Source organism: Anopheles marshallii, chromosome 3, assembly GCF_943734725.1.
Source record: "Anopheles marshallii chromosome 3, idAnoMarsDA_429_01, whole genome shotgun sequence".
NCBI lineage: Eukaryota > Metazoa > Arthropoda > Insecta > Diptera > Culicidae > Anopheles > Anopheles marshallii.
This window is the reverse complement of record NC_071327.1, coordinates 61596869-61807357: the sequence shown is the minus strand read 5'-3', so window position 1 is coordinate 61807357 and position 210489 is coordinate 61596869. Positions and strand designations below refer to the sequence as shown.

General features: G+C 44.1%; 17 protein-coding genes across 17 annotated transcripts; 6 read left to right on the top strand and 11 right to left on the bottom strand.

Annotated features, from left to right (window-relative positions):
• Positions 1-2259: 2259 nt before the first annotated feature.
• Positions 2260-2771, bottom strand: LOC128712961 (larval cuticle protein 65Ag1-like). Its single transcript, XM_053807827.1, has 3 exons — positions 2763-2771; positions 2567-2691; positions 2260-2509 (listed from the first exon to the last, which is right to left on the bottom strand). Exons 1-3 carry the CDS (start codon positions 2769-2771, stop codon positions 2260-2262), a joined length of 384 nt encoding a protein of 127 aa, XP_053663802.1.
• Positions 2772-3772: 1001 nt separating this feature from the next.
• On the bottom strand, positions 3773-4444 carry LOC128712960 (larval cuticle protein 65Ag1-like). The gene is made up of 3 exons (XM_053807826.1): positions 4436-4444; positions 4080-4204; positions 3773-4022 (listed from the first exon to the last, which is right to left on the bottom strand). Exons 1-3 carry the CDS (start codon positions 4442-4444, stop codon positions 3773-3775), a joined length of 384 nt encoding a protein of 127 aa, XP_053663801.1.
• Positions 4445-4901: 457 nt separating this feature from the next.
• Positions 4902-5443, bottom strand: LOC128712959 (larval cuticle protein 65Ag1-like). Its single transcript, XM_053807825.1, has 3 exons — positions 5438-5443; positions 5241-5368; positions 4902-5169 (listed from the first exon to the last, which is right to left on the bottom strand). The coding sequence occupies exons 1-3, from the start codon at positions 5441-5443 to the stop codon at positions 4902-4904; spliced, it is 402 nt and encodes a 133-aa protein (XP_053663800.1).
• A 389-nt stretch (positions 5444-5832) lies between these two features.
• Positions 5833-6354, bottom strand: LOC128715453 (larval cuticle protein 65Ag1-like). The gene is made up of 3 exons (XM_053810354.1): positions 6343-6354; positions 6154-6278; positions 5833-6094 (listed from the first exon to the last, which is right to left on the bottom strand). The coding sequence occupies exons 1-3, from the start codon at positions 6352-6354 to the stop codon at positions 5833-5835; spliced, it is 399 nt and encodes a 132-aa protein (XP_053666329.1).
• A 398-nt stretch (positions 6355-6752) lies between these two features.
• On the top strand, positions 6753-7312 carry LOC128712958 (larval cuticle protein 65Ag1-like). Its single transcript, XM_053807824.1, has 2 exons — positions 6753-6809; positions 6956-7312. The coding sequence occupies exons 1-2, from the start codon at positions 6753-6755 to the stop codon at positions 7310-7312; spliced, it is 414 nt and encodes a 137-aa protein (XP_053663799.1).
• A 159-nt stretch (positions 7313-7471) lies between these two features.
• On the top strand, positions 7472-10644 carry LOC128712957 (endocuticle structural glycoprotein ABD-5-like). The gene is made up of 2 exons (XM_053807823.1): positions 7472-7489; positions 10285-10644. The coding sequence occupies exons 1-2, from the start codon at positions 7472-7474 to the stop codon at positions 10642-10644; spliced, it is 378 nt and encodes a 125-aa protein (XP_053663798.1).
• Positions 10645-12040: 1396 nt separating this feature from the next.
• On the bottom strand, positions 12041-13275 carry LOC128715454 (endocuticle structural glycoprotein ABD-5-like). Its single transcript, XM_053810356.1, has 3 exons — positions 13264-13275; positions 12346-12455; positions 12041-12224 (listed from the first exon to the last, which is right to left on the bottom strand). Exons 1-3 carry the CDS (start codon positions 13273-13275, stop codon positions 12041-12043), a joined length of 306 nt encoding a protein of 101 aa, XP_053666331.1.
• A 3260-nt stretch (positions 13276-16535) lies between these two features.
• Positions 16536-17610, bottom strand: LOC128712211 (flexible cuticle protein 12-like). Its single transcript, XM_053807106.1, has 2 exons — positions 17599-17610; positions 16536-16841 (listed from the first exon to the last, which is right to left on the bottom strand). Exons 1-2 carry the CDS (start codon positions 17608-17610, stop codon positions 16536-16538), a joined length of 318 nt encoding a protein of 105 aa, XP_053663081.1.
• Positions 17611-21011: 3401 nt separating this feature from the next.
• Positions 21012-21458, top strand: LOC128713812 (endocuticle structural glycoprotein SgAbd-3-like). The gene is made up of 3 exons (XM_053808681.1): positions 21012-21020; positions 21091-21197; positions 21272-21458. The coding sequence occupies exons 1-3, from the start codon at positions 21012-21014 to the stop codon at positions 21456-21458; spliced, it is 303 nt and encodes a 100-aa protein (XP_053664656.1).
• Positions 21459-26771: 5313 nt separating this feature from the next.
• Positions 26772-27327, bottom strand: LOC128712239 (endocuticle structural glycoprotein SgAbd-2-like). Its single transcript, XM_053807135.1, has 2 exons — positions 27319-27327; positions 26772-27233 (listed from the first exon to the last, which is right to left on the bottom strand). The coding sequence occupies exons 1-2, from the start codon at positions 27325-27327 to the stop codon at positions 26772-26774; spliced, it is 471 nt and encodes a 156-aa protein (XP_053663110.1).
• A 3864-nt stretch (positions 27328-31191) lies between these two features.
• Positions 31192-31771, top strand: LOC128712241 (endocuticle structural glycoprotein SgAbd-2-like). Its single transcript, XM_053807136.1, has 2 exons — positions 31192-31200; positions 31337-31771. Exons 1-2 carry the CDS (start codon positions 31192-31194, stop codon positions 31769-31771), a joined length of 444 nt encoding a protein of 147 aa, XP_053663111.1.
• A 5799-nt stretch (positions 31772-37570) lies between these two features.
• On the top strand, positions 37571-39007 carry LOC128712956 (sal-like protein 1). Its single transcript, XM_053807822.1, has 2 exons — positions 37571-38156; positions 38253-39007. Exons 1-2 carry the CDS (start codon positions 37571-37573, stop codon positions 39005-39007), a joined length of 1341 nt encoding a protein of 446 aa, XP_053663797.1.
• A 1048-nt stretch (positions 39008-40055) lies between these two features.
• On the bottom strand, positions 40056-42170 carry LOC128710980 (all trans-polyprenyl-diphosphate synthase PDSS2-like). Its single transcript, XM_053805847.1, has 3 exons — positions 41845-42170; positions 40395-41143; positions 40056-40327 (listed from the first exon to the last, which is right to left on the bottom strand). Exons 1-3 carry the CDS (start codon positions 42168-42170, stop codon positions 40056-40058), a joined length of 1347 nt encoding a protein of 448 aa, XP_053661822.1.
• Positions 42171-43865: 1695 nt separating this feature from the next.
• Positions 43866-47420, bottom strand: LOC128716389 (all trans-polyprenyl-diphosphate synthase PDSS2-like). The gene is made up of 4 exons (XM_053811309.1): positions 47092-47420; positions 44692-45018; positions 44212-44624; positions 43866-44137 (listed from the first exon to the last, which is right to left on the bottom strand). The coding sequence occupies exons 1-4, from the start codon at positions 47418-47420 to the stop codon at positions 43866-43868; spliced, it is 1341 nt and encodes a 446-aa protein (XP_053667284.1).
• A 9543-nt stretch (positions 47421-56963) lies between these two features.
• LOC128714308 (serine/threonine-protein phosphatase 6 regulatory subunit 3) lies at positions 56964-62086 on the bottom strand. Its single transcript, XM_053809184.1, has 13 exons — positions 62030-62086; positions 61878-61957; positions 61343-61787; positions 61118-61265; positions 59639-59783; positions 59417-59558; positions 59219-59337; positions 58959-59136; positions 58612-58872; positions 58506-58537; positions 58005-58418; positions 57407-57922; positions 56964-57330 (listed from the first exon to the last, which is right to left on the bottom strand). The coding sequence occupies exons 1-13, from the start codon at positions 62084-62086 to the stop codon at positions 56964-56966; spliced, it is 2904 nt and encodes a 967-aa protein (XP_053665159.1).
• Positions 62087-72542: 10456 nt separating this feature from the next.
• LOC128713541 (protein bric-a-brac 1-like) lies at positions 72543-194040 on the bottom strand. Its single transcript, XM_053808402.1, has 4 exons — positions 192418-194040; positions 102423-102480; positions 74292-74701; positions 72543-73775 (listed from the first exon to the last, which is right to left on the bottom strand). The coding sequence occupies exons 1-4, from the start codon at positions 194038-194040 to the stop codon at positions 72543-72545; spliced, it is 3324 nt and encodes a 1107-aa protein (XP_053664377.1).
• LOC128713542 (maltase 1-like) lies at positions 127841-129879 on the top strand. Its single transcript, XM_053808403.1, has 4 exons — positions 127841-128350; positions 128413-128697; positions 128778-128854; positions 128919-129879. Exons 1-4 carry the CDS (start codon positions 127841-127843, stop codon positions 129877-129879), a joined length of 1833 nt encoding a protein of 610 aa, XP_053664378.1.
• Positions 194041-210489: the final 16449 nt, after the last annotated feature.

The window sequence follows — 210489 nt, the reverse complement described above, 5'->3', positions numbered from 1 at the left end:
GCCGGGTGGGACCGAAGGTCTGCCCGGGTGAGCTGACCGGCCGTTCTGCATTTGGAGTGGTTGTGGTTGTGTATCTTATCGAAAGGAGCGCACGTGGGTGAATGCCGTAAAGTTGCTGTTGGTGAATCGAAGCCCTGGCGTTCGAGCAACATTGGAAGAAATTTGGGTTTTCGAGTGGATAATTCGGTCAGTTGTAATCTAAATGTTGTTCCTGCTGTCAGCTGTTCGCCTTTGGAAAGGGACGGCAAGGAGAACGACACCGGGTGGAGGCGTTTAACTGGACAAAACGAGGTCAGCTGCATGCAAGCGTATGAACTTGTTTGTACCATTGCATAATACTCGAGACGATACGAAGGTAATGTTCTATTGGTAAGCTTGCCACAGAATTCATCTCACTCTACCTTTCGGGGCGTGATTTCGTGATTGTTCTGCGGCAGATGATTTGTCCTCGGGAAAAATGTGTGGCGCCTCCTGGCGTCACGCCGGACAGAAGCAACGATTATGTAAGGGAATCCATGAACACTCCCTGCCACGCTTATCAAACAGTGGTAAAATTAACAACGACCCATCAACTATTAGCATATTATCGTACACCGAACGGTTCGAGATTGAGCAAAGTGTTCCGTTTAAACCAGTTCGCTTGGCAAACTGTTGTGTGACAGCGGCAAGAATCGGTATAAGTTCATCGGCAAAGGAATGAAGCATTTTTTTTACTGTTTTCTAAATTTATCCAAAAGTGAGTCTATTATAAGCTGTATTGTATTAAGAGTAAAATTGTTTTTTTTTTCTTTCATATTTTTGCATAATTGCTTGGCGTCTTAAATATATGCAGTCCTAAAACCGCACCTTCTTCTGATAGAGCCATCAAAGCTTGATGGCTTCTCATCAGCTTTCATCGAAGCACATCATTTGAAACTATTCACCGGCAAAGCACATAATCCCATGTATTCCTTGAGCTGTCACTACCACCATTTCAACGTGTTCTACATATTCAAAACCATCCACTCGAGCGTTGTTAAAACTGTTCGAAAAAAAAATGCGTTGACAACGATATTTCCAGAAGCTGTTCCACATGGTTTTGTGGTCAGTTTTCATCATTAGTACGGTTGTTTCGTTCCGGCAGAGCCCACGCACGGTGACGAGAAGCGCACGAGATTCTTATTTGCTCGGTAGTGAAAGTGTTCATGGTTCGGAAATGATTTATGTAAGTAAGTGAGTAAATTGAAGAAAAATGCACTTGCTCTTAAAATGGTTTCTGTTTACTTGTTTTTTATTGAAGATACAATACTAGCGATGGACAGTTTCGCGACGAAGTAGGAATGTTAGTGAATGCTGGAACGTCCTAGCGCGAGCTGTTAGTGATGGGACAGTATGGTTCCAAATGCAAGGACGATGCTACAATGGTAATGGTGATGCCCACAAGTGGCAAGAAGGGCTATCGAACACGCACAAGACAAGGGACAAGAAGCACACGAGATGCTGACCTAAGGAATAAGACCTTCCGGTCACTCCTGAAGGGATGATACGATCCTGTACTATAAATAGTAATGTTGTGTCATGCTAGTGTACACTTCGTGGTAAAATAAAGGTAATATTTTTTTTTAACTGTATAAAGGTAAGACATCTGCTACCGTTTGTTCGATGGAAACGAAGGAACAATCTTAAAAAACGACGCCGGCAAAAATGTTGATTATTCGCCATAAGAATAATACTGATGATTATTCTATTTTTAGAAAGTATTTAAAATGAAAAACTTTTACGTCCCAAACGGTCATTAAAGCTTTCGTTGAGTATTTTTAAGACAATTTTGTGTAATTACAATCCACAAAACGATAAACTAAGACTAATACATGTTCACTATACTAGTAACACTGCCATCATGGACTGTACAAAACGTGTTTCACTGCAATGTGTTTCTATAGTTACAGCTCAGTAGCTGCTATGACTACTGAGAAACGTTAGATGTCCATGGGTGACGAAGCCTCATGTACTTGTAACCCATCAACATCTCATCAACGACTCATTAAACACCAACCTCTTGACTCAAGATGTCACGACATTAAGACATCGCTGTACAACCGAATGATAATATTTGTAAGCTCACACACTAGTGATTTCTATTTTATTTCGCTTAACACAGCTTTGGTAGGAACAGTTCAGGAAGCATTTTTTTATTGGCTGATCACTAAACATTTAGCTTGCATAGGAGACCGTAAAAATGATTGAAACACTTCTAGAACTTATAGGTCTCGCCCAGAACTAACCAACCAGCGAAAGCAGCAAAGCATTATTAATTGGAGCTGCAGCGACCGGAGCAGGATGGAGTTGTGCTGCCACAACACCAGGCTGGTGCATTGTTCGATAGCCATTTTCATCCGCAATGAAATCTACTCGGTGAGTAGCGCCATCTGGTGTGCGGAAGCTGTACCACCCGGTTACGGTCAACGTACCCGTGCTGGGGTCGATTGTACCAACTTCTTCCCGCACTTGGCCATCCTTCGTTTCGTAGCTAAAATAGGTGACAACAGTTAGGGCACGAATTGTTCACAAACAAGGCAATACTTACGAAAATCGATATCCATTTTCCGTCTGCACGTTCTCATATCTTACAAGATCACCGTTTTCTTCTCCGGTTGGAGCACCAGCAATAAAAGGAGCACACGCCACGAACAAAACAAAAAATGTTGATATCTGAGCAGAACAAAAAAAATAATAATAAGCACTGATACGCATTCAACGTTTCGGTACAACTATGAACTTACCACGCGCATTTTTCTATCCTTGGGAGAAAAATCACTTCACGCTAAGCAAACGAACGAAACAAAGCAAAACACTGTGCACATCTACGCGGCAGCAAAGCATCTGCGAATGATGGCAAAAGATGATCATCGTGGAACAGATCGTGTGATTAGTGCGTCGGATAGTCAAGGGATACGAAGCGGGTGCTACATGCAGCAAGGTCGTTGTTCTTCGTCCGTTCGTCCGAAGATGTTAATCGGGTACGTCCAATGACTTTGACCGCTGAACGCACAAATCAACGCTCGCTACAGCCGCTAGCGAAGTTACACGAATGAGGTTAACTTCTCGTCGGTCCTATCTTCTTTGTTCACCAAGCTGCAATAACATTATCGTACTAATCGCATTAAAAATGCGATTTACATAGTTTTGAATCTTAATAGGACACTGAATAGTTTTTGTCTGTGACCAACACTATCATAGACAAACACGAAAACTATCATTCCGCCAATGATAAAAACACTGTTCGCGAAACGGCAACTGTTGGCGTGGAACTGACGTACGAATCCGGATTGGAATCGGCAGCCGGGAGATGAGCTCCCAGGGGTTGAAACCCGTTTTCTGGTCCAACGTTGCAATACCAACCCGAGACGATGAGTTTACTCGCTTCTGATCTCAGGATATCGTCTCTTCCCGAGTTTGGCCATCGTTTGTACGATAAATATTTTACAGAGAAAATGTTATTTATATTTTGTGCAAAACAAAACGTTATTATAACTTTTGAAGACATTTGTTCGGAGTTGTCTGCATCAACTTTAAACACTTTTAAACTCCCTTGCGAGGATGATAGAACCATGCTGGCAGGCGATAGTGAGGTAGAATTATTTTTTTGTAAATATGTGAGCCAAACCCGTGGCCATTTTAATACTTTAACGGTTTCTAATTGTACGTCTTGCGGTTTTATTTTGCTTTCTACCTTTTCAAAGGGGTCTCTGCGACCCGGTTTCAAGAGTTTTGAAAGGTTCCAACAATACCCTTAACCAACCAGGGACAGCAACAAAGCATTATTAATTGGAGCTGACTCGATGACTGGCATCTGGAATTCTGTATCTTCAATATCAGCTTGATCCGTTGTACGATAGCCTTTTTCATCCGCAATGAAATCTACTCGGTGAGTAGCGCCATCTGGAGTGCGGAAGCTGTACCACCCGGTTACGGTCAACGTACCCGTGCTGGGGTCGATTGTACCAACTTCCTCCCGTGCCTGGCCATCCTTCGTTTCGTAGCTAAAATGGGTGACAACAGTTAGGGTACGAATTGTTCACAAACAAGTCAGTACTTACGAAAATCGATATCCATTTTTCGTCTGCACGTTCTCATAGCTTATTAGATCGTCGTATTCCTTTCCAGTTGGAGCACCAGCAATAAAAGGAGCACACACCACGAACAAAACAAGAAATGCTGAAATCTGGTTGAAATAAATGTTGGAAAAAAGCACTGATCACTGATGAGACATTCAAACATTTCATAATCGAGCTTGGCTGGGATAAAGTAAAATTCACAGAGTAAATGTATTGTAAACATTGTACTCACTGCAACCCAGAAGAGGGTTTAACAAGACGGCGAAAAGTCGTTATACTAAAATAAATTAATGAATAACTCTTAAAGATTCAAGCAACGAGCACAACTATGATCTTACCACGCGCATTTTTATTATCCTTCGCATAAAATAACCTTACACAGAGCAATTTAACACGAAAAATCAAAGCACTGTGCACATCTACACGGTAGCAAAGCATCTGCGAATGTTGGCAAAATATGATCATCGACGAACAGATCGTTTGATTAATGTGTGGCTCAGTCAAGGGATATGAAGAGGGAGCTACATTCAAGGTCGTTTCTTTTTTTTTTTGGGAAGTTTGTACGAAGTTGTTATTCGCGTATGTTTAATGATTTTGACCGTTGAACGCACTAAATTACGCTCGCTACAGCTGCTAACGAAAATCCTCGAGAGTGGGAAACCTCCCCGACAGTCTCATGTTCTTTGCTCGCGCTTCTAGTATGACATCATCGTATTATTAGCTTTAAACGTGAAATTTACTTTATTTTAAAGTAAAAACATAACACCCATAACTCTCATAACGATGGACGAATGCATAAAACTACTATCCAACCAATGATAGCAACACTGTTCGCGAAACGCCACTATCGACGAGCGGTGTAAACACGTTGAATGCGTTCGGATCGGTCAAATTGGCACCGGGCAGATGCGTCCCGAGCGGTCGAAAACCGTTCTCGTCCGCCACGTACTTGACCTGATAGGTGATACCGTCCGGTCCGATGTATCTGTACCAGCCAGATATTACCACCACTCCGGTTTTGGGGTTGAGCTCAACCGTTTCGTCGCGCCATTGGTTGTCCAACGTTTTATAGCTGCAAACAGTGGACATTGTATTAGAGTTTGGTGTCGTGCCGATTGAAAGTGAGCAAATAATGCAACTTACGAAAATGATTGACCATTAGTATCGCTGCTGATCTCAAAATGATCGATATTATAATCTTTCTCCAGTGCAGGTCGAGCTTCCGACAATAGGGAAAATGACAGTAGAAAAGTCGAGCAGCAAAGCAGTTTCTGCAAGGGATGAACAAATCATACAAATTAATAAGCAATTTAAAGTTTTTTGACGTACACCACACTAACCTTCATCATGGCGAACCGAATTTCCGTAACGCGAGAAAGACGTCCAACCTGTTTCTGCTGAAATGAAGCTTTGATCGTACGAAAGACTCGTTGGCTATATTTGTCTGCCGTAGCTGTTCGTTCAAACGGCCTAAAGATAGTTGAAATTGATCATGATTGACATATGGACACGTTTTGTTCGGTGCGAGTGGGGATAACGAAATGAGTAAAGCAAATAAACGAAATAGAAAACAATCCCCTTTTCACAAACAATGTATTTCAGGCATTCAATAGATATGAAACATTCAACATTTCCGATTTTTTTTTCGGTTCACACCTCACTAAACTATCTCATGCACACACACACACATTAAGCGAACCGACACAGATTACGAACATTTGTGCACAATCGCTTTCTACCCGACCAACGACAGGAGCACAGTTTTCGATAATCCGCCCGATTGTGGCGTAGAAATGGCGTACAAATCCGGATTGGGATCGGCACCGGGGAGATGCGCACCCAGCGGTTGAAACCCGTTTTCGTCCGCCACGTACTGTACCGTGTAGTAGACTCCGTCCGGCCCGATGTAGCGATACCAACCCGAGATGACGAGTTTACCCGTTTCCGGGTCCCAGGATGTCGTCTCTTCGCGAGATTGGCCATCCTTTGTTCGATAACTGTTGGATGGGGCAAATGTTACAAACCTTTTTTTTTAACCATTTTCCTTACAACTTACGAAAACATTTGCTCCGTGTCGTCAGCTTCGTGATAAAAACTTGTCAAATTCGGATCCACTCCTTGTGCTGGTGCTCCATTGGCGCGGTAGACTGTGAATATCGCAAGTACTACTATCAACCATAACTAAAGAGTAGAAAATTATGTTAGATCATTAGAGAACGACTTAATCTGTGCTTAAAAAGTACACCTTATGATTCATATTGCTGAATATTCAAGAGCAGACACAAAACCAGAGAGTGAACACAAATCTAAACCTGCTTGCGAGGAAGATGCAACCATACTGACAAGCGATACTGAAATAGGATTATATTTTTGGAACCGTTTGTGGTGTTTTTTTTCTGCAAAAAAAAACACATACTAAACAGCCTTGAAGCAGCATCTTCGCTGTCTGGACATCTGTGACACAGCAGGAACATTTACAGATGCATCGAAATGCGCTTTCACTAGCAGACTGATATCGTGGATGATAGTTTTTGTATTAACGAATAAAATGCGTCCGACGACAATCTCGAACTCAATACAAATATGCTAGCGTGAATGTGTTTGTCTGCCACATATTCCGTTGACAAATTGACCTTGATCTGTTCAGTGTGAAGCATGTTCGACCCGTTCACCGCTACGCAAATAAAGTCGCTGACCGCCGAACCACCAGAAGCCGGATGGTTGAAATTTTTCAGTACTGAATTACGTCCCTTGCGAACTGGTCGGATAAAATCACTCGGTAAACAATGGTAAGGTGCAACGCTGCCTATTGAAAGAGAGTTGTCTCACGTGTGTTTTGTTTATTTTGCCATTTGAAGCACTTTGCACCTCTTTACTGGATTACAGCAACGGTAATGTTGCTGGCCGTAACGACCGTCCTTGCAGCGCCGGTCCAAAATTTGGATCCCGATCTGATCTTCTACGATCACATGCGTGACGAAAGTGGATACAGCTTTGCGTACAAAACGAAAGATGGTCAATACCGCGAGGAGCAAGGATACATCGATCCGGAAACGGGCATCCTAACGGTGACGGGCTTATATCGTTTCCAGGGCACTGACGGTAAGACGTACGAGTTCAACTATGAGGCAGACGAGAATGGATATCGTATCGTGAAGAAACCACCTCTTGGGTCTCCAATTTCCAACACTGTGTTGCTTTCGCTCGTTGGTTGAAAAGTTCATCGGTTAATAGTGCGGTAGTAAATATTTGCTCTAAGAGAAGAAATACAGGCTATGCTGCAGTTAGAGTTGAAGATGTTTTTTCTTTGGTGAGGAAAAAAACCGAGAAAAAAATCTTTAAATTTCAAATGAACAAATAAATGTCTTGCGATCATGAGAAGACCATTGAAGGTCAGGTTCACACGTGATCTTCTTAATCGATAGTTAATGAACAATTTTTATACCCAATATTTTGATGTGCTTATTTGATTTTGCAAGCTTAAAAGTATGCAATGTAGTTAGCGCCATCTAGCGTTGGGAATATTACAGAGATTCAAAAGACTTTTGTTGGCGTATACCGACGAACTCTCATCCGTTGTTATCGGGCAGCCCGATAAGGGTGTTATCGGGCAGCCCGATAAGGGTGTTATCGGGCAGCCCGATAAGGGTGTTATCGGGCAGCCCGATAAGGGTGTTATCGGGCAGCCCGATAAGGGTGTTATCGGGCAGCCCGATAAGGGTGTTATCGGGCAGCCCGATAAGGGTGTTATCGGGCAGCCCGATAAGGGTGTTATCGGGCAGCCCGATAAGGGTGTTATCGGGCAGCCCGATAAGGGTGTTATCGGGCAGCCCGATAAGGGTGTTATCGGGCAGCCCGATAAGGGTGTTATCGGGCAGCCCGATAAGGGTGTTATCGGGCAGCCCGATAAGGGTGTTATCGGGCAGCCCGATAAGGGTGTTATCGGGCAGCCCGATAAGGGTGTTATCGGGCAGCCCGATAAGGGTGTTATCGGGCAGCCCGATAAGGGTGTTATCGGGCAGCCCGATAAGGGTGTTATCGGGCAGCCCGATAAGGGTGTTATCGGGCAGCCCGATAAGGGTGTTATCGGGCAGCCCGATAAGGGTGTTATCGGGCAGCCCGATAAGGGTGTTATCGGGCAGCCCGATAAGGGTGTTATCGGGCAGCCCGATAAGGGTGTTATCGGGCAGCCCGATAAGGGTGTTATCGGGCAGCCCGATAAGGGTGTTATCGGGCAGCCCGATAAGGGTGTTATCGGGCAGCCCGATAAGGGTGTTATCGGGCAGCCCGATAAGGGTGTTATCGGGCAGCCCGATAAGGGTGTTATCGGGCAGCCCGATAAGGGTGTTATCGGGCAGCCCGATAAGGGTGTTATCGGGCAGCCCGATAAGGGTGTTATCGGGCAGCCCGATAAGGGTGTTATCGGGCAGCCCGATAAGGGTGTTATCGGGCAGCCCGATAAGGGTGTTATCGGGCAGCCCGATAAGGGTGTTATCGGGCAGCCCGATAAGGGTGTTATCGGGCAGCCCGATAAGGGTGTTATCGGGCAGCCCGATAAGGGTGTTATCGGGCAGCCCGATAAGGGTGTTATCGGGCAGCCCGATAAGGGTGTTATCGGGCAGCCCGATAAGGGTGTTATCGGGCAGCCCGATAAGGGTGTTATCGGGCAGCCCGATAAGGGTGTTATCGGGCAGCCCGATAAGGGTGTTATCGGGCAGCCCGATAAGGGTGTTATCGGGCAGCCCGATAAGGGTGTTATCGGGCAGCCCGATAAGGGTGTTATCGGGCAGCCCGATAAGGGTGTTATCGGGCAGCCCGATAAGGGTGTTATCGGGCAGCCCGATAAGGGTGTTATCGGGCAGCCCGATAAGGGTGTTATCGGGCAGCCCGATAAGGGTGTTATCGGGCAGCCCGATAAGGGTGTTATCGGGCAGCCCGATAAGGGTGTTATCGGGCAGCCCGATAAGGGTGTTATCGGGCAGCCCGATAAGGGTGTTATCGGGCAGCCCGATAAGGGTGTTATCGGGCAGCCCGATAAGGGTGTTATCGGGCAGCCCGATAAGGGTGTTATCGGGCAGCCCGATAAGGGTGTTATCGGGCAGCCCGATAAGGGTGTTATCGGGCAGCCCGATAAGGGTGTTATCGGGCAGCCCGATAAGGGTGTTATCGGGCAGCCCGATAAGGGTGTTATCGGGCAGCCCGATAAGGGTGTTATCGGGCAGCCCGATAAGGGTGTTATCGGGCAGCCCGATAAGGGTGTTATCGGGCAGCCCGATAAGGGTGTTATCGGGCAGCCCGATAAGGGTGTTATCGGGCAGCCCGATAAGGGTGTTACCGGGCAGCCCGATAAGGGTGTTATCGGGCAGCCCGATAAGGGTGTTATCGGGCAGCCCGATAAGGGTGTTATCGGGTCCACTCCTTGTGCTGGTCGGGTCGGATCCTTGTGCTGGTGCTCCATTGGCGCTGTAGACTGTGAATATCGCAAGTACTATTATCAACCACAACTAAAGAGTAGAAAATTATGTTAGATCATTAGAGAACGATTTAATCTGTGTTTCAAAAGTGCACCTTATGATTCATATTGCTGAATATTCGAGAGCAGACACAAAACCAGAGAGTGAACACAAATCTAAACCTGCTTGCGAGGAAGATGCAACCATACTGACAAGCGATACTGAAATAGGATTATATTTTTGGAACCGTTTGTGGTGTTTTTTTTCTGCAAAAAAAAAAAAACACATACTAAACGGCCTTGAAGCAGCATCTTCGCTGTCTGGACATCTGTGACACAGCAGGAACATTTACAGATGCATCGAAATGCGCTTTCACTAGCAGACTGATATCGAGAAGATGATAGTTTTTGTATTAACGAATAAAATGCGTCCGACGACAATCTCGAACTCAATACAAATATGCTATCGCGAATGTGTTTGTCTGCCACATATTCCGTTGACAAATTGACCTTGATCTGTTCAGTGTGAAGCATGTTCGACCCGTTCACCGCTACACAAATAAAGTCGCTGACCGCCGAACCACCAGAAGCCGGATGGTTGAAATTTTTCAGTACTGAATTACGTCCCTTGCGAACTGGTTGGATAAAATCACTCGGTAAACAATGGTAAGGTGCAACGCTGCCTATTGAAAGAGAGTTGTCTCACGTGTGTTTTGTTTATTTTGCCATTTGAAGCACTTTGCACCTCTTTACTGGATTACAGCAACGGTAATGTTGCTGGCCGTAACGACCGTTCTTGCAGCGCCGGTCCGAAATTTGGATCCCGATCTGATTTACTACGATAACACGCGTGACGAAAGTGGATACAGCTTTGCGTACAAAACGAAAGATGGTCAATACCGCGAGGAGCAAGGATACATCGATCCGGAAACGGGCATCCTGACGGTGACGGGCTTATATCGTTTCCAGGGCACTGACGGTAAGACGTACGAGTTCAACTATGAGGCAGACGAGAATGGATATCGTATCGTGAAGAAACCACCTCTAGCTGGAGCTCCAATTTCAAACACGGTGCTGCTTTCGCTCGTTGGTTGAAAAGTTCATCGGTCAACAGTACGGTAGTAAATGTTTGCTCCAAGAGAAGAAATACAAGGCTATCCTGCAGTTAGAGTTGAAGATGTTTTTGATTGAGGAAGAAAACGAGATAATAAATTGAAATATCAAATTAACAAAAAAGAAAAAGACGGAAGAACAAAATAAAAGTTTTGCGATCATGAGAAGACCATTGAAGGTCAGGTTCACACGTGATTCTCTTAATCGATAGTTAATGAACAATTTTTATACCCAATGTTTTGATGTGCTTATTTGATTTTGCAAGCTTAAAAGTATGCAATGTAGTTAGCGCCATCTAGCGTTGGGAATATTGCAGAGATTCAAAAGACTTTTGTTGGCGTATTCCGACGAACTCTCATCCGTTACAGTAATATTTACAGATGAACAGGAATGCCGTTTCAACAACAAACTAACATCGTGGATGAGAGTTTAAGTATATACGAATAAAGAAATCAGATAAATATCAGAATACATACAAATTATCGTGTCTCCAATTGTTTGGGGCTTGTATCGCTGTCAAAACGTAATGGTAAATGCAGGCGCTGGTTACTGAAATTACTGAAACTTCTTATTTCCCTCGCTGTTAGTTGAGTATATTGTTGAACAAGAAAGATGAAACCGTTTCTTTTGAAGGAAGAAATAAAAGATATGCCACACTTAGAGTAATATTCACTCGATATAGGATTGACTGAGGTGACTGATTGTCGTTTTTATTATAAAATCAGTCGAACATGCGTGAGGAGTTCAATCGAAAGAGATCAAACCGAAATAATAAAAAAAAAAAATCAAAAGATAAAAACAAATCTTTAAACGGCCTATCAAAACCAGCCCTTTAGTACGATTCCCACAAGGTGTATCGTTGGAAAGTATAAGTGAGGAAACGCAAAGTCGTCGGAGTTAAGCCGCTCTTCGTAAATACCAGCCGATTTTCATTTCTCTTAAGTCATCTGCAGACCATCAGGAGATGTAAAAACTTGAATTAAGTTCCAGCCACCAGCTAGTAACGGCAGCTTGCAGTGATCTATCAGCGCCATCTCGTGATGAGAATAAAAACCAAAACCAAAAGACTTCTGGTGGCATAAAGCGACGAACTTTTCACGTGGAGAGCAATCGGATGAAAGTTGTATTGCATACTTTCAGGGTGTCTTTCAAGGCGAAAACATATTCAAAAACTAACCGTTTGTATAGCAACTCATGCTCGTGCTTTGTTCCAATCGTTTTAAAAGGAACTACATCTTGAATACTTTCAATATTTTTCTCATAAATCTTTTCCATGACAAAGTCAAATATTGTAAAGTATTTTTACATTTTATTATATGTATACTGTTTGTTGCATTGAATCTCACTGTGTTCCCTGTTGCCGATAGGCGTTTGAAATTTACAGCTTCGTCACCGTCGGACGGTATCCTTTCTCGTCTGCGACATATTCAACACGGTATCGCTGTCCGTTGGGGTCGGTATATTCGTACGAACCGGTCACCGACAGTGCTGGCTCCTCAGCTCCCGCCACTGGCTTCAGTTCACCCTTCTCTTCGCGTTTTTGCCCATCGCTCTGCTCGTAGCTGAAATCAACCAATTTTTAACCCGGTTCAAAGATAAAGAAAAACCACATTAGTCACCCCTAATGGCAAATGATAAGCTCCAGACGGAGCAGCGAATTTGTAGCCTCGAACGCAAACTTACGCAAATTGGTAGCTTCCATCGACGTTGTTGTCGTTGGTGAACTGCACTAGTTGCACATCGTCCTGGGCCTGGGCGGCGCAGAATACGAGCAGGGAAGCGAAGATAACGATCTATTCGAAAGAATAAATAAAATAGCAGAAATATTAGATTCTATGCACACTTCTCTATCTTTTTCTATCTATCAAGCAGAAGCAGGTCTCGAAATGTGTGGGATTATTGCGCATCTTTCGCTCTGTAATCTCTCTTTACTGCCCCACACTGGTTCAAACGAATATTCAGAGTGCCAAATATTGTTCTGATAATTCTGATTTATGTTAATCCCCAAAGAAATGTGTGTAGGATGCTGGTGAAATGAGAAAATGTGATTCTTTTTAAGAAAGCTTAGCCTTGGGACGGCGACGAATGCTTAAAGTAATACGGGTAAGAATAAATTTTGCTTCACGTTACATAAAATTTGTTGAAATTTTACTTTTCTGCGTGTTGCAGACTGTTTAACGTTATCCATTTTGACTATTTTCCGTTTGTGTATGTAGTCAGAAAATTTAAAATTTTTATTTTTCAGGCTATTCACAATAACAGATAACAAATTGAACCTAACTGTTATAACTGTTTGTTGAAAATACGGTAAATGACGTAGTAATGGAACATTAAAATTAAATAATCACTATTTTATTGTTCACTTTGTTGACTTTGTTGAACCAGTTTAACAAACGTTTAGCAGAATTTGCGCAATGGCGGCACAGCACATTTGCACTCTATATAAAAATTATGCTATTAATCACATATCTGTCAGTAACTATGCCATCCAGCTTCCAAACACTACATAATTTCTCCATTTCAATCGTTTTTACACATTTCGCGTAATCCAACTCCTACGATTAACAGTCCTCACTGGCGCGAAGTCACCTCGGAACTCACCACGTGTTTCATGTTGATGATTTAGCACTCACACACAGACAACTTGACACAAAGTCCTGCAGTACAGTAATAACCGTCCCGGTGCAATACAGGAGCGACTCTCGGAATCTCGGATGGAATCTCCGGTGCTAGATGGTGCGCTGAACACGATCGTAGTAGCGTACCACGCAGGCAGAATAATAACCGTCCAAGATGATGTGCGGCTCCTTTTATACTGTCACCCCGTGCCGGAGCTTCAAGCCGGACACGGTGGCGAACAGTTTTGGCCGAAAGTAAGGTGACAGGGATCGTGGTGCCGGAGACTGTGGCTTAGGTTGACGCTGCTGTCCGATGGCCGCAATTTATCACCACCATTGGGATGGGAGTTTATGCTCTTTTGCATGTGTGCTCGAAAACCGTGCCGGTAAGAGAAGGAACATCACGTCTTGGTGGGAGAGAACAGTGTTTGATCGCAGGGAAGATGAGCACGTACGTCGATCGGCGCCCTCACACTATCGGGGGGGAGGGGAAGAATGCAGAAGATGCTGCAGGTGGTTGATGTGTTTGGGTTTTGGGAAGTGGGAGGAAGGTAAGTAGATAGCAAAACCGGGGATGACAGTGTCAAATGTTGGAGGACGATCGTTTACAGTAGCTCCCGGTAGGTACGCTTGTGCATGTCCATACTGGGTTGTGTGAATTTGCGTAAAATGTTGGAAAAAGTTGTCAAACAACCTCTTTCCAAATCATGTACGTCAATAAACGAACTACTGTTTTAGCGTAATTAATGTCATGAACTATAACTATAATTGATGAATTTTACAAACCATACACTGCGCATCACAAGGGCGGCAATTATCTTCACTAAAATACAAACAGCAAAACAATAAATCCCCCATTAAAGTTGAAAAAGGTAATAGCAATTAAAATCTTTCTTGTGGTGCATCTTCAACCTGTGACGCGTTCTGCGTAGTGAAACCATTTATTTCACAATCATTTTTCATTTACAGACAAGTGACTTATTCGGAATCTACAATTGGCGTGCAATTAATAGTTCTTAGCCAAATTTTCGAAAGATTATCAAATTTACACACCCAATTTACTATACTGAATCGAATTTATATCGTTTTAATCAAACAATATCAACCTTAACGGCAAGAACAGCAATTGAAGCAAATAGTATTGCCATTTGTACACATCATCAAATCCATCGAGTACGCAAAAGCGCAATATGCATTCAAGAATTATCACATAGGTGACAGCTTCATGCTCACATTTACCGCTCTATATGTTACTACACACTTATCGCACTATGCAACTCGGCGCTTCAATGTTCGATTCATAACGCCATTCACTTCAGACAGGTGACAATATCGAAGAAGGCACCGAAAAATCTCTACCAACATGTTTTAACGTTTGCTTAAATTTGTCCATTTATCAACAAGCTTCTCGTTAGCATGTGTGCACAGTTAATGATTTCTTACCCTGTGAAAAATGTTTGACAATTAAATAAACGCCCGATCGCACTTTGCGGTGGTTTCGTTTCGGATGGTGTTTTTGCACAAAAATTGTTCCCTGTCCCGAAAGCTGACCATGAAAAGAAATAAAAAACCCAACACTTGCGCGCTGCCACTGGAAAAAAAAATCCATGAGTTAACAGATCGACACATGGACAGCACAGCTGTGGCAGATTACGCGTTGGAATCGGCTTGTTTAAAAATTAACGCCTTCCGCGATCCGCACGCCAAACAAGACCAATGACCGGTCGGTGGTGTGTCGGCTTCTGTCTTAACATTTCCACCATGCACTCGACGCGTCGCGCGAAAGGGAGTAAAAACCATTCCAGGATGAAGCCACCGAATCCCGCCCAACAGGCGGCCGGTAATAATGGAACAGCTTCAATCATCATTACGTCCAGGGGCGCGTGGAACAGATCGAGAAGGTAAGGTTGGCATTACGATTGTCTAAGGTGTATTGTTTTTTTGTTTGTTTGCTGCTGGTGTTATATGTTGCTGCAGTATGCTCTTTCATCGTACTTCCCTTCGTGACCTTTTGTAAAATTTCTAGCTTGCCCAGGAGAGAGAGAGAGAGAAGCACACGCATATTCCCCATGAAAATACGATGAGATAAGCGAAAGCGATGAGGCGAAGAACTTCCATCTCATTATCGGCACCAATCAATTACTCCCATTCGTCACGACGCGTCCCATAACGACATTCATGTTCGTAATCTGCCATTGTGCATCGATTTCCTTGAAGGTCTCTTATTTTCGGTGATGTGTAGTGCTGTTTTATCGCGCGTTGAGAGAGCAAAAAAAAACAAACCAACCAAGATCTTCGATGAGGCTTATTGGGACACACCAGCAAATCGGTGTGTGGATTGATCCGAACGAAGCAAGAAGAAAGTGGGGTGGAAGCGAGAATAGGAAACGCATCTAACACATCCAGCCAGATGCTGCATAACGATGACACTACTATCTCGCACATGTGCCGATGGCGTAAGACATCCCCCTGTGAAGCCCGCACGCTATTGCTTAAAAAAAAAACACCTTGCAAACAAACCACTCAACCAGCATGTCCTCGCGGTCCTCGTATCAGTCTGGCGATGGGGTGGGTGACGGGTCCAAGGCGCGCAAGACGATGCGATGATCATGTGCATAGGTTAAACAGTGGGAGCGCGTGCGTAAAGTCCCCGTCGATCCCCCACAGATGGGGTAGATCGGCTGAGATAGCACGGAGGAGGCAAGCCACCGGTGGCCATCGACACTCGGGTAGTTAAACAAATCAGCCTCAAATTATCAAACACTCGAGCGCGTGCTTGCCTCCGAACGGTCCGAGAATGATCGATGATATTTGTGTCTGTGAGGCAGTTGGTCAAGTTGATCGCCGAGGGCTGTCGTGGTTTCCCGAATCACCAGATGCAGATGATGATGATGGTTTAGCGTTTCGCCCCCAAAAAATGTGTGTCCCTCTATCACCGCCACCGTGAAGGTCGTGTTCGGATGTCTACCGAAGGAGGTGTTCGTCCTTGGACGGTAAGGTGGTCGTATACCCTCTTAACGTATGTGACAGCAAAGATTTGGTTTTTTGGAAATGTTTTGTATATTTTTTTTTGTATTATTTCACATCAAAGTTTACAACTCTCTTTTTCTCTCTCTCCCTCGACTGGTAGTGTGTTTTTTTTTAACGTTCCCCTGCACGAAAAAAAGGCATCTTTGTAAGATTGGCGAACGATCTTCCGCCGCACGGAAGCTAACGCGGACACAGATATGGTGGTATGCCATGGCACGAGCTCACTTAGGCCTCGGTGATGGTCGGGTTGAAACCGTTCTCGTCGGCGGTGTACTTGACGATGTAGCGCTTGCCGTCCGGATCGGTGAACTCGTACTGGCCGGTGATGGCCAGCGCCGGCACATCCTCGTTGTCGAAGTTCTTCACCGTCTTCAGCACCGCCGACTCTTCGCGCTTGTGATCGTCCGACTGATCGTAGCTGAAGCTGTACGAACCGTCCACCAGACCGGCATGGTCGATATCCAGCTTGCGGACCTCGATGTCACCCTGGGGTGCGCACGCCGCGATGGCGATCAGAGCAGCGAGAACGATCTAGAATTCGTGGGGATAAAGGCAAGATTAGGGCGACGATTCTAATTAGCCGGAAGCGAACCGCGAACGCTTCCCGGTCCGTACCGGCAAGATAAGCTTAAGATGAGCTTAATTGGCAATGAAATTCGATCGTTGGATGATGTAAACGCAACAAAAACCATTTCGTGACACAATTTCCTCTTCATTCTGGAGTTAAAGCATACTATTCTCTAGGCAAGGTTTGTCAAAGCATACAAAATCAATCAATAGCTATCAACCGTGGCTGTGTGGCTTCTTTTTTTCTCTATTTCAGCGCGACCTTGTGGATTTTTCTCGCCTAAAGCTTCACACTCCTCCATGCGTTTGCGTGTGGCGGGAGGTTTATTATGCCATCATAATATTTACATGCTGCAATCTATCAACACCCTGCTGAGACGCAGCGAATGCCACTGGCCATTAGTAGTGCCGTTAAGCAGCAGGAGAATATGACAAAGTTGCAGATATAATCGCCTGTAGAAAATTGATTTTTCTAGACAGATCTAACAACATGGTACGAAAAATAATAGACAAACGACGTGGTTGGAAGTGGTTTTTTTTCGATAATTTATCGCTTCCGGAATTGCCACATGTTGGGATATTAAGTATGCTAAATATCCTCTTCTAAAAACTGAGTGAAGGAGCGTATAGAATGCTCTTATCCGCACTGCCTTTCTAGCACTTTCTATTCCCGTACGTCTCGTGTCCAGCACTTGCAATTGTTCTGTTGCAGATCACTCACCAGGCACTTCATTGTTGCTAGTTTGGATTAGAATAAGAACTGCTATGTTCGCTAGGTAAAGGAAGCTTTTGTTTGCTTTCGATCTTTTCACTAAGCTCTTCGATGCTACAATGCACTGGGGTAGCAGAGCCACCGGGTTATATATCCGTAGACCGATCCACCGAGGATCTTCACCAACCGGCTACTCACCAACCAAAAACACTAGATGACCTCCATTAATTCAAATTCCGCACCAAACTGATACAGATTCCGGTGTGCGAGACGGTCTGCCTGCTCTTTTTTTCTCTCGCGCGTGCGGCTGTGTGTGCTGGTTTTGCCACAGTACAGGCGGCAGCCCAGAAGATGCGCGAGTTTTCTGAAACAACAGCAGTGAAATAACGAAAATCGCTTCTATCACTGGAATGTATCAGCCACTAGAGCCAACTAGCCCACAGTGTGGTATGCAGATAATGGACACTGTAACCTTTCAGCACCGGCCCGGCTGCTGTCTGCGCGTGGTTGAAGATGAATTTCTACCGGTGCAGCATCGGTAGCAGCACGCCACGAACTTGTTTGTCCTACACCGGCCAGCTCCGAGTCCGAGCGCTTGAGAATACGATAAAACTTTGTTTGGTTTTGACGAGACTTGTGGCTTTTTTTTTCGTGTGTGCCAAACCAATGCTTGGCTTGTTGTAGGAGTTTTGCAGAGCAAGGCCTGCCGAAGATGTGCTTTTCAAGGTTTTGATTTATCATACCCGACCCGGTGGGTATCCGGTTCTGTGTGCTCGGTCTGGATAATGAGTGATCCAGATTGTTTTATTGGCGCCAGAGGTCTCGGTCGTATTTTGCACACACACAAACATTAGCAATCAGTGGCCTGTTAGTGTGGTGCTTAGGAGTTTTTGTTACCATCACAAGGTCGCGACGGAAAGGATTCTCGTAGTGTAGCACAATTCTAGAAGTCCATAGATTAGAATACTGGGAAGTATGGCGAACAGGTTTCCTTCTCCAGCTCAACATTCTGCTTATGCAAATAAGGCAGAAATGGTAGACTTTTGCATTAGCTTTGTGTAGGGAGCTACTAGTGTTTGCTCGAAGGAAATTCGCTTTGTTTATTTCGACGATATACAGTCTTTTTGGCTTTCGATGTGTTTTGTTAGAAGCCATTGTAGACGAATATTTTACTTTCGCTGCTTTGAATAAATTGAATTAAAAAAAAATAATTCTTCCTGAAAAATATAAACACATGTGCTGCTCTATTCTGTATATCGGGGGTCTCCAAACTTTTCAACTCGCAGACCGCATTGATTGAAACTACGATAGCGTGGGGGCCACTAACACATTTTCTAGCGGGTGATTTACACAGATGTTGCACTCGAGATGACTTTTTTACACTATTTCTAGTATTTAATGTTACTGACTATTATAATAATTAGTATTTGAATAGTTAAACAATATTATAACTATTTTTGTTAGACAATTTATTAAAATTTTAACAACAGCGATAGCGCCGCGGCCCACACTGGAGGTTCTCGAGGGACACATGCGGCCCGCGGACCGTAGTTTGGAGACCCCTGCTGCATATCATGTGTTAGCTTCATAGCAATCTATTGAATGGTGCGGTCCGGTGGTGTATTGGCAAAGGCGCCGGCCTTCGCACGACAGGACGGAGGCAAAATCTCATCCGGACCGTTCGCCCGTAGCTAGGACTGATTATTCGTATGATATACATCGATACGGCTTGGTCGTCCTTACGTTCTTCGAAAAAACACGATCATCTGAATGATGCAAAATAACCGTGATAAGGATCATTCTAAACTTGTTTTAAGAAGACTAAAGAAATAAGGAAGACAATCATAACGAAGTTACAGAAACATAATTTCAACACAGCAAAATCGGAATTATTCTAAAGGCAACAAACATCCTTCGTAGATGTAGCAAAACAGAAGAAAACACCTCCTGCCGGTCTTTTAATAGAATATTAGACCCAGAGGAGGGTGACTGATTGAATACTGTTTTTAATTATTTGACTTTTGATAAAAAAAAATCTAGAAACAAACAGTTAGTTCAAAGACTAGTCAGCGAAATTTTCTAAAAACACCAAAAGCAGCTCATCAAAGAACAACATAAAAGAAAATTGAAAGATTTCATGAAATAAAAAATTCATATGAAATAAAGTAATTGGGGAACTAATGATCTTCAATATTCTGCTGTAACTTTAAACTTTACTTAACTCATCAAGACTCATAAACTACAAAAAACGCTAACGCTTCCTTAACTCCTACACAATAACTCTGGACAAAAACACATGAAAATGAAGCTGATTGATGACCGTTCCGAGCTAATAATCGGAAAAACAAAGCTCTGATGTAAAGAGGTGCGAATATCCCGGTTTGCAAAAAAAAAAAAACTCGCCCAATTCATTGCCGAAGTCTCAGTTCGCAATATCAATTATCTTGCTCTCAACCGGTACAGTAAATATCCATCTCTCGCAAGAACTCCAATCCTACTTCAACCGAGCGATAACACTCCATTTTATGGACGCACAAATTGATGACTTTGGGAGCATCCCGTCCGGTATGGTATGACGTAGGCGCCAGAACACAGCACTGCGGTCCGCATACGGACAGGCAAGTGACTTCACTGGACAGGTACGCTACCATCTGCCCCTACCGAAGATGCCTCTGTCCATTAGAAATTCTAATTCAACGCACTCTGAACTTTGCGCACGGTCGTAAATTAGCGTAACTCCATCCTTGACCGGGGCCGATGTCGATGTCAGTGTCGACACGAACCCCAGACACAGGATACAGGTTTTGTTTTTTTTTCTGCGGATCGCCAGTGGTGCGAGCCGGGCTCATCTTCATATCGTATCATCCCCGAACACGACGATGCGGTGCTGCTAATGATAACGCACGATGATGCCGTCGATGATGCTTTTCTTTTCTCCGCGGCTCCCAGCGCGCCAAGCTGAAAGGGAAACGTGAAATGATCGTAAAGTGAAGCACAGCAAAAGCAAAATAAAATAGCATCAAACTATTCTGCCAGACATTCCTTGCGGTGGGTTGATTTGATTTTGGTCACTTCGATGATGCGGTTTCGTTTGGCGGTTTTTGGGAAGAAAATTGAACTTGATCAACGCCGTTCGGATCGGTTGATGGGTGATGGGACCACGGCGAGGATGGTTGAGAATAAATGACCCAGCGGAAGAACATGGATGGGTAGGCTGGGGTTCTTGATGTCTGACGATATCCCCTCTTCCCGAAGATTCCCCAAGAATGCAGCAGCAGTTTGGTGACCGAATTCGCATATAAAAGCCGGGCCTAGGAAGGGTTGGAATATCAGTTGCTCAGTGTTATCTCCTTGGAATAAACGGTATTCGCCTCGCGTTGTGTTTAGTGAAACCTTCTCAAAGCTCCAAAACAGAGTCCAACATGAAATTCGTAAGTCTAGTGCAAAGGTATATAGATCTAGCGAACGAGGGTACCATCGTAATCGAAACCCTTATTGCAGGTCGCGGTGTTTGCATTTGTGTGCCTGTTGGGTGTGTGCCTTGCCGAAGATACCTCCATCGTGTCCGACGACAAGGAGATGAACGTTGACGGCAGCTACAAGTTCTTGTAAGCCAATGGGAGCTCGGAACGACCCTTCGCGGAACCCTTGTGAATCCTAAATCCTTTGTTTTCACCCCTAGCTACGAGCAGTCCGATGGACAGAAGCGTGAAGAAAAGGCAGAGCTGAAGGCATCCTCTGCGGATCCGGAAGTGCAGGCCATCTCGGTTAGCGGATCGTACGAGTACACCGACAACAACGGCAAGCGCTATCTCGTCACTTACACCGCCGACGAGAACGGGTACCGTCCAATGGTGAAGCAGCTGTAAGCGGTTGCGCTTCGGTTCGTTTCGGGTGTTAAGCTTTACTTCGTGGTGGGACAGGGATGAGTGTCTGTGTTGAAGAGTGAAAAAAAGAATAAACTTTCCAACAAACACTTTTTACCAAATTTGTGTTCACTTTGTACTATCCCGAAGGCGGTAGCGTAAGGCGAGCAGCCTTGTTTAGATGACAGAACTGGTTTTGGTCAAAAAGTGTTCAAGGTCAAACACAACACAGCCAATCTCACAGGACATGTCTGAACTATTTAGCGGATTAAATTGATTTGAAATGCAAAGAGGCGAATGTCTCAATCGAGTTAAGTGAATATTTGCAAACAGATAAATCCATCCCAGCACGTTGCTGGAAATGGAACCAGTGGTTCTCTCGTTTGCGGTGTTGATCATGTAAATGAAATGCTGCTGTTCCAGCACGTTTTGTACCCAGCTGGACGTTGAGTTTGTCACCCCAAGAGGTTAGAGGTTCAGGCGGTTCCTGGTGGAACTACAACACGTGGTGGAATCTGATTAGAGATGGAATACAATCGCCTCCCACCGATGCTCAATTCCAAGTAATTCATCGCTCTTTATTTCACGTTTCAACAGAGCGTTGTAAAGTTGACAGTAATAAATAGCAATCATCAAACAAAAAGGAAGCAGCTATCAAACTTCAACAACACCTCACACATCAACACCATCGCGTGTGATCGATGCACGGATGCGCCCAGTTACCCCGTGCGCTGGTGATCTTCACTCGCGAGTTGAAATGTCAAACGGTGGTCCAGCACTCGATCGCATATCTCACAGCCACCGGTGGGAGCTGCACAAATTCAAGTGGCAAATTGCACCAAACCAACCAGTTATCCTCGATCACCACACACCTGACGCTAGGTTCGGAGCTATCCAGCTTCAAGATGGCGGTATAATTTGTTACCGCTACCGCTCGGTACAGCGGGATTTACGATTGTGTTTGATAAGATTATGATGCTGTGACGGTTGGAGTGTTCAATCAACGAAACCGTGCCGATGATACCCATTGACGTAGAGGTATCCCACAGCAAAACGAAAGGATCTTATGGGTCAGCAGGTAAAAGGGTCAACTTGATGATGCCTTAATGCTTGATTGCTGAGGGAATGCCACCGGTTTCGGTTGCCCCGTTCACTTATCACACCACGGCAACGGTAATGGGCACGTACTGCTGATGAATGGGTAAACATTCAAATTTCAAACCAAATTCGACAGCTGGATGGTTTACAATTAAAGAGAGAACGTATCAAATTTCTCATAATTATGATATTTTTTCGGTACTGTATGCTAACGAGGATGTTGTGAAGGGTTTGCGTAAGTTTATTCGTATGTGATTGGTTTTAAAATTAAAAAAAAAATTAAAGAAATGGCTTAAAAGTTTATTAAAGTATAAATGGTTAAATTTATTTCTAATTTATTTATTTTTCTTTATTTTATTTAATTTATTCTAAATTTATTTTATTTCTATTTCTATTAAGTATTCCTTTTTCAATAAATCTTTGTTATTGTTGTGTTCAAATTATTATTTTTTTCCTCACTAAATTAATTTAACATTTTTTTTTATTCAATTACGGTAAACCTGTGTAAAGTGTCAAACAGATAGCAGGTTTACTGAAAGTAATTTAAATGTTATGTGACTATCGTTTTATTCACCTTATTTATTTTATTTTTTATTACCACTTCACCTTCACTTTCATTTGGCGCACTCCAAATAACATTGAAAGTGAGAGTGATATGCCGATTGCCTACCTTAAGGCGTTGATCTTCATAGCAGCATCTTCGCAACCGCACAAACACCTTCAACGTTCCATCAAGCAACGAACCCAACGAAATGAACCTGTCGCGCGAACTCGCAACCCAAACCAGGTTTATTCGACATCGTGCCTTAAAATTGGAATTACATTAAATTAATATTCCATTACTTTAAACGAAGCGCAACACAATCATATTAAAAAATTAAACAATCATTGCATTACGTTTCCCGGGAGAGTGAAATAATTTATGCACGGTGCGTACGTACTCAAGGGATGATGAATTTTACTCGGTCGTCACATTCGGTAGTTCCACCTATAATGTGGTGTGGTTACGGAGAATTAACTTCTGCCGGCCTGACCGTACCGTGCATCCGGTCCCCTAAATTTATGTTAAACACCAAAAACCCAACCAACTGAACGACCGACCAGGCAACCGGTCCTGCTCACGTCCCGAGTACGAGGTGACACCAAAGTGGCGCTGCTGTGGCAGTGCTACCGTTCTGGCGTGCGTTGTGAGTGTATCGTTGTGTTCGGGTCGTTCGATGCGCCCCGCAGCAAGGACATCCTGTTCAAACATTCAATCACTGCCTATTCGGAGGGTGCACGGGAAAATCGGTTTTATTATTGCAAGCCGTGCACTACCAGGGGAACGACCGGCTGCACCGGCTGCTGCTCTACCAACGCGAGGGAAAGAGAAGAAGAGTGCAGGGTTGAATAGGAATGGTGGTTTTAGCATTTTAAGGATTTAGCCACGGTAACACCTGCATGTTCGTCTCGGTTCTAAAATAAACACCACTAGTCGCCAGCATGTAGGGGGTAGATTTGCTCCGCAAAATTTCTCTCCCTCTTTCTCTCTCTATCTCTCTCTCTTCGTCCCTCCCCTCCAAAATGTCGCACTAAACAGGGTGCAGGAGGGAAAACAAAACGATGAGGTGAAAGCGATTTGTTGTGTTGAACGTAGCGAAAACATATGATCGGTTCTCAGCGTGCACTTTTCGGCAGGACGAACAACGAACACTGCGCCTGCGGGTGGGTTGATGATGGCGTAGGGTGCGCCAAAACAGCGGCCGTGGACTTGCTGCGCAAAACCGGAAGCAGCCTGGGAACTGGCGCATGTGTCGAGGCGAGGTGTGTTGGTACGATCGGTACCGCACCAAAAACCGGGACCAGAGGTTGATGTCACTCTTCTGGTTTCGGATGCTTGAAACGCTTTGCAGTAAAGGGCGAACACAACAAAGATTATCGAAAAGGGAAATGGTGATGCAAATCTGAATCGTGTTCGCTGCTTAAAAATGCAACAGCGGAACGGTACGTCGATGGTTTTTTTCTTTCTTTCTATTCGCTCCTAAATTTGCTTTGCTAATAAAGCACTTGAGATTGGGTTCGCTTTTTTTTAATGTTCCTTTCGGATCCTTTAAAATCTAGGCGAAACAATTGAATTATCTTACGCGCAGTTTGCGCTATCCGATCGGGTGCGTAGCAACACGCACAAAAGGTTAATCAGGCTGAAAAAGAATAAAATGATTATATTTTTTTTCTCTGTTCAGGTCTGCTGAGGGAAAAACGGCAAATGCTTTTCTAAATAATTCGATCCCGAATCACAATCAAGTAAAATAGTTACCTTCGCGGGGTATAAATAAAGCAGAACAATGTGTAAATAATTAAAATAGGTGTATCAATTTGGAAAAAAGTCCAAAAACCGGTGGGGAACTTCGTAATTATGAGTATTCTTTAAACCACTTTCTACAATTTTGATTGCTTATTGTTAGTTAAATTAAATGTATTGTGAAATTTACAATTAAACAGACTGTTTTTATTGCGTAAGATCGCATACTGAATAGTCATTTCTGTACAGATAAATCATTCTTTAAAAATAGACCTTGTTTGTACTGGTTGCATATGCTGCTTGAGGAAAACAAACCGTATTCACACACGAGCTTAGACGTTGGTCACCTTCCTCGTTACCATCCAGCATCGATGCGGTAATCCATCAGTGATTGGTGCAGTTTGCGAACAAAAAATAACGAAAATAATAAAACACACGGGCGAAAGTACTAATATTGGTGCAGCAACCCACCGCGAAAAGACTGCGCCGGCCACTTGGCGACGAACCCCACCCCTCCCCTCATCCATCATACGGCTCCCGCCGACATCGTATAGCTTCCGTCGAAAGGGGGCGGACAATATCTTTCCACAATAAAAACCAAAACACCAATCAATCCGAGTTTCGTTCGAGGCCCCGTGATAAGTGTTGATGTTTCTGAACGACCCTGTCCGTCTCGTTGTGGCAGTAACTTTTCAATCAAATCAAAGCATTTAACAGCAACACCAGTGCGGAAGGCACACGGATGTGCTATTAAAACAATACTCACACATTTTACTGCATCATCTTTTGCCTTTCCCTGGTATTTTTTCTCACTCTCTCGCGATGATCAATCAAGCAAGGCTGGCAATTAAACGCATCATTAGGTTTTTTGTTTGTTTGTGTGGGACCGCCAGGGGAGGATTGGATGCTTATGGATGAATTTGGTTTCCGTTTTTAAATCTTCATTAGCAAAATTATGTCATCACGGAAAACTGGTTGAGTTATGCTTACTAGCACAGTGTTTGGGCACAGTTGTCCTACAGCCACAAAGATCAATCCCAGTCGGCTGGGTTTTCTTTCAGCGTTGCAAACCAATTGACGACCATCACTCTATCCGATGTGTGTGCCTTCAGCAATGTACACAAACCGGCCTGCTTCGTTCGGATTGCTAATGCACTTGCATCTCATCACTGGCACAGCAGCGTGTGGCACCTACTTTCAGGGGTCCACATATGGGTCCAATTTTCTATCAAATTGGAGTACCGATTGCAGTTGCTATTACAGTCGATCGTTCCCTGTCTCTTTCTCTCATTCGCCCGACTCATTTCGATCGTTGCATATCGAGAAACAATCGACAATCGTTTCAATCTACCAAATATCTACTCTCGCTCCGTTACATCACGCCAGACGCATCCCGGCCACTATACTGCAGCATAGTTTGATGTGCGAAGTAAAAATCTGTATAATTTCGAATCGATGCCAGGCCACGTCATATTTTGTTATTAAGATGCGAGCAATCATTTTATGTAACTTATCAACGGTGGTAACAGCATTTCAGCGGGCAATCAATACCTCAGTGGCACACTGTTTGGAGGATGCATTGGCTGCAATTGGAAGTAAATCGTTTACGGATAATTTTTCTTTTGCTGCGAATCTTTCGGAAACTATTTTGTGTGAAAATTATGATTTTTTTTTATGTTTTTTTTTGAGAATTCTTTTCGATATCTGGAAATAAAAAAGTATTTAAACGTTTGTTGAACTTTTCTTTAAAATTGTTTTATATCACATATATTTGGGTACAACATCAGCAAATAATAGGATCTGGCCCCTTTTATCGGGACCCTCTAAGTCAGTCGTATTGATTTGAGATTACTTTTATGCCGTCCTCCCGCGGTCATCCTACCATTCCCGCCCCTTGTAAGGGAATGTCCTTTGCTGCCACGCTTGAAAACCCTGCCCTAGTACGCACTGTAACCGTGCTGAGCGGGTTGAGCGTACTCCGGCTCATCGTGGCTCTGGGGCTGGCTGGCGGCCTTGGCGTAAGCATCGACCAGCTCCTTCGGGACCGGCGGCGGTGTCGGCACGTGCGAACCCTGCACCTGGAACCCGTTCTCATCGGCCACGTAGCTGAGCGAGACGGGCACACCGTGCGGGTCGGTGTACGAGTACGAGCCGTGGGCGACCTGCACCTCGTGGTCCTTGCTGCCGGCATTCTTGACGAAACCTTCCTCCTGGGCCGTAATGCCGTTGCCCGATTCGTACGCGAACTTGTAGCTACCATCGTGGCTGCTGTACGATTCGCTGTGCACGATCGGTATGTGTTTGGCCGGTGCATGGTCGTACTCTGGTGCGTGATGGTACTGCTCGGCGGCAACCATGCCCGATGCCACCAGCATCATTCCCAGCGCGGCGACAATGTACTGCGAGTGAGAGCGAGAATATCATTAGCACCAACAGGGCCAAAACGGCTCAGGAAGGATCCTTTGCGGTAAGGAAGTCACTTACCATCTTCATGATGGATGGCTGGACTGCTGAAGCACACTAGCGGTTGACTGGAATGTGGCTACCGTTGCACTGCGATTGCTGCGACTGCACTGATGGCCTTCCAAAATCGGGTAGTTCTTTTTATACCGGAGGCCACACTACTCCCCGACCAGCGCGCTGGCCAGGCGGCCGGCCTTCCCAGCCCGGATGCTGTGCCGTCGACGATTCCGCCTTATTTTTCGCTCTCGCATTCGTGCACTCGGGGGGATAATGAGAGCACCATCGCATCGCACTGATAAATAGATGTTATGCGAACGATCGAACCGCATCCACCGGCCGAGGTCCAGGGGCGGAAACCTTCGACCGAGCCGAGTGAGTGTACGTGTGTGTGTTTTTATGAATTTGTTGTTGTTTTTTCTCACTATGCACCGCACATCAATTCGTTTCCATTTTGTGTGCTTATGGAAATTGTGTAAACATTAAACCACCGGTGTTGAACCGGGGCACTCTTCGTAGGTCTTCCTCCAAACCAAACCAAAAAAAAAAAAATAGGAGAGAACAATCGGTGCGCGATCGTAACAATGGGGAAGCGAAAGAGAGTGTTGGCAAAAGCGATACACGTTCGGAGGTGAAACCGAACAAAGAAGCGAACAAGAAAAGCCTCAGGATACGGAAAGTGAATGCAACGGATCGGGTAAAATGTATCGGTGGTGCAAGGAAAAATTGATCCATTACCAGCGGATCAGTGTGCAATAAGAACGAGAACCGAAGCTGCACTGTTGCATATCCACTTTCTCCATTTTGGCATTAATTTGGGAGCAAAAAATAGCAATTTTCTATTAATAAAAAGCAGGCCAGACAGTTTTGTTATTTACTCAAAACTAAATAGAATTGACTGTCCTTATTTTTCAAAAGTGTAACTTATTACTTAAGTGTTTTATTCATATCAAGAAGTTTGTTTTTAAGGCAAAAACGTTGAAGTAATGGTGCAGAATTAATACCAGTACTAAGTCCGTTTATACCATGACATATTTCGTCCTGGAAAATTGATCCCTTAATTTTTCTTTTATTAAAATATAAAAAAAATCGTTCAATTAAGTTGCAACTATTTTAGGAAAGAGAACAATCGGTTGATACAGGTTTAGAATTAGCGGAAGCTCCTTCAGCTTCCTTACCTTTTCACTAAACAACTTGTCGAAGGAACGAAGCCGTGTTCGTCATATAATGGCTTAATGACTTTTACCTCATTGTTAAGTGACTGTCACTGTTGAGTGACAATTAATCTATCTTCTTTTTTAGTGACACTTTTACCACCAAAGGTCTATTTCTAGCTGCCATTTCTGACTTTTTTTACTATATTTAACCGTAGGTGGATAGCCATTTTTCCGGGGGATCCAGAGGGGATTTTCTACCGGTCCTTTCGTATTAAATGCGGCACCAGGTCGTCTGATGTCCAAATATAAATTCCGAAGCTAATTGTATTTCTTCGATAACAGAAAAAAAAACAGGTTAATCCAACATGAATGATTTTTGCATACACAATTTTGATGTCGAAAATAAAAATGTCGGTTTTGTAACAAATTATAACGAACTTAAACAAAGTTTTTCATTTGATTTGTGCCAAAAACTACAAGGTAATTACAAGGCCTATACAATACTTATTGTTTGTTACACAAGGGTGACGTTGTGCATGTCAAAATGCGAAAATTCAATATGAACTGAACTTCATTATCCATACTTTGAACAATGACATACACATTTTCTTCACAATTCCTTAAAAACCCTCAAGCAAGTGTTCACGAAACCTAAACCGAAATGTGAAATTATTAAATTTTGGTTTAGGAATTCAATTTTCAAAAGGTCTTGGGTTCTTATTGCTTTGATTCCTTTCCTTACATTTATTCGTAAATGTCCTCCGAGTTACAGTTCGGATAAGGTTTGATACTAACTCGGCAATGTAAATATCTGTAACATTAGCACAAATTCAACTATTATGTCGAATCTAAACAATTCAAACAGCGATTAAAAAATGTAGTTGATGCGGCATATTTAATGTCCCATTCAAAGGCAAGACCTTTGAAGTTTTTAAGCAACGAAAAATACTCACTAGTTGGTAGGGTGGATGGTGGAGATAATAAACCAAGCATATTACTACTATAAAAATATAGTACTATAACAAAATAATATTGAAATTGGTACACCGAATACGGCCCTTGTCGTATCGTCAGGAAATAATTTAAACGATTCCAGTTCCAGTTCGCTCCGATAACTACCATGCCGCTGGGTAAAGAAATATGGAAACCAAATGAGGGTAACTTACAACAAACCAATATCAAATCTCACCTCGCAAGGTTACCCGCGTGTCAATCAACCTGCAAAATAGATTTTTCGCCAACATCTTGCCAAGGCTCCGCGTCAAACCACTCGGCCGATTTCATAAATTTCCAACCACCCCTCTTCGTCAGTCTATTTGTTTTGTGTATAATTACTTCGGAGTTTTGTTTTTTTTTTTGCAGCTCCGTGTCTTTCAATCTAGCGATTCTTTCCCATGTTGCTTTCTTCTTCATGTGTGTGTGTGTGGCCGATGTGGGACGATCATTTGCTGCATGCCAACTTTTCGTAACCCTCGGAGTTAAGTGAAAACATCACGTCACCGTAGGTTCGCCCCGAAATTCGCAAACTCCTTCTATCCAGCGGGTTTTGGCTGAAATGATCAACTGTAATCGATCTGAATTTGGCGCTTATGTCATTTTAATAAATTATATACTAAAAAACAACAAACAATTAAAGCCCTTAAATAGATCAAACAATGTGAAATAATTATTCTTCAATTGCGGTCAAGTCAAGGATAGTCAAGTCAATTAAGTCAAGGCATAAAGCTCAAGAACCTCCACCGATATGACATCATCGAGGAAATTCAAGAACTTCGGTGCCACTGTACGAAACAATGCCCATCAAGTGCAAACACTAAACACAGTCATGGACAAATAAACTCAACACAGCACATGCACAGCAGAAGACGAGGAAAATCGATCATGCTCGAACTGCTCTAGATTCTATGCGATTGCGGCCCAAGCCGGTCCCAACCCGCTCATCACGATCATCAAAAAACCACTGGTGGCAGACTGTCGCAACACGATCTGCACCCCGATCCAAAATGGGGCTGCCGTGTAGAAATTAATTGAAAAACAGACGAAAGAAAGAAAAAAATTCGCACACCAGCCACTGAGCCAAGCCAATATTGGCGACCGGCAACAGACGAAAGTCTTTTATAAAATAATAACTTTCAATTTCAACTCCAAGTGGCCATCGGTGGCATCGGTACACTTCGCACCCCGCCCCGCATTGTCCGCTGTTCCACCAAACCGAGCCATTTCGGTACTCGAAATTCGTGTGCGTGTCCCCGCGTGCGAGTGCCACCATTGCAGGGAAGGCTCTTTTGTTCCTATTATTTTTGGACATTCGTTGATTCGCTTCGTTTCGTTAGGCTGGTTGGTGGGTCTTTGTGGACCACCCAGCTACCCTGGCTGCCTCTCTGTCTCGCGTGTATGTGTGTGTGTAGGGGTGCTCTTCTCGGTCTGTGTGTGGTGTTTTTGGGGGGTTTCACCCGCTACATGGATGTGGAGCATATGTGAGCTTTGCCCGGTGGCGCTGGGAATGGTGGGATGGTTTTTTTTTTCGTTGTTGACTGTCGAAAACGATCGATCGATCCCACACCCGGAGACCTTCTGACAGTTGGGGCCAACCCGGGTGACGGATGGCCACCGTAAAAGCCACCGTATAAATAACTATCGAACCGTTTCGACGGTACCTCAGTGCACAGTTAGCATCCAACGCCAAACCAGCTCAACGCTAGCAGCTCACCAGCAGCTCCCGACGCAATACAGCACCAAGATGAAAATGGTAAGTCGGGTATCGGGTATCGGGTGGTCGGAAGTACCTGCAAGTGCACCGTTTCCCGAAGATTGTGTGACAGATTGGCGTGTGTGGTAGCAAACGGTGTGTGACATTCCGTGCCTTTTCCGTCCCGCTTCCGTAGTTTGTAGCCCTGTTCGCAGTGTTTGCCGTGGCCAGCGCCATCGGTGACTATCATCACCACGAACCGAAGGGTGCACCGATCAAGATCGTGCACAGCGAATCGTACCACGGACATGACGGTAGCTACAAGTTCGGCTACGAGTCGGCCAACGGTATCGCGGCCCAGGAGCAAGGATTCGTCAAGAACGGTGGCAGCAAGGACCACGAGGTGCAGGTCGCCCACGGTTCGTTCTCGTACACCGACCCGCACGGTCACCCGGTGTCGCTGAGCTATGTCGCCGATGAGCACGGTTTCCAGGCGAAGGGTTCGCACATCCCGACGCCACCGCCGGTCCCGAAGGAGCTGGTCGATGCTTACGCCAAGGCCGCCAGCCAGCCCCATTACGAGGAGCCGCAGCCTCACTACGCACCACAGCCGACGTACAAGCACTACTAAGTGATCGCATCCTGGCAGGATGTGAGGTTCGTTGGGGGGTGGGGGAGGTGAAAGGGCGATCCCCCGAGGCTATGAACATATTGTGATCCATTACGGTGCGTTCTCTGCATGGTGCTGCAGGAGCTGTTGTGGGCATCGAGACGCGTCTAGAGTACCTAAATTGAATAATAAAACAAAAAACCCATTTTAAACTGTCTAAAGGCGATGGTCGAATGAGTGTTCCTTTTCTCACCGTGCACCATTTTGCAGACTTCTCGTAACTTACACACCCCGGACACAGGACACACTTCCCCTTTCCACTTGGTGCCATCATGTGCACAACTCCACCAAACAAACCGCATGGTGTTTTAGGTGGTGCAGCAGGTTGTCGACTGGATCGGTGTTGCGACGTGTCATGTGCACGTGCGCACACTCCCTTTTCGCACACGGGTGTACATCCGCGCGGCACACTGGCCAACGGGCATGACAAATTATCTTTCGCCACGCATCCGGACACCCTTCGGTTCGCTTGTCCCAACGCTTATCCATCACTAATCTCGTTCTAATAGAGGAACATCAAACATTAAATCCATCCTCCAGCGTATCCCTTGTCATTCTTTGGTGGTTTTTCGCGTTCCCTTTTCTGTTCCCCTCCTGCGAATTAATGTTTTTTTCTTCGGAACTCACTCTGTTGTGTAAGTGAGACGAGGTGAAGTTATGATTTTGGATTATTATTTTTTTGTGGAGCAAAGTGTGAAGGGAATTTGCAGCATAATTCGTTTGTTACGGTGGTATTTTGGTTAATTTAATAATATTTTTAAATTATTATTATTAAATTAAAAAAAAAACTTCATTTTTAAAGTACTTCTGTTATTTAAACAAATTAAAAACTTCATTTTTAAAGTACTTCTTTTATTTAAACAAAAACTTTTATTTGTTTAATATTTTCTATACTTGGAATTGAAATTATCGAATTGAATACTATACTATCGAATTGAAAATGAAAATTTTACTATTATTTTAACTCGCTTTCGCTTAATTAATCACAATTTCGCATCCACTTGAATATGCTCCTCTCTTTACTAAGCATTGAAGTCACTCCCGTTCAGAACCCGTCTATTTCATTCATTGCCCTACACACACGCATCCCCTTTCATTAGTTCTCTCGCTGCATTAGCCACCGGGTCGGTATCGCAGCGGGATCAGCAGTGCCTGCATTGTTCGGTAGCTGCAACGCGATTATATATCTGGTCGACAATGGTACGCCACGTACGTCTCCCGACCCTTGCGCTAGAGTTCTGGCTGCTTCAGGAAACAAAAAATCGAGGTCGAACAAGAAAAAGGCATCATCCTGCTGCGTTACACGGCTAACGACTCGTTCGGGTGATCCCGGGAGTTACCACCCGGGCCACCCTTACGTCATCACACCCCGATGTTTGACTTGCATTTGCAGCTTCATGCAGTGCTGCACCACACGGTACCCCCCTCGGTTTTGCTTGTTAAGATTGTACCGAGATGTTGCAGAAAAAAAAGGCTGCCAATCGAAAGTGAAAACATTAAACCAAACAACCGATAACAGAGAGAGAGAGAGAGAGAAAGAGAGAGAGAGAGTAGAAAATGAAAAACCAATTCCACCCAACGCAAATGTAGTGATAATATTTTCGTGCTTTTCACGCTTTTCCCTCTCGGTTTTGTGTGTTCTTATTTCGTGGGGAGGTTATTTTTTTCCTCTTCACTTGCCATTCTGCACTGGCGCGCGCGTGTGTGTATTCTTTCATTAGGGTCAGTTGATTTGCTATTATTAAGCCAATGCATCAATTTGCGCAAGGGAACCGAATGTGACGAAACAATTATGATCGCTATGAAAACGCACAAAAATGTGGTTTCGACTGTAATCGTCCGTCTCTCGGGGGTTTCGCTCGCACCATCCCTTCCTTGGTGGGTTTGCGGTGCATAATGAAGAAGATGAATCATTGTGGCATGATATGGGGAGTAGTCGCTTTTTTATCGCTTCATATCTAACTTTGCTTTGACACAGCCGTGACGTGAGCTCGGGCACCGTAGATTAATGCCACAGGATAAGGTGCAGCAGGGAAACCATTATTGTGCAAGGTAGCACCATAAGCAGCAGGGATGTATGATCAAGTGGAGAATTATCTGTTGTTCAGGAGAAAGTGATATGATGGGAGTTAATATTAAAATGCGACACACGTTTTTATGACAGTGATAGTAATCAATTTATAAATTGAAGGTAAGGTGTTTCAAACTAATTTCTGCTTCTTTATCCACACAGCAACCTCAAGGCGGCTATGGTCTGCCATTACTGGTTTTCTATGACTTTATTTACCCGTAGTTGGATAGTTCGTCCTGCGTATGGGAGATTGGTCCAGATGGGGTTTTGGACCGGTCCTGTCGTGTGAAGACTAGTGCCGGTACCTAATATACCACACTGGACCAGCTGCCATTCAAACTAATTCTAACAATAGAAAATAAATCTTAAAGGTTTTTTTTCCTCTTCCGCTTGGTGTAACAACTTAGTAGGTCATGAGCCTCTGGCTATTCTACCACGTAGCCGGATAGTCAGTCGGCGCCGCTACCAAATGTACCACCGGGCCGAATTTAAAATATAAATATTTTAATGAATTTTTGTAATGGAACATTGCATTTGAGGGCTCATTCATTTATTACGTAACGCAACAATGGACAATTTTTGACCCCCTCATCACTTATTTAACGAAAAATGTAACACAGGAAGCAACCCATGCATTACGTAACATTTCGCGTTTGAACCTTCTGCAATCTATATAACGACGATACTGATCTTCTTAAGCAAAATTTTTGTTTTCAGCCAGTCTGTATAGTTCATCAAGATAATTGGCAGATAATAATGATGTTGGCATCTTGATGAGGAAATTTTTTCCGGAATACAGTTCCCAATCACTACATATCGTAAACGTAGAAACATTTCCCATTCGTTGATCCACAATAGTAGATCGTTTGGAAACTCACACTACATAGTACCAACGCAAATCGGTGTCATCCATACAAGATATCGTGTTTCAACAAATTTATTTATCAACACTATCAACCATTCTTTAGGTGATTTTTTCCTGTTAAGTTTTGGTTCATAACAATGTTCACCTTGTACAAGTAGCTCTACACAATTTCGTCGGTTACGCCGATCTACCGATGAAACGATGAAATCACTTTGCCCTTGGTATTGTATCTGTACACATTATCCGTCACATTTTTGACTAACCATTTTTCGGAAAACACAGAATTAAAACTTTCTAAAAACTAAGATTCTTTAATAACATTTGTTTTGTGAATATAACTTTAGTGACTCCAATTCTGTCAATTATCTCGCTGTGGAAAACTGGAATTTCGTGTGTTCATAAAAACAACGTTGTTTGGTGGGACAAAATATGGTTCAAGTGGCTTGATAAGCATTGTGGAACTCGACACCAAAACCTATTATTAGTTATAAGTTCCGAGCGTCCGAACACTAAATGATATTGAATAATGCACTGATGAATGATGGAAAGTTAAGTTCTAAGATATAGCTAATACTTTCGATATAACAAAATACAATGTTTTTTTTTTTTACAATTTTGTGTAGTTGTGTAAAACAATGCCAGTAGATTTTAAAATGCATGCCGCATTTGCTCAAACGCACAAGGATTCCAAGACTTTTTAGCGCTCTGCAAGCGTAATACTTCTTTTATTCTTTTTCTTTTTTAAGCGTAATACATCTGAGTGGACAACATAAGGTTTCTAGAGCAATAACCTCCTCCCTCTCTCCCTATTTAACAAATCGTAACACTGATAATAACCCCTCCCCCTCATCCCTTATCAGCGTTACGTAATAAATGGATGTTCCCTAATAGTATCAATGGGCGGAAGGAGTAAGTAGGAGCTAGAAAGCTAGTAAAGTTCTGAAAAATAAAAAATGGTAATCCAAGAACCAGAAAATCTTCAGTTCATACCTCGTGAAAAGAAGATAAAATTTTTTATAGCACCAAAAGCGAGTGAGCAACACAAGATCATCAACGCACCGAACAAACATACCATAATTAATGATCGTCCGTCTTCGATTGGACTGTTATCAACCCTAATTGTTCTATTGTGGCATCATATTGTTGTGTGTTGGTTTTTTTCTCTTTCATATACAAAAAAGTGCAATTCCTCCGGGGGACGATCTTCCTCATGTAAAAATCATGAACACCTAACCCATCCACAGCCAGTCGCCGGGAACGTAAAGAAAAACCCACCAAAACCCGCTCATAAAGCGCGCCATAACCAACAACCCCCTGCGCTGCCCGAATCGCATCCTAATTGAATCGTAATGCAATGTAAACAGAATGAACTGAAATGAACCCCTTTTGCCGGGATGATTGAACGATGCGCCGGTTGAAAGGGGTGCCGCCGTCAACCCGCACAATTTCCACGAACCCCTTTTTTTTTGCTGTCGGGATCGTTTGCTGCCGCTGCGCCTACCAGTGCAGCACCATTCGGAGCTACCATTCGAAAGAAAAACAATTCAACAACCCCTGCAGCCCACTTGTTTCCGTGCCCGCCGGGACACTAAACTGACTGAATGGCTTTTTCCGCTCATAATGCCCGGTTGAGGGTGCGATGAAGAGGAAGGCAAGGGCGGTACTAGGCCACAGGTTGTACCACAGGTTCTTCTTGCGAAACGCCAAAAAAAACATATGATACTGACATGCTTCTGCCAGGGTGACGAGAGGGTCAAACCGCGCGGGGTCGGATACCGGATTGCAGTCATTTAAAGAGCATAAGTGTGTCCTGGCGCATGCCATCGATTAACCGCAGCAGGAAGCGGCAAAGGGTCCTTGGGCGATGTCCGGAAAGGAGGGTGCGCGTGAGGGCTTATCCGCATCTCCCTGCGCTAGGGCTTTATTGCAACGAAACTGACCGATGAATGGTCCATGAGGAGGGCGAGGAGAGCGAATTGCCCAACAAGCAGAAGTAGCTGATCTTTATCAATTCATTTAAAAACTATTATGCGGTGTGTTGTAGGGCCGTGCCGTGGACGTGACCCTTCGGAATGTCGTGAGATTTTTAGCACTTGTTGTCGCCGCACCGTCCGCTCCTGCTCCGTACGGATGCTTGTTGTTTGTTTCGTCCTCGTTTTCGTCCCCGGCTTCGGCTGCAGCTAGAGTGACTTCGCATTGCTTTCCCTCCCATCGCATTTCGACTCATTTTTGGCAAACCGTCCGGGAGTCACGCAGCGACGGGAGGGTCGCCGTGTTTGATCGGGTTCGTTCCGGTTTGCTTTCGACGGGGGGGGGGGGGGGGGGGGGGGGGGGGAAGGGGGAAGATTGGTCTCCGTACGGTTCAGCGATTCAGGACATCTCTCCCCCTGCTGGCGGGTGTACTTTTCCACACTTGCTAATGCGTTTGGCAAAAAGCTATACCGGCCGCAAACACCCGACAGCAAACCGGCCGTGCGAGCGTACCACCTGATCCCGGTTCCCGGTCGGACCTGTCAGGGGCGGCATGAGTCCTTGTGTGTTTGTGCGAATCCGTATAAAACATGGCGCACAGGAGGTGTTGAGCTGCAGAACGAGTTGGCACGTGACCACGCGAGGTTGTCGCATCCTGGCGAAGATTGAAAAGGATTTGTTAGTGATTGTGTTGTTTGGAATTCCACTTGCGTGTGAATATCTGTAAAGGATGCTGCATGCATCCAGCATACTTTAGTGTTGTTGCTTGTGAGCTGTTGGAGTTACCTTCAAGTCGTGCATTTGGGTTATTTTCCGTGTAACGCTCGTGCCTCTCCCAAACGGTGGTGCCAACATGTTTCCGTCGGCCACCTTTGCGACGACACCGGGTGCCGAAGGTTCGCCACCATTCGTGCGTAAGTTTCGCCCGGAGATTGATCTGCACCTGAACGTTAGTCCCGAACCGATGTCCGATGGGTACGAGGGTTACGCGGAACTATCGTCACAATCGTCCACATCCGCAACGATCCCAAGGCGCGCTGGATCACCCTCGACATCCGTTTGTGCGCTCGGTTTTCTACCGATCGATTCCGTGTCGAAGGGTTATGTGGCGGAGGAGGTGTGTCTGAAGGTGGCCCACCATTCCACGCTCGGTGCATCGGCGAACCCGCGCACGACAATGATACGAAAATCGTCTTCCACGGGACTGCTAACGACGAACGAATCGGCCACGGCATTGAAAAGCTCCAACTGGATCCGCTCGATCCGGTTGGCGAGTGATGTGCGAAGCTTCAACGCACTGCTAGAGCTCACCGCGACCCACCTGCTGCGCGTAAGACTCACCGGGGATGTCAACAATGGTGAGGAGTTGAAGCTTTGGTTCTCCGAGGACGTGATAGCACACATGCAAATACCTTTCCTTACGCCGATTAACATTCAAAGTATGTGAACTGAACGGAAAATAGTATATACACACACTGTACGATAAAACTAACTCTCCAAACATTGCCTTTGCTTTGTCGTTTTTCCCTCACTAGGACAAAATTGTTACGTTTGCCACCTGTGCCAGAAGTCGTACGAATACCCCAACCCGCTTAAAATCCATCTGGCCACCAGCTGTAATCGCGAACCGATTTCGATCCTTTGGCACCGTTTACATCAGGCGCTTGCGACCCGTTACGGTGGTCCTTTCAGTCCGTTGTACGACTTCCAGCCGTGGCGAAATTCCGCTTTTCGCCCCGTACTTAATGCACACGTCGTCAAGATGGATCACATTTCCCCTCCCTCGCCACACCGCCACCGGCTTCATCATCCACCGTCGGCCGAACCGGTGCCGGCGGATGAACCGACCGGTGCGCATCTGGTCACTGCCGCCCACCTGGAAACGATCGTCAGCAATATGGGATCCTCGAAGCAAGGGCACGTGTGCATCTACTGTGGCAAGTTGTACTCGCGCAAGTACGGGTTGAAGATTCACATACGAACGCATACCGGATTTAAGCCGCTCAAGTGTCAGTACTGTCTGCGACCGTTCGGCGATCCGAGCAATCTGAACAAACACATTCGGCTGCATCGGCAGCACGATGGTTCGCTGTATGAGTGTAATTTGTGCGGCAAAAAGCTGGCCCGTCGAAGGGATTTACAGCGACATCTACAGGCGCGGCATAACAGCACGCAGATCATTGACCAGTCGACCACGTCGGAGGATGACGATGATGATGAGGGGGAAGACGATGGGGAAGCGGGACAACGCAGGAGTACTAGCAGCGGACGCCGAGAAGCTGATAGTTGAGACCATGCCGATTTAGTCGTACCACCGCAACAACAACAAAACAATGTCATCCTAAAGGGAAGCACAACTAACACCCGACCTGTAGCGATCGTCGGTTGGGTTTTGTTAAGTTTATATCTTTTTTCCAACAACAGTGTTTTTAAATAGTTAACTACATTATAACAAAGATTGTAAATACATACAGTGGTGAAACCGTTTGGCGAAGTAAGTGGTACCGCGCGAAGATAAACCATAGGAAAGGAAAACGAAACAGAAATATAACCATAACAAAACACAACCAATAGCCCACTTAGCATTATTAAGGTCCGCTGGACCGAGTACGATTTGTCCTAAACAGCTTAAAAACAAACACTGCAGCGATCCCTTGTGAACCACCATTTAACTAGTGCGGTTAAACTTCATCCGACTACACACCCAACCATCTGCTTGTCCTCGAATTACGGGGAGTGTTGCGCCAAAAGCTTGGTCTGATTGTTTTACAAATTTACAACTCTTTACATGGATTGTGCGGCTTTGTCTTTTTTTTTTCTCACGGATGCTTTCGTTAACATTCGTATTTCTAATATCTTCTAACCGTTTCTACAAACATATTGCGCCACAGGTAGTTGCCATCATGTTGACAACATATATCTCAGAACGACATAGCGGTCTAATCGTGCTCTAATTAGAAAGATAATGTAATGAAACTATTTTTTCTTGTAAAGTAGTTTTCCTATTTCATTGCTAATAGACTTGTTTAGAAGAATTGCTAATAGAATTGTCCTAACAGACGAAATTCCCGCTTGGAAAACGCTGCTCTCTATTCTATCTACCATATTCATAAAAATTCACACTCTGGACGGAATGGTACGTTTTGCTGTGTAGCGTTTCAGCTGCTTACTAAAACAGTCATCGTTGATCGATTATCGTCTCTCGCTCTCATCAGCTAACTCTTTTCCTTGACATTGGTTCCCCGATTGAAGGTATAGATGTGCGTCGGACGAAAAGAGCTCTGAAAAGGCGCGAGTTGCGATGCGTCGTTTAGTGCTTGGTGGTAACACGACGTTCGCTAGATGTCCTGCATGGCAAGGATAATGTTTTGCAGCGCGGTTCGTGCGTCGGACGGTGGCAGCTCGTTCAATACATCCATCGCGGCAAGGCTGTGCTTTTTCTGCAGTGCGCGTGTCCGTTCCAAGCCCGGTCCTTTCAAAACTGCTGCATGAACCTTGCTAAAATCTACTTTATCTACCGACACTAGTCCCTGCTGAATTTCATCATACAGTGCGGGAACGTGATCGAGATGGAATAGAACCGGTGCGGACACTAAACTAAACTGTCCACCTAAAAGACACACAAAACACTATTAATAATCATTCCCATTTTGTTGTCGTCTTTCAAATGTTCTTACCCGAAGGAAGCTGATCACTGTTGAACGGTTCCAGATCGATACAGGCCTGCCATGCTAGGGAGAGATGTTTCCCAAACATGTAACCGCGCCGTTGCAAGGCTTCCGGCTGTCCTGCGAGCATCATCGCACCTTGGCAGCTTTTCCCCAGCAAACTTCCCGCCCCGAGTATGTGCCGCAGGGCCCACTCCTTCTCCGGATTGCCCATCACACCGGCCAAGCTGAGCGGTTGCGTGTTGTCGATCGCATCACCGAAGCTAAGATCCACATTCGATCCGCTGCTGCTGCCATTGCTGCCAGCTGCCGACGATTCTAGTGGACGCGACGGAAGCGGATTGTTCTGCTGATCCCGCTCGCCGAAGAAGTTTGATTCGGCCAAATCACGTACGGCCGACGAGATAAGCTCGATGAGCGGTTGATTCCGGAGACCGGCCAACTGCAGACAGGCGTTCCCGAGCAGATAGTCCCCGCTCAGCAGGGCGATCTTGTTGCCAAAGATGGTATCGCTGTCGCTGCCCAGCTCGTTACCGGCATCGTCCAACGGTTGCAGATTGACCAGTCCCTGGTGGACGAGATGGGCGGTACGAATCATTTCCGTAATTTCCGCCAATCCACGCTGCGACTGAAGGACGCCGGCACTTTTATCCTGTTCCAGATCCGGTACGGTCGGTGCATGTCCGACCGCTTTGGAGATGAGCAAAACAATTAATCCCCAGGCTTGCATGTTGTTTTTGCCGTTGTAGATCAGTATTCTGAAAGAAAGAGAAAGATTAGTTTCTTTACTGAGGAGCTAATGAAGTGGTGCAAGAAGTGTATTAATCTGAATATATTTGCCCAATATTCGCATTGTTGGTGTTAACAGCGTTAGTTTCTAAATGGATAAATCTGTTCCTAAATCTGACGAATCCTTAAAGATTCATGAATCTCCCAAGAAACTTTTCGACGGTGCTAAATTAAATAGGTGATGAATTCAAGAGGCTTCAGGAATTTTAGAGGGTTAGTCAATCTTTGAGGATTCATCAATATTTTGAGAGTCGATTCACAAGCAGAATGATTCTTCATTGAATATTAACATTAATGATTCTTCTCAAACGATTCATTAGACACAACATTAGAGCATTCTTTGTTGCTGGTATAAGAACGCACATCATAAGACAGATAGAATATATTTGCGTCATTCCACAAACCAACCAAACTAAGAACCGATCATCAGTTACTTTTGACGTCAAAATACGATCGGCGTCAAAATCGCTTACGGTTTTAACGTGTTGCCAGAATACGCCAAACTTTCAATTCCAAAAAACCGGTTTAATACCGTCAGTGCTGTGCGGCAGATCGTACATTCCGGGAAACCCTGTATCGATCACACTACATCGATCACCTCACATTCCACCGTGTGTTCGCTGGAAAATGTTACAAATTAAACGAAAATCATAATTTACGCATTACTTACTTGGCGGTTCGAAGCAGTGGATGGTTGCTGCCGACCAGCTTCCGCAGGTGCAGCGCTACGTTGGCAATTTCATCGCTCAACAGCCACCGGAGGCTGAGGAACGACGTCGGATAGCCAACGATCTTTTCCGCCTCACTGACGGCCCGATTCCAGTCGTGCTTGGGCACAGGTTTCGGTGCCAGTTTATCGTGGCTTACCAAACCGGAAGCGATCCACCGTCGGGGAACAGTTTCTAGCATCTGGACTGGGATTGATCGCGTCACAACACTCTTCTGCAAATGTGTCCTCAGCCGTGCCTGCAATCCGTAGATTCTAGCGAGCGACATTTTTTTCGTCGATGGAGTAGGGCGTGTATGCGGAGGTTTTCAACGACGATCGCGAATATTTCCCAACGCAACAGGTAAAAACCGTCTTGACAAAACTTGACACCACAAAACACCGCACTGATCGGCTGGGTGACACACGTGAAAGTGGCACAACTTTTCTTCTTGCAATCGGAACAATGCGAATGCGATACTTGGCAGCACTAAAGGGTACTCTCCGCGCTCATCTTGGATCAGGAGCGATCGTACACCTTTTGCGCTTACGCTCACGCGCGTTGTGTTTATGCTTCACGACGTACGGCCGCAACACTACACTGCAGCAGTTCGGCTTTCACTGGCTCTCTGCTCATCCAGGCGCGGACAATTGGACGCATCTCTCACGGCCACCACCTTCCCGCTTGTTGTATCAATTGGTTAAATAGAAAAAGTGAAACTTTTTCAAATCAATTCCACTTCACTTTGCTCAAACTGATCGTTATTAGCACACACGCTGGGGCTTGGCCTCACTGCTAGCGTTGGACACGGATGGACACGATTTGCGTAGCATGCACTTGCTGCAGTGGGATAGTCCACTGTTAAATAAAGCCTCCCATAGATGATCCCAAACGTGGGGAATATTTGCGCAATTTAGTCGAGACAATATACGGCGCTTTGCATAGACCGAAACGAAGATGTGACTGGCGAAATAGCAAACAGCGACACCGACTTTTATCCTAAGCAGCGGTCTGGAATTGCTCGATTCGTCTGGACAAAAAACAGGTTTTTCACGGGAGTTCGCTTCCAACAGCGGTTCAGTATTACGCTGCTATTTCCGTGCAATATACGATGCAAAACAAACGTTTGATGATGTAACCATTTCTATTCCGCACTCGGTACGAGGAACGACATTTTCCCCCACGAATAAAATGTCCTTTTTGCTTACGATTTCACCCCGTAGCACTTTGGCCGCTTCGTCGGCAGAGTGTAAACATTTGTGAGGCACATCGTTTCACATTTCACTTCATTCGTCCACAGAATTATCGAACCTTTTTCCACAAAAACACGTTCGTTCTGGTGAACGATTTGATTGGAATTAAATTGCACAAAATGCACGCGACCGGGAAATTATTTTACCAGCAGCAGTTGCACAGCTTTCACCCACCACGTGTTGCACGTTCGCACAGCGCCATAATATCGATTTTGCACATATGTTTTAAGGTAACAATCGGTATCGATGATTATTCTGTTTGAAAAAGTCCGCACGGCATGTGAGCGATTATTTACGCACTGTTGTTTTTGTTTTGCACTCGCCTGACAGCTGTCAATGGTAGGCCAAGCGTTTTGGAGGGCCCGATGAAAATACTGCAGTAAAGCGGTAGCGCCATCTAGCGTGCTGTGAAAGAAGCGATACAAACATTGGTTTTAGTCCATGATAAAGCCACGATGACATATTTTTGAAATAATGAAGATATCGAAAACGTGACTGTGAGGAAATTGTTAAACAGACTAACGAATTACAGGTGCAAGGATGGTACACTTACCTATCGTTAGTTAATTGATGAATAGAAGAAGCCACGATGAAGTTTAAAAGTGGCAAGGATGATCGCACTGGTCCACTACATCAACTTTGGACTAAATCTTCTTATCGTAGACTTACGGTGTACTGTACATTTGAAATTCTTTTCCATCGTCACGTCCATGTCAATCTGCAGCCTCGCGTTACAGCTCTTGCATGGCTAGAATAATGTTCTGCAAAGCTCTCCTGGCGTCCGTGGCCGGCAGTTCGTTCAGCACCTTCATTGCCGCTAAGCTGTGCTTGCGTTGGAGAATCTTGGTCTTCTCCAGTCCGGGACCTTCAAGGACCGCCTCGTGGACTTTGGTGTAGTCGATGTTGTCGACAGATTTGCGACCCTTCTCGATCTCCTCGTACAATGCGCTGTCGTGCTCCAGCTGGAATAGTACCGGAGCAGACACCAAACTAAACTGAGCACCTGTGTAATGGAAACGAGAAACGGTTATTTGGAAAAACGATAACTACATGGCGGTATGCTCTATTCTCCCTTACCCATCGGTAGCTTCGGTAACAGGAATGGCTGCATATCGATACACGCCTGCCAAGCCAACGAAAGATGCTTCCCGAACTGATAGCCCTGCTTCTGGAGCGATTCCGGATGACCGCCAAGCATTAGCGCACCCTGGCAACTTTTCCCAAGCAGACTACCGCCGCCGAGCACGTGCCGTAGTGACCATTCCTTTTCCGGACTACCAACAACGCCGTCAATCTTCATCGGTTCGGTATTATCCTCCAGATCGCCGAACCCCAAATCATCCAGGCTGTTCACGTCGGCGGCGAGTTCCTTCGCGTGTGCACTCGGCTTCGTGGGCAGTGGATTGTTCTGCTCGTCCCGTTCACCGATAAAGTTCGACTCTGCCAGATCGCGGAAGGCGGACGAAATGAGCATGTTCAAATCTTGATTCCTGCACGAACAAACCGTGTAATGAATTGTAGTCCGACAGTCAGAACAGGGGCACGCTTTCCAATTACCTTAACGTTGCCACTTGCTGACAGGCGTTCGCAAGCAGATAATCACCACCGAGCAGTGCGATCTTGTTGCCAAAGATCATGTCACTGTCACCGCTCAGATCATTGCCGGCATTATCGAACGACTGCAGGTTAAGCATACCCTGGTGGACGAGATGCGAGGTGCGGATCATCTCGGTGACCTCGGCCAGGGCGCGCTGGGAATGGAGTACACCGGCGCTCTTGTCTTGCTCCATGTCGGGAATGGTGGCAACATGTCCGGCCGCTTTCGACACAAGCAGCACAATCAGTCCCCACGCTTGTTGGTTTTTGTCGTTATAGATCAGCGTTCTGGAACGAAATTAAAGTTGATATTAATTAAACTTTGAAACCCAGACCTTCAACAACATTGAGCAAATAAGCATTTTATTGTAGATAGGAACGTAAGTAAACACTACATTACGCATATGGCTCTGTTGAGACATCCAGCAAATGGTTGTCGTTCGCTTTGTTTTTATCTCTTGCTTCATCGAGCAGATCAGGAAGTGGGGATCGACCCAACGGCATACCAATCATAGCCCGCTGATGACCATGTAAGATTCCAACGCCCTTATGTATGCTTAAACGCTTTCTACAGAGCTGCAACCGTGTGTCGTCTAGTGGTCGTCCTTGTGCGGCTTAACGAAGAAATTTATATTCTTCACGGCAAGCTCTTCACGACCGTTCAATTTTGCGCTCGCTGGCTGTCAGCGGACGGTGAAACTTTGTAACGCAACGAACGGAGCATAAAATACGCCAGTAAAGTTAGCCATCGGGAGGTGATTAATTGCTGCCAAGCGCGATTGCGCTGATGGATAGGTTACAATCACAAACAAAAAAGAAAATACAATAACGAGAGTACTCGCTAATGAAGCAATGTGCAGATAAAGGTGATTAAGGTAATGAAAGGAAAAAAAACGAGATAATTAATATTATCCTTCACTGAATGTATTGCAAAAACAGCTGCTAATGTTAAAATGTTTTTAAGACGTAGAAAAAGATATAACTGATCATTAGCACTTCATTAGTTGTACAGAAACACACGAGAGTAGCGATGGGAAATTTTACTCCTTTCGAGGTTTTAAAGCCGAGTTAAAGAGTTCAATCAAAGACTAAACTTTTTAACTGACTCATAAAGATTTCAACAATTTCATGCGAGTAAACGAGGGGCGGGAAGAGGGGGGGGGGGGGGGGGGGGAGGGGGGGTAGTTAGTGCTCCGACCTTCAAGTCATTATTTAACTCCTGAGTTGAGGGCCGCTGTGAAGACTTAAATCCCGAGTAAAATCTTGATTTATTTCATAAGTTGAAGGTCACTGTGTGTTAATCTCGCAAGAAATTACTCATGATTTAAATTGTGAGTTGCAGGTCGCCGTGAAGAGTTAAATTCCGAACTAACTCATGATGTAAATCGTGAGTTGCAGGTCGCCTTGAGGAGTAAAAACTCACAAGAGTTAACTCACGTTTGAAATCATGAGTTAAAAGTTGCCGTGAGGAGTTAAATCCCGAGTTGACTCACGTAATAGTTAACTCATGATTTATTTCGTGAGTCGCCGTGAAGAGTTAAATATTAATTGTTTTGAATGATTTAATTCTCTGCGAATGAGTTATATATCAGATGAATTATAAATAATTGTTCTTGGAGATTTGAATTAACTCATCTGGACCATTGTGCACATCACTACACGAGATCAACTTAACTAATTATCACAAATGCTTGTAACTCCATTTTTGTAACTCGACTATTTTGTCCATGTTTACGACTCCCCAAGGATTGTCAAAGTTTCGCACGATTTTAATAACCGATTAATCAGTCTTTTTGATGATCTTCCACCTTTTAGATGAGCAAATTGCGGTCAACTTTTGTATGGGATGAGAAAACCATCCCGATCATGGCAACATTTTCACCCGTGTGGTGGTCTAAGGTCTCCCACCCAACATCGGGTGAATGAAAATCACAACGAATGGCATTTTGGGGGGAGATTGGACTACGGAACCGGTTTGGTTTTTTTTTTGTTTTTTGAAAAGCATAAGCATACACCAGCTACGTACGCACCCCGACCAACACGAAGCGAATGGAACACGTTTTGTTTTCTGTGTCGTAACGCTGAACCTTTGTGTCCAATTGTTTCTCAAAACGTTTGCCGCCATCTTTCCGAAAATGATGATCTCAAATACCAGCGGAGACATTTCGTTTTTGGAACTGTGTGTTTTTCTTTTTGGAAACACTTCTGCTCTGCTGCTGGTTGACACTAAATTATACACACGATCACGGTCACGATCCCATATTTTATGGTCGAGATAGTTTTGGCAGCGTAAGATTTCACACCAATCACAAAAAAACACACACCAAATCCGAAGTTCCGATGGCAGACAGTATAGCTTACTTGGCAGTTTTCAGCAGCGGATGATTGCTGCCGACCAGCTTGCGTAGATGCAGCGCCACGTTCGCGATCTCGTCGCTCAGCAACCACCGGAGGCTGAGGAACGACGTCGGATAGCCAACGATCTTTTCCGCCTCGCTGACGGCCCGATTCCAGTCGTGCCTCTGGACGCTCTTGGTGGCCAACTTTTCCTGCAGGCCCCCGCTGGTGTTAAACCGACGCACATCCGGATACGCTGCCGACACCGCGGGATGAGGTTTAACCATTCGCGTCGGCACACTGGACCACTGCCTCAGATGGCCACAGAGCCGCACCGCTTTGCTCACAGCCATAATGCTCTTTTGCTGCGCGTGCTTCGTCACTCTCTCTCGGGTGTCTTTCCGGTGCAGAAGCAATGAGGGACGGGCAATTCTGTGTGTTACCGTAAAGATCACCGTTTTTAAACTGGAAACTCCATGCGCACTTGGACGGACGGACTCACACGCGACCACTCGATACGAACACCTGCACTGTACTGGGGGCCCCGGCGCGGAACTAGCTTTCTTCGCTCGTCGCGCGCAGAACTGGTTGGGTAGCTTTACATCTCTTCAACGCCCCCCCTCTCCCTCTCCCTCCCCCACGCCAGTCACCGGGCGTACGTGTACCGAATTCTTCAGGCGGGAAGGGAAATTTCGGACAAGCATTCACACTCCACTCGCTCCCACAACAAGCTGGACTGAGCGGCGCGCAAAGCAGGTCGATCTCGGGTCGTGTATCGTTGGGTCTTTCGATGCGCATTGATAAATACCACGTGTACGCGATCGTAACGGGTTTAAAACAAACCATAAAAAAATCATTAATGCACCAAAAATTTACCGTGGTTTGGATGAAACGAACCCCAAACGCCACAGGATTCAGCACATATTTTGTTTGCTCATCGCGACGCGTAGCTGGAGAGGAATCGTGGCAGCAACAGCAACACTAACCTGTATCAACAATCCGGGCCACCGCTGCCAATGTCGGCCAACGGTCTGTCGCTGCAACGCGCTTTCGCTCCAAACGGGTACGGTGGCCACACGCGAGCGGATCGCGAGATGGTCGAAATACGTTCGCGCCATACGGTCAAGTGTTTTTAGCGAAAGTTTTTCGTCCGGAGCTCGCACACAGCGCAAGAAAGTATGGGAACTGTGTTCCATTTTTTTTGTTTTGGTAAATCATTTCCCAACACCGAACAAGCACGACGAGATGATTCGGCTGGGGAATAATGGGGATTGCTGAACCACGAGTTTAATAAACGTCTTCAAATTCCCAAAACCTTTTGGGTGCTTCAGGAAAGAGTAAACCGACACAGGAAAGGATGGAATGTACCACGAAAATGGGTCCGCTATCAGCACTGATAATAGGTATCGCGTACCGAGTTTATCTATCTACACATTGACGCTAAGCCAGCTATCGGGTTGAAGACCCCACCAATCCCTCGCCATCGACATCAAATCCACAAGGGAGTGGTAGTATTTGCCCTAGGTTAACTTTAAACCCCAGCAAAACACGCATTCGCAGCAAGGGTATTGAATGTGCACGCATTACGAGCCACACACAAACAGAGGCATTCGCCACCCATTGGGTGTAGGAACTGTGTTTTTTGTGCACCCTTTTTTAGTTGATTGAACGCGTACCCGTCGTTGAGGTGGCCATGCAAAACAACAATGCGGCATGATCTCACCGTTCATCATCCTGTTCGGCGGCTTGCAGCGGACATGATGGATCTGTCACAGCGGACTCTACCGAAAGCAGACTCTACCAACTCCGAAGCACTCACTGGTGGTTTCTCCTCGGGACCCGGGAACGATGACAGCAATCCCAAATAGTGCGCCGACCTGGCTGGCTGACTCACTCGCGCTCGCCTGCGTGAGTGTGCTAGTACGTACGCTTACGTTTCCTCCCTTCGCACCGTGAAGCATTTCCTGAATCCCTGGCAGGGGGAGAGTGATGTACACGCAACACGCTTTAGTCGTTGGGAGTCTCCGTGCAAACCGGTTTCCGACCCGATGAGGTGGGTGATCGCCGATTTGAAGGTGATCGCACTTTACCAACGTCGCTGGTGGACATCAATGGTATGCTCGATTGGCAGAGTACAAGTCTTCAGGTTAAAGTTGCACGTAAAGGCTGCTTGAAATAGTGTAATGAGTATTTGTGTAAACTTTCATCAAGCTGATTGTATTCGAACTAATACTATTCGTACTGCATGTTGCTACTAATTTCTGAACCACGAGTTTAATAAACGCTCCACAATGCTGGGTGAATCTGACGTCTCTGAATCTTTATTATGCAGATTCATGATTCTACAAAAAAAAAAATGCAAGATTCACCCCAAGGTGATGAAGCACTTGAAGCTCTAAAGGTTATTGAATGTAGACATGCTTATATTTAAGCTACTACAATAATGGATTTCGCAAACTAATTTAATATATTGCAACTAATTTGGGGAATTATTTATACAATGAGTGAGCTAAGAAATTCAAGAACCTCCCTGTGTTATTAACCTTCTCATGATTAACTAATTATTAACCTTATCTTGGTCTGCTGCAGGAGTCCTCCAAACCGTCCACGATCGAGCTCCGTATGCTGTCAATCTAATATTGCTGCCCGTCTGGAGGACTTATCCCTCTCAGGGTCACCCTTACGACCTGTTATCCACTTCGCAAACCAATCAGTTGCGGTTGGCTTCGAATTACAGGAAGCCCGAGCGCCAACAATACCTGAGAAACCTGTCCCAATTGGAAAGCCCTAAGGCGTCCTAACTGCCATACTACTGAGGACCTCCTGCAACTTGCTCCACCACTGACCATTCCATCTAGAATTGATCACGCATCTTCTGTCCGTATGGATGATCAGAAAATACTTTACGAGCCGGGTCCTTCGGTATCATTCTAATAACATGACCACAGTAAGTTCGTCGTACAGCTCGTAGAGCACGTCATTGTAGTACTTCCACACCAACGAGGTCAAAAATCCTTCTAAGCATCCTCTCGAACGCGGCTTAGAGAGTGTTGCGTCAGTGTTGAACCAAGTCCATGGCTCAGAGGCGTATGTGAATGCCGGTACTATTCAAGTTCTTTATAAACCCAGCTTCGTGCATGAATTTTCAGAGAATCAAAAAATTATTTATACTTACTTGCCTGCGTCTGCCAATCCATTATCACTACAACTCAATATGCGGCCTACCACAGCACCTCTGTCCATGTGGACGATCTAAAAGGACTTTACGAGCTGGGTCGTCCGTTGTCATTCTCATGACGTGATCAGCCCACCGGAGTCTTCGCTGTAAATTCGTTATAAATCTTTCGAAAGTCGACTGATGATTCGAAAGACTCTACACTGAAGATTCATATGAGAGACTCTTCTCAATGTAAGAGGTGTAATCAAAGATCAAAGTTAATGTGATATATCACGAACAATTGATTAGAAAGATGGCGCATGGAAGAAGAAGAAAACTAAAAGAAGGATAACGAGTAAAAGTATGCAAATACCAAGTGAGCCTTACACTACACGTCAGTTCTCCACCAAAGCCATAGTAACACACACAACAGTAGCTATTTACTAGATATTTTCTGCTGTTTATTTTCGCTCCTTTTTTTTGGTTTTTTAGACAAACATTTCAAAAGCAAACCTTGATTCCTGCATTGTTCTCGAACACACATGTCTCTACCACTGCGCTACGTTTGCTTGCTTAAATAATGCAAAAAAGTGTGTAAGAAAATATTGTTCAAAAGAAAAAAAATAACATACCATGTAACCGTCTGCCTTACTCGCTAGGCTTTTAGTAACAGAGTGTAACGAGCAAGCACTGCAATTGAGGGGTTTCAACTCCCGTGGGCAGCGGAGAGTCCTACCTGGCGCATCAACAACCAATGCGGATCGTCGTCCAGTCTTCTACGTACTTTGGGAATCAAAAGTTAAGACATCCGATCATCGGACCACAACCGATATTCGCTCAACACAGTGGTCTTCTCTCTCTTTCTCTCTCTCACTTTATACCATCGTATCAATTTCCTTCAGAAGCGTTTTTTCGTTTAATTTTGAGTACACTTTACTTCTTCTGCACATTGTCTACTAAAAGGAGACACACACTCGCACGCATACATATATACCCACTCTCAGACACACACACAGACACTGCACATACCTTTGACCGAAAATGCTGTTTATTACAGCCAACAAAACACTAAACAAACGCAAAACCCTACCAACCCAGCCATCTACAACAAGAGGCACCATACCACCACAGTCCAATTCCACTAAGATTCAACCGTTCACCCTATCTGCTGTACCGTTTTTCGCTAACCAGGCACCGGGGAAAAAACGCATGATGAGCAATGTGTCCTAGGCATGTGTGTTTTATATCGTTTGGAAAAAAGCGATTGGAAATAAAAACTTACAACAAACGCAGAGCATTTATCTGTGTTTATCATCATTTTCATTGTCTTTTCATTACCTTCTTCCGTTCCATTAGCTACCTCTTTTTATCTACTGTTGTTCAATCATTGTCTCTTGGTTGGTTTCAGTTGTTTGTTTTTCTTCAGTTGAGTGTAAAATGGTGTGTATGTTATATATATATTATTTACTTTAGCATTTGCTTACGGGTGTGTAATTATGTTTTACTTCGTCTCATTAGTCTACATACGTGTTTCTTATTTTTTGTTTTATTTTCCTGCTCCACTTTACTTTTGCTAGTTTTACCTTCATTGTTCAGATTGCAAATATTGCTTCTCTTCGTTTGCTATTATTTTCCATTACATAGTTATGTTTTAGATTTTTTTTTGTTGTGTGTGTATTTGTTTCCACTTGCGATACGGATTCACTCACTCGTGCATGTATGAATTAGTGTTCACTATATAATATGTATATGCGTTGTGCGCTAACAAAACTCCTTTGCATTTTGCTTCCGGTACGGGCTAATAATAATAAACTTTACCGCCCGAATGTCGTTTCCCTTCCCATCTTCCCAACGGCCCCCGAAAAGAATCGAACGGGAAATTGCTAAATGGGTAATGGTTCCGGAACTTTTTAACATGCAGCGGGTAATGGAACATTCTTTCACACGCAACGGAACGGATCCTAATAATCGATAAGTTTCAGTTTGGTTTAAGGCTTATTTAGCACGGGTTGCTGACGTGATTTTTTTCGTCGTCATTTTTTTTCGAAAAAAAAGCTCTTCATCGTCGCCGTCCGATGGACACATCCACACACTGGGGGAATCCTGCCATTTTTAAAGCACACTTTTCGCCACTAGCTTATACTTTATTATACACGAAAATCGCTTACACTATCTTACTCACTACGGTGTATGCGGTGCGCTGGCACCGCGCTTGATGTGAACCGAGGGAAATTGCACAATTTGAGCAATTCGTTCGAAATACTCAACTGAGTATGGCCAGAGACAGAAATACATTGAACAGAATAAAAACCTGTAACAGATCGGCTGTTGAAACAGCAAAAAAAAACTCTTTCTTTTCAGTACGTTACTGGCACAGATGTATGATTTAGCAGTACGCAACAGCTGCGCATTGTACTCGTGTGTTTGTTCTCAACAGCAGCACCTCGGATGCATTTTTGCGAAACATGTGTTGCACTTTATCCCCGTGCGTGCTAGAGTAGGTAGGAACAAACCGACCAAGAACCATCGAAAGCGTATAACTTGTGGCATTTTCATTGGCATTCGCGTAGAATTTCAGTTAAATTTTCGGTACCACAGTCCACCATTTCCTTCACGTTCGATTTCACACCGATGCGCTATACGGTGGCGCGTTCACAGGATACAACTATCAGTAATATAAGTAGTGTCAATGTTTAGTGTAGCCTTTGGATGTCCTCTGTACAGGATGTATACGCGTAGATGCGTGGGTGTGTGTGTGTGTGTGTATGTGAGTCCACAAGTTTTGTACGTTTGTTAGAGAATGTTTAGTGTTTGTCTTACAAAATGTGTTGCTGACGTTTAGTAAAGTCCGATAGCTTTACTACTAGCGTACGGTAGGAGCGGTAGTACTACTTGTGTACACTATACACAATATACCACAGTGTTTTATTTTTCCTGTTTTCACTGTTAACGCATGTCTAGCAGCAATCCCCTTACCGGGGAAAAGATTATGTGTTTGGTCCTTCGTGTCAGCATTGTGCGCCGCCACCAAATGCCGCCATTTAGGAATGAGAGTGTTTATGCGACTCGTTTTAACTTATCTACAGTACCGTAACACACAGAGATGATACACGCAATATATCGTTACACATACAATGTACAAGAATTGAAGGGAGTTTAGGACTAACTGTTCAACGCTCTCTATCGTTCCGCGCCAAAGAGAAGCGTTTTGCGCCTAGCTCTCTAACGTTTTAACCAGCTTAAAAGACACAGACTTTTGTGTTGTGTGAAATGATGTTCCCTCGGAAGACCCATTAGTTTTTTTTTAATCTGTTTTTACAATGTAAATATCATTAATTCATATATATATCTGTATAAGTGTATATATGTATTTTTCCTTGTTCATTTACTTTTCTCACAGACAGGAGGCCAAGTATTCCTTTATATTTATCATTACTTTATGTATCGACCATATGCTAATTTACAATCATCGTACGATCGCGGTTTTGCTCTCCGTAATTGATAGTAGCTACCATTTTCATTTTCAATCGGGGCACTTGGTTCAAAAGGAAAACTCAAACAAAAAAAAAACATAATGAACACTACCAGTGATTATGCACGATTAACTGCATATCTCAACGACACTAGGCAACGCGCATCGGTTCCATTTGTCGTCTATAGTAAAATTATACATAAATATGTTTTATGCTTTCCCATACTTTAAGAAAGCTTTGGGACAGAACTCACAGTCCTCGTGTCTGACGACATATTATGTTACGAGCTTGCAGTGAAGTAATATATGATGGACGAATTAGTTCATTTCGTTATAGGTCGATATCATACTCTGTTTTGCATTTCCTTTAATTTTCCAAGAATGAAAGACGTAACCAGTTTTTTTCTCGCCCCCGTTTATGGGCAACACAGCTGAGGAATAATTTAAATGAATTACGTACAAATTGACCAAACCATTTGTCTGCCTTGATACGTGTATCATATGTTATGTTCCCGATTCCTCGCACTCTGGGGGTGGTAATGCATCTTAAGCAACGAACTGCGCATCACATTGCCATCATTCTGCATCAAGCGCTTGATTGGAAAAACATTTTTTATGTTACTGAACATAACAACATAATTGGACGTACTATTACCAGCCGAGTTTAGCGCGCATTTCGCTTTACACTCGTTTTTTTTTATACTTCACTGCTAATTGTTGCTATGTTCCTCATAAAATTACCTTTTGTGTTTTTGCCCTATAAAACAGATACGGACAACGCTGAGCATATGCCGCGCACAGTCAAGACATAAAACCATGCGTAATTGATTGTTCGCTTCGTTTGATTTAGCTCGATCATTTGATCATACACAACAAACAAATAAAAAAAAAACATAATCAAACTTAACAGACGCTGCTATAGCTCAACAAAGACCCTTCGGAAAACGGTAGCAATTCAAATCAAATGAACACATCTGCCGGTGCTACATACGCTTGAACTTATTGTCGCTTGGTACTAACACACTACGACGGGAACGATCAAGTAGTACGGTTCGAACACAAGCCTTGATTTTACGCGTCGTTTTACTATCAGGACAGCAAGCTTTTTAAATTACTTTAACTGAATTGTGTCCGTGCTGTTTATCCTCGATACTGTGTGCATATGTGACATTTGACTAACACAGTGCAATTGTCCTGCCTTTTGCAGGATTTATTTAACGCGTGCCCATGTACGCAAAAGTGTCCTCGCTGCTGGCCAAGTTAACATCTTCAATAATTGGAGCATTTCCCCCCTAATTGCTACCTTCGTAACGATCTGCGTTATAAAAAAAAGTGTTCAAAGCATTCATGAAAACCATTGATTTATCCATTGCCATAATTTCCTGACCTCAGTACATGAGGACTGCATTTCTATTGTGTTATCTATAAATATACACGCGGTCAAGCTAAGCTACAGTTGCTTTTTGTTTGCATCCCCTATATTTTAATATTATGTTATAACCTCGAGTGACTACCGTTTGTATGTGTGTGTGTGTTTTTTGATATGACATCAATAGTTTTAGTTTTGGTTTGCTTACATTGATTACCCACCTAACATTCAGAGCCAATGTTTTCCACTCCCCCCTCCCCACGCGACTTTCCTACATCGACGAAAAAGGCATCCCAACTCAACCAAAAGCACAACAACTGCCGACGATTTAATTTCTCTTCGCAACCCAACACGACTCAACAAACGGATTTTCCCATAAAAACGATTGGTTGTGTCTACCTAAGCACTATTCATAAAACGGTATGAAATTAAATTAATTACGCCCAAAAAGGTAAAGTGCGCTTTAGCGAGTTTTCGATCGTTTTCTTCTGTAGCTGATAATGGGACAAATTCAACTGTGCCGATATTACGTACAATCACACTTTCAATTCACACCCATACACCTTTACCAGTCATATGCATAGTACAAAGCAAGTTTTACTATAGTTTCACAGCACAATTTGATAACTTTTATGCTAGACGTGTCACTACAACTCCTGCACTACCGATGCACCCCGCCCATCGGTGTGGGTACGAGGTTCAACTAAGATCAGTATTGTTGTGTGTGCCGCAATTACCACACCTACGAGTTTATCTGTGCTTTAGAAACTAGCTTTCGTAAAATTGGGAAACGTATAAAAGCTATTTTTTATTCCACTCACCCATTACACGTCGTATAAGTTTTTTTTGTTTCATTCAACCAACATTTAAACCATGTACATAGGAGTTAAACGTGCAAGCTCCGCCCAGCTAGCATTCTATTAATTCATTGAAATTCTTACCAAACGTAAATCTTAAGCTCACTTGTTGTTCCTTTCTTTGAACTAATTATTGCTCGAGTTTCTAATTAAACACACGACAGTGGTATTTATCGCCGTTGGTAAAAAAAAGAAGTCTTCGTGCGAAAATAAGTTACAATGTGGTACATACTTTTTCGCCTGATGGGTGCATCATCTCATTGTGGCAAGAGTTATGGCAAGTAATTCGGTATCAGTGCGGCTATGTAATGGTATAAACATTATGTTTATGAAGGAGTAATGTAGGCGATTTCTAACTTGAGGTAACAGAGTTCGGCTCTTTATGTGTTGCGGTACCTTGGATCACATTTACGTAAGGCATGAAGATGAATGAACATAACACGTTCCAAGACCATGAAAAGAACAGGCAGAAATTACTACAAATGTTATGTAAAAAAGGTATGAATTATAAACTCTTGTGTATAACGTTTTCTCGGATCTTGTTTGATTCTCTGTAGGCGTGTAAACAACATAATCAGTACTATACTCTGAGTAGTAAAACTGATTATCTTTGCTGGCCTCCCGAAATGCCTTCACAGTGCAGACTTTCCTATCAGCACAATACGTCAATTAAATTGAACGTTTACGTTCGCATTATTCTATGCATCGGAGGATAGCAGTGATTCTCTCGCTTGCGATTATCAAATAAGCTCTTACCATAACCACCCTTCTTCCGCATGCAGTGCCACTCAGCGTACGATCTTGATGTACAGCATTCGGTAAGGAGGCTTTACCGAGCCGTTGAGTGTAGTGGATTTAGCAGTGAACGATGGTACCGTTTGCATTGGATGTCTGCTGTATTTGTCGCCGTCTCTGACGGCGTCGTCGATGGCGCTGCTTTGGCTGAATCGTTTCTGTCTGTGTTTTTGATTGGCGTACTGACGATGGGCACGATTGGCGCGTTGTCTGATGCCGAAGGCACCGACAGGATTGCGGACACCCTCAATTATCCGGCGTTCCACTCGCATCATCCGCATTGGCAACGGAGCTCTCGCTAGAAGCGTTTGATTTTTCAACTGCGGCCTTTTCAATACTTTCTACCGAAGCTGACGCATCGGTCGGCTGCGGGGAACTGCTAGCATCTTCTTTAGGGGTAGTTTTATCTACAGTACTGCTATCATTGCCATTGATTACTTCCGCTTCGTCAATAGTAGCGCTGTCAGTTGCATTAACTTTTCCGTCTTTGCAATCAGTATGTTCGGAGAGTTTATCGGACGCTACGATGGATGAATTATGTTCGGTTTCCGGGTTTGCAACGGACGAAACATCCGGTACTGCATCTACCGTTTTACCATTAACTGATTTACCACTAAAAAAAATAAATATATGGTCATATAACAATTACAAATTGTTACGTTATGCTTTTTGTCCGTTATATTCCATACCTGACTTCATTTGAATCATTGACAACCTCAGGAGTTGAAGAAGCCTGTTCGATATGTTCATCAGATTTCTCGTCGCCACATTTCACTACCAATTCCGACTGCTTTTCCTGCACCGTATCGGTTGCCTTTCCTGCCTCAACACTGGCTGGTTGGTCCACAGTTGGTGGTATAGAATTTGCATTGAATATGTCCGCATTTTCAAAATCAAACAATGGATTAACAGAGCTGATCGCTGGATCGGATGAAGTAGCTGTAGACGAGGGAAGGCCGCTAATTGTTGATTCACTTTTACTACCGACTGCACTCGAGTCTCCAGTTACACCCAGCACGGATTCGAAATCGGCAAAATTATCCTCCAACATTGCCGTTGAGGAAGGACCCGCTTCGTTGACTGCTTGTAAAAACTTCAAAATGTTGTGATCCATGCCTCCGGTAAGGGGCATATCACTATTACTTTCACTGTCGACAAGGCCGGACGATGCGAGTGAAGCAAAATCCAAATCTGATTTCTGAACACTGTCGAATAACAGGAAAGAGTGAGAGAAAAACGTAAAGTAATTACAATCGTGAAAAATTGTGTATTGTTATCAATACTTACAGCAAGCTGTCGCCCATCAGCATATCTTTGGAGAGGGTCACATCTTGAGTATTAGCTGCAGACTGCACCGGTGCAAAGGGATCGCTATCCTCACTATCATCGTCTGTCTTTTTCCTTTCAATCCCAAACATCCGCAAACCGAACGGATCATTGTCGTCCTCGGTTAATCCGTCACTACCGAATCGAGATGGATCGTTACCGAGTTCCAGCAATTGGTCCGTTGAACTAAAATCTGCCCATCGATTGGAATCAGATGCCTCTATGTCCCCAATGTCTTCTATGCCTCCCAAGAGCAATCCTCCAAAATTGTTGAGTGCATTGTTGATATTCTCCATAATCTGTTCTAATTCGATCGCTGACACTTTTGTTACATCGTCAACAACCATTTCACCACAATCAAAACGGGTTCCATCACTGTCGTTCAAACAAAAAGAATGCGTTATTATAATACGGTGCGTTATTAGCATACGTCGATATGCTGTTCCCCCATGGTATACTTACCTCGGACAAATATGATAAGGATCCATATCAGCCTGTGTTGTGACAGAGAAAAAAAAAAAACAATATAATTTAAGCTGTACGATTTCAAAGACAATTTTTCACATACCAAAAACTTCTTCTGCACAGCTAGAGTTTGGGCAAGTTCACTGTCATCGCCATCAATGAGCGTTGACAGGCTTTGTTTTTGTTCTTCTGTAAGCGTCGATTGTACTAAGGCACGGATTTCTTCCGAGAGCTTCAAGGTAGTAGACAGTGAATCGAACATTTCAATCAAATGGCCCATGTAACCAAGCCGGCCAAACGGATATTTTGAATTTTTTAAATTTAATTCTACCATTTTAGGTACCACCTTACAATCTGTGATTATCTGTTACGCAAAAAAATAATATTTAAAATTTGAAGGGAATTAGTAGCCATGTATTTTGTGTGCAATTATGTCCCCAACAAACTTACGTATCGCTGTAAACTAGAGGTAAGCAGTTGGGGTTCTCCATCCGCGCCACCTTCACTCTGGTCGAACGAACCGATTGCATAGTTGATACACACTTTTGCACGACTATGGAGGAAATTATTCCAAGGGTATTGCTTGAATAAGTTGAGCAAGGTGTTGTAATAGTCCGTCTCACAAATGCTGCAGATGGGTAGTACAAGAGAATAGAAATAAAACATACAATAGCCAAGCAAAACCTTACTGATGGTAATGTAACACTCACGTTTTGATTACTTCCTTATTCTCTGTTTCTATTAATACTGTAAATAAATTGCAGATCTGAAGTCTCACGTTGCCCAGTGGTGGTGACAGTATACCGAAGGTGGTAATTATGTCCGATTTCTTGAAATATTTAGTAAATAATAAGCAAAGTGAATATGAAGGTAACATTTTTCGAAACAGATCAACAAACTCATCATACCACGGGAGGATTTTTCAAGATCTCAACCAATTCGGCGACTCGAGGTTTGATCACGTTAACCAATCGTGTTACGACCATGTCGTGGTGCTCTTTCTCAGCATCGATTACATTTTGCAATGCTGTATCTGAAACAGGTTCTTGTCTGAAGATGCAACATAGCAAAGTTAGTAAAACTGTCCATAAATTCATACACTTTTTTTCTCATTGATAAACAATGCTCACATTATCGCGTTTTCCAGCAGTCTTAAGATTATTTGAATTCCTGCAACGATTGCACTTTCTTCGCCATTCTCCTCAAGGATGATATCAAGCAATTGTTTCGTTGTCATTTCACATTCCAGTGTATCTAGAATAGGGTCCGAAGTGACTAGAAAACAAAGAATAATGTTCAAACGGTTCAGTATGATAGGAGATAAAAGACGTAACTATATAATAGCAATTGAGAGGACACATTTCTAGCTCACAATTCAATTCAGGGACCATAAATATTATTAAAGAACAGATTTTCTCTGCAACTATATGAATTCTCCTAAAAAGAATTGAAGGCCAAGAATGTACACGTTCTCAAGAATCTATTCCTAAACTTCATTTACGAAACAAAAACTTATCAGATAATAAACTTATTAGACATGGACACAATTTTCAAAAGCAAAAGGGAAAGGAGTGGAACAACCAAATGAACATATTAAACCGGCACATACACTCACTTGTTTAGTGTTGCTAACAAAAAACAAATGCAATGAACATAAAATATAACATTCAAGACGAGAGGTACGGGACATCTAGGTGTACTAAAGTGCGCAATTTAATGGAAAACACATTTGTAAAAGATACGCACAGCACCAAGTCGCAACGCGCAATTGCAAAATTACGTGTCGCATGGAACCTAGGCGCATGGGTTATATGTAAAATGGAGCTAAGACTGTGAAAGAAGATCAAACAAATGTTGTGAATTGGCCGAAGATAAAGGAACATTTGTGTACGTGTATATTACCTTGAAAGCGAGATGAAATCTTGCCCAGAATCGACGGTATGGTACTGCTTAGGTTGAAGTTGAAAATATTGTTCAGTTCGTTAGGGAGAATTTTTGATTTCAGATTGTCTATCCTCTTACAAGTACTTTGAAGCCTGAACGTTCCTTCTGATAGTATTACCGATGAAAGAGCGCAATTGGTTTCATATTCAGTTATTGTTGTTAGGCAATGTTAACGCATCAGATCATTTTAGTCGATGTGTTAGGTTTGGAATATTTTCAGAGAATAAAAAAATTCAACAATCATAATCAGTGGCAGACAGTAAGAAGAAGAAAAAGAAAAGAAACAGTGATGTTTAAGAAGAATGTAATGGTGTGGTTTAACAGAGTTTGCGGCTAATGCCCATAACGACAAGCGATAACAAGAGCTTGTTTTACGGAGTTGCGAATCTGCTGAGCATAAACCAAAAACGAAAGTAAGACACTAACTGAGGATACGCAACGTTACGATGATTAAATTGGGGTGATTCGATGCAGTTACACAAGCGATAACCTAATCCGTATTGATTAAATCACACTAGGATGGAAACCCAGGAATAAGGAAACGAAACAAAAGCAATAGAAACAAACCGGATGATATTGCATTCTTAACATTGCAAAACGTTCGTCTAAGGGACGAAAAAAGGAAAACGTTGAGATCCGATGCATGTAAAATCGTCCAAACCTACCTTTGTCCTGTTGCTCGTTCTGTCGCTTACACCGGCTGATCTTGATGAGCTCGATAAGAAACTGTGAAGCGTTGTAATGCTTCTGCACCTGACCCTGCTGCTTCAGCAAGTTTATGATCTCGGCTACCATCTTCTGTTCATTCAGCCACTAAATATCCGAAAAGCGAGACAAGGGCCATCAATAAGATATGGTACATGCGTGTACGTAAAGAATTTAATTCTTACTTCTAGCAGTTCAGACTTTAATTCGGCATCCTCGATGTCGGTGATGTGGGACAGCAGCAGATCGCTGATGACCTGGTTGCCAAAGTGCTTCAAAATCGTCGGCAGGAAACCTTTCTTCGATTTGATAAACTCTAATACTTGCAGGCACACAGATTTGTAGGAAAAGTAATCCTGCTCGTTCTGCTTCGTTATCAGCATGCCGAACGTTTTGCAGAAGAACGAGGTCAGCAGTGGATTGAGCGGTGGTTCCTTCACGAGGAAACTGTACAGCTTGTTCAGAAAGTTCTGATTCTCGACGAGATGCGTTTTGAAGGACGGTACATCACTGGTAAGTATTTCGCACGCCATGTTGGAATGCATGAAGCGTATATTGTCATCCATATCAGCGGGCGGTTCCTGAATGATGAGATCGATAAGTGCATCGAATATCTCGGTGCGATTTAAGCTGTAAACAGAAAAGAAAACACAAACCAAAATGCATTCATTATACCGATTCGGACTGGCGAGTATTGAAGCAAAGCAAATGAGAACTTACTATTGTAACAGCTTGGAATTCTGACTTTTACATTCTTGTAGAACGTTTTCATAATCCAGGACCTCTTCCAGGGTTAAACCCTGAGGGGAAAAAAGAGAACACACCAATCAACAACATACCTTCCAAGAGCTCAACGGGTACGCCACTCTTACCTCTTTGCTAAGCAGTGCGTCAACGTCGGACTGCGTACTTAGCGAGTCCCAATACATGATGCCTCTTTTGAATCGTATTTTGACGGATGTAGAACGAAGAAGACGGCAATCGTCCGAGCGATTGCAAACGTTTTTAGCCTCGGCAAGCCGTACTTTAAAGGTGGCAACAATTTGCGATTAACGCAACAAGCTTGTTCCCCGAACGGAACGCACACAGAACTATATTAGCTCCGCTCTGGTTGTGGTCTTCTCTACAGCAATAAAGCTTTTCACTGGTGGTTTCGTTAGTTGTGAGGTGTACAAGGTTTGGTTCTAGCGTGAGTGCTGACGTGCTACAATTTTCTACTGCACTTTATCCCGTGTAACCTATGGAAACATGTTACGGACGACCCTTTCTTCCTTCTCTGCCCTACGATCGATCGTTGATAACACAGCACTGAAAGAAATAAAAAAGTGTTTTTATTACATATACCGAGTAATCGAAGTTTAACAATTATAGTGCACAATAAAAAACTTGATAGAGGCCCCAATTAACCCCAACGATGCAGTACACCGGTATAATGGTGATATGGCTTATGTTTCTACATAGACATTCACCATTTGCTCAATCCGCGGTTCATCGAATGTGGCCGAGGCAATCGTCGCATATCTTTTATTTTTAACACACAGAGCTTCTGTCGCATGCTCTCCGTGCCTAGCGCCGGATTACGTCCCACCATCCAACAACCTTCAATTTGACGAAGGTGTAGGCAAATTCATTACCCCGGGGAACCGAACCTATCGCTGCCAATGATAGCTAGTGTGCTGAATTTTTGTTTACTCGGTCAATGCAGTCCATATTTCTGGCAAGCTGATTCCGAATTTCCTATTCGATCATTATTCCATTTCGATTTTTCTGCCAAAAATGATGAAAATGCAACCAAAACTACCTTTTGCTTGAATCAAATCATGGCATAGTTCATCAAAATTAACAGCGGATCGCGACAAACAGATAACGTAACTGGATGAGGAATCCCGGTGCGACCACCATTCGTGTCTCTCGAGGGATCCATCCATCTCGTTGCGCGGAAAACTTTGAATGAGCCGAGCGAATCGATGTTTGCTTTTGTTCGCGTAGTTTGTACTGACGTCAAGAAGGAATGTCACCGAACACACGCCGTTTGGGCCGATTCATATTTTTATCAAAGACAGAAAACGAACCACTTACGGCAACCGGTACGGTACGAGAAGCAGGCGCTTTGGGTGCAAAATTACGGTAATGTGTGTCTAGTTTGAAGGTGTTTTGGCGACAATTACAGACAAGCGAAGATACAAGAAAGAGAGGCAATGAAATTGCAGAAAGCAAAATTGTTACATTTGCTAATTGCACGCTTATCGTTACAACGGCGGATAGGGTTTCCTTCCGTGAACATATCGTATTGTTTATCAGGAACTGTAACAACACATTGGTGTAATCATTACAGGGGCCGATAAATGCGTAAACTCTGGATTGTATTACTGGATACTCGGGGGCAAGATGTTTTAGCAACCATAGAAAGAATTTCACGCTCGCTGCTCGGTTGTTAAGCAAATCAACCAACCAGAACAATCCAGACACAAAGGGCGATTCAGTAAAGAACGGCGGTTCATAACTGCTGCTGGAATTTAATGTAAGATGAAATACTAGGCTGTATGGCGGAGACGATGCGCTACTAACCTCCACAGAGATCACAGCTATTTTCAAATATGCACGTGGAAAAATAAACCTGCAGTCACGGTTGAGCTAGGTTCGATTATGGCAGCAATGTTGCAAACCTTTCCAAGATGCTGACCTGCTTTTCGATTTCAAAAGAAGATATGGATACCACTGGAATCCTTCTGTGCTTCTTTTTCTACGATTTCAGAGATTGTTTCAATGGGTACCCCTTTTGAATCTGCTGGTTTTGTGTCGCTGCCGGACTACTATGTTCGTGTTTACTAAGGTGATGACGATATAGCAACCGTAACCCAAACAGCTTATCGCTTTTTAGCAGTGAGAGGGTGTTTTAATAAGGAAAGCGAATTACCACATCTTAACCATACTAATAAAACATCTTTTCCTCCGGTAAACTGCTACTGCTTTTCCCTCTTCTTAACAAACACCACAAGAACCTTTTCCACACTTTATTTTCGCTACACTTACAAAACTCCACCGTCAGTGACCGCTCCGACACAGCACAATATTACGCACAAGCAAACATACGTACACACACTAGCACCGACGTTCAAGAAGTGATAAGAGGAACGACACGGTGGCGATGTATTTGTGGTTTCGTGCTAGAAAACAGAAAATAGACAAGGGATGGTTAACCAACAAAAAAACACCCGTCTTCTTTCGATTTATGTGCAGGCAATCAACTAACGGATGGCCGCGTGGCCGTTGTAATTTTAGCATATCAGAGATTCAATACTATTTGTCCCTGTTGCTTCACCGACGGTATGTCACTGTCGCATATGCGCGTATGGTGGTATACATGAGGCAGTGAAAAAAAAAAATAGGACCCTTTGTGCGTGGGACGTTTTGCCAAACCACTTACACCTCATCGGTCGAAAACGGAAACTTTTCAATCATGAAATGCGTGTCTGGCTCGTGATTGATTCCGGTTGCTTGGATTCGATTATTACCGAACCTAGTTGACCTTGGTTCCTGTGTAAAAATCGATCCTAGTTGGCTGGGCCCGCCGCGAGGGAATCGATGCAAAGGTATTTTAGGAACAAGAACAACATCAACAGTAGTTCTTCATGCATCACACCTTCTCTCCGCTAGACGGCCGTATTAACAGCTCCAAAGAACACCATGCCATAATCAATACGTGTGTGCGTGTGAGTGTGCATGTCACCAGGGTGGGGTGAAAAGGGCACTTTGGCAGGCACATCTATGCAATCGACAAGGCACAGATACGTTCCAATGCATCGGCAGAACACCTCGGTACACTACGCCAAGAACAACAAGAGTAAAAATATTACCACCCTACCGCACCCGGTCACACAGGACGAAGGACTTTCCTTGTCCCAACCCGGTTTTACGCCGTTCAACCACTAAACACACGCTAGCGACATATCCAGTAACATCACGATTATTTGTCGTGGGTTTTCAATATTCGGCAATATGAGTCACACTGCTGCGCCGTACATTGTTGGTTACTTTCATTTTTTCGGGATTTTTTTCTATCGGTCTCTCTGCTGGCGGAGGAACTCCACAGTAAGAATCTCGAATGTACCTGCTGCACTATGTGGAGGGGAGATGTTTTCTTTACGGGTGAAAATTCCGTGGGATGCGAATAATGTAGCGAATCTTGCACAAATCTTTCTTCTCGCGATATTTTTTCGTTGGCAAATAAAATGGAGAAAGTCAGGATGATGTTCCCAACCAACGAATTCCGGCACAAAGAATGACAGCTGTCAAATGCAGCCGCCTGTCAGGTGGAGGCTGTTAGCCGCCGAGCAAAACGCTCTGTATAAATGAGATTCCTCTACAGCTCCATTGGGTTATAGATTATTTTGGATAATTTGTACATTTATTTCGTACGACAGCAATGAAAGAACCTTGAATTCAAATAATAATAGTACTTTGTTACATTTCACCAGAGCAAACATCTAGTGGAAGATCTCTTCCCTACAAAATGCTGCTTGGGATTGCGGTCTTTATGAAAAATACGTTTGTATGCAGAATGGCAGAAAACAAGGAGTTATGTTTTCACCGCACATATTTTCAACCCTTTTTATCGATCTATTGCTATCAATCAGGTGAAAATGATCGCTAGTGCGGGCATGTTTAGATAGCATTGGCAACGAAGCATCGCTTCAACGGATTATTTGTAGATGGCAATATCATAGCAAATTCAATTGACATATAGATGGCGCTAGTCGTGTGGATGCCAATCCCGATGGTACACGTAGATGACGCTAGCGCAAAGTTAGCCATGGTAGTTCAAATTAGCCAGCGTAAATTCCAGTGTTAGATGCTCGTGTGATGTCACAAATATACCGACCCAATTAATCGCGTATTTTATTTGTAAATCAATACATTTTCTTCATTGGGGCTATGCAATAGTCCAATTGGCAATAGGCCAAGTAAAGATTTATGATATCATATGAAAATAAGTATTGAGTATTATAATGTAGGACGTGGCTACTAATCGCTAATAAGTAATTTTACGCCAAAAGCTTCAGTTTCGCCTGGTCTCGGTTGAGCATACTGGCATACTGGCCTTTCTCGCGATGAAATAAGTTATTATTAGGCAAACAATTTTCACTTCGATGTTGTAGCAACTATTATGAAGTAACCGAAAATGTTGTAAAACTTTAGCTCAGCTTAGTATGCCAGCAACAGAAGACGAAATAATGCGGGATTCTCCATTAGGTGGCAGGGACCTTATATTTTTGAAGCGTAAGTCAGTTGCTTCCAAGAGTCTCTCTCTTAATGTTTGGTTGTTTCTCACATTTTTGAAACTGGCATAGTATTCTATATTGTATTACTTTTACCGTAGAAAGGCTTATCGAGCTTACTTAACGACAATTGTTTTATAGAAAAAAGATCACGATCTGCTGGGGTTAAATGGCAATAGACAACCTAACAGCAGTTACAATTTTATGTTTTGCATCTCCCGTTAAGCAGCTCCTAATAAGCATCGACAAACACTCGTTCTCACGTCAAGCTCACGTTAAGAAGCGCTTAACGAGCGTTGAAGCAGGTTGGAAGTCGATCGTTCGCCTAATTAACCACAGTACGATCTAATGGTCCGTGCGGTATATTCTCAACAGAACACAACAACATCGGCAACACATATTTTGTGGTATTTTTTTAAACTATATTTTATATCGAATAAATTGGTACACTGTGACAAATAGCCAACTAATGATTATGATAAACTGTTTGTTTTTGTTTCTGTATGATTTCGCCAACATTGCTCCTTCCCGCTCTGTGTATGTGTGTGTGTGTTTGTCCTGCTTCGCTGATGAAATGTATAGTATATTTGATTGTGGTTTCTGTGTGCTGTTGCGTTTCGTACCTACTGATCGATTAGTTGATTTTGCACTAGCTGCTTAACCTGTCCGCCCGTTTGGTGGGGGTGGCGTGAGTGGTGAACCGCGCCACCATTCATTCGTTTACGCAAAGAAGAAAAAAAATAAAACAACAATCCGCACAGTTAGGGGTAAATGTTTTGCAAAAGGTAAAAATAGTTACTACCCATCGAACAAACAGATCGATTCGCGTTCATGCTGCTTAGCTTTTTCTCCCTTCGACACTTTACATCACACGTCGTTCTTTACCATCGTTACCGCCATCGCGCTACACTGAATGCTCTGCTTGCGGGCAATAAAAAGGTGCGCTTAAAAGTTAGTAGTCGATAAAACAAAATACATAATAACTTAGGCAATAGAAAATAAAATTCAACAGACACATAAATAAATTGCAGCATTAAGCTTCGCAACACCATCGCAGCCAAAAACGTACGAACGATAGCTACAGACAGCGCCCACCGGCCACTACCATTCGTCCCCATTTGCGTTGCGATTGTGTGATTGCAGTTGCAGTTTTGGGTTTTTTTTTGTTTTTGAACAATTCTAATCCATTCTATTAGCTATGTCGGCTATACATTTGCCATTACCGTGTAACGTGTTTTTCCCCCCGAGCAGTACGGTACTAAAGCGAAACTAGCATGGTGTAATAAATAAATTCTTCTACAGATAAAAGTTGTGTCCTTCCACAAGGTTTCCCATTCCCACCCGGTTAAGACTCTAGTGTTAGCTGTACGTTAAAAAGTAGAAACCAAAAACATTCGATGGCTCTTTCATTGTTCTCTCTCTCTCTCTCTCTCTCTCTCTCTCTCTCTCTCTTTCTTCTGATGCTAAAAAAAAATAAATGAACATAAGCGAAACAAAGCATCCTTTTACTTTAAACTTTAAACAATTACAGGATTGCTAGCATGTTCCAATCATCGATCGTGGTCAGAACTACCTTTGTACATTGATTAGGAATAAGAAAAGATCGGACCAGTGGCCGGCAATTGATTGGAGCGGTGAAGGGAGGTTTAAATTATATTATCTTTCACTATAAATTGCACGTTTGCCGAACCGAATCGTCCCACGTGTTGCCTCTCGTTAGCGCTTTGCTTGTCTATTGTAGTTGTAGTAGTGGTAATTGGTTTAAATTAACCTAAACACAATCCTAATTACAACTACCGCTCCTGTAGCACTTATAGTATTTGCATTTATCATTGTAAACTGGCTGGCCGTTGGTTTTTTTTTGTTTATTTTACTAAATCTGTTTCTGTCGCGCTGTTGGTTGAGTTAGTAGCTAGTAGTAGTCGGGTTTTAGTACTTGTACTAAAACTTAGTACAAGTACCCGAGTACTTGACCATTGAAACATTTGGCATAACCAAATAACCTATAAACAAAAGATGTGTCCAGTCCAGTTGTGTGAGAGTTGCATACTAACTCTGTTGATAGTACACCAGCAACAAATGAATCCTGTTTTTCTTGCCTCTAGCATTTCAATCTACATACATTTTCTGCACCCAGCAATCCTGACGGCCTTGCGGAAGTACCAATCGGACGCACGGTAAGGTTTGACGTTTGGTTGCGCTTGGTTTTGTTTTGTCTGTGTGTTAGTTTTTAACTTCATCTCGCCCACCTTTGCGATGCCTTAATAGCTACAGTACGTTTTGCGTTATGCTTTCCACGTCCGGTCGCTCCCCCACATTCCCGTCTAATTTCTGCTCAGTATTAAGTATTTCTAGTCCATTTTACACATACATTTATGACTTTAGCTACTATGGTTGGCCCAAAAACGGATGCTTCCGAACAGTGATGTGTTTGTGTGTTTTGGTAATGGTGTAAGATTGCTGTTGGTGGAGTTCCCCCTGTTTTCTTTTTCTTTTTGGAACTTGTTTGTACGGGACAGACATATTGGCGCAGAATTGCAAAGAAAAAATAAAACCCCAACTGTAAGGGAGATTGTTCAACAGCATGAGTTCTTTATAGTTTGAGATCATTCGGGTCACATAACGCGTAAACTATATTGGCTATTGTTTTATCGTGTGTGAGTTCGCATTGCCGTTTCGCGTGTGTATCGGTGTTTACCTCTCGTTTCTCTGCGACTGTGTAGCTCGATTAATGACGTATCTACCTATGCGTTAATTTTTGGTTTTCTCCGTATACCACACCCGGGCGCGCTTTACCTTTACCCCTGTGCTCAGTGGTTGTGAAGCACGGCGGAGAAAGGATAGCAGGACGCCACTTGTGAGCGCCACATTAAGACTCAATACGGCATGAATGTAAACTTAAATTGCCGAACAAACTGTGACAACTGTGGGTCGTCGGCGAACGTTGGAATTTAATTTGTGGACTGCTGTTTTGCCATGAAGTTACGTTAGTTTGTTTTTGCTGTAACCTGGTTATTCTGGTAGTTTTTACTGAAGCCTTCGTCACTTTCAGCATGCTGATTGTGCATTTGATGTTGAATGTGACGAAGTTTGTCGAAATTATAATGCTGCATCCTTGCCTCGGTGTTGACCTTCTTAACAGTAGTTCCAATTTGTACAGAGCTCTTGCTAAATGCTTTAAGTTTCGCTGCATTAAAATAATTCTTTACGTTAAATATCTTCCCAAAGAAAAAGATACTGCTTAAGAGCAAACTATCTGCTTCTGAAAGCGGACTTTAAAATTTTGCTTTGAACGGTTGCTGAAGCAAACTTTGTCGGATAGCAATACATTTCCCACCAGAGTACCAGAGTTTGCTATCATTGCTAGATTTTTGTTTTGGTTTTTACTTGTTTTTAATCCGCATTGCTTCTATTTCCGCGCTTTCTAAAGGTTTCATCGCACCTTTCCAGTGTACTGAACAACAACCAACAAAAAAAAAACTCGAATACCTTATATCTGACTTAATTTCGAATACATAGATTTATCCTTTGCCAAAAGTTTTGTAACGTTTCGTTTTCACGTTTGTTTTGCTCCTGTTTTTTTTTGCTATAAAACTAACAACTACACCAGCCACTCGGTTTCGCGTTGTGGGTTTTCTTTGTTTTCCTTCGGTTTCCTCCGTTCAGTTCACCGTTTTGTCGGTTGGTTAGCTTTTGTTTTGTTTGTTGTTTTTGTTTGTTTTTACACGCTTCGTAAAAAGGAAGTGGAAGGCACTTTTCTCTTTTCTCTTCGTTTCTTCAATGCGCTCTTTTCCAAGGCTACTCCTTTCTTTCATTTGTTTTTCTCTTCTTTTTTTCTCTCTCTCTTGTTTGTATTTACTCTTTGCATTGCACAAATTTAAATATACTTTCACCCTACTATAATTTTGTATCTTTTTTGTTTCCTTCTTCATTTCGTAATAATTTTGTTAAATTTTGCATAAAATTTTGTTATCCTCTTGAATTGTTTCAAGCAGTTCCTAAACAGTTTGTTTGCGTTTTTGAACACATAGGCCGAAAGGTTTTACGTTTTCTTTTGTTTTCTTTTTTTTGTGTGTATTTAATAAAATTTCTCTACTCATTAATTTGCCTAAACGTTGCTTCCTGAAATTGTTTCACTTTCTTTGCCAAAATGGGTATGTTTTAGCGGGGAAGGTAGTGTCGGATACTTCGAGGGAGGGGAAGGGGGTGGGTTTAAAGAGGTCCGCCTGGAAAGAGGAGCGTTTGATCGATGATCAACCACCCGGCACGTACCTTTTTCTGCGTGTGCGATGCTGCAGCATTTTTGTTGGTAGCTGTAGTAAGAAACGATTGTTTTCCTTGATTGTACCAATTCCGCCATCTTGTTTCCTTCCATATTTCCTTTGTTTTGGTTGTACGTTAGCTTGTTCGGCTTTTTTTTGCTTCTATCTGTTTACTTATTTTTTACCTAAACGCTACGGTCGGTTTCTATAATTTTTCCTTCCGCCTGATGGTGTTGTACCGGTTTTTCTGTTGCCTTTCCTCATTATCTTTCCACCACAACGAATTGAATCGTCACATTTCACAGTGCGCCGTGTATATTGTGTTTTTTTTTTTGTTGACACACGTTTTGTTAAACAAAACTGGTACAAAAAATGATATCAAACAAAATGTTCAGTGAATTAAACGTATTCGTTTCCGTTTCGAGGTTGCTTCAGCTCACTAGCAGAAAAATTCACAATCTAAAAGGCCTAAAAGGTTGCATCTGTTGCTCTGCTTTCGCTCATTTTGTATAGAACTTTAGCTTACTCTGTTTTGTCCTTTGCTATATTTTCTCCGTTTGTCTTCATCTCCGTCCATTCCCAATGTGGCCGAAACGTGTTAGAGATAACTTCAGTTTTGCATCGCTTTGAGTCCGAATGGTTTGGCATTCTAAATGTTTGTCACACTTTCTCTATTTCACAAAATATTCCCTAAACGCTTCCAAACCTCACAGCAGCAGTTTTGCAAAGGAATTTTTGCACACGACCAGAAAGACCATTCATTAGTCGGTTTGTTGTAGTTCTTGCAGCACCATTAAGCTGTCTCGCATGTGGGACAACTCAATTGACAACTCAATCAGTCACTCCGTGCATGAGTTGTGTTTAAATAGCGCTTTCGAGCGATTGCTTCTTGTTAGGCAATTTTTCCACAACTTTGAGACATTGTGGAATAATGCTTTTCTCTCTTCCGCGTCGCTTTCGAACATTTGCCTTTGTATTGATTTCTTTAAAACTTTGAATTTCTTTGTTTTGTACACGCAATTAGCCAGCCATTTCGTATTGCGAATTCATTCCAATGATTACTCTCCGTCTGTATGGGGCATTCTTTAAATATACTCGAAGGTAGTCTTAAGTTCACCCGTTAGCAAGTTGTTGCGCATCTGGCTCACCTGTGTCGGTCGCGATTTGGTTTGAGCCGTTTACTATTCTGTGATGTGGAATGTAAGACTCCTTTTTTTACCTATTTTCCATGCTGTTTTGCTGTTGCTGGCTCTGGTTTAATGCTTTCGAAGCTTCGTCCCTTTTGCGTTTGTCCTTCGTTCGGCTCATTATTGCACACGCGACTATTCACGCTTGTTCGTCTACTTAATCTTCTCTTCCTGCCCTGCCATTTCGCGTCTATAAGTTTACCACACAGTTGGAAGCTTTTCGCCATCGTAAATTGTATTTCCGTTTGAAACTGTTCAAAATAAATACTGTGTAGTATACATATATATATATTTTTATATAAGTCACACCTACATTTAATGCTACACGTGGAAGGGGAATATGCGAGAAAGGAAAAGTGTGCACCAGTGGGTACTTCTTTTCTCGTTCCATTCGCTTGACGGTTATCCCGGAGTTTGGAACGCTCCAGCTTAAGTATATCACATATTAAAAAATTCTCTAACTTAAAAGACCGACCGATAGATGGAGCCAGCAATTAGTGTTGTGAGTGTGTGTGTGTGTGGTTTGTGTGTGTGGCTGTGCGTACTAAGGTAGAGTGTACTGCTGTATCCCTCCCACCCGATGCTGCGCGACGGTTAGTTCGGGTAATGCGCGTTGTCTTGTTTGATTGCGTGTGCTGCCGGGCGGCAAAACGCGACCTAATCTCCCCGGCACTCGGTCAGCGGTTCCACCTTGATTGAGGCCGGCGGCCTCACCGGGGTATCCTTGTAGTCGGGCAGACGGGACGGTGGACAGGCGCGTGTCGTTGCGACCAGTGCCGCAATGTCCTGATCCTGGAACAGGTGTTCCGGTCGCGGTGGGGACGAATTGCTGGTGTAGCCGGTCGCACCGCCCCGGGACGGTGGTTTACTACCGTACGGTGGTGGAACGTGGAGGCGGACGTCTTCGGGCGGCTGAGAACCGGCACCGAGCGCTAGGTTAACGGCCGGTTCCAGCACCATCCCGATCGGCGATGCTAGCGGGCTCTCGTCCGGGCTGTTGCTGATGCGCAGATCGTGGGCCGAACCGGGTGATCCGAGCTTCGTTATGCTGAGACCACCGGATCCACCGGAACTCACCAGATGGGACAGTGGATTGTGGTGGGGAAGATGGTGACCATGTCCGTGGTGGGGCTGGTGGTGCTGATGGTGATGATGGTGCGGCAGATGTGACTGATGGTGGTGATGGTTGATGGACGCTGCGGTACTGCTGGAAGGTGACGACCTGTGCACGTTACCACCGGCCGAACTGCTCCGACTCGATTCACTGGCGGTTAGGTTGGATCTTGCGGTCAGTGCACGATCCCGGGCACCCGGAGGTGTGGCACGCGATAGACCACCGCCCGCACCACCCGTACCGGTACCTCCACCACCGCCAAGACCGCCTCCCCCGTGGTGCTGAAGTTCATGCTCCTTCGCCAACCCGCTCGAACCGGCCGGCGATCCTAGCCGCGGCATCTGTATACCGCCCGATCCACCATTATTATTTCCGTGCCCGGTCGAGGGAACGGCCGGGGAGCCCATCTTCGGCAGGGGAATGGCACCGCTCGAGCCGCCGCCCGCATTGGGGCCACCACCCTGGTTCGATGCGGCGGCTGCAGCAGCGGCGGCAGCAGCCGCAGCAGCCGCTGCATTGGCCGGATGGATGCTAAGATTCGGTGGTGTGCCACAGTGCGACGGCAGATTGAACCCGGCCGCCACGAGATTGGCGGCATCCGGATGATGCTGGGCGGCGGCTACCATGTTACACATCTGCTGACGGACAGCCGCCACGGTAGCGGCGGTCAGCGCGTCCTGGGACATGCCGTCCGGTACCGTACCGGTGGCGGCCGGCAGCTGACCGTTCGGTGCGGTCGGTGCGTAGCTCAGGGGGTTGTCTTGAAAGGGAAAAGGCTGGAAGGATTCGACAAATTACTAAAAAAGACGTATAAATGGATATTATCATCGCATAGGGGAATGGTACGGTCGCTTTCAGCTTGTTGCCAATCGTTCAATTGTGCGAAAGCCAAGTAAGTAATACATTCATTTACAATTTGCAATTCATCAGGTCCAGTATTTTGAGATAACTAATGCAAACTACAGATTAATCTAATCACCAATCCAACACCAATGAAGCAATAGATTAAAAAGGAACTTAATATTGTAACAAATAAATTAATTTTTCACATTAGACGACTGTGCACTTCAACGAATACTTAGCTACATAGAACTGATGAGTTCAGGAGTTTCGATAACCATCCAAATTTACCAAACCAATTTTAATGAAATCATCCTTCTAAAACCACACCGTATCCGTTACGTTAGAACCACTTCAGCTGAACGTGCGGTTTGGTTAAACTCAGAACAGTACAGAGGATCGTACGTGCAACCATTCCCCCCGAAAAAGAAGCTACAAGATCGACTACTTACAGAGTGTCTTCCGTACATCATGGGCTCCTCCTTCATCTCTTTGGCATCGCGAAAGACGACACTCTTGATGACACCCTTGATGTGCTCGTCCGGCCAGATACCGAGCAGGATGCGTTGCGGTCGTCCGCGCCCTTTCGGCCTCAGATCGGTACCGCCGTCGATCGACGGTCCGAGCATGTTGTGGACACGGTTCGCGTACAGGACGAACGTCGGGTACGGGATGTCGTACTTGCGGGCGGCCTGCGACAGCGACAGTCCTTCCTTCAGCACGCTAAAGATCGCTTCGGCCATCGTTTCCGGGCGCCAGGATTTTAGCGGGCCTCGCTCACGAAAGCGCAGATGATGGATCAGGTTCTGGCTGTTCCAGCACTTCTGCCACATGGACTGGAGCTGATATTGGTAACTTTCTGCTGTTGGGGGCGAAAGGTGCAAAAAGAAAGTGCACGTACAATTAGAAAGATGGCCACCGATAGGGAGACATGAACGGGGGTACACATGTGATCACGTTAAGCGACTCCTTTCGATTGTAGTGTCAACCAAACATGTAAAATATTCGGAAACGTCAGAAAAGGACCTGTAAAGCAGCAAGTGTCAACCAATAATTCATTCAATTAATTGCCAAAATTGGGGAAAAACAAAGATAAACGACACACTCCACCACACGGTTATTAATTATATCCATTGTATCAGTAAACATGAGAAGAAAAGAAAATAAACCACTGACATGCATGGAGAATGAACCGAACATTCTTGTAGATAAACGGTGGAAAACAACAAAACAGAAAATCAATCGCCTGTCAGAAACAATAAATTAAAAAACAAAATACAGAAACAAAATCAAAATCCAACGAATCATACTCAAACGGTTAATGAATGAATAAAACAATTGATTGAACCGAACCGGCAAAACGGTACGCCTGCGGACTGTACGGACCACGTCAATCGGTTTGAGCGAAAAGCACGGACTTAAGTGACCGTGCTTTTGACACATTAGCCGAATTAAAGTCATGAAATTATAATCGCCCCGAAATATTGCGGCCCGGCAAGGCTTATACCTTGGCCCACCGGCCACCACGAAGTGTCTATGAGCGTGTGTGTGTGTGTATGTTTTGTCACGTGAAAAGTGTTATTGTTTGGCTCCGTTGTCCACTTTCGGGGGCTGATGCTGCATTATAGAGAAGCGGTTCGAATCTTTTTACCTTTTGTTTTGGATGCCAGGCTCCCGCACGTTTTGCCGTTCTGCTGGAATTTTCTTTTTCTCGTGCGGTGCTGATATGGTCAACGTGCGGCACGTGGAAGTGGGAATCATAAAGCAGTGTTATTTAAAATTCACAATAAAACATGACACTGGTAGGTGGTGGGCATTTCGACTGGCGGAACGAGATGTTAAATTGTTTGTTGGCGTCCCGTGGAAGGAAAAGTGCTGACCGATCTTTTGCATTCCGGCGTGAGATTAAACGTTTATTCGAAACGGACTGTCAAACTATTTCATCCCGTAACGAAAACGATAAACGTGGGTCTGGCAGAAGGAAAAACCGCAAAAACCATGCTGGAAGGACGTTTTGCACTCGGCAAGTTGCATTCTGTGGTTAGTGCCCGGGTGGGACGTTTTATTGTGCGACTGGGTGGTGTTAAGAGTGATTGTACTGGAAGGATATGTGTTTCATAAAATCGCAACTAAGGTACGAAGGTACGAATATTTTTAGCACTGACGTAAGTTAAATCATTTTTGTGGTTGAACCATTAATTGATCTTAATTTTTAACTGTTTTTTGACTAGAAAAAAAAAAGAATTTTTGTTATAAATTCTCAATTCTTATCATCTCTCAATAACAATTGAGCAATTCAATGCAAATAGAAGAGAATAATGCGGCTAGTGATATATCCTTTGGGTGGTGTGTTGGTAGTGACGCCGGTCTTCACATGACAGGACATCGGTATACAGGACTGACTGTCCAGCTACGGGCAAATAAAGCCATAAAAAGTCAGAAATAGCAGGCCAAGACGTCTTGAGGTGGTTGTGCCGTTAAGTAAGAAGATATTTCCTCTCTTTGGACAGTGAGAACACGTCTACTAGAGTGTTTGGTCTTGATCACAAGATGTGTTCTAAATGTGATCAACTGTGTGATGGTTCATGCAGTCAATCCTCTTTGAGGCCCTGGGCGGAATAATAATAGGGGCCCCGAATAGGGGTTGGCATATCAATTTCTCCAGAGGCCCCTTGTAAAAAACCCTTCGGAGCACCCTTTAGCATACGGAGAAGGCTAAAGAGACGCTATTGGGGCCCATTTCTGGCATAATGCTTCCACTTTTTAATGGCCCCTCACACGTCGAGGCCCTTAGCGGCCGTCTACTCCGCCGACCGTTAGATCCGCCACTGGGTTCATGTTCTAAATATGTCAGAATTTTGAGGTACAGTCAAAGGTACAGTACAGTAAGGTTGATACTGAGACTCTTAAGGTCAGAGTGACTCACAGTAGGTTGAAGGGCTAGAAGCGAAACCTGCTAAGCCTCTGGTTATGCATACGAAGTCTAAAACCATTCGACGCAAATCAAATAACAGCGGATCCTGAGCGGGGTCCTGCATATAGGAAGGTCTTCTGTTCTAGAAGGTGATTTTCTTATGTTGTTCTGGACAAATGTCTTTGGTCATCGTATATAGGAAATATTCTACGTCCTACATACATATTCCAAGAGGTACAAATAATTAATGATAACAAGATGATGGCCTAGACAGAATTTATGATTTAACAATTAATCACCATCCTCAAAGGTTCATTCTGCTAAATGTATTTATTCTGCTGGCAATATCCTGATGATAAAATACTCTTACCTTACGAAGTCAACTTACGTTACTCTTATCTTAAAAAAAAACTTAAAACACTATAATATAAATATTTGTAGAATTATCTTTAGAATTTTGACGAAGCATACAGATGAGATAGACCCCATCTAACCTCATTCTCTTCGCCGATCGCAAACGCATGACCATGGAAAGTCAATAATTAGCCACCGAGTGATTGAAACGTGCTGGGAAAACCTGTGCCGAACTTAAGCATTCGTGTACGCAGAACAGGCAAAACTAATCAAACACCTTCCAAGTGCTGTCATCGTGCATCGTAAGACGCTATACCGCTACGATACGGTGAGTGACGTAAACCTTCTCCCATTAGCAGCCACGTTAGCCACGCTTTTTCCTTTTGTGGGTGCACCGGGTCGGGAGGTTTGCGTATTTTGTTTCTCAAACCACCGCACACAACCACACCGTGCGATCATTAAATGTTTCGCTTCCATTCCACGCGCTCCTTTTGCATTGGCCCCGAAAAATGCAATGGAGAGAAGAGCGCAACAACAAACCGCACTTGTTACAAACGCGCCATGGGCGTATGATGCATTTTGTTGTGGCTGTTTTTGTTGTTTGTTTGTTGTTTCTTTTTTTTTTGTTTTCGCTTTGCGCATCGGCACGAAGATGGATGCATCGCATCATTTCTCTCGACATTATTTATATTCCTTCAACTGTAATCAATTATTATCTCTAATTGCTACATTGTGCTGCACAATGCAGCAACTTTGATCCGAGCTGGTTTCAGGGTCATGCCATGCTATGCCGGTTGTTGGTTTGGTTGAAGGCTCTAGCTGAATAGGTGATCCTCCGCGGTTGGCTGGGGGGGTGTGTGTGTGTTGGGAAGGTATGTGTTCGAAGCATGCACATGTTTAAGGCAGAGCTTGAACAAGTAAAATCTACACGCAGGTTTCGAAAAGCAAATTTTTAAGTCAATCATGTGAGGTTACGCAAGTATTATTCCGATACCAAACAATCAAAACTGATTACAAATTAGATGAAAGAGCAAGAATCAAATATTGGAGCAGGAATTAAAGATGAATTAATATTTAAATTAATGGTTCGCATCAAATACGACCATCAACCATCTGTAACGGTTGTCACCTTGGCCTCGTAGCTATAGGCCATTTCTTACCAACCTCAAACACTTGTCATATTTCAACATTTGATGTGGTAATCCTTCAACGTTCGGAGCAGCGCAACATTAAACGATATAAATGCCCGTACACCCCAAACACTTTCCGGCCTAGCACACATATGCTAAAGCGCTGCCTTAGATAAATTGAGGCATTAAAGTCGTTCATTATCGCGCAGGTCGTCCGTTTGCACCGCGGCGAAACAGGCTGAGCGGCGATGATGTAATTGTGCCTCAGTCAACACGTGCCATAATCCACCAACCACCCATCGTGCGTCCAACGAGTTGCATATGTTTAGAACTGCAAAATCAAAGTGCTAAGTACCATGCAGAGATGCTTTAAAGGCGCATGTAAGGCATCCGGCATATAGCTACCGAGCGTCACCATTCATGACATGCCGACCACAAACTAGCCGCTAGTCGGAACGGTACGGTTTTGTGGCGCAATTGTACGCGCCCGCTTCCACCTGGCCCCACCGGTCGGATGGGTGTTAGTGTACCGTGTGCGTGCAAGGGCTTTGTAGGGTGCTGCATTGTACTTCCAGTTTTCTTTCATAAGTAACAGTTTGCGTGCAGGTGCGCAGGGTTGGGTGGATGGGGGGTGCGTGTTACGTCGGGTTCGTAGGTAACTGTTCAACTGAGGGAGAAACAAAAAAGGTGAAACAGAAAGAAACAGTCCGACTGTCCGACGAATGTTTTCAAATGATACCGGGGTAAATAAATATTGCGTGCGGAACGTCGTAAATAATTAATATTATGAATATAGTAATGACAATGTTACTTTGTGTGCCCTCCAACGGTGGGGAGCTCGGAATCGACGGGAATGCCATCATGCCATTCGTACGGGGTGGGTGTGAGGAGATGTGTGTTCGTATAACAAAGTATGGCCCTTGTCCTCCTCTCCCCATCCTTCCTTCCCTTTGCCATAAAGTATCATATTATCAAGCTTCCTGCTTCGGCTCGGCCGAGCAGCGAGGGGTTCGTCTCTTGTTGCCGTTTTTGCATGATGCAGTTTTCCGTTCCGATTGCTCGATCATTGCTGTAGCTTGTCTGTTTTTTTTCTTCTCATTGTTCTTGTCGTGTCGTTTTCATTTCTCAAACCAGCGGAACCGGGTGCAAACCGCGATGCACCGCTCGACTGATTGATTATCCCACAAGAAGAGAAGATCGGGCATAAGGAAAGCTTAGGCTGAGTAAAGGAAGATCCACAACTTCACGGTGGCACGGCACCTGACATGTACGATGCTACCGTTTAGCTACTAGCTTTATGTTTTTTTCTGCACAAGAAATGCACTCAACCGATCCAAATACGGCACGAGGTACTGCGCTTTACGATAAAAGGAAGAAAAAAAAACACACACAAAACAAAAGAGACACATTGAAACGTCAGCGAACCGTGCGAGGGAATGAATTGCGAGTGACAGCCAACACATGTTAGTGCGCTTCCAGGCGTGGGCCCAGTTTTGCGTGCCCCATTATTCATTTACGCATCGGCCATGTGGTTGGCGAGCGTGTGGCACGTGCCAAACACGCAAGAAGCCTTACCGCTGTTACCGCCCGTGGTACAGGGTTTCGCCTGAGAATGTGCGGCGTCTATTGAGTAGCATAAATTAAATGATGATGGTAGATTAGATGGAATTCGATTGGGCCAAACAGTGACACCGGCTGTCAGTGTGCAATTAAGCTTGCGAAGTTAATCCATACATTGAAGCGAAGGCAGAGCGGCGCTGTTTGGGCTATCCGTTCAATCAGTGTTCATTCAGTAACCGAAATTGGAACTCGATTTTGGTCGCATTTCGTAAATAATTCTAGGGCCTGGCAGCAAAGGTAGAGCCAAATAATGTTCCAATTTGTATAAAAAAATTAAATAAAAATAGTTTATTGGTTGATAAACTTAACTGCATCGAAACATTGTGTCGAATGAAACCGTTTGGCAAACGAACAAATCACAACAGCCTTTAATTGGAGCCCAATTTGACGGACAAATCAACCCAAGCAACCGACTGACCAATTTCACGTGGGTTTATTTTTTTGGCTTTGTGCACTTTGGCATGCACTTCACTGCACTTGCATCGTGCATCGTTCGTTACGCGTAACGATGCGCCTACCAATGCTTGACACTGGGCAAGAGCGAAGGAAATTGAATACATCGCGCGCTCGCTAACGGTCACCGTCACCGTGCGTCAAATCCCAGTCCATCCGAGTCCATCGAAACTCGCGAAAACATCGATCTCGTTTCGGTGATACGGAGATAGTGCAAACGGCAGGATGCCGTACACTGCCGGCCAGCGCCAAGTGAGAAAGAATTTATCGAAAATAGCTCGGCATCGTAACCGCGAACGACACCGACGTAGTTGGCGTGTTTGCGGTGTTGAAAGCTTGTTGTTTGCAGCACTAGCAGTTCATATACATAAAAAAAACAGGATCGTTACATCTCGTTCGACCAAGCTCGCGTAGCTTTTACCCCACTGTATGTACGGATAAAGTTGACTTTTTGTCGTGAATCGTAAAGTGTTCTTCTAGCCAAAGCACAAAGCCAAAACAAAACTCCAAAAAAGGTTTGTCACAAATCGGTCCAGTAGACCGGTGAAGCTCACTTCATGTGGAGTGTTTTCGATGGCAAAAAAAAGGCGGAATCGACTAGAGCGTTGAGTGTCGACTTTACATGTCGTTTTTGGAATCGATCGTGGCGGTTGCCATCGGTATAGCGAACGGGAGTGGATGACCCGTACGCAAACAGGACACATAGTCGATCAAGCTGTGTTGTGTTTGGCGAAAGGATGGATTTAAATTTGTGGCTTCGTGTCATGGTCGGACTGGGAGGGAATAGGCTCCGGGGTGAGTAAGTTAAGGGCTTTTAAAGTGTTTACAGTTTTTGATGCAAGTTTTATTTGCTTTGTGGGGTGAGACAAAAATTTGAAAGAATTCTTCAAAAACTAAACCAGTTACTGAGGATATAAATCCCCTAGCTTTTGTATAACCTTTAGATATAATTCTGGTGCAAAGGTCACATACAGCTCAGTGTGAGCACGCATCTAAATATCTGATGAAACCATTCAAAACATTGAAGGTATTCGTAGAATCGTTCACCACAATGCAAGCAGTTACCAATTCCAATTTGTGGTCGACGAACCACAGCAACAGGTTAGCTCCTAAATTTGACCTGATTTGCCAAACGGCGACCAAGCAGCCGGGGGTTGGAAAATCCGGTCAACCACTGCACTTGGGTCAATTTGTGTGTGTATGTGCGTCGATTGATTTATGCTACAGTTTTGGGTGGACTAACTCCCGCAGCCAGAGGTGAGAATAAAATGGAATTAGCTTGTCACTGTCGATGACCTGCCAGTCAAGGACAATGGCATTTTTTTGTTTGCTATCTGGAAGGGAGCGGTGGATATTCGAGTTAATTAAGAACCGCTTCGCTTTAAGCGACAGAATGTAGCATAAATCCGCCAATTAACACAGATAAAATCACACCGTGAATCGGTGTTTGGCTGGCGAGCTTTAACGGACCAAAATTGCCACCGAAATTCTATCGGCAAATCCGAACCTGATCAACGCACACCACCCCAGCAGGGTATGGCAGGTGAGTTCTTGCGGTGCGTGATGTGTGGAGTGCATTTTGTGTGCACACACAACGGCACCACAAAAGTGGGAAGGGAATTGCAGCAATTACGAGTGCCGGGACTCCCGATTCCCGGGTTGACCGTTGCAATGATTCTGTTGCCTATTTTTTTTTTTCGTTTGTTTGTTGGCCTCTCCCTTTCGCTGTGCGTGTATGCACTCCGGCTTTCCCGGTATCTGCTGCTGCACGCTGTGGACATGATGTTTATTCGGCTTGCAGTTGGGGGGATGAAAAGTGTTTTGTATGTGTGCGATGTGTATGTGTGAATTTTGCCCCGTAACCTCATAAATCGCGTCGGCAGGCCAGCATCAATTCGGTGGCCGTGGGCACGTGGCATGATTTCATTCAATTTGCGTCCACCAACCACCCAAAACTCCCACCCGAAATCCCCCCCTTTCGTAGTGGGGTTTTCGGTATGGTAGGAGTGCATTGATGCACTTCGACAAATATGCACCCCGCTGCAAGTGAGTATCTAGATGTATGTGTGTGTATGTGTGCAGGGAAAACACAAAAATCTGCACTGCACGTTTTGCACGAAGTTGCATCATAATTTGTGCCACAATCTGGCCACTCTTCCACGGCGAGGAAAGGGTGGTTGGGGTGGCGATTGGAAGGGGGTGGGATGTTTTTCGGTGGGTGGCTTCGCGGTTCGTGGGGAGTGTTTATTTGACTGTGCGTTTACGTTTTCACACCATCGGGCGTGGGAGTGTGTGTTTTTCACTGTTTTTTTGTTGTTGTTGTTGTTTATCCGCCGTTGTTGCTTTACCTTCACGCGCGGCATTATTGTACGCAGCGAAAGGGAGAAGGGATGCGCGAGTGTGGGGCCGCTGCTGACCGATTGGCAATTTCTCTCGCTTTCTCCAGCGGTTTCGCGGCTCGGTCGAACCAGAAAGGGAAAGGGGGGGATGTGTGGATTGATACGATTATCGGATAATCATTTACATACCAACGGCACGTTTGGGTTGGCTTCTGTGCTAGTGGGGTGTTTCGGGGATGTGTAGGGAAGGGTGGTGGTACTGGTGGTTTGATAGGTGTACTTCTTTGTTTTTTTTCGGCAGTATTGCAGGACGCGTGCTACACTTGCAGCGCAGTTCGCAACAAGTGGGAAATTATGGAGGATTTAGTGTCGATTACGGCTGTCAGTGTTTGTTCTTTTTCCGGTGGACGTAATTGTTTTAATATAAGTAAATTGTCATGCGGGAATATTGCACCGAAATACATGGGCAATTGTAGGGTTTTTTTGTCTCAAATGCATAATTTTTACAAGGCTTATTTATAGAACCAATTGGATGGTTTGCTGATTTTGTCTGATGGTCTGGAGTTGGATTCAAACTAGAAGAAATTGTCCAAATCAAGAGATTTGTTCCATTAGTACTTGACGTCATATTGGAATAATTTCTTTATCAATTTAAACGCATAATAGGGATTTTGTGTCTTTAGATCAACTTGTGGACTTAGTCTATAAGACCTTTAAGATGCTTATACTTTAACAGAACGATTATTTTCTTTAATAATATTAAGACTGTAAGAAATTTGCGCCCTAAAATAAATTCCTCTATTCCTAAACGATATAAAGACCATCAGGCTTTGTGCCTTCATTCACCTTCATTTACCTTATCACCATAGGAACTTTGAGTCTTGTGTGAGCCCATCAGAGCCTCAACAGAATCTATGGGGTGCAGATGATCTCGGGAGATGTCTAAACTCGATTTCTTCAAAAGTGTCCTCACATCCCGGATTTGACGAGTTCCCTGAAGGTAGAACATTCATCCGCATGATGACAAGGTTCATGTCTAACCATTTTGCGTTGGATGCTCACTTTCAGCGTATAACAATGGCTCCAACAAAGGTTTGCGGTTGCAATGCAGGTCATCAAAAAATAGAACTTATGGTAAAGACTCCACTGAAGCTAGAGGAGTAGCGGAACCTGACGTCCTAAAGTGACGTTCTGGCTGTACATGAAAATAATTTAAAAGATTCGCTAGAGAACACGTTGGAAATGCATCAATTTCTACGCTGTCTTATTCATAGTCTTCCAAGTAGTAAGTGTTTATGTGAGTAATAGTCAGTTGATAAGGGCAGTCAAGATATACAATTCACAAAATTAGACTCAATGCCAATCGTGTTATTGCGAAGACCAGATAAACACGGATATGATTTAATGTATTACTTTTTACAATATCATCTTCTAAAAATGTCTACTCTTCCCCATGATCTTCAACGACGGTTTGCTTGCGATATGCTGTTTTATTAACGCGTCATAACTAATTTTCCACACACACACACGCGCATGAAGACGGTGTTCCAATTCCTCAAACCCCTCCCTGAGAACACGATACCCCATTGTGGTGGTGTATATCATTGCCCGTCGTCATATGGCCGGGCTCACGAATCGGGTTTGCATTTCCACACGCATCTTTATTTGAAGTCATCACCGCGCTCTGCACAAGAGTAGCGTGGTAATGACAGAAAGCAAAGGGAGGGGGTGAAAAAAAAAACTGCGACCAAATGTAATAATCAGACAAAGAAACATCGTGTATGTTTATGTAACTGTCAGCAAACACACATATTGCACGAACGTTTGGAGCCACACCGGACGAACCAGGAGCGCGCACATCGGTTCGCGACGTCCGCCAACAGTTTCTTGTCGGGCCGGTCGGTACCTTTCCAAAGGCCATTGAAGCATTAAAAAAAACAGGAATAAAAGAAGGTTAATCAGTGGACGATGTAGCGCAACAAAAAGGGTTAACTTAGAGCCGTGAATTAAAAGGAGGAAAATAGCAAAAAAAAAAAAGAAACTACACACGTCTACTTCTCCGCCAAATATAGGGTATGTTTGGTGTGTGGAATGTGATCCGACACGTTTCCCTGGCCGTCGGCGTTTCACTTAGCGTACCTGTGCCGGGGCAGGGAACGGAAAATAAAACGGTTTCTTTTATCTTCACACCACCATTACTCATTAAAAGCATGAATAAAAATTCATCATCGCCACGTGGTTGACGGGCAGGGTTGGTTTCATATGGGACGGTATGAACCACCGAATCGGGCGCACAACACACACACACACACATTCGCTCGTGTCACATAGAGGTGGTTTGTTGTTCGTGCGCTCTATTGTGAAATAATGCATTGCTGTGTCGCTTTGTGTGTTTCTAAACACACACACACACCCAAACACACCATACTCGAATGGACCGTTGCAACTACATCTCTTCACCGTAAGTACACCGAAGACGTGCCTGGATGCAGTTTGCAGCATCTTAAACCACGGGACAAGAAACACAATCGGGTTTTTTGGGGGTGGTGGTTTTGGGTGGAAAATTACTTTAGAGTTTTCCTTCCAACGTGCTCGCTATTGTGTGCCGGGGGTCTTGCTTGCTTCACACGGCCGCTTACCGCACCGTCGTCGACGATGTGTTTATATGTTGTTTACCATTTAATTTTGCCGCTTTTAGAAAGATTGCCTAAAACAAGACCGTGCTCCTCCGCCGGTTCCTCCGGATACTTTCCACCACGCACCTCCCCAACCGCACGCGGCTGGCGCGGCAAACATTTACGAGTTCGCCGCCAAAGTCTGTCGTTTCGTTGCCTATCTTTATGGCGTTCATTTAGTGTGTGCGGCTGTGTGGGTCAGTTGTTCTTTTCCTGTATGCGTTGCGGTCGCGTCCCTGGCGGCATAAACGCGAATGTGTCATGTTTGAACAGCGAGTGGAATGTGGCTGGGGTTAGCCATAACCGTACGACCACCAACGCAATTCATTCGCATTTATACTTCCTATCGCGCTCCGATCGGTTCGCTATCTTTTTCGTTCACTAAATTACATATAATAAACAATATAGCAATTATCGTTAAATGAAACACTCATCTATACGTTGAGTTAGTGGCGGTGTGTGGGGATCGCACATGAAACAAACGAGATAAATAACACAAAAAAAGACACACACACACAGAAAGACGAGAAATACCTGACGTAACTAATCTAGCACCAGGCACTACAGCTCCCCGGGGAGGTTAACGAAGGGTATGCCCATGGCATGGGAGGGTAATTTCTCACTTGTTTTCCCTCAGTAACTCCCCACTCAGCGCAACAACAACAAAAAAAAAAAAACCCCCCGTTGACAATAGGAATGCTTTAAATGTTGATCTACGTACGGAGTAACACACGGAAAGATGAGAAAAATGTGTGTTACGATCACTTCCTTTTGCTTACCGTCACACTACGCTAAGATGCTCTATTGCTTTACTGCTTTCCAACGGTGTTTTGTTTGTTGTGAGCCATGCGAGTCATAAATATTCGACGTGATCGCCGATCTTCCTCATCACGCTGGGTATCCGCGACGGGTAGATGATATTTTTATCTCGCATTCTCCGTGCGGTTGATGTTTAAACAATCGCTGGAAAGTATCGTGGTTAAACGATATTTAAATTTCATTACATCGTCCCAGCCCTTTGCGTTGCGTCGCTTGTGCATTGCATCACAATAAATCTTCACCCGAAAGGGGGGGAGATGAAAACATCACCCAGCGAAGTGTGATTTTATTTACCGTAAAACCGATCACACCCAAAGCGCATGGTGCGTTTTCCAATCGTAGCAAGGTGTCGATCGGTACGCGTGTTTTGCAGAAATAAAGCAAAAGGCAAAAAAAATTGCACTATTGCAGCTAGCAATCAGTGCAGCAGGGTTGTATCGCTTGGCACTAATGGTCGCTTATCGGGGCGAACCGGCTGGTACAAAGGTGGACCAGGTACCGGCGTACAAATAGATCACGTGTAACAAATTAATTGGCAAATAGTTATTATTTATAGTTGAGTTGCCCGGTTGCTCTGTGTGCTTGTTATTGTTAGCCTGGTTTTGCGCAACACTGCGGGTCACAAGTGTGACCGGTACCGGGGGCCACGGTATTCGAGGCGTTATCAGCGTGAGCCGAGTGAACGATGTCGATCATCATCATCATCACCGTCGGTCACGTAGTCGATTTGATTTATTTTTTCTCTAGTTCATGTAGATGGGCATTAGATTGTTTTGATGGGCATTAAACATGTAAACCTTACGACGCATTAATGGCAATGCACGGTGATGCTGTGATGCATTATTTCTCACGCGCTTATTAATGGTTAAATAGCAATCTTGAAAGTTATTTAAATTAGTACAAAAATATTCATTAATGAACAATGTTTGAGGAAAACTATAACAACATTCTTCAAAAAAGGGGTTTTTCCTACACTTTCTAGAAGTTAAAGGAACAAATGTTGATAACTGCATGTCACTATCCCGACAAATAACAACCTATTAGTGTTGGGCAAATTTGATCTGAATCATTGAACTGAATGAATGAACCTGAATTTTTATTTCATTCATGATTCAGGAATCATCCAAGATTTACGACCTCCATGTATTAGCTAACCACAATTAATATCTACCCCTTATCATTTACTAAAATTGGGTTCAGCTACTATTTCGCTCGAGGGATTCATGATTCGTCTGCGGTTTTATGAATCTTTTAAGAATTGATTCCTGATATGAATGGCTCGCCACTTAAGATTTATATGATTGACTCTTCTTACAAGATTCATTAAGCACAACACTAGACATAACTATTCCGTACGTAAGCTCAACTCAATACAAACATTCGCTAAGGCCTGTGGACTGATTGATTTGAACTCATCTTATGTTCTTTATACAATTCACTAATATTTGTCTATAGATGTATTAATTATTGGTAATTACTGTTCAAGCAAGAGCTTATTTTATTGCGCTTGGAAGAATGTTTTTCTTTAAAACCTTATTCACATTTTATTTAATGCTCGATCTTACAATTGGACATGGTTTCTTCATGTAAAAACGAATTACATTTTCCGTGATTCTGATTGTTACGCATTAAACTGAGTTAGATTTGATTATTATTATGAAAAGCGTTAATCAATAGCAGAATTGTGATTTAAATAAAATTCCAAACAGACAGATACTTCTCTTATAATAAACCGCGCACAATTCATCAGTTTGTCTAGACGTATAGTTTATTTAAAAATATGTCCCATGTTCTTACCCCGAATGCGATTTGATTACGAAGCCTCGTATGAACTTACCATTAGAAAAATACATATATAATCTTTCAAACGACCGTTGCCCCAAATCACCCCGCCGAAAACGACAATAAACGGTTGTACGGGTGTAAAAGCGAAAAATAAATAAATAAACCAAGTGCTCCAAATATCGTGACACTGCACACGATCCACACCGGGCGCTAACTAACCACCGTAATGAGAGTAACATTGCATCGACGCAAGATCGTTGTCCGAACGCCGGATGGAAATGCCGGTGTGGGTGGACGGGCGGGTCGGGTGGTAAAAGCTTTTTTACTCTTTCATTTATCCATCATCACCATCACCACACTATCCGCCGACTCAGCAAAACCCATTGACCGGGAAGGGGGGTGGGTGCGTATTATCATAACGAGCCCCAAAAAATCATCTTATTTTATGATACCTTCTGTTTATCTGCCACATGCGGGTGTGTGTGTCTCGTTTTATGAAATGGTGGCTTCGTTTTCGTGTTCTTTTAACAATTTCTACCTATGTGGTACGTTTTCATCGTCTTTCTTGTTTTGGGTAACCCCCCCCCCCCCCCCCCCCTCCCCCCTTCCCATTGCTCGCGATTGCAATGGAACGCATTTGTTTGCGCGTTTGCAATTAAGCGCTATATCGTTAATGCTTCGGTAATCTCTAACAGATAGAAATAAATATACCCCGATGCTCATTACCATTGCTCCTTTGGGGTTGTTTCAGCTCCATGCGGTGCCGGGAGGGTGGGTTTGGGTGTTGTAGAGGTTGCAGATGATTTTGATGTTATTTCTTCTGGGGTTGGTTACGATTTTTGCTCTCCTCTCCGTACTCTACCCTCTTTCCCTTTGCCTGTTTGTATGGTATTTTTATAATAATCTTGTTGTTTTTATTTTTTTTTCCTTCACACACTTCTACTACCATCTCTTTTTCCGTTCATTTGAATCGTTCATTCGGAGGTTAATGACTGCTTAATAAAATGAAAGAGTAAGTGAAACGAGATCGCACTTGGCCAACGTGTCGGGCCGGCCGAGCGGGCGATGATGAGGCAACGGACAGCTCAACGGACGGCGCAAAAATATAAATTTTGGGCCAGCTTAGCACCGCATGGACACCGCACCGCACCCTTGCCTCCGGTGCGGTCGTGAAATTCACATAGCAAAAATTTAAAACAACACAAAGCAAACAAAAAAGAGGCCCAAGAGGCTGGAAGTAGCCACAGCCGAGAGGGCCACCGAGTAATGGAAGAAAAGCATAAAGCCAAACGTATGATCGTTAGTGTTATTATTATTGCTCTTGTTACGATCATAAATAAAGAGAAATAATAATTTTACACTATCGCGCTCGTTTCGATGGAGCAAACGGGGTAGCAGACCAAATATAAACCGTGGGTTAAATATTCCGCCGCATATTGAACTGCTTGTGGTACCGTATGGAGAAAGAATATCTCACAAAATAAAAGTAAACCCATTTTGTCCCATATTTTATGAACTGTATGTGCATATTTAATTGTCTCTACCCGCTGCTTATCGAGTTCCCAATGTCCCTTCCATCGTCGTTTTCCATTTAAGGGTTACCATAAGCCCTCCTTCTCTCACACTCTCGCCATGGTGTTCATTTAAATAAACGTATTAATAAAAATTAAATAAATAAAACTACACCGCACTGTTGAACGGCTGGTCCGAGAAGAACCCCGGAGATGCCAACAATTCTCCGGTCAGCTGGGATGCGAAAAGAATCGCAAAACCACGCACAAGAAAACAATCACAGCATCTTCAAAGCACACGACGAAAGTGTACTAACGGCACGCACACACACACATCTTGAGATAAATGTTGAAATTTTAAGCAAACAAATTCAAGCGGTTCGCGAGCGTTATGATATTTGTTTAAGGCCGTTCGCTTTTTAATTCCTCCTACGTTTTAGGTGGGACGTTTGGTTTTTGCTCTTCCTTTCTGGTTCACCGCCACAGGTTTTGTTTTGCGGAATATGTTGCATACCGTTAGCGTCCTTCGATGAATGCCTTTCCATTTTAATGTGAGAGCTCTCACTCTACCGTGCTGCTTCGAGTGCCGCACGGTGTTCAGCCTTTGGAGGGCCATTGAAACGATCGACACATCGATCGATCCGCAATCATCATCAACATCGACGGTCCCGGATCGTTTCATCAGCTTCATCTTCATGGGCGAGCAACACGATCAAAGGCGAGCATTCGTTGATCGTTGGGTGGCGATCGTGCCCGATCCCCTCCCGGTCGGTTGCCGCGCTGACTGTGGCCATCGGCGATCAAAAGGAAACGTACGGGCGGATGGTTTTTTGTGCATAAAAAATCCCACCCCCAATGGGCGTGCACGACACCGAAATAGGTAGGATATTGGAGTAAAAAAAAGTTGGTTCTTTTGATCGGGTGATTTATTTTGGACGATAAACAATCGAACAAAACAGGTGGATTGTTTTTATTTTGTTTTGTCGGAGAGAAATGGTTTGTTTTCTGGGTGTGAGAATTTATTTTAACAAATGCAAGAAATGGAGCCATTCCATTGCCAAGGTGTAAAATCATCAAATGGTATCGGAAAGGATGGGAATAGGTGAACCGTTTGCCGATTTCAACCTTGCCGCAAGGTGTTTCATTAAGAGTTAACACATCAATATTGACATTGTGGAGAGCGGAAAGTACATGTTAGCGCTATATTAGTTGCATAAATCTGAATAAATCTTTGAAAAGAACAAATGACTGTAAATTTCTATTATAAAGTTTCCTGAATCTGCAAATAACCTTAAATTAATTTCAACATTTATTAAAAATTCATTTACTCGTAAAAATTCTGAGTTTGAATTATTTGTTTCGCTACCATTTACAATTAACTACATACAATAGCAGCTCAAAATAACAATTTGAAGATGAATGTTTCAGGAGTTGACGCATGATTTGAAGGACTCTTCGCGGATGGTTTAAAAATAAATTATGCCCACTATTAAATTTCTCATGTTCAATGAGGAGAAGTACTCAATTAGGAAAAGATTTCTAATATATTTTCTCCAATAACTTGTCAATTTGACCCAACCAATATCTTCGGAGAAATAACAGATTCGACAATCAATCACAACCGATGAGTGTTTTATGAGATGGCGGTAAAAATAGATTCTGAAACGATTTGTAATACAAGACAGTGAGTTTCTAGACAATCGACAGCAAACGCCGAATGCATTTTACGCTAAGCCTATTCGTAAAACGTTCACATACACGAGCCCCGCCGTACTGCAATATTTACCACCATTAATTGTGGCAAATGTTTCGATCGCGTGTTCATTTGATGGCTCGCTTCCATTTCCTAAAAGGGCACCCAAAGGGAATGGGTTCCCAACAAGGGAACAAGGGACGCTATTGGAAAATCAATTAAAACCTTCATATCCTTATGCACTAATTACACGCGGGTGATTTGTTCGCTTCGAATCGAACTACCGCCCTGGGTGCGGCTACCTTGGGTCGTGAAGTCGATTTACTTATTCCAAACCCCTTTCCATCGCGCTTGGTCCGTCTCGGGAGCGAAAGGAAACAAATAGCGCATGCATTGATTGAAAACAATTCATTCCGGAATTCCTGAGCTTTTGGCAAACGGTTTGTGGCGAGGACAAAAGATTGAGAAAATAAAAAAAAACACACTCGTACACACACAGAACTTAATTACTTGACAAATGAATCAATCGGCACATTCGATTGTGGGTAATTATTTGTATGTTTCGAACGATTTCCTCTTTCCATGCGGCCGGGTTTTAATCCTACCTGCACGCTCTTCAAATAACGCGCGGCGTTCGCAATATCAAGCCGGTGCAAAACAAAGTACGGTCCTGGGCGAGTGCTGTACCGACCGGAATTGAAATAAAAATGAAAAATTACACCCTTTGAGTGTGTGGGTGAGATGGGAGGTGGAGGACAGGAAAGGGGTGCTTACGGAACGCGGAAGGGTGGAAGGTCGCCACTCGGTTGTTCCCTAACGATGATGATGATGATGGCGAACGAGTGAACGAGAGATGCACGAGTGCATCCGTTTCACTTGAACATTCATCACCTTCCGCCTGTTTTGGTTCATTTTAATTTTCATTAATATTTAATTAAAAGTAAATGTAAAAATGGAGCAGCACCAAGGATGTCGACTGTAATAGGAAACAAAAATGGAAAAGAAAAGATGGCGAAATAAAAAATCGCTACGAATGATGGAAATGTAAAGTTACGGTGTAAATAGAGCATTAAATAATAAGTACATACACTTTTTTACATAGGCATCGCCGTAGTGAAAGCGGAAGAGTATAACCAAAAGCAACACAACCGGAACAAAGAGTAAGAAATGGAAAAGAGCAAAAAAAAATCGAACGAAGCGATGTCGTGTAAAACAGTAAAGGTTAATCTTGAGTAGGTAACCAGGAAAACTCGAAAAAATTAAATAAAATATCTGCAGAGCGAAAAGAAAAAAAACACACTACCCCAACCTATATGTAAATGGAGCGACCGGCCATTGAGGAAAGAACAAAGCAAAAAAAAAACAAAAAAGGCTGTAAGCAGAATACGCGACTAAGAACAAATAAAGTGCAAAAGGGAAAAGTTTACCGGCACCCCATTGCAAGGTTCCGGTAAAATAAGAAGGAAAAAGGTACCGATTTTCATCGCATAGGTTTTCTTTCCCATTTTTTTTCCTTTGCTATGTGTTGGTTTTCACAAGCGCAAAAGAAAAAAAAACTCGTAAACATTGCTTTCCTCAGGTCGGTGTTGTCGGTGATCCCGGGGAAGGCAGATGACGAAAAAGGAATCAAAAGAAAGTGCACAAGACTTAATATTAATAATTGATTAATGAAAAATGAAAAATTTAAATGAAATGGATGCTCGGACCATTCTCGGGCGGGGGGCTGCTCGGGGAAGTGGAAATCTTTTTTGCGGAAAATGAACGGAGTAAAGCGGGCCGAACTCGTCGAAGCCGTAGCATGAAGAAAAGGAGTTTTTGTGTGAAAAAAGAACTTTGCCCTTATTGGCGAGGGTAAACTGATCGATAGAAGGTGTGTGTTGGTACTGACTATTATGTATAATGAATGTACTATTGATTGATTAACTATATTTGTTGAAACTTTTATACATATTACGATTATCTGCACACGCGCGAAGCAGGAAAAAGTAACCGATTAAAGCATTAACTCATCTAGAGCAATGTAAGACACTGTTACCGGTCCGAGCGAAAAGTAGCAATGTAAGCAAACATCACACAGAAGAAGAACCAAGTGATGATGGTGGCAATGTGCTATTTTTCCGTTGTATCGCTGCTCTCATTTTGTGTTGTTGTATCATTGTGCCGGTGTACGGCTACATGCACTGATTTGCTTCCGCTATCATGCTGAACCATCTTTACAACAGATGAAAAATGGAATCGTTCGTATGTTGCATACGAACCTTTTTGGAGAGCATTCCCCCTCCCCCATGGGGTGGATGGCGTGGTAGCGGGGGTTAAGGGTCTGACGGTAAAGTGAGAAAAAGTTCACCAAACTCGGCACATTGTTGGTTTGCGTGCGCGTGCGAGTGTGCATTGCATTGATGCAAAATATTGAAAAGGTAAGACCCGTTTTGGTACACGGTGGGGAAAGGGTGGGGTCGCACATGCGTCACCGGGGTGGGACCAACGGGAGGTGGCAAGGTGGACGTGTTACACCTTGAACAATACGTGAAATAACATAACACGTCGACTCGCCGGAGACGATCATTATGATCGTGCGGGACAGCGCAGCCTGGGTGGGTGGTTCAGATGGGATGGGACTGGGACAGGCAGAAGCATAAGTGTAACTAACGGATGCTGGATGGCGAATGAGAAATACCGATTCAAACCCCCCCCCCCCATCCCGCTCCGGAACGGGGTTGAAACGGGAGGTAGGGGTTGGAAGAGAAATTTCTTCAGAAGCCAAGACCAAAGTCAACAGCAGAGGCAATGTAGGCGGGCAGCAAACGGTGAAACGAGATGAAAGTAATTTTGAAATGACAATTGATGGAAGCGGCCGGGCCCCGGTTGGAGTTGGGAAAATGGGGGAAAGGGCAGGGAGGGAATGAATGTAAATAATTACTCTGCCGCGTGTTACATCAAAGTTAAAGTCGCACAAGGCTTTCTTCGGGCTTGCAGGAAGTGTGGGTAGCATAGCGGGACTCAAGCGGGAGGGCTGGACAAAAGAAAAATTAAAAATAAAGAAAGAGACAGCAAGCGCAAAGAAATGAAACACACACACACAGAGGATTACCGTTTGCGACAGCGCAACACAAGACGTACGGCTAAGACAATGAGTGTGAAGCGTAAAAATATGAAAAATCGCCACCCTTTTCCCACACACCCCCCCACCCTCGATCCCGCATAGATGCAAGACTAATCGGTAAAAGAGTCCTTGGAAAAACGGTGAGCCAAATCCGGTGGGGGTAAAGGTAAAAGAACACGAGCGCACAACGAGACGGCAACTGCAGTGGCGGTGGCTTTTGGTGACGAAAATAAAGGCCGGAAAAACTAAGACCGAAAATAACTTGAATCGGCCGCCTAAGATGGAACCGGGCGCAGACCAAGGCGACCGTTACACGAACCCGGGAATGGGGGTGGATTTCGGTGGATGAAAAATATTACCCATCCACCCTTTGTTTCCCTCCCTCCCCCGTGCGGGCAAAGAGGAAAGTGAGAACAAAAAGATAAACACGTGGGCAAGTCATCGTCGGTCGGGATGAAAAAAGGGGTGAACGAAATGGTGAGGAAGAACGAAAAGGAAAAAAAAAATCATGTGGAAATATGTGAAAAATACGCGGAAAACTCCCTCCGTCCGGGGTTTTTCCAAACCCATCGTAGAGTGGGTTTAGCCATTTCACGGGGGGAGGGGGGCCCGGATGGAACTCGGAGTACAAGTGTAAAATGTATATACACGGATGCATTTTCGTGTGTGAGCGCGCGTCCCCGGTGTGAGTGTGTTATTTACGTGAAACAAACCGATCTCGCACCACCTCGCATCGCACATGGACAATGGAATGGCGAGAACGATGACGATGGCGACGGTGAATATGGGCAAAGTTTTACTGATGCTTTTCTTTTTTTGGTTTCGCTTCGTCTTTTAAACTTTCAACCCAGCGGCACATTCGACGGGGTTCGGGGCCGGCGCGTCGGATGTGCTGAACGGGGTTTTTGTTTACAAGAAATAATTTTGAATACAGCCGGCAAAGAATGAAAAGAACAAGGCAAATGGCGGGCGGAACATAAAAGAAAATGATGAAAAATATATTACAAATATATATCACCCCCCCCCCCCCCCCCCCCCCCCCCCCCCCTTCCCGGGGTGTGGCACGGTGGAAGGATGGGCAGGCGCGTCAGTGCTTGGCGTTAGCTGGGTGTTGCTATGCTTCTGGATGCAAAACAGTGGAAAGACGGTTTCCTTTGTGTATGCGTTGGCACCGGATTATGGAGGTCAGTATGCATTTTCGCTTTTCGCGCCATTATGTATTGGAGCAAGGTGTGAACGGGCGGGCTGCAATAAAACCCATAAGAATCTCCCTTTGTGTGATATGTTTAATGAGTCGTTCGGTAACATGGGTAACATATTTGTGGGTCGTGCAGCAGTGATCAATAAAATGTAGTAATTGTACCTCACTGAAAGATACAATGTTTTGCCTGACAGACAAAATAAACCATTAACCAGTGCATTTCCTCATTGCAGTTTGGTCTCTTTAGCACTTTGTTTGCAATTTTCCTCACCACGCCGAGATGAATGCGTCGCTATTTGTCACTAAACGTCACGGCAATTACGTGAGTGAGAAGGGTTTCCTTTTACCCACAACAGAGGGGGGGTGGAGAGGTAGGTGAAGCCAACCACGAACGAAGGCCGGACGCTGTACAAGGAAGTAAATACAAAGTGACAAAATGAAAACACCACCTTTGCAAAACCGTTTCGCAAGGCTTCGGCCGCGCCGCGACCGGCGCGCGTTGACGGAAGTGAATAAATCAGTTCGAAAATTTAATTTATATCATTTTCCAGCTGATTTGCATTTCAAATTGGATGTTTATTTCATTTATCGCTACGATCCGTCCGGGCAGCGCTCATTCGCGCTTGCAGTTGCAGTTGTGGATGCAGTTCTGGTCGCTTCCGCCGTGTGCGTTACATGCGTGTGGTAGGTGGTCGGTTGGATGTGTCAAGGATGAATAGAAACACAATGACAAAGTGGTGCTGTGACCATATTGGAATAATGGTGCACACAGGATTATTACTTCATGAAATATTTTCTTGAGGTTTTTTTAGAGTAATTCAGGATATTCAAGATATTTCTCCTTATAATACTCGACTTACGTACATCAACTTATCCCATTTATAATTGAGAGAGCTGGAAATGGGAGGAGATCCCAAAACAGTAAAGCTGGACCTTCTGAGACATGGAATTTGTTCAAAACTGACAAACAATTCTTAGCAACGCTCAGTAAATTTTTTAACCCTGTATGTTTGGAAGGACAATAGTACACCATCTTGTCATTCATTCATTAATGGAAGACAACCATCATGTCAAAGACAACTAGGCTCTTAGGAGTCTTTTTTTTTGCCATCTGATGGACAGAGTGTTCTAGGCCCAAATTGAGATAAGCCCAGAAAATTGGCAAAGAGCAGTGTTCAATTTTGCGCGGTGTATAGCATTCCTTAAGCAGGACCTCAGTTGTTAGCACCGGGTAAACATGCAAGAAATATGAAAATGTACAAAAGATAACTTCTATAAATGTTTGAGTTTGAATAAATGATCAGGAAATTGTTTAAAAAAAAAAGAATTGAATCGTCTAGCTGCCGATCGATATGGTAAATTATTTGCTGCATTATCGGCAACAGTAACCAAGGAAGCGAAACAAGACATGCAGCCCAAAACAAAAAAAAAAAAGGGTACAAAAACAATCCTCTCTTTCTTGCCCACTTTGCTCCCCTTCTTTTCAATTGTGCATCGCCAATGATGCTGTATGCTTGAGTGTGAGTGTGTGTAAGCTCGCATCCACGAAATGAGCTGAACACAAACTCAATCAATAAATTAAACATAATGAAACCGGGCTACGCGGAATCGTGATACCGATACAATGTGCCCACCACCATCAGTGCCCCCTACGCGCCACCGGTCCTCCCGAACGGCCCTTTGCCCACCCAATGATCTGATGGGACTCCACATTCTGCCCCGAACGCCACCAGGCTGCCTTTTGCGAACCATATCATAATCATCATTCTCCAGCATCATTTTTGCACGACCACTACGGAACACGTGATGGCCGTGGGTGGCGGTGGTGGTAAGGCACTAGAAAGGAATGGAAGGTAATTTTCCATCCTCGTTCGGGTTTTTTTCGGGGTTGAAGTTTTTTTGTTGTTGTTGTTGTTGTTGCTCCCCTTGTTAGCTCTCTCCGGCTTCCCAGGCTCATTTCCTGGCGGGGTAATATTATATATTGTTTTGCATGAAAAGCTTACCGGTTGGTCGGGGTGTTGGGTGACGGTGGCAAGCAGGACGGGAAGGAAGGGGCTTCTGATTGTGGAAAAGGAAATTCCGTACGCACGGGGACGGAATAGAAGTGGACCGGTTTGTTCTAATTTTTATTTTCCACTGCTTCTGATGCTTATTTTCGGTGGGAGTACGAGTACGGTGCGGACGAACTTTTAGCATCATTTTGGGGAGGGGTGGTAGTATATTTTAACCTCGCAAGACCTGGCCCCTCGCCCCTTTGCGGCACGTAAAAAAAGGAAGATTTGTTTAATTTCTTTTTTGAGCTCTGTCGAAATTTGCTGGTCGCGGCATTGCTGGTGGACGTAAAAATTGAATCGAAGCTGCAAACGAACCATAGTGGAACAATTCGTGGACAAAAACACACGCACACACTGAAGGCATGAGCGTAATCAGGGAAGAAAAGAGCCGCAAAATAAGGAAGGCAAATGCTCATTTCCAGTACCAGTAGCCCGGAATTGCCAGCAACGCCATTTGGGACCATTCGACGGCGCGGCCTGGCGACGAGCGAGGCAAGGGTAGGGGGAGAGAAAAAAATCTAATTAATCAAATATTTATTGCAAGTCCCCAGTTTTTATAATATTTTTAACCTGTCCTTTCTTACAAGCTTCCCCTCCCAACCCCAGGCCACCAGCTGCAATCCCTTTCTCTCTCCTTCTCCCTTTCTCATTTGCTCCCATAGCGATGTGCGCTCACCACTCGTACATATTTTAATTGTTCCCTTGCTAAAATGATGGCGAAAATTAACAAACCAGCCGGCAAGAAATAGCTACGCGCCACTCCAGAGTTAGCTTGCGTTCCGTGCCTCGACGGGGGTATCGAAGGTTGCGGGGTGCTCTTGCGCGAGAGTTCCGCGCGAGATGGGTCGCGGAAAAATCGAAAATCATCTACACCCGCGGTATGGATGGTAAATGAGTTTCGAGTTTTCCTTTTGCCCGTTTTCGATGGTATTTTATTTCCCTTTTTTTTAATGCGCCCCACCCTCGGTTTGCTGATTGAGTGTGGGCACTTTTTATGAGTGTTTCACAGTTCTGGTTTTGGAGGAAATGAGGCAAATGAGGAAAAACAAAAAAAAAAAAAGACGAAATCAAGAACCAAACGTCCTCGGGTTTGCAAAAGTTTTGTTATTCGACAAATGTTCCATTTTGATTTGGTTTTTTGTTTGTTTGTTTCGGGAGTTTGTTTCTGGTTTTTTGTTTGCATCGTCAGTAGCTGGGCACTTTGCAATTAATTATTGCTATTGTTAACCAGCAAGCGCCATTTTAGAAAATGAGAATTCTAAATGGAAGACAACATAATTTAAACACCAGTAACAATTAACACCACTTTAAAAGCGATTGAATGCGCGGAATATGTTACAAGATAAATCTAAACGTAAATCAAGCAATTTAGCCGTACAATACGATCCATAAAAAGTTGATATTAGGATTTCATCATTGCAGATAAAATCTAATCACATTGTTGCATTTCCAATTTGTTGTGCAACGAAGTGACAAAATGATCGTTCCAAGGATATGCGTTACGAGACGGAAAAAAAACAGTCTTACAAAAGGAGCAACAAAAACTCCAAATCCTTCTAATCCAGACCGATAGACAGCTGCCTTCCGGAAGGGAGACATTTTATTCCTGGCGACAGTGGGTGCGTTTTCGTTCCATTTTGCATCACGCATCCGTGCTGTGCCATGGTGCGGATAGTGACCGAACACGCAACAAAAACTAAAAGATGCAAATATGTGCAAAAGGTTTTACCATTTTCTCGTCGACATTTTCAGTGCCATTCCTTCACCTCGGCTAGTTGGACCATTTTTTTCTCGTCAGATTACGCACACACCCGTGCAGATAGCGTCTCGGTAAATCCGTTACAGTGTGTGATGCAGCGAATGATCAGGCAGGATGTTGCTGCGGCAACGCATGTGTCGTACTCGACGTATCGGCCAGAAACAGCGTGCGTTGAGCCGACATGTGAGCGAGATGGAATGTGAAATTGAAAAAAAAAGAAAACCCTATTTACACGTTACGCCATTTCAATCGGAAAAGGAAAAGGCCTATAACCGTGGCGCTGTTGGCTGTGACGCTGTAAGTGAAATGTGTCCGACTCCTGATGGTGCGTGCGTGCAGGAGTGCACCGACTTCGCACAGGGTGTTATGTGACGTTGGACTTTTCTCTTTTTTTTTTTTGCTCTTTGTGCCATGCTTCCGGAAGACCCGGAAATACATATGGGTGATAGTGGTGGTGGTGGTGCATTGTTAACCTTCGCCTGTTTTTTTTTTTGTGGCAGCCACCTGTGCCACATCAACGTGCCGAAACACACGTCGAGCTGAATCTGAAGCTATCCACCATTTTGCGTGCTAGCATCAAGGACGGTGCAGGACCGTCGACGTCATTCTTGCTTGCCCGGGGTCGCTACCATAGGTTCGGTTCGGTGCGTAAGGAAATAGCAATTAAGATGCAGCGTACCGGAAGGATGCACATAATGGAAGTACAAAGCGGTCACATGGAAAGTGACAAAAAAAAAAACGCACATGCATGCACACAAAACGTAACCTTCTGTTCTTTACGCACTTTTTTGCTGCACGGTGAAGGTTGTATCGCGCCAAGGGAAGATTAGTTCGGATCGGAGCTGTCCGTGTGCATTGAAGGATGTTAAAAGGAAAAGTCCAACGGCTATACGGTGGTGGATGGCTGCCTGTTTCCAGAGCGAATCTTTTTCTGCATTCCAAACAAGCACCATAAGGTAAGACAGCATGAAAATTTAAAACACTCTATTGAAAATCCTTTGTATTTGAGATTAACGTCTAATCGACGGGTGTTTTTTGGGATGTTATCTAAAAATTATGGTGGAAAAAATCGTTTCACAGAATATTGTTCATTGCTACCAAAAACTTTTCACCAATTTTCACCTAACTCTTGAACTCTGAGAGAAAATGTGCCTTTTGAAACAATCCTTGAAATATTTCAAATTCGACCGTCAAATCCGTTCAATCCCTTGCTCAAAGCACCAAAACCACTGACGAAGAACACCTTGTGCCATGCATCGAAACAGGTGATATTTTTATGTGAAAATATCTCTAAAATGCAGGAAATAAGTTAAAACAATCCATGTTACTACTGTTACTGATACTGTTTTCTACTAGGGTTGGTAAAGGTTTGACATCATAAGAGTGGGATTTTAAGCGATAGCTTGTCCTCTGTGCAATAACTCATAATACAATATTTCGGTAGGGTCCCACCACACAACACACAACAAATCATTAATATCACGAGTCTTCGACCGTTATTTAGTTGAGGAGCTAATATATTACCAACCCTTATTATATTTGTTGGTTATATTTTTGCCTTTCCAACTGATTTCACTTTCTTGCCTGATGTTGTGCAATATACTGAAATATGAACCACTACACTATCGTTAGATTCGATTACTGCGAGACTGAATTCGATATCCATCGTATGTGTGCGTGTAGCGTACGGTGTATCTCTAGCACTTGCAGAATAACGCTTTCTGCACAGCAAACTTTGCCCCAAACGAATGCCGGCACCGTACCGTGCGCGGAAAATGCTGACCCAGGAGCAACATCCAATCTAACCGTCCGTCCGAAACAGCGTGTTACAGCGAAGCGATGAGCTCGAAATAAAAATAGAGTAAAAATTATTTGAATTATATGTACAAGAGGCCTTGCATGTAACAAAAGGGGTACACCAGAATGATGCTGCTGTAGATAAAGCAAAAACAAAACAAAACAAAAAAACAATCTCTCTCCATCATATCGTGCCATTGCACAAAGATCCCCAACCACAGATCCCAACTAGACGAGAGACCATGGTTCGATGAGGCCGCGGAACCATTTCGCGACTTTATTTTGCCGGAGCAGCGAACCTATCGCAGCCTAGGTTCGGTGTCTCACCGTGCCGCGGTAGGGGGATCGGGATTGGAATTGCAAAAATATAGATTTTTTAATTAAATCCTCTGGTACGATTCCTGTCCGGGAACGGGTGGCGGAGGTGTGGTAAAACAGCGACAGGGTGCGGAAAAGGTGGTATGGATGCACATAAAGACAAAGACATTCGTGCCGATACATGCTCAAGCAATGTACTGAAAAGGGAGCGGTTTCCAGCTCCTCATCGATCTCCCGCTTTCGCCCGATTCCGGACGATGAGAGCGGTACAGTTTGCGAATAAAACCGATCCTTTCAGGGTAGATCACACGGACGGTATCGTTCTGTAGCGGTGCATTGAAGGACGCTTTCAAGGGTGTGTACTGTTTTTTTCGGATAGTACACATATTCCGTGCGGTTTCGTTCCTGTTAACTCCTTTTACAGGTGCTTTAAACGTTTATCCTTATGCATGGAAAGCATTTCATCCATCCGATTTAATCCACTTTGATGCTTTCGAATGCACAGTGTGACGGTTCGTTAACAGATAATTATTTAAATGGAGAAGAAAAACACTGTTTCTGATTTGTAGAAAACGTTTTAAAGTGGAACGCACTTAACCACGCTGCAGTAAATAGTAAAAATACCCGATTTTGTAAAAAAATATTAAAATTTGTTTAAATATTATTAACTTTGCTGCAGGCACATTTTACATTTTATTTGTTTAAATACTGCTGGCGACAGAAAAGCTCGGGTTGGTGATTAACGGCCTGGAGTGGATTACACTCGCCAGGTTTCGGGGGGGCTGGTCACGTCATTAGAATGACACCAGACAACCCAGCCCGTAAAGTGCTTTTAGGTCGTCCACATTGACCAAATTTGGCCCAAATTGAGATGGAGTGATGATATTGAAATTCATAAATTGAAATTGAATTAATGTATTGGCAGAGGAAGGCGCTCGAGTTTTGTTCATGTTGTGAGAGTATTGTTTTTTGGTCAAAGAGCTTTAATTAAATTGATGGATATCGCTTAACGTGTCTGTGTTTTCGATTAAAATAATAAGAAGTATTGTGTAACTTACCAGCAATTGATGACGTAGATGCGCCTAACCATGCTTGGGAGTTTTCTAACAGTTTAGCCTGGAAAGAAGGATAAAACGTAGCGTAAATCAGTAAGATAATATGGCTTGATTAAATATTAGTATTATGAATATCAATAAATATTATAATAAATATTTGTAAAATAATCAAAACCTGTTTGAATAGATGGTTGTTTAGGTCTAATAAGCTGTTTCTTATCGCTATAACACGAAAAACCAAAATCATATTATAGTTAATTTACATCCAGAAACTCACTGATAATGAAAACAATTCGAATTAAGTATCATAATAATCATAATAAATTCGGCTAAAAGAAATCCTTTTCTTACGCCAGTACGATCTTCCACTAATTTCTCAAGGCAAAACTCAAGCATTCGCTGGTTTTCCTCTTCGCAAATGAATTCCCACCCGTAGTCCAACTTCACCTCGTGGCATTCAATTCCGGCATCTAGCTGTTGCATCGTGTTTCGTGCGGTTCCAATGCAGATTTTGTGCGGTTGCGGTTGCAATCCGAAAACATTATTATTATCATCCCTCATTCGGATTCCGTTCCGAGTCATCGTCATCACGGAAGCTGCAACACATTGATCGGAGCAGTTGTTGTGGTGCTTTCGGACCAATTTGTACCCGTTGTACCATTTATCTTCGATCGCATGATTTATCGTTTCAGAGACCTCCTTACGCAGGCAGGGTATTGGTTTTTGTGCAGTGCAGATAGCGAACAGAACAGTGTGCAGAACATTCGAACGGTTGCTTCAATGATTGCAGTCCAAAGTTACTCGTTTCGCACCGGTGTCTTGTCGGTATAATTTGCTGTCGCCGTATTTAGCACGAAAGTAAAAGGATTCCTTCCTTGCGCTTTTTTATCTTTCGTAAAATCGCCAAAGATGTTCGGGTGCGCATTGTGCGGCTAATGCGGTGTGAATGTTACCGTTTGTCGGAACCCTGTAGGTCTTCGGTACGTCCGTCCGATGCACCGAGTTAAGTCTCTCCGGTACGATTCATTCGCAGGGTGTCGTTTTCGATAACACCCGATTGTCTCAATATCCTCGTAATTGTGTTTTGCGTCCATCGACGGTTGTTGTTTTGTGGCGATTGTTTATTTGGCACCTTTCCGTTTGTCTTCCATTCGCTTGTTTCATGGGCAGTGATGTCATATTATGTATTATCTTCACATTCCTAGCTCTTTCGAATTCTCTCCGCGCACATCGGAATGGGAGCAATCCCCAAAACTACATGTGTTCATTGACCGTTTTTTTTTTGCAATGAAACTTTGGGGGTTGGTTGAACATCAAAAAAAGCCTTCATACCTGAAGAGTCACGCCTCCTGGTTCGATTGTGACAGCGAATTTATTTGCCCTGCCCGGTGGAATGCGAAACAAAAATCGCCAAAAATCGAGAACGAGAACCGCACCAAACAGAGTGCCCAACCGCTTTGGGGAAGACTGTGAATATAATATTATATTTTATTCCGTGCGGACAGCGCAGCCGGTTGTTTTCGGTTGTTTGGTGGACATTGGTTATTATGTTTGCTTGTGCGCTTGCGTTTCGTCCAGCGCAATACATTTGGAGCAATTAAAAGGGAATGTGCAATAATGTATGCACACCGCTCGGGTTGAACTTATTTTTTATCATTTTCATTACTTTTCGATGATGATTGGTTGTTTGGAAGTTGTGGTGGTAGTTACGATCGCCCGATGACAGTAAACATTCTTGTTTTATGGTTTATTTTCAATGACTTCACTGAGGAAAAGCCGATTGTTACAGTCAGTCTAATCATTTGGAATTTTAATTTTTTTTTTGAATAACTTTATTGATATGCTTTCTCTAATTTAGCATATAATTTAAAAGTAAAAATACGGACACCGACCAAACGTATTTAAAAGTCATTGGAAATGCTTTCAGACTAATTGCCATGGGCGTTGACTAATGTGCTTGCAGCACACGATATAATATTCGTACATAAATACTAATCACACGATTGCTCCCTACCCAACTACATGAGTCGATGATCGTAAAATTAATACTTAGTGCAGCATTACTTTCTTCCCTCGAAGGCTATATCTTGTACACCCCTAGCAGAGACATTGAACGTAACTCGTTTTGCAAAATATTACTTCTGCTGCTCTCGGGTTGTTTTTGTGTGTTTTGTGCATTCGCTCCTCATTTCACTGGTTGAATAATTTTTAGTGCATCATCAGGTCTTGTTGATGCCTAGAGCCTACAAAAGCAACCGTCTGCCGGAGTCGATGTATGAATTGGCATAAGTTTTCCTTTCCAAAAATACAACCCAATAGATTAGTGCGGTTCGTTCTGCAGGAGCGCTAGCGCGGGAAAGCAAACTCCAGTGCAACGTGTACCTTTTATTGCGCACTGCACTTGCATCTAAATCAGAATGTTTTTTTTTCTTTATTTGTGTTTGACTTTTTGTTTTTGCTCTGATTTCCCGCTGCACTTTGCTGGATCGTCGCAAGACGGATTTGCATACCGGGACCTAGAGGGACCTGGTGAAAATAAAAACAGCCACAACATGAACAGACATGGTGAAGATATCGTCCAATTATAGAAGCGAAAGTTTGTGCACTATTATGAAAGAGTGCGGAGAAGAGAAAGAAAAATGCATTTGTTCATTCTGTAAATTTCACGAGTGAAAAATTTCCACAAACGATTATTTTCTAGGGAAGTTGAACGTTGCTTTGTCCGTGTAAAAGTTATATTTTATTTTATTTGTCATTTATTACTTCCAATTTGAGTTGATTTTCCATAATAGTATATCTTAGGAATAAAAAAAATCTTTTATTAGCTCTGTTTTAAATTGAAATTATTAAGAAACTATCAAACAATTTTGATTAAACGTTCATTGAGATTTAATATTATTTAACGATGATAATTAAACCAAATTTTTATTAACTTCGGTTAACAATGTTACTAAAGAAGTCACTCATGCACACTACACAAACATATCCAACCTTTTCATTAGCTATTGAATGAAACTTCAGACAAATAGCGCATGCCAGTTAATTGACCCATTTATTGATCTTCAAGACCATTGAAAGAACACTCGCCGCGCTGGATTGGTTGTCGATGGAAATTCAATCATTTGTACTAGAGCTAAACATAAGACAGTATGGCGAGACAGACAAAACCGTCCCATTTCATCATGCTAAGATCCATCAAGAGCACCGTTGTTCGTGAAGATGTTACAACTGCTCAAGGATTTCTGAAGGACCTACATAAGACGGAATATGCACAACTCCGTTTAAAACCCCTTTCCGCCAGCGACCAACAAGCACGAGTGACACAAATAGTTACGGTGGCATTATTATTACTGCACGCCGTCGCAAACTGTACGTCACCGGTTTACATTTCTTCCGGTTCCGGTTGCGGAAGCGCCGTTCACCGGGACGGACAATTAGTAAACCGGGTGGCGGCATGGTGGCTGTCTCTGCACTGGCCGTGTTTCCATTTCGAATGATAATTGAAATTAAATTAATAATTACACCATTACAATTGCATGCGCACGATGACACAAATCAACTAATGGTTCCCGTTATGAGTGACCAGTGTAAAAGCTGCGTCTTGTAAGCCATTCCCGGGCAGTAAGGCTTCACCGGGCAACGTGACGTTTAATGGATGGTGTGCGTGAAATGAGGTCACTTCATAAGGCCTTTTCTTGCAATCGAGGCAGTTTTAAGTTTAAGTGAATAAGCGAACTTAAATGTCAAACCACGCCGTACAAAAACTCTGGTCCAGCTTCCAGGCGTTGTTTAAAACACAAAGCAAACTCATATTTTGCGTAAAAATAAGGAGAGGAAAAATAAATCATGCATGGGCGAAGCAGTGCTGGCCACCGATACTAATACCACCGGCGTGGAGTTTCACAATCGTGAATATTTGATGTGTTTTTTTTTTTTTTACATAACTTTCTCGAGACTTTCGGTTTGCTTCTGATTCTTTCGATTTCATCCTCGTCCAGCAGTGCCGTACGTCACCGGGCTAAAGGGCCAAGGAATCGAAACGCATTCATAATTAATCCTGGCCGGATATTTTATTAAAACACACTTTTCGCTTGCATCCCGCTTCTTCACTGCTCCCCGTCCAGCTAGGCAGGATAATGGAAAAAGTGAGCCCTTTTCAGTGTGTCCGGGTGTCTTTAGTAGTGTATGGGGGTTTGCTTTCCCTTTTGGCTGTACTTAAGGATCGGATAAGATGCATACATTTATAGATTATGGGAAGAAAAATACAAGCGGTGTATAATTTAAGCAGCAAGGAGAATGAAGACGTGAATTGAATAAAGTATTTTCCCGTACCGGCCGTACCTAGCAGAGGTGTGTTGATTTTGTTATCCTTGACAACATTTCATTCCAAGCGGGCTTCTCGGGACGAATTCTAAACTGTGAAGCTATTGATAAATGTGGTGTAGATTCCTTTTTTCTTTCTTCAGTACCCTTTCCAACACACGATCGTTATACGATCGATTCCGGTATTAAATGGTTCGTAGCGAACACAACGATTGTGCTGCTGTGTGTAGGCATCGGTTGCAATTTTCAGTGGCATGTTATTAATTATGAACGAACACATCGCGCAAAACGCGCATCACTGCCCCACCGTCTCGTGTCCTCGCGCGAGTCGTCGTTGTACACGTGGTCCTGGTCTGCCCCCCGGGTAACTTCCGCGGATCCAACACTTCCCGCTGCTTACTGGATGTTTCCCTATCCCTGGTACGGGCACATCGATATACTTTCATTCCCGATGCAGTTTGTTGTCTTCGACCGGACTGTCGGTGAGTCGAGCGTACCCCTAACCAGAGGGAGTCCTGATGTGGCACATTTTTACGTTGTTTTGGACCAGCAAATCACGGCCATATAGGAAGAGCGTGAGGCAGCCGGGTGGAGCTCGGGAGGAAACGTGGAAACGCAACGGATGAATGTCGGACCGTCCTTGGAGTGAGGTTCTATCGTTTCGCGATTCGCACCATGTCGCTGTGGTCGTATTTCTAGAATTTCTAGAACCTCACCCAAAAACCAGGAGGGCAGCGTGTGGGAATGAAACTCCTCTGCCTAATACATGCATCGGACTTCTTCCCTAGCGCAAGGGAACCAGGCGGCAAACGGATCGAATTTTGGTTCGCGAACTCACAAAAGTGCCAACGTGTTGAGTATTGGAAGGCGGTAGAAGGTCCTTCCCGGGGAATGGTCAAGGTTGGTCGGTTGCCGCGGGACGCGGGAAAATGGAAAACAGAACGTACGACGGCGTGGCTGCATATTTCAGCAGGAAAAATGTTTTTAAATATGTTTTGATGAATGATTAATGAAAAGTCTTTTCGACGGGAAGCGAAACCGAGCGGGGGGTGTCAGAGCACACGTTGCGCTCCATTTCGTCCGTTCTTGCCGATGTGCGCCGGTGGAGAAGGGGTAGTAGCTTGCTTGATTGGTTGCGCGAACGGTGGAATTAGCTTGGCGCTTTTTGGGCAATCCGGGGCGCAGCGTGAGATGGGGTGAGAATGTGATGGCGAGAACGGCGAGAACCATTTGCAGGCATATGTATGCAAAATCACCACAGTCGCGCTAGCAGCGAATCAGCGAACGGGGGTTTGCAGGATGACTCGTGCAGGCACTCGAAAATGCTGCGCCGGTTCCGAACTCCGTGCCTAATGGTGTGAGAGTTGATATGAAAATGATTACAAAACCTACCCGTGTTACGATGGTACGGAAAGGACTTGTTCCACGGCTGGCTTTGGTCGACGGCTTTCTTTTGACATTTCCAAATCAAACCTTACAACCTTGCATGCGGTTCGTCGTTGGGAAATGAATAGAAGATCCAGCAAGGGGGTGAAAAAAACGCACACCACTACCAATGTGTCTCTTGGCAAAAATAACCGCACCGCTTCACCATGGTCAGGTTGGGTTATTCGTATTTTATTTTACAACTCTGTACACTATGTATGATTTATTTGCACCACAGCCCACACCAACATGTTCCATCGCTCCTCACATCCCCTCCCCACCCCCATGTACGTATGCACACGCCCATGCCAGGACTTGTGGCACTTCACTTCTAGATGTTTTTTTTTTTTGCTCGCTTTGGGGGAAAAAAACTGGCTCGGAAAAGCACTCTCTTCGGTGCATAGAAAATGGTTAGGAATGCATGTTTTGCCTCGCCGTATCAATGATAAATGAAAGTCATTTCTTATTCACTACTTCCTCCGAAACGGTGCAAGAGAAGGTTGTTTAGTTTTTATTTGTACATTTTAATACACATTTTAACTACCGCTTTTTCACGTTCGTTTGCGTCCGGGAGTGTTCCTACGGTAGTAGATGTTGCATGTCGTAGGAGAGTAACGTTGCACTGTGGAGAGTGTACCAGTGCACAATAAATGTTTGAAATGTTTTCGTTAGTTTGTTGATAATGTTTCCTGCCGGATTTTTGAATACATTTGTTTGCTGAAAGTTATGTAAATTTATCATCGTACATCATCGTATAGAAATTTTGGAACATTGAGACGTAGCGTAACAATTGGACCACACCGAAGGGCCCGTTTTCATGGTTCGTTGCTTCGCGACGTGCAAAAATGATCGATTCTTTAAAACCACTCGTTCGTTACTGATTGATAAATGAGTAGCTGTACGAGAAACTGTGTTCTATCCGCATGGTGCTTTGTATGGCTGACGCAACATGCACCACATCTCCGACCCACTGCAAGCAACCGCAAGCCGCTTCTATGCAAATGCGTTGTATGTAAATTTATTGTAAAACAATCTCCCTATAAACACATCATTAAGCAGCCCGGCAGATGGGCCGCCAAAAGGCAGAAACGGCAGAAGGTGGGGTGTGCTTCGAAGATATTTGCAATCGACCAACATCCGGACTGCCGGGCCGGTTGAGCAGCATCTAAAGCGGTCGGCTGAAGACAAACAGGTGGCAACAGTCCGCTGCCAGGAGCTTCGGTTCGAACACTTGACAAATGGCCGCGTTTCGTTTGAAGAAAATTGGCCACCCGTTTGCATGGGCGGGGTAGGAGACGGCGGTAGGGCGGTGATACGAAGGGCCAGGATTTAAGACCCTTCGGTGGCAACCACTTGCCATGATTAGGATGGCCGTGCGAAGACGACGACGTGGTGACGACGTGGCGGTACATTACATTATCTAATATTTATAAGCTCATTGTTTGTCTTCGAAATGCGGCGTTCGGTTTTCGCGATTTTGCATCTAACCGTGGCGGTGGTCGCGATAGATTGGCGCAAACAGAGGGCGCGCCAGTGGCGCAGGTCGGGGGAATACATTTATTATACCATTGTTGAAACTTTTCGAATTAAATATGCACATAAACTGCACCGTCGCATCCGTACGACCGGCTTCATATGACGGCCGGACAATGGATGCAGTTTCTTGTGCGGGCGCTGTGTTTGTGCAGCGTGGCCGACGCTTCGGCAAACGATTGACGATAATTTATTGTAATCATTAGCGAAATATAATTAGAACGAGGCCAGCAAGCTAACGGGGCGCAACACTGTTGAAGGTTTATGATGGTGTTAACGATCAAGCTTTTCTCGTGCTGGATGATGGAAGAAATTTTATTATTTTGCGTTGCAGTTTATTAGGGAAATATGAAAAAAAACCCAAAACTCGGTTGATGCATCTCATTCCGTAATAAATAATATGTTTTATTTTCACCTTGCATCGAGCAAAAAAATGTTTTCGAGCAGGAAATTGTGTATAGTTTGATACACAAAATAAGTTGTTCAAGGGCTTTTTATTTAGAGAATTGAACTGATTTTAATAGATATTCAAATTTCGTAGGTTGTGCACTACGTTACAAGCTGAAAATCAATTTTCTGCACTAGATTCAATTTCCGCCCCAGAATGCAAGTGATTTTTTGGTGCATGGTGACCAGAGTGAGTAATAAAAATGGTCAAAAATGTGTCCCCCAAATATTGTCCAATTTTCTAATTTTAGAACCACTTAGTTTGGAAAAGGATAGGCGATTGTACTAAAAATTGGTCACAACGATGTTTTTTTTCGTTGCAGGTGCATTCATTGCATCGATATTTTCGCAAATGAAAATCAATGCCTGCAATGCTTCAGTGCATCCTTCTTATTATTGTATTTGAACTCTGTTTATCAAATTTGTGTGATGGTGTGGAATATTATATTCCTTTTTATACGCTGTTTCACAAGCATATTTTCAAATACAAGGAAAAATACACGTTACTCTGTACTACTTTAAAAATAGTTACTTAGTTACTTCGCATGCGCTTTGACTTAGTGTTTCGATTACGAAATGAATATGTTTTGAGTATTGGGTCATTCAAATAAAAGCGATAAGTTTATATGCCATAGCATAGCTCAATAAACCAAAGACGCTATTAACTTGCCTAGCTCCCGTACGTCCTAGTCGAGACTCCCATAGGAATGTCGTTTATAGCTGCATGAAGTTGTAACACTTGTGCAGATTGAGGAGATTAGGCGGAAAAGGAGTTTTCTGACTTCTGGAACCTTGCTAATGCAACACACAGGGAGCAAGATGCGCCTTGTTGCTAAGTATGATTTATGTTGCATGCTCTGGCAAATGTGAATATAATAATCACCGGCGTTAATAGTAGAACGTGCCCGACGAGGAGGATAAACGCGTTTTTGCAAACCGGAATTGCGGTGATGAAAATCAAAATCACAATTAATGTACCAACCAGTTTACGCGTCCCATCCCGGCACAGTGGGTGATCGGCTCGGCTCGATTATGATTTGCTGAATAGCTTGACAGTCGTAAGACCACGTTCCAGATGCATTCCCGTTACCCGTGTCGTAAAGTATTCTACCTCAATATCTCGAAATAAGTTAGCGCGATTATTTCAATGTTGCATAAACCAGTTAATGAATAAAACACTGGCCGGGTAGCAAATGTTCGTATCTCGTATGATTAGTCGGTTATCAACGAAAACATTCGAAGCCCCGTGCCGCTGCTGATCAAATATGGCTACAGCGATGATATCTGTTCTTGCAGACTTGACACAGATTGAAGACGCAGTAAGCATTATGCTCCTTATGCTACGGTACCGCACGTGTTAAAAAGCGGGGGCCTCATCGTCTAGCGGAGTTATGAAGCAAGATCCACTTAAGCAAATAGTAGTGTGTCGGTGTTTTGGCTAGGTGATGAGTATAAAACAAGAAGTTAAACGCTCTCCAGACGATTGGCCCGTTCGGTAACGGCCCATTCGGACGATTTCGGTTTGTTTAAGAGGGCAATGTTTAATAAGAAGGTGAGATTTTCGTACGAGCCAGACTTTGTTTTGCGCTCCGGCGGAGGTGCCTTCACCAGACATCGGTACCAGTTAAACAAATACAACAAAATAACAAAAGTATAACAGGACAAACAAAACTGACGGTAAAAAAAACTAAATCTTGTGTCATGCTCACGACACTGACAGCTCAGCGAGGTGTGAAGTGTCGAAGAATAAATCGAAGCAATGTCCACAGTCGAGGTTCACAAGGAAAAACAGGGTCACTTAGCGATTTACTAGCAGGGATTATTGATACTCGTGGTGTGACACTTACTTGAGGAGTAGTAGTGTGAGAAAAAAAAATGAAAACACACACACATAGACACAAAATAGCGTGTTAAAAATGGAGACTGCAGCAAAGGACTGCTCGGAGCTGGAAGCCATCCCGGCAAGCAGGGAACCGGTTCTACCACATCGTAAAGCACCTCTCTGGAAGCCCTGCGGTGTATTCCGTTTCATTTGCCAACGTCACAATGTCTAGCCACCGTCTAGTCTCTTGCGGTGCTACGCAGACAACCGAGCGCACGACCGTCGAGCGCGTGCTCTCGACTATTTCCTTCGGTCCGTTGACGACGCCATGTGTCTTCCGGTTGGTGGTGGCCCCGAAAAACCGAACCAACACTAAAGGCAACAGGTTGGGCGCTGGTCGGGGCCCTATAGCGACGTGATCCTTATACATAATAAAATGTGCTACCGTTGCTTCTTGCGATGCTCCTTGACCTCTCCGAGGAGGTGTTCCATGGTAACGATGTTTTGGGGAGTTACGGGTGGTGAGAACAAAATCCCTGCAGGCGTACGCTAGCAAACGGCCGCTAACCGATTGCCTTGATAAGATCCTCGCCTCGTCCGTGCCGTAGCGCGGGCAACTTTAGTGCGAGCGTTCACACGGGGTAAGGATTATGGCGCTATCGAGAAATCACGCGACGAGTGGTCTCGTTCTGTGGCGAATGGGGAAGTGGAGTCTTGCGGTCGATTGGTGGTTTGCTTACGTTGCTTGCTACTCGAACGTCTAACACCACCCCTAAGCTTCTTCATTACCAGTCGGTATCTGAATAACCCGAGGGATATGAGTGAATCTGCGCTTCACAGGGCTTCACAGCGTATTACCCTCAAATCTCCGCCCTAGCTAAAGAGAAATAGAAAATCCCGACGGTTTACGAGCGAAGATTCAAAACTGCCACGAAGGAAGATGTGGTGATAGTGGTGGCAAAAAGGTCTGAACGAACCAAGCACGTGAAATAGAAACAACTGATTTATTGTAGTTGTGATGTTCTTGGGCTCGAAAGAGCTAATGTATAGCTCTAAAAAGCTTATACACTTCAAGCATTCAGGCACGGAAGAAGAAAAACAGAACCTCCGCCCGTGTGACATCTAATGCTGTGATAAAGATAATACATCCACCAAACAAAGGTTGCAGAACAGCGCCGTACGACAGAACGGAAGAAGAACGCCGAGATAGCATGGCTGACGACAGGCAATAAACGAACACATCATCGACGAGAGCGCGTGTCGACAGTTTAACACCATTTAACGCATTCACAAACCGGTGTAAGATGGGTTTTCAAACCTTTTCTGTTCAGCCCTGTGAAACGGAATCGATTGCGTCTCTGTTTCGTGTGTTTGCAATTAAGAACGGATGCATAATTATGATCTCTGCAGCAGTTGCTCAGCTAATGGGTTACAAACGGACTGGCCGTTTCCAGTCGGTTTTTTGTTTTTCATTTTCGTTATTAAATTATTGCTAGAGAAAGTTGATGAATTTTATTTTCGTGTCACGCGAGTGTAGCGTATTATTGATTTGAGGTGTTAATTATTGTGTTTACTGATGCGCAGATGAGGATAAAATATTAGTCACCACAAAAACGGAGTTCGATATTTGGCTGGATATTATATAACTAAAGCATGTACTGTTTGAATAATTGTTTGAAAGTTATTTGACATATAGCCAAGCGTATCCCAAGTGTTACAAAATATATTCAGTACAGCTCTCTTTCCCTATTTGTGAGCACTCATTGTTCCACTTAGGAGTTGACAGCTTCCTAACTGATATCGTATCCTTGCCAGGGTAGATAGCTGACGCCTTATTCGCTTCTCTTCATACAAAACCACCCGCTGTTCATAATCGTTCTTTGTCACCTTTATTATTATATGTTGTTCCACATTAGCGTGAACGTATCTCATCTGATGCATAATGCCCCTGGTGGATAGAGAAAAAAGTAGCTATTTCAAGAGGAAGGAACACCTCGTTTTAATGCGTGCATTATTATTCTGCGGTGATGCACACGATGCACCACTTCGACATGTCAACATGCTTGAGGTGTCCCGTGCCTTCCCCGAAGAAGAGTTCTGATGACATCTTTTGTAGTACTACTCCCAACTGACTAAAATGAAATGAAAATATAAATATTTGCTTCGTTGCATTTTAGTCTTTCGCTAGAAATTATAGACAATGAAACGGTAGCCCCCTACATCTTGCTCAACGTTCGTTGTGTCTTGTGGTGTCTAGCGCCACAAAAAAGTCCTCTAATGTTTGCTGCTAAACGGAGCTCAATTCATCAAACTTTGTAACTGGTTAACTTCTTGCAATTGCCTGTTTGACGCAGCAACAAAAAAAGCGCTTCACTTCGAGATGTTTAAAACTCGCCCGGACACACAGCCATAACGTCAGTTCACCTTTTTTACGCACTCCTTCTTAAGTTAATGTCGGTTCGGTAAAGGAAAGTAGCAGCAAAAAACAAAACCACCAGTGGTTTAGATTTAGATCACGGAGCAAAACAACGAGTAATAATAAAAGATAAGCTTGGTGTGGCGCAAGCGGCACATGATGTGCCTTTTTGTTGTATTTGCTGTTGCTTGCTTCCTACTGCGGACCGTGCGTGTGGGAGGATGGTCAAATGAGAAGGAAGGGCACATCTTACCGGAGACAACTTGACGATAAAGAAGAAACACACACAAAAACATAATATAAAACGCACATGAAACGAGACCGCGTTTCGGTGTTTCGAAAGGAAGAAAAAAGGCTTGTCATGAAGAGGGCACAGCAAATGGAACGCAAACGCATTGTTGAAGGGTGGTTTGCCGCCCAGCCTGCCGGTGGTCTTGCCAACATTTTATCACTTCGCCAACCTCAACCAACCGCTTCCCAAACCCTTTCGCGGTCAGATTTTGGTTTAATATTTCAATAACAATAATCGTCATTATTATTGGTAAATTATTCAAATAACTTCTTCCATTAACAACGGTTCCGAACTGTTTCCTTCGTTGTGACTTCACAAAAACAAACAGTATTGAAGGGAAGGAAGAGAAAAACCAACAACCTATACACACGCTCAAAACCTCGCGGTTCGTGAAAGATAAACAATCGTGCCGGATTGTTGCAAGCGGGTAAGAGGCTTAGGGAAAGCGTGGTGGTGGGAAGTGATGGAAACATTTACTTCTGACCAAAGGCGGCAAACGAAACGACCGTAACTGGTGATGGCAATGATGATGATGATGATGAGAAAGATGACGAGATCTAGGTAGTTTTTTGTTACCATTTAGATTTATGCGATTTTTAAGGTTTAATTTAAATGAATTGCGTGAACAAGATGATCGTAATGTTTCAAAATCCGGGAAAATGCAACGATGGGAAGGAAATTACTGGAGTAATGGAATGAAAGGTTAATCATTGAGACATAGTGGAATTGCTTTCTAATGTAGATATTTTGATCTTAAAATAGAAAGTTTTGGATATCTTATGTTCGAGAACAGCTATATAGTTTAATTATTTTACTTATTTTAACATTTTTCAATTCTAATTTTCTTTGTCAAACTTTAATTGGAAAAGGAATCTTTTACGATGACTATTTAATGACAATATTTGTTGTCTTCTGATTAGATTGCGATAGGATCTCTGAACGAATAAATAATTTTCTGTTGGATTATAAAACTGAAAGATCCTACTAGCCAAATAACTAGATTTTTAGATAATATATTAAAGGGTACGCTACACTACAGAATAAATATCTATTTTACGCCACTACTTACATTGTTTAAGAACATACCAAAAAAGAAATACGCGAGACAAATGAACAAGCTACGGCCACTGCCCTCTCACACGATCCCCACCCTCCAGTAGTTCCTAACCCCTTCAGAAAGGGCAATATCGGGTTAGTAATTCCGACCCCGATTACAACTTCCGACCCGAGCGGCACACTCGACTCGTAGACGAATTTCAAGCGAACACACCGGACCTGGCAAACATAAACAACGATGACTCGACATTCACCTCATCTTCCGGCTGCGGGCCCACATCCCTAGCCAATCTGACAAATGAGACGAAACTCATGCGACGGAACTGGGCACCCGACGGGTACGGGTACAACTTTTGGCCACCTTCAGCCTAATGATGGCCGTAATGGGGCACAATTGCGAAGCGGTATTACGGTAAGCGGGAAAGCATCGGGAAGAGACGGTCGGAAAATTATCGAATCTTACCGGGGGCTTGCCGGGGTTTTGCTTTTCCGTACGCCAGTTCCGGAAATGAGAGGAAGATTCTGCTGACATTTTGTCGAAAACGATTGCGATTCCAAGAGTGCGCGGTCAGATAATCAGCCCCCGGGGTAACATACGCAATTGAAGTATACCGACCCTGAGGTGGGGGGTGGTTTTTGGGGTGTTGGTGCTCCCCCGATCTACGAGCCTCCGTACCGAGATGTTTGCCGGTCGGAAGTTGTAATTGGTGTTGTTTTTCTCTGGGAGTTGTTCCCTTTGAAGGTTTACTGTTATCTTATTAATAGTGCTCGTACATTGGAGGCAAAATGAGGAGGGGCAAAAAAAACAACCCCAGCCAGGGGGTATAGGGCATGGGTGGCACGGTACCGATGTGTTATTTGTGAACTATTTTTATTAATGTTTGCTTATTAATATTACTCTTCCAAAATAAGAGGAGAAAGCGAAAGATTGCTAAAGTGCAGGGTTGTGAAAAGAATTGTTACTTTTATATTAATGTCGCGGCATAACATCCGTAACAACCGGTTTTAAACAAATGTGCATCAAAACCTGGATGAAAGTGCCCTCAACACAAATTTTCCCAATTTTTAACGACCAACCCAACCATCCAGATTTCATTGCATCACGGCAGCACATTAGTATGCAACGTACTTTTGCGCTTCCTAATTTTAATGGTTTATATATATATATATATGTTTCGCTCACGTTTAACTTCAACTTGATGAGTGCTACTGCGATGGAGTACTGCCGGGGGTTTACACTCGGTACGGCGCCGACCACGAAGCGTTCCACGCGTGCGTGAGAAGCGTTAACAAATTGACGCTGCTATTAAAGTTTACCGATCATAAAATTGAAATTGTGCTCAAACGCTTTACTATGTACGGCGGGATTGTTTCGGGGGAAGCAATTCTAACCGGGAACGTATCCGTACGGGCACTCAGCTTAGAAGTAGGATAATTCGTCGATGGATTGCTCGAGCGATAAACAAGATGGCTCGCTTCGTCTTGGGGGTTCCTTTGATTTCCATTTCTTTAAAACTAATGTTAGTGATTTGGGTTATGCAGAAAAAATAGGGAATAGTTTACTACGGGACGGTTCGTAAATCTTGCCATGCACGCACACACTCCCACAAACCTGTTTGTCCTGTGACCACTGCACACGTTTCTGTGCAGCAAAAAGGAAACCGGCGCAACGGTACGCAGTTAAAACTGCGTTTTACGACTTGACAAACTCGACGCGACGGGAATTTACAGTTTGCGGCTAATTTTTGTCTAACTCTAACAAATTTTAACCGCACCGCCCGGAATGGTTTTGGGTATTATGTGTATGGCAATATTATGTGCCATGCATCGCGGTGCGTGGACGAGTTTATGACTTATTGTACGGTTCGGGACGGGACTTTTGAAGGGAATGAAATAGTAGGACACAGGCACAACAAAACAATTATGTTTCGATGCACTTATGGACGCCGTTGTATAATTGGAAGTAGGAGAAAACGAATCATATTTTACATGACGCACATACTTATCTTCATCATTATCGGAATGTTTCAAACAATTTAAACAAGTGTTGCGAACTGGTAGAAAACTAATCGCCATGCTTCGGCTTACCTGTAACGAAACAGAAAAAAAGATGGAGAGCAAAACATCAGTAAAAGGTTGAAAATCTACACTTGCGCTGCAGTAACTATGTAGCAATGAGTTTCAATTCAACATTAACCCTAAATCGACCTCATTTCCGCAACTTATTTCACCCAGGAAGTGCAACGGTTACCGAGTGGGGGGGCCCCTAACTGCTCGGTCCGGGGGCCTGGTTCGGAGAGAGAGAGAAAAAAAACAAGAACATAAACATCACGTAGCATGATGTAAACAATGGCCCCAGAGTGGCCCGGTATGGCCTTTTCAGGTGGAGACCGGGCATCGAAGTGCTCAGTTTTGCCACATCAATTTGGTAACACTGATGATGATAATTATGAAGCATTTAATTAATCATAATGGGCCGTAACCCATTGCGAGCAATTATGCACCGGTGCGATGTAGTCTTTTGTTGCAATGCGCGAAGCTTCATTCAATGGTGGAGTTTTGTGCCGGGCGGAATGGATTGTGTGGCGATTTGCAATTAAAAACAAATCATAAGCATTTTTCACACACAAGTTAAACTTTCTTCAGGGTAGAGCATGAGACATTTGCCTGTTTCCTTATTTGGAATGATTTGTCGCTGTGGAGTGTGGCACAATAAAATAAAAAGAATAAGCTTCAGTGCTGTTTGACACGTTTGCAATGCAATCGGCTGCAAATCGATGCACTTATAGTTGTGCATTTTTTGGTTTCCTTCCAGCGAGTGTTCCCAAATACCTGAGCAAACAAACTGCTAGCAAGACACGCTTCACGCGGCGCTAGTGCAATTGCAATGCACGCTGCAGATGCAGTTCGGAAATGGAAACACAAAACAAGAAACCCCGGCGTTCGGTGAGACGCGTAGGGTATAATATATTTTGTCATACACGGTACACGCGGGCTAAGCCGGGTCTCGGAGGCAGACATAACAAGCGACTATCTGACAGGGAAAGGCAAAGAAATGTAGAATTTCTTATTACACGTCAACCGTTGATGGCTGGCTGGTTGCATTTCTGTGCCCCCCCGGGAAAGACATAACGTCAGTATACACATCAAGCCTACTGTCGCAGCCCGATTGCACGAGACGTAGTTGCAGTTGGGCATTCGGAAGCGGCTTAGAAAACTGTGAAGCACCAAATATCAAAACGAAGAAAAAAACAAACCAAAAAGATGGTAAGTCCAAATGCAACTGCATATAAAATAAAATAAATGCATTCCGTTTTCGTCCAAGACACAGTTTCTTGCCACTTTCACGCTTCACGACTGATAACGGGCCGTTCGTATTGGTAAGCGAACGTGTCGTGCAGCGGGTGCGAATGTCGTGCATCAGAGTGGTACATTTAATGCTATGGTGGCCTTTCGCGCCTTAGACCCAGTGCCATCCCCGGTGCTGCCCCGTGATGTTTGATCGAAAAGCTAATTTCCTTCCGCGGCAGAAGACACCCCAGGAAGAATGCAATTTGGTGTAGATATATCGCGTTTTTGTCCCTCCGTTCCCCTTCCCCTCCCCTCCCTTTCCCCTTGGCTCGTGTTCCGGATGTTTCTAAAAATGTTAAAGAATTTTTATTTAATAGAACGGTGACCGGCTGAAGGTCAATCCGTTGCATCGCGGGACAACGAATGGGCACGGGAGTTGCTCGTGGTACGGGGCGGCTGGTGGGAAAGGCACAGGAAAAGAGGGAGAAAACAATGGTACCACCTATTAATATATGCAAGTTTCCGGGTCAACATGATGCATCGGAACAGCCGTGGCCGGATAGTGCATTCTTTCCACTTTGGAGACGTTTCGAAACATGCTTATTAGGGTGAAAGGTGAGGCAGGCAAAGTGAAAACAAAGAACACAAAGAACGAATAGAGAATAAGCCCAATTGGGTAAGAAATTGCATCAGAAATAAGTAAGGTAAGCAGAATTTAAATAAATGTATAACAAAACATTGAGAAAAAATACTTAAGACTTCAAAAAAGTGCACATGGAATCGTTTATTTACAGCTGATTTTTCAATGTTCGCTGTTAAAAACAACCGAATGATTTACGTCTCCCGGTAGAAACGTTCGTATGGACGGGATCCACCAACACCAACGCGCGTGCAGATAATTTCTGAAATCCGTACGAACGTAGATTGGAGAAATATAATAATAATAAAATAAGACGATTAACAGCAGAATGCGTTGCGTACCGGGCAACGTTCGGGATTCGGGGCATTGTGCTGGCCGCCGGTAGCTGGTACGTCTTGGCGGCCACATCACCGTTTTCCGGTTCAGACGTTCATTATATAATAATTTCCTATGACTGGTGATTTTTTATTTCTTTCCGTGCCCCTTCTCTTCCCACCGCGCCCTGCCCACTTAACCTCTTGGCCAACGGGAGTTTGAGATGGTCCGTCCTGCTAGCCTATTCTATGTCTATCGTTCTCGGCGAAGGTTGGTCTCCATCATTTGTTCATCATTCCGTACGCGCTGCTTCGAGTTCCTACAACTCCAATGCTTTGCATCCTGTTTGGTACATCGCAGGAGCGATAATTAAATAATGAACACATTTCTTTTCCAGATTTTTCTATTGCTATTGGTGTTGTCTAGGTGGGGTTTAAAAAATTTAAGGAAATATTTTAAATATTCTTTACGATAGCGAAGAAAGGGTGTAACAATGAAAAAGCCATACTTTACAGGCATTTCGCATTGAACTTTAGTATTGTACAAAGTAATTGGTTTTTTCTAAGGAAATGAGCTCATTGCGGAACGTTTTCTTGCCCGGTGGTGGTAATCCATAAACATAATGGCCAATTATTGAACCTTTCGATTACATCCTCTACAAATGGTCATTTCCTGGGTGCTGGACACAAGCGGATATTGTTTGAACTCGCGTAACTCAAGTCCTCTTACCAGCTTGTCTGTTTTTTTTTTTTAAATAGATGCTACGATAAAGTAAGGATTGTTGTTCCACTTCCAATGTGCGAAGCTTTGAAACATTGAAGATTTTTTTCCATCATTAGTTAAAAAAAATGACCATTTGCATTCACAAAAACGAATGCACTAGAAACAAGAGTGACCAGTGCTAAGTGTCAAAATAAAAATAGTTGGTGGTATCCTACCTAAAATTCGGTTTGAAAACAATTTAATACCAGCTGCTAAGCAATGGCGATAAAACCATGTGAAGCTATGATCAGAGAAAAAAGTTCATTATATCTATTCCTGTTTTCAGTTTCACGTGGGCATCGTGTGCCCGAGGTGTCTTTTCTGATTTTCTGCATTTTTCCTCTCCCCAGTTCCATGACTTAATCACGCTTGTCATCGTCCCTTTGAATAGTGTTCGGTGTCGGTTGGGCTAGTAATTGCTTAAAAATGTATGAAATTTACATAGAATAACTATGTCGAGTGGACCCGGGTTCCCCGGGTTGGCATTTTTGAGGTGAAAAGGTTCCATTTTTTTTGCTCGCATTCCGTATGCGAGATGCAATACGGTGTGCTGGTTAGTGTGGATTTTTATTATAAAAAACTCGTATCATGTACTATAAAGAATACTGCATCTCTTTAAAAAATAATGAAAAACCAGAGGTAAAGATTAAAGAGAGTCTATGAACGGTAATGTTTAAAATAAAACATACCTAGTTGTAGAAACTATTATGAAATCGAAATATACGACAGCAAATTGGAATATGTAATTCTATGTAGATTATCAGTACTTGTGAAGTATAAAATATCCTCGTATGCCATCGGAAAAATCAAAGCGAAACCCGTACCCCCGGCATTTGATTTGATGTGAAACTCTTCTCATCAAACTCACACCACCAAAGGGATGCCTCTAAAAGACAGGAACATCATGCAAAACCTTTGAACGGGGCATGTGCAATCCTATGCACCTCGTCCCGTGACCGTTGAACGAAAAGGATCGATGGAAGAAGGAAAAAAAAATGCCACGGTGCTAGTATCTATTTTTGAGCAGTTTTTCCTACCGCTGAAAACATTCTAATGAAAAAATGAGATGAGTTCTAAAGGGAATAACAGGATACAAAAAAAAACCTGCACAGCCAGATGAGGTGTGGTAGGGTCGGTTTTGAGAGGAACGATAATTTTGTATGTGATTGCAAAAATGGAACGATTTTACAGCAGTCGAAAATGCGCACAAAAAAGTCCACCCCAGCAATTGGCCACACCGAGACGGGTTTTTTTTTGTTTCTGTCCCGCTGTTGGCGTTTTTCTATGCAAGCCGGTAAGAGTGCTCGAATATATATTTTTTTTTCTTTCGTTTCATCTTTTTCAGTCGTCCCACACTCACGACCAACGTCCTCCGTTGCACCGTGTTACACCGTGTCCGAACGACAGGCGAGATGCACTTGAAAGGGGGTTTGGGTTTTGCAAATGATAAGTGGGTAGGAAAATGAATAAAATATATATAGAAGCTGGATTTGCGGCTCCGCAGCAAAGCGTCTAAGTGCGCCAGTTTTGTCGGGGCGGTGAAGGATGCAACACCGAACGCCTGCCGCGCACGGCGGTACATAATAATAATAATAAAGATAACAATAATAATACTGACGAAAAGCAGGAAAAAAAACGGGAAAAAGAAATCGCAACCAACGCCATTCTAACATCGTCCGCCATGATCGTGGCGAAGAAGAGACCGTGCTGCTCCACTGTGGCTCTATGCACCGTGGAGAGCTCTTGGCCTAATTAAAATTAAAGATAAAGCATGCATCCTGGATGCAGGAGAGCGTCATCACCGTCGCTTGCATTTTGGAGGATGCATTTTACGGGTTGCAATTTTGGTCCGGTCGCCATGTGCAGTGGTGGATTATTATTCGCCGCTTGGGAAAGGTGCAAAATAGCGTGCGGCAGTAAAGCGCAATGGCAGTGCCGTTTTAAACCCGTATAATTTGAATGTAAATTTAGAGTAATCATTTAATTAGCTGATAAGTGTTAATGCAGTTAAATTTGTGTACTTTTATGTATTTTCATGTGTTTTAATATTGATGAGGTAAGTTCTTGTTTTGTTTTCAAATATATAATATTTATACAAGAAATAAAAAAAAAGGATTTTAGTTCTTTCTACCACTAAATGAGATGCAGTAGCTGCATTAGTATGGCAAAAAGCCCTATCTTAAGATGAGTCCAACGCCCGGAACATATGACATGCAATTTGATGCACAACCCCGCCGCACACCACTGTCTGGATAGGAAACTATTTGTTTTTAATGTGTGATAACCACCGTGAATGTGGAGTGTTGTTTTTGTGCGTCTAGCACACGCCTCATGCATTCCTGGATGCACCCCAAGCTCTCGGAGGCACAACGGAACCACGGAAACCCAGAGGTGGGGGGTTTGATGAATTTTCACACCACCCTCGGCACCGAAAGCGATGGTTGGAGCGGGCAAAGGTGGCATCGTAGCCACCGTTCGGCACCGAACCGGATGGAGCTGTTTTGACACGATGCACAATGGAGCGAGTCAGCCAAAGGACACCCAGCCAGGTAGGGACGCGCGGTTTTTAGTCGCGAATTAGTGGGATTGAACCACGCTTCGGGTGCCGTGGTTGACCAAACACTTTTACCCCGTTACCGCCTCCGTGCGATGGCACATCGGGAGGAGGGAGATACATTTTGCAGCATTGTTTCGGCCAACACCTTCCGGAAGTGCGGCGTGCTGTTTAGCGTTCGGTCTGCGTGCCGGCGTGCGTGTGTGAGGTTTAATTGATTGAAAAATTGAAACAGGGGGCTGCACCCGGGACGGGCCTGTTTGTTGTGACTTATGTGTGATTTTCGATGGTTTTTGTGTGTAGGGGGCGGCCATCGACGCCATCGACCAATTCATAATACCACTTGAACGTTTAACCCGGAAAGGGTTTTAAGGAAGAACGATTAGTAGACGGGGAGAATCGCTACCGAATTATCGCTTAATGGTTTCCAATCAGCTTATATTAGTATAAGAGATGGCGGTGCGCTCACACACACACACACACACAAGACACGTTCGTGAGACGTATTTAGAAGCTGGTGGTTCATTTGCATTAAAAACAAATTGATTTGTACCCTCGGTAGGACACCACACTGTAGAGAGTTGGAGATTAAGACAGCAAACCATTATTCCTACCATTGCCGAAGAATGAAATGGAATAAAGAAAAAGCATGCCCGGTTATAAATTTGACGTTCAAACCCCGAAACAGCATGGTTTTCTTCCTCGGCTTACAAGTAAAGTGTCCAAAAGTAAAATGTGATAAAACCACGCGACATGTTGGCGGCAATGTCCCTGCTCCATTCCTTGCATTCGCGTGGCCAAAAACCCTTACTCCCGATTGCAAGAAGTTTTGATAGTTGCCGCTGTTGGAGAGTTCCCGCCCGCGATAATGAGATTTAATGATTTTGTTTATAGTTACATTATGGACAAAGTTTTCAATTCGCAACACTACAATGATGCCACAATTTACGTCACTGAAATGGACCGGAAGAGAATCAAAGTGAGGGATTGCGAATGGTAAGGTTGAATCTCATACGAGTTCTCGATGTGTAGTGCTCGATGCTACATAAATAATAGAGGCTAGATTAAGCTATCGCTTAGCGTCCATTTGGCAATCGAAACTTCGGGTCTTGTTTTGGCGATGTAGCAGAATATGTAAAATCAAACGGGCCGTGAGATATGATCAGTACCTGGAACTTCCCGTGTTTCAAAGAAAAGTCTTGCCTGGTAGACTTATTTCAATTGCTTTCGAAACGTTCCAAAACAGTTTTGGGCCACTTCCGAACATATTTGCATAATATTCAATCATTATATGGTGCTGAACGTACTGGCGCTGGTGGCCACGATACATTATTACGATGGTTAGAACCATTCGTCAACTTTCAGCCGAGAATAGCCTGCACCGGTGTAACGAAGGCAAACGTGCATTGCACTAGGCGTAAATACGGCTAAAATTCTTCCGGGACAGTAAATGTTCGTACAAACATTCTTGAGAGAAGACAGGCGAAAACAAAAAAAAAAATATCGGCAAATTATGTGGCCAGCAAATGATGATGTAAACGCTTCCCGTGTGGTACACCAAACTCGACAATCAAAACCCGAATGGGGCCTATGTATTGGTAAATTTGTATCGTTTTTTTTGTGGGGTGGCTTCTTTATGCACTTCCGGCCGGTGGATATGGTTGATGGTGTTCTGTAAAATAACTCAATTGAAGGAGATTTGCTACGAATAGCGGCATAATTCAGTTGGAATAAGATTGTACCGACTGTTTTCAGCGATAAGCAAAACGAGAACTTTGTTGCCATTACATTCGAGCGGTGAGTTATGGCACAAAATTTCGGTACTTCAGGTCACAGGAAGAGGAAAAGCGTGTGTTCTGTATTGATGAGTATTACGTGTGAAGTATTTTTGTGGTAGGATTTATGGAATATCTGGAATTGGTCTTTAGTCAAAAGTATAGAGCAGTCTTGTAACAAACATACAGCTCTGTACAAAGCCTTGTGTAAATAGACTTGAAGTGACTTGAAGTGAAGTGATAACACCGTTCAGCAGGTGACACAACTATTTAAATCAATGTTTTGCTGAATCATTAACCTCCTCCAACATCTTGGCTAATTTTTGCTGTTGCAAGTGTCCCCTTCCAGGCAGACCAGAAAGGAGGGCAAGAATCACAAATAAACCCCTTTTGCAAACCAGAAGAGTCTGGTGTGGAATGAGGCAGACCAGAAGTTGATTCTACTGGTTTGCAGTTTTCACTGCCGTTAGGCCACCTTAAGCTGCTTCTTTGTCCGTTTGCCAGTACGGGCTGCAAAAGAAGAAGTTTGGTATGGAAATTAAGTTATAACTGTGTTTCCTTCGCCATTGTTTAAAGAGGATGTTGCCAGTGTCTTTACCATTGTGAAAGGCAGGAGGTGTAGCAAGTAGTTGAGAAAACACTTTCCAACAATACAAACACTTGCTGTACAACGTGTCTGTACACCGGGTCCGTGCCACATCGGCAAACGCCGCCAGGTACACAATCTACACCGGTTGAGATCCTTTCCTTGCATGCCCGTCTGCGGAGCTCCGAAAAGGTGGGGCACCGACTGCAGGGGAAGAAATTTCGATCCGACTCAGTAGAGAATATAATATTGCACCAAACGATTTCGTACGATTCCGTTCGATTCCGTGTCAATGAAACCCTCAATTAAGTGCTACCAATTGCGTTACGATTGGGCGAACGGACGAAGTACCGAGGGTTTTTTGCCGCTGCCCGTTGCCGGGAAGCGGACGGCTAGAGCGTTTCCTCGACCCTCCGCGATGAACGCTCGCGATGAAGTCGTTTTGCTAAACGGTACCGGGCTCTTGTTGAACGGTGGCTTGCGAGACGAGGGGATTCCAATTTACGTAGGGGCAGCAAAAACATACACATTTCGATCAATACAACTATTAAATCAATGTCTTAAAAGTCATGTAGAAATCATCATTCGACGATGACGAGGCAAGGCGGGAGGGAAGCGTTGTTGATGTGAGCATAGGTTTAATTACCAACCGCATACCCTCGTGCGCACGGGGTAGCTCCCGGTTTCGAATGTCTTGCAGGCATTACGCGTCGCTGTTCCAGCAATCGCTAAACAGCATACCCATAAAAAAAACCGAGACAACGAGGTATCCCCTCCGGCGAACCACTTAAACCCACCATACTGGCATACTGTTGCAACCAGTATGCTAATGAAATTTAGACTGGAGTAACAACTAACATCATAATTTCCATACCGAATGCTCAAAATCCACAGCTCCACCTCCACCAATGTGCGTGGAATGTGGAGAGTGTATAAAAAGACCAAAGACAAAACAGCGATCCATTCTCGCCAAGTGCTAGATTTAACGCGCAAACGGAGACTGTGGTTCGCGATGCTCTAATTTCAACAATTATATTATTCGCTCGAACGAAATTCCCAACGCGCCACCGTTGCCCGGCGTATGTTTTCGATGCAATTGAACTTAATAAATTGGCAACAAAAAATAGAGTACATATTTCCCAGTGCTTTTTTTACGTTTTGTGTAGCTTATCTAAATGTATCCAACACCGATAGTGTTGTTATTTTACTATGTTCTTTTGTTGCTCTTTCATTATCAAACCAACAAAACAAAAAAACAGCTCGTACACACATACGTTTTAATCGATACAACGTAACGGAAAAAATAGCCTCCTACCGTATGTACGTGGGCAACGAAAACAAAAAAAGCTACTCGCGATGCGTGTATTTAAAATTAATCATATCAATTATAAAACAATTAAACAAATTATCAGACCAAATAAAATCCCTCTTTAATTGTTCGCTGCATAAGGCAAGGGCTGCAAAAAGGGACGCGGCCGATGGAGGCGTACTCGTTTCGGACGTTCGGGGTTTTTTTTTTCACTGCAAACTCAATAAGCTTTCGAGCCGCAAAAATGGGTAAAAATGAAGAGAGAAACAGAGAGTAATAGGCATGGAAACAAAAAAAAAATAGACAGCTCGCACACGCGGCTTTTTTCCATTCATTGTTACCTACAATCATATTCCTTTCGCAATTCGAGCAGGTTGGGGTTTTTCCGCGCAAGTATCGGGTTGCAGTTTCGCATTGGTGCGCAGGCCGGCACGCACGTACGCATGCACATTGGCAGTGCACATTTCGCATGCAATTGCACACATTCGTGTGCTGAGAGTGTTGGAAAGAAAGCAATGTGTGCATCACTATGCTCGTAAGATGTGGAATAGATCTGCTTTCCTCCGAGGCGGAAGGTTGATTGAATCTTATCAAAGCAGTGTGTATGTTGGAGCACATAAGATAGCTTTTGATAAGAGCTTTCAATGATGCCAAACGTACAGGTTAGTGTTAAGAAGAGTTGAATTTTACTGATTGATAATAAGTCTCATCGACGCTATATAGATTGTCGCCGTAATCTAATCGGGAGTCTGCTGTCTCTCATTTGCCAATTACACAACAATGAATGCTATAAAATTATCTAACACCACTGCTACCAGCTCATTACATTCGTTTGGATGAGGACAGTAATTTCTCGGTCAGTGTACAGGTAAGACATGTTCAGTTGGAAGATTTGGGTTATTGCCAGTACGGTGTGCATCTCGGTGTCAGAAATCAAAGGACAAGATCCACCCGATACCGAATGGTGGAAGACGGCCGTTCTGTATCAAATCTATCCGCGATCGTTCTACGATACGGATGGTAACGGAGTGGGAGACATCCGCGGAGTGACGGCTAAACTACAATACCTGAAGGACACCGGTATCGATGCCACGTGGCTCAGCCCTATCTTCAAGTCTCCACAACGAGATTTTGGGTACGATGTGAGTGATTTCCTAGAAGTGGATCCACTGTTCGGTACGAACACCGATCTGGAGGAACTGTTCGCTGAAGCGCAAAAGTTGGGGCTGAAGATCGTGTTAGACTTCGTCCCAAACCACTCGAGCAATGAGCACTGGTGGTTTAGGCAGTCGGAGCTGCGTGTTGAACCGTACCGTGACTATTATGTGTGGCATCCGGGCAAACCGGTGGCAGGACAGGCGCGACCTGCAGTACCGAACAATTGGGTAAGTGGTTTGATAGATGGAGATTTGCTCGTGCAGCTATCAAATCGCTTTTTGTTGTTTAGAACTCAGTATTTTACGGTTCTGCCTGGGAGTGGAGTGAAATTCGTCAAGAGTACTACCTTCATCAGTTCGAAGTTGGCCAACCGGACTTAAACTTCCGAAATCCGAAAGTGGTCGAGGAGTTTGATGAGATTCTAAGGTTCTGGATGGAGCGTGGAGCGTCCGGGTTTCGGGTTGATGCAATAAATCACATGTTCGAAGATGATCTCTTTCGCGATGAACCTATCAACGATCCATCGGACCCGTTGAGCTATGGCTACACGCATCACATCTATACAAACAACTTGGTAAATAGTTGTATAGGATAAGATCGATAAGACGAGGGAGAAAATGTAATGAGCCCAATGTGCGTGTTTCATCTCCACAGCTGGAAACTTATGACGTAATTGGACACTGGCGGAAGGTGTTGGATGAGTTCGTGGAACAAACTGGTTCAGACACTATGTACGATAGCGCAGTGAGTACCATGTTACCATGAAGTGCTTGTAAAGACTATCACCATTTGCAGCATTATGCTCACTGAAGCATACACCAGCATGGACATGTTACTTCGATTCTATCAATCTGACGACGGTTCTGAGCAAAGGGCACACTTCCCGTTCAACTTTGTTCTGCTAGGTGAGTTGAACGGCGAATCCAATGCACGTGACTTCAAGTATGTCATTGATCGGTGGCTGGAAAATCTGCCTCGTGGAAAGGTAACCAACTGGGTGTTGGGAAACCACGATCAGCCCAGAGTTGCCAGCCGCTACGGAGAGGAGCGAATTGATGCGATGAACATCCTACTGATGACCTTGCCAGGGGTGGCCGTCACGTACAATGGTGAAGAAATTGGTATGGTTGATTATCGCGATATGTCCTGGGAAGACAGCTTGGATCCACAAGGCTGCAATGTTGGACTCGAGGAGTACAAGTGGAAATCCCGCGATCCTCAACGTACACCGTACCAGTGGGATGACACATACAACGCAGGGTTTTCAGTAGCCAACAAAACCTGGCTGCCGGTGTATCCCTACTATCGCCAAAACAATCTTCGCAAGCAGCTCGAGAGCGAATGGAGCCACTACCGGGTGTACACGGAAGCCATTAAACTACGCCGCCATCGTGCGTTTCGGGAAGGTTCGTTTCGGTCGAGGGCGTTAAGCGAGCATGTCTTTGGGTTTGTGCGATATCTCAAGGATGATCCTACGTTTTTTGTCGTTATCATCAATTTGGGTGGCGAGACGGTTGAGATAGATCTGCTCGATTTGTACGATACGATAGAGACGCGTGTATATTTGGTAGGGACAGCGTCTCGGTACAAGATCAACCAACGTGTAAACTCTTCCCGGCTGCTTATTGGACCGTACGAGTCGCTCATCCTAGGCAACGATGGTACATCGCCAGCGGGAACTGTACTGGAATGCTTGAAGCTTATTTTATCGTGTTTCTTTGTGGGGAGTATTTTGACGAAGAATATACAAATTTAATGTGCCACTGAAACATTCCGTCCAGTAATAAGCAGATCAAGTGTTTCGTCGTTCTTTGTTGTTTCATTATTTAAATCCCGCATATTGGATATCTTCTTGAAACTCGAATCGGTTGAAATTATTAAAGAACCATCATCAAACACCCTCCAACCAAGCTGTGTGAGTGACAGGCAAAAGCATAATGTGTAGCGTTAGCTCGTTTCTATACAGTAATGATCCCTTGTCTATTATCCTTACAGTCTGAACAGATTTCACCTCGCAGTTTGGAAGAGTAGGGACAACTCGTAGCTTTTAAAAATGTATGTCCATCGAACTGCAATCTAAAAATTACAGAACTTACTGTCAACCTGCTGGACCTGCTTCTTCACCAAGGATGTCATTTTAAAAATCGCGGTAAATTGAAAGGACCAGAACGTTCGTCAATTATTCAATCAATAAAGTCATTGCAGGGCACGGTGCAACGGTGCACCTTTGCTACGATTGTTTGCAACGGAATGACTTATTATTATTTTGATGCAGCTCAAAATCAACCACTCTGCGTGCGCGAGACGTTTCGACGGAATTCGATGGAAACTTACGTGTATGAATGATCGTCCGTTATGCGCTTATTATACATCCATGAGCTTACACGGAAGAAAATGTCCACTGGACGACGTTACACACCGAAACCTTGGGAAGCGAGTAATAATTCACTGCAAATGTCTCTGTTCGTTAAAAATTTGATCGGCAGGTACCGGGTTTGACGTTCGTAAACAGAATGGCTCTGGTTTTGGATATTTTATTCAGAATGCGAACCGAGCCTAACGTAGCTTGAATCGATAAATGAATGAAATCAGCCTTTTGTCCGTAGGCCCGTGGATTGGCGTAATTGATTAAAGGTGCAGTTAAGTTCAACTGGCGATTTGTAACTATGGTGGACTTTGAATATTTTATGCATTTATGGCTTAGAAAACATGGTTGTCCACTGCATGTAAAGATGCATGAATTTAAGCTCGGAGCAACGGGTTTTACTTGGTTGAGCTGGAAAGAACCTGACACCTTGTGCAGTCCTTTATCTTCTGCGTCACGTCTAAAGCATACGCGTAAAGAACAACAGTGTGTCCATCCGCGGAAATGAAAGAACCAAGGTAAATTGAAATGCAAGGGTTAATTGTGGGAAAATATTTACACAGCTGATTATGTCCCAACGGTGTACGGTGAGGCTGTGTACGTGTCAGAAAAGCGTTCCACAAACGATTGAAGATGATTGTTTCGCATTGTTTTACTTTGTGGTGTTTTTGCTCCACGCGCAGAAGAAGATTAAGCGCTCGAGTTACAGAAGACCGATAGCTAACCTAACCAACTACCTTCTGGTTCTGGCACAGAATACAGTGAAGAGCAGTAGCTTGAACGTCAATTCCGACCATTGTCAGACATTCTGACCGGACGAGAGCAATGGGCAGCCACTGCGGGGGGAGGGCGATGAAAGGATGAAATGAAATGAAAGGATCAACTGGGCAGTGAAATAAGTCGTTTCCCTATGGCAAGGATATTCAGCCTTTTTGTCTATCGCGGAAAGTTTTCATCGTGCAGAAGGTGAAAAACACCGCACCAGCTATGTGTGTGCGCCTGAGCGCCTTGCCATTCGGTGCGATATAAATGTGCGCCGTAGTTTGTTTATAAATATTAAATCCTGTTTTATTTCCCGTTTCCCGTTTTGCTTCCTCTTTGATTCATTTTGTAACTCCCAGGCACCCATCTAAACGGTGCTTTCCGATGACCAATACTTGTTAGAAGGAGGGTTGAATCGTTCGTACTTCTTTTGTAAAACTTGCGTCTGCTCCATATTCATCGTCATCTAATATTTATGATTTTATTTTTGTTCTTTCACTCCGTTACTTCACCAATAATATTTTTCATTTGCCAACGGTGAGCGTTGGTAAAAAAGTTATGCTAAAGAAATAGAAATTTCATCCCCAAGAAATGTATCATTACAATAATTGGAGCATAAAAAAAACTTGTATCGAATGCCCATTTTGGGTTATGAATCGTCAGTAATTTAAGACATTCTACTTGCGAAAACAATAATAATTGTTTTAATATGTTTTAGAAAATTACAAAAATGAAAAGAAAAAAGAACGTTCTTTTAGCAAAAACTTTAATAACTTTTAGATATTCCCCAAGAAACATCCTACAGATGGTAAAGCAACACAAGTCCTCTCAGTTCACTTCCCATGACCGGCGAAAAAGGGACTGGAACGGGACGCCGGTATGGACCGTATAACGAACGAGAAAAGTGTCGGCTGGCAGAAATGGCTGCATGAATGATTTATTTTTCCTACATTGTTTATGGTCACAACATGCTCCCTTTCCCGCTTGTTTTCCCCGCTACACACCGGTTTTGATAGCTTTTTGTGAGGATTTTAATATTTTTTTTTCTTCGCTTTTCACCACCGCTTAGCAATCCTTCCGTTCCATTCGTTGATGGTTTCTAATTCTACTCCGGCAAGCAGCAATTACGCGTGTGCTGCTTTCCACCCAGCAAACGGAACTGTGGCGCGTGTGCAATGAAATGCTGGTGGAAATATGTAATCAACAGCGAAATTGTCATGCAAGTAATATAAAAGTATGTTTTATTTCCGTTTTTTTGTTTTGTATCGCTTTTTTTCTCCGATACGTTGATTTGTTTGGTCAATGCAAATGAGTTATTGAGAAATTGTTATGCCTTGAACTAATGTGTTGTACTTAAACATTTTATGAAGAACAGGCATAAAAACGCTTTCCTTTCAAACTATAAATATTTTAGAAGCTACATTAATACACTGATTTTCGTTCGTTAGTGACACCTCATCTGGTTTCCTGGCAGTGAACATGTTAATATGTGAACAGTAAATAATGTTTAAGGAACAGAAATTTTAATGAAAAATTAATTTGTAAAGGCAGGCCAATGCTTGTCAACTAATTGGCGTATTTTCGGATTGATTCCCTTGGCAACGAAAATGCAAACATATCTTTTGGGAAAAGTTAAAAACGAAATTGTGCGTATGTCAGAATAGCAGTGACATTCATAACCAAGGATTTCCAAGCTAACTTTTGGAAAATACTTTGTTTTCAATGAAAATAATTTTAAACGCACACAGTTTGTTAACGAATCACACAAAATAAATTATTGTTCAAAAGATTTCGCTTCACCTGCGACAAAAAAAGTGCACGTGCAATATACGCGCAATTGAGTTAAATGCACAAAACTAATCACTGGAGCCGTCAATTGGCACAAATCATATCAGCGCCATCGCCCGCATACGCTTCACATACACGGGCAAACAGAAAAGTAGACAAGGTTTAATAGAATTACAACATATATTCGTCACCCAGATCCCGAAAGGTACGTTTCCAGCGATCGGTTAGCGAAGGTGGCCGTTGAAAACATGTCGTACACTTTCGAACGCTTTTCGCCCCGGAAACCGACCGCAACCCCGGGTGCCCGAGTGCACACGGGCGCACACCAAACCAATAAGTTGTGCTTTTCCGCCAGCCTGCTGATTGATGGCTGCGCTGCACGGGAGCAAACAGTCAGTATATTTATATTAGAGGCAATATCCTCTCTTGTGTGCTACGGTACCCGAAAAACCCAATCAATGAGTAAAATATTAGAAGTGCAAATTGCCAATCAGTAATTCCCGCACCGGCAGGACCCGGGCCATGTGTTTTTGTGTCGCAAATCGGATATTTACTGCGGGGCGGCGTTGGAAAGCTTCGGGAAAAGTTGGCGATTGTGCACAGGCTGTACACACATATCGTAGGCGCTCTAATGGCCGGGGGATTGACTTTGGTGCAAAGAGTTACAAAGTTGCATTTTAGTGTATGGTAGTGGCTTGGCAAAATCCTTCGACACAATTTCCTTGCCTTTTCCGGATTGAAAGTGTTTCGGGGTATGTGCAGAAATGAAGCGGAGAACGATATGGAAGTGTTTTAGAGTAGCTTTTCATTGAGTAATTTATTTCCAATGGTATTTACTGCTTTACCTAAGTGAATGATGTTTTTTCTTAGTAAAATATTAAAAAATCGTTTCTACATGCATGGAGGACTGTAAAACAAGAGAGCTTGGGGTATCATCTCTAGTATGTCTTGAACGACGAAAAACCATACGATTTTGCACTTTATATGTTGAACATATATGAAATTTTATGCATCTGAAACATTGCTTTAAGCAATCCAAACTACAATTCGAATGCCTCCGACTGTGTCCCAGTGCCATCGTTGGGCAAACCCTTTTTCGGTCCGATCCGGTCCGGTTCGTGCGTTGGTCCGTTTGGGCCGCATACATCCGAGCGCAGCTACTCCTCCCATTCGCTGTTCGACTGTGTTTGCGCAATTGGATCAATTTCTTATGTAAATCGATGCATTATCGAGCGTATGTTTTCACACGCGCTACAGTGACTGGGGTTGCAAAAAAAAAGAAGTAACAAAACAAAGTGAGCCAAAGATATAAAGTGAAGAATGCAATAAAAAAACAAAGTTTAAGATGCACACCAACATGCATCGGGGTCGAGCGTATTTCATTAATGATGTAGCCTGGTTGCTGTTGTCTTTTTCTGGCAATAAAAATTTTCAGTTTTGAGACCCTAGTTTGATAGGAGTATTTTAATGTGTGTCTGTTTTTTTTTCTGTTAACAAGACGGCAGGTACCGCAACATGGTGCGTGAGACGGTACATGCTCCATTGCACCGTTGATTCCGTTACAAGGTGTAGAAAGGTAACATGCGTAACATGAGCTTTACTACGTCGTGTTATGCGTTTTCGATACAGTGCGTGTTTAAGGCTCAATAGTGAGCATGAGCTTGAAAAGAATGCATACAGTGATCGACACAAAAAACGACACTCACACAACAGAAAGAATAACAATTCTATCTCCCTCGGCATGGGAGACAAACGTGCCCATGCCATACACTTATGCATCGTGCACCATTGGAAAGTGCCATAATTGGCCCAGTGGTGACCAATTATTGAGGTGCGGTAACGAGCCACGATTGCACATTTCGGATGTCTCCAGCTGCACGGCGGTGATGTATTGACATCCATTAATCCTACGCACTTTGAATCGCACATTCAGCCGCTGCACGCCGGATGGGTGACAGTGGGCTTAAGGCACCGTCACCATTCGCCGCCTAAATGCGGCAACTCGGAAAGATTCGCGAATGTGTCCATTTATTCGATTACGCCGCTGCACTAGTTAGTGTTGGGTCGTTAGGGCTAACGGCTAACGTCGTGGCCACCGCCCCCATACGTCGCTCTCTGTCTCGCTGCTCGCCGTCGCCGGCGTCGTTTGCCGTTTAGTCATATTATCGAAATGAAGAGATTGTGAGATGATGATTTATTAAGCGATCAACCCGCCAGACATTCGGTGGCCAAACAAACGGTCGCCCGGTTTGTATCTCGCAACGGGTGTTTTCGTACATCCCATCCCATGGTGGGTCCCATTACCCCCGCCTGTTATTGCTTCGCTCACTTCGCCTAATGTGTACTAATTTGTGCACCCACACCATCAAGAAACAGACAAGAATCAAAGTGAAGTGGCGCATTCTGCCGATGTTGCATCCGAAAGCGCCATCCAACCCCGGAGCTGTGGAGTCTCGTGTTTCCGTACGCTAATTTAACCGTCATTTAAATTATAATTTCCTACATATTCAATTAGACGATTCCATCGCTGATTTCAAACGCACATTGGGAGGCAAATTTTGGTCCAGTTGGAGAATGGATGGTTGGAAGATCAGGTAATGGTGTGGATGATGTATATAGGACTAAAGTCTTGTTTTCCCTTAAATTAAATTGTATAATTTCGCAAACATCTCGCCATGTTACCATACATATTTAAGAATCTAACCTGTTTGTAATAACCATACGTTCCCCCTAATTTGGGTACTAATAAAGCATAATTTAAAAATGAGTTTCGATTCTTTCGTCTTCGGTTTATAGCGCATTACAACGCGACAGTCGTCATGATTGTACAGTGCATGCGATCCACACAGGTTGTGAAGAACACACCGGGAGCAGACGGTACGTCTCAGAGGAGTTTCGCAACTTGCGATCCACTTCACTTGCCTTATCAGCCCGACAGTATCGCACAGGCTACAAAACTGAAGCGGAAACCGGCAGGGGGAAGGGCCATCGGTACAGCAGTGAATATGTGTAAGCTGCATGTGGAAATTACTTATCTATTCCGATGCTTTGCACATAAATCATAATGAATAAACATAAACTAACCGTACGGCATGGTACGTAGACACCAAGTACGGGGTCCAGGGTGATGGGGCAGCAGACGGCGGTAACAGTGCATAAATCGGAACAACTTCGGGCAAGAAAGAATACCACAGTTAAGCAAACGAAGTGACAATAGTGGTCGCGCACAAACGTTCCCCACCCCGAGAGGTACGGGAGGAGCGTCAAGGGACCGTTGATATGGAGAGGACGACAACAACAACGAAAAAAAAAAACACACACACACACACCAGACCTGTGGGAGTCTGTCAACGGTGAAAGAAATGCTAGACATCGTACATACATCATACGACACATAACAACAAACGAAATCCATATTGTGCCGGAGTAAATCAGGCTGAAAAGCCCACATCAAAATATTCCACTTCAGACAGCGCACACGGGTGAAAGATTTGCATCTCTCGGCTTGATGCATCCGATACGGTACAGCGATAGGCGATTTATAGGCAATGTATGCAGTGAGCATATGTAATGAAACAAAATGCACCGACTCCACCCGGGGCTGGTGTCTTATCCAGATCCATTCTTCGCTCCCGGTACGGGTGGTTGCTGCTGCGGTGTGGTCGGGCCTTATACAAACGGATCGTCGCGTCACGATACACGTTTTTGCTGCTGTTACATTTGACACATTAGCAAAATGTTACATACTGCCGGTTGCTGTCGTTTTGTATTTTTTTTCCACCCCACATCCGTTGCTGGTCGCGTGTGATTGTTCTGTAGCAGCGCCGAAGCCTTTTACACCTTTACGGTGTTTGATATTCGCGTAAGAATTTCCCTCTTGACATATGTATGAATATTTTCGTTCGTTTCGTGCACGAATGCATTAGCGGGTGGGGGGAATGTTCATGTTTTTTTTTGTGAAATTATGCATCCATTACTGGAAGTTCTTCCAGTTTTAGCAAAGGCTAGAACAATAATCACCGCCAACCGGCTGCTTTCACAATCAACCGAACGCTGTGCCGCTCCGTTCCACAATTGATAATGTGTGTTTAAACTTTACCGGGCGTATGTTACGCGCCCATAAGCATACGGCATAATTGTATAAAATTAATTTGAAGAACACTTTCCAATTCCTGCGACGCGTGTGGGTGTGCTGTTGTGTTTTTGTTGTTTGCTTCGAACGTCGAAAAGCGGACGGACACTAATAGGCGTCTGCAGTTTGCAACTTGGCCGCATGCAACCGAAAGACAGCCAGGAAGCGCACAGGAACATCAAGCGCGAAGATGGAAGGAAGACAAATTGCTTACCAAATTACTCACAAAAACTATTCACACTCGGTTTGGGATGCAGATGTGCGGGGAGAATGGAATAGAACAGTAAGCTTAAAATTACTTTTCCAAACTTTATTATTCCTTGTTGGCAAAGGGTACCAGCTAAGCCGGCGTCACTTGTGTCTAGTGCATTGTGCTGTGTAAAGTCCGCAGAAAGTAAGTAATGTACGATTGTCTGGGAAAAGCTGTAATAATATTCAAATTCATTCTGCTGACATGCAAGTTTCAGGACGGATGCAATAAAATTAAATTTAACACAATTTTAAAAGTTTCATGAAAAACTGTATCACTTCAAATAAAGGGTATCAAACATGTTGTAAAATGTATTTAAAGAATGCGTTTCCTTTGCTAATTTTATATATTTGTCATTATTTTGGAAATTATTGTAGCAGTTTTGGTATTATTATGGACATTTATTACATTTGAAATAAAACCACAAAAAAAAATATTTGATTGATTGATTCCCAATATATTAGTTATGACAAGTAAAAGAGTTTTCAAATAATTTAATTTTGAGGTGTTAATTCATAAACTTATTATCGCTTTTCAAAATCGCAAAAAACAACTTCAGAATAAATATTTATAACATGATAATCTTATTTTCAATGCTACAATGAAATCAAATATCTCTTCACCTTTCTCGAATTGAGTAACTTGTCCAGTTGACATAGCTCTTCCGTCCTTCTCGTGCTAATTGTCTTCCATTCATTGGGCAAACTCATCCATGAAGCGAACGGTTTGCGTGTGATTGTTTTTGCTACTCTTGCTAATCGGTTCCATCGAATGTTAACAATCCAACCCGTCCCAAAGAAAACACAATCTTCCAGAGCAATCTCAGCCCGAGCTCGAAAGATGACCCTTGCCGGTCGGGGCGGATGAGTGCAGAAATTCGCTACGCTATCAACAAACCGATCTACCATGCCGTCATCGCTTCCATACCCGTTTTTGCAAAGAAAACATGACCCTTCCCCGAGCATTAACCTCGCACACCCGGTGAAACGCCGGATTAACTCGGCATAACGCCTTCCCATTTATAAAGCTTCCAAAGTTGTGTCTTACTGGTTGCGAGTGCTTCAACGAGGCACGATTAGACTGCCGATGACGACGACGACGACGATGACGATGGTTAAGCTTAGATCCTGTAGCTGTGCACTGGCAGAAAGCGACATCCGGCAGCGCGCTACACGGCACGACAAAAGGAGGAAAGCAAAAGTTTTTCTTTCACACCATCACACCGCTGCTTCCCGACTGTACGGTTTCCGGGATGATACGGGGATACCTGTTCACCACCTCATCAGTGGCGTTGAGAAGTATCCTTTTCAAGGGCAATAAGACCACATGCTGCTGCTGCTGCTGGTCTGCAAATCCTGCAACCGAAGGGTACGACGGGACAGGACGGCACAAAAAAGGGCAAGTGGGAAAACCACAGAAATTCAACCGACCACTTGCAACGGCGACAACCCATCCACACGGTGGCATGGGAACCGGCAAGCGTAAGGGAAAGATCCTTCCAACGGGGTGGTTAGAAAAGTGTTGGTATTAAATTTTCCCAAAACCCGCCCCTCCTCGGGGGCGGTTTTGTTGCCTTTTGCGGGATTTTGGGAGCAATTTTCGGTGCGAGTTTTCCGGCGCCAGAGATTTGTGGAAAAATCGCACACCCTCTTCAAGACTGTGGGGTATTTCTCGGGGTGGCGTACTTCGACTGCATGAACGGCTGGATGCTGCCACGGTACGGTGTTCGGTATGTGTGTCTGTGTATAAAGGGTGGGAAAATATTTTCCCCCGGTATGTTTTTCATGCCAACGGACGTCAAGTGTTTCCGGAGCTTGGGTTCGAAGAAAAACGTATTCAGGACCGAAGTCATGACCAGTGTCGAAGGAAGAAACATGGGTTTAAACACATTGCCCACATGTTGCACGTTGGTTTGCTCCGGTTCGCCCGCTGGAGGACAGCGTCGGCAAGGGGGAGAGTGGGGAGGAGAGAGAGTATGTTGTCATGAGATGGAGAAAATGGTACACGCCAGATGACCGGAACACGTGATAGAATTCTTTCACCAAACGTGGTGCTGTATGGTGAATGGTTCAATTGAAAGTCGTTGGACTGAGCAATGGATGGGAAAACAATTTCATTCCCTTCGTGCACATTTGGAAACGTGGTGTTTCCGAGCAATATTTTGGAGCATTAGTCACCATTCTTGCCCGCTCTCCCAAATATCTTTTTCAATCGTTTATTTAGGTTATGCAAGATTAACCTGCTGATTGGAGGATTAAAAGTGTTGCTCCGAAAAATGGAGTTCTTATACAGATTGGAAAATATATATTCTATTGCCACTGTCCACTAGTGGGGACAGAACGAGCCAAAAGCCATTGGATAACTGGAAAGAATTCTATGATTATATGTGCTTCTTTTTACTAATTCCTATTTGGAGTCCGTTTAATCCTACCGGCGTGTTCGATAATATGCTCGCACCCAGTGTTTCTCGCATGTGAACGTACCATTTACAAATTGCCTTTTTCCATTTTTATTCCCAACGAAAACAAGTGCATTCGAATGCATTTGCATTCGACCCATGTTTTGTGGTGGTTTTGTAGGGTAAACCCTCCCATTCCTACCATAACGATGCGTCTATCTGACCGCAAATTGTAGGAACACCCACAAATGGATGCACTGCCGGGGGTAGTGGGAACGGAAGAAATATAAGGATAATGTTTCACATTCGGTAAGAACCGATTACACCCATCAAAGTTTCAAAGCCGCCTCGCTCGGTAAGCTTCTTTCCATCGCCCGACACCCAGGCGACCAACGGTAGGCGAAAGTTCGCACATGGATATAACCATAAATTGGGAAAAGATATTATTAGATAGCCATGCTCACCACACCCACCCACTCGTCCACCCCCCTGCCAATAGGCACACGGCTGGGCTATCGGGCGTTCTCCAACGGGCGCCCTTTCGATGGGTCGAGAAGCGTAAAACTTCATTTATTATCCGATAGCCGGCAGACCAATTTGTAAAACACAAATAAAAACCACGGATGCAACGGGCACGGGCGCGCACCGAACGCATGCACACGAGCGTCTGTGCCCGTTGGTACGCGAACCAACAAGCAGTTGGTCTAACGAAATAACGATACACGTTAACTTTGGCCAATCAGGCTCTGTACGGACGCGCGAATGCCGGCTAGTCGGTCGGTGAAATAAAATATGTTTGATTAGCACGCAACTTCGGAGCGCTTTGGGGATACAAATTTCTTTGCTTTGGCGCTCTTTCTCTCTCCGCCATCAGCATGGTGGATGGGATCCTCGTACGTAACCCGTATGCAAGGACGTATGCAAGGAAATGGGCACCGCTTTTACTGTTGTTGTGTTTGCCTTCGATGCAATTCGATTAGGTTCTGTGTTGGGTCTAACTGCTCCTGCAAGCGTCATTACGCATCGGCTGGAAGGAATTGTACGGGCGGTCTTTCTCGTGTAACACGCCGTGTTAAGGAACAGTGCGATATTATTCCCGGCGTATCCTCGGCTGCCGTTGTGCCAGCCGTTTGGGATCTGAAAAAAAAATCTAAACCCAACACCCCCCTGCTCACGATCGTAATGCATTTGCATTGCGTAACTACATTGTTGTATTGCGAAAACAGGATACTAATGGACGGGGTATAGCGAATCCTTGGTTACCGACAGGATGCGTGTTGCGTACACCGAACCGAAGACCATCTCGTATCATGCAATCGAAAAACTACTCTCCACCACCACCTTCCACAAAGCGATGGGTTGGAAGCAAATAAATGTTTATTTTATTACCTCCCTCTGTTTTGCTTTCGATTGAAATTTTCGAACATCGATAGGCTCCCGCCGAAGCCATGGAGTGGTGGAATTTGCCTGGCGAGATAAGGTTACACGGTACCGGCACAGGCCGTGCGCATTTTTGGTGCCGGGTCGCTTTTCCGGATGATTTCCACACCCGATCGATTGGATTGTGTCGGGAGAAATGAGAAAAGTTTCTAATTCTAAGTAAATGCAGCCCGCAGTATAATTTACCATTTTGGGAGCGTTCTGGGTTTCGCCGAAGTGCGAGTTCTTGCCATGCACGCAAATCGTACGCTTCACCAAGCGTTGGATGTTTCGTGTTGTGCATTATTACGATGATTATAATCGATGTAAAAGTTGATGTATTATTGCAAACCCGGTCCGGTATGGGAAGCACATACGGTGGGAAGGTATAATTGTGCTCGGTAAAGTTGGGCAAATCAATCGCATATTGGCAACGATTTCATGCTGGATTTTCATGCATTTTGATAATCAGGCGGAATCGGAATGGTTTGCTTTCAATGTTCTTTAGATTTGGTATAGAAATCACACTGTAAATGATATTTTAAAGACACTTTGAAGGCAAACAAACGCACACACCGTAACTGTAGCATAAAATCGCGGGAACCTTTGGGCAATCCCAATGGAAGTGGAGGAAATTAAAAATTTCATTTATTTCCTAGCCCGATGCCCGTGGCCGACGGTCACGAGCTGCAAGACAAGCGGCTACAGTTTTTCGCTGTGATGCACACAAAAACAAAAAGGAAAAAACTCATGGGCAAACGCAAGAGTATGTAATTTAATTATATTTTTATGAGTATAAATTAATTTAAGCATGAAACATGAAGGCAAAGATGCAAACGACAGCGATAGAAAGAATGGATAATAAGAGAAACAAAAAAAAAACCATCAACATAGCACCACTGAGTGAACGTTTCAGATGTACTAATATATTTATTTTTTTCCTGTCCTGTGCTCTTCATGTTTCTGTTGCGTCGTCTAAGCCAATGGCGTTAGAATACGACCATGAAGTCTCATCATCATCACCATCATCATTTGCGACGATGGGGACATAATTTTCCATTTCGGTTCACTTGTCCACCAGCTGACCGTAGTCTTTTACGATTACATCTTGCTGTTGCCTTCATATTTCCACTACGCTTAAACGTTTAAACTTACTAGCAAAGTGGACGAGTGGCCCACAAATAGATCAACAATGTTTAGTTGCGTCATTATTTAATTTCAATAAATTCATGTTAGAACAACCGCTTTCTATTTCACCTTTTGGAATCGATAAAAATCGATACTATCTCTCTGTGTGTGTGCGCGTGTTTTTTTTCCCTTCTGTTCTTAATCGTTCGCTACTTCCTGTACTGAAATTAGTTGCTCCTAGTCGTCGGTTTCAACCATTACGGGGGAAGGTGAAAAACAGTCGGACATTGTTTTCTTTTGCGCTAGCCCAGGTTCCAAATGATAGGGCTACTATCATCATTAGTAATAGCTGTACCATTTCTCTGCACGCTTTCCCATCCCATGGAACATTGGCTGTACGCGTATATGTGTGTTTGAGGGTGTGTGGGGAGTGACTTTCTCGTTTGAAGTGGTTCAAGTACAGCATAAACCGAAAGATCCGAAGAACGCGTAAGTGGGACGTATTTAATGTATGTATGCGATTGGCACAAACGGGACAAGACTTTCCGATGATCGATAAAATTCGAATCGAAACGGGTAAAGGCACGCGGCAGCGGCAAACGCGATGCGGGGCAATGGGTCGTAGTGTGTGCGCCGTACACTGCCGGCGTTCCCGGGAGTGACTGCCAGCCGCACCCTGCGTTCATATTTTATGATTATGAATACTCGCCTTCTATCCCGTGCGGGATTATTTATTATTCATATAATAATACAATAAAATATATTTGTAATAATATACACCGTCGGCCGGGCCGCTGCCGCTAAATTACAGTCTCGCGCCGTTTTTGTGGGCTGCGAGCAAACGGAAGGCGGAACGCACGGCAAATGCGACGGAAGACAGAACCCTCCACCACCTGGCCGGCACTTTCCCACCCTTAAGCCTCCGCCAGGGATGGACGGATAGCGGCAAATGCCAAGGCCGCCGTAAGGCAACCCTATCGCCTTAACCCGCGTCGCGTTATGTCGCGCGCCCGGTAAAAGCCACATGCAAGGGCAATTCACACACAAACATACACCGCACGGAACCGGTGCTCGGTATAGAATTCCAGGCATTTCGATAAAATAAATTAAATATTAAAACCCAGTAATTATTGATGTTTCTACCCTTCGGTTCGCTGTCTGCCTCGACGCACCCCGCACGGTCCGTACGTGCCCGTCCAAGCAACAGCCCTTGTTTTGCTGCCTCACATTGGCGTGCCGGGCGATGTAGTACAGTGCAATCGTACCGTTTGCGCGTTCGTCCGTGGTGTTTCTTTCCAGCGAAGTGGAATGGTCGTCGCCGTCTGAAGTCAAAGTGTCCCCCTGAATTCATGGGGACACACCGTGTCTCGTATACCGTGTCAGCCCACCGATGCCACCCTCTCGACTCTCGACGGCATATGGGTGAAAAAGGCTTCAGTGTGTGTAGGTTCGTGTAGCAGCGAGCAAGAAAGAAACCCATGATTTATGTCTTCTTCAACAAGTTTAGCAAACGCGATCCTGCACGGTGTTGATAATGCTTTTCGGAGGTGGACAGCCGAACCGAATGATTTGTAGGTTTGCTGTTATTATCCGGTTGACGTATGGTAATGTGGTAGCAAATGTGGTGTATTATATCATACCATCGTAGTGATAAGCGTAGACGAGCATTTACAATTTACGACCAGTTTGAAACAATGGCAGTTGATGCATTCTGATTATCACGCAGCAAAGATGCAATTTATTTATTTTTCCAGCCAGGTTGCTAAATCTATCAATGTAAACAAATTATATTACAGTATCTCATAAATTTTTCAACATTGGTATTCGAACTCAGAATGATTCACGTATCTGAATGAATAAAAAAACTGAACTGAATGACTTTGAATCTCTATTATTAGAGTTATGGCTCTACGAAGATTAATAAATTCTCAAAGACTCACCAATCATCCAAACGGTTAAGAAATATGATGTTTTTATGACCTTATGAAATACTGAACTACAAGTACTGCTAATGCATTCCAATGTGTAAATTAGTTTAAAATGAGTGTAGTAGATGTAGATGGGTGGATCAGAGTGGATAGAAGTCCCTCATGCGAAAGATAGGCACCTCCATCACCTTTATCTATGAATAAAAAGCTAGAATTACACTAGAACAATACGTAACTTCCTGATTTCTTAACCTCAAGAGGTCTAGAGCTGCCATTTCTGCTTTTTTTTACTTTACTTATCCGAAATTGGATAGTCAGCCAGTCGTTCAGGGACACAAAACGTTGTTGGTTACTTATTAAACGAATAAATATAAATTTTATGTTAAATATTGTAAAAAATCTTAAATTGAATTTCTTTCTGTCTCGGAAATAATATTTATGACCTTTTATTTTTTCCTAACAGTGTGTTTTATCAAGTTAAAATATTGCTAATTAGTTCCATTTTCGAAAAGTAAATTAAGCCCATACAACAATTCTATATCAAATTGACTTATGCTACAGAAAAAAACGCTCGACAGATCTGACACGATCCCTTTTCGTCGGCCGGATCCGGTGTGCAACAAAGTCAATTAAACGAGACCAGCTTCAACATCGCGAATGACAACATGCGCGTGGAAATTCTATAACTGGACACAAACATTCCCCGAAGCGTTGGTCAAACACTTTCCTTCCCGCACGAAACATCATCGTAACGAATCGAAGTCCCCGAGGCTACACACGTATCCATCGCCAATCCTTCACGACAACTCATCGATCCGCTCTGCTTGGTGGCAATCGAGAACGGTGGAGCAGTAAAAATATATTCATTTTCTACTTACACAAAAAAAAACACACACAACATGATTGCAAAAAGAAAAAAAAACAAGCCACTATTCCGTCTGCATCCGAAAGGGAAATTGCTCAGATCATATGCTCGCCGCTGCGACGATGATGATGCATTCCGGCCGAGCCAATTCGAGATGTCTCCTTCTCGAACTGTCACAAAACGCGGGCCTGATGGAGCGGAAGTTTCCGTGTCTACCGCCTATTCGCGCTCGGTTTGCAGTTTTCCTTCGGACGCCAGGTGCACCGGTGCATCATCTGGTTCTCGCTCGCACAGACGCGTCATGACCCATCCCAATCCAATCAGCGGCTATGGTAGCAATGGGACGCAGACGTCCGGCGTAACGCGATACTGAGATGAACGGGTGGACGGGAGGAGGAATGCAGGGGAAGAGGTATAAATTTCCTTCCTTCAGCAGTGTCGTCATCATCGTTCCGGTGGCCCTTGGAGGCAGCTTTATCCATCACGCAAAATATGACGATAGCCGTACCGGCCCTTCAATACATGCGGCAGAACATCGCCCCCCCGGTGACAGGGGCCTCTTACCGCTCGCTCTGCTGTTGGGTTGGCACGAAATTGCACTTGCACTTGCCAAACGCACCCATCTTCTGGACGACACCTTCTTCGTGCCGGTTCGCTCGCCGAGGCTTGTCGTCTGGTTACCCCGGACAGGGTAAACACACTCCACCTGCCGAGAGCACTAGAAAGGTGCAATGGATAGGTGTAATTGTGCAGCGCAAGAAAAATAGGCCCCCGGTCCGACGGGGATGCACAAAGAGTGGAAAAAAGAATTCAGTAAATTGCTACAACACGTCGCGCTGTGCTGAACTAGTTCGTCCTAGAACTGGGCCTGAGCCTACCTTCGAAGGCCTTTTGCGATGGATGGTACGCATCCACATCGCATCGACCCACACACACAAACAGCACAGAAAGTGCGGCAGGGAATGAAGAGCAGAAGATGCTTCCATCCTGCATGTAGCGCCCAAAATGCATACCGACCGACAGTCGGACAGACAGAACGATCATCGGTCCAGCATTCGAAATGATGATGCATCGAGTGAAATGCAGAAACTGACGAATTGTATGCATCCATCAACGGGTACGCTGACGTGACATAGGATTCGGGACTTTGGCGAAAAACGAGCACCACCGCCACCTTTCGCCATCTTTCGGCACCATTCAAGTTGCAGGGTTGGGCAGCGCTGGGATGAAGTTATCCCGCATGCCAACTCCGAAAAGTCCAAGGAGGTGCTTGTGCGGCCTGGGCATGAATTTTGATGAAACTTGTCAACCACCATCCAAAACACCGTCCCCGTTCCTGCTTCATCCTTTCATCTTTTTGATTGTTTTTCCTTCGAACTACGATTCGGTACAGAACCACCGGCGTCCATCCACAGTTGGACCATGCAAAACGCATCGTCCGGAATGGCAAGAACTGCAAGCGAGCCTTTTAAAATTGAATTATATTTTATATATTTTATTTCCACGTCCAACGTCCACTGTGGTGTCCAGAAGGATTTCCCAATTTTGCGTACGACCATGGACATCTGACCGTGGGTCGATACTGCACAGTGTCTCATATTCGGTGCGCTTACGCATCGCCCCATCGTCGGTGGGGACGAATAACCTCCAGGTCACGAGATTTGCCTGCTGGAGGAGGAAATATATCCAGTCTACCAATGGTGAAGGTATATCTATTTGCTACGACGAGACTAGCACTAGACCACTGGTCTCAACAGTCTCAAACAGTCGGCAGAAGGTGCGGACACGGGGCAGTAGTTAACAAACGTGTGCATTCGTCATCCGTTACGTCTCGATGTTCTTGGTGCACCGAACGCACATGGAGTATTCTTTTGCCCGGGCGACTTGTTTTGCACGGTCACTCACAATCAGCCACCCGAGAGGAAAGTACCCACGGTACGGCCATCCAGAAGCCTTCTCATCCTTTTGAGAGTGGGGGTGTTTGGAAGGGTGAAAAAGGTGCACGCTGGACAGTGCAAACACTTCGGGTGTGTTTGAGGAGCCCAGTACAAGTGGTGTCAATTTTGACAAACGACCGAACCATCCGGACGTGCAGTGTTGGTGGTGGGACTTGGGTTTGGCAGTGGAATGGATGAAACTTTGTGGTTGGATTTCGGACGGTACCGTGTTTTCGGGCCCGCGTACTCACGCTCCTGGAGGGGACTGATAATTGCCATTGATTGTTGCAGGTCTGTATTTGGGTATGGCATTGTTGCGTAGCGACGATGTACGATAATATCGTTGAATTTAATTATAGGTTATAGGTTTCGAGATAGTTTTTCCCCATTAAAGATGGAATATCATTTATGATACTACTCACAGCGCTAGATTCATGCGTCCATTGTGAAAACGTTAATCGAAAGATACACAACGGCAACATAACGAATGCATGGAACAGTTTACGATTGTAGAAGATGAACTGTTCGACGTCAACGACAAGGCTGTTAGGAGCTCACTGATGATATTCACTCACCTGCAAAGACAGCAAAGAGGAAACATTTAAATGTTGTATACATTTTTGTATTATGTATGTATTTTAAATTATATCTAAAGAATATGTATATGTAGAATATGTAACTCAAAGCATCAATGTGATTAGAATGATACGTAACAGTCTAAATGACTGACTCAATATTAAAATTATTGATCATAAAAATTCAGATGTTAGTTTAATGAAATTGTCTCGATCAGTGTATTTTCTATCAGTTTTAATGAGATTCCTCGTTTTACTATCTTCAAGTATGTACAAAGTTCTTTCCATTATGAAGTTTTGGTTGTAAAAACCTTGTTTGTAGACGGACAAGTTTGTTAACTGAAGCAAATGATTTTTTGAAATAAAAAAGTAATAATTTGAGTAAATAAAGAATATATTAAAAGTTTTATAAACATCGCACTGAAACATGGTTTTATGTATAATGTCAAACAAACAACATGTCCTGGTACCATTAGGGCTATTCTATCTCCCCTAATCAATGTTTTGAGTCTGTCACCATCCCAGTTTGTTCTTCCCTTGCTCCATGCTTATTACAGCAACAAACTCTTTTACCGCACCGCAAGCATGAATGTGTGCTGGCTTTAGCGGCCACATTTTTATTCAATTTCATATGCACAGCTACCACTTTCCATTTTCCCTTTCATCCTTGCCCACGCAAACTCGGCCCAGAATGGTGCTTATTGCACGGAATAAGCACAAACCTTCTGTGCTCATCTGCCGCCCGATTCGAAGCTCATTGCCGGTGCCGCTACCGTATACCGTACATAAATGCATATGTATGTTTAGCTGTTACAGCGGCACACATTATCTGCCACACACGCGCGCTCGCGCTCCTATCCGCAGTGGGAGAAATTCGTAAAAATTAAAAACGCGATTTTCCACTTTCCACACAATTTTGCTTGCCTTCCCTTGCGTGGTGTTACGTGTTCCCTTTTTTGCCCGCTACGTGGCAACACTTCCCCCGCCCAGGGGGTGAACAGTGAAGAATCCACGTGAGGACTCGGTGCGTATTGAGTGTTGCTTTTTGCTTGCTTTTGTTCAACGGTTTCCCTGCTATTTCCGGAAGATTTTTCTTTCATCGCAGACCACCACGGCCAGTGCCTTTCGGCGGACAAAAGTGGTTCGGTGGTTCGCTATCGCAGAGCGACACATAAGCACACTATATGGTAGGGAGAGCGGAGCTGGAGACCATTTTGGGGTCTGCAGAAAAGGAGGTGAAAAAACAATGCATCTATAAAAAAGCACCTGAGCTTGTAAATGCTTTCGGCCAACATTGACGATAGGTTCTGCTAGAACTCGGTACCAAGCTGGCTGACATTGTGGCGAGTACGAGTACACGGCCGGACGAGATGTACGACAGGACGATACGATCGTTGTGCGATGGATGACAAAAAATAACAACATCAAATGCACCCTTGCTGGAGTCTCGTGTCCTCAGCCACATTTCCCAAAAACGATACAAGTCGAAAGCGAAAAATCCCAATTTCCAATGGAGGCGCCCGGTACGGGACTGTGACTTTTGCCAGGACGGAGTCGCTTATTTTTCTCTCCCCCCCTCCTCAACACTGTCGAGTTATGTTATTTTATTTTATTCGGCCAGTAACGGATCCACCGGCTTTTGGGCCCGATGCAGCCCGATGCTGCCGGTTTGCCATTCGTAGAAAACGGGGTAAAAATTAAGATGCGCTTCAGGATGCGGGATTGTGGGAAGATTGTGGGACGATCCTTCGCCGAAGGCCGTACGCGAACGACAGGAAATAAAATCAAACAAAAGTTTGTTACCATGTCGCATATGAGTGGGGGTGGGGCAGCAGAAAAAAAAACCGAAAACAACCTCCCGCCGTTATGGCCACTGGGATGCTGATTCGGCAAACGAACGGTCCACGGTTTCTTTGCCAAGAGCATTGCCTCGTACGCATATTTTTGTTGTGTTTTTTTCTTTACCAATGGTGGGAAGGGGTAGATTTGAAGGTTGAGTGGTTCCCTTGCCAACGTTGCCACGGTACAGCTTACATGGGCCTCATCCTGTTTGCGTGCACACCGTTCGTATGTAACGGACAATCGGGGGATGGGTAGCAGCAAGCAACCCTCTCTCACCGAGAGCAGACGATTCTGTCGAAAACTGTCCGTACCGCCGGAGAAGTCCACCCTCTATGGGGAAAGGGGGAAATCACAGTGTGGCATAGGGTGGCTAGTGACACGGCAAAAGGTGGATAGAAATTAAAAAGTGTTATGTGGGTGACAGGATTCGCTCCTATCCGCTCGCGCTCGCCGCCAAAATGTCCGGCAAAAGGAAAACAAAACAGTGCGCACATGTCGTACGGGTATTCGTTAGCGAATTCCTGTTCCAGTGCCGAACTATTGCGTGGGTTTTCGGTTGAAGACACCTTTCAGCGTCGCTTCTTTATTTTTACACGTCCTCCGGGTATGGGAGAAAATCGAACCAAGTGCAATCTGCTGTACGGTAAGGGTTCCGGTATGGATGATGCCGTTGGTGAATTTTCTAGCGGTGCCTGTAGACATCACCTGTGTTTGTTACTGGCCGTTCGATAGACGTTGGATTGTGTTGTGCTGTATTGCTCAGGCTTTCGTTTATGTTTTCGAATGGAGCATTAAAACTACAACGTAGCAGTAGGGAGCAAGTGGAACCATAGGTATATCTGTAACATAACTCCTCTTTATGAAAATGAAATTATTTGAGTAAATTTCTCAGCAATATTCTACGACTAACGTTTATTTAAGCTTATATTTTAACGGTCATTTTTAAGCAGTTCGAGCGCTTTTGAAGCCAAGCCATCGTAAGTAAAAGGTAAAATTATGTTCAACCTTTATGATTATCTTAAAGATATTGCAACAGTAAAATTCTTCCATATGTGGTTCAAATATCCTGATTTATAGAGAAAAGACACACACAAACTGTAGTCCTCTGCCATAAATTCATTATATATTTTATAACGTTATATGCGTTGTATATCATCATCATGCATAAGAGAAAAATAAAACATTACCAACAAAATATGAAAACGACAATCAGCAACAAAACATTGCACTCTCAATCCATCAGCATTAGTCTGCTGTTCGGTTTAAACATTCACACGTTTAACAAAAAATCAACCTTCTATCCTTACAAGGTGTGCCCGGGGGGAGGAAATTTTTTTCCGGCATTCACCCCACAAATTGAAATGTTCCAATTGGGTCTGAGGTTGAGGGGGCCGTTCGGCTGTGTGTACTTTGTGCCTCTTTATTTTCGTGTGTTTTTCAAACCCATCTACCGCATTAGAAACTTTTCTGCAGCTCTGCCCAAAACCCTCCCCCCCACTTAGTTGCCATCCATTGGTTCCATCCGAAACCGGCAAGGACAATTATCGGAGGATGAATTTCTGTTTCTGTCGCGTGTGTTTGGTGGATCGGTAGGATGGGGGCGAGATATCCGCGATACATCCCAATTTCGTTTCGACTAGTCGGTAGCCGGTACGGCACCCGAAAAACATACAACAAATGCAATCGTTTCAATATTTTTTTTGTTTGTTTGAGTGCAATCGTTTTTGTTCCTTCATTTTGAGTTTTTGTTCCTTCTCCAACTCCTGTGTGGGTACGGCTTTATCTCCTATTGTGCGCCGTGGACGTAGTGTGGAAGATCCCGCGAATCCTCTGAATGATATTTAATATAATATAACGGCTACCGTAGGACCTGCGAGCGGTTTCATAACGGTGAGCTCGTTCCCGTTCCCAAGGCTTGAAACATTCGGAGGGCTTTGCCTTTTTTTCGTTGTTTGGCCAGCTCACCCTCCTCAACCGCCACCTTTACTCCAGCAACAGCAAGAGAACTCTCTTTGTGCGACTCCCTTCGCATAACGGAGCCGGGTGGATCTTTTCCTCGTACAGTGCATTTGCTTACATCCTCGTGTGCCCTGACCGATCGGCCAGGAGTGACGATGACGGGCATGCCCAAACTCCGATGGAAGACTCTTTGGAATGGGTTACGATTTTGTTGTTTTTTTTTCCTGTGTGTGTGTGTGCGAATGTATTTCGTTGGCATTATTTCACCATTGCGCTTTGCGAAAGAGAGATTCATTTTTTAGACCCCATTTCATCCGGTATCTATCTTCTGCTTCACTGCTGGTTGCGATTTTTCTGCACCAAATTTGCGTTCCCTGCTGCCTGTATCTTCACTGTTGGGGGTGGAATCCGTTTTTGTGTTTTCCGTGCCAGGGTATATGGGTACGGGATGTAGTTTTTTCTTATTTCTATCAGCCCACTAGCGGAGTTAGCTTTGCATGGAAGGAAAGTGTGCTAGCTAACGAGTGGTATCGAACCTGAAGGGACACATCGTGCACGCTAAGAGAGAGACTGTTTTGGTGTGTGTGTGTGTGCGCAAGGGCCGCGTCTAGCCGTCCCATTTGTGTTTTCCTCTTTCTGGAGAATTGATGAGTAACTATAGATAGATGGATAGGCGTTTTCTCCGCGGACCCACCGCTGACGTGGCCTGCAGTAATGTCCGCAGAGGTAAATGCGTCGTCGTACGGTGGACGTTTTTATTGAAAACAAAACTGCACAACCCAACCGTACGCGAACGTTTGTGGCAGACATTGGAAATGAAATGAAACGGTCGACCAACTGAAAGTGAGTAGGTTTTTTGTTGTTGTTAATTTTTATTTTTTTGGTGCAAAACGCACGCTATTTGGCTGATAGATGTTAAATTTGAAGATGAGTGGATGCGTCTATGCGGGTATACGGAAAACATTATCGAAAACAAACGTAAACAAAGCTAGAATGTGAGGGAAAATTTTACATTATATAGGGTGCTTAAACAGGAAGTATTTAACTATTGATCAAATGTGAAATTTCTAATCATATATTTTTATTCGATCCTCACATTTCGGGCATTTTGAACTAATTTTAAGACTATGTGCTATACTATCAAGAAATTAATTTAATATTTTATCAAATTGTCTGTAATCAAACTCTGTAACTGTTGATCGAAATTGCAGCATAATGAACCACATATTTTACACGATGGTTGGTAATTTTGTCATTCAAAGCTCGTTGTATTATATTCCTAGGTTCCAGCATTTGCGATCTACTTTTAATTCGCTTAAAGTTCAGTGAGTATAAGTACACAATTTTAAGAAACTACGGAAAACTTTGCAAACACATTACAAATACTGCGATATGTGCAAATAAATTGAAACCCCAACGAACGGTTATCATAACAGATTTTTAACGTTGTATGGCAACATTTGCATAACATAAAAAATCTAAAGCAAATGCCAACCTGAAGATAATGTCTCTATGGCCTTTAGATACTCTTGAGCCACAAAGACTTGTTTTTGAAATCTGCAACACTTCCACAATATGTTTTCAAGCTTAAGCTTTTTTCAAAATTGTTTCCAAAGGGTTTAGAATATATTAAAATAATATAAATTGCTTAGCATAAAAAATCATAATTCCAGTGTCATGTGTCGAAACTTTAGTATTAGAACTATCCGACCAGTCCAGTTTTAAGTGAAAAGCATCTTTTTTACCACATAAATTTGAAAACGTTTAACACGCTTGATAGTTCTAGTGTAAAATGTAGCATATTTAAGACATAAAAATCATAGGAAATGTTTCTTGGGTTAGTAAATCCAAAAGCAACACGCTGTTGTGCAGGAAAAAGGTAAGCACCACATATCAACAGTAACTGAATGCACGAGATTATATAATCAACCTACCAAGCAATCGACACGGTACGAGAATAACGTGTGTACCATCAACGGCCACAAAAGGCTTGTAACCGCACGAACAAGATACGCACCCGAAACGAACGGAAAGAAAGCGCGCAATGTGAAATGGAACCAATTTTTCGGTACCATGCTAAACCGTCAGCCGGTGCATCCGGTGCATCTTGTACACAGACACATGTCTCCCGTATGGAAGAGATGGGCCCGTTTCAGCAGGGAATCGGCACGGAATTGCAAGTTGTTTGTCAAACAACGCTACGGTGCACGTTTCTTTTGCCGCAGTAAAGTTGATATTTGCGTGACGTACACTAGGCCGGGAGGAAAAACTAACTCACCCGGGCGATGTTTAGCGGGTAACCTTTCCAGACATGCACTAGCAAAATTTCATACCTCATGTTTGAGGGAACTGCCGTCTTTATGAGCGTGATAATTGAATGCTTATAGACGGATATACTACAGATAAAAACCTTCAATTGTGCGTGATATGCCGCTGGGAGTGTGTGTAGCCACATGCACTGAGGCTAATCCTTACGTTCGCCGAATTCACACGGTTCTGGCAGGCAAAAGGAAAGACACCACAATTAGAAAGGCGATCGATCGGCAGTCGGCTTGACAGAAGCGATAAATAAAGCAAAAGTGAGCGAATTTAAATTCAAACGTACCACACAAACGCATCCAAATCATAACCATCATCAAGGCGCGTTGCAGCCGGGCCGTGGGGTTTTGCGCATTTCGGTAGCACGAAGCAAATTAATAAAAATGATAACCTACGGGGTCTCGCTGGTTTCGCTGGAAAACCATCCCGGTATCCCGGTGTCTGGTCATCGGAGAGAAGCTCTTGTTCGCTGCGTTGTGTGTTGAAATTTGGATATGAAAATAATGATACCCGAAGATGCAACAAAACGGGCCGCAGAAGTGAGAGGTATGCGACGGAAAAAATACTATCGGACAGTATTATAATGATCAAGCAGGGCTGGACGTTTGATCGAGAATTGGAGAAGGATGGCAACCACCGTTCGATAATTTGCATACGAACCGCGTGAGGCAAAAAGGAATCCGTCCGGCCATGCTGCCCATCCTTAATCAAGCTCAAGGTCAGCGATCCTGTGCAGCACATTTCGGGGCGCTCTCAATTCTAGGGCACACAAGAAATTCGGCATCAGCAAACAAAACCAAAACACGACGATCTTCGGCAGTATCAGACAGGTCCTCTGGCGGCGTATCAGCCGGCAAGCCGATCGATAGGAAAATTACGTTTAAGCACATAAACACTACCTTTGAACTTGGGGCGCTACTGCAGCTCGGTGCATGCAACCCGATCGAGTAACGCATAGGAAAGCATCTTAGAAGCAGCAAGAAAAAAAGAGAGCGGTTGGTTGTTTGATTGCATAAAGCTGGCAAGGAAAATAACATCTTCTTGCCATGGAACACACATACTCACAAAAACATCAAACGATCATCATCAAAGCGTAGAGAGAAAAAAAAAGAACCGAATCGGTAGCATTTGGTGGCTTTTCTATGGGCATGTTGGGGTCGTTTGAGGGAAACGTTAGCAGGGCTGATCATGGTGTGGAGCAATATAATGTGCCGGCAGCGGATCGATTGGATGCTGCAAGAGAATCGATGCCCTTTTTCTGCACGCTGCAGCTACCACCGGAATGAATGAAACGATCGGTGTGGATAATTTGCGATAATGTTGCTTATGCTGATGATGAGCGCGTAACAAATGATCCTGCATGGGAGTGGGAAGGTAGATACATAGTAGTAGTGGTGGTATGGTGTCGAGACCTCTTCGAGGAGAATGCGGGAACTTCGTTCGTTTGTCGCGGGTGGTTGACTAGACGGCAGCAAAACGGTGACGTAAACTGCGTCGTGTGGTGTTCCATGCTTTGTGTAAAGTGTGGCTTCACTTTAACGGTGCCCTTCAAAATGGTCGATTATGTTTGCGGTGGTACTGTAGTACTGTAGACCTGTACCCGGCCGGAAGGCACAATATCTACCGTACCGATTCGCTTGCCACTAGTTGGCCCGTACGCCGAAGCGAAAAAGAACGTCATCTTGCGTTGGTACAATACTATTTATGCTCGTCGCTGAACCATAAATCTTCATCCAGCCTGATCCATTCACTCGCCCCAATCTACTGTTCCGTGGATGCAGAAATGTGGCGGTTTATCAATGGCACCTCTTTTCGATCATCTTTCTCGCATTCACTTCATGTAATGGCATAGCAAACATGGAAAAGAGACGGCATTTAGTTACAACTTTGCAACTTTCGAGAACGCAAAATGATGCATTAGAAATAGATGCATCAAAGCCGGTAGCTCTTGCTGGAGAAGATTTTTATGCTTCAATCTGTAAAGCGTTGTTGCTGGTTTGCAATAGCAAACGCTAGCGAAGACAATATATTGAGCACGTGTATAGAAAAGGAGCGTCTTTTGCGCCCCCATTCACCGAACCTGTGCCGGTAGTGTGATGAGTTTCGGTTGCAAAATGTTTCGCTCTTGGTCTAGTCTCAGCGCACGCTTGGCTGGTTGTGATTTATTTCTTTATTATTGTTTATGATCTTTGCGTACCGTAGCCAGTTCTTAAGCGATGTGCTATTTATTCGAGATGTTGTAACTTTTTCCTCTCGTACGGATTGTTTTCCTCACTAGTGTCGTGAATAGTGACAAACAATGTTACATTTGCTTGTTAGCAACACAAGTTACTGAGGTTACAATGAATCAATCATGAAAAATAAAGTAAAAGGTGTTCTTTATTATCTTATATACAATAATAAATAGCACAACCAAACATTAAAAACCCGAAGAGAATTTTTTCATAAAACAAGTCCTACTATTACATCCCAGGGGAAAAAATACTTTATCCGAAATTTTGGGGTTCTAAAGGCGTATAATTTAAGATTGTTCATTATTTACAGCAATTTAAACTAATATCCTATTATTTGAAGTGCTGATTTTGACATTTTTGGTGCCCACTATTTTGACACGATTTTACCCGTACTTTGCATACTAAAAAGTACAGAATAATTGAAGAATTAACGAGTTTCTATTATTCAAATCATATTTAAGCAATTATCTGGTATCATTTAGAACTAGCTGGACACTTTGGATTGATAGAAGAAAACATTTAAAAAGCGTATTTTGGATACGAACTAGCATACGCTGAGACGGAATTTTATTTTAAAATCACACTTTTCCAAGCAGCATAGGTAAACCAAGCGGTAAACCAAGTGACTTTAAAGTCACTTGAACAAGCGGTGTCCCACTGTATATGTGATCGATCATGTATGGGATATAGATGTACAAGAAGTACGAAAATTCCATTTTTTACATTGTACAATTTGTAGTTGATTATTTCCTACATGGCACGGCAACATGTTAACTCAAACCGAAGCGATGAAACAGACATGCTGCCATTTTTACGCATTTACTGCATGTGTGCAACAAAAACATAGGCCAACACCGCATGCAGCAACCTTATGTTGTGGTCAATTGTTTTTGCAGTGTTTTTATTTCCACTCCAACCATACGGCGACTGGGCAATGTATTCGCCCGTGTTGCATGCACCTGAGCTGCGTCCTTCTCGACCCACGGGCCACGGCACTGCCACAGCACTACCCAACATATGTTGACCAACTTCCGACCAATGTTTGGGCTGTGTGCTATTGTTATCGTTAAACTGAAATCGAAAAAGCCGTCCCTGTCTTAGCTATCCGAACGGGCCGGTGCGTCCAAACCCCTCCGAAGACTGTACTGGTCGGCGAATATGTTTACGTACATTTTCGCATACTTGAATGCGTTCGCGGGGAAAAACGATTTCCGCGAAACAATAATAATGCCCCCCTCGTGATGATGATGATGATGATTATGAAAACATTCCGAATGCAGTGAAACATGTATTCAAATTTATAATAACAATAAACATTAGCAAATATTTATTTACGATCACTAGGGTGCGGACGGGGGCACTCGGGCCAGCGGGAAAAGACAACACACATTCATACACAAGCAAACCCTATGCACTGTGTGCCATAGTTCCTGGCTCGGTGGCACTGTTGGTTTTAGATTTTGTGCAACATATTTTCTTTGCCACGCCGTACCGGGTTCCTGCCGGCTATTCCGGGCGCGCGCCGGCACGCTATTTATCGACCGCGCTATAAACCGCGATGGACCCTTCGCGATCCTAGTGAAATTGCCGGCGTCGTTTAGGGGCAATTTAGGACGTTCTCTTTCTCCGTTCCCTTCGACTAGGGAACCCGATGCATCTTAAGTCACGGAGACCGGACCGTTTCAAGAGGGCCACTTTGGTCACCATTCGCCTTTCTTCGCCACGTTGTTCGATCGGGTTTTGGGTGGTGGTTCGATCCGATCCCTACATGCTGCACCGCAGCCTCTCGGCCACTCGGGACGGAATTTGACGCATAAAATTCGCAAAATTAACTGCGGCAACATATGTGTGTGCGTGTGTGCTCGGGCGCAGTTTGCGGCGTGTGTTTTGACTGGGTACGTCAATCATTCGGCATCCAGGCTTCCCCAGTTCGCGAATGGGATTTTTGTTTGGATTTAATTTTTGTACGACTCGCTCGCACCCTTGGGTAAGGACTTTAGCTTTCGCTGGATCATTCCAGTGCCGTACGGTTTATTGGCGAACAGCCGAAATAACAAATATTAAATTACATTTACATTGAATTGCCAACCGTTGGCTCACGGGAGGGGAGGTGGGCAAACATTATGCCACGCATTATTGGAGCACGGTCGACCTGAAAGGGAATCAACACACGATACGATTTCGTGTCAAAATCCGCTTTCCCGTGTGGATGCGAAGAGAACACATTTGCTATAAAATATGTTTGATGTAATGCATGTAACAAAAAGCAGTTTAATGTGTTCTTTTCGCGTGCAGAATAAAACTAATTGCTGTGTTAACCGGTTTTTATAAACATGTTATGGAATTATCACTAAATCTTGACAGAGATTGCAATGCTTAAATTACTTGACAAATCAAATTATTAACTCGACAAATAAGTTTATTCAAGTAATCCGAATCACTCTCCTCAACATGAATGTTTCTTCATTTAGTAATTTTTGTTTCGAAAACAAAGCAACCCGTCCCATCGTTTCGAATGCAACAAATATTTTGTATGCACCATTTCTTCTTACCCAAAAATTGCACACACTCCCATTTGTCTGTTGCCATCTTCTCTTTACAAATAAAACACTGAAAAACATCATTCACAAAAAGACAAAATCTCGATAAAATATTTAACAGCATCTACGAGCAAACAAGTATCCTAATTCGTCCATCCACACATTTGGTGCGTGTGCGTGTGTGCGTGCGGTTTCCGAAGGCTTTACGGCTTTGCCGTCCTGCGTACGTACGTACGGTGCATCAATTATGCAAAATGCAATTTCAAAAACGTAATGATAAAACTTCTACGCCCGAGATGCTACAGGCGTTACGAGTTGCGACTGTTGTTGCCCAAGTCAAGTGAGTCTTTCACCTCAGGTACCGGGGCCGAGATCCCAGGAGGTGTGCATATACAGCGTGCAGTTTCGGTTAACTGCGGTGTCGCAAGCAGGAACCAGGGAAGCTACAACACGACGCTGCATTGGTAGGAGGTGGGGGCGAAGAGTGCATCGCAACCGGACGGCGACGACTTTGGTGAACTTTGGTGAAAAAGTGTTACAACCGGACGTGCACCCGAAAGATGTGTTGGCGGGGGTCCCCGGCTGGCCGGTTGTGCATTTGGATGGAAAATCTAATTTCGATCGTCGTTCGTCTGGCAAAGAATAAGCCGGGGCAGATTGTTCGGAAACGGAACGGCGCGGCGCGGCGTGTTTGTGTGGATGCGTTTGTGTTTTTGGCATAATTTTTGACCATTTGTATGTAACAACATAAAGCACCATGGCTGTAAACCTGTGGCCGGTGAAACTATCGACAAGGGATTTGGAAGTTCCTGAGTACGTACGAATTTCTTTGGCATTTTGCGAGATCCGTCCACCAGCTGCGGCAGAATGCGTTCCACACATCGGACGTGTAAGAGTGCAAATTTTCGGTAAAGAAAGCAGTTTGCAGAAGCATAAGCAATTTTATGCATTATTTGCCTCATCACGGGGTCCGGGCGCGAATCTACACCGAGAATTGGAGGATCTGGAGCGCTTCGAAAACCTCGTGGTTGTCGGCGCAGTGTGTTGCACTTTCGAACTCCGTTGTCCACAACGGCACAACGATACGCGTGGGAGTTGACGTGTAATTTGGCACAAAACTCAACCGCGCCGTGTGTCTCGTTGTGTCGTGCTGCGAATCATGCGTAACAGGTGAGTGGATGTGTGTTGTGGATGGGTGGTCTTTGGAAAGCAATTGGTAGACAAACTTTGCTATGCAATTTTAGAGCTACTTATGAGGTGAGAAGAGTTTTCTAAAATAATATTTCTAGGAAAGAAAGAAAGACAATTTGAGCAGTAATTTCAACAATGAAGGGCAGCAAGATAAAATAGAATTTAACGGAAAACAAGTGAAACCAACTTCTAATTTTCCCATTTCCCACCGCTAAAAACGCACCAAAACGACAAAGTAAATGAGGTGGAAATGAATGTTTATGCTTTCCCTTCCTGCACGTGCACGTGTGCCGCAACGGGTGGCCACTTTAGTTAGGAATGCTGCGCCCGTTCTATCGTCTCCCAACGCTTCACCACCCCACGGTACCTCTCGATCGACATTCAAGAGATATGCACATTTTAGTAGGCATGCAGTTTTGAAGCGAGCTGCCGCTAGAGTAGCAGTCAACGATACTACTGATCCAGCGCTCCCGTGCGGTGCTAGCGCACTGTATTAGCAAGCGAATGAACCCGCGACACTACTACAGCGGTTCGCGAAAAGGTACACTCGAAGCATCGCTTTGATGATGCACCTTTTTTGTGGCGCATTCGATGACAGGAACCAGAAGCGCACCCGTACGCGGTATGCGTACCTGCGACAACCGACCGGCTGGTCCGGTACTTCTCGCAGCGGCAACAGAAATTTAGATGCGCCGAAAAACCAGCGAGGGCCCCTTAGCCGGGGCAAAAAGAGACATAAATCTAAATGAAGTTCCGTCCGTCATCTGATGTTCTAATAAATAAGAAATCAACTTCCCTACAAGGGACAGGCCGAATATGATGCTGACGCATTTGGACATTTTTATGCCTCCAGCCCCGAAAATGCTGCGCCGAAGTGCAGCGGCATCCGCTCGCAGCAGTGTGCACAAGAACCGAGGATTACCACCTCAGAAAAAGACTACCGCGAGAGTGGCACCTTTTTGGAAGAAATGAATAGGAACAACAAAAAACCGGAGCGGGAATATCTCTCAAGCACCCGCACGCATCGAATGCGTCAACGAATTCGTGGCAGGTCGCGGTATCGAAGTGCGTTCTCATTAGGAGAGTGCATTTTCCGTGCGCGACCGGTCGATCTTTCGTTCGCCAGTTTGCTGATGACAAATTCGAAGGCCGCCCAAAGCTGGGTGGCGTGGATTTTCCCGGTAACATTAACGGACGGAAAACCTCGCTCGGTTCAACGCCGTTCGCTTTCGGTCATTGTTGTGCTGCTGGCGTACGGTAACCACGCGTGGACGAAATTTTAATCAAACTATTCTAATTATCTATTTATCGATGCACCGATGCATCCATCCCGTCGTTACGCTTCTCGCCGGAGATTGGATGGAGAAGGTGGGTGGGTGGAGGACAGGGTGGGAGGGCTCACACCAAAAGCAGCTTCACTACATTTTCTTCGTGTAGCGTGTTTATTGGATCGCTCCCTGAGGAGGGCGATTGATGCGATGGAGCATTTTCGTTGACGGCACTGATGGAGGGAAAGAATGAAGATATAAATTTTCAATAAACAGCGACCCCGGTATATGGCACACTGATGGAAGCTGAGAGATCGGCGAGCGCCAGAAGGTGTCCAAAATTGTGACAATGAAGCGATCACTAATAAACCTTTTGCCTTACGCAAAATGGGGAAAACACTATCCGTGTCCGTGCCAGCTGAGAAGAGATGTGTTCCGCTGGTCGCAACAAAACTTTATTGTGAAATGAATTGTTATATGTTCTTTAGCTAGATAATAAAAGCAAGCCCCATTACGTTAGGCGCAACGCCTGCCGGACCAGAAACGATTCACGCCGAGATCATTAACCCGAGCCCTTTTGGAAATGAGACACAATTAGGCATGGTAAAGGGGTATGATATACAACGATCCATTTTCCATCACTTTGTTTAACTGGTTTTTCTACCCATCCATTCCAAAACCCGTCACAACACTGCCAAGAACGTTGCACGACCGTTCCATCTTTCGTCGCACCAGCTTGATGGGAATCGTTTTACCGGTTGTTCGGAAGAAACAGCGCGCCCGGCTGTGGTACGATGCGAACGAAAACATTTCAATCGCACTGCTCCCCAGTAGCTTATTGCTTATAGTTTTTCCCTTTGGTTCAAGTGTTTCCCTCGCCTTTCTCGGTTCTGAACCCAATCTCCTCCCGTCACCTCCTGGAACGGGTCAGTGTCCATTCATGCTGCGATCACCGAGCGGTACCCAGCGCGGTCGACGATGATTGTGATAAATTAATTCCGGATGATATAAATTAAACAAATAATTAATTTCTGTCTTGAGCTGCGGCAATACCAGCCCCTCTCACCACCCCAAACCTTATCCACCCACCAGCAACAAGCAGGGCTTATCCGTGGGGTCTGTGTCGCAGCTGGTCGTTTCGTTGGGGCAATGTTTTATATGTGTGTGTGTGTGTGTCTCTCAAAGTGCCCTTTTGTGTGTTGTCTTTAAACTATCACACGCTAATGGGTGACTCCGGGACGAACGACGTGGCCCCGCGTGCACTTTGATGGATGGATGATCGGTGGAAGAATATTTACGTCCAGCACGGAGCGAAATTAGCATGGCGCATCGGTGGGTGACGTTATCTAAGCAGCGACGAGAACACCGAACCGAAGAGTAGAACACAAATTGATGAAGAAACATTCTTCTCCGAGGTTCGCCGTGGGAGGAGGTTTTTCTTCACCCGTGTTTCCTATTTAGCTGAGACGAATGCCGCACTAGGCCACCATCGGCTACCGGTTGACCTCATGACGAATCGGTGATAGAGCATGTGTGTCGTCCATTCGCTCTATTGCGCGCGTGCGACAAAAGCATAAGAAAATGGATAAATGCCCGGATGGGTAGTACACTATCGGGTGTGCAACTACCAGCCACTAACGCTTTGTAATCATCACAACAAATAGAAAAATGTGCCCCTAGAGCGGCGACGTGTTACGAAACGAAACGGGCAAATGGCATTTCTGGCCCGCTACCATTCTGCCCAGCCCCGGCATCATTACAACCTTCGGTCGATGCTGCATCATGCAACGCGGAACGCCGGCACCGTACAAAGCGCGGAATGCACCCCTTCGTTCGTTTCCCAGTAGCAGCACGGTGTAATTGCAGGCTTTTGTTGCTGCGGGAGTGTAATGAGTATAAAGGAAAACGAGAAAAATAATACGCACACATACAGGCACACAGACATAAACAACAACAGCAACAACAACTAGTGGAATGTAATTTTGTAACGAAGCACAATCGCACACGACGGTTTGCCGTTTTTTTGCTGAGGCGAAGCTTTCGGCTGGATCGCGTTATTAGCGCATTTTTACGAAAGGCAGCTATAATGACATGCTCGTTCAAAGCTGGCGAATAGTTATCGATAATCAGCGTGAGTAAAATTGGGACGGTTTTAGATGGAAGAACCTTGAAGGTATTGGTATGCAATAAATGCATGTCGGTTCATAACTGATCTATCCTCAATGTCGGTTCCGCCCGCTGATTGTTGAAAAAAGTTATAAGTATGCAATATTCTAATTAATTCTTCTGAACGTAGAGAATATATCTTGAAAAATTTGCGATGGTCTGAGCAATGTTTCACGTTTAGACAAACGATGCCTTGCTAATGAACGTCACTATCGAAACAACAGCGATTACACCGCGTATGGTGTAGAGGGAGTACAATGAGGGAAAAACTTTTCCTACGTTTAACATCTGGCACGGTCATGGTATGTCCGTTGTACACATTTCCTCAGCCTCGTAACATCCACCTTAAGGAAAACCAGCACAACAGTGCGATGTCCGTCTGGCTCGCCAAAAATCCTCATCCTATAAGAGTTAGTTGGTTCTGGTGGTAAAAAGGAGAAGGATGACCAGGTTGGTGTGCTGTGTGACGACGACCTCGTCAATGATGATGCAGCTGATGATGATGCACCGGTGAGTTGTAGCGGTGCATTTGCTGAGCAACCGTCCCGGGCAGGCGTAACTCTCACCTTCCACAAAATGCGACCGAACAAGATAAACCTTCGCAGGATATAATGCAAACACAAACGAGCCCCCGAAAGGCCTGTGTGTTCGCTGCCCGGTTGCATTTACAGCGACAAGACCATGCAGGCTACGGTCTCCGTCAGATGCATTTGAAGATGCATATTGAATGAAACACGGGCGTGTTTTATAACTCCTAAATGTGCAAATTTATAATTCCATGTTTATTTAAAACAAAATAAATCCTCCCTGGAGCTCGTGTTCCGTGGGTTGTCTGGGCTTTTCCGTGCGAATCCATGCGCTCGGTTCTGGATCGGTTGTCTCGCTGCAAAGCAACATGAGGCCGGAGTTGCAAGAATTGGATGATCCAAGGGGTTGGGCTACGTACCGTAAAGCCTCTCGGCGGCAAGGTTTTCCCTGCCAAAGCACAAGGTGGCGAATGTGCCCGAACCGTTCGATAAAGGGCGGTATGGAAAACGGAAAGAACCCCGGACGATCCATTCAGGGCCTTGCGCTGCCATCAAACGGTGCACAATATTCGGCCAAAAAGGATATTGAATCAAATTCGTCATCAAATAATCATGCGACGAATAGAAATAGAATACGTGGGCCTATGTTCTGCCGCTTTTTGGGTGGTACTCAACGTTCCCTAGCTTGTGCATCGCTTACACTTACAGCTCCGTAACGCAACTCGGTGCATCGGTGCATTTCGGTGCATTGGCACATTTCGAGTATCCGGTCACCATTTCGTACGACGACACCCCCTAGGGGGGGATTTTTGCTGGAAAAAGGTCCAACATTTCGCTGCCTTTACCTCCTAGACACGCTGTTCTCTGGGTTTGTTTTGTTCTTGCTGCTGCACACCCGGAAGCGATCGGAAATAATGGCCCGGGAGGTTAGATGATGGTCATGCGAACCGGTTTCGTTCGCGTTACGATGATCATGAATAGCTACATTAATCTTTTGTCTCTAGAATGCACAACCCTCTTTCGTCTTTGCCACCCAATGGCGATGCAGTTCTTATGGGGCGAGAAAATGACATGGTATGTTGTTATCCTGGCATCGGTACCGTCCCGTGGTTGTGTTTTGCTATAATTTTCTCAAATATTTTGTAAGCAATGTCACAAAACGGTGACGATTTGCGTAACGGCCCACCCTTGTAGCCTTTCTGAACGGCCAGAACTTGACATGGGATTTATTTATCACTTTTGTTTAACATATGTAACAAAGTTAAAATTATAGTTAAACGTTTGTGGAGTTTACTACTGTGGAGAAATAATTATATATATTTATTTAAGTTACTTTTATACAATCCTGAGTAAATAATACAAGTTATAGTATTGTCACGTTATTATCAAGTCTTAAGTTCATTTGAATTAGTTAAATTAATGCATTTTAATTGACAAACTATATAAAGCATATTTAAAATATACAAGACCTCCAAAATAAGTGAAACATCCCAACTAAACAAACGATACGGAAACGGATGACTAAACATTCTCCTGTGCTCTACTAGATAAGGGAATCGAGCTGTTTTATTTACAGAATCGTTCGATATTTTTTTTTTCAAATACCGTAGTTTTTTTTTTACTAGCCATTGTGAGATCTTCTTCGTGCGTAAGTACTCTGCGTACAGCTGCCAATGAATTTCGCACCAGAAATCTAAATTGGATGATGAAAATCTAAAATTCAATCTCATTAAATTTGCAACAGTCGTACGTATTTGTGCGTCGTGCGATTGCGTTCGCTTTCTTCGCTTGGTGGTTTCACGATGGTGGGCAGCACGGCGGTACAGGACTGCAGCAGATGGCCCACTTGGCGATGCATACATCAAAAACCACGCCAAACGAGAACGGTGAAGAGATTCGCTTCTACGCGAAAACAATCACGCTCACGATGCGCGAATCTGTACGTCGGCGGTACCGTATGTGCGTGTTTTCGGATAGGACCGGGAGGCATCCACTATCATCGGTGGTATTGCACAGCGCCCACACAGCCCGCAGCGATATACATCATGCGTACGGCGACAAGGAACAAAAAAGGGTAGTTCCTCTAATTTTGTGCTTCGTGGCTAGCTATTGTATTAGAGGGCTCTGTACGTGAAAGGGAAAAGAACCGGAAAAAAACAACCCGAACACGGCTACATGAAGAAAATCAGCACAAACCTCAACATATCTGGTCCAGCCGCAACGGTCCAGATCGTGACGGTTGGTTCTTTGCTATTTGCCATACGCCTTGCTCGTGGTAGCTGGCATGGTTTGGGATTATTCGGTGGTTGGATGCAAGATACGCGCGAATTGCGCTGAAGATGCGCATCTACCACAGTCAACTACAGCGACCACCTAGAAAATGGTGGTTGGAAAACGCATTTTTAACAGCATCTATCCGGCTCGTCGGGTTTTGCTAGGGGTTTATATTTTACAAGCACCATGCGTTATTGTCAACAGGGTGAAAACATTTACTTCCCTGTTACTTCTCTAATGTGTCGCATAAATTTTGTAATGTATCAAATATTAGAAAGTTTAACAAAGTTGATTTTTTGTTATACATTTTCTGACATTTTGCATCTTAATTATTTGAAAATGAGATGGAACACGAGATAGTTTCAGCACGTTAATAGCATATATAAACTCTTTGAAACGCATGACAAAGTATAATCCAAGAAAATAGAACAGAATTTCCTCTGTAAAACCGTCACATACACTTATTCCCTTGGTAAATTATCTTTCTTTTCGTCTATTAGAATATGTGTGTTTTGATATTTGTACACAACAATTTTACCCAAACCCTCCGACCGACGACCCCGGGCGGCGTCATCGCACGATGAAATAATGCCGACTCAGATGCAAAATAAGCAAACCCCGTCAGCCGATCGATCGAGTTTTGGAAAACTACTACCACTCACCCACCAGAAATGCACCGGCGGCAGAAGATGCACTATCCGTGCATCCGAGTGCAATGTGGCCGCGAATCCATGCGCAACGATTCCATCACTGATGAAAGAGTTTCCAAGCATCTCGCACACCCGTTGGCGCCGATTGAAGGCGTGGAACGAAGCGGCATTGATGATTTCTCCGGCATGTATACTTCCACGCACACAGAAGAGTTTGGGAGGCGCACGGCAAGCGTCCACACTTGTAGGGGTAATTTATCCGATCGGATGAATGGAAGACTACTCGAAAAACTCCCAAAATACTTATACTCTCTGACCCGGCCACGGTCTCACGAGGGTCGTCGGGACGATTTATACGATGTGAAAGACGACAGACTGTGAACGAGTCTTGGCAAATTAATGGCGCTGTTTTCCATTCTCTTTCCCCTCCAGCTATTCGAATCGGCTTATTTAAGTTATTTAATGCATGCAAGAGATGTGCATAATTGTTGCTGGTAGGAAAAGTTCTATAAACACAGTATGAAATATAGAGAAATTTAATTTTACGTAGACAACATGCTGTTTCGAAACAGCAACTGTGAAAATGTAAGAAAAATGTTCACTTAACAGCAATTTTATACTGAAATTATAACATGCAAGTATCGTTTTATTGTGGCTAATGCAACAAAATCTTCAATCATTTAATATCCCTGAATGCACGGTGCAACGTCTAAAAGAGTACTAAACAAACACCGCACAGCGCTGATGCATTTTCCTACCACCGTATTGTCTTTAACCACAAATGACTATCCGGCTCCACTGTCCTCACTCAGCGTAGATTAGGTTCCAACGTTCCAAAACTCAAAGAACGACCAATTTGCTACATCCTGGCTGCGATCAAGCTGAGAAATATTCCTCTCACGTCCAGATGCACTCCCACTGCGGTTGCAGTCCCGCTTCAAAATACTGAGGAGGGGGACCCTACTCGCTTTCATCTTGCAACACTCGTAATCCAATCCAGTGCCATCGGCAACAATATCGAACATCGACCAGTGTCCAACACGGTTGTGCGATGGAAAGAAAACGGCACTGCAATGGCTAGCATCCCCATCGGTTCCACTAACATGCTACATAAGCCGCACCGAAAGGTCCAACCGGATGGTGGACCGACGCCATGTTCCATGCCATGCACCGATGGTACAAACACTAGATACTGTTTAGGCGGCTTTACGATTGGCGCCACCGGCCACATCACAGAACATCATCCCAAAAACAAAACAAAAAAACCTGCAGCAGCAACATGACGACCGCCATCAACCGCCACCAGTCCAGTGAAGCAAGAATTTCGCGGTTTGTGTCCAGCGATCCTTTTCGGTGTGTGTGTGTTCGCGATGCTGAGGAGTGGATAAACCTTGGACGAAATTAAAACACCGCTCCGCACCCCGCAACGGGACTGCCGGAGATCTAGCACTGCAGTCTGCATCTGCGACCGACGCACCATATTCTAGGCAAAACATGCGTTTGTACGTTTGTAGAAGACGTGAAGAAATGTCTACCGGGAGCCGTAATGAAATGTTGCTCGATGTGTACGTGGATGAGAAAAAGAAACCATACCATACCACGAAACAACTGCAAATGTTGCACCGTACCAGGGTAACATAATTTTTCTCCTCTGCGTTCCCTACCCGCATGCTGATCCGGGCTAAGGATTCATGAAGATTATTGGACGCACAAGAATGGAGGGCGATGTGACTGCACACACCGGGGAAACCTGGGTTGTGTTCGGACAAAAACATCCTGCGATATTACGAATTCACAACCACTTCTCCGGGCAAAAAGGTCCGGCTCCGGATGGCTTCTCGCTCCTATCCGATCACCGGTCAAAGAACAGGTCAATCAGAAGACCGAACTCCTCAATGACAGCCGGTCTCGTAGGGGATCGCGACGTAGTTGCGGCACTACCACCACCGGTAGCTTTTCCTGATTTTCAAGAGTTCTTTTAATTTAGACGAAGTTTCCATTTCCCCATTGAATGGCCGCACGGTGTGCAGGCAGTAAAACCCCCTGGTGGGCGGTTTCGCGTACAGGACCCAGTTTCCCACCACCCTTAGCAGCACGTTTGATGCAGCGCAACGTTGAAAAGGATCGATTCTTCCCGATGCGTGTGCGGTTTACCTCTTGCGTTCGTGCGCTCCATTTTGCGGATGCAAGGCAAACGCAACGCAGACGCGAACATTCTTCTGCGTACGAGTACTGCACGTCCGCATAGGCTGCAAGATGGATGGGACCCTTCGCATCCGATGCTGGGATGGGCAGCGTGGTCCAGGTGCGTACGCGGCACGGACGGTTGACGTGCTTCAATCGAACATTCGTCAATATCTTTTCCGAAATTTGCGAACGTTCGCTACATGATGGGGTTTTCACCGACTGTGTGTACCTTGTCGAATGCTGGAGGAGCTGGTCAGGGTAGATGGAACACCACCCGAAACCGGGATTGAAATGCACCGATCAGATGCAGACCACACACACACACACACACACCCTGTACGCACCCGACTGCACTGTCGTTCGCAGGATAAGAAATAGGAGCAAAGAGTTCCGGAGCGACCGGTTCCGGCTACAATTGCAACGCAAAATAAATATCCCCAATCGTTTGCCGTTCGCTGCATTCCACCCAGTCAACCGTCGACCAGTCTCCTGAGCCGCATCTTGAAAAGCGGAAGGTACCGACTATTTCGGGTGAAGGATTTGTTCGATTCCCTTCCGATTCCTTCGAACGCCAAACAATCCAAGACCCCACTCCCGTCGGGGGACACGTGGACCCGTACTGCAGCATTGCAAAACTGCCCGCAGACCACCCGGTTTCGGCCCCCCCCAATAAAGCTTCGTGAAGGATGCAGCAAATCAAATACGGTCCCTACGCACCCGGCGACGGACACGAAGCTGAATTTTTGTGTGCAGTCTTTTGTTTTTAAGCTTGAGACCCGATCCCGTGATTGAAATGCGAACGAGTGTGTGCTCGTACTGCTGCTCCGTCCAACGGTCGACGATAATTGCAATACTCTAGTTCTGCGTAAAAATGGGTTCACATACGAAGCAGAGAAGCGTGTTGGCGGTGGATGCTGCTGCCGATGCCTCGGTACGGCCTGCGTTAGGGGTGGTGGATTTTTTAATTGAAAGAAAATAGAATTCTTGATTAATTTTTCAGTATCCAACCCGCTTGCACGCTCGCTCCGAATCAATACCGTCACCAAACGGACGATGTGCACATCGGTCGGAGCGAGAAAAAAAAATGAAGGGATTTCGGAGTGGAGTTTGATTTTAAGAGGATTTCACACAGGAAGACACACTGGGCAGTGCGGCGTACGGAACGTCTAAGCCCGTCCGTACCGGTACTTGTCGCATTCGGCAAAGAAATGTTGCTCCATCAATGGTATTTGTGTTTGGTAAATCGGTTCTGACGGGGGGTTGATTCGACTGAGATGGCTTCCACGTCCAGTGGGATCAAGAATTAGTTCTCCGGTGTGTGTATGTGATTTTTCCATTCTACTTGCGAGAGAGACCAGAGCATTGTGCATTCGCTCGAAGCTGGAAGAACTGAGCAAAACCCCTGAGCTTCTTTTATTCATTTATTTATTTGTATTGCAAAGCCCAAATACCCCTTTTTCGATACGGCTAGGCACACGCTCGAAGAAAATTGTATGAATAACCTATTATGAATATTTGAAACGGGCAACAAAAAAAACCTCTTGTCTTTGGAAAGGAATGGTTTGAGCAAACTGTTTTTGTTTTTCCATTGCCATCAGTAGCCGTGTGCCTGAATCGAAAGATATGTGGCTTTCTTTGGTAATTAAATAATTCAACAGTGCTCCGCACGGGAGCGCACGAGGAGAACCGACGAAGGTTGTTTTCCAATTGTTTAGAGTTTTTCTCATGGGTACAGCAGGAATGATATTTATATTTTTAATCGTAATGCCAGCCTCGGTCGGTCTTGCATACCGGCAAGTCGTTGCAAAATCGTTTTTCAGTTTCATTCGATTAAGAAAAAGAGGAGCAATTTTTTAATTAAATTATAAGAGACCGATGTTTACATAATATCAGCATGTCAAATATACACCATACGGCAGTTGGTGTTTCGTAGTATGTTGAAGTACATACCAGACAAAAGATAGGAAATATTAAAATAAGAACGTAATTATACTTTAGTTACCATTCACAAAAATACTTTGCTCTCAACGCAAATAAGCCTCTGGATTGTGCAGTTGAAATTTTCGGTACAAAACCCGGTTTTCTGTTGTTGCTTTCTAATGCTCGGTGAAATTCTAGAATCGATCATTCGCTTCTAATTTTGCAGTACGCTATTCGGAGAGAAGAAAAAACCCTACTTTCCACCAAACCTAACACCTCTTCCGTAGAAGATGAGCTGCACATTCGTTATATGTGTGCACGCATTCTGCTGCGAGTAATATCAAATCCCGAAATGAAAGCTTCTACGTTCGGTGTGATTCCATGCCTGTCGAAAATTTCCAATGCGAAACGTCTATTGGACGGATCTAGTGCAAAAGGTTCTGCTTTATTTATTTATTTATAAATGCGTACAGATGCGTTGCCAGGCCTCAGTTTTATCTACAGCGACTAGATTGCACCGCCGGGCGCATCGTTGTAGCCGGCTGGGCCGGGCATCGAAAAAGGGTGCCACCGAAAGAAAGGACAACCTTAGGATTTTCCACGCACCCCTTACCGGTGCAACGCCCTACCATCGGTACGCACACCCTGATGGCTTTCCCGGGCAGAAATGAAACCATTGCACGGTGGATTTACGTTTACTGCCCAACAGGCGCCTCCATGTTCCACCGACAGTTTTGTTGCGGTTTATATCGGCCGTCTTCTCGCACTCCACGCACAACGTTCGATTCGCCGGGATTTCTGGGTGAACCTCCAGGTTTCCCAATTATCAGCACACACACACACACGGTGAACGCGCGAGGTACCACCTGGTGGTGTTGGGTGGAGCAAAAAGGGGGGGCAGAAGTTTCGCATCTCTCACAAATCGAACCGACCCGACGACGGCGATGACGACGGGCCCGACACAAACGGCACGCGCAATAGAGATGTATTGTTTGGTTATCAAAGACAAAACAAAATAAATACCATGCTCCAAGCTACCGCGGATACGGGTTTGTCCCCTTCCCCCCCTCCCTCACAACGGGTTCGCAATCACGCGTCCAATACCGACCGGAGCCCTCAAAATCCTCGACTCCTTTAGCGCACGGATGCAAAATCGAAATCTCGAATGATAAATTTTATATAAATTCCGTCCCAAAACCGACTGCCACGAATGGCCGGCACGGAACCTGCTTGCATGCTGGACCTTCTGATCCTTCTTCTGTTGCTGCGACTGCTGGAGCATCACCCACACACGATGCAAACCCGGAATCACCCGGAATTGGTTGCTTCGTCGTTTGTTTCCTGAAGCATTTCACCGAAGCCCGCACAGCACAATCCCAACCGGGTCTAGCGCTCCCCTGCTGCAGCTGCACGCATATGCATCCCGGTGTTCGCATGCAGCTGTATGCGTTTTTGGCAACACACGCAGCAGTGTCTCTCGTGCGTTCTCGCATGGGCCACACAGTCGGAGACACAGATCATTCCATCTGGATCTTTTTGTGGGGCAAACGGTTGTATTAGTCGTGCGAATGTGCGCCCCGAAACCGAGCTGCATGAAGATAAATTGAAAAGAGCGAACGCATCCCTCCCCGATCGGGTTTTGGTCAGCAACCCAGGCAGCGAGGTCAGTCCCAAACGAGCTCAAATCACACAGCCAACGACCTATCATCGTCATCATCGTCGTCGTCGTCGGCGTTGTCGCTGGCCGTTCTTCGGTGCCGGGTGTGCTTGGATGTAAAATTTCTTTGCGGTAAGCGACGTACGCACGTAGTCTCCCAACGCTGGTGGAACCCTTCCGCTAGGATCAACCTCCCGAATATCCCATGCACACACACACACACACCTACGCACCGGCGACGTCCGGGTGGGGACGGACGAGATGGAGTGGAAAGAAAATTCGGTGCGGAATCGTTCAAGTCGGCTTCGGGCAATCGGGAAAAACAAAGACACCCATTCCAAACGAAACCGTGCTAGCGCCTAACAACCCGGCATATATGCATTTTCGGTAAGAGATGCACGTAAATGGGGATTCGGTACGGGTGCACACCCGACCCACCATCATATTGCCCGTAACGAACCCGACCACTGCTACTCAGCTTTGCTTGCCACTGGATAGAGTAGCTTTCGGCTGTGCTTTTCAAATCGCGATGCACCACTAACGGATGCACCGGGGTCGCGAATGCATTCACCCGGTTTTTGCGAACTCGGGAACCCTGGTACGGGGACTGTACGTCCACCCTCCCCTCCCCACACGAAACAAGGCCCGCAGAAAACAAATATTTTATGCCTCCGTTCGCCGGGATCGCAAATCGAAATTAAGCAGCAGCCCAACGGTACACGGTGGGCCAAGGCACAAGGATGCGATGGCAAATGTACTCGAAATGCAAAACCGCCACTGCCGGTCGGACGGTGCTAGATTCGGTGGAAAATCCAACCCGAAAATGAATCTTTCCGTTTAGACGAATAAAAAAACAAGCAACAACAACAACAACAAGTTGGAAAATAACTTCGATGTGCAGTGGAAAATGGTTCTTTGGATAACGGTGTAGGGCGTCTCGATGGTCCAAAGAGCTGTTTTCCATTTGCATGATTCCCGAATGCAACGAAACTGCAATTGAGAAGGCAACATAAGTGAGATTTAGGAGGCAAGTAACAATCGACAAATTCAGCCGTGAAGCTTACCGCTGCCGTTGCGCGAGTAGTTTGGTAGTATTAGTAATACCCGCCAGTCTTATTTTTCCAATAAACGTTGCGTTCTTCACAAATATCTAGCAAAAAGTTTTATGAAATTTGAAACTACAAAGTCAACCTACAAATCTTAATTTTTTATAGATTTTATAGAAAGAGCGTTTTTTTATAGATCCTACTTACTCGATAAAGATACATAAAGTATTGCGCACAAACTGTTCTTTAAAGGGTGTAAATTTCATCCAGTACATACCTGCAATGAAACAAGGAAGAGTAAAATGATATTATGTTTTACTTATGCATGTTATTTGATTGCTAGTCCGAGTGTAATTAAGTCAATTAGGCTCATAATCACTTAATATCGAACCACTCTCAGTGGTGTCTGTTTCTACATTACAAGTGTCACACATACGGCCCACTGCCCTGTCCCACCGCTCGGTTCTTGGTCAATGTATTCCCTTCTGGCGCCAGAAGTTGTAAAATGCATCCTTATTAGATTTGTCGTGCATTATTCTAACCCACCAGCATTCACCTTAATCCGCCGTCCCGAAGTTTGCCACCCTCCTCTTCGATCACCCCTTGGACGAACCACGCAAGCGGCACGCTGTTGTGTCTTGCGGGAAAATGGGACAACTGCATTCAAACTGTGCGGTGTGCTTGCTATGCCGCTCCGCCGTCATTTTCCCCAAACCCATTTCCGGTTTAAAGTGCACTTCCACTCGCTTCAAATCATATCAGATCGAGGACATAATCCAGCACCACGTCGCAGCACGAAATTCGCCGGAACATTTCTCATTTATTAAGATAATAGCTAAATGACAAAGTATTTCCTTTACTTATCGGTCGAGCCTAATTAAATAATGAATATACTGAATTAATTAACTTATGTGCCGGGTCCTTGCCCTATGTACATCAGCGCACGAGTCCCTTTGACGATTTATTTGTGTATGTTCGTACCGGCGGAACCGTGTTTGTGTGTTTGCAGATGCTTGAAACGCACTCCAAGCAGTGCACAGGGAGGCAATAACGCAAGGCCCGTTCAAGCATGTCACGAAATATTATCCTTGCCAAACATAAATTCCTCATCCTGAATGCATTTCCTACTCGGCTTAGCATATTTCTATTCATCTGTATGCCCCGGAGCCATGTCAGCGATGCGTCCTGCCATCCCCCCGGTACGCATCGCCGTACAGTTTCTTACGTTGATGAAAGTTGATGGGCGAAGTGACATCAGTGCCACCGAGAAAAGATGATTTGGACGTTCATGATGATATCCGGTGCGTTCTGTGCTAAAAGCACGCGAGTGAAAGGATCATCCGGTGCACGATGGTTGATATCGTAGCATTGTACGCGTGGAGAATTATTTGTGTTTGCACATTCTTTCATCGGAATCGGCAGGTTAGAACGCATGCTGTGATTTTGATTTAATGCAGTGCATCAAACATTGGTTCTTGTGTGGACGTTTGTACCAGATCAGTCTCTGCGTTGGTCGAAGGGTAAAGATTTCACAAAAGACATTCGAGCGGCAGTCAAGAGTGAGAATTATGTTTACATCTATTTTGACTTCACAGAGTATGGTCTAGGGGTTGCTTCCTGCTGATACTGTATCGCATGGCTTAGCTTTATGTAATGTAACCTGATTACTCGATTACACCACAAAACAGGCAATGAAGGGCGCCCATAATATAATATCCGTCCATTTTTAAATACATCAATCCTTGTAAAACTTTCTTTAAACGGGCAGCATCGCTTGGTAAAGCTAATCGCACTCATCTTGCTGTATTTTCAGGGCTCTTTTAAGGATGGGGTAACATATTTTGTTTTAATTTAGACAATTACGGAAACATCGCAACTAATGTTACGAAAACTAATCAGGCATCAACACATTTATTGAAACCAGCTTGTTAATTGCTCATTTTTTTTAACTTTCTCATGCGGAAACGAAGAGGGAGTGATACACTGTCTGTGATTGGCAAGATTCATCACATCACACTAATAAAGCAACAATATTGAAACAATTATTAACATGCCACCAACCAGCCAGCCAGTAGATCTTCCAGAAACACGCAAAACATCAATTACACACTGTCGGTGGAGAGTTTTCCACTTACAAACTAACTCATTCGTCACTAACCAGCACATGTTTCACGCATAACACGCAATAAAAGTCATCCAACTCCAGGGTGGAATAGAACGTGAACGGCAAAGTCAGGCAAACAAACGCAATTGAAGAGTTTTCACACATTCTCTGTATTTTTTTTTTTTCAATTCCTATCCCCCGCACCCGTTTAACCTTCATTGACATGGAAAATGGCACGATTTGCAGTCGATGCCAACCATTTACCGCCATCACCATCGACAATCCATCCGTGGTAGCTTATTTGTGGTGAACCATACACTCACCTCTCACCACAGGCAGCTGAAGCGAGGAGCACACGAAGCGAGCGAAGCCGGCCGAGTCGAGTCGATGATTATGTGCAGCATGCACTTTTCCCCACGTTTTCCATGTTGTGCATACACGTGTGCATGTCACCATTGATGCCGGGGCTGGTGGTGTATGTGTGTGTCGCAGCATCCCAGCAGAGTGTACGGGGGCACCGTTTTGCGCCACTTCAGTGCACATATTTACGCGCGAATGATGTTTTCATTCGCGTCCTGACTGACCCCAACCGATGTCGATGGACAGCACAATCAACAAGTGTGTGTCCCATTACTATGGTCCCGCACAGCGAAACACATGCACCGGAACGCACATACACGGTTGGCGCGTGTCTGCTCCCTTTCCCGGTGTGTGCATTTTCCACCTGATTCGAAACCGACCCACTAAACCGGTACATACTGTATGCATCCGGTCGGGATGCTGCTCCTGATCGAACAGTGATGATGATGATGATGACGATGATGATGATGGAGGATACTGATGCGGTTGGGAATCTATTTTTTCCCTCCACTTATGTATCGTTTTTCAGTGTGGCTATGCGGCGGTGGCCTTTTATCGAAACTGTTAGCGGGGTAATATTGACAAAACAGTCCACAGGCTAGTCAGGCAAGGGTTGAGATGTTAGTTTTTGATGCTTGTAACGTTTAGGGAAATTTTATTTAAGTTGGAAACAACGATTTTTTTTTCTGTTTTGAGTACATAAAGCATTATTTCTGAAATTGTTTTCTTCAAATTATTCGACTAGACTAACTGATGGAAAGCGAATTTGAAACATATTTAGTAGTAATAATCACATACGCCTTAGCGGTCAGAGCTCTTTTCAATGCTGAGAAAACGTCTCGAAAGTTAAATATTCCAGAGGGAAATTCTTAACCGGGTGTTTGACCCCGTGCACTTGGAAGAATATTTAAAGGGCTGGCTATATTCATAAACTCAATGAGTTGTCCGAGGTTGTACGAGGGAGTATAGCCAATTGGACATATCTGCCTCCATTTTTCCTTATACCATTAGAGTGACACCGTACATCATAGTCCGAAAATACTTTTAAGGCATGGAAAATAGGCTGTCAGATGTGGGATATTCTAAGAGTTCGGCGAATAATTCGGAAGGTTCTAAGGATTTTATGACATCAACTAAAATGATGGCACGTTTACATTATAAATTAATTTGCTAGTGTAATCCACCGATGCTTGCCTTATCGACTAACCTCACCGAGTTTTCTATTTAAATTTTAATAATAAAACCCCTACATGTTGCTAACAAAGGATAGCTACATAGCACTTCAAGATTGCACAGCATTTCCGTACGAAACACTTTCTAAGCCTCACTACTCCTTCATCAACGCGCTGTAACTTAAATCGTGCAGACAAGCGTACAAATTGCAGCATGAAGAGGCTTGAAATAAAGTGCAAGAAAATCGGAAGCTAGCGGCTTTATGCCAACGCGGGCGACCTCGGCGAAATCAGTCCAAGGACCCAACAGTAAACATGAAGGCTTTTCTTGGGTGGGATTTTTCTGCCGTGATGAGGAAAAAAAAACTGCACACCCACACACATTGTACACCTACAAAGTAGCAAAAGCCAATCTCTCACTCCCTTTCTTTCCACCACCACCAAGCTCGCCCCATCCTGTCGAACGAGGCGCATGGCATAGCATGGTATGCACATATAATTTTAGCAAGAGCAACATTTTCATTTAATATTTATACTGCTCTAAATATTAAATATTATTTTAGAAACGAGTGCTCGTTCCGCACATGCCTGGAGCACATGTACGCACGGGAACACAAACACACACACACACCTACAGTATGAGTTCACACCCACGGATGGAGGCGCGAACACGTTTACGATGGTGGAGAAAGTCCTTTCGGCTAATGCAGAAGGTAGAAGACGACAAAGAGAGAAAGATCCGTGCCGTGAGTTTACGGTTTTGTTCGTCTCGCCTTTTTACTGGTTTTTGCCTGTGGAGTCGCCCGATGTTAGTCGCTTCCATTTTTTGTGTTGTTTAGCGCTTTTCTCTTCCCGAGGATCGCCACTTGCGGTGGCGGTAGGTTCAGCTGCGCTTACCGCTATATGTATGCATGAAAAGGAGTTTCTTTTTTAATGTCATTGCTCCACCATCAGGGGAGGACGCGCGAGACGCGGAAAGCTGAAAGTTTTGCAGGAAACACTTCAAGTTGCTTAGATTTTGTTTCCCGACGCTTGTGCGCCCGCAACGGTTGGTGACTTTGGTACCATTGAGACGGCCAGCTGGAATGAAGCTTATATTCAGCGGAGAACTGTGGGTGGTGACCAGGGAGCGAGTGCTATCCTATCACTTCCGCTTTGCTGTTAGAAGAATGCAGGAGCAACATAAATATTACACCACCATCAATGTTTAACGAATCTCACCAGCGCATACTGTCAGTGAAGATGTATTTTCTGGTTGCGAATAAAGGCAACCAGCAAGGCGCGGAATAGGGCAAGAGTAACGTTAGAAGAGCGATTTTTTTTGCCCTCCCCTTGTTGCTATACTAGAGATGGTGAACTCACAGGACCTTCAACCGGGCGAATACTTCGAAAAAGGAGGTCAAATTTTATAAAGTAACGCTCAAGGAAGGATACCACAGCAAGAAAAAAAAAAAGACAAGTACACTGAATCGATTCCACACTGCACGGGTAGAATTAGGTCTGCTCCAAAGGCCGCACACTTCAACGTCCAACATCCGGAGAAACGTCGTTCAAATTATTCATACGGAATGTATGAATTATTTAAAATGGCAAAAGCGGCTGAAGGATGAAGCGATGAATTATTGGTTAATTTAACGTCAATCATTTTCCTGTTACAACCGCGCCAGATCCTTTCGACTGCTGCTGAAACTGTGCTACAATGTGTTTTCCACATTCTCCAGCAAGATGCACCTACATCGGGGTCACGCAAACGTTATTGGCATCCGTCCGAACTGGATTAGGCGATCGTTTAGTAGTCGATTTTGCAAATGAAACACAAACTGTTTCAAACACACCGCACCGACGGAAGGGTCGGTGCAAACTGCAACTTTTTGCATTTACTACCAAAAACCTCCGATCAGCTACGCTGATTTCCTCACCAGCTCGGCGAAAGGCGTAAATATCCGAAACGCCGAAGCTCACATCCGGAGCTTTCTCCGCTTCCCCGGTCACGCACGCGGTACTCGAGAAATGGAAACCAAGAAAAGGATGGCCGTTTGGAGTGGTTGCTACCCAGTACCACCCAAAACCCGGCCGGGGACTCTGTGATACGGTAACGATACCCTAAGCCGAATACGTTGGGTTGGAGCTTGGCAGCAAATAGTATGAATATTTTATTGCTCGAACTCTGCCACGTCGTGCCGTTCCGTGCCGGTTACGATCATACGCCACCAGCTCCAACCTTAACTCGCCTGCACCACCCGCGCGAGTGTCGGGCACGGGTGGTGCGGTGGTAAAGGATAATATTTTATACATTATGCACAGTATCCAAATAGTAATTTCAATCTAACCTTCTCGGTTCGCATTTTTGCGGTACTCCGATTCCGGTACTCGATGAACTCTGGTTTTTGATTCCGATTTCGAATCACATGCGGAAGGCTATTTTGTGCGGGGCTGTCTTTTTTCAACTTGATACAGACTTGCTGATATTATTGACATTGGTATTCTTAATCATCCCTTTCCGTCTAACATTAACATTATTGAAATATTGAATTTTTATTCCAATATTTTGTATCTTACTTGTAATATTTGGAATTTGACCTTGATTAAAATATTACTTTTACTCTTGGTGTACATCGATGATACGGTAAAAGCCGTCACGTTGGATGAAATAAATATTGATGTATAGTGCACATCATCGTAAAAAGGCAATTGTACAACTTTTCATAACTTTGTAGCGTGTATTCTAATGTATTGCTTGCCATGTGTTCGTGTTTTACATTTTTTACACCCAAACTATACACATATCCGTCATTTACTGCATGTGTAGCAAAGCATTTCCTTCATAAACATTTCAGCATGCACTTCGGGTGAGCTCCTCGCTCGATTCAGTTTCCGCGTAAAATAGTCCCGCGAATACGAGGACGCAAGTAGCTCCACACACAGCCACGTGGCTTGTCGCAGCACAGCACCGCACCGCACGAATACACGCACACCAGGGCAACGCTTCAGGCGCACACCGTGAATCTTTTATGTACTAATCCTGCACAATTTATGTCGGCCAGTGTTGGCCTCCCCGGCACAAATCGATGGCGGGAAGTGTGATGTAGCGTTGGAAACGGGAGTTTGCAAGGCGAACCGAACACAGCATGAGCCGGTCGCTCTTGGATGGAAAAGTGGCGGGAAAATTCCAAGCCCAACCAATCTTTATTATGGTCAGCGTGGGGTGTCCGAAGTCTGCGTCATCACCATCATCGTGGTTCGTGTGCACTCGGAAAAGCTCCCACACAAGCACAAACACACAGTAGCGTTGCTGGTACGGGTGGGATACATACCGGGCTCGGAGTTCCAAGAATGGCGGCGAAGAGTTTTCCCGCCAAACAAAAAAAGATACCGACACACATTCCACACAACGTGAGATTTTATAAACACCAACAATCGAACGAGGAAAACGCTGACGATACTTATTTAGACATCGTCGCATTCGCACTAGACTCGCGAAACGTTCGGTCGGGACGCATCCCCATCTGCATTGGATGCTGAATGTACACGGCTAAATGTAACGGATGTATGTAAGCTTCCGTAACTTTCTCGCCCAGAAAAAGGCCACACTGTGCCGGTCCAGTACGTCGTCCTGATTCCAGGGAAAAGCCTTCCCAATCCTGAATCAAATCTCCGCCCGGCCGTAACGCTCCAACGAGAAACGTTGTTGCGAAAAATGTACAACATTTGCATAATTATTTACCGCACACTTTAGCGCCGGACTTGCAGTTCGGGCTTGTACCGGATGCACACAACGAACCCGCTTAACTTCTGGGCCGCCGTTGCGAACGGACCGATATTTCTCCTCATTAATTTGTTAGATAAAATTCAATACAAATAAATATTATCGAGCAAGCGGATTGTGCAGTGAGCCAGGGTGCTCAAGTCCATCGACACAGTATGTCCCAAGCCCCGGTGCAATGGTTTTGCAAATTGAACCGTGCAAAAACCGTGAATGAAAATCCACGACCATCAGACGGACGACCGTCTAGCATTTCCTGCATTCCAGCGACACCTTGCCGGCCGGCGAGATGGTTGAGTTAATTTTCTCTTCCCGGTTTTGCTTGGTGCGCGCGCGGAGCAAGTGTAACGGGCGCGGGACATTGTATATAAAGTCAAAGGATTATGGGCAAGATTGGGGGCACACAGTCGGTGTGTGCCGACTGCACCCCGAGAGAAGGGTGGACGGCACTGGATGGCAAACCTTACCCCGGCTGAAAGTAGCATGTTCATGGCTCATTAAAAATCGATTTTCCCCTTTCGGCTGCTCGGTACGTTTGTGTGATACAAAAATGGTGTATGAATCGTTTGGAAGTGGGTAGACCTTACGGCGGAGCCTAATTTTCCCGGGATCCATTGACAGGGAAAAAACATGGCGCGGCAATGCAATGCCCATTTTTAGATGCATGTTTGGTATGAAATTTACAGAAAAAATCATTATAAACCCAGAAAACATATGACACTAACCGACGAATACAAAGAAGACACACAGTTGGTGGTGGATGAATCGTATACAGATTTATGAATTTGAAAAATTCTTTGATTTGCATGGACGAATTCTGAATCTCTGTTCAGAAGATTCTTGAATCAGCAAATATTGATCGATCTTCAAAGTTCCTTAATTCCTTATGGATTGAAGAATCCTCCAAGATTCATGATTTTTCAGAATCAGGACGAATTGGTATTCAATTCTTTAAGATTTCATGAATCTTCAAGGATTCATTATTGTTTGAGGATCATTGAAAAATCAATAAACCTTTCTAAACTTATTATTCTGTTTTTTTTTTTAAATTGACTAATGATTTGTTACATTCTTTTTTTAATGATTTATATGTATAAGTCACCTCAAAACATTTATTATGCACTTCATACGGTGTTTCAAATAACACAGCCAAGTAATAATCGTTAATGGTAGACATCGAACGCCAAAAAACCGAGCGAACCAACGCGTTGGTACGATATGCACCGGGACGTGGCTTTTGTTTAAATAATCAAATATTAAACGACTCTATGAAATATAAATTACCTCATTTGATTTGCAAAACAGCTCAATGTCTCCGAAACCGACCCCTAACCTTCCCGACCTATAGCGTCCCACATGTGGTACAAGGCATACCAGGCCAACAAACGGCACACTACAATGCCTCCGATGCACCGCATACCGCTGCACAACGGTGCAGCAAATGAAAAGAAAACTTTTAAAAAAAGTAATACCCTGCCTTTTTTAGCACCGGCCTAACAATCAGCGTTACGTTACGTAAACGCTTTTCATTTACACAAGCAAATCAATGTCAAGACCGGGTGACGATTTAACGTGACTAAACTCGTTCCAAGAACGACTGTCTGCCCGCCGAAGTCGTCGTCTGTTTTGCGGAACTAACAGCAAGAAAACTTTCAACACGATACAGTTGTCGCTTTGTGATTACAGCCGCTTCTGTAATCGAGCGCTGTGCTGCACGGTACCAGAGATGCCACCAAATTCGTGACATCGCTCCAATAAGAAGCTGTCGTCTAATGATGGCAGTACGGGGACGTGCCGTTTTGAAGGTTTTCATACCGGCTGCTGATCACTGGTCAAAACATGCTAACCGCAAGTGCATTTCTTTCGGCGTGTTTTCCATCGTGTAGCACGGGAGGAAAATGGTTCTTTCTTCCAAGAATTGCTTTAACAATTGCCACGTGACGACACGTGATATTCAGCAGAAATAGACAGAAAGAGAGAGAGGGAGTGGCAGAAAGAGCGAGAGAGAGCGAAGGGCAGTCTTTATTATAATGAATCAAAGTGGCAAGCTTGTGGCCTCGTGTCCCGTGTGTTTGATGTTTGGTCTATATTACGGCCGGTGGAAATCAAAAGCCACGGAAGGAATGGGGCGCACGATGGTGGTGGTGCAGATATATACACACAACAGCAACCAAATGATTGTGCCAACAGTACAACAACAAAATAAAGAACAAAAAAAAAGGTAATAAATGAACATTCGATTGCATCTCGGGGCTCTGCACAATGCAATTGCACATACACAATGTGTGCAAAGTGCACCCGAACTCTGACCACCATCCCCCCCCCCCCCCTCCCCACTCGTTTTCTCGCTTTCACCCTCTCGCTCTCTCGTTCGCTTCCATCCGCAAACGACGTAATCACCTCGCTCGATCGTATTTATTATTGCGCGATCTGGTTTGCTCACGTAGTCACATACGGCGAGAGCATGTGTTATTATTAATAATAAAGTATTAATTTTGTTTACAACTAAGCGCTTTATTACGTACACTGGACAGAAATCGCGCGTGCACACAAACGAACCACCCGTTTCCCATCCCAGCCATTCGAGTGGCTCCAGTGGAGGTCGCAATGGGCGCATTGAGGTTTGATGCGGTAATTGCAAAAGAACGGTCCCCCTGCCCGAGACGGAGGGAACCATTAGAGCGAAAGGGAATGGAACAACGGCAACAAACAATACCAAAACCACACACATAAAAGAGAGCGCAGAAATAGTAATAGGAGAAAACTTATCCACCAACCGCCCCGGGACGATGGTGGTCGGTATTTGAATAATGCAGTTATTGTTCTTCTTGCTGCCTGCGCCCAGATCGCACTCGGCTGCAGGTGCATATGTGGCTTCGGCATCTATTCACAACCGATGCGTCTCGATCTGCCATCTCGCTCCGTCACCTTTGCGGCACGATTAGCGAGCTGGTTTCTATCCGGCGTCGGGGCGCCCTTTTCGCGCGAATTGACTTGTACTGGGCAAGCGTGATTATCATTTTTATTGTGCACATTGATGGTTAGCAATCGATGCGAACGGGTCGGTTTTGTTCTTACACTGATAGCCTTCCCTTGCACTGATGCCTCATCTGCGACCCGCAGCACCACGTTCACCCACATAGAACAGTGCATCTATAGATGCACCTTCTTGCTCTCCGGGTCTGTACCACGGTGGGGGAAGGGGGGAGTGGAGGGGCGAATGCACAATTATTATTTCTTCATTTTATTTATGTTTTTGTACTGTGAATGTCTGCCCTTTTGTTGATATGGGTTTTGTGGTTGGCTTGTGTTTTTGTTTTCGCTTTTCAGACCTTTCGTTTTACTAATAACGTCGTAATGTGCCTTACGCCACTATCGTCTACATGATGTACTGTACTACACACACATTGTACATGTATAAAACTAATTATTTTACCTCCCAGCTTTCTTTTACACCCCGCCATGCATTCTTGGGTGCGTTCTTTACGACAGTGCAATGGAACAATTATAAACTGCTTCGGGGAATATTGACTTAAATTGCAGTCACAGCGTAAAAATCCCCTTCCAACGTCAATATTCATTTGAATCTGCACAAGATTATGGTTTCATTGTATAACGAAACTTATAAAACGTTTAGTTCCGAGTAACAGAGTATTAGAATAATTTACTTTTATTCATTCTCTTTTAAACTTCCACCTTTTCTTTTTAGGCTCCACAGAGACTCAGCGAGCACGCATTACCAAACTACTTGAATATTGTGAAAATCGATTACTTGAGCTTTTCTCCAATAAGGACGGAGACTACTATGAGACTTAAGTTGGCTATAAAATTGCAATAAATTATACAACAAAACGGTGCATATATGACTCAAATCGGACGATCCGAAGTAGTGTAAATAAAATCATGAAATTCACGCAAAAATTGGGATTTCTTTTTTTCCCCAACCCAATAAAAAGAAATAATATGCACCGCGCCATGGTAATGCAAATGTTGCAGTGAACCACTAACAAAAAAGCTGACCTTTTTCCTCGTGCGGTAATAATGGTAAGCCTTCTCTTCTAAGCCCCATGATTGCGCAAGCATTCGTCATTGCTCCTTGACCGGGAACGACCATGGAGAAGGTTCGGAAAAAATTAACACAAATGATCATTTTAGAGCTCCAACCCGATCCGCCATTAATGCAACAAGGGTAAAGACCCTGTCCGGGGAAAGAAAAATTGGAGGGTTGGAAGCAACGGGAACTCGTTTTGCAACAAGGTTCCTTCGGTTGTTTAGTTTATTCAGAAATTAATGCTTAGAATGCACCCGCGAACCCCGTGGACGATATTAATGATTCATACAAAACCATTAGTACAAAACCTTCGCATCGCCATCGAACTCACCAACTGCACTGGACGGACGCGTTTCCAAATATAGACAATGCGGTCTTGCGGTAATCCATTACACTTCGTACAGCGTACCGTTTGGCTGGTCAATAATTACAGCTACGATTAGACGCTCGGCTGAGGTTTGTGGTTTAGTTTGCCAAAAGACAAAAACTGCCTCAACTATTCGCTCGATTAGTGTAATGTTGATTGAAGTGCAACACGCACACAGTCACACCTGCATTTATCAAGGCGCAATTTTAGCAACTAATTCAAGCAATAAGACGTAAAATAACTAAATAGATTTTTTTTTGTTTATTTTCGTAGTTTATTCACATTTGGATTTCATCAAGTTGTTTGTTAAAGTTTTACGAAGCTTAAACTTATCTGCTCCGTTCCCGTCTGTTGGTTATCAGTATAACTGACCTCGCTCAGAACTGACCTCCCACTTTTACCAAGCTAATCTCCGCATGGAAGCTGTTTTGTTTTTGTTATTATGAATAAGAATTAAGGGTTTGTGTGAAAGAAAAAAATGCGCCTGATAAACGAAATTAATTTCGCATTTCTCAATGTGCTGTTGTTTTACTATCGTCAGCAAGGAGCACTAATTGAACCAAGCCGAACGTAGTCGAGGCTGAAGTGTTGTGTAGAAAAAGGTGATAGAAATCAGTGACAGAAAAATAACTCATTACTGATAACCATTGGGCGTTCCTCGCGGTTTCTTTTAAAGCAACACACGTATCGCTGTTGTATAATCAAGTTTTAATGGCTACACATATTATTACAGAGCTAGAGAAAAAAAAATCGTTTTTTTTTCTAAATAAAATCCCAAATAAACTTTCATTTAACAAAACTACTGCTTTACACGTGTTGAGATAAGACAAAGAGGCAAGATTATTTAAAATAAACACAGTGATGGAGCAAAATTGAGTGGAAAAAAACAAAAATAAATATTCATTCACAATGCGCGTTTTATAGCAAAAAAAAAACTTCAATCCCTTTAGTTATGACAGCAAAGTAGTAAAAAGCCGTCGGCATATGAGCTTCTGATTAAATAGTATGTGATAAGTCTGATTGCTAAAAAATGAAATGTATGACTTTTTTCTTGAGAATGAAATCTAAAAAGATTAGTTTTATTCAAGGAGTTACAGTGTCATTTTGATAGAATAATTAAAATTTTGGACCCCTTTTTGTAAGATTCACAGAAGTAATCGAAATACAGCAGAAACTGATATAACTCTATGTATATAATATAAGAGTGGTAAGTAATTTTGTTAAAATAGTAGTAAAATTATAGGAAATAAACAAAATAAGAACAGTATACTATCAAGTCTCGCCAAAACTACTTAATTTATCTAAAAAAAAAACATTAAATGCATTATCGATAACCAACCGGCAATGCTTACCAAATCAAACACCTTACATCAGTTCCTATCACAATTCTCCCACGATTTCCCTATCATTCTCAAAAAGAATGATCGATAATTTCCCATTTATTGGAACACATTTTACAACCCATTCAAAAACCATCCTATCGTGCGTTCACCATTCACCATCTCAGCCAAAACCAGCGCACTTGCGTAACCTCGCGGTCCATCTTCCACAGCGAGTACCGAAAAACCTTTCCACTGGTGGGCTGATTAAAAAGACGTCATTTGTCTGCTGGAATCAATTGCTGGCTGTGGGTTCCATTTTACCATCGGTGGAGCGTTTGGCGGAAAGTGTGCGTTTATAGCACCAACTCATCTTCGTCTAGCCAGCAACAGCAACAACAAACAGATCGTAAAAAATAAATTGATTAAAGAATGGAATTTAATTGTCGCTTATCAAATTTTTATACACTTCTATACCAGCCATACCACACACACACACACACACACACACACACACACACACACACACACACACACACACACGTACAGGCACATAGCGATAGGGTAGCACAATGAAGTTGATGGTGATATTTTATTTGAGGGCCTGTTTGTATGTCATTTTTTTCGGGGAGGGTTAAAGCACACGTGCACTGTCCTCGGGTTGGTTTGAGAATTGATATAATATATTTATTCCCAGTTTAGCATTACAATGTCACCGCGGCTAATAGCACCGTGGGCAATTATTTTACAACGTTCGATAAGGCACTGTGTGCACTTCAATATTACACAGCCAATACCGGCTGCCACGGTGTATTCATACGCGGTTTTCTGGAAGGTTCGTGCGCTAATAAACCTGTTGCTCGCGACACATAACAACAATACCTGGGAAACGAATACAACCGAGACAGGAACACGGTATAAATAAATAACTCCACCAAAATGGTGTGCTCCAAAAAGTTTATTACATACTCATGTTTAATAGAATTGAAACCACTTCAAACAGTGCTCGTCGCGGGTGGGAATCCGTCGGCGGGGACCCGTGCGGGACGACGGTCAACGTGAAAAAGTAAAGTTGTTCAATTATTTTATCTTATCTACGAATTATGTTCAATTACATCGCGCCCCATTCCCACCCAGACACCGATGCATTGATAAATGCGCTGTGTGTTTCATTGACCTTCGCCGGCGTTTTCGGGGTGTTTCGCCATTGCTTGCCATAGCTGTATTGCCCGTTTCACCTGTTGCATGGCCCGAAGATGCTGAAGTGAAAAATAAAACACACTCACACCCGGGCGCAGAATAAAATATGTTTCGGCTCTGCCCGGTACATGAAGGTTTTGAATTTTTCAAATCTGAACAAACAATACCACTCAATGCGTCAATATTTAGGCAGACAGTGGGTACATTATTCTTGTGGCACAATTTTGTTTTTTTGGGAATCGTTTTTTTTTTTTTGGTTGCTTTTCTACGAAACCTACCACCAGACGCAGAACCGATACCGCAATATTGTTATTGTAATGTTGGTTGAAATATTTTATATTTTCGCTTTGTCATGGTTTGTCAGCTGAGCAAACGGAGGCTGTCTGGAACAACAACAGCGGTTTGGCGTAGCGATCGAGGGCAAAAACACGCACGAAACTTTAATAAATTTTAGGTCACTGGTAGCGCGTTTTTGGAGCGGTCCAGAGGTGTATCCACCGGACAGAACCGGTACAAAATCCCATCCAGATAAATCCACCGTACGCAGGACTGTTGGTGCAGGACTGAGGAAATAAAATCAAATATATACAAATGGCAGGCCTTCAGACCTCTTGATGATGTTGTGCCTACAAAGAAGAAAATGGCAAGCTAATTTTCCAAGCCACATGTAGAATGTGCATATCAAAGCAAGGCCTCAAATCCACACACGGTATGCATCATTTAATTCGTACCGATTCCCACAATTCGGCACATTAGCGTTAAACGAAGGTGGGTGCACAACATTTTTGCGCCTGGTAAACACACAATGAAGAGACAAATTAAATGTCGGCGGGCGCATTATTCCACCCCGTTCCCGCCTAGCCTTTATATGACTCATTTTTCTCGCCATTGCGGCCCTATCGCCTAATGACATCTTGAAAAAAAAAAAGGTCACAAAGAAAGCAAAAAAACAAAACACACAAAGCACATCAAAAACAAGCACGAAACTAAACAGCGTAAAGTGCTTAAATCGTGAGATACAATTTATATAAAATATAAAATACGATCGTTACCGGCGTGCGAACGAAACGATGCGTGCTAATGCATGTTATTGCTGTGTAGAAACACCCACCGGGCTGTCACAATACGCACATCCGGATGAAAACAGTTGTCGCGGTACACGGTGGACATGTTGGCATTGTCGGTATGGTAACATTTTTCCTTCCCTTCTAAATGTGTTCCCTTTTTGTTTCCGCTCGCGACAATAATTTTCACTTGTCGCATGCCTTGCCAGTGGGTGCGAGGGCAAATAAAGATAAAGGAAAAACGGTCGCCCCCGTTATGGGTTCATTTTTCCTTTTTATTTTACTCTCGTTCGGTTCCCGATGGCCCATTGCACCGGTGGTGCGTTTTGCCGCGTTGCGCGCCGTTGCGCTGCGCGCGGAGGCTCGATACTCATCAGCAGATCTAGATCTTGACACAGAAAGTATGTTACGAAGCATATATATATATATATATATATTTATATGTATATATCCATATTGACAGTCGACCCGTTTGGGTGGCTGGCGCACGCACAGGGGGTATGAATAGGAAAAAGGGGTAAACGCAAGAAACGACTTTGTATGTACTTAACTGTGCGAAGGAGATGGAACAGCAGTGGGAAAAGTGTGGAGAATCATATAAGTGTAATAAATGAAGTTGAAAGGAAGGTGGAAGAGAAGCGCGAAGAACAGGCGAGGAAACCCCCTGAAAGAGATAGAGCGGTTTTGCTATCGAGCGATAGAAATAAACATATCCGTGAAGAACAGTGAAACAGGAAACAAGAAAACAGCATAAGAGCACTTACTTTCGTAGGCATTTTCATTAATAACATCATACATTTTATTACACCCCATCGAACCAACCGGTCCCTTACCCGCACCTACACGCACACACACATGTTCTCGTTCCTTCGCAGTCTCTTTCTCTGTCTTCGCCACAAAACCTCCCCCGTTCTGTGTAAGATTCTGGAGCGCACCCAATTCCGCTCCCGCGGTTTCGCCGAGAGCTCTCGGCTGCAGAAAACGGAACGAGCGCCGGTTTTTTCTTATTAATAAATTATAATTTATATATTTTTATCGTCGCGCAGCGTAGAACGAGCGGTTGGCGCTCCCCTCCCCCCCCCCCCCCCCATACACCCTGGCAGCTGAAAGTTTTGACTCGATCCCGCCACCCCCACTACAACCCGCCTCTTCCCACCCTTACCCTGCTTTAACGAGCACTTCCATCGCATCGCTCCAGCATCGACCGATCGTTTGCATCTTTTTTTCTTCGCTCTCTGGGTTTTTGTTTTTTTCAAGAGCGCAAACAAAACCCCCAACAACTTCCCGGGCCGGCGTTGCCCAACGTTGCCTCCAGCAGACGCCTTCGACGCATTTCGGCTACGGAACATTACGAAAGAATTGGGTTCTATTTGTGGATTTGGGTTCTTTTTAGCTTGGAGCCCTCGGGCACAGGGTGGATCGGGAACAAAATTTGCCAATAACACTTTAACATAAAATTTTAAGTTGGAAGAAGGAATAACAGAGTTGAATAAATCGATACTGGTTGAAGAGAGAAGAATGGTTTGCTATAGAAATATTTTAATATTAAAAATACTATTTTTTTATTCAAGAGGGACGATTAAGTCATACTGCTAAAAACATTAAATAAGTAGTGCGTATATTGCATAACGTAATGCACGCCGGACAAAAAAAATTGTTTACATAAATAACATTCCAGTGATAGTACCTTGTTTAAATTATTGGCCAATCAACATCATAAAAAGGCAGCACTATATGATAGTTATAGCTTAACTTTATCTGTTCGTCTAGTTGCGATAAGAAATCTTCTCTGTTTGATCGCTTTTGATCATAAATTTGTTACTCCAGCTCGTGCCGTCTTGCCTACACAGTGCAAATGCCGCCCGATAAAAGTGGAACACAACTTCATCCCGGACAAAACGGTACACCTCACCCTGTGGCGTGCTGTATTCATTTGCTATTCGCCAAAGTGTCTCTTCCCAACCCCGGCGGGCTCATCTCCCATTCGCTTCTTTTCCAGCAGGCCGCGCTGGATGTACGGGAGGTACGGCATCGCAAGACAGTGCGCGCGACACGCCGGGAACTGCGACGCGTATTTATATTAGTGTTATTATTTTTATGATTCTTTACGAGACCAAGGACGGCGACGGGGCAAAGCATAAAGTAAAAATGTACACATTTTATTTATTTTAATGTGCGTGCGGCACTCCAACTTCCTTGCCACACGCGCGCGCGCGTCTACCGCCTCTGCTCGATCGCACCATTTGGGGGGCTTCGCGTGGAACGCAGTGGCTGTGACATGATACGGTTAGGGGCAGAGTGTAAAGGCATGCATAAGACGTTATTGATATTGGTCCACCGAGCGTCATTGTATGTCGTGGGTGTTGTTGTTGCTGTTGTCGCCTGTCAGTAAGTTCCACTCGAATGGTCTCTCCTCTTTGGCGGGAGTGTTTTCGGTTCCGTTTCACTTTCTCGATCGCGATGGTAAAAGGGTAGCCGTGTTTTGAAAAGGGGGAATGGAGAAGTAACAACAAAAAAAACACACAGCGCTAATATAATATATATTTAATTTCCCTCCGCCTTACTGGGAAACACTGCCCAACTGCTCTGCTGTTAACTGCCGAGCAGAGCGAAAAACCACTTTGCTTTTAGTTTCCCATCTCTTCTTTCAACCCCTTTTTTGGACGAACTTTAATCCCTTTTGTTTAAAAAAAAACCCCAAGAACATATGTTATGAGATGAATGAAACCTAGCTTAAGGAATTTTGGAATGCTTCAATAATAATCGCTGGTGAAAATAGCTCGCTGGAACTCGTAAAGAGCAGAACTGTTACAAAAATTATAATAATTTAGCGATTTGCTCTATTCTTACAACGACCAGCTCCAGAGGTAAGACTCTCTTGGAGATACAGACCATTAGAACTACGCGCATTTAAACAACACATTGGGAATTAATCAAATCAATGTTTGTCCATGCAAAACTCATCGATCGGTACGCTCACCACTAGCGGTCCCTCGTTTAACCATGCGTGTACACAACCCATTCCCAAGTGCATCCGCCAACAAAACATGCCTTCCAGTCCGAAAGGGAGAAAGACACTTAGCACAGTGGCTGCTATTTTTAAATGAAATATAGCCTCAAGAATCAAGCTGGAAATAGGACCGGATGGTGTAAAACAGGGGAAAACCTCCACTCAGCATTCTGCACGTGGGAAGGAACAGACCGAAGGTTTTCTAATGATAGTTTTCATCGCGGCCACATATTGGCTCGACGACTATCATAAGTTAAATGTCGGGACATGGAATGCTTGGGCCAGTTACCATCCACCCTAAGTGCTCGGTGGAATTTAGTTTTGCCCGGTATTGTGGGTGAGGGCGAATAAATTCTACTTCACTGGGGCAATATTCGCAATCGATGGCCACCCGACCTCGGGTTGATCTACATTATTCTGAATATGAAACAAGTACATTTATTACTCTTTCTTTGCCCTATTAAGTTTACGAGATTGAGGAATTCTGTGGTAGATCATTTATAAACGGCGAGCATGTTACTGCTTTAAAATTAAAGTGCATGATCAGCAACACTTACCCTTTCTTCCTCGCGAATCATCTCAGCGATGCCCGGTTTGATCTCCATGTCATCCGGATGGTTGGCGATGGACGATGACAACGATGACATGGCCATGGCGGCCGAATCGAGCGCCGGTGGCAGTGGGAACGAAGCGAGCGGATTGCTCGTCGCGCCACCGCTCGTCTGCGCAATGTTGGACGGTGTGGGCGGTATCGGGGACGGCACCTCGAGCTGGTCGGGCGTACTGTCGGCCGGACTGCCGATGCTGCTACGCTCACCCGAGGGCCATCGGCGCTTGCGGGCACTCTTTGGTGTGGAGGCTTGTACGGCGGCCGCTGCCGCCGCCTCCAAACCAGCCGCACCGAGCGGCCACTCACCGGCCGCCAGCCCGGCAGCGGCCGCAGCAGCCGCTGCTGCCGCCGCCACACTGCTGATGTCACGCGACGATATATGCGGGTCACGGGACAGGTCACGTGCGAACTCACTCATGCGTGCATCCATCCGGTGATCTTTGGTCGTGTCGCGATCACGAGCCGATCGCTGTTTCTTAGCTGCGGCGGCCGCCGCTGCTGCTGCCGCAGCCGCACTGCCACTAGTCGCTGTACTGTTGCCACCGGAACTACCGGCACCATTTCCACCGGCTCCTGATCCATTTCCGCCCGAACCGGCACCACCCGCCCCTACTCCAGTACCTCCCGTTCCGGTGCTTATACTTCCGGCACCGTTGGCCAACAGCGAACTATGCACGATCGCTAGTGGATTTAAAAGTTTGTGATCTTCGCGATCCAAGTCCTCCGGGCCACGACTTTCGGCACCGTCTCGTTCGGATCGATCCCGACCACCGGACTCTCCCGCATCGCCACTCACATCGGCAAGTCCACGAATCTTCAGCATCTCCGCTACCTTCAGCAGTGGTCCGATCTGATCCTGGCTCACGTTGATCTCACCCTTGTACATGAACTCCACGATCGCCTTCAGTTCGGCCCAGCTAACGTCGCGCATAATCACGATCGGATGCTGACAGGGATTGTCGAAGAACAGCGTCTGGAAGTAGGGACTGCACGCGGACAGTACCATCTTGTGGGCCTTCATCGATTGCCCGTCGCAGGCCAGCGTAACGTCCACGAACGACTCACTCTGCAGCAGCTGGTCGAACACGCTCGTCAGGTTCGTCTGGTAGTTGTTCCAGCGCAGACAGAACTGCTGCCCACCACCGGCACCGGTAGTTGTGCTCGAGCCGGATTGCTGCTGCTGGTTGCGGGCCCCCGGACTCGAAGCCGCCCGGGCAGCCTTGTGTGCCTGCAGATGATGATCCATCGTCAGGGGCGAAGGTGGCGGTGACGGTTTGGTGGTATGTTCCTCGTTAACCAGCGCACGCTTCAGCGAAAGTGACGACAGTGAAGAGGACGTGCTGGACGATGACGATGATGAGCTGGACGAGGAGGAACTCGACGAGTTGTGCGGTGGATGCAGATGGGAGGCCTGTTCGGAGGGGCCCGGCGTGCCGGTGGACGAACGGTCCGGCTCCTGCCGGGTGGGGTTCGAGTTCGGTTCCCGGTGCGTGGAATCGTTCGGGTCGTGGCTCGAAGCAGGTGACGGATGGGACACCGATGCTGATGGTGGAGGTGTGTCCGATGGCATCGCGGCTGCTAGGAATGCTGCTACTGCTTGCCGCTCCACTATTGAGTTCCTTATATTATGTGTCTCTTGATCACCTGTGTTGCCCGATTTTAATTAACGGCTCTTACAGCTCTTAGCTAGTACTATTACAACTAGTAGTATTGCACTAGTCCTAAACGTTCGAAACGGTACAGAATTCACAAGTACACTCACTCTCTCTCTTCTCTCTCACACATACACTCTTTTCACGCAAGTTAACGTTTGTACGTAACACTTAGACTTGACGCTGCACTACTGTAATGCATTCTTGTAATATCTTGTACCTCGGAACACATGCTTGTATTAACATTTGATACAAATATAAGCACACACTTCACTGCACACCCGCACGAACAGTCGCAAATTCACTCTTTTCAGTTTTTTTTATACCTTATCGCGTTGGTTCGTTTTGGAACAAATAATTTAATAGGAAAGTTTTTCACCATTCACCAGCACGACGGCACGGCGTGCGCAAAAATGGAGCCACGCTGTTGAATAAAATATTGATAGCTTTATTTCTTTACATCAAACAACCATTAATAATGTACGAGGTTGGAAAATTTCTTTCCCAGCATAAAGGCAACCCACAGGCCACCGCATGTGAGGTTGGCTCGTGCAGCTGACAGCCTGACACGAGCACCAAGACGTCCGGCATCTTTGCTGAGCAAGATCGGATGTAGACTCCGGACCAGGAGCAGTCTCGGTGAGCCCATTCGCCCTACCAATCTCTTGAGATGTGGCAGCATCCTTTTCGGTCCATTTCTACACAGGCGACTCTCAAAAAAGCGGGAGAACAGAAATCTCACCGAAACCGAAACCCATACATCAACAGAAAACCACGTGCTTCCGACGACTTCGCACCATGTTTGTGTTGCGTTCCCTTCCCAGCGGCGCACGGGGTTGGGTTTGTCGCTCGATAGCATTTACTTTACATTTTTCTGCTCAATACCAATTAAAGATTGATTAGCTCCACTATGCAGCGTTACACATCGGTGAGATGAATTCACATGTACCGGTGCCGCAACACTCGCGGCACGATTAGATTATAGTTACCGCAAACGATTCTCATCCGATCCCTCTACTGGTTCGGTTTTCTTCAAGTCTTTTGCGGCCAATAAAGAAAAATAAAAACGCAGTTGAGCTACCCATACCCAGGCACCGAGAAGCACACACGCACATAAAATTGTCAAAATGTCGTTGGACAGTTAATCGCGTTTTAATGTCTCACTTTTCCGGCTTTCCGGCACCCAGCAGTGGTGGCTTTTCACCATACGGAGAAGGTAAATAAGAAATAGACCAAATAGGGTAACCCCGGGCACCAAACCGTCGTTGTGGGTTTTTGACAAAACGGGGCACCTTAAATTGTCTTATAGAAACACCATTTGTGAGGCAATTGGGCAATTGGGTACGGTTTGGTGCGGGAGGAAGGAAGGGGGAAGCCAGAAGGGTATGCGTTTTCTTGCCTTTTCCTCACCGACCCCTTCGGTGGACCGGGTGGCCTGGTGGCTTAAGCGGTTCCATCATTTCCTCCAATTTTGTGGCCCACTGCTCCCGTGGGGTTTGTTTTATTCCTAATTCTTCGTTTCCGTATCTCGTGCGATTTATTTCGTTGTTTCCGATTCGTCTACCGCAAGGGGGGGCTTATTTTAGATTTCTTATGGTGTGTTAGTATGCGGCAGTGTATCTTTGGGTTTTTTTTCCTCCTCTTGCTCCTCTCTGCAATACAGTTTCCTAACGCTTTCTTTCCGGCCGTTCAGGTCACATTTGTTTGCTCGTCAAATAATCACGCTCGGGGCGCTTTTTTTTCGGCCTCTTCGAGAATTCTTCCCCATCCGCGCCAGATGCGGTAATGCGCGTAATGCTCAGTGGACATGGGTGTTTGAAACGCACTTGAGGTGTTTTTAATTGAGGATTTTTTTCATGTATCTCTCCATTTCTTTTGGAACGAGCCACACCGGAATCCTGATGAGCGGCTTGAATTTGAATAGCTAGTCGCTGCTATTGACGCAAATGGGATGTAATAAAATGCCGTAACTGCGTTCCGTTCCGTTGGGTCGTTGCTGAGTGCAATTTTTAGATTGTTCTTTTTTTATGGCACCACAAAAGGTGTTGAGCAAATGTTAGCCATTCTAGTCATTCGTTTCAAAAATAACATTTAAGGAAAGCTGTAGTTAACCCCTAAATTCCCACAAATGAACACATATCTGATGTATTCGGACAGAAAACCGACATATATATGGAACAATTTGAGCTAATTTGTCTAAAATCACCCAAGTCGTTAGGTAATATTAGCATTTAAATTATCTTTAATGGCTATGATTCTTCCAGCCGAATCGGCGCTGCCTTGATATGTGCTGAGCCCACCAGCTCAGCTCTCGGCAGTGAGCTGCCTCATTAAACTTCACCGATCAACACCGTGTCGGGCACCTGTTTGCTTTAGCAGAAGGTAAAGATAAATTAACTTGTTCACTCCTGGAGCTCTTCGCTCGTTCTCAGACGCACCGAGATACACCAAACGCACCACCACACAGCCGTCTTGTTCTTCGCAAACGAGATTTAAACGGTTCACTTCTAGTGCATCAGCCGGGCTGGGTTGCTGGAAAGACGCATTACAGCAGCTACAATTTGTCGGCGTGTACCGCACCACCACCGTCGTTGCTTTTGATGACGTTTTAATAATTATTACACAAGAACTTCGCTTCCTCTCGCGTGTTTCGAGGCCTTCCACACAATCGAGTGTCACTTGGCGTCCTACAGACAAACTCTTCCACACCCACACCCTGTCTAACGATCAAACGACATTCTTTCGAGCAGCAACACATCGCGAAACCGCACAGACATGAGCCCGTACTTCCGGTAAGGAAGTGGACCAGGTGTTTTTTTTCTTCTTCTTTGTTTTATGTGTCGCCTTCTCGCGTTACTTACATCGTTACAGAACTACTCTGAACGCCTTGACTGATTACGCAAAGACGGCAAAAACCGCGCTGGTTTTTCAAACAGTAAACTCACTTCCCGCAGGTTTTGCACTGTTGCACTCGCATCGCCCGTGCATCGAAGATGTTTGTTGGGGAAGCTGGTTGCTGCTGCTGTTGCTGCCTGTTTAAGTAATACACACACCGCTGTACGCGAGAGAAGTTGCGATTGCGCGCGCGGAACACGAAAAATCTCGTTCGGTACACCTCCGAGCGCTACGGCATTTCAAATGATTCTGCTAGCGACTCGATTGGTGTGCAACCGTACAACACAAGGGAACCGCGCGGCCTCGACGCGATGATGACGACGACGACGTAACCGTCGGGTGGTGCTCGCTGCGCTCACGCACACCAACGCGACCCACTTCAAAAACAAACCAGAAACCGGCAACACCGAACGGGCCACGGGTTTTGCGGGATGACTGCTCGAAAGCGGACGACTCCAGACGATGGTTGAGCACATTTCTCTCGCAAATGGGAATATGGGTGAGAATTATGTGATTTGTTTTAGCAAAGGTAGATGCATTTTGTGGGTATTGGATAGTCGCTTCTAGATATTATATATTCGGCGTACGGATTGGCAAATTGGTTCACATATGTTACTTATGTTTCTTGTTTTTTTTATTCATAGTGACCACTATCAACCTTGAGAAACTTACTTTGCTGCTGGAATTTATTAGTAAAGGCTTTATATTATTTAACCTAAATTTTACTATTCCATCAACTAAAAAATACATAAAATGCACATTATGATAAAAAAACACGAAAAATGCCTTAAACCGAATCTTTATGTTCAAGAAAAATAATAATAACTGATAATAATTAATATTGTATATATAACAAAAAAACGTACGGAAAAAATAAAAATAGAAAAAAATAAAAGAGAAGTTCAATTAAAAATTCTAAAAAAATTCAACATGAACAAAATAAATAATGAAGACAATAGAAAAGATATCAATCATCTAAAGATGAAACTAAAAAGAGAAAAACTGCTCGAAAAAAGCGTTGTGCGTGTGCGTGCGGTCGGGCCTCTCTCGCTCGCTCTCTTGCGTTGGCTTATTTACCTTATCTACTACCAGCGAGACACGCGGTAGATTGAATCAAACACATGGTTTTGAAGCGAAATCGTTCATAAAAAACAACCCCTTCTCGCACACGCACACAAAAAACCACCCCACCTGGGAGAGAGCCAAGCTGTCAAAACAAAGCATATCTCTCTTCGTCGGAAGCGCACGAAACGATGACGATGATGATGGTTCGCTTTCCCCTCCAAAAGAACCATCGATTCGGTTCCATCTCGTTCTGCCCCAGCTTCGCACGCAACGGGCCAAAGCAGGTCCACCCCAATCGCACCCAAACGTGCCCCAATGGCGACTCGATTCACCACCGCTGCACCGAAGCTTTATTTCCCCACCATCATTAAACTGCCATATCGCATACGGGGCCATATCCCATCCCGTTTGTATGCTCTCGTTTCCGCTCACGGGTGGAACACGGCACACGCTCCATCACGGTGGATCGCTTTTGCAAAATAGGCGCAAGCGGAAGAAAAAAATAAAATAGCTACGCGCCATCAGTCGGGTTTCGGGTGAGAAGGCGGTGCTTTGCCGTGCGAAAACTTCCAAGCAAAAGCGAAAGAAAAGCGCGTGCAAGTGCGGCGAGCGATGAAGGATGGAAGGAAAAAAAACTTGTACAACATGCACACACAAAATTGGCAAGAAAAAGAAACATCGCACACCATTGCACACGCACTGCACCGAGCATCAAATACATGCACGCATCTTGCATATGTGATCCTTCGCGCAGCGTTTCTCGCGGGGGTGAGTTAGGTGGAAAGTTTGGTTGATAGGGGGTTGAATAAAGGGAGAGCATTTTTTATGTGTAAGACGAGCGCTTAATGTGGCGATTTTTTTGTTTGCACTATAAAAAGACAATGCCATTTCCATACGAAGATATGACGAATGCAATTTCTCAATCGGTATACTATTGTAACACGTAGAGTTGGGATACTGGAGCTAAAAATAACACAAATCATTATTCAATGTATGAAAGTAATCGATATAACATTTTTCACATATTTCTTTTTTCCTTGCATGTCTAAGATCAAACAACCAGACACTCATTATATGCATTTTATTTGCATGCTGTTTTCAACCACATCGCAATTATGGCCTACTGCTTTGCTATAAGCTGAATTCAGTTATGGGAGTAATTATTGGCAAGGATTTTCACATCAATGGCCGGGGTTAGTTTTCTTCCTAGTAAATCGATACTGCTCATTGTTTTAATGAGTGAGAAAATGGGGTTTTGATACTGTACGGAACGGGGCATCAAGAAAACTGCGCTACATTGGCATCAATATATTCACCACGACCTCGACATCGTTTGTTAAATCATTTTTGTAATATGCACTTGTTCGCTGTTGTTCTTTGTGGATGCAGATTCATTTTATTCTCTTCATTCTGAAGATTAGTGAAACATTATACCATTACAGTAGTTAGTATAATAAGTCATTTAAAATATGCAGTTTCCATGTTTTTTTTTGTTACTCAATAATTCTTGTGAAAGTTTTCAAACTCACTAATGTTGAGTCTGCTTCACCAAAGATTCAAGAATTTCCATAGATTTATTTTGAGCTTTTTCAAGCCTTCCTTTCATATGAATTTAGTGCTAGCAAGAAAAATAGCCTTAGTTTAACTACTATTCTTGTTGGTTTTCGACGGGTTTTTTTTCTAAAAACCAGCTTCAGCTCACATAAGAGATCGACATTTTCAATTCTCAGAGCGGCATGAATAATTATAAAACAGATACAATATCATCAAAACTTTCTTCAACTCAAAAAATTCTGATCTCAAAACTATGATATTCATTGATCTCGGAGATTTGAGCAGATTCGAAAATATAAATCTTATATAATATAATTCTATTATAGATAATATAAAAAAAAAATATAATTCTTAATACAAATTGTCAGCCTTAGAAATTGCATATAATTGCCAACCATGAAAAAACGATGAATGCACCTTTAGCACTACTGTTGAATAATGTACAATGTCATTACGAAATATTGTGAATCGTTTTGACATGCAGCTACGCGCGGTGACAAATCGTGAGATTGATTACAGCTGCCCTTTCCTTACGCGCGGCCCCAATATTATTCTTGCAGAAAGGAGTTATTAAGTTACTGATACCGGTTCCGGTTGCACTTGCAGTCAGTGTGTGAATATCAAAAGTAAATGGTGGTTCATTGCAGGAACAATCCCGTCCCGGAAGCGAAACCAAAACTCAATCAAGCGTTCGGCGGTGGCAATGTCTCGTTCTCAGCATTGTGTCAATTCACAAATGACAAGCACACAAGAAGCTACGGGCCATGATTGAATATTCACTTTAAAGTTTGATTTATTAATTGCAAATTGATTGGTGAATTATGAAACAAAATCCTCCACCACCGGGAAGTGTATTTTGGATCGTCGAACGTTCCAATCTGCTACGCGGGGGGAACCGGACGGACTTACTTTCTTTACCTTGTGCACCAACTCATACCTGTACCCATTGCTTTTTTCTATTTTTTTTTCCTTCGACTGCGCGAGTCCCAACTGTTTGACCACCTTCGGTTAGCGTCGAGCAACGGGGTCTATAATCAAATATTTATCCCTCAGAAAACTACCACCGGCCGCGAGCGGTCACGTTCGGTGCAATTACGTTTGGTAATATTCTATTTTTTTGTTGTTGTTAATTTTTTTTCTCTTCTCAAACTCCTTGCCCCCTATACGAATCCATCGCCCGCAAACGGCCAAACTTCACAAAACATCCTGGGGAGGTTGTTTTTTTTTTGGTGAGTGTGTTATTGCTGCTCAACTGCCAACGGATCAGATGGAACAGTTTGCGCAAACCAATCGCACAGGATGGACATCCAGCCGTCATCGAATCGCGTCTAGTTTCGTCGCGCCGGTTCTGTAAAAAAATGGAAAGAAAGTTCGGTGGTGGTGTTGCTTTCTCGTTCATCAGCTCAGTTTCCTGTTGCTACCGGCATCAACGACATTAACCAGCCACGGTCCAGCAGCCGGGTCCATTCCGTGCATGGTAGGCACCACAGGCCCCCACCATTCATTGTTTATATCAACACAATTAATTAGCCTTTGATATTTTTGTTCTCATCTTCCCTTGTGCTGCGAAACCCGGGCCATTTCTTACACGAAAGAAAAATCGATTTTTCATTTGGAATAATCATTTCCCGCGCGCACACAGATATGAGCCCGTGTTGGCATCGATTTCCTGCAGGTTCGTGTCCCCGCTGAGAAGTGTTGAACGATCGAACCGATCAATCGGCTTGATGCGTTGGATCGTTGTTTTCTTGATCATCTTCGGCGGGCATCAGGCGGTTTCCGGGGCCGCTATCATGTATTTGTTTTTGTTCTTTGTTGCGAAGCGTAATGTGTTCACCGTCGGGCAGTTTATGTTGTTTAAATTTCTGCGATCCATACTAATAATAACTTTGATGGGCGTGATGAAGTATGCGATATTTATACTCCTTAGCGAGCGGTTTGCGGTGGTAACGACACATACACACTCGTCGATATCAGATCGAAATCGATCGGTACATACGGGAGCTCTACATCCAGTACCGCGTTAGCTGCATGCCGAGTTTTCCCCACCGGAAGTGCATCGTTAACACCATCGAACGGGGTTCACACAATCGCATTCGGAGCACCTAAAGAACAAAAACAGTACGAACGGAAGCGAACCCCAAACGGGAGCTTGAGGGAAAATGTTTATTTTCATTTCCTGGAATCTACTACAACGAGCGTTGAGGAGACAAAAAGGGTTCTGTCCGGGTGAGCAGTAAAAATATTGATGTAAATTTTAAAGAAAACATTAATCATTCGTCTGCCGAATGGGGTCGGGTTGGGTTGGTTGTTGGAATGTTTCACGTAAACTGAAGCAACTAGAAACACCGGGTTTTATAGCTGGCGGCTTCTATCAAAAGGAGAGATGGAAGAAATGGGTCATATGTAACAGGTAGACCTCGTGCTTTGATCACGGTGAGTTGTGAGATGTTTAATAAATCGAACTATTTCGATCCTGTCGAGACCGGGAAGCGAGCAAATAAATGAACGTTTATACTAATAAAAAGAATTATCAATAATAAATTGTACATTTTTGTAACCACAGATCGAATCTCAATATCGTTCTTAAAGCCTACGCGGAGTATTATTGATTGTAATTCCAATTACAATCATGAAGTCATTGTGCGAACGCAACAACGACCATTAAATGATAGTATAAGAATAATAGACCAGATAAGAAGCAATAATTTATTTAAAACTATCATTATAATTTCATTGCAATATCTACCACTGAGTGTAATATGCAAACTTAAATAGAAATATCAAGAAACTTTACAGCGTTTTGGATTTTTTTAATTTTTTAAAATTTATTTTCATTAGGACGGCCAAAGGCCGTACGATCGAGAGTTTTGAATTTGTTCATAATTCATTTCATAAGAAACACAAAATTCGAACGACAACATTTTACCCGAAAACAGGTAATTATATATACCTATACTTTTTTATATTATTATAAAATGCGATACAATGCGATCTAGTGCAATCTAGTGCAGAAACGTGATAAAACATAATTTATAAGAATTTGTTTTCGTAGTTTATTAATTCTGAAATTCAATTCAATATTTGTTAGAAAACCAATTTTCGGAAACTCATTTAAAAAAAAAATCCTATTAATACTTACGAATTGTACCAGCTTCACAGACATTCAAAGACAGGAACTGCGAGGAAGTCAGTGAAACTACATCTAGCGGATGGCACAAACGCACAGCAAATCAGCAACACCAACCGATCTACAACCTCCATGGGAAAATGGTCAATAAAATCGAAAAATTGAAATAATCACCGTGAACTTCCGATTCACTTCCGATTCCTGTCCCAGCGTTACGATCTTATTGATCTATTCCCCCTCACCGTTCGTATGGTGCTTTCCCCGCGTGGCGCGCCTTTCCTACGTCACACACCCGCCCGAAACTGCGTTGATTTGTCTGGTCGCGCTCGCTAAATCTTTATTAACATTAATGAGCCACGTCGTAGGGATTACGTGAAGAGTTTTACCTTTTCCCAACTCTCTTCCGACCGTACCTGATCCAAAGCTTGGTGTTTCCTTCCTTCAAATGATCTCACTAAACACTCCCCATGGGGGAAATGGTGAAGACCGGAAAGGGAAAGAGAAACGAAAAAATATGCCAAGACGAAGCATTACGTCTGGGAAGTGAGTGTGTGCCTGTGTGCTTTCAATAACTATTCAATATTTTGACACTAAGTACCGCCGCGTAATGGTACTGTTCTTACGTACGCATTGCTATTTCTTTTTCCATCCCTTATTTTCCGTATTTTTTGTTGTTTCATTTTCGAGCTTTCCGAGTGTTAACCTAGATGCACGGCAGCTCGTTGATTAGCCGTCGTCTCCTTTCGTCTTTCTACTCGGTGATTAGTTTTGTGCGTTTTCCCTTTTTTCCCATTTCGGTTTTATGCCTTAACTGTTCGCCTCGTTTCTGGCGCGATGGTTGCGCATTATTTTGCCTTTCATCGTGTACACTGGGCGGAAGGGCAGAGATTTTCTACATGATCACACATTCCAACCACGGCGAGGGGGTCACATTAACCCACCGAGGGAACGGGGGCCGTAGGTGAAGCGAAGGGGTAAGGTGGGGGAAAAAAAATCAAACCAACAACCGATACAATTTCTTCGTTTAATTCATCAAAATTAGATGCCCCGGAGCGGAAATAATTTATTCGAGGTCTTTTCGGAACCAGCACCGGACAAGTGGGTGGCAAGGGTTTTATGTTGGGAGTGGAAGGGGAAAATCGGGAAGGGCAGGACGCGAAAACGGAACTACCGAAATAAGCAGGTACCGCAAAGTACCGCGCCACCGGACCGGACATTGGGCCAGGTTGGGGGGGTGAGAGAGCCCAAGTACCTTCGGCGGTTCAATTCGGTAGCCATTCGACGGTGACCAACCATTTTTCCAGCGGCAGAGCAGAGGTTAGAGCACACCGGGGGTGAAGGTAATCATTCAATCAAGGTTGGCAACGAATTTTTCCCCTCGTTCGAAAGAATGGCCCATACGCAGACGGTTTGTAAGAACTGCAAATTTTATCCAAAAATCCGTTAGCAATTGTTGGAGAGCGATGGGGCTCGGTGAAGGATAATTTTTCCGAAAGGCCTTTGCAAAAATTGGAACGGTGGCAATGATCGAAATTGGAGCTCGCCGGTAGGAAAAGGTACAAATTTTGCAACATTTTTAATGATGCCCCCGTAAGCACCCAACCCTTGCGGGGCACACGCAGCAGTGGTGATCGTACGAATCTTCTCACAGGAACCAGTCCGCAAGGAAACCAGAAGCTTCTGGCGTTGATGAAATGCGTTCGATCGAAGTGTTTTAAGTACAGGGAAAGAAATATAATTTATTAAAATACTATCTTTACAGCAGGGATAAAAACGCAATGGCCACTCGGCAGCATACAAAGTATTATTACAATCATGCGAATGCCGGAATGTACGTGGGCCGGAAATCGAACGATCAAACAATGAGGAATGCAATGCGAATGCTGACCGGGCTAAGGACATTAGGGCGCGAACGGGCTCGGGTCCCTAATGATGGTCAGCAGATGAATTGTTTTAATGCAAACATAAACATACCATTCGTACCATCCGCGGCACGTTCGGTGCACGCAGCACGGGGAATAAATTCCACTCTAGCTACAAAACAACAAACCGGCACAACATACACATAATCACCCCAAAGGCGAACTCCATTCACCGGAAAGAGCAGCTTGATTTGGTTGCGCAAAACGAGCGCAATGTGATCGTAGTTTTGTTTTATTTCTGCTCGCGCGATGAACCGCGCCCGGTTCTAGGTGTTGTTTGTCTGCCCAAATTACTTCCAAATACGGGACGACGGGGAGGCGTGTGTGCGCGCGTGCGGGAAAGACCGGTGCGTACATGGCGGGAGGGTAATGGGACGAAACGGGCTCGAGCTCATTTTTTATGAAAATTATTTATTTTCCTTTCACCGCACTTCATATGAGCAATTGCGTTTGCGATCGCGATGGTGCGTGATCCCGGTTGTGTGCGTCTGCGGAAACGTAATAATATGTGTAATGTTTGATTCTAATGCTACGGGATCATCATTGTTTCGAAGGATATTGAGGGTGGGTATAAGGAGGGTTAGGGGAAAGTGGGACTGGATCGAAACGGATTAGAAACCGAACGAATTAGCCACATCCGCAACTGGTTTGTTACGGATGATGAGTCGTTAGTTGAGACGAACGATCAGGCGATCGTTGACCACGATTACGAAAAGAAAAGTGTTTTTGGTAATAATTAGTTCACTCAAGTGGCAGTATTTGTGATAAAGTTTTTGAATAAAAGGTTGTTTAGCAGTTTTATTCTTCTTTGGAGGGGTTTTGGAAGTGTGTAGACTTCATGTTTTATTTTGCTAAATTGTGGTTTATTTGAAGTTACTGAATACAAGTACTAGAGCTGTTTTTTACCAGCTATGTTGACACGTTATAGGAGGAGAGTTACAACTAGGAGAGTTTCTAAAAGATATGTAAAACACACAGCGAATCCTAAACTTGGCAATAAAAGCAATTTAACTGCTACATGAATGAGAGCGTAACGGAATAACGCAAAGTATATAAAGTTGGTATCGAATGAACGCATCAATAAAACAAAACAAAAAACCCCATCAAACCTCACGTCAACACTCGCTTCCATCTCTTTATGGCAGCAGATAATTTTTATGTGACTACGGTACTTAAAGGTACATACCAAAAGAACGGTTAACGGTAGTAATGGTGGCGAAAGTTGGGACGCTTTGAATATTTCATAAAAAAATAGGAAGGGAGAGAAATAGTTTTACTTACTTTTTGCTGAAATTCACCATAACTTTGAGCTGTATATTATAAAATTTTTAGACAAGCATTAATTATAGAAGACAATTAGTATGAACGCGATGATTATTGTATAGATAAGTATTTTTCTGAATGGCGAACAGTTTCACGATATGCAATTAACTGCATCTTAATATGCAAGAAAGCTGCAAAATCAACAAGGTTACACATTTTAATTGACCCGTTTAGGCCATAAACATAACTGCATTAAGCAGACAAATCGTTTGTTCAAATGTTCCATCGGGGACGCACTTCAAACATAAACAAACTCACAATATGCACGATTAGCCAAGTGTTGATGATGGTACTGTCGGCTGATGATGCTCTCGGTTGATGATACACTTGATAAAGATAGCTTTCTAAATAATCTTCCACTTGCTTCGATTGCTACGGACCCAGCAAACCGTACGGAAAGGAATGCAACCCTTCGGGCAAGATGCCCGGTTTCTTAATGGTTCGGGATCAACCTTGATGCGGAAGGTGCTCACCGTACACCGATAACCGCCTATACAGATGTGGTTTCCTTCGTTCTTAGCATACCGACCATATTTCTCTGCGCTTTCACCCCTTGGTCGGGCGAGCAGGCCTTCTTCAGGCTTCAGCTGCAAATGAAGTTGTTGCTGAATGATAAAACGATTTGCTCCGTAAACGGTCGAAGCATGTGGTCAAGGTGCAAGGTTCTTCCGTTCAACACCGAAAAGGAAGTCGTACCGTCTACGAGCGTGGTCCGTACCGGCACCATGGCAAAGGTGAAAAAGTTGAACTACTTCAACCCAACTACCCTTAGTCGTGTTCGACAGCATCATCATCATTAGCATCATGAACATTATCATCATCGCCGTGGTAGGTGTCGTCTCGATGGAGTCTCGTCTGGGAAAATGAAAACCGTTTTCCTTTCAGATTTGCAAACTCCCGTTCGGAAAAGTCAGCTTCGTTTTCCATAAACGCTCAAGCCCACGCAGCAACGGGGCAGCTGCAGTGAGGTTTGCTGTCCAGTTCCGAAAACGTCACCCGACCGCCCGGTTCAGAGGGACGAGATGCATATAAATATACAAACCGATTACTCGGAGCAGCACAGTTCATGGTCGGACAGCTTCCGTCGGTCTGGGCAGTGCCGGCTTTCGAAAGACGATGTAAGGAATGTGATAGTTGTTATCTTAGAATCTCGGTGTTGATGTTCGCACCGGCCGGGTTTGGGCACCGACACGCCATTACCAATCTGACGAAGGTACATTGTATCCAGTGTCCATGGTGGTGTTAAGTTTTCTTGGTTTGGGGAGTACGATTTTCTCTCGACTGTTGCTGCCTGTTTGGAAGCTTTGAAAACAGGGTTTTCTAAATGTGCTGACCGGGAAGAAAGGACGGCGTCGGTGTTGGAAAATTTGACTGCCATTGTTTTGCTGTTAGCACCTCGTTGCACATTTCATGGTGGGCCTTTTTACGGACGGCAACAGGTGTGTCATGAATCAATTAAAACTGACAATGGCGGTTTAGAATTTGCTTGATTGTATAACAGATCTTACAGCGTTCGATGATGAGCTTATTCTTAGTGCCCTGCCAGAAGTTGAATTGAAGAAAACATATCTCAATAAATGATTTCAAAACACATTAAAAACATTTGCAACATTTTCCTACTTTAGATTTTTTAGTTGTTAGTATTATAGTATTTTCCCGTATTGCTTAATTTCTTCGTGTTTTACGATTAGTGCTTTGTTTTGCAATTAAACGTATGTTAACTTATTAATGCTAAAAATACAATACTAGGTACTTTTTAATCATCAAATATGAAATAATATGGTATACATGAAAATAACTATGAAGTATTACTCAGGCATTATTACTAATGACAACAACTAATAACTAGTGACAACTTCATCTTTAACATAAATCACCTTAGTTTAAAGTCCGTTTGACCGTCCGAATGAACCGAAAGTCCGAATTGCGAAAGGGTACCATATCCCGGCTGTTATTAATTTGTCTATTTAAATATAATTGAAATGAAAGTATTGTATGGTTCTTCTTTATCCGTACAACAACTGCTAAAGGGCTGCTCTTTTTTATGTTTTTTGTATGACTTATTTGTGATTGTTAATGGTTATACATATTACTCTTCTGGTTAGTTTTGTACAACAATTTTTATGGGAATTTTTGTCACTTAAGTCATGTTAAATGTGATTTTAAAAATTCATTGAATGACAATAATATGAATCATTCTTATCTTCTGAGAATATAATTTGTATGAGGCATTCAACAATAGCAAGCCCGAATAAGCAACATCTTCATCCGAATTAGATCCTTCTTTGTCTAAAGGGGCATGTAATAAGAGGAATTGAGAAAGGCTCGTACCAAATATTATAACGCATAATCGTAATCATAACAGTAATAATAGTAATAATAATCAAACTCCACAGGGGATGCGTGGCTAAAAATGCAAGACGAAGCAAAAGGAGATGAACAATCAAGGAACATAAAACGAAAGAAAGCCGAACGAAGGAAAACAAAGGCCACAAAACTACAACTATAACAAAACAAAATAAAAAAAAACGACACATCATGCTGAAACTAATCCTGGCCAAATTGTGTTTGGGCTGCCGGTTGGCATGCCCGCACTGATCACCACATTGTGGGTTGTAATGATACATGTTTTTTTTTCTATACCCTGTACTGTTTCCTTCTTCCCGGCCGTTAGTTGGACGACTTTCAAGCAGACAGAGGCGAAAAACATTAACCACCGATAGATCTTTTCCCTGCCAGCGCACACACGCCAACTGCCCAGTTGGCCGCAGGCTGGCCAGTATGTAATATATTTAAAATCCGTACTGCCATGGATCCGTACAGCTGTAGATTATTGTCTTAAAATTTGATACACATTTACGACCGGATGCCATTTAAGAAGTCATTTATAGTATGACTTTCGGTCGGGGGTTGTTGTACATTGTGGCGGGCAGCTGGAGGTGCGAGAGGTTACGTTTCTCTATGTGGAACGCTAGCTAGTAGCTAGAGCGTTACGCGTGTGTTGGCAACATAATCGAGACGTTCGCGAGAAAACCGTCATCGCGGAGCGACAGCGTCAACGATATGAAACGGGACAAGTTTGGAAAAGAAAACATAATCCAGAGGTTCCGCTTCAGCCTTCGTCACCGTTTTATTATTGTTTTCTTTCTGTTTTTTTTTTGCGCCAAAGAAATGGGCCAGCAAACCCATAAGCTAAGCTACCGTTTTATGTATGTACACACTTTTGAAAAGAAATTTAGCTTAAAGTGGAAGGAGAACAAGCGGAAGAAATTTAAATATTGCTGAAACGGTTGGTATAGAACCCCGGGTAGGTGGGTGTTTTTTTTCTTTCTTTCCTCGAGATCATATTTATGTTACCGCAAACCATATTCCGGCATTCGGAAGCTCACTTTCTTACATCGCGTCGTTAAAGTGGGTTTGTGTTGCTGTTGTTATTGTTGTTGCGTTTTCCTGCATCCGATTGTGCGGCCCATACAAACGCACCATTGTTTTGTTGATCGTTTCATTTCGATTCATTCCGATCGACTCCCGGATCGAAAGATGGCCATGCGGGGGGAGGCAGGAAACGGTGGCATGCGTTATGCGCTACCGCTATGCTTCCGTCCTGCCGGGAGCAAAGGCAGAACAACCAACCGCACAGCGCTTACAGTCTGGGTCGGATGGTTAAGCGTAGCGTAAAAAGCGATTTACAACTTAATCGCCCAAACGCTTCAACGGTTGAGGATTTATTTCATAACTTGCGTTCGTTGCTTTTTTCTTTCTCTCCTTTTCTTCTCCACCCGATATCCCGCGCCACGCGTCGCACAACCCTTTTGTGTCGCTGCTTCGGAACGATTCTTTTCCTACTTGCGGTGTATTATATCCCATTACCATTTGTTTTCCCCATCCTCACCATAGTTCCTAACGATTTCTATCGGATCGCTTGCAGCTAACTTACCCATCGAGCAACGTTACCAGCCCAAGCAGCGCTCTCGATCGAGCGTACAGTGGGAAAGCGAAGATTAAAGATTAAATGGTGCAATTTTACACCTCATGATGGAGAATAAAATTAAAAAAATAAAAATATGCCGGAACAATAACACCGAATGACCGATCGAATCGATCGCGGACTAAATGAACAACAAAACGCAACATATGTATATGTATATATAGTTTTTTTTCTACCAAAAGATCGCGGTCATTGTGGCCACACTTCGTCTACGATGCGTAGACCGATGACGATGGTGATTCCGTCGCCGTATCGTTTGTTGGTACGGGGTGTGCAAGCGTCTATAGATTGGGTGATCTGGTGATCTGTTTCAAATTCTTCGCCTGATTAAACAACTAATGACTCGTACAACATGGCCACACACACACACACATACGCACACATATTCCATGAGCGTGTTCGCGTTGTCATGATCGTTTCTAAGCTCAACATAGTTTTCGGTACGATGAACCGTGTGGGAATCTTTGGACTTGCGTCGCTTTGGTCACCC

Bases quoted from the DNA above. Each gene is read 5' to 3' on its own strand.
- LOC128713542 (XM_053808403.1), top strand. From the start codon at position 127,841: ATGTTCAGTTGGAAGATTTGGGTTATTGCCAGTACGGTGTGCATCTCG. The intron at 128,698-128,777 runs GTAAATAGTTGT...TCATCTCCACAG, and splicing joins ACATCTATACAAACAACTTG to CTGGAAACTTATGACGTAAT. The intron at 128,855-128,918 runs GTACGATAGCGC...CACCATTTGCAG, and splicing joins CAAACTGGTTCAGACACTAT to CATTATGCTCACTGAAGCAT.
- LOC128710980 (XM_053805847.1), bottom strand. From the start codon at position 42,170: ATGTCGCTCGCTAGAATCTACGGATTGCAGGCACGGCTGAGGACACAT. The intron at 41,144-41,844 runs GTAAGTAATGCG...TCTTTCTTTCAG, and splicing joins CCACTGCTTCGAACCGCCAA to AATACTGATCTACAACGGCA. The intron at 40,328-40,394 runs GTAAGAACATTT...TGTGTCTTTTAG, and splicing joins CAGTGATCAGCTTCCTTCGG to GTGGACAGTTTAGTTTAGTG.
- LOC128712958 (XM_053807824.1), top strand. From the start codon at position 6,753: ATGTTCGACCCGTTCACCGCTACGCAAATAAAGTCGCTGACCGCCGAA. The intron at 6,810-6,955 runs GCCGGATGGTTG...TGCCATTTGAAG, and splicing joins TGACCGCCGAACCACCAGAA to CACTTTGCACCTCTTTACTG.
- LOC128714308 (XM_053809184.1), bottom strand. From the start codon at position 62,086: ATGTATTGGGACTCGCTAAGTACGCAGTCCGACGTTGACGCACTGCTT. The intron at 59,784-61,117 runs GTAGGTTTGGAC...TTTGTTTTCTAG, and splicing joins GAACGAGCAACAGGACAAAG to TCACTTCGGACCCTATTCTA. The intron at 57,923-58,004 runs GTAAGTATTGAT...GTTATTCGACAG, and splicing joins CTGATGGGCGACAGCTTGCT to TGTTCAGAAATCAGATTTGG.
- LOC128716389 (XM_053811309.1), bottom strand. From the start codon at position 47,420: ATGGCTGTGAGCAAAGCGGTGCGGCTCTGTGGCCATCTGAGGCAGTGG. The intron at 44,625-44,691 runs GTAATTGGAAAG...TTGTTCGTGCAG, and splicing joins CAGCAAGTGGCAACGTTAAG to GAATCAAGATTTGAACATGC. The intron at 44,138-44,211 runs GTAAGGGAGAAT...TCCATTACACAG, and splicing joins GTTACCGAAGCTACCGATGG to GTGCTCAGTTTAGTTTGGTG.
- LOC128712959 (XM_053807825.1), bottom strand. The intron at 5,170-5,240 runs GTAAGTTGCATT...CACTGTTTGCAG, and splicing joins ACTAATGGTCAATCATTTTC to CTATAAAACGTTGGACAACC.
- LOC128712960 (XM_053807826.1), bottom strand. The intron at 4,023-4,079 runs GTAAGTACTGAC...CACCCATTTTAG, and splicing joins AAAAATGGATATCGATTTTC to CTACGAAACGAAGGATGGCC.
- LOC128715453 (XM_053810354.1), bottom strand. The intron at 6,095-6,153 runs GTAAGTTGTAAG...CCCATCCAACAG, and splicing joins GACACGGAGCAAATGTTTTC to TTATCGAACAAAGGATGGCC.
- LOC128712961 (XM_053807827.1), bottom strand. The intron at 2,510-2,566 runs GTAAGTATTGCC...CACCTATTTTAG, and splicing joins GAAAATGGATATCGATTTTC to CTACGAAACGAAGGATGGCC.
- LOC128713541 (XM_053808402.1), bottom strand. From the start codon at position 194,040: ATGCCATCGGACACACCTCCACCATCAGCATCGGTGTCCCATCCGTCA. The intron at 102,481-192,417 runs GTAAGTGTTGCT...CCTTCTTTCCAG, and splicing joins TGATTCGCGAGGAAGAAAGG to GCTAAACTGTTAGAAAACTC. The intron at 73,776-74,291 runs GTAAGTAGTCGA...GAATCCTTCCAG, and splicing joins TGATGTACGGAAGACACTCT to CCTTTTCCCTTTCAAGACAA.
- LOC128713812 (XM_053808681.1), top strand. The intron at 21,198-21,271 runs GTAAGCCAATGG...TTTCACCCCTAG, and splicing joins GACGGCAGCTACAAGTTCTT to CTACGAGCAGTCCGATGGAC.
- LOC128712956 (XM_053807822.1), top strand. From the start codon at position 37,571: ATGTTTCCGTCGGCCACCTTTGCGACGACACCGGGTGCCGAAGGTTCG. The intron at 38,157-38,252 runs GTATGTGAACTG...TTCCCTCACTAG, and splicing joins TACGCCGATTAACATTCAAA to GACAAAATTGTTACGTTTGC.
- LOC128715454 (XM_053810356.1), bottom strand. The intron at 12,225-12,345 runs GTAAGTTTGCGT...GGTTGATTTCAG, and splicing joins GATGGAAGCTACCAATTTGC to CTACGAGCAGAGCGATGGGC.